Source organism: Dendrobates tinctorius, unplaced genomic scaffold, assembly GCF_039654945.1.
Source record: "Dendrobates tinctorius isolate UK_male_01 unplaced genomic scaffold, ASM3965494v1 ptg000089l, whole genome shotgun sequence".
Classification (NCBI taxonomy): Eukaryota; Metazoa; Chordata; class Amphibia; order Anura; family Dendrobatidae; genus Dendrobates; species Dendrobates tinctorius.
Window position 1 is genome coordinate 9,586,168 of NW_027361757.1, and position 288,358 is coordinate 9,874,525.

At 43.2% G+C, this 288,358-nt stretch overlaps 1 protein-coding gene and 1 pseudogene across 1 annotated transcript; one reads left to right on the top strand and one right to left on the bottom strand.

Annotated features, from left to right (window-relative positions):
• Positions 1-1,893: 1,893 nt before the first annotated feature.
• Positions 1,894-242,639, bottom strand: SPOCK2 (SPARC (osteonectin), cwcv and kazal like domains proteoglycan 2). The gene is made up of 10 exons (XM_073585799.1): positions 242,176-242,639; positions 41,131-41,176; positions 32,720-32,834; positions 28,566-28,680; positions 24,365-24,494; positions 20,846-20,968; positions 17,405-17,623; positions 14,835-14,897; positions 13,875-14,012; positions 1,894-7,948 (listed from the first exon to the last, which is right to left on the bottom strand). Exons 1-10 carry the CDS (start codon positions 242,341-242,343, stop codon positions 7,803-7,805), a joined length of 1,263 nt encoding a protein of 420 aa, XP_073441900.1. The 5' UTR covers positions 242,344-242,639; the 3' UTR covers positions 1,894-7,802.
• LOC141098206 (synaptosomal-associated protein 29 pseudogene) lies at positions 84,345-84,843 on the top strand (annotated as a pseudogene).
• Positions 242,640-288,358: the final 45,719 nt, after the last annotated feature.

Here is a 288,358-nt window from a genome sequence, read left to right on the forward strand (position 1 = left end):
AAAAGCAAAATTACCTCAAAACATCTTTGGACCTCCACCATATTTGACTTAGCTACTGTGTTCTTTCCTTTGTAGGCCTCATTCCATTTTCATTCCCAGAAGCTTTTTTGGCTTACTCACGTATATTTTGGCAAAATGCAGTATAGGTCTTCCTGGGTCTCCTGGCATAGCATTTCATTTCATTCAAATGTTGATGGACAGTTCGGGCTGACACTGATGCACCCTGAGACTGCAGGACAGCATGAATTTATTTGGAATTTGATTGCAGTTGCTTATCCACCATCCAGACTATCCAGCGTTGCAGCCTTTCATCAATTTTTTTCTGCTGTCCATGTCCAGGGAGATTAGCTACAGTACCAGGGTTTGTAATCTTGTTGACTATGTTGTGGCACTGTGGACAAAGGAACATCAAGATCTCTGGAGATGGACTTACAACCTTGAGATTTTTTTATATTCTTCAACAATTTTGGTTCTCAAATCCTCAGACAGTTCTTTTGTCCTCTTTCTGTTTTCCAAGCTTAGTGTGGCACACACAGACACACAATGCAAAGATTTAATCAACTTCTCACGTTTTTATCTGGTTTCAGGTGTGATTTTTGCACACACCTATTTGCCACAGGTGAGTTTGAATGAGCATCACATGCTTGAAATAAAGTTGTCTATCTACAATGTTGGAAAGGTCTCGCCCATTTTTGGGTTTTGTGTGAAATTATGTCCAATTTGCCTTTTTTCCTCTTTTTTGTGTTGTTCCAATACACACAAAAGAAATAAACATGTGTATAACAAACACGTGTAATTGTAATAATTTTCTTGCAGAAATATTTCATTTTTTGGAACATTTTCAAGGGTGCCAACACTATCGGCCATGATTGTATTACACAGTATGTATTATAAGGTCTCAAAGTCAATTACATAACATCTCTTTCCATGTGTTTATGTCATGGGAAATTTATCATAAGAATATATATGTAATATATAATTCCATGCATAGAGAAATTCAATCCGCACCGCTGCCGCACCTGAACCTGCACAAACTACTCATAGTCCCATTGCGCTGTCGGCATTCATGCCTGGACATTCGGGTGGCCACCCAAGAAAAAACAAGGCCAATAGTCCGTGCAGAAGAAAAGAAGAGGGTTGCACTCACCATCCTGAAAACAATAGAACAATGCTGAATAATTATAGAAAAACAGACATATTTACGTGACATTTTGCCTTTGCAAATTCTTTTATATTTGTGAGGTTTCGAGAGCATTTTAATTCCATCCATTCAGGTAAAGGAATACGTTTAATTAATCTCATGAGAGAATGTCATGGGGGGAACCCAGAAGCAGTGCGTTTTGCAGGTTTGGAAAAAGTTTTTTTCCCATCTCAGGGAGGTGACCTTCACAGGTTTCTTCTTAGAAGAGACGCAAGATGGATAATGCGCACGCGTGCGCTGGAAGCAACAGGCTTTAATGATAAAATAGATATATCTGTTTTTCTATAATTATTCAGCATTGTTCTACTGTTTTCAGGTTATGTTTCGTTCATTGTTTAATAAGATGTATTTTTTTATGTTTTTGAAGTTATGCGGTGAGTGATTATTATTCACCTGTGATGTGAGGTGGACAGGAAGGGGGAGGGGTTTTGCCTGTTTCAGGTATATGAACCTCGTCACTTTCTTTCTCCCATAGGACCTGTAGAAGAGCACAAGCGCGAAACTGCCGCCGTCCACATGTTCCACATGTAGCTCCCCTGCCGTGGATGTTTTAATGATGTTGCAATATCGGATTTTACAGGACGGTGAGTGCCACCCTCTTCTTTTCTTGTAATATATAACGTGTGCCCAAATTATCATTGGCAAGACACGGCATCAATATTTTAATTAAAAACAAAACACAAAAACATACCTTTTAATTGTCAAAGGATATCTGATCCTATTTTATTGAATACTATCAGACCCAGAAATATTAATTTCAAGGAACCTTGAAACACAACTTTTTTTTTTTGATTATTTTTTATTTATTTTTTAAAAATATGTTTTGACTTTTGCGAGTGTATATCAGTTTCACTGAATCATAGGTAATAGGCAGTTAAAGACACTGTGAGGGTCGCCTGGACTGTGATGAATTATATTGGCGAGCAAGAATCATTAAACATTTGTACTTGGCGCCCTATTAGTACATATACATTCTAACACTGTTGTTTTACATCTAAAATTACCGAGAGATACAATGTCAGCACTTTATAAATATACAAACTGAAGTCCTAGTACCTACACATGGTTTTTATTCTAACTTCCAAAGGTATTGCACATGGTAAGACGTTGTTTTTATAGACTAAAGTAGTATTTGTTTAATCTTTTAGGACTTTAGTTTTTAAGCACAGAATAAAAGAAAAAGATTAACACCTTCAAAATACACAATTCTGTATATTAAAGGCTTGTATGGATACATGCATGCAATTGTTCTGCAACCTCCAGAGACATATTTTCTATGTCAACAGGTCCGTACATAAAAGCTAAGAATCAAGCACACATGAGACCTATATTAGACATTGCCTTTATAATACGACATACTAAGAGCTCTTCCAGATGATCTTATAGGCGGGAGCCTTAAACAGCAGTACATTCATTCACTATTCCATGCAGATCTCAGCCAGAACTGGGAGTAATATTCCAATGTCTGAGTGTAATAACTAGTCAACTGGTGTAATCTGTAGATATTGGGTTATTCCTCGACTTAATAATATCATGCGAGATATTTGTCCATCGTGGCTAAGCCAGGAGATGACGTGTGATCAATGGTTGACCAATGACGGTGATATTCCCATTGGTGGAATGGTTCAAGAAACCCACTGACTTACCAAGCAGTAATCCATAATTATAATGCTCCTCCCAGCAGGACATCTATGAAATACAGTTTCCATATGATGAGAGAATATATTCGAGTGGAACGGAATTCTACTTGAATTTTCCATTACTCCACATTTGCCAAAAAAGCGGCTTTTTTGTAATTCACTCCACCATCTAGTCAGCAAAGAGCCATAAAAAGGTTAAAAATAACCTTAAGCCCCCGTTACACACAGCGATATTGCTAAAGCATCAGCAGGGATATTGCTAGCGATATCGCTATGTGTGATACTTACCTCCGAACGGCTCCCCCGCTGGTTATTGCTGATCGCGCGAGAACGTCCTGGACCGTTTCTCATTGGCCACTTCCTGCTGGGCTTCCTGCTGGCGCCGACGAGCGACACATGGACGTGGGCGGGAGGACGTCTTCATCGCCGCGCCTGACAGTTAACGACCGCCGACCGCTGCTATGTCGCTGGCGAGATCTGTCTGTTTGGCAGCTCACTAGCGACCACTTAGCGATGCACCAGCGATCCTGACCGCGTCATATCGTGGTTGGAATCGCTGGTGCATCGCTAAATGTAACGGTACCCTTATTCTCACCTTACTGCTCACCTCTCCAGTTCTTCTGCTCCTCACCCATCACTTGTCTAGTCTTCATCACATTTTATCAAAGCCGCAAGTGCTGAATTCTCACGTTTCTTCACATTAGGCTGGAACATTTCCGTAAAGGGTGCAACGTCAAGGCGTCCGTTGCAATGTCATGACTTTTTACACATGCTTGCACAAAACCGTCTAGGGCCTCATCAAAGCTGGAAGTCATAGGCTAGCAAGAAGTGGTCCATGCATTCTGTACTCACAACGTTGATGGGATGAGACTGGATGAGTGTTGGAGCGGAGCGGCCGAGAAGTGAGTGGTCAGCTGAGTGTAAGTATCTTCATATTTTTATACCTTACATTTATTATGCTATGAGATTTAGAGAGACCCCAGCGAATAATAAAAGAAATCAAAATGACTTCTCTGAGAATCGAATTTCCTGGCAAAATCTGTGAGAATAGGCGAATTCAAATTTTGCCTGATCCACTCGTCTCTACATGTTAGTTTTCTCTCGAATTAAATCAGCAAAACATTGCATATGGAGAGGAGGTTGTCATGATTTACAAAAATATGTTATAAAAATTATCGTTTTATGTCCACTGAAATGCCAGTGCGTATTCTGCTTGTAACTTCCATGTAGACTCCAGTGCCAAGACAAATGATCTAAGGACTTTTAGAACTCTGCAAAACACAATCTCCTTCCTGGCCTCTCTTACTGCCAAGCTCACACCAGTGGTTACTTCTCTTCCAATGCCTTCAATTTCCGATATCCTAATTGGTTACTTTTAAATTCTCTAAAGTATTAACTCATGGGATATGATAGACACTTTAGGTTAGCTTTTTAGCATAATAAATAGGTTGCAATAGTATGTATAGCTATATGTAATCATTGTGATTTATGGAGATAGTAATATTACACTCAAAATCCTTCATACAAGCCTAAACGTAAAATATTTAGGGTTGGGATAGAAAGAAACCCTTATGAGGTGCAATAAATTACCTCTGACCAGATTATTTTATTTTTCACTCCAATGAACCAAATTGGCACACATTTGGCTGACTTTATTTCACATATACCTTCATTTAGTTGAAGGAATATTTGGGCCTCGCAAATTTTATGGCACAGAATATATCATAAATATCAATGGTGAATGAAACTCTGAGTCCTGGAGCTACAGGGGTCCCCAACATATACTGCCATGTCATCGTATATTTCTCACCTAGATATGGCAGCTGGTAGGTGCTTCACCTTGTTAGTAAGGATTTGTGGAAATCCTATTCTCCAGGTACCAGTCCCATAGATGGGCCTACTAGATATTTATAGTATATACTATTGATATAGATGTCCGAATGTCTTACACAGAAATGAAATGGATGCGTGAGATTAGAAAGCCATGTAACATCATCATCTTATCTATGGACTTTGGATATTTCAGCTTGTGCCTATTCAAATAAAAGGCGCTGAGCTGCAAGAGGGGTCCTGTTTCTGGAAAATGAGCAGCCATGTTACCTTTCAATCTAGTTAAATCTGCAAAGAGAGGTTCATCGACGGAAAATAAAATAGTTGGAGCTGCAGAAAGGAATGATCTGAACAGAATGAGAGATGTGATGAAAGTCACGAGTTATGAATTGGCATCAATGTATAATTCTCTGAAATATTTTAATTGATATGGTACCAATTTATGGCTGGGCATTTCCTTCAGGCGCATATTCACACATTTCAGACCACAGCGTACGACTTGAAGCAGTAGAAAGAACAAGAGAACAGTCCCAATGGCAGAATGTTCTTGGAGTCAGAGTGAATATTATAAAGCAACTTTTAACAAGGCTCCCAATACAGTTGTCTGCCAGGACTTTGCAATATTTAGCTGGCAGGATGAAAAGTCATAAGACTAAATGGATTCTTTTGTTAACAAGCTGCTAAGCCGCAGGGGTGATTAAAAAAAAATAAGTAAGTCCCATAGAAAGTAATTAATTTATACATCCTTTAATAGATCTACAGCATTGCTCTACTTTGAAGACTGATCACCAACTTTTTTTGTTCTGATACGAATCTTTATAAGATGTAGCATACAAATGGAGAGCATCCAATAAATGAACAACCTCAAGAGAATATATATGTAATATGTATATATATATGCACATATATTTATCATACAGTGTTTTCGGTACTCAGTTGATATTGATTAAAACATCTGACTATTTGTTTTGCCTATCAGGTAGGGTGGATTGAATAGAGTTGGTGGAAACGTCTATGCAAACATAGCAAAAAATATGACTGGATCCAAAGGCCCCCATACACATTAGACTAACGTCAGAATCGCAGATGTTGGCGGGATCAGCCAACAGTCTGAGACCATGTTCACACATTCAGTATTTTGGTCAGTATTTCACATCAGTATTTATAAGCCAAAACCCGAAATGGAACAATCAGAGAAAAAGCATAAAAGAAACATTTATATAGCACTTGTGCGTTTTTGACCCACTCCTGGTTTTGACTTCCAAATACTGATGGGAAATACTGATCAAAATGCTGAACGTGTTGAAGTGGCCTAAGGTTTATGGGTCTTCCCGAATCTAGCAAGAAGTATATTGCATCGGGTATATTCCGCAATAAACTTCTTTATTGATAGCAACATGTAAAGTTAAAGCTGCAAATTTTTGGCCACAGATGGTCTTTATCAAGGTATATATATTTTACTTTTCTAATTTGTTGCCCAATAAAGGCTCTCTGTGGCCAAAATGGTGTGGTTTTAATTTTGTAAGTTGTGATCAATAAAGAAATTTATTGAGAAATATCCCTGCTGCCTTAGATACTTTTTGATGGATTTATCGGCAATATGGTGGAGAATTGCCCCAAGAGAGAGTGGATTTAAGGTACTGTGTCATGGATATCTACTATAAACTGGGTCTTTCTGATCTGATTCTGTTTGGGGAGAGAAAGATTGGCGGAATTTCAGCAACTGATCCTTTTGTTCTCTCTGGAGACAAACTGCTGCCAGAGGAGTCTGGAGGTGACTCTCTTATAAAGAAGGGGAGATCCCTCAGCCAAACCAAGTGTTCTTCTGATTGGGAGAGAAAGCAGTAGCAATCTATGGGGGCTTTTGGGAAATTTTCTATAACTGAACTAATTATGTATAGCACATGCTGTATTGTATAAGGAGCAAGTCTTAAATTAGAAAAATATTCTACATTTTCCTCCCCAAATCAGCACCACTCTTGTTTGTGGGCTGTGACTGGTATTGCCGGTAACTCCCACAACTTGAATAGGACTCAACTAGAGTACCAGACATAGCTTATCAACAGAATGGGGAAGCGGTGGGGTATGCCATCTTGTTCTTCATGTATTCTCTGTAACTGTGTACACAATTCACATAGGTAAAAAACATAATTGTAACTGTCTTTGTGGAGTTTTATAGAAAAATGTTGTGTATATGTAGCACATTTCGTGACAGTGTCCTTCACACAGGTCCATCCCGTGTATGACGAGCCGTTAGTTTCTGCCTGTCGCATTTTTCTTTTTGTCATAAGACGTTCGCTGTTGAATATGTTAATTCACTTTTCTGTTGTCAGAGGATCTCATAATATGGAGGGCAAACACACACAGGGCACAGTGCATCTAATTGAATAATTCAGTATTTGTGATTACAAGCTGCACATGTTAATGAAAGCTGGAGATTGATGCGTCTGTATAGGTAGACATCAGCAATATATCACGTATGGAGAGAAAACAACTATGGATGGTAGCCTACAAATCAAGATGGTGTCCCAAACATTGTGACGGTATATTACAGGTGCTGGGGAGGTTACATTTAATTATCACCAAGCACAAATTTTACATAAATGTCTAATATACAGTCAATGTCTAAAGCCCCAGTGAACACTAAGGAAAAGTTGTAACGTCAAGACACAGAGATATGTGTTCCTATGCTCTATCTACAGAAGCACACGTTCTTTCCTCATCTGTAAACTACAGAAACACTGTTCACTATGTCTTTTTTGTTCTCCTGCAGCTAAAAACTAGCTCCTCAGCCGACGAGAAGGAAGAGTGTCCCGGACATGTGTGCTTGATTCTGGAAATAACAAATAATGTTAGATTATATGCCAACAACTCCATGTCATTTAAAGGAAAATGAATGAATGGGATTGTTTTGTCTGTCGTAGCACGGCTCTCAGATTATGGGGAGAAAATGAGTTGCAATTTGAAAGTAGTCAGTCAACAGGCACACTTGCATGCTCACACACACAATTTCGGTTGAAATATAATGTACATTCAGCTGTGTTTCCTGATCACTGTGGCATCTGATTACTATTTACTGCAGTCTTCCGAACTTGGTGGCATGGCCCGTACAGGGCTGTGTGGTTCAGGGTCTACCAAATGTATCCTCCATCATCTGCCTCGCCCGTTTCTCCCTCTTCCTCTTCCGCCTCCTCGCCTGCATCTTCTGTTTCTTTTTCTTCTTCATCTTCCCAGCCGACACCGCTACCGAAATCTCCAGAGAATCCAACAACGTCATCTAGCACCAACAACAGAGACAACAGTTTGATCTCACGATTGCAATGAATTGATTGATTAAAAGGGAACATCTGCCACCATATTTTTTATCTACATACTGTAGCTTCAATATTTTGTTAATATTCAATTTTTTAATAACATTCTCTATACCAGTATCCACCACTTAGAAGGTTACCATACATTGATCCATCATTGAGTGCTTGTTCACATGCTGCTTTTTTTTTACTGTGTTTTTTTTCCATGCGTTCTAACCGCAGCAAAGTGAATGAGATTTTTTTTAAATCTCATGCACACGGTGCTCATTTTTTCGTTGTGGATTTGAACCCTCAATTTGTTTTAACCAATATGCAGCATGTCGTTTCTTTTAGCATTTTTTCTTCATTTTTCACCCATTCAAATGAAAGGGTTAAAAAATACAAGCAAAAACACATCCAAAATGCAAGCAAAAATGCGTCAACAACATGCATATTTTTTGCAGAACCCAAGAAATCAGAAATTAATGCTCACATTGCTGTTCACCTTAAAGGGAACCTGTCACCAGGTTTTTCCCAAATGAAGTAGGGCCAGCACCTGTAAGCCCTCCTATACAACATTCTGGAATGCTGTATGCAAGTCCTCTGCAAGGCAAATAAATTGATTTCATTACACTAACCTACAGCACGGTCCGATGGTCGTCACTGGTCGGTGCCTTATGATCGCCATCCTTATTCATCCACACAGTGTCGTCCATCACGCTCCTGCGCAGACATAATTATCTTTGTCCTGCCCAGACAAAGTACTGTAATGCGCATGTGTGGGGAAAGGCCAAAGAGCGCCGGTGCATGCAGACTAGAATATTTTGCTCCATCTTTGGCAGAGCAGAGAGAAGGGCACCTGCGCAGGAGCGCGATGGTGGACACTGTGTGGATGACATAGGGCGAGTCATCCACACAAAGCAAGGAAGGAGGACAGTAATTATAAGAAGAGAGGAAGCGACGGATCAAGACCAGAGACGTCCACCAGATTGGACCGCCCGGTAGGTCAGTGTAATAATAGGTCTTTTTTTTGCATTGCCGAGCAGATTGGGGACATACATACCACATTCTAAAGTGCTGTATATAAGGGCTTACAGGTGATGGTCCTGCCATATTTATGGAAAACCTGCTGACAGGTTCCCTTTAAATCACTAACCATTGACAGAAGGTAAAACGCTGCTCCCATATCTCATTAGTCCAGTAAAGGTTCTGTATGCCCTTGCACAGATTTTTTTTTGTTAATTTCCAGTTCACTTCATAATGTGCAAGTTATGCAACTTTACAAACAGTCTACATTAAACAACTTTTAAGTCCTTTTATCTAGCTGTGTGCTTTTGTAAAAATGTTACAAATCTGTCAGAACCTCTTCTCCTGGTCCTTACTGCTTCCTCATCTCAGTATTACAGATAGCAGCAGGGGGATAGAAGAGAAAAGAAGCGATAGAAAAGGAGGAAAGTGCACATGGACGGGCAGGGACAGGGGGCAGGAGGGCATGTGCCCCATTGCATGTAAAAGATAATATCGACAGTTTTGGTCTGAGGATCCTGTGGACTTCCGCCGTGATTTATCAGGATCAGTGATGTTAATGCTTGCCTTGAAGAGGGGGTATATCAGAGTCAGTCACTTACGATTCCTTAGGAGGTGCACGCCTCTTAATGAATGAGGAGAGTCTGGCAAGTGGGGTGTGCCTCGCCACAAATTTTACTCCTGCCAGATTTCTGTGCAAGTATTGTCACAGCTCATTATGAATTAGACAAGCATGGGAGTCATTCCTACATTGCTGCCCCCGCCCCGGCCCCAGCTCTGAACATTTAGGCCCGCCGTGAAAATGGCAAAAGTTGAAAAAAATTGGAGCAATTGTATGTTGAGCAAAAATTTTGAACATTTCAAAGTGATTTACAGGATTCTGGCTTTTAAGATTAGGTGCCTAACACTAAAAAGCAGTCCCAAAGCTCAAACCTCGCCAGAACACAAACACAGAGATCAGAATATTTTGAAAATGACAATCATTATTCATGGCTTTCTACTTTAACTGTTTGTGGTCATAAATATATTCAGTAAAATGGTAATTCACCGCATGGCCATTAACAATGAAAGTGCTTTTAGCTGCTGTCATATGCAAACCACAGTGATCTAAACGTTGGAACGCTTTCTAAAGGTTGCACCTGTAAAGATGAACTACAGATGCACGTTTATAGAAGTGATGTTATTTGTTCCTGCAGTATCTATGTAGGGGCAAGATGACTGGCACAAGGGGGTGATGGGGCCTGGTAGCTGCCAACCCACATGAGATCACAGCTGATCTGGTCTCCTGGACTTCACACCTCAGAGTTGATTGAAGTCTATCCAGCTTCTATTTTGTCTCCTATCTTGTTTCTTCTTCATTCTTTTCTTCTAGTTCTTCTGTTTCTTTCCACATCTTTCCTTCCTCCATTTAGCACTGCACCCACCCTTTATACATTTCCTGACTACCCTGATGGCTGACAGCTGTGACTCTATTAAAGGGGAGGAATCAGATACTCCATAATGAGACTCCACCTCTGATACTTGGCAGAGGCAAGTGTTCCTCACCCTGACTCTGGCCAGACATTACTGCAGTACTAGTGGTATCTCTCAAGGGGCCACACAATGTATCTGCTGGAGGAGGACGCTGTGGCGCTGGCTGGCTAGAGTCAGGAGCAGAAGGATTGTGCGCCCCCTCAGAGGTACCTTAGACCACTTCCTCTTTTCAAACAACTTTATTAAGTTTTTCATAAAGTTAACAGTAGTATTTTACATCATGCCTACAGCCGTAGGGTATGCAAATATAGCAGTATTGTAATGCCTTGAGTTTATACAGTAGGAGTATCAAATAAATAAATATTATATACCTTAACAGTAGTAGTATAGTAGAAGTACAACTAGATAGTCCTACATTTAATACAATACCTATACCTTAACAGTAGTTATATATTAGAGGTACAACTTAATATTCCTACATTAAACTAGAGTAGTGTTTATATATCTTTATTTCTGTTTAGAGAGGGAAATGTTCGCTTTTATAAAATAATATAACCAATTAACTGAATCACAAAATAGGAGAGATCAGGAGCAAGCGATTTCAGGTAAATTTTGACCTGAGGCGAAGCACATCCAGGATTTCCATCTTTTACTAAATGTTGTGAAATAGTTATTTGCCAAAGCATGACTTTTTTCGTATGAACAGTGCAGGGACATTTTATCTGTAATATCGCTGAGTTTAGGTGTTGCATTTTCATTCCATAGAGATGCTATGGCATTCTTTGTTATAAGAAATAAATGAATGACTGTTGGGATATGGGAAGGATGGATCTCATCAAGATTTAAGGACAATAGTGCCATTTGTGGTGTCAGGGTTATTTTTTGTTTTGTCACCTCATTAATTAACCTAGAAATTTCCAACCATAGAGGTCTAATATTAGGACATTCCCAGAAAATATGTAAAATTGAACCTATAAATCCGCAGTCTCTCCAGCATTCTGGAGATCTGCCAGGGAATATTCTGGCTAACTTTAATGGCGTGAAGTACCACCTAGATATCATTTTATAGAAGGACTCATGTAGAGATGCGCAAATATTGGATGAATAAGTCCTTTTAAAGGCCTGTTTCCATTGTTCCATAGAGACAGAAATGTTAAAATCATTCTCCCATTTTAACATATATGGAGTTTTCTCTAAATCCTCAGAACCATTTAAGAAGTCGTAGATATTTCTCGATCTCCAGTGGAGTTTAACATTAGGGTTACAAAGTAGCAGACTTGTAGAGTCCGTTATATATGATTTTTTCCTCATAAATTTTAATATGTGTTTTTTTAGTAGAGAAAGGAGAGTGAAATCCTGGGAAGAAAATTTTTTTTGAGTCTTTAATGTTTCGTTGCTTTAAAATTCCTTCCCATCGTACAAGTCCCCTATCACCTTAATACCTATTTTATTCCAATCTGTTGGAATTTCCTTCTCCACTAACAGACCGAGAAATTTTATAGGAACATTTTTCAACTGAACAAACCTTTGGCTCTGATTTTTCTTAATTTGGGGTTTAGCTAGTTGTTTCCATGCTGAAAGGGTTGCGGAAATTGTTGGGGAATCAAAATGTGAAGGGGAGGATGACGTAAGACATTCCAGGATTGTCTTTAAAAGAGTTTTGTTTTTATTGGAATGCTTCTCCAAGTCTACCCATGTTGGAGCGTTGTTTGTATTTACCCAAAAAAAGGATTGTTTGATAAGATTTGCATAGTAATAATTAATCATATTTGGGAGAGCTAGGCCCCCATTTAGTTTACCTCTAGTTAAGATGTGTGATGCCACCCTTGCTCTTTTCTTGTTACATATGAATTTGTTTATAATGGATTGGAGCTTTCTGAGATACTTTAGTGGGATAAATAATGGGATTGCTCTGAAGGTATAAAGGATTTTTGGAAGGGTAAAGAGTTTAAATAAAATTATTCTGCCTACCCATGATATTTCCTGGCTCGAGAGACTGTTTAGTTCGTTTTGTGTTTTTTTTAATAATATTCTGCATGTTTGTCTCCACTGTTTTTCTAAAGTTTCTGGTTATAGAGATATCTAAATAAGAAATATCTTCTTTTTCCCAATCAAACCTGGAAATCTTTTTAATGTTTGAGATAGTAAAATCATTAAGAAAAAAATCTAGTATTTTCGATTTGGTCTCGTTTATTTTGTAGAATGAAATCCTAGAAAAACTTTCAATAGTTGATAAAACCGCTTTGATTGAGTTCAATTGATTCGACAAACTTAGTATAATGTCATCAGCGAAAACGCCAATCTTAGATTGGTTGTCACCCATCTGTATTCCACGGATTTCATCATTAGCTCTTATTGCTTCCGCTAGGGGCTCCATTATCAGCGCAAACAAAAGAGGGGGGAAAGTGGGCATCCCTGTCTGGTTCCATTAGTTATCTTAATTTGGTCAGAAAGGTGACTATTTGCGTAAACATTTGCAGAAGGATTTGAATACAGTGCCATTATTGTCTTTATTATTTTGTTACTAAAGCCGAATTTATCTAAGGTTGCTTTTAGGAACTCCCAATTAACCCTATCGAAGGCTTTTTCCGCGTCTAAAGCCAGAAGGAGTGAAGGGATTTTTTTCTTCTTGATGAAATTTATCAGATTCAGTGTTCTCCTAGTACCGTCAATTGTCTGGCGTCCCTCAATGAATCCAAGCTGATCTTTATGGATAATACTTGGGAGGATGTTTTTTAGTCTATTTGCTATAATTTTTGAAAATAATTTGACATCTGTGTTTATTAATGAAATGGGTCTGTAATTTTTAACTGACTCCAGGTCACCTTTGGGCTTGGGTATTAGTATTATGTTGGCCCGTAACATCTCAGATGGAAATGCGCCGGACAAAGATGCTTTATCAAAAACTTGGACCAAATAGGGGGTTAAAATAGATTCGAAGGTTTGGTAATATTCATTAGTATATCCATCGGGTCCCGGAGCTTTTTTCTTTTTAAGTGATTTAATGGCTTCTGAAACTTCCGACGCAGAAAAGGGGGCCTCTAGATTTAATAATTGTTGGGTGGTAACCTTAGGCAAGTTTAAAGATGTAAGGAAATCATCAATTCCTTGGCTATCAGGTTGATGTGTTTCCTGATCTGAATTTAGATTATAGATAGAAAAATAATATTCTGCAAAGGCATCTACGATTTTCTTGGGGTGTTCTAGTATGGAGCCGTAATGTTTACTTAGACCACTTCCTGAGGCGAGATGCTCACATGTTTCATGGCAGATACAGTCCTGGGCAAATACCATCATTCTTTAAAATTAACCCAAATTATCAACAGCATTTTCATTTTCGTGTTTAAGATATGATGTGTTCTCTGGAGAGAACAGTAAATGTCGGACGTAGCACAATACCTCAGCGACTCTTACCACAGTCTGGGTTCCCATGTATTCTGGTGCCTGTTAGCTCGGAGCCATGCTGATCCACACACCAACACTCTCCACTGGCCTGGTCACACTGCATCTTCCTGTAATATCCATCTTCATCACAGCTGGGAATAAACACTCCTACGACATAGACATAACCGACTATTATAAATTCCTGCATATGCCGCAATGCTCAGGCATATATAACCTCAGTGATAATAGAGAAGGTTTCATTCTGCTCCATAACAGAGCTGCCATAAAGGTCCATGAGACTTCTGCCGTACTTCTTTATTCCTCCAGTTCCATACAGCTGTTTTTACACTGTCAGATTCTGTACATTGCACGCTCTATCGGATGGCGGAAGTGCACTTCTATTATCCCTTGGCTTCTGGGGGAAAATATCATTGTACAGTTTTGTATTAACAAGCCATAAAGCTTTCATGCACTGCTGTACCGGCTCCGTGCGCAGGGCTCTATTGTGTGCGTGATCCTTAACCCAGGTTTCCAGAAGAAACATTTATAACAAGGGTTTATCAGACCTTACAGCACGAGGAGACACACAGCAATATTGTATCATGTGAAAGGACTTGTCCATAAAACTCATTATGGCATATGGGGTCATGGACGGCTTACCTGCTTGAGAACCACTTTTATGTGTAAGAATGGAAAACGTGATTTTTCCTTCAGAGATGCCTGCAAGGGAAGTGTGTGACCAGACATGGTGTCCTTTGTCAAATATACCAGTTCATTGGGGATTAAAGAAGCCAGAGCAAGATCTGATTAAAAGTGTCATACGGTATAATATGTTACCAAAATAAATTACCATTACCTAAATAACAATGCTATACTGAACTGTCACCATATACTGCAATGATAATACACTATATAGTGTCTGCGGAGCAGTGCCACACAATGTCTAAGCAGATACCATACATACAGAGGACCACGGCATATGTAGCTTACCAGGCTTCTTCTTTGCTGCTTCCTGAATCTGTACTTTTTCAAGCTCAGCAAGACATGGAGGTTCTAAAAACGGAGAAAGCAACATCAATAGTATGAACCTACGAGCAACATGAAGTCAGAAACAGTAGTTGCTAAAGTTAAGTGAGGGTTCATTACTTCCAGATCATTACATTTTTAGGACAGGAATACCATGAAGGGATGCCATTACCTCTAAGCCTGCCGTACACCTTAGATGGCTGTTGACCAAATGATAGTTTGGCCAATCGTCTGGCCAGCAGCTATTTCATACCTCTGGCGGGGCGCTCCTGTGTTCTCTATGAGAGAGCCGCTGACAGACATGTCTAATCTCTCAGAGAACAAAAGGATTAGCAGTCTGAAATCACATCAGTTCCTTAACTTCCCTAACAATCAATTGTCCGGGACTCCCATACACATTAGACTGTCGTCCTAACCTGTTGATATCGGTGGGTTCGGCTGACGTTAGTCTAATGTGCAGGGGGTTCTGTAGCCTTATTGAGTTGTGTATCCTGTATCGGTAGATATAAAATTTACCAACAAGATCTTTAGTGGAGATAATGGCTATTCTACAGTCGCCTGTCCTACCTTATCATCACAAGTTGTTCTAATTTAGACAAACGGTATTCTTTATAACACATGTGTAGTAACAGAAAGAATGGCTGTCACTGGCCTGGGCCCTACAAAACTGGATTGTTGAAATGTTACTGCACCTTTGCATAGTGCTGGATTACCAAATAAGTATAGTACCCCTGTGTCTTATGAGTGCCCCCTGCGATAGATGAAAGATAATATTGATTTGATATTGAATGAAAGTTACAATCAGAGTGCCGGCATTGCTGTCTGACAATGGAGGCTAGCTGGAGCAACAGAGCTCCAATGGAAACATTGCATCAAGTGGGAGTTAAATAATGTTTTGGCTGTTCTCACATATATTCAAGAAATCATGCATAGTAGAGGAGGGGCATCTACGCGATTAGGCGTAACAACTGTGTTATTGGTCAGAACAGGGAGTGGTGGAGAGATAAGTGGCCGCGTCTATGATTGGCCAGAACAGGGAGTGGGAGGGGTGGAGAGATAAGTGGCTGCGTGTGTAATTGGCCAGAACAGGGAGTGGGAGAGGTGGAGAGATAAGTGGCCACGTGTGTGATTGGCCAGAACAGGGAGTGGGAGTGGTGGAGAGATAAGTGGCCGCGAGTGTGGTTGGCCAGAACAGGGAGTGGGAGTGGTGGAGAGATAAGTGGCCTCGAGTGTGATTGGCCAGAACAGGGAGTGGGAGTGGTGGAGAGATAAGTGGCCGCGTGTATGGTTGGCCAGAACAAGGAGTGGGAGTGGTGGAGAGATAAGTGGCCGCGAGCATGATTGGCCAGAACAGGGAGTGGGAGTGGTGGAGAGATAAGTGGCCGCGTGCATGATTGGCCAGAACAGGGAGTGGGAGTGGTGGAGAGATAAGTGGCCGCGCGTGTGATTGGCCAGAACAGGGAGTGGGAGTGGTGGAGCGATAAGTGGCCGCGTGTGTGATTGGCCAGAACAGGGAGTGGGAGTGGTGGAGAGATAAGTGGCCGCTTGTGTGATTGGCCAGAACAGGGAGTGGGAGTGGTGGAGCGATAAGTGGCCGCGTGTGTGATTGGCCAGAACAGGGAGTGGGAGTGGTGGAGAGATAAGTGGCCGCTTGTGTGATTGGCCAGAACAGGGAGTGGGAGTGGTGGAGAGATAAGTGGCCGTGTGTGTGATAGGCCAGAACAGGGAGTGGGAGTGGTGGAGAGATAAGTGGCCGTGAGTATTTTCTGACTCTAGATCATAACACAACATTCATGAGCAGAAACCTCAGGAAAACAGATGAGTATATAAAGGCCTACACCCAAGGTCAACATTAGTGAATTAACTTTTCTGGGTTATAATGACGTTTGATTAACTCCATTTTTATTTTGTTTACTAAAATTTAATTGGTGCATTAAAATTGTTACTAGTAAACCTAAAAACGTATTAGGAAATAATTTGCCGAAGGGTCCCAAAAATTTCGACTGCCCTGGAGCCTTCACAGCATTTAATCCGGCACATACAATTGTCTTAGTATGTAAATACCATCTTAGGTCATTAACACAGCTGTTACTACAGTTATTGGATCTGTTAAGCACTGTACTTATCGAAATAAGGCGAAGCTATGCAATGATGAACCTATGGCACTGTGTAATAGTGCAAATGTTTGGGTTTTCTTTTTTTTATAAGTTTATGCATACAAAAATGTAGATTTTGCATCTTGTCTATACTATAAGAAAATTGTTCACAATTTCAACCTAATGGTATGCCTTAAAGCTGTTTAGGTGGAAGAAAATTATTCAGCAATAACATGGTAATGGCATAAAAAAAGCCAAGTGTAACTCGAATCGATGAATGAATGCAGTAATGGACTACTGGTCTATGAGGAAACACTGCAGCCCCAGAAATAAATCAATGCCAGGTTTGTTCACATTTTTTTCTGAGATATTACGTAATTGCACCATTTAATGCCACTACAATAATGTGATAAAGTCTTTTTTCAAGTTCTTGCTTACTCTCTCTCCAGAAACAGAAGCACCACTCAGCAGTGGATACTAGCCCATCCTTGTAAGTGTCGCAGGAGTTGAAGAAGGGCCGGATACAGATCTCATACTTGTCCAGGTTGATGGCTGCCAGCTCTGCTTGGCCCAGAAAGAGGTCATTGTTGGTGTCCAGTTTAGAAAACATCCAGCCTATTGAGTCTTTGCAGCTGGCCACCAATGTTTTGTCTAGCACTGTATAAAGAACAGCTTCAGTTAATCACTTCCATAAAATGTATAAATTCTAACAGCAACGTTAGACGTAATCTGCGACGGATCTCAGTTATAGAAGAAAACCTCATTCACATAGAAAAGGACAATTGAAAGTCATTTTCATAACTGGACAACATACATTTTAAAGGCCTTTCCCATGAAGGCAACTACCTGTGCTTTGCTATAGATAGCTGCCAGGTGTTCAGCCACAGGTCCAGCTCCTGAATCTCCGAACGGTGAGCTGTTATAGCCGGGGAATGCTCCAGCTGGCCAAACATTGCCCCATAGCAACTGCGATGGAGTAAATCTCATATTGCCTAGGGACTCTTGCAATAAATGGGTGACTATGTAATGCATGGGCGGGCTGGTTTAATGTTAACGGAGGGCATTTCTGTCATGTCTATAGGAAATGTAGACAACGGTTGTCTTGAAAAAAATGTATAATCACTGAGACCCTCAGTGTTTATGAGAACAGGTGTCTAAAACCCCTGCCCCCTCTTACTAAGAGGCAAGGACATGCATGATTGCTGAAGCTACATGTGGTGCTTATGAGTACACCAGTTGGCTATCTCCATCACTTCCATGCATAGTGATCACACATATGCACTTCTATATCTTTCTCATAGGGGACTCTGGGACTCCCTATTCTCATGGCGGATGGAGATATTAACAGCTGAATAAACAAGGATCATACCCGTTCCACCTATACTTTTCAAGACATTGTCCAGGACCTATATAATGATGATCAGTCCTAAGGCTAGTCATGAATATACAGTAAGATCAGTGGGGGCCAATGCATAGCACCTCCTTGCATCTTCTCTTTGTAGGTTCCAAAGTGGTCTGGAGTAAACAGTGTATGGAGCAGGGACACCAGAGCTTTGTTCTCTGCGTAGTGGTCACTCTCAGGGACTCCAACTCCAATCCTACTGAAGAGAGTGACAGCTGGGCTACAGTACCCAAGAATGGGTACTACACAGTGAATGGAGCTGAGCTGGTCACTGTACATTTGAGTGTCAGCTCTCCCCAATATGATATTGATTACCTATTCTAAGGGGAGGGCATCAATATAGAAGTCCTAGACACCCCAATTAATGTGAAAAAAATGTGACTGCTGATAACAATCTCCAGTCATTCAAACTAGCCTTCGTCACCAATGTCTTAATGTCCTCAGTGTCAAGAGCTTCAAAATCATTATACAAAGCGATAATAAATAGGTATCAGTTGTTAATTGTTTTGGGATACTATGGTCAAAATTGTTCCCAGTATAATCCGATCAGTCGACTGAGGATTTAGCCTCACACAACGACGTCCGTTCAGGGCTAAATCCACTTACAAAGAATTAATATTCAATAATGAAGGCTATTTATTCTGCACACAACAATTTACCTTGTGCCAAAGGTAAGAAGAAACAAATAGGGATATGAATTACTGGTACAGAAAATACATTGTCCAATTTATTAAGACTATGTGCTCAATCTGCAGAAGATTAGCATTTTTCTTGGGTTTAAGCAAATTTTCCAAGGTCTGGACTCAGTTGTGTAACATCTGTGAAATGCCATGTGAGATAGACTCCATATGTGCTTATGTCCTGGACGGGACCATGTCAAACTGTTTGTCAACATCACTCGGTGGCACCATTGTCCAAGTGTCATGCCAGGAGATTCTGATAATTAACTTCTAAAATGTTTTGCTTTACTAACGAGGTGCTAATTAAGCAGTGAATCATTTCTCTAAAGAACCGATCAAGCTCTCTTGGAATGTGAAGTGCTCCAATAAATTATTGGCCTGAGTTTCATTCAAACTGCTTCTCAAATAGGGCCAGATGCTTCATCTGAATCTTTTAATTGACTCCCGCACTATTTGTTGCATATGGCTCAACCATATTCATGAATTGCTTTATTCTGGCTTCCTAAAAAAAAGGAAGACCGTATAGCTATCATGTATCCTAGAAATTCATAGATTCATAGACTAAGGTTATACTATTATAGTCATAGTAAATCCAACATTCTGCACCTATTTGGTTATCTGAATATTTCATTGCAATATTCTTTAAATGATCACTGAACTGAGCATATGCCGATATGACAATGATTAAACGTCTCAGTATCATCCATGGCAATGTCATATACTTTTCTAATTGGTAAATTAGTATATGATTGGGTCCCATTTTCCAAATTAAATCCAAACCTCCTGGACAGATCTCATCTAGCCCTCACTACCCCAAGGAAATTCAAAGCTCCTAGTCATTTAAAATACCCATCAATCAAATGGAAGATTTTGGGCTGACTCATTACAAGGAGTATGTTAGAAAATCAGAACTTGGCCAATTGTTTAAATTAGGTTTTTTTATTAAATGTATTTTGTAATGGAATTATTTTTTTTTCGTATAACTTATCTATATTAAAAAAAATCTGAAATCTTGTAATTTTCATAATATCCTCTAGGCGTTATGCTATATACTTCCACTTCCTGTTTTGTACAGAAGACTTTTCAACAGTCCCATTATAATCACTGGCAGGACTGCAATGAAAGAAAACTCTTTTATATAGAGTGTATACTACAGAATCCACCATTCTCAGAAAGAGATGTTACAGCTCCCCTACTCTCCCTTCCTTCACAATGCACACATTAGAGTATGGCCATTAAATTCTCCAATACAATTCAGCAACGTCTGAGTCAATCTATTGCTTTAAATATAACTACAGGAATTAGGAGTTTTAAATGAGGTCTAGTGACCAGTATGAAAATTTTAATTTTTTTTTATTCCTTTTTAAATATAAAAGAAAATAAAAATGAAAAAAAAAAAATTCTGATTTAAACAATATGTAATTTTCTGATGGTGCATTCCCTTTAATATATACCATGAAATTAAATGCCACTAGGGTGATCAGATTCACCCTCCGTATTCCCATCTACATCTAATCTAGTGGTCCTGGACTAATCTCATTCAGTCTACTCCCCACCAATGATATCTAAAGCTCCTGGCTGGTCTTTTCTTATATTTCATATGCCCCTAAAGAGGCACAGATCCAGCAGAAAATCAGTGGAAGACGGGTTGGGAATATGGGGTTGATCGACTATCTAAAAGGACCACGCTAGGCACTGAACCTCCAATGGCTGTGGTGAGATATGACTAAATATTATTATCCTAATGACATGCCAATTTTAAAAACTTTGCATGTGGATCTAGAACGAAGAACGTACCATTCACTTGTTTTCCTCCTGGATTTGTTGTGTTATTCTGCTTTGAATTCTCATGAAGCAGTTGGAACCAATCCCGTAAACGGTCCCCAAGATCCGCTAAATCCTGGCCAGTACATGTTTCTCCTGAAGAAGGCAAAGACATGCACACAATATCATGGTACCACAAATGGAACCTTAAAACCAATCATTAAATACAAGACTATATCTATTTTTATTAGATGGGCTTCTAAACAAAACTTCCACTCTGTTCATGGAATATCGAGCTCCGTGCCATGCTTCTAAACAGACCCAAGACGGGCAGGCAGAAAAATCCTCTGGAAACTTCACCTTACATGAATCCTATACAACATGTCTGGAGACTATGTCTGATGGTGCAGTCAGATGATGAAAAACCTTGTTCTTTAGGGATTCCAACTGTACTTTTTGTTTTCTAGACAGTTTATCGAAAAGAATCACGGACTGACATTATTTTTTACGGACACATCGGAAAACCATAATAAATCATAAAGATAATCAGTGAAACATGTCTGCAGCCAATAATTCTGATATGAAGACATCAGCTGCATTCACTGTGAACTGTAAAACTATGAGAATTACAGTCAATTTAATCTATATAAGCTTCAAAAAATGATGGACGCTTTAAAAAAAATGTTATGGACAGAGCAAAAAACTGCCTGGAGTTTTTAGATGGAAAGAAACCTGAATTGTCTTTTGTCCATCAGTATCCACTGCCACCAATATTCACTGAGGCTAGTCATTTCCCATTGTGATTATTGTAACCTTATAATCTTGTAACATTCCTCTTTCTACTAGAACTAATCCCAGGCATGGAATTCTGCTAATAGTACTTTGTAGGGGCTATAAAACTATTTGCAGGGCAATCAGGGCAGGGCTGTTTGTGAGGCCATCATACTGTGATAATATTTGGAGGGCTATTTGTGGAGTCATCATACTCGATGGAGTGCTACTTGGAGAGCCATCATACTATTTGCAGGGCTATGTAGGATGCATCATACTATATGAAGATTTATGTGAGGGCTATCATGCTATTTGGGGGGCATCATAATATTTTTAGGGCTATTTGGGGGTCTTCATACTATCTGGATTGATATGTGAGGGTCATCATACTATTTGGAGTGGCATCATGCTATGTGCAGCCCATCATACTATTTTAAGCGCTATGTGGGGGTCTCATGCAACTTGGAGGGCTTCATACTATTTGCAGAACTATGTAGGATGCATCACACTATTTGGAGTGTTACGTCAGGGCCATTATACTCTTTTGTGGGCCATCATATTATTTTTTATGGCTATTTGGGGGTCATCATACTATTTGGAGTGCTATGTGCAGGCCATCATACTATTTTAAGTGCTATGTGGGGGTCTCATGCTACTTGGGAGCCATAATTCTATTTGCAGGGATATGTGGGGGGGGTCATCATACTATTTGGAGTGCTATGTGCAGGTCATCATACTATTTGGAGTGCTATGTGCAGGCCATCATACTATTTTAAGTGCTATGTGGGGGTCTCATGCTACTTGGGAGCTATAATTCTATTTGCAGGGATATGTGGGGGGAGGCATTATACTATTTGAAGTGATATGTGGGGGCCATCATGCTATGTGCAGGCCATCATACTATTTTAAGTGCTACGTGTGTGTCTCATGCTAGTTTGGGTGTATCTTGCTAGTTGGGGGGTCATCATACTATTTGCAGGGTTAAGTGAGGCCATCATGCTATGTTCAGTGCTATTTGAGGGCACCATACTATTTGGAGTGATGTTTGGTAGCCATTGTGCTACTTGAGGGCCATAATACTATTTGCAGGGCTATATGGGGGGCATCACACTATTTGGGTGGCTTCATACTATTTGGAAGGCTATGTGGGGGCCATTATACTATTTAGAGGCCTGTGGGGGGGCAATTTTACTGTTTGGAGGGCTGTGTGGTGGCCATTATAATATTTAGAGGGCTGTGTGGGGGCCAATTATACTGCCTGGAGCTGTGTGTGGGCCAATTATTCTGTGTGCAGGGCTGTGTGGAGTTCATTATACTGTGTGGAGGATGGTGTGGGAACCATTATTCTGTCAAGAGGGTCACGTGGGGGGCATTATACTGTTTGGAGGGCTGAGTGATGGCCATTATAATATTTAGAGGGCTTTGTGGGGGCCAATTATTCTGTTTGGAGAGCTGTGTGGGGGGCCAATTATACTGTGGGCACGTTTGTGTTGGGTCCATTATGCTGTGTGGAGGGTAGTATAGGGACCAATACTCTGTCTAGAAGACTATATGAGGGTCATTATATCGTGTGCAGACCATTGTACAGTGTGGAGGGTTGTGTCAGAGCCACTATACTGTATTAAAGGCCACCATACTCTATGGAGGGATGTGTGGGAGTCATCATATTGTATAGAGGCTGTGTCTGGGCCATCATACTGTGTGCAGGGGACTATGGGGACCATCTTATTATGTTGGGGTCACTGTAGGGGCATCATACTTTGCAGGGGCTACTGTAGGGTCATCATAATGTGCGAGTGGAGGGTATTGTGGAGGAATTCACTGTGGTGGTATCTTACTGTGTTGTGGGGCACATTTATTAGCATCAGGCGGTGAAAGGGGTATCTTAGTGTGTGGGAATACTAAGAGGCTTTAAGAGAGACAAAATTACTTTGTAAGGTGTGCAAAGTTGTGGAATCTGCTCTTTTATGAGCCCACTGAATATATTTTTTTTTTTTGGGGGGGGGGGAGTAATTAGGATTTTTCTTATAGGGCCCCATGATTTCTATGTATGCTCCTGATCCCAGTCCAGATTTTTACGCGATTTCCAATGCTCCAACTAAACCACTTGCCTTCCATCATACGTTCTGCCTGTGGTGTTTTTCGATTCTAGTAAAATACTTGTGTAGCCTGGAGTTAGGAACCCCGCTTTCTATCTCAACTACTAGAGTTATGGTCAATGCTTTGATACAGTGCTAGTTTTTTCTTCTTTTTTTTTTAAAGCACATCGCCAGCATTTTTTTTATATTGCAGCGCTGGAGTGGTGCCACTTATGTAAGTTCCCTGCCCCTAGTATTATACTCAACAGCCACCGTCTTCATGTGTTTTTACGACTGCTCCGGTCGTCTTCTGCAGGTTGTGACCTACCGGATCCCTCCAGTGTTTGCTGAGCGATCCAGAGGTCACAACTCAGTGTAAGTCTATGATGGACAGAACGAGGCCGGAACGATGCTCTCATAGACTTACCTTGAGAATTTGTGACCGTTACCTCTGACGTCCGGTGAGTTAAAAGTTGTGGTCACAAGATGGCAGATAGGGACGGGAGCGGTGCCAGGAAGAATTGAAGAGCGGCTGATAAGTATAATATTGGGTGCAGGTACCTTTTTGTTGGTAGTACCACTCCAGCACTGAAATAAAAAAAATGCTGGCGTGGTGCTTTAATAAAATAGCTGTGCTTCTGTGCCTACAATGAAGTTATGATAAATATTTCAGAGGGTTACAGATGTAGCAGAAGAGCTTTACCTTGCTTGCTGATGTCCACAGTGGTGGAGGTCGTCGTTGTGGGAGTGTTTTCTGTTTGGCATGGGCAAGAGCCTTGGCATCTAACAGTCAGTTGTTTGCTACTAAGACATGCCTGCTGCTCCAGCTTACACTAATAAAGGAGAAAGAATCATGATCAGAAGGCTGCAATGCCAATCCCTACAGACAAATGTGGGAACTTGCCGGCAGCTATTTCTAACAACCTGACTTGCTTTTGAACCAGCAATTGGAAGTGCAGATTTCAATATCATTCCCAGAAGGTGCAGAGCTGTACAATATCATCACTCCATGGTCACTAGCTGGAATAATACATTCTAGCAATATTATAATGGTGGCAATAGAAGTTTGCACACATCTTAGTATGTATAAGGATATATGTCTTGGACATACAGTGGGTACGGAAAGTATTCAGACCCCTTTAAATTTTTCACTCTTTGTTTCATTGCAGCCATTTGGTAAATTCAAAAAAGTTTTTTTTTTTCTCATTAATGTACACTAGGGTGACCGGATCTCATATGGGGGGGAAAAAATGTCAGAATCTTGTTCGTCTGGACCCCACAAAACGATTCCCCTTTCCAGATATTGAGATAGCCAAAATTTGAGCTCGATCAAACGACGTTAACCCGTGCCGCTCGTCGCTCAAAGTTTGAAAAAATCCAAATTGAGGTATTTTAAGATTTAGGTATTTTGCATAGTCTGTTAGACTATAAAGAATGTGACAACAACATTGCAGAAATAGCCCTGACCAAATTTTCGAACCATTTGTGGTATTTGAATGCAGAGTTGGTGGGATTATCGTTTTTTGATCCCACCATTACAGACAATGAAAAGTTGTTAATGGCTAATAAATTGCTCAGTAGCACAGATGAACCATCAGAGCACGCTAACCTACATGAGTTGATAATTTTACATAGTTATCTAATCTATTCTAGAGCTTTTGTTAAAGTAGTTTTTGAAACGTCAGAATATAATGCTCGGCATTTGCTTACAACTTGCAGGACATATTGCTTTTGTTCTTCATCTTTTGTCAGAAGGTCGTTAAAGTCGGTGACTTCCTACCTCTTTTAATTTTTCTTTCCTAACTTTTGGATTTACAACCCTAGCGTGCTCTGATGGTTCATCTGTGCTACTGAGCAATTTATTAGCCATTAACAACTTTTCATTGTCTGTAATGGTGGGATCAAAAAACGATAATCCCACCAACTCTGCATTCAAATACCACAAATGGTTCGAAAATTTGGTCAGGGCTATTTCTGCAATGTTGTTGTCACATTCTTTATAGTCTAACAGACTATGCAAAATACCTAAATCTTAAAATACCTCAATTTGGATTTTTTCAAACTTTGAGCGACGAGCGGCACGGGTTAACGTCATTTGATCGAGCTCAAATTTTGGCTATCTCAATATCTGGAAAGGGGAATCGTTTTGTGGGGTCCAGACGGACAAAATTCCGACATCGATTTTTTGCGGTCACCCTAATGTACACTCTGCACCCCATCTTGACTGAAAAAAATAGAGATGTAGAAATTTTCGCAAATGTATTAAAAAATGAAAACTGAAATATCACATGGTCATAAGTATTCAGACCCTTTGCACAGATACTCATATTTAAGTCATGCTGTCCATTTCCTTGTGATCCTCCTTGAGATGGTTCTACTCCTTCATTGGACTCCAGCTGTGTTTAAATAAGCTGATAGGACTTGATTTATAAAGGCACACACCTGTCTATATAAGACCTCACAGTGCATGTCAGACCAAATGAGAATCATGAGGTCAAAAGAACTGGCCAAGGAGCTCAGAGACAGAATGAGACAGAATGAGACAGAATTGTGGCAAGGCACAGATCTGGACAAGGTTAAAAAAGAATTTCTGCAGTACTGAAGGGTCCTCAGAGCACAGTGGCCTCCATAATCCTTAAATGGAAGAAGTTTAGGACCACTAGAAGTCTTCCTAGACCTGGCCGTCCAGCCAAACTGAGCAATCGTGGGTGAAGAGCCTTGGTCAGAGAGGTAAAAAAGAACCCCAAGATCACTGTGGCTGAGCTTCACAGATGCAGTAGGGAGATGGGAGAAAGTTCCACAAAGTCAACTATCACCTCAGCCCTCCACCAGTCAGGCCTTTATGGCAGAGTGGCCCGACGGAAGCCTCTCCTCAGTGCCAGACATATGAAAGCCCACATAGAGTTTGCTAAAAAACACATGAAGGACTAACAGACTATGAGAAATAAGATTCTCTTGTCTGATGAGATGAAGATAAAACTTTTTGGTGATAATTCTAAGCAGTATGTGAGGAGATAACCAGGCACTTTTCATCACCTGCCCAATACAATCTCAACAGTGAAACATGGTGGTGGCAGCATCATTCTATGGGGGTGTTTTTCAGCTGCAGGGACACAACGACTAGTTGTCATTGAAGGAAACATGAATGCGGTCAAGTACAGAGATATCCTGGATGAAAACCTCTTCTAGAGTGCTCCGGACCTTAGACTTGGCCAAAGGTTCACCTTCCAACAAGGCAATAACCAACCCTAGGCACACAGCTAAAATAACAAAGGAGTGGCTTCAGAACAACTCTGTGACTATTCTTGACTGGCCCAGCCAGAGCCCTAACCTAAACCCAACTGAGCATCTCTGGAGACATCTGAAAATGGCTGTCCACCAACGTTCACCATCCAACCTGATGGAACTGGAGAGGATCTGCAAGGAAGAATGGCAGCGGATCCCCAAATCCATGTGTGAAAAACTTGTTGAATCACTCCAAAGAAGATTCATGGCTCTACTGGCTGAGAAGGGTGCTGCTACTCAATACTGAGTGAAGGGTCTGAATACTTATGACCATGTGATATTTCAGTCTTTCTTTTTTAATAAATTTGCAAAAATGTCTACATTTGTTTTTTTTCAGTCAAGATGGGCTGTAGAGTGCACATTATTGAGGAAAAAAAAGAATTTTTTTTTAATTTACCAAATGACTGCAATGAAACAAAAAGTGAAAAATGTAAACTGGTCTGAATACTTTCCGTACCCACTGTAATATTAATTTGCACCCATGTATATGTGCAACTTATAAGCCACACTTCTGTTCAAACTAGTCTTATACTATTTTTAAGTATTTATTGGCTACTGAAATATCTAATATTTTTGGTTCTCATAAAATAGTTTCCTATCACAATTCTTTTTGACATATACAGTAGATATCTGATCTGTGGTGGCTCCATCCTAGGTGGAGAGGGACCAATGCATCCATCATCACGCTCAGTTATAGTATATGGATATAGAAGAATAAAAACAACCTCGTTCATTTAGCTGCCCTTATATAGATTTTAAAGGGATTTCCCAATTTTTAAAAAGCGATGACATGTAAAGTAATGATATGTAATCCCTTTATGATCAGTTGAGATCTGATCTCTTAAATCCCCTCGGTTCCTTAAAGGGAATATGTCTCCAGGTTTCTGCCAACTAATCTGAGAGCAGCATGATGCAGATGTAGAGACCCTGATTCCAGTGATGTGTCACTTACTGGGCTGCTTGTTGTAGTTTTCATAAAATCACTGTTTTTTAGCATGAGATTATCACTAGAGGACTAGCAGGTAGTCCTCCATATTCATGAGCTCCCCCACCACTGATTGGCAGCTGTGAACACTGTTCATGGGCAGAGAGATGCCAATCAGTGATGAGGGCAGGGATATACAGAGCTCAACATTCAGATAACATCTGCAGCAGATAAAACAGTGAGAGAATTTTTATCAAAACTACAGCATGCAGAGCAGCAAGTGACACATCACTGGAATCAGGGTCTCTCCCTCTACATTTTGCTGCTCTTAGACGGGTTAGCAAAAACCTGGTGACAGATTCTCTTTAGGAAAGGAAACAATACAGTGTTCCCCTCACTGTTTGTGGCTGCATTACAGATTACTATACTTTTGGGCTGGAAGCAGAAAAAGGAGAGTAAGGGACACCAGACCAGAGCCCCATTAATTCTCAGGATTAGATGCCTTTGCAGAGGTCGGACTGCCACTGATCATAAAGTGCTGCAAGTTGCCCCAAATTTCCCTAACTCCATAGCTCTAGAAATGAATATGCTATGTAGCCAATTCCCACATCCCCTTTATTTAATATTAATCCACTGGTCAGTATCATATCTACTATGAAGACGTCTTCTCTCTAGAAATGCGATCACTTCTCACCACGGAGCTGTACGTGTGTCCATCAGAACCACAGACTGATGCCGGCTGAGTGACATGGCATGGTTTGCAAAGGTTATCTTTGTTCCCCTGGAGTTTGACATTGGGTTGTTTAATTCTGGGGAAGACAAAAATGGCAATAAAAAATGAAATATTGTGGAACTAACTATTGGTATCAAGATTGAAGGCCAAAAACATTTCACTTGTAGCCCAAAGCATAGCAGAGATATCCATGTCTGTGTACGAGCAGTGTCCTTAGAGCAGTCTGTATGGATACAGTGTATCAGCACACAGCTTTCATCTACAGGAAAGCTTCACAGATGGTGCGGATGAGGGACGCTAGTTAGCAGCTGTCAGGTGGCACACTGCTGGAATGTAGAATGCACGAGGAGGAATTATATTAACGTACAATCAAATAATTCATGGATAAAGAAAACTCTTACTTCCATCTGATCGTTTTTTTTGCCTGCACTTCATGAGTAGTATTAAAAGTCAGATTCAGTCGTGAGCATCGATCACCGGCCATGTAAGGGCAACATGCTTAGAGGAGGCTTCCTAGACAGCTCTGGAATATCCACCAGTACCCATCTGCTGAGAGAGGGTCCCTGCCGCCCAGTCTGGAATTAAAGAGGTTGTCCACTACTTTAGCATTGATGACCTATCCTTAGGAGAGGTCAACAATGTCTGATCGGCCGGGGTCCAACACCCCGCACCTCTGACAATCAGCTGTTATTGGTGTTGGCGGCAGAAGTACTTACTTGTGGAGCTGGCTGTCTTCTCACAATGGCCTCCGCGGGGTCCTACACATCCACCTCCTATTGATATGAATAGGAGGCAAATGGGTAGTACCAAGCCTCGACCACTATCAGAAGACAGCCAGCTCCGCTCTTGAGTATTTCTGGCCAAAGGCCACCGACACCGATGACAACTGGTCAGCAGATGGGCTGAGTGTTGGACCCTGGCCGATCAGACATTGATGACCCATCCTAGGGCTAGGTCATTAATACTAAAGTAGTGGACAACCTTTTTAAGTAAACAGCAGAGTGCTGTAGACCACCTCTACTTCCAAAACAGATCTAACCCCCCACATGAAAGAATAACTATTGTTTTAATACTTATTTTAAAAATCAATAGATCACATGAAAAGAAGAGATGTTGTAATGTACAGTATCTTATTATGGAAATGTGTTTCTTTCTCCTCCTAGACAATTGTTTCACTTTCAATTTATGGGTGAAAGCTGTACAGTCTGTATTCAGAGAACATGACTTTCTCATTATTAAAGTAAGAGAAGAAAGTTGTTGCTCATTAAGTTGAATGAAGGTGGAGACAGAGGTAAACACAGACATTTGGTTTGAGGGAAAGATGGTGCATCAGACAAGTTAATATTTCCTTTTACTTCAGATGGCTTATATTGATTTGCTGGCATTGTTACTGTAATACACAAAAGTTAATCAGTCATAGATACACAGATGATTAAAGTGAATCTGTCAGCAGGTTTTTGCTATGTAATCTTGAGAAAGCAGGAGATAGGAGCTGAGACACAGATTTCAAAGATGTGTCACTTATTAGGCTGTGCGCTGTTGCTTACTTACACCAGGACATTATCACTGCTGGACTTGAGTACCTGTGAGCATTTATCTGACCACACCCCCTCCTCTGATAAGTCACTCACTACCAATGGACAATGTACATAGAGAGCCTGGGATGAGCGGGGTTAGCTTTCTGAGCTCTGCTACTTGCTACATCTTAAAACTTTGATTGTGTCACAACTGCTGCACTCAGTAAACTAAGTGATACATGGTCAGAAGCAGGGTCTCTACCTCTACACCTTGGTGCTCTCAGGTGAGGAAGCAAAAATCTGGTGACAGATTCCCTTTAAAGATGGAAACAGTTCTGAAATGATTCCTGGTATGATTTTTTTTTTACATAACAGAAACCTGACATTTTAATGGAGGTGTGTAGACTTTTCATACCCACTGTACCTATTGATTAGTAAATCACAATAATGGTTCCTTTTAATACCTTCCCGCCACACCTAATCTTCATTTTTGTGTTCTCGTTTTTATGTTCCCCTTTTTTCAATAACTATGACTTTTTTAATATTTCTGTCCACATAGCCATATAAGGGCTTCATTTTTGCATGACGACTTGTTTTTTTGAATCACCCCATTCATTTTACCATATAATGTACTAGAAAACAGGAAAAAAATCCAAGTGCCATGAATTGCTAAAAAAAACACAATTTTGACATTTGTTTTTGGATTTGGTTTTAACAGTGTTCTTTGTATAGTAATATTGATCAGGCATCGTGATTCTTCAGGTCAGTACAAGTACAGAGATGCCTCATTTCGCAAGCTTTTTTAAATTATTGAAATGAAGAAAAAAAATAGAAAATTTGCAAGAAAAAATATTTTGTCTTGTGTTGCCATTTTCTGAGACCTGTAACATTTTCATTTTTCAGTTGCAAAGACCAGTGACAATTCATTACATGGGGAGGAAAGGATATGCCAGCTGATAAATAGGAAAGAGTTCTTTACAGTTAAAGCAGTCAGACTATGGAATGGCTCCCCATGCCAAGATGTAGTAACTGTAGACAATATATCCACATTTGAAGGGCTGGACGCTTTTCACATAATAAATGTCACTGTGGGTTAACAATCAGAAAGAGAAGGTATAATAGATTGAGGAGGTTGAATTTGATGGAACCCTGTCTTTTTGAAACCTACCGTATATACTTAAGTGTAAGCAGAGTTTTTCAGCAAATTTTTTTTATCCTGAAAACGCCCCCCTCGGCTTATACTCGAGTGAGGTGTCCAGAACATGGAGGGGGAGGGGCAGCGGCGGAGCATCTGTTTACAGGAGGCAGAAGCCGGCTGCTGGGGCTAACTCCTGTGCCCGCAGCTAAAGAGAAATGAATATTTCTGGCAATGAATACTCATTTCTCTGGAATAGCAGGAACAGTGTCAGCTGCAGCAGCCAGCTTCCTGCAGCTGCCGGGTGCTCACGTGTGCCGCTACTTAAGACAAATGAATATTCACCTCTCTCCACTCCCATGGGCGTGGAGAGAGGTGAATATTTATCTTAAGTAGCGGTACATGTGTCCGCCCGGCGGCTGACACTGTGCCCACTACTTAATACTCACTGCCCTCCACGCACATAGTTCCGGCATGGGGATCAGTGAGTATTCCAGCAGCTGTGCTTTGCTTGTGAACAGTGCATGACGTCCCTGCCATGCGCTGCTTACAAGCATAAAACAGTTGCTGGCACTGGAACAAGATGCTGTGAGGGAAGGCAGGAAGGTAAGTGTAATGGTTTTTTTTTTATGTTTCTTGATGGGGGTCAATCATACCAGGATAAGGATGGGGTCATGCATGCAAAGGATAGGGATGGAGCCATGCATACAAGGATAGAGATGGAGCCATGCATACAAGGATAGAGATGGAGCCATGCATACAAGGATAGGGTTAGAGCCATGCATACAAGGATAGGGATGGAGCCATGCATACCAGGACAGGAATGAGGAGCCATGCATACCAGGACAGGAATGAGGAGCCAGGCATACCAGGATAAGGATGGGGTCATGCATGCAAAGGATAGGGATGGAGCCATGCATTCAAGGATAGGGATGGAGCCATACATACCAGGATAGGGATGAGGAGCCATGCATACCAGGACAGGAATGAGGAGCCAGGAATACCAGGATAGGGATGAGGAGCCAGGCATACCAGGATAGGGATGAGGAGCCAGGCAAACCAGGATAGGGATGAGGAGCCAGGCAGACATGGGTAAGGATGAGGAGCCCATGCATACCAGGATAGGAATAACGGGACAATGCATACCAGACTTATACTGGAGTCATACGTTTTCCCAGTTTTTTTAGGTAAAATTAGGTGCCTCGGCTTATACTCGGGTCAGCTTATACTCCAGTATATACGGTACTGTATGTACTATGTGACAATTGAACAGAAAGACATTACCAAAAACTGGTTGTTTTTCATATATTGTATGCAAATAACCAGCCATTAAGAGTGGAGAGAACATATGGAAAATACCTTATTTTCATAAGAAACCAGAATTCTACAGAACATATTTCATTAAATGGAGTGAGGAGAAAAGACTGAACTAGTCGGGAGATAGTCTTTTATACAGTATTTACCTGTGTTCCAACTTCTTTCGACTTATACACATTGCTTTCTGATATCCATGAGCTATGCAAACCTTGTGTCGACTGCATTTCACTTTTTGGCAAGGGTCCTTTGTGGTGTCCAGACCTGAAATGAGGAGAACAGTATGTCAATAGATTAAAAAGCAATATAAAGAAATTTGCAGAGCACCTATCATTATATTTTCATATTTTCTCCTTGCTGCAGATTACTGCAGACAGAGAGTCTATGAGCACATGCAGCGCTCTGTGCAGGAGCTCATGGAGGAGCTCAGTGCTTCTGCCTGCTGAGCATTGATCGGTGGCAGTATCAGAAGCCAACACCCCACTGATCTGTAGCACTTGTATCGAAGGGATAAAATATAAGAACAAAAATTACAGATTATCTTTAAGGCCCTCACAAGTATGAATACAGAACATTAACAAGTTGGAAGTAAAAAGCCAGGATGCAGAGTTCACAAGAAGTTATACCAATAAATATATTATATAAATCACACTACATAAATATACTGTATGTATGTATATATATATATATATATATATGATACACTGCCAATTTTACAAGTTTTCCCACCTACAAAGAATGGGGAGGTCTGTAATTTTTTTTTGTGAGAGACAGAATCGTAAAAAAAATCCAGAAAATCAACGTGAATGATGGCACCAGAAAGATCACACAGAATCCCACCGCTGCTTCCACCACTTGTGAGGATCCCGCACCTCACCACCTCACCCGATGTCACTATTACGTCACGTGGTACGCTCTCCTCACTTGCACCAACATGACTTTTCTCACCCACTGGGGATATGTAAGGTCAGCTTGGCACAGTTTTACCCATACACCCCCTGTCCACAGGGGCCCAGGAAGGTATGGGAAGTGAGAAAATGTGGCCCACGCAGTCACTGATGTGGCACCACACTCGCTCACAACTGTGACAAACTGTGAGGCCCCTTTCACTAGTACCAGTGAACCAGCGCCTGGTCTGCCCGGTAAGACTGCCACCGGTTTCTCGTTACATATAAGCACAGTCCATTAATGGGATTATAGCTGGCCAGAAACCAGCCCTGGTAGCATTGAAAGTGAATTCGTGGATCAAGATAAAAGAACAGACCAATGTTAAATGATATATTTAATTGCCTTAAGGGCACACTAGGCAAAGCACTTTATAAACAGTGGTTATACATATACAATGGTCAGATATGCAAATACAATAGTGGTAGGAAAAAGTATGCAGAATATACGAGTCAGCTACCAGTCAGATGAAAATTCTGGCTTGCGGGGGAGGGGATGCCACATGGGAGGACTGGTGGTTCCCTCTGTTTCCTGACTTCTCCCATAAGATATGTTGTTGCAATGTTCCCATAGAAAAGCCAAAGGCCATCCTTTACATGAGCAATTAACCCCCTTGGGTCCCTTCCCTCCTGCCCTCTGGGCTGAACCTAAATACCCTCCCTAAAGGTACTGTCACACTTAGCGATGTACCAGCGATCCCGGCCAGAGATATGACGCGGTCAGGATCGCTGGTACATCGCTAAGTGGTCGCTAGTGAGCTGCCACACAGGCAGATCTCACCAGCGACATGGCTGGGGATGGGGGTCGCTACTTACCTGTCACACTAGGTGATCCTGCGTCCTCCCGCCCGGCTCCACGCTCGTCGCTTATCTCTCCACAGGAAGTGCTGCAGGAAGCTGACGACGAGAAACAGTCCTGGACGTTCTCGCGCGATCAGCGATAACCAGCGGGGGAGCGGGTCATAGGTAAGTATCACACACAGCGATGTCGCTAGCAATATCGCTATAACGTCATAAGTTATAGCGATATTGCTAGCAATATCGCTTAGTGTGACAGTACCTTTAGCCTCTGGCAGCTAAAAACTCCAAAACCTAAGATGGGTCATATAACTCTTTAACGGACCGTCCTAAGGATTTGGTTTGGGCACCAACGCATCCGATTGTGCCCCTGCTATGCATTGAGACCAAACACAGCTTTGCTATCTGGAACCTACTAGCAATTCTATGTAACTCTCCACACTGGAGTGCTAGAGTGGATCGAGACCCTTGAAGGCATTTGGTGCATTCCAGAGATCTCAAAAATGTAACCGGTGTGTGGTTAGGCCATACGATAAGTCCACATTCTCCTTATAAAACCCTAGCTGGGTGGAAAAAGCAGTTATACTGCATGGACTCCATTATTGCAAGCAAAACTTTTGTCCTGAGCTTAGCTGGCTCAAGGTATGAGATCTGTCACTCACATCCTTTTAAGGCTTGGCCACCTGCAGAACTAGGTGTCCTGTTACAGCTGTAAAAAGGAAGGGAGCATTATAAACAAATGCCAAGTAGCATACAAATGATTGACTAGAAATTATAGCTCAAATATTCTTCACAATCACATGGCATGATGTTTACATAATTAATTTGCATTTCATTGCATCCAAGAAGTATTGTCTCTCCTTGGGAAGATTGACATGCTAAGCATGCCGATGAGGAGACTTAAAGCCGCAATGCTCCTCTGAGAAATATGCAAGTTGTCTCTTCTTCCTCTCTGAAGAGACAATTTGCGCATTTCATTGCATGAAATAAGTATTTGATACAATAGAAAAGCTGAACTTAATATTTGGTATAGAAACCTTTGTTTGCAATTAGAGAGGTCAGACGTTTCCAGTAGTTCTTGACTAAGTTTGCACACACTGCTGCACGGATTTTGGCCCACTCCTCCATACAGATCTTCACCAGATATATCAGGTTTTGTGGCTGTTGTTGGGCAACATTGAGTTTCAGCTTCCTCTGGGTTCAGGTCTGGAGACAGGATAGGCCAGGACCTTGAAATGACCTTGACTTTATAGGACCTTGAAGAGTTTCTTATGGAGCCACACCTTAGTTGCCCTGGCTGTGTGTTTTGGGTCATTGTCATGTTGGAAGAACCAGCCACGACCCATCTTCAAATGCCATAACTGAGGGAAGGAAGTAGTTGGGCAAAATCTCGTGATACATGACCCCATCCATCCTTCCTTGAATGCTGTGCAGTTGTCCTGTCCCCTTTGCAAAAAAGTACTCCCAAAGCATGATTTTTCCCCCACCACGCTTCACGATTGAGACAGTGTTCTTTGGGTTGTGCTCATCCTTCTTCCTCCAAACACGGCTAATGGAGTTGAAACTAAAAAGTTCTAGCGTGGTCTCATCAGGCCACATGACCTTCTCCAATGCATCCTCTGGATCATTTTAAACCATGATGGTGTAGTGTGTTACTAACTGTAATATTTGAGACTGTGGTCCCAGTTCTCTTCAGGTCATTGAGTGGGTCCTCCCGTGTAGTTCTGGGCTGATTCATAACCCTTCTCAGAATCATGCTTACCCCACGAGGTGAGATCTTGCATGGAGACCCATAACGAGGAAGATTGACAGTCATCTTGTGTTTCTTCCATTTTCTAATAATTGCACCAACAGTTCTTGCCTTCTAACCAAGCTACTTGCCTATTTTTCTGCTGCCCATCCCAGCCTTGTGCAGGTCTTGTCCCTGGTGTCCTTAGACAGCTCTTTGGTCTTGGCCATGGTGTAAAGGTTGGAATGTGATTGGTTGTATGTGGACAGGTGTCTTTTGTGCAGGTAAAAAAATTCAAACAGGTGCAATTAGTACAGGTAATAATGAGTGTACAGTAGGAGGGCTTCTTAAAGAAAAACTAACAGGTCTGTGAGACAGAGTTCTTGCTAGCTGATAGGTGATCAAATACATATTTCATGCAATAAAATGCTATTTAATTACTTAAAAATCATACAATTTGATTTTCTGGTCTTTTTTTAGATTCTGTCTCTCACAATTGAAGAGTATCTAAGATAAAAATTACAGACCTCTTTGTAGGTGGGGAAACTTGCAAAATTGGAGTGTGTATCAAATAGTTATTTTCCCCTCTGGATATATACATGATATATTTATTTTTTTGCCTTGAAAAAGTATTCATACCCCATTAATTTTTCCACATTTTCTCCCATTACACCCACAAAGTTCAAAGTGTATTTTCCTGGGATTTTATGTGACATACCAACAGAAAGTAGCAAATATTTGTGAAGTGTAAAGGAAGTGATCCATAGTTTTCTTATGCTTTTAGAATACAAATCTGAAAATTGTGCTGTGCATCTCTATTCAGCCCCCCTGAGTCGATACTTTGTAGGACCACCTTTTGCTGCAATTACTGCTGCAAGTCTTTTGGGGTATGTCTCTACCTGTCTTGCATGTCTATAGGCTAAAATTTTGCCCAATTTTATTTTGCAAATCAAAAGTCATTCCATAAAACATAGTTTATAGAAGTGTTAATAAAGCAATACAGTCTTCTTCGAGAAACCAGAGACTAAAGAGTTACAAAGAAGCAGTATACAAAGGTTTATCTGTGTGTAAATAGCCTGATATTTTGTTTTATCTTGCAGTGGAATAGTGCTATTAACTGTAATTAAATCCCCTACTCTGTAATTATGAGATGACTCTGCTAACATTGTCCCAGGCTACACAACAAAGCTTTTAATATAAGCTACAGAAAAAAAAGCCAGATTACTGTGTTCAGCAGAAGCTAGTGTGAACTCTACCAAGATATGTTTGATGAAAAGTCAGATAAAAATACCGGAGCCTCTTTATGACTATCAAACCAGGTTAACATAGAATTTAAAATATGTGATACAATCTAATAAAACATATTATCTGCTTCTACATGCCATTTATAAAATAAATAAGAGCAATGCATTGCCATTAGAGGTGGTGTAAATTGGTTTGCAGGACCCAGTTGACCAGCCAGGTCAGTATTCTGCGGCCATTGGCAGGGAGTGATTTGCTTGCCTCCTATTTCCCAGCATCCGCGGCTTTTCTTTTGAGTAGCTAGCCTGGCATGGCGCATGTGCATTGCACTGCACTGATGACGTTGTCACAGGCCAACTAATCAAAAGAGGAGCCAGGGATGTTCTTGAGTAAGAGGCAGTTTACCGGGTTCCCATCCAACAACCGCAGTTGATGTGATCACTGGACTGGGTCCTAAGAATCTCTAATTTTCAGCAATAGCACTGAAGTATTTCTGTACTTCTGCAATTGAGTTACTCCAACCCACTTTATGCTGATACGGGTAATAATCCAATGAAACTTATAATGATCAGAAGTGAGCTAGATGTTATTGATATACAATATAACATTGAGCAAGCCAGTAGAGAACCTTACATCGCTCAATACGACCAGAAACATTGAGGCTGTTCCACAGCATACAAAGAGGCTTCTTTCTAATCTTCTACAGCAGCCCAGTACAAAATAGATTGAATTTCCAGAAGGCTCCAGAGCTGTTTGTTTAGTACAGACTAAACAAATGAATCTAATTTATTAAGAAACAGCACAACTTGCTCCCTGCGCTAGAAGTCCTTCACTAGACGAGCATCCTTCATGCTGAGGATTACTAATTAGTCCTTTACACAATGCCTGTCTTTTCTACTCAACTCCATGACTGAAAATTCTAAGCTTTCGCTGCTCTTTTCTGTTCAAATTTCCTTTGTTCTGCATTTGTTTTATCAGCATATATCAGAAATAAGTATACAACCCTATCGGCAATTGTATTTTAGTGTTAAATAGATTCAAATATTCTTATAACTTCCAGATATGAATAGACAACCTTTCATAGAAAAGTGAATTGACTACAGAACACCTGACATTATAAAAATGGGTTCCCAATTTGTTCTCTGCACACACTACTTGCCTACGAAATCCCTCGCCATTCCAGCATTTGTCCCCCTGCCTGCCCCCATTCTTTTCTCATTTGGCTGCAGCGATTGTGAGCACATGACCGCTGCCGTCAATTACTGGCCTTAACTGTGTACAGAATGACATCAGTGATTGATTTTGTCTTCTATTGTTTATCTCCTTACATTTTCAGTCTTTTCTGAAAGTGATACATTTTAGTATTAGGTCCTTTAAGTTACTATATTTTCTTACTAATGTAATGAAATATTCAATCTTTAAAGAAGCCCTCCCATGTTTGTTTTCCACGAAATCTGTATATATAGTGGGGAAAAAAGTATTTATTCAGCCACCAATTGTGCAAGTTCTCGCACTGAAAAAGATGAGAGAGGCCTGTAATTGACATCATAGGTAGACCACAACTATGGGAGTCAAAATGAGAAAACAAATCCAGAAAATCACCTTGTCTGATTTGGCACGATTTAGTTTTCAAATTATGGTGGAAAATAAGTATTTGGTCACCTAAAAACATGCAAGCTTTCTGGCTCTCACAGACCTGTAACTTCTTAAGAGGCTCCTCTGTCCTCCACTCATTACCTGTAGTAATGGCACCTGTTTGAACTTGTTATCAGTATAAAAGACACCTGTCCACAACCTCAAACAGTCACACTCCAAACTCAACTATGGTGAAGACCAAAGAGATGTCGAAGGACAACAGAAACAAAATTGTATCCCTGCACCAGGCTGGAAAGACTGAATCTGCAATAGACAAGCACTTGGTGTGATGAAATCAACTGTGGGAGCAATAATAAGAAAACGGAAGACATACAAGACCACTGATAATCTCCCTTGATTTGGGGCTCCAAGCAAGATATCACCCCTTGGGGTCAAAATGATCACAAGAACGGTGAGCAAAAATCCCAGAACCACATGGGGAGACCTTGTGAATGACCTGCAAAGAGCGGGACCACCGTAACAAAGGCTACCATCAGTAACACACTATGCATCCAGGGACTCAGATCCTGCAGTGCAAGACGTGCCCCCCTGCTTAAGTCAGTACATGTCCAGGCCCATGTGAAGTCTGCTAGAGAGCATATGGATTATCCAAAAGAGTATTGGAAGAATGTCATATGGTCTGATGAAATCAAAGTAGAACAAAGCTTGTCGTGTTTGTAGGAGACAGAATGCTGAGTTGCATCCAAAGAACACCATACCTACTGTGAAGCATGGGGGTGGTAACATCATGCTTTGGGGCTGTTTCTCTGCAAAGGGACCAGGACGACTGGTCCGTGCACATGAAAGAATGAATGGGGCCATATATCGTGAGATTTTGAGTGCAAACCTCCTTCCATCAGCAAGGGCATTGAAGATGAAACGTGGATGGATCTTTCAGCATGATAATGATCCCAAGGACACCACCAGGGCAATGAAGGAGTGGCTTTGTAAAAAGCATATGAATGTCCTGGAGTGGACTAGCCAGTCTCCAGATCTCAACCACATAGAAAAACTTTGGACCGATTTGAAAGTCCATGCTGCCCAGCGACAGGCCCAAAACATCACTGCTCTAGAGGAGATCTGCATGGAGGAAAGGGCCAACATACCACCAACAGTGTGTGCCAACCTTGTGAAGACTTACAGAAAACGTTTGGCCTCTGTCATTGCCAACAAAAGAAATATAACAAAATATTGAGATGATGTTTTGTTAATGAGCAAATACTTATTTTCCGCCATAATTTGAAAAATAAATCTTACCAAATCAGACAAGGTGATTTTCTGGATTTGTTTTCTCATTTTGAATCTCGTAGTTGTGGTCTACCTATGATGTCAATTACAGGCCTCTCATCTTCTTAAGTTGGAGAACTTGCACAATTGGTGGCTGACTAAATACTTTTTTCCCCATTGTATGTGCATGCAGCACAGTATGTATGTGTTAATATGGGGAGCCATATCATCTGCTGGTGTAGGTCCACTGTGTTTTATCAAGACCAAAGATCATAGCAGCCGTCTACCAGGAAATTTTAGAGCACTTCATGCTTCCCTCTGCTGACAAGCTTATTGGACATGGAAATGTCATTCTCCAGCAGGACTTGGCACCTGTCCACACTGCCAAAAGTACCAATACCTGGTTTAAAAACAACAGCATCACTGTGCTTGATTGGCCAACAAACTCACCTGACCTTAACCCTGTAGAGAATCTATGGAGTATTGTCAAGAGGAAGATGAGTGACATCAGACCCAACAATGCAGACGAGCTGAAGGCTGCTTTCAAAGCAACCTGGGGTTCCATAACATCTCAGCAGTGCTACAGGCTGATCGCCTCCATGCCACGCCGCATTGATGCAGTAATTGATGCAAAAGACCAAGTATTGAGTGCACTTACTGAACATACATTTCAGTAGGACAACATTTCAGATTTTAAAATAATTTTTCAAGCTGGTGTTACAAAGTATTCTAATTTACTGAGATATTGACTTTTGGGTTTTCATTGGCTGTAAGCCATAATCATCAACATTAACAGAAATAAACACTTGAAATAGATCACTCTGTAATGACTCTATATAATATATGAGTTTTACTTTATGTGTTGAAGAACTGAAATAAATAAACTTTTAGATGATATTCTAATTTGGTGAGATGCACCTGTATATACACATTTAGTAAAAACACCTTCATGGGAGGGATTCTTTAATGGTATTAAATAAGTTACCTTCATCTCCTGGTTGGTTGTCTTCCCAACTCTTGATGTAGTCATCCTGTGAAAAACAACATGATATGGATTAGAGGTCGGTGGTTATGAATGTAGAGAAGTGGTGACCCCGGCTACAATCCCTCTTGCCAACATGTAGCTTAATTGTCTTTTTGTAGTGTAACGTCTTCTCCTTTCACTTTATACGTACTGGACTTAGGCCATGCTGTATATATGGGGCAGCAACACAGTAAGTATAAAGTAATAGGCTTCACTGTGTGTGAAAGGCATATGATTGGCACTGTTAAAAGATATGTGTCTGCAGGTATTTGGAGGGCGTGTGAAACAATGCTCTATGGGGAGGCCATATAGATACACAATATACATAGCTGACACTATATTTAGAGCTATCACTATATAAGATGATATTGCAGGTAGACACTGTTAGGGGCAACAAAAGCACCATAAAGGCAGAACATAAAATGTGCAGTAATGTGCCGCAAGCTTGCAGTTTGGTATCTCCGTATATAGTTTTGCTTGCTGGTAAATGATAGCCCCACACAGCCACTTCTCTCCTGTAAATATACGGCCAATAAATGATATGAGTAGCCCTGAAATAGAATCTGGAGCCTCTGTTATGTTATGGGTTGACCACCACCGATGGCACCTTGAATATGTTTTCATTAAGGGGAAGCAAAACACATTCAATTTAGTGACTTTTTGATTTGCGACAAATGAATTTTCGCCTTTTTTTCAAGTTTCTTTTTCTGGTTTAGTTTTCTGATTTTTACTTTAGTGTGGCTTTTACAGATGTCTTAAACAGATTTATGAACCCGACTATTTGAAAAAGTTGTAAAATTTGGTACAATGCTACTCCAGTCCCCCAGCTGAGTGACTTTATGTACACCGGATATTTTTGCACATTTTTTCCAACTTTTACGGTTAAACACAATTCATGAATCACCTGTGCCATTTTGATAAATTTGTCACAAAAAAGTCAGCGAAAAATCACACATCAAAAAAGAAAAGTGACTTAAAAAAACCCTGCAAGTAATTAATCGGGCCCATATTCTATGTGGCCTATGGCAGTATCACAAGAAGCTTCAGCATCCATGAATGAAGTCTATTACTCTGACTGTGTTAAATTGTTATTGGCTCCAAAAGCACATTACTATTATTTTCCTTACGGCTCTCGGAAGAAACAGAAATAAATCATCATGTTATATTTTCCAATTTTGCACATATCACACACATACTCTGCAATATTTCACCCCAATGTTAGATTACCGGATTACACCGAGAACATGCAGACCTCACAGTCCAGTGACTTCAATCAATGATGCAATTTTGTAGGATACACACAATCATCATAAGTTACTGTCCTCCTGATAACGATCTCATCCACCCCTCAATTGTGACCTCCAGGCAATGTAAGTGTTCTGTTCAATTATTTACATTACTATAACAATCCAATGTAAATGTTATTACCCGCAGGTTCAGAGACCTCCCGAGCCGCCTCATTCTCATCAGCGCTACTCTTGATTTCTGAGAACTATTATCTGCGGATGAGGTAATTGTGCTGATCTACAAATGTTGCGATGGATTTCCCGTTCTAGTACATTATTGCCATCTGCCTGCTGACCTGCCCTCCAGCATCCATAACATGCATAAATCATAGCACAATAGAACGAGCGCTTCTGGCATTCAGCATTGCTATTCAGCAGATACAGCAAGATTCCTACTGGTGCCCGGGAAGTGGAACGTTATTTTTTATATTTTCTTTATAAGGCTGCAACTGCTCATGGCTTATAAAGAACAAGTCAGAACACAATATTGTGGTGTGTACATATATAAGTGATGCGGCCCCCCAGGGCCTTGCTGTACTCCACTCCTCACTAGTGCGCTGAACACTTCCAGCTGAGGCTCTCTAACTGCCAAATCTCTTGACCATTGCTATGCCGTCACATACACTCCTCCGTTTTAGATACTGTCATAAAAATTAAATGATGCCTAGAAAATGCAAAAAGAGATGAAAAATACATATCTGTGTCTGTCTGCTACTCCATCTGAGAACATAATAATGTAGGTACAGAGACCTTGATTCCAGTGGTGTGTCACTTACTGTGGTTTAATGTCATTTTGATAAAATCCCCGTTTTATCTGCTACAGATACTGTATTTATCTGAATGTTTAGCTTTGTATAATCCTGCTCATAACACTGATTGTCAACTTTCTGCCTATGCACAGTGTACACAGAAAGCAGACAATCTGTGGTGGGAGCGGAGTTATACAGGGCTCATGATTATGATTGACTACCTGACGACAGGTTTACCAGTCCTAGAATCTCTGTTGTAACGGAACAAGCACATGCACAGGGGTAGCGTAGAAACCAGGGGGATAAATACCTGAACCTGACACATACCTGTTCAGACTTGTAAAAGCCCTAATCTGATCCTGGTCTGCCCCTATCTGACCGCGGAGATTGGCACCTTAAGATGACACAACGGCTCCCCCACTCTGAATGCTCCTAACAGCTCCTAGTATAGCTATGACTAGTATAGCTATGACTGTAATGTAATTCACTTGGAATAATAGGTTAACACTAAAAACTTGAAATAACCCTGCCAGTTCTTTTACAGACTAGATATCCTGATTCTGAAGTCCCTAGTGGTACCTGCGGGTGCAGAGATAAACCTAACCACAGACTAGGAGATGGCAACACTGGCCTAAACTTCACGTTCCTCCTAAAGAACTGGAGGGCAGAGCAGTGTGGAAATTACCTAGAAGAAGAGAATTCTGTTGCACAAAGGAAAGATCCCAAAGTGAATAAAGTAAATAGCGAAATATCAAACAAAGCAAGTATTGTTAACATTTTGCCTACTTCCTAAGGATTAACAGAAGATAGGTGCAAAGTATTGCAAGCAAACAGAAAAGCAAAAAACCCTTAGCTGGAATCTCAAAGACTGGTTCCAAACATCAATAGAATGTCAGAATCTATCACCAGCAGGGAACACCATCAGGGGGACAGAATATAAATCTGCACCCAAAAGGTGATAGGTGGACAAATGAAAACACCTGTGCTATGCTAAGCAAAGCAAACTGCAGCTGTGGTGCCCCTGAGGCTCAGTCGCCACAGAGGTACTGGACCTTCTCCTAAGGTGTGGTGCCCCACCATCCAGGTAAGTTGGAAGCTCCTGACCACGCTCCAACACTCGCACCCCGCACAATAGAGTAGTTCAGCAAAACCATATTGCGGCTCCTTGCTTAGAGAGAGGCAGAGCACATTTGGTGGTTCCCTGCTTGGAACACTAGACGTGCTGGGAGGTGGGTGGAGTTTGGAATACATATAAAAGAGCGGGACGGTTCCAGGATTGAGGTTCAATTGAGTTCAGAGGTGGAGTAGGAGAGAGGAAGCCACTCGGGAGGAGTGGGGATCCCTGGAAGAGGGATGGAGGAAGGAGCGCTGCAGCTGCCTCAGTGATCTGAGCCAGCTGGCACGGGAAAGGAAAGAAGGAGAAGGACATTGAACCGAAGTCTGAGCTTCCATAGAAGGGAAAAGGACAAGTATGGAACGTAGGAGTAAAAGGGAACATAGAGGACGTGGGTTAGAGGAAGAACCCTGCCTAGAAGTTCTAAGCTCAAGGTCGGGGCCCAGTCCCCGAGGTTGTATGGACACTAATGGTTCTGCAGCAGACACCGGTGGAGTAGTGGGCTGTAAATGCACTACTCCCATCTAAGACTTGAGGGCACAACAGCAACACAAATAGAGAGCCGGGACTTAGGAGTAGAGAGTCCCTGAAGCAGGCTACAGCTGTCTGCCGTGCAAGTAGAGTTCTTGGGAACATCTGTCAGGAGGAACTCCAGTGTAACTCAGTACTAGGAGATCTTCACACTTAAAGGCGCTATAGAGGAGACGTTCAGAAAAGGCACATAGGTTGGCGGAGTGTGGAGGGGAGCATTCCATCTTGCCTGGAGGTTGGCTGGGTCCCTGACCCGGAGGACATGGCACAGAAGTGGGCACTACAGACTGTGAGTAAAGCTTTGGAACTACATGCCCTGGTGTAATCCATTCCTTCTTGCGTCCGACCACCTGGCACTGTTGCATCCCCTGCGCCAGACACTACACATCAAATTGTCTCCACATCTACACTGCCCTGGGACAACAGCCCTGCCTGTGGAGGGCTATAACATCTTTGCTGCACCACACCATCTGTCCCGGAGGATTTGTCTGCAGCGTCGGTTCAACACCTCCCTTGCCGAACACCACAGGTGGCGTCACGAACTATTCATTTAACTATATTCCACCATTCAACATCTTCCTATTACTTGGGCGCCCAGGGCCACGGTCCGGGTCACCGCCGCTGTGACACATCCCACGGATACCGGCCCGGTACCGAGTACCCCACGGCCCTGGGAGGGCGGCCCACAGCCAGAAAAGCAGAATGCAAACACTCAGAGAAAAAGTGTGTCTCAGCAGAAAGTGAAGCCACCCAAAGAACACAGACTCAAGGGATCGAATCCAGAAGCATGCCAATCTCCAGCTGATAAAACAATCACCAGTTCCTTTTTTGCCTAATGTCAATTCCACCACAGTCAGACTCAAACAACCCCAGCTTCTTTCAATCACGAGCTACTTCAATCCAAAAGCCACAAAAAGAAAAAAAAACAAAGAAGGGGTAATAGAGGCTGTAAAAAGAGGAAAAGCTCTACTCTAAATTCCAACCACTTAGACTCCCCAAAAATGTTCATCTTGTCTAATTATCCACTAAATAACATTGATATAACAGCACTGGGAAAAAAAGGTTATCCTTTGCCCCACAAGTAAACCAGATGATTTTCTATATTCCTAGACCTTCACACATTTATACACAAGCTCACCCTAAAAAGACATTTTAAAATAAAAGGAGACAAACCATCCACACTGGAATTCGCATCCAGTTTTCATACAAGCCATAAAGCACCATCTAAAGTTTATCCTATAGAAAACCAAGGACATAATTTAAGAACTTTTTTTTCTAGTAATGCGAGAGTCCAAAACGCTCAATTCCTCTTCTAACGATGCTTCTTATAATCTTACCTGGGAAGAACAGGTCGACATTAACACACTTAACAACAATAGAAATATAGTTATAAGGCTGGTTTCACATTTGCGTTTTTTAGCGCTGGAAAAAAACGCTAACCTGCGCATGCGTTTTTTCCCCTATCTTTAACATGGGTGCGCATACCTGCGCGCTTGTAAGCGCATGTATGCGATTTTCATGCGCTGCGTTTTTTTGGGGTGTGCGATTGGATTTTCCAGACGCATCATGTTGCATTTTTTGGCCCTGCAAAAAAGCGCATGCGCACATATGCGCACGTTTTGCGCTAAAAATGGCCATTATAGCCTATGGATGCGCATATGTGCGCACTGGCATGCTCATGTAAGCGTTTTTTTGCATATGCGTTTTTTTTTTTAACCATGGAATTTAGGGGTTTGAGTTAGAGTTAGGGTTAGTTAAGGGGGTTTAGGGTTAGGGTTAGGGTCAGGGTCAGGGTTAGGGTTGGGTTTTGGGTCAGGGTTAGGGTTTAGTATGGTTTGGTTAAGGGTTAGGGTCAGGGTTAGGGTCAGGATTAGGGTTAAGTATGGTTTTGTTAAGGGTTAGGGTCAGGGTTAGGGTTAGGGTTAGGGTTAGGGTCAGGGTTAGGGTTAGGGTTAGGGTCAGGGTTAGGGTTAGGGTCAGGGTTAGGGTTAAGTATGGTTTTGTTAAGGATTAGGGTCAGGGTTAGGGTCAGGATTAGGGTTAAGTATGGTTTTGTTAAGGGTTAGGGTTAGGGTTAGGGTTAGGGTTAGGGTCAGGGTTAGGGTTAGGGTTAGGGTTAAGTATGGTTTTGTTAAGGATTAGGGTCAGGGTTAGGGTCAGGATTAGGGTTAAGTATGGTTTTGTTAAGGGTTAGGGTCAGGGTTAGGGTTAGGGTTAGGGTTAGGGTCAGGGTTAGGGTCAGGATTAGGGTTAGGGTTAGGGTTAGGGTTAGGGTTAGGGTCAGGGTCAGGGTTAGGGTTAAGTATGGTTTTGTTAAGGGTTAGGGTTAGGGTTAGGGTTAGGGTCAGGGTTAGGGTTAGGGTTAGGGTTAGGGTCAGGGTTAGGGTCAGTTAGGGTTTAGGGTTTGGGTTAGGGTTAAGTATGATTTGGTTAAGGGTTAGGGTCAGGGTTAGGGTTAGGGTTAGGGTCAGGGTTAGGGTTAGGGTTAGGGTCAGGGTTAGGGTTAGTAAAGTCATGGTTTGGGTAGTGTGAGGGGCCACCTAAAAATGTTGGAAAAAAACGCAAACGCGGTAAAAACGCGCTAAAAACGCATACAAACGCATAAAAACGCTGCGTTTTTTTCATGCATGCTCATAAAAATGCTTGAAAAAAACGCAGCAGTTGTATGCTTATGTATGCGTTTTTTCAATGCGTTTTTTTGCGGGAAAAACGCGCTGCAAAAAAAAGCAAGTGTGAAACTAGCCTTAGAGAGGCTGATAAGGTTGGGGGAATTAGAATTCAAAATTACAAGGACTATACCAGGGAGGCCGTCAATATTTAATCAATTTAATCAATTTGGAACACTTCCATATAGTCACCACAATTCCTTTTTGGATAGTACATTTCTCTTATCCTGCTATGATCAACCCAGCTTCCTCTCAAGGGATACTCAATAAAATGGAGAGAAATTCTTGATCATAGACAATCCGAACATGCCATTTTTCTTCCACCTGCCAAAAATACACAATCCTTTATATAATCCACATGGGAGTTTCGTTATCTTTGTATTAACTTGGCTATGAGTAACTTATTCCTTTACCTGGAAAAATACCAATTTTACAAATCTACCTAAAAGACTCGAGCATTTAATTAAAGAATTAAAGAAAGTACAATGAAAATAACACTACATATTCATTACCCTAGATGTAATGGCACTATATTTTGGGTGTCCGATATAGGCCAGCAGAAGAGCCCTATAGCACTACCCTCGATCCGGCCTAGGGTAATCACATTAAGATATGCTGGAAAGAAAAAACCTTACATGATAGAAGAAAACTAACAGCAGTATTGAAATTAGCAAATCTAAATCAGCAAAATAATCTAACTCAACAATAACTATGTTCAATATTGTTCCCCAGTGTTATATGTTCAAGTATTTTATATAGATTTTTTCTGCAAAAAGAATGAATCTTGAATGAGATGAAGAAAATCTTCAGTGAACCTCATATCCGTTTTTGTGTCTGTTTTTTCCTCCCCCTTCTTCCCAGAGCCATAACTTTTTTATGTATCTGTCCACATAGACGTATGGGGGCTTGGTTTTTTTGCGGGACAAGTTGTACTTTTGAATGACACCATTCCTTTAACCACATAGTGTACTTGCAAACGGAGGAAAAAATTCCAGGTGGGGAGAAATTGTGAAAAAAATTCCATTATGACATTGCTTTGGGTGAATTGTTTTTACAGTGTACATTTTTTTGTAAAAATGACTTTACAATATGGTTTTGCTCAACAGTACGTTTAGGGCAATACCAAACATGCCCAGTTTTTTTTATTATTATTTTAGTGGTGAAAAAAATGAAAAGCTTACAAAATAAAATTTTTTGGGTTGTGTCACCATTTCCCGCTGCATGTAGCAAAAATCACGGTCTCCTTTGAAGCCTGGACACAGACAGGATTTCAAAGGAGCTCCATAATGAGAAGCTCAGGGCTCTTCAGCAGAACCTCTGTTGCCATAGCATCCCATTGGTGATCCATGAGCATGTCTCGGAATGATGCAACCTCATACTGGCGCTTGGTAAATGCCGATGTCAGAGTTTGACAGCGGAATTTAACAAGTTAACAATTACCGGCTCCGCTTCATCTGTGATTGTTAGAGGCAGGTCCTAGCGGTAACACACAGCCATCACCTCCCGGGTTTGTGGCAGGCTCACCTTGTGAGCATGCTCCATATACCAGCTTCAAACTTGGGCCGTACATGTACGGAGCATGTCGGGAAGGGTTTAAAACTTGACATACCAAAAAGAGATTAAAACTGCAGCTGAAAAAAATGCAATAAAAATGCATCGAAAAACAAAATGTAAAAAGAAATGCAATAATAAAATGCAAATAGCCTAAATTAGCTAATTGGTGGAGAAATGGTGCATAATCAAAAATGCATAAAATACTCAACATGGGAACATAGCCAGGTTTACTCGGTCCCAATTAAACTCCAACCAATCATGTCCGTAGTTCAGTGTGTGTGGCCGTATATCAGACAAGTGCAGAATCTGCTTGCACTAGTCTGATCTGTGTACTGGACCAGAATAGTGCATGCTGCAATTTTTTCCACGAAAACCATGGGACCGTGTGGAACATCAGCTATGTGCACTGGCCACATTGCCTATATCAGCCATGTGCACTGGCCACGTTGGCTATATCAGCCATGTGCACTAGCCACGTTGGCTATATCTGCCATGCGCACTGGCCACGTTGGCTATATCAGCCATGTGCACTGGCCACGTTGGCTATATCAGCCATAGGCACTGGCCACGTTGGCTGTATCAGCCATGCGAACTGGCCATGTTGGCTATATCAGCCGTGTGCACTGGCCACTTTGGCTATATCAGCCATGTGCACTGGCCACATTGGATATGTAAGCCATCTGCACTTGTTAGGCGTCTGGGTTCTGTGTCTGCTCTGCAGGAATCCAGAGCCTCACATTCTGCGGTCTCCTGCTGTCTATCTACTGCAGAGGAGATTACTTTGCAGCAGACGGCTCCAGAGACTAAGTTCCTCTGTGCTCCTACTGGGCATGCTCACGAGGCGATCTCCCATTGGAGATCAGGAGTCATGTGCCCAGGTCCTGTTCCAGATCTCATTGGTCCATCTCGGAGATCTGGAAGGTCCCGCATGGCTATAAAAAGCGCGCATGACCGTTTGGCCATGCGCTAGTATAGGCTATACTGCTATGTGTGAATGGTGATGGATGTATGATTCTGGTGACTGACTTATTATGAAACCCCTTCCCTCTGATATTACGAAGTGGTTAGGGAATTAATTCAGTAGTCTGCGCCAGTGGTTGAAACACCTACTGCACGGTGGACCCCGAGCGGCGAAAGCACTTAATTATTATTTTTATTTAGTGCGTTCTGCCGTTCCTAACAGCACTGGCCACGTTGGCTATATCAGCCATGTGCATTGGCCACGTTGGCTATATCAGCCATGTGCACTGGCCACGTTGGCTATATCAGCCAAGTGCACTGGCCACGTTGGCTATATCAGCCATGTGCACTGGTCACATTGGCTATATCAGCCATGTGCACTGGCCACATTGGCTATATCAGCCATGCGCACTGGCCACGTTGGCTATATCAGCTATGTGCACTGGTCATGTTGGCTATATCAGCCATGCGTACTGGCCACGTTAGCTATATCAGCCATGTGCACTGGCCCCATTGGCTATATCAGCCATGCGTACTGGCCACGTTGGCTATATCAGCCATGTGCACTGGCCACATTGGCTATATCAGCCATGTGCACTGGCCACGTTGGCTATATCAGCCATGTGCACTGGCCACATTGGCTATATCAGCCATGTGCACTGGTCATGTTGGCTACATCAGCCATGTGCACTGGTCATGTTGGCTATATCAGCCTTGTGAACTGTCCACGTTGGCTATATCAGCCATGTGCACTGGCCACATTGGCTATATCAGCCATGTGCACTGGCCATGTTGGCTATATCAGCCATGTGCACTGGCCTCATTGGCTATATCAGCCATGTGCACTGGCCACATTGGCTATATCAGCCATGTGCACTGGCCACATTGGCTATATCAGCCATGTGCACTGGTCATGTTGGCTATATCAGCCATGTGCACTGGCCACATTGGCTATATCAGCCATGTGCACTGGTTATGTTGGCTATATCAGCCATGTGCACTGGTCATGTTGGCTATATCAGCCATGTGCACTGGTCATGTTGGCTATATCAGCCATGTGCACTGGTCATGTTGGCTATTTCAGCCATGTGCACTGGCCCCGTTGGCTAAATCAGTCATGCGTACTGGCCACGTTGGCTATATCAGCCATGTGCACTGGCCCCATTGGCTATATCAGCCATGTGTACTGGCCACGTTGGCTATATCAGCCATGTGCACTGGTCATGTTGGCTATATCAGCCATGTGCACTGGTCATGTTGGCTATTTCAGCCATGTGCACTGGCCCCGTTGGCTAAATCAGTCATGCGTACTGGCCACGTTGGCTATATCAGCCATGTGCACTGGCCCCATTGGCTATATCAGCCATGCGTACTGGCCACGTTGGCTATATCAGCCATGTGCACTGGTCATGTTGGCTATATCAGCCATGTGAACTGTCCACGTTGGCTATATCAGCCATGTGCACTGGCCACATTGGCTATATCAGCCATGTGCACTGGTCATGTTGGCTATATCAGCCATGTGCACTGGCCCCATTGGCTATATCAGCCATGCGTACTGGCCACGTTGGCTATATCAGCCATGTGCACTGGTCATGTTGGCTATATCAGCCATGTGCACTGGCCACATTGGCTATATCAGCCATGTGCACTGGTCATGTTGGCTATATCAGCCATGTGCACTGGCCCCATTGGCTAAATCAGCCATGCGTACTGGCCACGTTGGCTATATCAGCCATGTGCACTGGCCCCATTGGCTATAATGGCTGCCTGTGCACTCTGTGTGAGGTCTGTGACACACAGACACAGCACGCATCAATATAATATGCTCCTCTGAACGAGCCCTAAGGCTTATGTGAATTTTGCATATTTTCCGCATCATAGGTAATTTGTATTAAACTGCAACACTGCCAACGTACCAGTAAAGCCGACCAATCTGTCCGCACAGAATGAATGTCTGGCATCTGATAAATGTGACATATAAGACAATGCACATGGAGGAAAGAAAACAATATCAGTATATTTGTTTGCTCTTATCCCAAGTTATCAGCTTCCCACCTCGTGAGCCATCTTGGATTGGGCATCTCTTCAATCCTGGACTGGTTTGTGTCCCTCTCTCAAGAGACGACTTTTGATAAATGTCAGAGGTTCAATGAAATATGTGAAGAATAGAAAGAAACGGTGGGAGCAAAAGAAAATGAGATCAGCGACAGCAGCGAGAGGTGACAAAACATCTACATAGAAATATACAAGGAATATCACAATAGCATGACACCAGGGCTTAGCGACGGGAACTGACAACGTGGCTGCTCATATAAAGTAATATAAATCCTCGGAAGATGCTACCGTGTAAATTGCTGACTTCACACCTGCACGTGTAGTATGACAGCCTCACAGTGTGTGTACTCGCTGAGATGTTTTATGTTATTTATACAGAATGCATAATAAAAAGGACCTGGACGCTAATTATGAATTAACAAGTTCAATTATTTCAGCTTCATCTATTGGCAACAGTATATCAAGTCAAAAACCTAATAGTTATCTGCCAATTAAGTGTTGAACATATAATACGGTAAGGCTACGTTTCGACAAGGAGCATTTGGTGAGCTTTTGATGTTGCAGATTTTCTGAACCTATTAGGTGAAACAGAATTTTATTTTCTTTTTTTGTGACTTTTTTATTTCTTTTTATTGCAATTTTGATGCTGCGTTTTTAACTCTTTTTGGTATGTCATGTCTTAAATAGCGCTGTTTTGTTTGTGATACTTCCTAGTCACTGATTTGGACAAAACTTTATGGATGAAGTCATGGATTTAAAAAAAATTGCAGGTCAGTTTAGACTGCATAAAAAAAAACATAATGGGGATGAGATTTCTATAAATCCCATCCGCTTTGTGGGAACCATAGGATGCTGCATTTTGGGGGCAGCGAAAATATAGAGCAGCAAAGAAATCACTGAAACCACATTGTGGAAACTTCACCCAAAAGAGAACACATACAAGCTTATACCAATATAGAAAAATCAACATATGAATTACTAAATAATAATGATTAAGTACAAGATTCACTAGTTAGACGTGGCACGGAAATGTCCTAAAATGTCTTCCATTTGAGTGCAATTCAGTGGCAATCCTTTTTTTAGCTGGAAGAGAAAACTTAGTTTGTCTGGCCAAAAAACAGATATTCATTGTTTTTAAAGGTACTGTCACACTTAGCGATGTACCAGCGATCCCGACCAGCGATATGACGCGGTCAGGATCGCTGGTACATCGCTAAGTGGTTGCTAGTGAGCTGCCACACAGGCAGATCTCATCAGCGACATCGCTGGGGAATGGGGTCGCTACTTACCTGTCACACCAGGCGATCCTGCGTCCTCCCGCCCGCGTCCACGCGTCGCTCGTCCTCACAGCAGGAAGCGCCGCAGGAAGCTGACGACGAGAAACAGTCCTGGACGTTCTCGCGCGATCAGCGATAACCAGCGGGGGAGCCGGTCGTAGGTAAGTATCAGACACAGCGATATCGCTAGCAATATCACTGCAACGTCACTAGTTATAGCGATATTGCTAGCGATATCGCTTAGTGTGACATGCCCTTTACACTTAAAGTCTATGGAAAACATGTAATCTGTTCTGTTACACATGAGCACATTAGTTTTCTAAGCACTGCACATGACCAGAAGAGTATAGGTGTTCTGAGACACCTCTTTTAAAAACAGATGCTTTACAATTGGGAAAAAAAAACAGTCGCAAAACGGAAACCAAAGAATCCATCCATTCTTGCTTCGTTTATAGTGGACCCAGTTTTGTTTTCCTTTAATACTGGATCCATTATGAATAGATGACACCTGGAAATGTGAACATAGCCTGAAAAAGGACCTTTCGCCAAATTTTTCATGTTGAACTGGACACAGGATGTAATAATGGTTGCAGAGCAAAATGAAATGTTTTTTTTTTGTTTTTAATTTCACTTTTCTGTGGAAGAGATATCAACAATCAAAGTAACTGAAACTTAAGGAGTGAACCTTTTTATGTCCAAGAGGGTGTTTTCATGGCATGTGTTTCCTCTCCCTGTATGACGTTGACCAATCATAAGCAGGTATCAACACTCAAAGTGAAGAACACTCCCCCACCATAGCTTAAAGCAGTTTTCTCAGCATGTGAGATGCAATGTTACAGCTCTGATTTCCTGGTCCAACCTCTTGCAGGAGTCAGTGTGGGGAGAGAGACAATGCAGCTGAGTTTAGCTCTGTCACATTACAAACCCTTCTATCAGCTCTCCTGATTGCTGAGTGTCAGTGGTCACACTTATGTCTGTTGTGGTCAGGCAACTAGAAATCGTTCTGCAGTAAGATCAGGGCTGTCATTATGTCTCATACAGGAGCAGCCTGCTGTTCTGTATTACTCCTGTGTGAGATGTAATGATGACCTGCCCTGATCTCATTGCAGATTAAGTACAATTTGAGCACAACAGACATAAGTGTGATCCCGACCCATCTCTGGACAGACTGTGTGAAAGAAGGGCAGTACAGCTGAGCTGATAGTGCTAGGAAAGGAGAAGAGCTGATAGATGGGTTTGTAATGTGACACAGCTAAACTCAGTTGCACTGTCCCTTCCATCACAGGGACTTTATTTGAAAGCTGTGAGTTATCTGTTTTAATCTTAAATCGTTCTCTAATCATGTATGAAGTTAGATCAGGAAATCAGAGCTGTATCATTAGACCTCATGCTGAGAAACCTGCTATAAAGGCCCCTTTACATTTAGTGATGCACCAGCGATCTGACCCGGTCAGGATCGCTGGTGCATCGCTAAATGATCGCTAGTGAGCTGTCACACAGGCAGACCTCACAGCGATGCAGCAGCGATGCAGTGCATGATACTCACCTTTCACACACAGCTATCCTGACGTCCTCCCGCCCGCCTCCATGCGTCGCTCATCGTCACAGCAGGAAGTGCCCGAGGAGAAATGGAGCCCGACATTCTCGTGTGATCAGCGATGGACAGCGGGGGAGCCGGTCAGAGGTAAGTATCACACATAGCGATATCACTAGCAATATCGCTATAACGTCACAAAATCGGTATGTGTAAAACCCCCTTTAGGTATGGTGGGGGTGTGTTCTTCTTGACTTTGAGTGTTGATACCTGCTTATGATTGGTCAACATCACATATGGAGAGGTACACGTCCTCGTTGAAAACTATGAAAACACCCACTTGGACTTAAAAGATTAATACTTTGATTTCTAATAGTTTTGTAAAGTAATGTCAAAATTTAAAAAAACAAAACAAAAAAAGACGATTTATTCTGCTCTGCAGCCACTATTACATTGTGTATCCAGGTCAGCATGAAAAAAATGGTGAAAGGTCCTCTTTAACTGCAACAAATATTACTGACTTCACTGAATTTGGAAGCGATGTCAATGCTAAAAAAGTCTTCATGCTATGACTTTTCATACCACATGTAAGTCTAAACATTGCATGAACATCAGTAAAGCAATGGTCTCCCATTTTGGGCTCTACAACACTTATCAAAGTACAACTCCTAGCATGTCCTGACCTGACACTCACAATAGTAAAAGCTCATTCAGAATAGTGTATTATATGGACTTCTTCTGTGCCACAAATTGCACATGGCTGGATTGTCCTGACCTAACACTCACTAGTAAAGGCTTGGTCAGACGAGCCTATTGCACAGACAAGTGCTGTCCGTATGTGCCATGTACCACACATGTAGAGCACATATACTCATTATAGCCAATGTGCCAGTGCACATGGCAGATTTCCTACATGGATAAATGGTATACATGCTCTACTTTGGATTGATTTACAGACCAGACTGATGCAAGTAAACGGCAGCCAGCTCCTGCACTCATCCGATATGCAGACAAGCATACGGAGCTGCAATTTGTGGACGTAAGAGACACAAGTTTTTGCATGTCCATGTAAACCTGGCCCAAGGGCTCGTACAGGTGAACGTATTATACAGTTAAAATCGGCCAGCACACTGACCAATGTAATTCAGTAGGGCTGTTTAGATCACAGTTTTTTCATCCAATGGACAAAGTGTCCATGTGAAAAAATTTGCATTGTGCGCTATTATCTTTTGAGTATCGGTTGAGATTTGCCTATTCAAGTCTATGGGGGTTTAAAAAAAAGGATCCCATACGGGTGTGTAGCGCCCAATATTTAAAGGGAACCTGTCATCCCCCCAGGGCGTTTTTAAGTAAAAGAGCCACCTTCAGCAGCACTAAGGCTGCATTCTGTTAAGATGGCTCTTCTGTTTCTGACCCCTAGTAACGCCAAAATATTGACTTTTATAAGTATGTCCTCATACCTGTAATGCGTCCCATAGGAATGGTGTGTCCCCCTGTATCAGCCGTCTGCCAGCCTTCCATCATGCCTCTGTTGTGTCTGGGTGCTGCCTCCTCCTGTGTAGTATGCCTGTGCTGTGACAACTCTAGCTGCAGCTTCCCCCATCCCCCTCCTCCTCTTTCTTTTTCCTTTCTTGGCACACAAGCAGGTCACTGGCGCAGGTCAGCTCATCAGACGCTGCGTGCTGAGGGAGGAAAAAGAAAGAGGAGGAGGGGGATAGGGGAAGCTGCAGCTAGTGTTGTCACAGCACAGGCATACTACACAGGAGGAGGCGGCGCCCAGATACAGGACAGAGGCATGATGGACGGCTGGCAGACGGCTGATACAGGGGGACACACCATACCTATGGGACACATTACAGGTATGAGGACCTATTTATAAAAGTCAATATTTCTGTGTTACTAGGGGTCAGACAGAAGAGCCACCTTCACAGAATGCAGCTTTAGGGCTGCTGAAATTGGCTCTTTTACCTAAAAACGCCCTGGGGGTGACAGGTTCCCTTTAAGGATACATTTCCATAATTAACCTAGGAAAGTAAATTTGATCACGTACATGAAATGTTGATAAAAAATGAACTCACGAATGATAACATTGATGAAACCCGATTTTTCATATGCTTGTCTGAACCCGGACTAATAGTGAGACACGTTATTTTGTCATGACAAGTTTCAGAAAAATAGTTTCCATAGTCCAAACTTTAACTCTTCAGAAGGAATTGAAGATATGTTGATAATTGCCTGACACTCACAATGAATGTATGGAAAGTTTTTCATTTATGCTAACAGACATACACTGAACTCACAGTCTGATTCATTACAAAGCGATAGTTAGAAGTTACTACGTTTCAGTAGGGTATAGTATAGTCAAAAAATGTATTAAAACATTATTTTGATTTGTTTTTTTAGGTATATTTTTTCTGATAAGGTTCTGAACATATATTTTGTTATTTTTCCTCACTATACTTAAAGGGGTTATCACATTCACACAGCCTCTTTAAAACCTTAATATTGACCTGATAGACTCATCTCTGGAAGCATTCCGGGAGCCATTAAAACAAGTGATGCTCATTGATTGCAATAAGTGCTGCATGATACGGTCTGCAAACCCTGTCTTATGAGGAAAGGTTGCAGGATTTGGGAATGTTTAGTCTGCAAAAGAGAAGACTGAGAGGAGACTTAATAGCTGTCTACAAATATCTAAAGGGCTGTCACATTGTAGAAGGCTCAACTTTATTCTCATTTGCACAAGGAAAGACTAGGAGCAATGGGATGAAACTGAATGGGAGGAGACACAGATTAGATATTAGAAAAAACTTTTTGACAGTTAGAGTGATCAATGAGTGGAACAGGCTGCCACGAGAAGTGGTAGAATCATAGAATCATAGAATCATAGAATCGTAGAGTTGGAAGGGACCTCCTGGGCCATCTGGTCCAACCCCCTGCTCAAAGCAGGATTCGCTAAATCATCCCAGTTAGATGTCTGTCCAGCCTCTGTTTGAAGACTTCCATTGAAGGAGAACTCACCACTTCTCGTGGCAGCCTGTTCCACTCATTGATCACTCTAACTGTCAAAAAGTTTTTTCTAATATCTAATCTGTGTCTCCTCCCATTCAGCTTCATCCCATTGCTTCTAGTCTTTCCTTGTGCAAATGAGAATAAAGTTGATCCTTCTACAATGTGACAGCCCTTTAGATATTTGTAGACAGCTATTAAGTCTCCTCTCAGTCTTCTCTTTTGCAAACTAAACATTCCCAAATCCTGCAACCTTTCCTCATAAGACAGGGTTTGCAGACCGGTCACCATTCTGGTCGCTCTTTTCTGAACTTGCTCCAGTTTGTTGATGTCTTTTTTAAAATGTGGTGCCCAAAATTGGACACAATATTCCAGATGAGGTCTGACCAAAGAGGAGTAGAGGGAAATAATTACTTCACGTGATCTAGACTGTATGCTTCTGTTAATACATCCTAGAATTGCATTTGCCTTTTTTGCTGCTGCATCACACTGTTGACTCATATTCAGTCTGTGATCTATTAGTATACCCAAGTCTTTTTCACATGTGCTGTCACTTAGCCCTATTCCTCCCATTCTATATATGCTTTTTTCATTTTTATTGCCCAGATGTAGTACTTTGCATTTCTCCCTGTTAAAAACCATTCTGTTAGTTGCTGCCCACTTCTCCAGTTTATTTAAATCTTTTTGAATCCTCTCTCTCTCTTCTCTAGTATTAGCTATCCCTCCTAGCTTTGTGTCATCAGCAAATTTAATCAGTTTACCCTCAATTCCTTCATCTAAATCGTTGATAAAGATGTTGAACAATACAGGGCCCAGGACAGAGCCCTGTGGTACCCCACTTGAGACATTCTTCCAACTGGATGTGCAGCCATTTACGACCACTCTTTGGGTCCGATCACTAAGCCAGTTATGAATCCACCTAACAGTTGCCTTGTCCATTCCATACTTAGTCATTTTTTCAATAAGGATTGTATGAGAGACTTTGTCAAATGCTTTGCTGAAGTCAAGATATACTATATCTACAGCATTTCCTTGATCCACCCAATCAGTAATACCATCATAGAAGGAAATTAAATTAGTCTGACATGACTTATTAGTTACAAACCCATGCTGACTCTGTTTAATCACTTCATTCTTATCCAGGTATTGACATACATGTTGTTTAATAATTTGTTCAAAGATCTTTCCTGGTATAGAAGTCAGACTCACCGGCCTATAGTTGCCTGGGTCCACCTTCTTCCCCTTTTTGAAGATAGGAACAACATTTGCTCTTCTCCAGTCTTCTGGCACTTCTCCTGTTCTCCAAGAATTTTCAAAGATTATGGAGAGGGGTTCAAAAATTTCTTCTGCTATCTCCTTCAGTACTCTGGGGTGTAATTCATCTGGACCTGGAGACTTGAATACATTTAGGTTAGCTAAGTGTTTCCTCACTATCTTTCTGTTTATAGATATCCTGGATTCTTCTATTCCCTTAATAGGACAGTGAATAACAGTTGATGTTACATTTCCTTTCTGAGAGAAAACAGATGCAAAATAGGAATTTAAAAGTTCAGCCTTCTCAACATCCTGTCTTACCATTTCATCATTTTCATCCTGTAAAAATCCTATAGCATCTTTGACTTTTCTTTTACTTTTGACATATCCCCAAAATCCTTTATTATTGCTTTTGACATCTCTTGCAAGCCTCAATTCATTTTCAGCTTTAGCTAATCTGATTTGTGCCTTGCAGGTTCTGCAGACAGCATTATATTCTTCTTTAGATATGCCTCCTTCTTTCCATTTTATAAACATTTTTTGCTTCCTTTTTAGCATGTGCTTAAGTTCTGTGTTCATCCATCCTGGTTTCCTTAAATGCTTCCTATTCTTCCCTCTTTTCGGAATTGTTAACAACTGTGCTTTGAGAATTTCATTTTTCAAGATTTCCCATCCTTCCTGGACATTTTTGTCTTTAAGGATATCCAGCCATTGGATCCCTCCAATCTCTTTCTGAATCCCTTAAAATCTGCCTTTCTGAAATCTAACCTTGACGTCTGAGTCTTCACAGGTCTTCCGCCTCTAGTTATCCAAAATTCTAAAATAGCATGGTCGCTACCTCCTAGGGTCCCAGCCACTTTTACCTCCTCAACCATTTCCTCCCTGTTTATAAGGATTAGATCCAAGGTAGCAGTTCCCCTTGTTTTCTCCTTTACCTTTTGGAAGATAAAGTTGTCAGCAAGAGAGGATAAGAATTTCCTTGACCTGTTAGTTTTGCCTGAGAGAGATTCCCAACAAATGTCTGGATAGTTGAAATCTCCCATGACAACTATGTCATATTTTTTGGAGAACTTGGCCATTTGATGCATAAAGAGTTCATCCATATCTTCAGCTTGCACAGGCGGCCTGTAGTAAATGCCTACAATGGTGTCCTTTCCATTGTTCTGTCCTTGTATTCTTACCCAGACAGTTTCCACAGAACTCCCAGTCTCTGAAGCTTCAATCTCTGTGCAGATATACGCATTTCTAACATACAATGCGACACCCCCTCCTCGTTTATCAAGTCTGTTTCTTGCAAATAAGTTGTATCCTTCTAGTCTTGTATTCCAATCATGTGTATTGTCCCACCAAGTTTCAGTGATTCCAATGACATCATATTTCTTTTCCTGTGTTAGTAGTTCCAATTCTCCTTGTTTGTTGCCCATGCTTTGTGCATTAGTATAGAAACATTTTAGTTTGTGATTGGTTTCTCTTTCTCCAATATTTTTTTTAATTAGATTCTTTCGTCTTTGTTCTTCCTTTCCACTTCTAATAGCAGAGTTCTCAGTAGCATTTGTCAGGTGTATGGCTTTTTCTGGTCTTTTGCTTCCCTTCCCATGTTGTTCTAGTTTAAAGCTCTCCTTACAAGTGTAGCAAGGCGACTTCCAAATACCTGCTTTCCAGTCTTCGTAAGGTGCACCCCATCTCTAGCAAGTAGTCCATCGTATAAGTAGTTCACTCCGTGATCCAGAAATCCAAATCGTTGCTGACGGCAATCGTTGCTGACGGCAAGGTGAGTTCTCCTTCAATGGTAGTCTTCAAGCAGAGGCTGGACAGACATCTGATTGGGATGATTTAGCGAATCCTGCTTTTAGCAGGGGGTTGGACCAGATGGCCCAGGAGGTCCCTTCCAACTCTACGATTCTATGATTCTATGATTCTATGATTCTATGATACTGCAGGGAAAATGAGCATTAGCATTACTGTTTATTGCTGTTTAGCAGTGGGACCAAACTGAAATTAGCTCGTACTAGAACTTCTGAATTATATGGAGCTGTAGTTCTACATAGTCTATAGAGATTCTTACTGCATTCCCAATGCCTCTGATTTCATTCTGAAGCACATAGAGAATCAGGCAGGAAATAAAAAGTGCTATTTTTCATAGTATGGTGTATGGAGACTAAAGGGTAAAGTTTCTCCTTGCTTAAAATCAGCATAAGGAGACTTATTGGCCATGCAATCCTTCTCTGGAATTTTAGGGAATTTAAATATGCAAATAGCCTCTTCAACGAGAAAGAGGACAGGAACTAAAGTGCCACCTATTGGAGGTAATAATTCTAAAAGTCACTATCGACCCTTTAAAGGGCCTTGCCACATAACTTAGACTAGAAAGCTAAACCAGAAGATCTGTTTACAGATGTGTTTTGGGGCTTTTGCCCCTCATCAGTACAAACCAATTGTCAAACCAAAGGGCCAAGTGTCAAGGCCCTTTGACTTTTAGGATTAGTACCTCCAATAGTAGTGCTATAGTCCCTATCCTTTTCCAGTTGAACAGATTATTTGCATATGCAATATGGAGAACAGAATTCTCTCCTTGATGTACCACACTGCATTGTTTTAGTGCAAAACAGAGGACAAAATGTAATGACTACAGCTGTACTAGGATCTCCTTGTGCTGCTATAAGGACACATTTGTATGAAGAATTATCCTTTATGTGCGAGTTAAAAAAATCTGTTCTTCCATTTATTTTGAAGAAAGGTGTCCCAAGCCTTGATATACTATATGGACAAAAGTATTGGGAAACCTACGTATTATACACTCAGGGGCTTTTATGACAACCTATTCTATAGCCATAGGCATTAATATGGAGTTGGTTTCCCATTTTGCAGCTTCAACAGCTTCCATTATTCTGGGAAGGCTTTTTACAAGATTTTGGAGTGTGTCATTTATCAAGACAGAAGAGCATTTGTGAGGTCAGACATTGATTTTTGTAAAAAATAGAATTAAATTCCACTCTTAACTAATTTGCCCATCTGTATTACTAATATAGTATTTCATTGTTTAACGTCTGTGGTCTTGAACTTTATGGTTCTATAGATTTAACTCGTTCCGTTTTTGAGTTCTTGCAGTTGTAATTGTTTTCTATGTGCTCTACAGGTTTCTTCTGAATTCAAACATTTATAGTAAGTGAACTCTTCCTGCTCTCATATTGGTGTATTAGAACTGAGGGGTCTATGAAAACACCTGAAAAACAACCCCACAGCATTATCCTCCTCCACCAGACTTTACAGTAGGCACAATGCAGTAAGGCAGGTAATGTTCTCTTGGCATTCACCAAACCCAAGCTCGTCCATCAGATGACAGAGAAACGCAACCCATGACTCTGCAGAACACGTTTCCTCTACTCCAGAGTTCAATGGTGGCGGCTTTACATCACTGTACCCAACACCTGGCATTGAGCTTAGTGATATAAGGCTTGCATGCAGTTGCTTGTCATTGGGAAATATCGGCACACACTTTTTGTGCTGATGTTATTGGCAGAAGAGCATTACATGTTACTGACCATGTAACTTTATGTGAGTTGCTAAGGATCCTAAATACTTTCACATTTCAATAATATCGTATCGCTCATAGTTCATCATGGAATATTTAGGAGAGAAGAAATTTTACAAACTGATTTGTTACAATGGCGGCAACCGAATAAAGGACCACAGTGATCTCTTTAGAATGACCCATTCTTTCACAAATATTTGTAAAGGCAAACAGCATGATAAGGACCTGGATATTACATACCTGTAGGGACACTTGTGGAATAAAAAACCTGAACTTAATTATTAAGAGGTGTGTCTCAGTACTTTTGCCCACATAGTATATTTGTCCAGTCCCAGCAGCTCCACTACTAGCAACTGTTCACAGAAAAGAAAATCTTGTGTCAGGATGTGACCAGTGTTGTGTATGAAGTTGGCTGGTGGACTACTCATTTCACTAGGCAAACCTGGCCGCTTGTTCGTCTATGCATTGGCCGTGACGGAAAAGTTCTCACAATGATCCAGGAAGCAGTCTCCTGGGCTGTAAAAGAGAACCTGTCAGCAGGATGGTGCTCAGTAACCTACAGTGTCAGGTCGGCGCCGTTATACTGATTACAATGATACCTTGGTTGATGAAATCCGTGTTGTGGTTGTTTACTCTTTAGTTTCAGTTTTCAGTTAATGATATGTAATCAGTATAACGGCGCCGACCTGACACTGTCTGTAGGTTGCTGAGCACAATCCTGCTGACAGGTTCCCTTTAACAAATGGAAATGTAAATGCTGGGGCCCAGGATCAGTGCAGATTGTGACAACTTTCTGAAAATCAAATATATAAAAAAAGCCGGATTACTTACCGGTAATGCTCTTTTAATGAGTCCACGACAGCACCCACTGGAGGTATCGGATCCGCCCATTTGGAACAGGAAACCCTACAGGAAAGATAAAAGGGGCGGTCCGCCTTTCCTCCTCAGTTTTACGTTTCAGAGTACCAGAAGGACCGCCAAGGATTAGGCAATGTTCTCTTATTTTAACATTTTTCTTATTCATTATTTGGTAATACTTTAACTATTGATATCTTTAGGGGGGGAAGTGAACGGGTGCTGTCGTGGACTCATTAAAAGAGCATTACCGGTAAGTAATCCGGCTTTTTACTCTTCGCCACGACAGCACCCACTGGAGAGATTCCAGAGACCATCACCTGGGTGGGACCACCGTGCCAAGGATAGTCCTGCCAAAGCTTAAGTCAGAGGTTGATGAGAGATCAAGTCTGTAGTGGTTATAGAAGGTAGAAGGGGATGACCAAACTGCCGCCTTACATATGGTTTCAATCGGAACATCTCCCTTTTCCGCCCAAGAGGTTGCCATTGCCCTGGTGGAATGCGCCCTGATGTTCCCTGGAGGAGCTTCGTTTTTTGCGGAGTAGGCTAAACGAATGGCCTCTCTGATCCACCGGGAGATGGTGCTCTTCGTGACTCCATACCCCTTCTTACAGCCCTGAAATGAAACAAATAGGGCCCTACTCTGCCTCCAACTGTTGGACCTCTCAATATATTTTAGGACAGTTCTTTTGACGTCCAGAGTATGGAACCTCTGCTCTTCCGGAGTAGAGGGATTTTTATAGAAGGTTGGGAGGAGTATCTCCTGAGACCTATGGTATTTTGTTGCCACTTTTGGCAGGTAGGCAGGGTCTGGTTTTAATACCAATCTGTCTTGGTATTCTTGAAAAAAGGGTGGATCTATTGACAAGGCCTGAATATCACCCACTCTTCTAGCTGAGGTTAGTGATACTAAGAGGGCCATTTTAAGTGCTAAGTATTTGAAGGGTATTGTGTCGATCGGCTCAAAGGGGTCTACCGTTAGGGCGTCTAAGACCAGATTTAGATCCCATGTAGGGACGGAGGGTATGTGGATTGGAGTTATTCGTTCACATGCTGTAATAAAACGAGTTATCCATTTGTTGCCTGCTATATTATGGCCATATAGTGCTCCTAATGCCGATATTTGTACTTTCAGTGTATTTACTGCTAAGCCTAAGTCTTTCCCCTTCTGCAGAAATTCCAAGATTGGGATTATCGGAACTTCTGTTGTATGAGGTACTGTATGGAATTGAAGAAATTTTTTCCATATTCTAATGTAAATCTGGGTCGTGGACTGTTTTCTACTTTGTAGTAGTGTAGCAATTAAGGACTCCGAGAATCCTCTTGTCCTCAATAACTGCCTCTCAAATTCCACGCCGTCAAGTGCAAGCTGAGCACTTGAGGGTGGAAAAAGGGGCCTTGGGAGAGTAGACTGGCAGTCGGAAGGACCCAAGGATCTGTTATCGACATAATCTGCAGCCACGAAAACCACGGTCTTTTTGGCCAGAACGGTGCTATTAAGATTATTCTTGCTTTGTCGTCTCTGATCTTCCGAATTACTTGAGGTAGGAGGATCAATGGAGGGAACGCATACGCTAGGCTGAAATTCCATGGAACTAGAAAGGCGTCCAGTATGTTTGGGTGATCTGACGGAGATAGGGAGGCAAAGGTTTTTATCTGCCTGTTCTCCCTTGTGGCAAAAAGATCCACCTCGGGTTGTCCCCATGCGGCTACTATGTCCCTGAAGACCTTCCGATTGAGGCACCACTCTCCTTGTCGTAGAGTGTGACGGCTTAGGAAGTCTGCCTTTTGATTGATCTCGCCTCTTATATGAAGGGCCGAGAGGGACAACAAATAGTTTTCTGCTAAGTTTAAAATTTTTGCCGCTGAAGACATCAGAGTCTCTGATCGAGTTCCTCCTTGTCTGTTTATATATGCCACTGTGGTGGTATTGTCCGACAGGATCCTTACATGCTTCTGTTGGAGCTGCGGAAGAAAGTTGTGTAGAGCATAGAACACTGCAGTCAGTTCTTTTAGATTAGATGAGTAATCACATTCCTCTTTACTCCACTTTCCCTGATAAAACCCATTCTCCATGTGGGCTCCCCAGCCCTGGGGACTGGCATCGGTGGTTACAATACAGGATGGAACTATAACCCATGGAACTCCTGAACCTAAATGGTCATCGTCTAACCACCACTCTAGGGAAGTCAAAACTTCTTGTGACAGGGTTATTTTGCTCTGTAAACGACCACTATGCCGCTTATCCTCCTGGAGGATCTGGTGTTGTAGTGTACGGACATGGTACTGGGCCCACCGGACTGCTGGGGTGCAAGAATTTAGTGATCCTAATAGTGACATTGCTTGTCTCAAGGATACACGTGGTTTATCTATAGCTGCTTGTATTTTTTGTTTTGTGAGGATGATTTTTACCTGGGGTAGTAGACATCTCTGGGTCAAGGAATCTAGTTGAAATCCTAGAAATGTCTGGAGAGATTGCGGATCGAGTCTGGACTTTTGGATATTGATGATCCAGCCAAGGCTCTGAAAAGAGGAGACTGCGTCAGTCACGCGTTCAGTACATTGTTTGACTGAATTCCCAATTACTAGGAAGTCGTCTAGATATGGTACAATTAGTGTGTCTTTTTGGCGAAGGTAGGCCATCACATCTGCCATCACCTTGGTAAATATTCTTGGTGCCGTGGAAAGCCCGAAGGGCATGGCCGCGTATTGGAAATGACGAATCCTGCCCTCGACTTCCACTGCGACTCTTAGGTATTTCTGGAATCTGTTGTGTATAGGGAGATGATAATAAGCATCTTTTAAATCAATCCCTGCCATTACGCAATTTGGGAAAAGAAGCTTTATAGTGGATCTAATCGATTCCATTTTAAACTTATAATTTTTTATAAATGAATTTAGCTTCTTTAAATTAATAATGGTTCTAAATGTACCGTCTGGTTTAGACACCAAAAACAGGGGAGAGTAAAAGCCTCTACCTTGTTGTTCCTCAGGGATGTCAACTAAAACTTTTTTAGCTAGCAGGACTCGAATTTCGTCTTCGAGAGCCTTTTGCTGAAGTGAGGAATTAAGGCGAGTTATAACAAAGAACTCATAGGGGATTCGAAGGAATTCGATCTTTATTCCTTCCTTGATTATGTTCAAAATCCATGGGTTTAACGTAATTCGTTCCCATTTGGTAAAAAAAAACTTTAATCTACCCCCAACCGGTGGGTCTAAACTTTTAATTTTTTTCTCTCCTATATGTTGGCCCTCTGAAGATGGTACCCTTCTGCTTTTCGTCTTTCGTGGCCCATCTCGTTCTGTCCGATTGCCTTCTTCTCCCGAATGGCCGTCTCTTGAAGGTTTTCCTATAAAACGGAATGGGAGAATCACTGAAGGCCTTTTTCCTTTCTTTTGCCTTGGCGAGAATTTCGTCTAAGGCTTTTCCGAAGAGGAACTCACCCTCGCATGGGGTTGCACTAATTTTGGATTTTGATTGTGCATCCCCTTTCCAGCTTTTTATCCAAAGCGCGCGTCTGGCGTTATTCACCAGGGCTGCCGACCTTGCTGCAAGTCTTAGGGTGTCCGCTGAAGCGTCTGCCATAAAGGCAGCTGCACCTCTTATCAACGGGATGGCTGCACGCAGTTTCTCTCTTGACACTCTTTGCTCAATCTGCTGGTCTAATTGATCTAGCCATACCAGCATTGATCTAGCAGTACATGTGCTGGCTATTGCGGGTTTGAATACCCCGGTGGTGGACTCCCAGGACCTTTTGAGCGAGGATTCAGCCTTTCGGTCCAATGGGTCTGCTAACAATCCTGCGTCCTCAACCGGGATCGAGGTTTGTTTGGAAGTGGAGGATATGACAGCGTCCACCTTTGGTACTTTAGACCATTTTAATAGATCTTCATCAGTGAACGGGTACTTCCGTTTTGAAGCGGATGGGAGAAAACCCCTCTGGTCGTGTTTTTCCCATTCCCTTTTGATGAGATCTTTAATTGCCGGTATTACTGGAAATGATCTCCTCTTTTTTTCCGCCAATCCCGCAAACATAATGTCCTGCGCGGTCTGGGCTCCCCTCTCCTCTACACACCCCATAGTATTCCTAACCGCTTTTACCAGGTTATCTACACTGTCTAGAGGAAAACATGCGCGTCCTTCCGCCTCCGAGGATGATGATGAGGACGTGGATGCGGAGCCTGAGTTTAACTCCTGTTCTTCTTCTGACTCTGAACTGACAATAACCTGTTTTTTATGCCTGGACTCTGCGGGAGTGCTGGCGCGGTTGATAGCTTGTATTTCCTCCCTAATTATTGCTCGGATATCCTGAGAAGATATCGTCGGCTCCTGCCTGGTCTCTTTCATGCATTGTTTGCAGAGTTTTTTGGGGTAGGAGTCAGGGAGAGGCTCTGAACATAAAGCACATTCTTTATGTTTTGTTTTTCCTTTTTTCTTTGACTAAAACGGGAGGTCAAAGGTAGAGAGAGGGGGGGAGGGAGGGGGGGGGGAGGAGAGGAGGTTAGCTTAATAGGTAGAGCATATGCTTTGCACACTCACCCAGTGAAGCTTAATACCGGTTCAGATGGCTGAGACGGTTTGGATCGGGTTTCTGCTGCCTCGCTCCTGCGGGCAGTCTCCGTCCTGGCGCTGCGGTCCCTGGTGGAGTTGCCCCCAGCTGAATCCCCTGCTGGGGTTTGCGACTCTGCGGGGGACGACATATTCCAATGTTGCAGCGCTGCAGCGCTGTTTTACCTGTATCGTTGCCCCGGAAGTCGCCCTGTCACAGGGCGCATGCGCCGCGTCATCGCCATCTTACCCCGGAAGTTCAACCATTACTTCCGGGGTATGGGAGCGTCGGGCGCCGGCCTGCTCCCGCGCCACCGCTGACAACATATGCGGCTCGCGCGCACATGGCCTCACCATCCACGCTATACCCCCACCGATGGAACGGGGGGGGGGAAAATCTCCCGGATGCCAGACCGGCGCGCTCCCTGGTAAGACCGGGCGGCCCTCCCCGGACCCGGCCATTACCAGTATGCCACCAGACGAGGGGGGAGCCGTCAAACGGAGTCTCCCCCGACGCTGCTTCCGGACCGCAGCCCCTGCCGTTCCCGAGGAGACCGCACAGGCGGATGCATGGCCCAGGTAAGATCCTGCAGGATCCTGCTCCATTTGGAACAGGAAACCAAAACTGAGGAGGAAAGGCGGACCGCCCCTTTTATCTTTCCTGTAGGGTTTCCTGTTCCAAATGGGCGGATCCGATACCTCCAGTGGGTGCTGTCGTGGCGAAGAGTAAAAATTGGGTATTTTTTATTTTACACACAGAGATCTATTTTATAGTTATTTATGTAGAAATATTAGAGTGGAGTGGAGCACTGGTGTCTGTCACTTGTCCGCTTCGTTTATTTGCAGCCACATTTCACACAGTGTTTTACTACTTGCTCAGGCTTGTTATTGCTGTAGGAACATACTTAAACACCAGTAAGATCATAGCTTTTCTGGCATGATAGGTTATTGATTGGTCGCAGAACAGCTGCTACATTGTCAACCTGCTCATCCATAAAATATTGCTCACTTGTCCTCCAGGGACCTAGGAGTACACATTGAATCTGATTTGGAAATGAAGGAGATTATGGGAGAAGCTTCTCAGTTATGGCTGTCGTCATGTTATAAGAGGCGCTATATGACTTGTAAAACAGCTTCATGTTCTATTTTATCCACTCTACTGCTGATGTAAATTGTCACCTATATGAATATTTTATTCCATTGTGGAACTGATGGACAAATGTACCAAAATGAAATAATATTAGGTAACTACGTAGACTCAGGACCTGGCTTAGGGTATGTGCACACGGTGCGGATTCTGCTGCGGTTTCTGCAGCTGCGGGTCCGGAGCAGATTCTGCTGCGTTGTACAGTACCTTTATTTCCTATGGAAATTAAAAGACGCTGTGCACATGCTGCGGATTTTTCCGCGGTTTACAATCCACAGCATGTCAATTGATTGATGCAGAAACGCTGCAATTTTACACCTCATGCATTATGAGGTGTAAAACCGCAGGCAAAACCGCAGATAAACCGCAGGACTTTTGTCCTGCGGATTTACCTGCGGTTTTCTCTCCAAAATCCGCACACCAAAAAACTACGTGTGCAGATAGCCTTACAGATTCTTTTTACTCTTCTATAGCACCATTAGACAGCGCTTGACAGATATCATCATCACGTTCCCCATTGGAGCTCACAATCTACATTGACTTTGTCTTTGGAGTGTGGGAAGAGATTGGAGAAAACCCACTCTCACTCCCGGTGGATGTTGTCCTTGGTGTGATTTGTATCCAGGATCTCAGCGGTGTGAAGTAACAGTGCTAACCACTGAGCCACCGTGCTGCCCAATCCATAGAGATACATTTTTTGCCCCATGAACACAGCAGTTCACAGCAATAATTTCCAGTGTAGATGATATTGAATTTTTTTCATCCTGCTACTTTTTACGGTTAGTGGTTGGCTGCGTATGTGCAATTAACTGACATCCCAGTGTCGGTGGGCTGACATCACTGACCCCAGGGAGCTAGAGACTTTCCTATTGTTAAAATACCCATTGTTGTTAAAAAACAAAGCCGTCTTGATATTGTTACAATTTTATTTTGCCACTTCCAATATAATTTCACAACAGAGACAAATCCTTTTCACATCAATTAAATAATATTATCAACTGTGAAATCTACCATGGCTAAATCATTATTGTCTGAAATAAAACAAATCATCTCAAAGAAATGTATTACGGTATATTATACTAGAAAATACAAATTAACACCTACAGTGCTTGAGGGCATATATCACATATACACTTAGTACATGGAATCTGTCTACAGTGTAAGTCCATCTATAAAGATGGCAGTCCTGGTTATTCTGGATACACTGACTCCTACAGTCTTTGTCATGTTCTCAAGCAGTACGTCTCGGACTGCTTCGGTCTTTCATTTTAGGGTAAACCAACACCAATGGACCTTTGTAGAACACAAACCACGCCTTTGTCTACTTTTTAATGTCACATTAACCTTAGAGATGCTCTTCTCAAAGCATAAAGCAGAGAGGTAGTCTACCACAAAATTGGATAAGGTGCTAACTGTTCTAATCAAAAATGGCCAGTGTTGTACTAAGCAACCTATCAGACAACGTCTTTAATTCTTAACTTCGTCTTAAACAAAGTAAAAGTTGGAATATGAATGATACTTTTTGTTCTGACTCTTTTTTTATGCCATAGAGTAATTGTGTTCTAATATTGCCATGAGCTCGTCTTCATTCTGCTCTAAGTTGCTTGCGCATCTTCTGAAGTAAAGAGGTTGTCCACTATTTTATCATTGATGACCTATCTTTAGGATAGGTCATCGATGTCTGATCAGTCGGGGTCCGACACCCGGTACCCCCGCTGTTCTCTGTGTCGATGGCAGCTGGAAATACTCAATAGTGGAGCTGCTCCATCTTCAGGGTTGTCCAGCTTTAAAAAAAAAATCAAAGAAAAACACCTAGCATGCTCACCATACTACAAAAAAGTACTCCCTTTATGCATTGCAAGTTGCTGCTTTTTTAAACACTAACTGGTTTCCCTGGACAGTCCCTGTACATCCTGTTCCATTGGACAGGGATGTGACCGCTGCAGTCAATCATCTGTACATGAGCACATCTTATTATATTAGATCATGTGGATGTTTTTAAACAATCACAGTGGAGAAACCCTCTACCATTGAATGTGGACCACTTCCTCTAATTTGTGATGTTTGAGACTTAATTCACAAGTCTGTATTACCCCTTTACCCCTTTGAGTTGTATGGAGAAGAAATACGAAACCCACAAAGGAGCACTGGACCCTACAGACGGTCATGGGTAAGGTTTTTAAGACAGTCTCTTTATTTGACATTTAACACCATGCATATACATAGCACTAAGGAGTTGCACAATACTTTGTGTCGTTGACTTTGTGCATGAAAGACATCATGTCACAAGTGGTTGGTAGTGGCTGGTGATGGGCGATGGTGCTCGGATAACGTCTTATACGATCATGCTCGGGTGTTATCCGAGTATCTGGGCGTGCTTGCATATTATGTTTGTGCCCCCCGCAGCTGCATGATTTGCAGTTGTTAGACAACCTCAACACATGTTGGAATTCCCTAACAGGCAATCCTTGCATGTAATCAGGCTGTCTAAGCACGCTCTACATACCCGGATAACACCTGAGCGTGCTCGGATAAGACGTTAACCGAGCTTGTTCGTCCACCACTAGTAGTGGTCAGTTTTTCCTCTTATTTTATTTCTGCTGCTCCCCTGATTATTCTGGGTTTTTTTTACATGCCATGTAGTTTCACAAATACTGACTTTTTAACTTAGTGCTCATTTTTTGGTCTTTACAAGGGAGCATGGCTCACAGGGTAATAAAGCAGAGAAACATAAAGACACGCCCCAGAGGATCATGTGAGCCATGCCACTTTGTAAAGACCATAAATAATAGCATTAAACAAAAAGGCCCAATATCTCTGGTAGATTTAAAAAATAAATAAATGGATTACTCAGAGGAGCAGCAGGGAGCAGGGATAAAATAAGAACACAAACTGTCCACTTTTCCCCATGGTGACAGGTCCTCATAAATCACATTCATTATTACTAAGTGATATAAATATTAGTAAACAGAATGGGTGTAGCTACTGCGGTCACCACGGGGCCCGGCAAGTGAGGGGCCTAATGACGGCAGCAAATACTTCAGCTGGGTGCACATTCAGCTGAAGTGTATTCCCACTGGGTTCATGAGCGGCAATACATGCTGCTGGCAGATCAAAGGCCGGCAGCTGATATTGGTGTGCGCTCCTGTCGTTACCATGCTGAAGTCAGTTGCCGGCTTGAGAAGAGGATGTTGAGCGGTGGGGGAGCAGAGGGAAGGCAAGTATTTATTTCTTTTTTTAAAAAAAATCAGTGAGCACATGGTGGCCGTACTACTACATGGAGGATTATGGGCTGTGCATTATATTATATGGATGACTATGGGCTGTACATTATACTACATGAATGATGATGGGCTATGTATTATGCTACATGAATGACTATAAGCTGTGCATTATACTATATGGAGGACTATAGGCTGTGCATTATACTACATGAATGACTATGGGCTGTGCATTATACTGTATGGAGGACTATAAGCTGTGCATTATACTACATGGATGACTGGGCTGTGCATTATACTATATGAAGGACTATGGGGTGCACTATACTATATGGAGGACTACTGGATGCATTATACTATATGGAGGACTATTGAGGGCAAATAATACTATCTGGAGGACTATAGATGGTGCATTATACTATATGGAGGACTATGGGGACACATTATACTATATGAATGACTATGAGGGGTGTATTATACTATATACAGGACCATGGGGGTGCATTATACTGTATGGAGGATTATGGGGAGTGCGTTATACTGTATGGGGGACTATGAGAGGTGTATTACGCTATGGGAATTGGAGCCCATCAGACTCTAGTTACGCCACTGGTAAGCAGAATAGACCTCTCACAACCTTGACAAAAAAGAGACTTGTCCTCAATGTTGTGAGGTCCTTTTCAGTGTCTTGCAAGTAACATAGGCTCTTATTCTTCTGGCCTTGCTGAATCTGCCTAATTTACCCATCTACCAAGGGAATGAAAGAGCTGATTAGTGCAGCTCTGATGAGAATGTAATTAAACACCCACAGCAAGACTTTCAGGAGAAGAGGTTTGCTATCTGATCCAAGTACAAATGTGGTATCTCTACATTAGCTGCTGAAAAGATCTGAGGGAAAAGCAGGAAAGCTTCAATCTAAATAAGAATGTCACGTTAATTGTAGGTGAACCTATGACAAACATATTTACTTATACTAAAAGGTGATTATCTATGGTAATTTCATAGCAAATGATATACCACCAAATGTATGGAATTACAGAATTGATTGGTATTGGTGCTCTGCTGAAGCTATGGCCCTCATTCACCATTTGCGACTTACTTAAGTCATTTTTCTGTTTTTGTCTTGTGGTATTCGCTGATATTTTTGTGTAAAAAGTTTCTAAATGACTAAAAGTATAGTTTAAATATACATTTTTCCAAATGATGCACAGAGTTCATGAATTTGGCGCCAAATAAAAAAAATGCTCTTAATTTTTATCTTTAAAGGGAACCTGTCAAATAGTGTTCTAAAGCTGCCCATCGGACGCACTGAAAACCGGAAATTAACTTTATACTTACTGGCAGCCTTCAGCTTTCAGTTATAGATGTGTCGGCATGGCTTCGGTCACCAAAACCACACATTAACATATTGACAAACAGCCAAAACAGCAGAGCATCCGTGCCATGTGGTTGTCAGTTAATGTACCGGGGCCTACGTGCAGCTGTCACTCACTAGGTACTGCGCGGTGACTCAAGCCATGCCGGCACATCCCTATGACTGAAAGCCATAGGCTTCTGGGAGCAATAGTTAATTTCCTCCCGGATGCCAGGCTTTAAGTGCAGAGGGTGGGCAGCTTTAAATGCTACTGACCTGAAGATTAATCCCATATCTTCAGGTTAAGAAGATTTGTGGGACATGACATGTTCCTGTCAGTAAGTTTTTGGTACTTTTTAGCACCAAAAGGTGCAAATTATTTAAAAAGTTACAAAAATATGTCAAATTGAGAACTCCTCCACGACCCTTACTCCAGGCAGGGACTGGAGTGAATTGATCCAAAGAAATGTGCTAAGATTTGTTAAAAGTCACATTTCATGACTTTGTCTAAATTATCTTGATAGGCAAAGATTTCAATAACTTAAGAAATGGTGCAAAACCTATAGACTATAAGCTGCTAAAAAGGAGCAAATTATTCCAGAAGAAACGGAAAGAGCAATAATGAATCCAAGGGATAGTATTACACTATGACCTCCGCTGTACACCTGTTACTTACAGATTTATAAGGATTCAGAAACCAGGTGGTGTGTATGGACTTTACAACCTATCATGTTCCATAATAATATCATCACCAACCTCGTTTCCAGTATCTCCCAATGGAAGCGTTGACCTGTCACTGTATCTTACAGCACATATTTCATACCTACATATCATGTCATTCAGTAATTCTACTGTCATCATCCAAAGATTTTACGTGATTTGTTACTTGGACACTTTCGTCTCTAATGATGTTTCCTTTTCTTTTATTGAAATTGACAACATATATTTTAGGTTATTCCAGATTTATCAACAGTCAATGTGCGGCTGTGATTTCTCTGCTAAAGTCTGATTTTCAGTTGCCTGTTTGTGGCATCCAGGCGCTCCTATGAATTCCATTACTAAAGTGGTTTGCAAATATAAATGCTCATGTTGTTAATCACAGCTGCAAAGGGCAACTTCTCCATGTGGCTGTTTTCCAAAAATAAATCCTCTTCAAGCAAAGGTGATTTGGGAGCATTTCACTAAAAATAACAACCAAAAGACCAGAAACTGGGCTCATCAAATTCACAGCTTACATATGTAGAGCTGGGGTATAGGGGAAACACAAGGGGCACACATCGGGGAAACACAATGGGCACACATCGGGGAAACACAAGGGGCACACATCAGGGAAACACAATAGGCACACATCGGGGAAACACAAGGGGCACACATCAGGGAAACACAATAGGCACACATCGGGGAAACACAAGGGGCACACATCGGAGAAACACAAGGGGCACACATCGGGGAAACACAATGGGCACACATCGGAGAAACACAAGGGGCACACATCGGAGAAACACAAGGGGCACACATCGGGGAAACACAATGGGCACACATCGGGGAAACACAAGGGGCACACATCGGGGAAACACAGTGGGTACACATCGGGGAAACACAGTGGGCACACATCGGGGAAACACAAGGGGCACACATCGGGGAAACACAAGGGGCACACATCGGGGAAACACAATGGGCACACATCGGGGAAACACAAGAAGCACACATCGGGGAAACACAGTGGGCACACATCGGAGAAACACAAGGGGCACACATCGGGGAAACACAAGGGGCACACATCGGGGAAACACAATGGGCACACATCGGGGAAACACAATGGGCACACATCGGAGAAACACAATGGGCACACATCGGGGAAACACAAGGGGCACACATCGGGGAAACACAATGGGCACACATCGGGGAAACACAAGGGGCACACATCGGGGAAACACAGTGGGTACACATCGGGGAAACACAGTGGGCACACATCGGGGAAACACAAGGGGCACACATCGGGGAAACACAGTGGGCACACATCGGGGAAACACAAGGGGCACACATCGGGGAAACACAGTGGGCACACATCGGGGAAACACAAGGGGCACACATCGGGGGTCCTCCAACTTTGTAGACATAGGCTGCCTACACCAATAGCCTCTTTGCCCATTCCAGCAATATCATCCTGTCCATATTATATATCTATTTAGCTCAATGAGTCTTTAAGTATCTACGTATGACATAGGGACCTACACTAAGATGGAAAAACCTGCAGGAAACTCTGAGTCCGGACATTTTAAAAGTGAGAGAACATTTTAAAAAGTACGCTACTCTAAGTATTCTCCTGCAAGTCAGTACTTATATGCAAAGGGTAAACACTACTCATCACAGATTTTTGTGTGACCAGAAGATCATTTCATGTGTATGGAGGGGTCTTTCAACTTTCTGTAAGGTAATGGACATATTGCCCATGTTGCCCCCTTGGAGAAACGAGTGTTGTTGTAATGTTAATTGTGATGTCCATTAAGGCTATGTGCACACGGTGCGGATTCTGCTGTGGAATTTTCCACGCAGATTTTGCTAAATCTGCAGGTAAAATGACCTAAGTTTTACCTGCAGTTTTAGTGCAGATTTAGTGCAGTTTTTGTGCGGATTTCCCCTGCAGTTTTCACCTGCAGATTTCTATAATGGAGCAGGTGGAAAACTGCAGCAAAACCGCACAAAAGAAGCGACATGCTGCTTCTTTTAGGTTACGTACACACAATGCCGATTTCCTGCGGATCCGCAGCGGATTTTTCAGCGCAGAAACACTGCAGATCCGCACTGTGATTTACAGTACAATGTAAATCAATGAAAAAAAAAAACGCTGTGCACACACTGCGGTTTTTCCGCGCGTTTTTTGTGCGGTCCAAAAAAAGCAGCATGTCACTTCTTTTGTGCGGTTTTCCACCTGCTCCATTCTCCAAATCCACAGGGGGAAAACCGCAGTGGAAAACCGCACAAAAACCGCTGGAAAACTGCAATTAAAAAGGAAGAAATCTGCAGGAAAAAGGCAGGTCATTTGACCTGCGGTTTTCTTAAAATCTGCACGGAAATATCCGCAGGACGAAAATCTACGTGTGCACTTACCCTTATTCAACACCAAATCTGCGCAGAAAAATCTGCAGCATGTGCACTGCGTTTTTTGTTTTACATAGCCTTAAATGGTACTGTACATCACGTGCAGTTCTGCTGCAGTTCTGCTGGGCCAAATCTGCTGCAGAACTGCATAGAATCTGCACTGTGTGCACAGGGCCTAGAGACGTTGGTAATGTTGATAATGTGAATTGCCTGAAAGTAGAGATAGCAAGAGTCAATATTTGGGACTAGCTCAGAGTAGAAGGGGGTTGGTTGAAGGGAAAGTGACAGTTTCCTCGTAGTGAGTCAGAGAGGGCCCAGAATACTAAGAGAACGGACTTAAAGTCCAATGTGAGCAGTGCCGCATATATGGATGTCTCTAACGTGAGCAGAGGCTGAAGGAAAGGGATAGCATGATGTGGGTAGGGCAGTAAAGAGGAAAAGTGACAGAGAGACAGTGTAATTCTATGAAGACGCATCCTTGGAAAGGACGCCTAGCAGTAAGGCCCCGAGTTTATAACTCCTGAATGTAACGGGCCTAGGCAGGACTGAGTGAGCAAGACGAGTAGAGTGCCCTGGGCAGGAGTTTCAAAGGGTCAGAGTTAAAGAAGATACGTATCGGTCATCCTGTCACCATAGGGGAAAGAAGACAAGTTACCAGATGATATGGGAACTAAGGGTTTGGTTTGTAAGATTTCAACATTCCTAATCCTTTTGTTCTTACAGAAGCTAGGCTGCTGTTGAGCCGGTGACGTATGTGTATAGGGAGAATGAAAGAAAGCACTGTGGAAATAAATGGCGCTATAAAAGTGAGTAAAATAAAAAAATAAATATCCACCATAAAGGTGTCAATAACTTAGATAAATCCATCTCTCAGAGACTTTAGTGGATATGGCAACACATGCTCATGACGCAATTCAGTAATTTTTTCATCCACACCAGTCTTAACGAAGAGCTTGCTGTAGTATGATATGCTAAATTTATTAAGAATGAATTTGTAGTATCTTCTCAGTGGCATGCGCCCTGTGCAACTCGCCAAAATTGTTACTCTAGTCAAGAACTGGAATAGCATTTCTGGCATACAAAATGTTGGAACTTTTGATAAACTTCATAGGTGGATGTAGCCATTTCTCATCCATCCCCGCTCCTCCTCTGTTCTGCCCAATTTGGCTGAACTGCTTCAAACTGGTGTGAAAACAGCAAAAAAAAGTTTGTGCAACTCCACATTGTGAAACATTTTGCAACTTGTCAAAATGTTTTATGTCAGTTTTCTAGTGAAAACACTTAGATAAATGGGCCCCAAAGTTTATACTATCATTTCAACACCAAAAAAAGGACATTCTAACACTACTGTTCCAGGAGACATTTACATTTGCAACTTTTCATATTGCTCCAAGAAATATTGCTGTTACCAACTAGAGCACATACTCACAACATTATAGTCTGCACATTTTGGTATGTGCAATATCACAGCCAGTCTGTACATGTAATTTATGTGACTGATTGCCTAAATCGTTGGCAATTGGAATTGAAGCCTGCTGTACCTCTCCCTCAAAAGAAAAAAAAACATAAATACTGTGTATATGTGACATTTTTTTTAAGAAGACGATAAAGCACCACACCATCACTTTTTTTTACATTTTATCACTGGCAGGTGTAACTAGCCTAAGTTCCCTATCCCTAGAAATATACTTACCAGCCACCTTCTTCATCTGTTATCGGCGCCGCACTGGTTGGTCTTCTGCAGATTGTGACTTACCTCATTGCTCCACTGTTTGTAAGTCTATGAGAGCCAGAACGAGGGCAGAACGAGGATCTCATAGACTTACATTGAAAGCTTGTGACCGTTACCTCCGACTTCCGGTCAGTCAAAGGTTGTGGGACCGTAACGCGAAGGGAACAGCTGAAGGTGATGGTTGGTCAGTATAATACTAGGGAGGGTCAGTGAACTTAGATTATTAGCACCACTCCAGCACTAAAATAATAAAAAAAACACTGGAGTGGTGCTTTAAAGAAAGGATTTACATGTTGCGGCCACCAGCATTTGAATGGTTATCACAGTGGTTAGCACTGCAGCCTTGCAATGCTGGGATCCTGGGTTCAAATCCCTCCAAGGACAACATCTGCAAGGAGTTTGTATGTTCTCCTCGTGTTTGCCTGGGTTTCATCCAGGTTCTCTGTTTTCCTACCACACACCAAAGACATACTGATAGGGAATTTAGATTGTGAGCCCCATCGGGGACAGTGATGATGTCTGTAAAGCGCTGTGGAATATGTTAGTGCTTATATAAGCAAGCATAATCAATAAATAGTTATTGAAATTTCTGTGGAAAGCTTATGAAGCAATATCTTCTATAGTCACCACTTATTTTAATCTTTTATTCAACCAGAAAAAATTTCAGCAAGTGAAAGTACAATGCATGTTATAGGGAAACACAACTGGTTTCTCAGATGAAAGTCATACTGCAAACACAGCAAGATATTACAATAAAATGCAATCACTGCAGTATATATTCCCGTCTGCATCTGAATTTCAAGCGAATTATCTCACATTCTATATGAAATAATAAAGACTAGCAAAGACCATAGCAGGTATACTCATAAATTATCATATTTATAAGAAGCATTCATCCACAGGACAAATATGCAGCACATAATATCGCATGTATTCAGGACCCGACTGTGTGGTGCTGAACGGACAGCGTCAAAGACATACTATGGGACAAATGAATGCGGGATCACATAGCTATCGGTTACAGTGGTGAATATTTTAATATATTAAAGAGGGTGACCAGTTTCTGGAAAATTAATGTCATAAGCGCTAACATAAAAAGTCATGGATGACATGCTGGGCACGCAGAAATCATGTCATGTGTAGTGTTGAGCATTCCGATACCGCAAGTATCGGGTATCGGCCGATACTTGCTGTATCGGAATTCCGATACCGACTTCCGATATTTTTTCAATATCGGAATTCGGCATCGGAATCGGAAGTTCAGTTGATTGACGGCCTGACGTCATCATGATGCGCGGTGTGTGCGCATCATGATGCGCCGTCATTTCGGGCCTTCCGGGGGTCTCTGCCGGCCTGCCGGGGGGCTGTGCCGGCCTGCCGGGGGGCTGTGTGGACTGCCCGGGGTCTCTGCCGGCCTGCCGGGGGGCTGTGCCGGCCTGCCGGGGGGCTGTGCACCCTGTGGGGGTCTGTACCGGCCTGCCGGGGGGCTGTGCCGGCCTGCCGGGGGGCTGTGCTGATGTCCGGGGGTCTGTGCAAGCATCGTCCGATGGGACTACAAGTCCCATCGGGCGATGCCTGCTACCATGACAGTGATTGACACATTAGCCAATGATGGGACAGTAGTAGTCCCATCATCCGGCTAATGTGTTAAATGTTAAAAAAAAAAAAAAAAAAAAAAAAATACTACATACATACTACATGCTACATACATACTACATATATACTACATACATACTACATACATACTACATGCATGCTACATACATACTACATATATACTACATACATACTACATACATACTGCATGCTACATACATACTACATACATACTACATACATACTACATGCATGCTACATATATACTACATGCTACATACATACCACATACATACTACATGCATGCTACATATATACTACATGCATGCTACATACATACTACATATATACTACATGCATGCTACATACATACTACATGCTACATGCATGCTACATACATACTACATACATGCTACATATATACTACATACATACTACATATATACTACATGCATGCTACATATATACTACATACATACTACATATATACTACATGCATGCTACATATATACTACATACATACTACATATATACTACATACATGCTACATATATACTACATACATACTACATATATACTACATACATGCTACATACATACTACATACATACTACATATATACTACATGCATGCTACATATATACTACATGCTACATACATACCACATACATACTACATACATGCTACATATATACTACATGCATGCTACATACATACTACATATATACTACATGCATGCTACATACATACTACATGCTACATGCATGCTACATACATACTACATACATACTACATGCTACATACATACCACATATATACTACATACATACAATACATTCATACAATACATACATAGACATACAGTACATATAACATAGAGTAACATACTTACCAATACTTGTCACATTGTTCCCCGAAGCCATTGTCTTTCCGGAATAAATATTAACATAACAAACCACAAAAATACTCACCCACGATCCGAAGCAGTCCACGAGTGTGTCCCACGACGATCTTGGGTAGAGAACTGCAGCATCAGCTGATGCTGCCGTTCTCTACGGGCTGCAGGAATCCAATGACGGAAGGTAGGTATCCTTCCGCACTGTATTCCTCCGCCACTTAAAAAAAAAAAAGTCCCTAGTCTCACTTTATGCCATTGCTGTGTGGGAAATTCCCACACAGCAATGGCATAAAGTGAGACTAGGGACTTTTTTTTTTTTTAAGTGGCGGAGGAATACAGTGCGGAAGGATACCTACCTTCCGTCATTGGATTCCTGCAGCCCGTAGAGAACGGCAGCATCAGCTGATGCTGCAGTTCTCTACCCAAGATCGTCGTGGGACACACTCGTGGACTGCTTCGGATCGTGGGTGAGTATTTTTGTGGTTTGTTATGTTAATATTTATTCCGTAGACGACAATGGCTTCGGGGAACAATGTGACAAGTATTGGTAAGTATGTTACTCTATGTTATATGTACTGTATGTCTATGTATGTATTGTATGAATGTATTGTATGTATGTAGTATATATGTGGTATGTATGTAGCATGTAGTATGTATGTAGCATGCATGTAGCATGTAGTATGTATGTAGCATGCATGTAGTATATATGTAGTATGTATGTAGCATGCATGTAGTATATATGTAGCATGCATGTAGTATGTGTGTGGTATGTATGTAGTATATATGTAGTATGTATGTAGTATATATGTAGCATGTATGTAGTATGTATGTAGCATGCATGTAGCATGTAGTATGTATGTAGCATGCATGTAGTATATATGTAGTATGTATGTAGCATGCATGTAGTATATATGTAGTATGTATGTAGTATATATGTAGCATGTATGTAGTATATATGTAGCATGCATGTAGCATGTAGTATGTATGTAGCATGCATGTAGTATATATGTAGTATGTATGTAGCATGCATGTAGTATATATGTAGCATGCATGTAGTATATATGTAGTATGTATGTAGTATATATGTAGCATGTATGTAGTATGTATGTAGCATGCATGTAGCATGTAGTATGTATGTAGCATGCATGTAGCATGTAGTATGTATGTAGCATGCATGTAGTATATATGTAGTATGTATGTAGCATGCATGTAGTATATATGTAGTATGTATCATGTAGTATGTATGTAGCATGCATGTAGTATATATGTAGCATGCATGTAGTATATATGTAGTATGTATGTTGCATGTAGTATGAATGTAGCATGTATGTAGTATGTAGTATGAATGTAGCATGTATGTAGTATGTAGTATGAATGTAGCATGTAATTTTTTTTTTTTTTTTTTTTTTTACATTTAACACATTAGCCGGATGATGGGACTACTACTGTCCCATCATTGGCTAATGTGTCAATCACTGTCATGGTAGCAGGCATCGCCCGATGGGACTTGTAGTCCCATCGGACGATGCCTGCACAGACCCCCGGAGCCTGCACAGACCACCGGCAGGCCGGCACAGCCCCCCGGCAGGCCGGCACAGCCCCCCGGCAGGCCGGCACAGCCCCCCGGAGCCTGCACAGACCACCGGCAGGCCGGCACAGACCACCGGAGCCTGCACAGACCCCCTGGCAGGCCGGCACAGCCCCCCGGCAGGCCGGCACAGCCCCCCGGAGCCTGCACAGACCACCGGCAGGCCGGCACAGACCACCGGAGCCTGCACAGACCCCCTGGCAGGCCGGCACAGCCCCCCGAAAGGCCCGTACAGACCCCAGAGAGGCTGTACAAGGGCAGGAAAGGGTTTTTCTTATTCCGATACCGGAAGTCCCATAGACTTGAATGGGACTTCCGGTATCGGAATCGGCGATACCCGATACTTTTTTTAAAGATCGGCCGATACCATCCGATACGATACTTTGAAGTATCGGATGGTATCGCTCAACTCTAGTCATGTGCTGTCAATCAATGTTTCCCAACAGAATGGAAGAGGGGAAAAAAGACATAGGATCAGCACTGATAATGAAAGGTGAAAGAGTAGCAAATGATATATTTCAACTCACACTCAGGGCTTAAATCTTTAGTGAAACCAGTAAATGTGCCAGTGTTATTCAGGTGGCAAATAACCTACATCACATTACATCTGCATAATAATGCCTTTCGGATTTCTGCCTTGACTTTCAATGTGTATCTACCATTGGTGAACATACCGCTACTGTACCATAGTTTAAGACATAATTATATGTCAGTTATAGACAAAATAAATCATCAGCCCTAAAAGTTCAATATATTACTACCATGCTTTAAAAGGATGCAAAATTAAGTAGAAGCTTAACCAAAAGTGACAAATAATGGACAATTATTACTAACCTCCACCTCCTTTGTGCAGATAATACAGAAGCATGAAAAGAAAGAAAATAATGTGTGTTAGTCACGTTACAGAATTAAAGTATATTATATTGCATGATATAATAATGCGCAGTATTACACATCCATTCCCCTGTTTGTATGACAACATATAGTGGGCATACGCTTGCAAACAAACCTTAAAAGATTATTCTCATTGAAGAGTCCAGGTTACAACTTTCACAAGATCTCACTTTGTACTTGCTGTTACCAATTACATCCCAAAGATTTTCATACATAGTGTCAGACTGGATTGGCAATGGCCTACCAGTAATAAATTCTGGGCCCACTGTTCATCCATATCCAAAGTTACCTGACCCTAGTACACACACTTAATTTTGCTTTTATGTAATATGAATTTGGCTAGCTTGTTTAATTAATGATTAGATTATACTTTTTTTCTGCAAATTGTTACTCAAGTGTAACAGCATTACTCATTAGCACTCCTTAAAAGGGGCCTACCGGAGGATTGTCCTGTTCTGCTGTGGGCCAGTCCAAGCCTGGTCATACACATTCTATAGCTGATGGGCGAACGACCCCTGAGTCCCCGGCCGACAGGCGGAGGGGGGAGGAGACAGACAGGCAGCGGTCTCTGCAGCAAGAGGTGCTGAGGAGGGCGCAGTCCATGGTGGCCAGCAGCAACCGCTCTGTGTCCCTGCTGTACGAGTCCGAGAAGGTCGGGGTGAGGACGGCGAAGGAACTAATGCGGCAGGGGGGACCTTTGAAACCCTCAGAAAAAATGGTGGACAAGATGGAACAAGCTATGAAGACCAGTCAACACCATATCAATAGCATCAAGAGCATGTTCAGTAGATTCACAAATTACTTTAGAGCCAAACCTGCAGAGACCCCACCACAGAATGAAGCCTATGATTACAATGCAAGCAGCAAATTACAGGATGCCATGTCAAAAAGCAAAGAGCAAGAAAATAACTATGAAGCCACACATCCAAATCTGCTGAAGCAAGATACTGTAGATACTAGCAGAGGTTTGGGAGCAACAAGTGCAGAGTATCAACACAAAAATCCAGTTCTGAGAGACTATCACATGAAAATTGACAATAATTTGGATGACATGTCTTCAGTTTTCTTAAAAATCTAGCCCTTGGTTTTCAGTCTGAGATTGATGACCAGGATGAAATTATTAGCCGCTTGACAGGAAAACTGGATAATTTGGATTTGAATAGCAAGACTACGGACAAAAAGATCCGGGATGAACTGTGAAAAATTATGGAAGTTTCCAGCCACAACAGTCCTCTCCTGTTTTACACTCTTCCTACATTTTATTGAATAAACCATCACAAGCGTCTCACATTCTATATTGCTCGTATTGAGCACTTCATATGTCTGTATGCCAGGGATTATCATACTTTACACTACTTTCAATTACTATAAATGTAGGATCAATACATGGGATAACAAGAGAAAAAAAAAAGTTCAATTTGTGAGATTTCCCAGAACAGTTCACATATACTCATACAATGTTTGCTGCTATTGCATTTCATACACAATGTGAAGATAGAATTTTTCTCAGCCATGGAAACAAGGCAAATTCCAATGACTTAAGTCATCCAGCCAAGGGATTTCAATGATAGAAAGCAAGATCCTGCCAAAACACAGGTGGTCTCTGTGCCACCTATTATGTTATTAGCATTCAGATGAGTTAATATATCTTGCTTTTCACCTTGTGTAATGAGACTATGTTAATGTAATTCTGCTTTGCCTTTTTTGGGGGGTTGCAGATTGTGACCACAGCTTAATATTCTACTGCTCTGCATGTAAAATGCCTGTGGTTATTTAAGTTGATGCATTAAGTCCTTATCGACATTTCCCACATTGTGTCCAGATGCTCTGCAGAAGCCCGGATCACACCAATGGCTTTGCTTCAATCCTGATGGTGGCAGAAAATGAAGAAGAACTTTGACTCTTCAGCTAAAGAGTCTGCTCTCCACAGGCAGAAGTAATTAAAAACTTGTGATGCACAAAAATGGCCGTGATTTATAAAATGCTATGTACAGGAGCTATTATGGGATAATCTGGGAAGGTACGTTTGAGGGAAATAACCTGACAGTTTACTGTTTACTAGTTTAATAGTACAACATAAATTTCTCACTGTAAACAGGCGGTGCTGGTGAATACTAAAGGGGAAATGCAGAATTTGGTTAAATTCAGAAGAGACGAGGGAGCTCAGGCATAGTGATATCCACACCACATAGTAATCAGCATGAACATGAATGTTAGGCCGGGGTCAGACTTGCGAGAAACTCGCACGAGTCTCGCATATCAATACCGGCTATTGAGATGCGAGACTCGTGCAAGTTTCTCGCAAGTATGACCCCAGCCTTAGAGATGAGTGCATTTGTTTGAAGAAAATTGGATTTGCCTCCAATTTTACAAAAAACCCAAGATTTTCCCACATTGTTGTTTTGTTAGATTCACTTGACACAAATTCAGCAAAATGTCAGAAAACTTTGCTAACTTGCAAACTTGCATAGGGCCAGATCGGTCCCGCCAGTACAGCCTGCCATCCAGTGAGCTGCGCACTTGTATTCTTCCTATATTTTCACAAAGTACCAAGATTCCAGCACAAAGGTGGTCTCTGACATCACAACGTGTGTCATGACATCTGAGGTATAATTGGCGCTGGAAGCCCCAGCTCCAAGTGAAGATAATGTATAAGCCGAAGAGGATGCACTGAGGGGCAGAGGAACAGAAGACCAGACAGAGGCTGGGGCAGCGGGACAGGTGAGTGGCAAGGTGAGTTACATTTTTTTCGACCCATCTGTTGTATGCTTTGGGGTCTTGAGAGAAATGAAAGAAACATCGATGTGAATCAAATTTCTTGGCCAAATTAGAGATAAATCCCAAATTTGAATATCAGCAGATTTGCTCATCATCACTTATCAACGTACAATATATGTGATAAAAAGAAATCTGACATGTATCAGATCTTTAATACAGACTTTTTTTCTAATGTAAGTTTTCAATTTTTGGCAATTTTGACATTCCGAAAACCACACAGCTCCATGTCTTGATCTGAACTTCAAATGATCTGTGGTTTACATTCTCCATAAATTCTTTCACAAGAGGAAAGGTAGAAGAGCAGAATAATAGTTATATACAACCATTTGTATAGCGCCGTGATGATTTTGGCCCAAGTTGGAAAGTTTCTATATTCACACCTTAAGGTGACCCAACATCAACTGAATAAAATTTTAAAGGGGTCGTCCGGTACCTAAAATGTCCTTTCTAAATATCTATCTTTACACCCTAATCACTTTTGTAATTAGCTTAATTACAAAATACCCTACATTTCTCCTTACCTTGCTAACCCCTAAATGTGTCTTTTTACTTTCCTTCCTGTGACATTGCATTTGAAAGGAGCCTCAGACAGTACATCACTTACATTACTTATATCACCTCCCCCTGATGACGATTCGTTGGAAGGCGATGGTAGAAGCAGTGGGTTTGTGCTTGTGCCACTCACTGCTTCCATCTTTGACTACCTGACCACGTCTTTTTTCACAGAAGCTGCAGTAGCGAGGACTGAAACAGAATACCAGCACCGTGCTCATCTATCCCACAGCTTCTATCACCATAAATCCAGGACAACTTCAGAGGGTAGAAATGCAAGAAACTGTAGTCACTAACTGCAGCACAGCTCCCTGATGTTGTTCTGTTCCAGGAGGAACGACAGCCACTGTAGGTAGTGAGTGTTGCCCCAGCCTCCTGATGTTCTGATTAAAATTTCTCTCAAACAAAAATGTCAGAGGAAGTACAATAAAAAAAACACATTTGAGAATTAGCAGGATAGGGAAAAGTATAGGGTGTTGTGCAATAAAGCTCATTAGAAAAGTGTATTTTGGGCACCAGACCAACCCTTTAACTGACAGCCATTTCGCCCTACTCTCCTATAGCTTCACACACTTGGTCCATCTTGCATGTATCTTGAAAGGCAAAAGGGAAACAAGCCATGACCAAATTTCTCTACGTATCTACAATGGAAACAAAGAACCTGGCATGATAATATCCATAATTTCCCATCCTACTTCCCCCTGACATGTGCTGTTGGTGGAGAGTCAGGACGCCCCTATACACATTAAGTAGTATTAACTACAGACATTAACTTGATTACTCTGCATGGTTATCTCCATCATTACAACTACTTAGGGTATCACAACAAAATAACTAAAACATAAAAAGAAATGGCACCACAGGGTACTGGTTTAAAATCTACTATTTTCTTCCTGCAGATCCTGTGCAGATCTACGCTCCTCTATGGTAACAGACTACAAACCAACACTTTGTAGTCTAATCACATGGCATACTCCATTTCTTATGTCCTCTACATCACGCTCACACACATTCAGTAGGTTGGGCAAGGATAAGTACAATTTTATTAAAACCTAGCAATGACAAATAATTCACTAAGGACCACCTATTGTTTTTTAATATTTTGGCTAATAATGGATCTTATTTCCATTCCCTTTTACATAGGTGATGACATTTATAGATAACAAAATATTTTTGGCCATTAGGTCTGCACAGCCTCTCAGTAATCACTGCCACCTTAGAAGAGAGCATAACACTGCCTGTAAACTTGTTATGTCTAGCAATGGGGAATAAAGGTTATTGCTGTAAAATTGCATTACTGATATAACAATAATATATTTTCTGTCTCCCAGTTCTGAATATACACTTTGCAAAAGCCATTTCTTTTCCCCACCTACACATTGGCAGTTGTTTAGTTCTCAGCTCCTTCTCTTCATGAATACTGTTTGTTATATAATTATCGCCTTCTAGAGGCACATCCGACCATTTACAATGCTGGATACAGATTTAAAGTGTGCCACAACTAAAATTGGGTCTTTAAAAAGAGGAGGACATTTATATAAACCATCATCATCTTTGTGGCACCAAAAGGTACGTGCGGTCGATCATATGTTTGCTGCCTCCAAAGCGCTGCTGCCAATTGAATGCAGATGAATCCGCATGTGTTCACTGAACCGTGCGGATTCATTGCGTCCAATATATTCTATGGGTGAAATATCTCTTGCGAAGACTCGCGTTCAGGAAAGACGCGCTGCACGTCCGTCTCCGCGGGCGTCTGTGGTCTCATAGGGGGCATGGGATTTCTTGAAATCCCATCCACTATGCTGTAACATCTGGACGCTGTGGGATCGATGCTGCACAAGTATGTGACATCCAACCTGCAGCGTTTACTGACCTTCTGCACATAACTCAATAGGTCCAAGCTGAAAAATTGAAGCAGCTTCCTGATTGGATGATATGTTTTTCTGTTCTTGTAACTATTTTTCCAAAATAAATCTCTGTGGCAAAGCAGCAAGTGACAAGGTCAAGAAAACAATGTAATAATGTGTGGAAACCTTTCCAGTAAAGATAGTATGGCCGTGGACACTGAAGAAGGATAATAATGAACAAACATATCCTTAATTATATCTATAATATTATTATTACTACTTTATTATTTACTATATATAGATCTCAAAAGATATTTTGTCAACGGAAAATTTGATGACCGAAGTAACATGCAATTGAATAGCTCAGTCATCCTGTACTGAAAGGTTATAGAGGGCAAGGACAATTGTTCTGTAATTTTGCCACCATATGGTTCCCTCTTCCTTTGGGAACAATCCTTGGTTTATGAGATATACGCTATCTTGCCTACTTTTTCCCATGGAGCATTGCTTTTCAATAAGTCTCCATTCACTACTGCATCTCCTTAATGATAGCCAGAATGTTCCTGAGCTGCACTTAAAGCATCTCATACAGCCAACCATGTACCCAGCTCCGTACCCTAAAACAATGCTGTGTATATAGAACGTGTGCTGACTGGGGGGGTGGATCCTTTTCGCCACGAACAGACTGGAGACAGAAACCAACGTGTGTTCAAACAGGTCCTCTTTATTGTCCGTCCTCCCAACGACCACAGCAGCATGACAGCTTCTGCGCACAGAACCCGGTACATTTTCACCTTCTGATTTCCATTAAAGCGACGTCCCTCAGGTTCTTTCACTGTGGCTGCCTTAGGCCCACCACCATAGCACTTCCCCTGACCGAGTCCGTCTGTCTGGTACCCCCGGGCGTCCTCTGTTCTGCGGCTATTCTGTCAGGGCCATCCCCTGACTGTCTCTCCTTCCAGTCCCTTCCGGAGCTTGTCCTTCCGTCTCTTCTTGCGCTGAACTCTTCCTCCTGGACTGGCTTCCCTTGGGCTCTCTCTCTCTCTTTTTATTGCTCTGCCTGAGAATTACCCTCTTTAGCCCCCGTAACTCCGCCCACCATGACTTTGCAGTTTCTTAAGCATTAGCTGCTGTTAAGTCCTTTCCCTGCTTTCTTTTGTCTCCCTCTAGTGGCCCAACCTCAGTACTGCACCGTCTCCTTCTCCTGCTATTCTTTGTCTCCCCCTAGTGGCCAAAACCTGGTCCTGCACCATCTCTTCCTAATTCTAGCTGTTTCCCTATATGTATACACCAGTTCACGTCAAGTATATTTACTGCACATCTTACATTTACTGTTCCTCTTCAGACAGGTCCATAGGTCAGTCCACTTCCCTACAGGTACAAAGCTCTTCCTTCTGTAAAAGTCTCTGGTTTGGCTGATATGAGCAAATGTATGGTGCTAAGTGAATAAGAAATAAACGTTATTCCTCCTGTCAGCCTCGGGCTTTCAGTCACAGGGATGGGCCATCGCAGTGAGTGGTGAGTGGAACTGCATGCCAGCACTGACTGACAGCTGGCTCAGCACTGGAGCCAAGCTGGCTGCACATCTATGACTCAAAGCCAAACGCTACTGGAAGGAATAAAGCTAATTTCTTCCTGGCAGCGGGGCTCTCAGTGCACCTTCAGAATGCTAGTAAACTGCAGATTAAACTTATATCTGCAGATTGATAGTGTTTTTTTTTACATGACAGGTTCCCTGTAAGAATGAGCAGGAGATAGATACACAAAGAGTTTATCATTTTCTGAAATTTTTTTTGGTACATGCCGTATTTTGCCAGTGTAATTTCTTTAATAAAGATAAAGCTATATATGCCCATTTTATAAATAGGTTAGTAGTAGATTCATGCTGCCCAAACCTCGGACAGCATGAATTGGAGAGGTTGGCTGCACAAGACAGGTATGTTGCCACAGCGTTTCATAGAAAATATAGTTTGAGAAGCTGGGTGGGGACTGTAAGGAGAGATCTGACTATGTCTGTAGGAAGAGACCTGTCAATCAACCGGAACGGGTAAGGGAGAAGTCAGATTGGTCCATCGAGGCACATAGTCCCAAGCCGGCTTTTCACACTTCATTCTCTGTGTAGCAACACAGGGTTTCAGAGGAAAATTTACCTAGCTGCAGTTGTGCGGTCAGGCTCTTGTTCATACACCATAAATCTGATGGTAGGTTCCCTTTAATTGCTAAGACAAGAAAAGTGTGGATTTTATTTGCTTATGTAGATACATTATAGCTGATTTAAGCAACAGCTGAAAGTATCCACAATATATGTTGTAGGAAAAGGTAGATTAGTTTACTTTTCCCCCGCAGAAATCTTGCAGGAGAAATTAGACGAGATTTTCCAACATTTCATGTGTTACCTATTCATTATCAAATAACTTGTCACTGGAGGACCCACCATCCTAACTAGAAGAGAAGTCCTGAGCTCATACTTCTTCTAGCTGAGGTTGGGATGAAGTCGATGAGACTGAACCACAACTATTGGAAATGTATCACTTATCCTATGGCAGTCATGGAAAAACTCCTTTAAGAACTTACAGTAGCACCCTGCTCTGACAAATAGATATGTCCTCCAAGCAGAAGCTTCCATCTGTCACTTTCATATTCCCTGTGGGCATTTAGAAGGGGTTGCCTGCTTTTAGAATTCACAGTCATCGGTCTATAAACTAAAATTCAAGTGTAACTGACTTAAGCAGAAAGATAAATCTTCTGAACAGCAGAGGAAGGGCTGGATCAGCTAAGATGAAGCCCTGACAAACCCAATATTATTGGAGGAGGTACAAAAATGAACAGACCATGAAGGAAAACTGACAAGGTTGTCACAAGTAAAGCAATTCTGTGAACAAGAGCATCCTAAAATCACCGAATAGTGATAAAGACTAGGAGTAATAAGTAATGATGGTAACACGAAGTTATTCAGTTACAGAAGTTTTTTTTGCTATTTATTACGATTTGTTTAGAGAGAATCAGATTCATTGATGACTGAATCTCAAGTAACATGACTTGGCCACTGGCCGAGAGATTGCAGCCCGATATGTTTTATTCTGAAACGCTGCAGCATTTCAAAAGTATACATAATATAAAAAGCCGGCTGGGGTTTATGGGGTCAATTCACCATGAAACAGGGTAAAAAGCTTTGAAAAGTAGTCATTTTTTTTACACAATGCGGAATTACACAAAACAAATCTGGCTCTGGCAAAATGTGCATAACAGGGGATGGAATTGGGGTGGATTGGTGCTTCGCCATGCCTGCCCATCCAATTCATTAAAAGTGCTAAAAGTGCTACTCCAGTCTCTGGTGCACTGCACAGAAATGCTTGCCACACTGGAGATGTGCCAAATTAATTAACTGATGTGGACCTCTTAATGAATGAGTGATTTGATGTATTCCAGAATATTTTATGCAACGTTCTGTGAAATGTGCCACATTTCCTGCTAGAAAGTCACAATACCAAAGACAGAAATTCAGACAATTTTAGTCATTGCACAAAACTGATGAATCGCTTGCCCCATTTTGTTGAATTTGGAGCAAAAAAAGTCAGCAAAAAAATATCAAAAATAGAAAAGTGACTTAAAAAACCCACAAAGGATGAATTGTGCCAATTGTCACCAGAGTAAAATATACATGGCTGTAATCACGCAATCTGTGTCTAATTCATACTTCATACTACCTGTGGTTCAGGCAACATGAATATGATAACAAGTATAATTTACAGATAATAAACCACTCATTGTAATATATAAGCAATATTGAAGGATTGCTAGAAGGTTCCAGATATGTTTTCACAGCACTGATATATAGATATATATCTGCTATGGATTAGCTAAAAACTTACAATGGTTCAATAATCACAAAGTCACAATATTGTTGCAGAATATCTCTGGGAAAGGGGATCCTTCACCATAGTGGGCGCCCTAGTTTATACCTGTCCAACTGATTATCCCGGAAGGTGGAGACGCCGGAGTAACATGCCTTGCTATGCTACTGACCTACACTTATCTGTTCCCTCCCCAACCCAGGATGGTGTGAGGCCAAAGTCTGTAGGATTATATTAACCAGACAAACAAGAGAATACAAACACTGTAGGGATAAATGAAAACAGCAATCATACAAAATACATTCACCAAACAACAGAGTGGAAGGTAGATGAAACCAAATAGGAGAGGATGAGGATAAACACACAAACTCTGTGCAGAAATCTCTTGAACAACTCTCCAAATGCTAACTCCAACCAACTAACTACGAACCAGGCAGAATGAACTATCACTGGCAATTCCCTTGCCTGTGGCAAGCATATATATCAGAGAGTATGTCCAACACAGAACAGCTGAAGTAATTAATGAACTGATTAACCCTAGCAATGCCAGAGCAAAGAAAATCTGCACTGTTTAGTATGATGGTGAAGCAGTTCTAACCAGTGCAGGAGTTCAGGTAACCAGATGTTGCAATCTCCTGGCCCATCTCTGTCACGTTAGCCCCATGACACACAAGTTTTTACTACATCAGGTTTTTAGTATTTTAATATTTATTGAACCTTCTTTCATTTGAGGCTTAGACGAAATATGAGATACACACCATGGACAAAAAGTAGACTTTATTTGCAAAAATATATAAATGGACAGTATTCACCTAATTTCTTCAGAAAAGAAAATTGTTGAAGCATGAGGTGCTGTGTCTACACAGCAATAAAAAATAAGTAACACGGCAAACAAGATGTAGGAATGCTAGAGAAATATAATGGATTTCATTTACATCTTTCTGCCATGAACCAATCTCTAATGATTCTTCCTCAATGACAGCGAAGCACAAGCCTGCTCCCAGCATGCACCAATAGACACACAGGGAGTAATGAAGTTTCACTCAATAAAATTAGAATTATGCAATTATTTTTTTTATTTGCCTCACATTTTACTCCTATGTGTCATTGACGGCAGTTCATAAAACCAATTTAAATCTTTGCTTGAACAGCTAAGCAAATATGAAAAAGGACAAAAAATATGCAAGTGGTTATTGCAGATGTGAAGTGCAAAAACATACACATAAAATAATTGTGTCTACAAAAACGGAAAATGCCACAAGGAATATTCTGACAGTAAAGGACAGTATTCTATCCAGCATGTCCTTCTGGTAGACGAGATAGAGGCAGAAAGATATTAATGACCTACAGAGGCCCAGCAGAAGTCACTGCCGGGAACAATGCTTCACTGCCTCGCGGGACTCTGGGATGTGTTTGTGCAGGGAAATAACAAGTAGCCGATACATTTATTTACCAGCGCTTCTTCAAATGATATTATCTGTAAAAAAAAATTGGAATATTTCATCATGTGCAATGGCATAACTCCTATTTTCAATTATTCCTTTACATCCTGAGCATTTCATGTGTAACTCTACTTTTTGAAAAAACATATTCTCGGTCTCCTTATAGAAATATTTATCCAACATTATTGCGAAAAAAAGAAAAGTGTTAAGCTAATTTAATAGGCAACTTTTCGCTAGAAAAAATCCCACAGACTTGCTTCCGGGGATAGAATTTAACCCACAGGGAATTGCAAAAAATTATAGTACAATTCATCCCCAGAGATAAAGCTGTAGTTTCTTGTAAAAGCAGTAAAAGAATCTTTTAATATCTTGTTTTGAAACCTAAAAAGCCCATTTATGTCTCCACATACTAAAATGAATGTGATTTATCGAAACATTATAAATCCATATTCACACTGGAATCTGCTTGAGTCTAGTTTTAAATTAACATAAATTAAAGAGGACTTTTGTCTGGATTATTTTTTAAACTGATTACCTCCTCCAGTTTGTGAGGTTCCATTGATTCTGGAACAGATTTTTCTTTTTCTTCTGTGCACCTCCATTTCCAATTTTCCCTTCAACCATCTGGGCATACTGTATACTACAGAGATTCTTTGGGGGTGTTTGCTTTTTTTTCCCTCTGATGCTGTCCTAACAAAATATTGCTACCCCCCCAGAGAAGTTTGTGTTATTACCAGGGGGAATAGCTTTGGAACAGAGAGGCATAGAGGAAAAAGAAAATTTGTTCCAGTAACAGAACAAAAGCCACAATTGGAAAAGTTAAAATTAAAGTTCCGCTTTAACATCCATCTTTACTTTAAGTTTTTTTTTTCGAATGTAATATGTTTCCGTTTTGTTAGCCACATATACAGTACTATCCAGTATAGAAAAAGTAGAATCTTTTAAAGACAATGGTGGTCCATTTCTCTTTTCTGGTTTAATGTCTCATGGATCTTGTGGTGGCCTCATAAAACAAGGAGGACATCTCCATAATATAGCAACTAGTGGACTAAGTCACTAATCCATGACATACAGAGGCACATTAGAGCCATAAAGACATTTATTAAAGGATATACTTTTTATATCCAGAAGTTGAAAACTAGGAGTTCATGGAGACCACCTCTGGAGACCACTTGGTGCAAAATTTCAGGGCCACAAAGGCATTGATTAAAGAGTGTTTAGTAGAGTTGAGCGAAACGGGTCGAAAAATTTCAAAAGTCGCCGACTTTTCTCAAAGTCGGGTTTCATGAAACGAAACCCGACCCTAGGATGAGGTCGGCCACGAGGTCGGCGACTTACGCGCCAAAGTCGCGTTTCAAAAGTTTGTTTTGCGCTCTTTTTCAGCCAATCAGGATCCACGGACACTGTGGGCAACGTGATGACATAGGCAGGGGTCACCACCATCTTTCAGAAGGGCATGCAAGTGATTGGCTTGCTTTGGTGGGCGTCACAGGGGTTATAAAAGGGCGTGCACGCCGACCGCCATCTTACTTCTGACGATCTTAGCATAGGGAGAGGTTGCTGCTGCTGATTCTGTAGGGAGAGCGTTAGGCAGGGAAGAAGAAAAAAAAACTGCTTCTGCTGCTAGCGATTTTGCCTGTACAACACACCAGTCACTGTGTGTGCAGTGCAAGGGGAGGCTATATTGTGGTGGATCAGCGGTCTTGGTTGTTAGGCTGCCTTCTAAGGCTTCCTGACAGCTGCATTGCTGTTTACCCACTGCTCTGCAAACTGCTTTTTTAAAAGAAATCCCAATTTTTTTTTTTGTCCTGCTGAGGTACTGAGCGTGCATTTTTTCACACCATACAGCGGTGTACGCTCCTCACACAGTACCGTGTAGCGGCTGTTATCACAGCCACAGTGAAGCTATCTGTGTGTCACTCTGTGAGAATAAGTCGAGGACATGTTCCGTTCTTACAGACCTGCACCTACTAGTTTTGTCTAGCTTTCAAACAGTTAAATATATTTGCTGTTTGATCACATTCAAAACTATAGAGAGACAGCGTGTGTCAGTCCGTATACTTAAAAAACACGGAGCTTGACAATTTTACGTACACCGGACAGCCGTGTACGTGCACGCTCCTCTCAGTACCGTGTAACGGCTGTTATCACGGCCACAGTGAAGCTATCTGTGTGTAACTCTGTGAGAATAAGTCGAGGACATGTTCCGTTCTTACAGACCTGCACCTACTAGTTTTGTCTAGCTTTCAAACAGTTAAATATATTTGCTGTTTGATCACATTCAAAACTATAGAGAGACAGCGTGTGTCAGTCCGTATACTTAAAAAACACGGAGCTTGACAATTTTACGTACACCGGACAGCCGTGTACGTGCACGCTCCTCTCAGTACCGTGTAACGGCTGTTATCACGGCCACAGTGAAGCTATCTGTGTGTCACTGTGGAAGGATAAGTGGAGGACTTGTTCCGTTCTTACAGACCTACACTCTAGGGAGATTCCTATTCTGCCCAATTCTACATACACCTTGTAGTTTGTGATACACTAGCCAATTTCTGCCTGTGACATAGCATTCTGATATTCAGTGGGCCTCACACAATCCAAAAGTGTCCAGTGTCCACTAGTGTGTGCAGAAATTCAAAATCTCCCTTATCCTGTAGTCACTTTTTTCACACCTGTGCCATCGAGCCTGTGACATAGCGCTGTGATATTCAGTGGGCCTCACACAATCCATAAGTGTCCAGTGTCCACAAGTGTGTGCAGAAATTCAAAATCTCTGTGATCCTGTAGTCACTTTTTTCACACCTGTGCCATCGAGCCTGTGACATAGCGCTCTGATATTCAGTGGGCCTCACAAAATCCAAAAGTGTCCAGTGTCCACTAGTGTGTGCAGAAATTCAAAATCTCCCTTGTCCTGTAGTCACTTTTTTCACACCTGTGCCATCGAGCCTGTGACATAGCGCTCTGATATTCAGTGGGCCTCACACAATCCAAAAGTGTCCAGTGTCCACTAGTGTGTGCAGAAATTCAAAATCTCCCTTATCCTGTAGTCACTTTTTTCACACCTGTGCCATCGAGCCTGTGACATAGCGCTCTGATATTCAGTGGGCCTCACACAATCCAAAAGTGTCCAGTGTCCACTAGTGTGTGCAGAAATTCAAAATCTCTGTGATCCTGTAGTCACTTTTTTCACACCTGTGCCATCGAGCCTGTGACATAGTGCTCTGATATTCAGTGGGCCTCACACAATCCAAAAGTGTCCAGTGTCCACTAGTGTGTGCAGAAATTCATAATCTCCCTTATCCTGTAGTCACTTTTTTCACACCTGTGCCATCGAGCCTGTGACATAGCGCTCTGATATTCAGTGGGCCTCACACAATCCAAAAGTGTCCAGTGTCCACTAGTGTGTGCAGAAATTCAAAATCTCTGTGATCCTGTAGTCACTTTTTTCACACCTGTGCCATCGAGCCTGTGACATAGCGCTCTGATATTCAGTGGGCCTCACACAATCCAAAAGTGTCCAGTGTCCACTAGTGTGTGCAGAAATTCAAAATCTCCCTTATCCTGTAGTCACTTTTTTCACACCTGTGCCATCGAGCCTGTGACATAGCGCTGTGATATTCAGTGGGCCTCACACAATCCATAAGTGTCCAGTGTCCACAAGTGTGTGCAGAAATTCAAAATCTCTGTGATCCTGTAGTCACTTTTTTCACACCTGTGCCATCGAGCCTGTGACATAGCGCTCTGATATTCAGTGGGCCTCACACAATCCAAAAGTGTCCAGTGTCCACTAGTGTGTGCAGAAATTCAAAATCTCCCTTATCCTGTAGTCACTTTTTTCACACCTGTGCCATCGAGCCTGTGACATAGCGCTCTGATATTCAGTGGGCCTCACACAATCCAAAAGTGTCCAGTGTCCACTAGTGTGTGCAGAAATTCAAAATCTCCCTTATCCTGTAGTCACTTTTTTCACACCTGTGCCATCGAGCCTGTGACATAGCGCTCTGATATTCAGTGGGCCTCACACAATCCAAAAGTGTCCAGTGTCCACTAGTGTGTGCAGAAATTCAAAATCTCCCTTATCCTGTAGTCACTTTTTTCACACCTGTGCCATCGAACCTGTGACATAGTGCTCTGATATTCAGTGGGCCTCACACAATCCAAAAGTGTCCAGTGTCCACTAGTGTGTGCAGAAATTCATAATCTCCCTTATCCTGTAGTCACTTTTTTCACACCTGTGCCATCGAGCCTGTGACATAGCGCTCTGATATTCAGTGGGCCTCACACAATCCAAAAGTGTCCAGTGTCCACTAGTGTGTGCAGAAATTCAAAATCTCTGTGATCCTGTAGTCACTTTTTTCACACCTGTGCCATCGAGCCTGTGACATAGCGCTCTGATATTCAGTGGGCCTCACACAATCCAAAAGTGTCCAGTGTCCACTAGTGTGTGCAGAAATTCAAAATCTCCCTTATCCTGTAGTCACTTTTTTCACACCTGTGCCATCGAGCCTGTGACATAGCGCTGTGATATTCAGTGGGCCTCACACAATCCATAAGTGTCCAGTGTCCACTAGTGTGTGCAGAAATTCAAAATCTCTGTGATCCTGTAGTCACTTTTTTCACACCAGTGCCATCGAGCCTGTGACATAGCGCTCTGATATTCAGTGGGCCTCACACAATCCAAAAGTGTCCAGTGTCCACTAGTGTGTGCAGAAATTCAAAATCTCCCTTATCCTGTAGTCACTTTTTTCACACCTGTGCCATCGAGCCTGTGACATAGCGCTCTGATATTCAGTGGGCCTCACACAATCCAAAAGTGTCCAGTGTCCACTAGTGTGTGCAGAAATTCAAAATCTCCCTTATCCTGTAGTCACTTTTTTCACACCTGTGCCATCGAGCCTGTGACATAGCGCTCTGATATTCAGTGGGCCTCACACAATCCAAAAGTGTCCAGTGTCCACTAGTGTGTGCAGAAATTCAAAATCTCCCTTATCCTGTAGTCACTTTTTTCACACCTGTGCCATCGAGCCTGTGACATAGCGCTCTGATATTCAGTGGGCCTCACACAATCCAAAAGTGTCCAGTGTCCACTAGTGTGTGCAGAAATTCATAATCTCCCTTATCCTGTAGTCACTTTTTTCACACCTGTGCCATCGAGCCTGTGACATAGCGCTCTGATATTCAGTGGGCCTCACACAATCCAAAAGTGTCCAGTGTCCACTAGTGTGTGCAGAAATTCAAAATCTCTGTGATCCTGTAGTCACTTTTTTCACACCTGTGCCATCGAGCCTGTGACATAGCGCTCTGATATTCAGTGGGCCTCACACAATGCAAAGGTGTCCAGTGTCCACTAGTGTGTGCAGAGATTCAAAATCTCCCTTATCCTGTAGTCACTTTTTTCACACCTGTGCCATCGAGCCTGTGACATAGCGCTCTGATATTCAGTGGGCCTCACACAATCCAAAAGTGTCCAGTGTCCACTAGTGTGTGCAGAAATTCAAAATCTCTGTGATCCTGTAGTCACTTTTTTCACACCTGTGCCATCGAGCCTGTGACATAGTGCTCTGATATTCAGTGGGCCTCACACAATCCAAAAGTGTCCAGTGTCCACTAGTGTGTGCAGAAATTCAAAATCTCCCTTATCCTGTAGTCACTTTTTTCACACCTGTGCCATCGAGCCTGTGACATAGTGCTCTGATATTCAGTGGGCCTCAAACAATCCAAAAGTGTCCAGTGTCCACTAGTGTGTGCAAAAATTCAAAATCTCCCTTATCCTGTAGTCACTTTTTTCACACCTGTGCCATCGAGCCTGTGACATAGCGCTCTTATATTCAGTGGGCCTCACACAATCCAAAAGTGTCCAGTGTCCACTAGTGTGTGCAGAAATTCAAAATCTCTGTGATCCTGTAGTCACTTTTTTCACACCTGTGCCATCGAGCCTGTGACATAGCGCTCTGATATTCAGTGGGCCTCACACAATCCAAAAGTGTCCAGTGTCCACTAGTGTGTGCAGAGATTCAAAATCTCCCTTATCCTGTAGTCACTTTTTTCACACCTGTGCCATCGAGCCTGTGACATAGCGCTCTGATATTCAGTGGGCCTCACACAATCCAAAAGTGTCCAGTGTCCACTAGTGTGTGCAGAAATTCAAAATCTCTGTGATCCTGTAGTCACTTTTTTCACACCTGTGCCATCGAGCCTGTGACATAGCGCTCTGATATTCAGTGGGCCTCACACAATCCAAAAGTGTCCAGTGTCCACTAGTGTGTGCAGAAATTCAAAATTTCCCTTATCCTGTAGTCACTTTTTTCACACCTGTGCCATCGAGCCTGTGACATAGCGCTCTGATATTCAGTGGGCCTCACACAATCCAAAAGTGTCCAGTGTCCACTAGTGTGTGCAGAAATTCAAAATCTCCCTTATCCTGTAGTCACTTTTTTCACACCTGTGCCATCGAGCCTGTGATATAGCGCTCTGATATTCAGTGGGCCTCACACAATCCAAAAGTGTCCAGTGTCCGCTAGTGTGTGCAGAAATTCAAAATCTCCCTTATCCTGTAGTCACTTTTTTCACACCTGTGCCATCGAGCCTGTGACATAGCGCTCTGATATTCAGTGGGCCTCACACAATCCAAAAGTGTCCAGTGTCCACTAGTGTGTGCAGAAATTCAAAATCTCCCTTATCCTGTAGTCACTTTTTTCACACCTGTGCCATCGAGCCTGTGACATAGCGCTGTGATATTCAGTGGGCCTCACACAATCCATAAGTGTCCAGTGTCCACAAGTGTGTGCAGAAATTCAAAATCTCCCCTGTCCTATAGACACCTTGTACCTTGTTTTACATTACTATATAGTTTGTTGGATTTTGTCTACATTTCTACAAAAAATGAGGAAGGCTGGTGGAAGAGGCCGTGGAATTGGGCGGGGGTTGGCAGCTGGTAATGATGGTGTTGGTGGTGGATCTGATGGTAGTGGCAAGAGCAAAATAGGACCAAATGCAGGAGGTGTTGAGCCTGCGTCATCGTCTGGCTCCATAAGGCTTCGAAGGCTTAGTTTTCTAGGAGTTGGCAAACCGCTTTTGAAGCCAGAGAATCAGGAAAAAGTTTTGTCTTACATTGCTGACTCAGCCTCCAGCTCTATCGCCTCCTCTTCTGAAGTTGTAAAAACTAAAAGCACTGAGTCGTCATTGGAGGCTCATGTTCATGAACCACACCTTTCCTTGTGTCCTTCACCTCAACCAAGATTGAAGGATGACGCAGGCCATACTACTGATTACTCCATGGAGCTGTTTTCACATACCATGCCTGGATTATCAAGTGAAATGGTGAATTACCCAGGCCAAGATGAATCTGACATGGAGTGCACTGATGCACAGCCGCTGATAGATGATTCTGCTGGTACATTCACTCAGAGCACTACATTGTCCTTGCAGTGTACAGAGCCAGATTCTGACCCTGATGAGACTCAGGTGCCCCTTCCCGCACACTATACCACCATACACGGTGACACAGAGGAAGGTGCACATGACATTGAAGAGGAGGTGATGGATGACCCAGTTGTTGACCCAGATTGGCATCCATTGGGGGAAGAGGGTGCTGCTTCCAATAGCTCAGATGAGGAGCATCCACAGCAGACATCGACATCGCAATAGCTGTTATCTGGCAGGCCCGGAGCACTCCAAAGACAGGTTCCAAAAATCAAAAGAGTTGCTGGACAGCTTGTCCAGAGGGTCAAAAGATCACAGCGTGCTAGGCCGCAAAATGTCTGCCAAAGTAGGAAGAATGCAGTGTGGCACTTTTTTGAACAAAATCCTCATGATCAGGCCAAGGTTATCTGTAAGAAGTGTGCAAAGACCTTTAGCCGAGGGAAAAATCTGAAAAATTTGAATACCAGTTGCATGCTTAGACATTTAACCACCATGCACTTGAAAGCGTGGACACAACACCAAACCTCAAGTGCCACATGTGCAACTGATCACAAAGAAGGTAGTCAGCAACGCTACATTGTTTCCCCCACTGTAAGCCCACCGGTTAGCACAGCAGCAAATGTTGAGGTGTCGTTGCAAGGCCACAGCAGTCAGGGAATCCCACTGTTTTATCAACGAAATACTGAATCTAGGCCATCAGAAAGAACACCAACTCCATCACCATCATCAACCCTCTCTCAGTCCGCCCTGTCCACCGCTACTTCCACCATATGCAGCTCTCAAATCCAGCTCACCCTCCCAGACACTATGAGTAGGTCAAGAAAGTACTCAGTCTCTCATCCGCGTACACTGGGTTTGAACGCCCACATTGCCAAACTAATCTCGTTTGAGATGATGCCCTATCGGTTGGTGGAAAGCACAGCTTTCCGCGAACTCATGGCCTATGCAGTACCACGCTATGACCTACCCAGTCGCCACTTCTTCTCTCGCAAAGCCATCCCAGCCCTCCACCATCATGTAAAAGACCGCATTGTCCATGCACTCAAGCAGTCAGTGAGTGGAAAGGTGCACCTCACAACTGATGCATGGTCCAGTCGGCATGGCCAAGGCCGTTACGTGTCCATCACTGCGCACTGGGTTAATGTGGTGGATGCAGGGTCCACAGGGGACAGCGGTGGTGGGACAGTGCTGCCTAGCCCACGGTATAGGAAACAGTTGGCTGTAGGCGTTCGACCCTCCTCCTCCTCCTCCTCCTCCAGAAGCGAAAGCTCATCCACAGAGCGCAGTCGTACGAGCACTCCATCTGCAGCTGCCACTGTTGCACACGAGGTGTCCCCCTATCAAGCAGCTAGTGGAAAGCGTCAGCAGGCAGTGTTGCAGATGATGTGTTTGGGCAACAGACACACCGCCGAGGTGCTGGCCGAGTACTTGAAGCGACAAACTGAGTCATGGCTGGGCAGTGTACATCTTGAGGCAGGCAAGGTAGTTAGTGATAACGGATGTAATTTTGTGGCAGCCATAGCCCTTTCAAAACTCAGCCACATACCTTGCTTGGCTCACACCTTGAACCTGGTGGTGCAGTGCTTCCTCAAAAATTATCCGGAGTTAACAGCCCTGCTCCAGAAGGTGCGAAGACTGTGCGCGCACATCCGCCGGTCGCCTGTACACTCCGTTCGTATGCAGAAGCTGCAGCGATTGGTCCACCTTCCCAACTACCGCCTCATTATCGACATTGCAACAAGGTGGAACTCCACCCTGCACATGGTGGAGCGGCTGTGCGAGCAGAGGCAGGCCATAATGCATTTGTGGGAGGATACACGGCCAGGCACTTTGAGAGCAGACATGGAGTGGACAGGTGTGCAGTGGTCGAAGCTGAAAGACCTCAGTAAAGTCCTTCAGTGTTTTGAGGAATGCACACGGCTGGTAAGCGCAGACGACGCCATCCTAAGCATGAGCATCCCACTTATGCGTCTGCTCATGCAAACTTTGACGCACCTTAAGGAGCAGGCGTCTGCAGCCAATGTTGATGAGGAGGAAGAGGAGGAGGGAATCCTTGATGACATTCAGCCATTGTCTGCTCAGGGACCTCTCCTGGACGAGGTGGAGGAAGAAGAGGAGGAGGAGGATGATGATGGGGATGATTACTTAGGGGAGGAGGATGCATCTCGTGGGGCAAGTGAAAATGTTGGCGTGGCAAGGTCTGGTACAGGGTTTGTGCGTGACTGGAGGGATGTGGATTTGCCAGAAAGTGCTCCTCCAACCAGCACTCGCAGTGCATCATTGACACCAGGAACATTGGCCCACATGTCAGATTATGCCTTGCAGATCCTAAAAAGGGACCCCCGCATTGCCAAAATGATGAACGATGACGACTACTGGTTGGCCAGCATCCTGGATCCACGCTATAAAGGCAAATTACAAAACATCATGCCACAGGAGAACCTTGACCTAATATTGGCTAATAAACAAGCAACTCTGGTAAATCGGTTGCTTGAGGCATTCCCAGCACACAGCAGCGGTGATGGTTCTCACACGAGCCGTACGGGCCGGGGGCAGCTTGGCAGAGGTGTTCATGGTGCACACAACAGAAGTGGCGTTGGAGACAGGGGTTTCATGACAATGTTGTGGACTGATTTTTCAAGTACCGCTCACACAACTGGTAATACTGCATCGATGGAAAGTGACAGGAGACAGCAGTTGTCAACTATGGTTACAAACTACTTTTCCTCCCATATCGATGTTCTCCCACACAGGTCATTCCCCTTTGACTATTGGGCCGCTAAACTGGACACCTGGCCTGAATTGGCACAATATGCCTTATAGGAGCTCGCTTGCCCAGCTGCAAGTGTGCTATCGGAAAGAGTCTTCAGTGCAGCTGGATCAATCCTGACAGAAAAAAGGACCCGTCTGTCAACCCAAAATGTGGATGATCTAACCTTCATTAAAATGAACCATGCATGGGTTTCCAAGGATTTTGTCCCACCTTCCCCTGATGACACATAGGGTGACAGAAAAATGGCTTGCTTTGGTCCACCTCTTCCTGGGACTTGACCTATTTCGCCTTTTGCATCAGCTGAATGTCCAACATCAACATATGCCACTTTCTAAAACTCCCTAACTGTGCTGCCTCCCCCCCATGGCCGGGGTCACCACCTAGCGCACGACACCGTGCAAGTGCCGTTGCCCTGGACAGGTGGGTAGGCCGACTCTTGGGCGCGGGCACTGGCACAGGGTCCCTCATAGTGCAATCAAGTGTCTCTGATGGTGGTGGTGCACACCCGCCATCAGACACACCGCCGTACTATGAGGGGCCCAGTGCCAGTACCGACGCCCATGAGTGGGCCCCCCTTGCTTGGGCAGGGCCTCAGCATTTGCAATCTTTACCTCTCCCTGCTCCTCCGCTGTGTAGTCTGGGCCGTCAAATCCATACTGTGCCTGACACCGTCTGAGCCTGCCTCCTGATGTATAGACATATATTTTGAATGTGTACACTATCCATACATGTTATCCGGGGATACGGTACCCTTTCTCACCTTTGTGCAATCACGTGCAATCCATACTGGGCCTACCACCGTCTGAGCCTGCCTCCTGATGTATAGACATATATTTTGAATGTGTACGCTATCCTTACATGTTATCCGGGGATACGGTACCCTTTCTCACCTTTGTGCAATCACGTGCAAGCCATACTGGGCCTAACACCGTCTGAGCCTGCTTCCTGATGTATTGACATATATTTTGAATGTGTACGCTATCCATACATGTTATCCGGGGATACGGTACCCTTTCTCACCTTTGTGCAATCATGTGTAATCCATACTGGGCGTGAGAACGGCTGGCGAGCTGTTAAGCAAGCTACAGCACCTGTGGTTTGCACACGTAAGTTTTTCATTTTTTCAGGAATGACGGTTAGGCCTAATTCCGGAACTGCGGTTGACCTGCAGTTACTGGGAAATCATCGTTCGCGGGTAATAATTGTAATCAGTGATCCCCATCACTAACGTTGTTCAGCGGGTTATCTGCACCTGTAAGCGACAAACGCTGGCCTTTTCAGTGTAGCGCACATGCAGCCATGGACATGTAAGGGCATGACGCACCAGTTATTGGCCAATCTCATGTGCCAGAGCCTCACGTGTCCCTCTAGTAAGCCGGACTCGGACCGTGGGGCATGACGGAGTCTCGTTCGTTAACGGAATTAAGCTTGCAATGTGTGCATCTTTTCTGTAGCTGGCATGGTTGAGGTTTCCCAGGTGGAGTCGAATTTAACCGTAGGCTCCACTCCTGGTGGTGCCATTCTGGACATTCCTTTAAGGTTCAGCTTTGCAACCATACTGCCCACGTAAAACAAACACTTTGCCTTCATGAACGCTGTTTGGAGGGTCATGACTCGTGGGAATAACGCCGCCCAATCAGTTAACCTGCTAGAGAGATCCTTTGTTGCTCCCAAGCATGACATCACACTCCCTAGGAGGAAGGTAATGCCACTGTGGCGACCGTACTCCTGGGGGCGACACAAGTGCACTGATGCCCAGCCACTGCTCAATGAATCTGCTGGTACATTGACCCAGACCACTACATTCCCCTCGCACGCTACACGGCCTGAATCTGACCCTGATGAAACTCAGGTTACCCTTCCCATATACAGTTCCATCTTACACGGTGACAAAGAGGAAGCTGCAGATGAAAGTGCAGGTTCGGCCCACCCGCCATCAGACACACCACCGTACTATCAGGGGCCCTGTGCCAGTGCCGTCGCCAACGAGTGGGCCCCCCCTGCTTGCTCAGGATCACAGCACTTGCAAGGTTGAAATACTGTGCAGTGAGATGGAAGATGGGGACGACGAGGAGTCCAGACTAGTACAGGGATTCCCTAGCGAGGAGACTTATTTGATTGTTTTCAATGTTGGGACAGCAATTTTTGGGGAGCACTATACTCTGGAGAATGATAGATGGGGCCCACCATACACTGGAACATTCCAAAGGTGGACATCAGACACTGGAGCAGCATTTACAGGGCCCATTATACACTAGAGCATTAGAAATGGGGCCCATTATGTTTGGAGCATTATTTGGGCCCATAAGACAGTGGAGCTTCATCCATGGGGACCAACATATACTGTAGCATTATGTGGAGCTCATCATATACTGTTTCAAACATGATATGGGACCAATGATTCTGTATGGAGAAATAGATGGGCCTCGTCATGAGATGTGAAAAGTGAAGTATTTTTCATTGTACTATACAGCTATTTCTCTGCCGTATCGGAGCATGATGAATTGTGGTATGTGTTAAAGGGGCGCTCTTTCGCCCAGGGCACATGAAAACCTGGAGCCAGCCCTACCCTCCCACAACTTTAGCCAAATAACCCCCATTTTTCAGTGCGTAACTTGTATTATGAAGTTAATTAAGGTCGACAAGCTTAAGTAAGAAGAATTGATGCTTTTGGCATTCAAATGGGCACTGTAGGTGTGTTTCCTGTCCTCCTCTCACTGCCGACTTTTATTCCCCATTGACTTACATTGGGTTTCGTGTTTTGGGACGACCCCGACTTTTCCCTATAATCGCCCGATCTTGCTCGACCCGACTTTTGGAAAAGTCGGGTTTCACGAAACGAAACTCGACCCTAAAAAACCAAAAGTCGCTCAACTCTAGTGTTTAGTAATTTATTAGTCTCAATAGTACAATGAGCTTTTGGGTAATGTAAGTCCCATTCTTAAAGTATGAAATAGCATGCAAACCAATAACTAATTTTCAAAAAGAAAAAAAAGTACCAAATCAGGGCTACCGGCTCCTTCAGGCCTGGGTACAAAATACCATTGCTACAAAACAAAAGATATACTGTATATTTGTATGTACAATCAAAACAGTCATTACTATAATAATGTGTAAAGAATGGCGCTGCTATAAATTTTCCGAAGTAAAACGGGTTTTAGTGCAGTTAGTGTTTAAAAGGTACCTGTCACCTGATTTTTGCTGCTTAAATTGTGAGCAGTATGTATCATTACCAGGTTGCATGACGGCATCCAGGTATATTTTTCTCTAAAAACGCTCTGGTGTTAAAGAACAAATATAATTTACAGATCCATAATTTGACATCTGGTAGCCATTGATTTTTGTAGGTCCAATAGCTTTTACTGTACTCCACAGCTCCATGTATTGGAAAGTGTCCATTCTTGGGAACAGCAGCTCTGCCCCCATGATAGTGAATAGACTATCATGTCATCTGTATGGTCTAGATGAGTATACCCAGTACGACCTGACTAGGGTTTACTCAGACGGTTCTTTATCAAAAATTGATCCAAAAAGAGTATCCAACTGTTAAATCATATATATCCCTAAAAATTATCTTTATTAATTAAAAAACCATATGCAATGGTTCACACCAAAAAAAAAAAGTGCACACACAAAAACAACCGTGTTCCAAAATTACCAATTAAAAATGGGTAAGCTAGAAGTCCCTCTTACGTCAACTAGGCTGTCGCCTTCCTGGCTGCGGAGGTTGGCACCCTAAGGGGGAACGTTGTGGCGCCCCCTCTCCACAATGGCTGACCCTGGGAGCCCTGTAACACCCTACAGCCACTAGGGGAACCCTCCTACCCGATGTCCTAAAGGAACCCCTACCAATAGACATAGACGATCCTATATCTAAGAGGACCCTAGACCACAATTAAAAACAAAACAGAACACAATAGGCAATTAGTGACGATTGACATAATTTCACAACGTGATCAAAGGATAATAATACTCCAGGGGTTTGGGCCCTTGGTTTGCCAAAATAGACTGTAGTCTCTTAACATGCAGATTAAATTTCAATAGTTGCTGCAGAAATTAGATACTGCTTACGCTGCCAACTAATAGTTGGCATAGATGAAAAAATGGTGCTCAGAAAACTATTAGAGCCAGCTCAGATGTGGTCACCGTAGGAAAAACCTAATGCTGGTTAAATCAGTGTTTTCTAAGCATGCAGTGTATGTTCACACTTTTTCCAATAGCAACAAAAACACCAACAATGCCACATTTCAAATGTGACAAAAAATGCTGCATGATATTGCCCAAAAGAAGTTATAACCCCATCATTAACCAAGTGTATAAAATGGAAGTGGTTTCTAAGCATGCAGACTGTGTTCAAAAAACTGCTGCAATAGATGCTGCTTTTCAGTGCCAATTGTTAATGACACAGATGAGTACCCATGCTAAACCAACTTGTAACTACAATGAAGTCAATGAAGGACCCGAAATACAGCACATTCATGGGGAAAAAAAAAAGTGGTTTGCACACATATAGATATAATTAGCAGGTTTTTACTGCAGACTATAATCCAATCTATACTCTAATGTAATGGCACAGATACCAACATATCCTGACACGGTGTGTAACCCCACAACTGATAATCAGGAAAGAAAAACAGCCACATATAACCGATATGATAAAGAATGCTGCATATTGCTGCCAAAAGAATGATGGCATTGGAAGTGGTTTCTAAACATGCAGACTGTGTTAAAAAAACTGCTGCAATAGATACTGCTTTTTAATGCCAATTGTTAATAACACAGATGAGTAACAATGCTACACCAACTTGAAACTACAATCAGTTCAATGAAGGACCCGAGATGCAACACATTCATGGCAGGAGAAAAACAAATGGTTTGCATACATATATTTAGCAGGTTTACTGCAGACTATAATCCAAACTATACTCTGTATTGTAGTGGCACAGATACCGACATATTCTGACACGGTGTGTAACCCCACAACCGATAATCAGGAAAGAGAAACAGCCACATATAACAGATATGATAAAGAGTGCTGCCTATTGCTGCCACATAAATGATGGTACTCATCTGGTTAACTGCCACCAGCCATAGAGAATTATACGCCTCATATATAATATATGGCTGGTGGCAGTTAACCAGATGAGTACCATCATTCCTGTGGCAGCAATAGGCAGCACTCTTTATCAGGCCCGGATTGGCCACTTACCCAACCGGGCATTTTCCTGCTGGGCCGCCATTTTCATGCCGTTATGGGCTGCTGGCTGGGCGCCCGCTTCTCTGGCCGCTTGCCAGATAATGCGGCGGCAGCCACCGGCCTCTTTTTTCCTGCCACCGGCCCTTTAAAATTGCTGGCAAGGCGGCAGGCAGAGGCACCCTAGGGGGTTAAGAACTTGCCGCGCGGTGCAACGTGACGCTGCACATCGTCGGACGTTCTTTGAGGGCGGAGAGCCGAAAAGCGTGCGCCTCTGCCCTCTGCTATGCTCTTCATCCGTCACTGGCTGGCTGCCTGCGCCAGGCACAGTGACTGACTGGGCCTATCAACGGCGTCGCCGCAGGCCGCGTTCACGGACTCACCCAGGCCAGGAAGCAGGAATTTATCCAGCCTAACTATCCAGGGACCAGAGGAGGCTGGGCAGTGGGAGCTGCTGTGCGCGACTCGACTCCTACCCCCGCGCGCCGGTCTCAGGGCAGGCTAAAGTTCATTCAAAGAGGTGTGGGTCGTGGCCGGGGGGGTGAGTTAAAAGAGGCTGAGGGGGTGCACTGATGTGATGATGGATAATATATATATATACAGGGCAGGACTGGAGGGGTCGCCACCTGCCAGGGTGGATGTATATTACAGGGCAGGAATGGGGGGCCGCCATCTGCCTGCGCTGATGTGGATGTATATACAGGGACTGGGGTGCCGCCATCTGCCTGCACAGATGAAGATGTATATACAGGGCAGGACTGGGGGGGCTGCCATCTGCCTGCGCTGATGTGGATGTATATACAGGGACTGGGGGGCCGCCGTCTGCCTGCGCTGATGTGGATGTATATTACAGGGCAGGACTGGGGGGCCGCCATCTGCCTGCACTGAAGTGGATGTATATACAGGGACTGGGGGGCCGCCGTCTGCCTGCGCTGATGTGGATGTATATTACAGGGCAGGACTGGGGGGCCGCCATCTGCCTGCACTGATGTGGATGCATATACAGGGCAGGACTGGGGGGGCCACCATCTGCCTGCGCTGATGTGGATGTATATACAGGGCAGGACTGGGGGCCACCATCTGCCTTCGCTGATGTGGATGTATATACAGAGACAGGGGGGCCACCGTCTGCCTGCGCTGATGTGGATGTATATTACAGGGCAGGACTGGGGGGGGCCGCCATCTGCCTGCACTGATGTGGATGTATATACAGGGACTGGGGGGCTGCCGTCTGCCTGCGCTGATGTGTATGTATATTACAGGGCAGGACTGGGGGGCCGCCATCTGCCTGCACTGATGTGGATGTATATTACAGGGCAGGACTGGGGGCCACCATCTGCCTGCGCTGGTGTAGATGTATATACAGGGACTTGGGGGCTGCCATCTGCCTGCGCTGATGTGGATTTATATACAGGGCAGGACTGCGGGGGGCCGCCATCTGCCTGCGCTGATGTGGATGTATATACAGGGCAGGACTTCCTTTCTTTCTCTCTGTTCTTTCTTTTGCTGTTCTCTTTCTTTCCCCGCTTTCTTTCTATTCTTTCTCTGTTCTCTCTCTGTCTGTGTTCTTTCTTTATTTCTCTCTTTCTCTCTCTGTTCTATCTTTCCCCTCTTTCTTTCCCCTCTTTCTCTTTCTGTTCTTTCTTTCCCCTCTTTATTTCTCTCTCTCTGTTCTTTCTTTCCCCTCTTTCTTTTTTCTCTCTCTCACTCTGTTCTTTTTTCTGTCCCCTCTTTCTTTCTCTTTGCTCTTTCTTTCTTTCTCTGTTGTTTCTTTCTTTCCCCTCTTTCTTTCTCTCTCTCTGTTCTTTCTTTCCCCTCTTTCTTTTCTCTGTCCCATCTTTCTTTCTCTCTCTCTGTTCTTTTTTCTGTCCCCTCTTTCTCTCTCTCTGTTTCTTTCCCCTTTCTTTCTTTCTTTCTTTCTTTCCCCTTTCTTTCTTTCCCCTTTCTTTCTCTCTCTGTTGTTTCTATCTTTCTTCTTTCTTTCCCCTCTTTCTCTTTCTTTCTCTCTCTGTTCTTTCTTTCCCCTTTCTTTCCACTCTTTCTTTCTCTCTCTCTGTTCTTTCTTTCTTTCCCCTCTCTTTTTTTCTCTCTCTCTGTTCCTTTTTTCTGTCCCATCTTTCTTTCTCTCTCTCTGTTCTTTTTTTCTGTCTCCTCTTTCTTTCTTTCTTTCTTTCTCTGTTGTTTCTTTCTTTCTCTCTCTGCTCTTTCTTTCCCCTCTTTCTTTCTTTCTCTTTCTTACTCTCTCTGTTTTCTTTTTTCTCTCTCTGTTCTTTTTTCTGTCCCCTCTTTCTTTCTCTCTGTTCCTTCTTTCTTTCCCCTTTCTTTCTTTTTCTTTTTTCTTTATTTCTCTCTCTGTTGTTTCTTTTTCCCCTCTTTCTTTCTCTCTCTGTTCTTTCTTTCCCCTCTTTCTTTCTTTCTCTCTCTGTTCTTTCTTTCCCCTCTTTCTTTCCCCTCTTTCTTTTTCTCTCTCTCTGTTCTTTCTTTCCCCTCTTTCTTTTTTTCTCTCTCTGTTCCTTTTTTCTGACCCATCTTTCTTTCTCTCTCTGTTCTTTTTTCTGTCCCCTCTTTCTTTCTCTGTTTCTTTCTTCTTTCTTTCTTTCCTCTTTTTTTCTTTCTTTCTTTCTTTCTCTCTCTCTGTTGTTTCTTTCTTTCTTCTTTCTTTCTCTCTCTGTTCTTTCTTTCCCCTCTTTCTTTCTTTCTTTCTTTCTCTCTGTTTTCTTTTTTCTCTCTCTCTGTTCTTTCTTTCTTTTCCTCAGTACCAGTCAGTGTGCCCAGAGTACCAGTAGAATAAGAAGGGTAGGAAACTAGGTGGCACTGGTCACATTGATCCTTTCATACTTTTTACTGGTGTATAATCATATGCCCTGAGCACCCCCATAAAGTGGGCCAGCCCCAGACAACTGGGTACAAACAAATCACTATTACTATCAGTACAAGTGGACAATTATATACGTAAATTTAATGATGTCCCTGTGCCAAGCAGTGCGGAGGATCAGAATACACTGAGGAGACCAGAGCAGCGGGATATGGTGAGAAGAATTATAAGGGGCCCATTATGCTGTATGAAGTAATATATGGTGCCCATTATACTGTGCAGTAATATATGGGGCACATAATACTCTATGGAGCATTATGTGGGGATAGGGGATGACTTTCTGTTTGTTGTGGATCTGACCGCTGGGACCCCCATGATCCTGGGAAACGTAGCTTTGAAGAGCACCATGTAAATGGAGCTGTGGTCAGTCATACGCACTGTGGTGCCATTCATCTGTGGCTCTTCAAATAACTCCTTTAAGAGAGTGATGAGGGGACGACAAAGTATAGCAAAAATTCACTGATTGGGGCTGATGAGTGTTATAGTTTGTGGGCTGATGGGATTTGTGTGGCAGGACTGCTTTTTTGTCCCAGTCCAGCCCTGCTCTTTATCATATCTGTTATATGTGGCTGTTTCTCTTTCCTGATTATCAGTTGTGAGGTTAAACACCGTGTCAGGATATGTTGGTATCTGTGCCACTACATTAGAGTATAGATTGGATTATAGTCTGCAGTAAACCTGCTAATTATATCTATATGTATGCAAACCATTTTTTTTTGCCATAATATGTGCTGTATTTCGGGTCCTTCATTGACTTCATTGTAGTTACAAGTTGGTTTAGCATTGGTACTCATCTGTGTCATTAACAATTGGCATTAAAAAGCAGCATCTATTGCAGCAGTTTTTTTAACACAGTCTGCATGCTTAGAAACCACCTCCATTTTATACACGTGGTTAATGATGGGGTTATAACTTCTTTTGGGCAATATCATGCAACATTTTTTGTCACATTTGAAATGTGGCATTGCTGGTCTTTTTGTTGCTATTGGAAAAAGTGTGAACATACACTGCATGCTTAGAAAACACTGATTAAACCAACATTAGGTTTTTCCTATAGTGACCACATCTGAGTTGGCTCTAATAGTTTTCTGAGCACCATTTTTTCATCTAATATTTCATTCAGAATCTAATTTCTGCAGCAACTTTTGAAATTTAGTCTGCATGTTAAGAGACTACAGTCTATTTTGGCAAACCAAGGGCCCAAACCCCTGGAGTATTGTTATCCTTTGACTACGTTGTGAAATTATTTCAATGGTCACCAATTGCCTATTGTGTTCTTTTTTGGTTTTAATTGGGGATTAGGGTCCTCTTAGATATAGGATCGTCTATGTCTATTGGTAGGGGTTCCTTTAGGACATCGGGTAGGAGGGTTCCCCTAGTGGCTGTAGGGTGTTACAGGGCTTCCAGGGTCAGCCATTATGGAGCGGGGCGCCACAACGTTCCCCCCTAGGGTGCCAACCTCCGCAGCCAGGAAGGCGACAGCCTAGTTGACGTAAGAGGGTTCTTCTAGCTTACCCATTTTTAATTAGTAATTTTGGAACACGGTTGTTTTTGTGTGTGCACTTTTTTTTTTGGTGTGAACCATTGCATATGGTTTTTTAATCAATAAAGATAATTTTTAGGGATATATATGATTTATCAGACGCTTCTTTAAAACATCATAACTGACAGAAAATGTCATGCCCAACAGAATGACCTCTAAATTAGACTTTATGTTGGTCTGACAGCTAAAAAATCTTGGTATCATAGGGCAGACAGAAGTGCCGGGCAGCGCAAAACGGTTGTCACCTACATACACGAGCTTGCTCCCTCTGTACAAGAGCTGCCACATTTTCTATATAAAATAAAGATACAAGACATTCATGGTGAGTGCCTTTGTTTTCTCTGTCCCCCATGGCACTATACAGAACAACACTTTATGGCTAGCCTCTACAATCCACTTTGTACAAGAATTCACAGGTTGTACAGATGCACTAACCCTTGGTAGCACCTACGTGTTCTTGGGTTTTCCTAATTTCCAGAAGCTGTTACACAGTAGCAAACTATCATGATGAAAGTTTTGTTGCTGATGTCGTTAGGTCTTAGAGCAGGGGTGGAATGTAGCTGGTTCCAGGGACGGACTGGGAGTAAAATTCAGCCCTGGCATTTGAAATCACATAGGCCTGTGTTGTTCCTCTCCCCTGTTGCTCCATCTCAATTGCACCCTGAGGACGCAGATACTGTTAACAGCTTAGCAGACAATATGGCCCACGACTGGACCAGCCTATCTGGCATTTGCCAGATGGCCAGTTCGGCCCTGGCTGGTTCTCTTGAAACAAGTTGCTAAAATGATATCTGGTTTGCAGAACCAAAGAGTGGCACGATACAAACCTAAATACATTCCCCATCTCCAGCTGTATCCACGCTAATGACAAGTTCAGGCAAATTGCAGGTGTTTGATGGTCCTGTTACTCCACCTTAGTTATTCCACAAGAACATGGCATGGTGTGCATTAAAACTTGATCAATAGGAGGACAGGGACAAAGAAGAGACACAACCACAGAACCCACTAAGTAGTGCTCCAAAGATTAGGGTATACAGGTGTGAAACCACAGCTACGGCAAGCCAACCTGACACTGGCACTTAGCAAACATGTCTCCCGGTACAATGTACTACAAAAGTTAAAGTGCAAATTAGTAATAGGAAGCATTTGTACATGCATTAGACCAGAACTGATGCCCCACCAATCCTTTTGTAGCTCTATGTCTATCATGTTCAGCAGGAATACACCTGGAATTATACTGGGCCGATTGGCTTAGTTTGTGCAGGTAAAGTAACCACTTACATAAATTTTGAGACCTCAAAAAAGAAAATTTGGACATTGGCAAAATGATTCTAAAAAATGGCTACAAGTAGTTATTCTGTCAACAATTCAAGATTCTAACCAGGGGTCTGACATTATTGAGGGGTCTGGTTTAGGGTCTAATTTATTTTTACTTCAACTTGGCAAGTGCTGGCACCTTAATTCGACTTTTCCTTTGAAACATTAAACCAGGCGATGCCCGTGCAGTGAAAGTAATGGACTACAGGCGAAATGACTATAAACTAGTATTTGCCTTTTCATACGATGTTAATGTTTCGTACAAAAAACTATATTTAGAACCCACATTCATGTATAATATATATATACTCATTGTAATCGTTTTATTTGATTATTATGTAAGGGATAATTTTCTATGCTCTATACCCCAGAAACGTTATTTTTTCTCATTAAGAATCTAATTTTAAAAATTTGCATCCCACCTCTCTTTACAGACTTGTCTAAACCGGATACAATAGTGCCAAACGTACCAGAGGTACTTAGCCTCTTAATGTAAAAGTAATATCATTCATTGACAGGTCTTAAAAAATTGTAAGAAATTATCATATAAATCTAAATAACATACAAAAAAATGTTCTGTGGAAAACTATATGGTGCAGAATAAATAGCCTAATCGTCCTGTATGTACAATAATCCTACATTTTATTAATGAAAATAACAAACACAACTTAGAGTCATCCAAACGTGGAAAACAACGTCTCCAACAGAGATGTAAAATATCAGCAATTTTTTCCAATTAGCTGATACAAAGACTCCCTAATTCTCCCATTAATTTACACATATAAGAAAAGCAGCAGCCAAGTATTTCATACATACAGCATCTAAGGTTCCATAACGCCTATGTTCTGTACAAATAGCTGGGGCATAACTTGGTCAAAATCTAACTATTCTTGGTCACAGGTAAGCCACAAGTAATAATTTAGGAATTGAAAATTCAAAACACGTTTGTTGAAAATATGTAGCAAAAAAGTCAAAATATACGCTGACCCATTTAGAACACCAAACCTTGTTGATTAAACAGTTGGCAGATACATATCCAATTAAATCTGCATGCAACAGACTGAGCAGTGAAGTAATGAAAGGATAAGGATTAGGATGGAATAATGCTGTCAAATTCCCTGCTGCAATTATTTTTTGTTCTGAACCAAGTTGCTCACATTGAATGCAGGCATGCTACATGTGTACCAGAAAACACTTCATTCAATCAGCAGCAGAACAACATGGGTTGAGAGGATTACATTGTTAGGCTTCCCAATAAAATGTCTAAAATTCTGTCTCATATGTCGTTTCCTAACAAGAGGTCAAATAGAAGCTACAATGTTAGTTTAAAACAAAACAGTCCTGTGCATATAACACATCCAACCCTATTGGAACCAAATGCTACGGCACTTGTGAAAAATTAATTTCCTTCAAATTTTAAAGTATTCAGAAAATGTCATCTTTATTTTACCTTAAAAGTAAGCAAAATCCAGGCGGATTAATTTCGCAATACATAAGACAGGTGTGAGCCTATGCTTCCCTTCAAAGGTTCACACGGGTATATATTAAAATTTAGGCTACCAACTGCAGCCACAAAAGAAATTTTAGGAGTTTTCTGCACATGGATTCATTGTTGAGGTCAATGAGAACTGTCTAATGTCATCTTCAGTAAGCTCGCCCTAGTGGTGACAGGAGGCAGACAGAATTGATAATTCAAAGAGGTTGTCCACTTCTTAGATTTTGATGACCTATCTCGGAGAAGGGTCTTCAATATCAGATCGTTGAGAGCCCGACACCTGGCAAGCAGCTATTTGCAGTGGAAGTGGCAGCCAGATGTTAGCAGTATAAGGAGCCGTAAAAGTATAGCTCTATACACTGCATACTGGCTGATCTTGGGTACTGCAGCTCAGCTCCAATTGATGTTAATAGCCACTGACATGCAGTATCTGATGATCAATAGAAATCTGACCCCTACAAATAAGCTGTTTGCAATGATGTCGGTGCCTTGATGTTAACAATGTATGCCACTGGAACAACACAGCACCAAGCCCTCTACCTTTTTTATGTAAATCATGTTTATTGAATAAGCAATATAGAAATAAATCATTGCTTTCAACAGTAACATGCCTGGTTCTTGAATGGAAAACAGATTATTTTTAAGCTCATTGATACATGCTTAATACCGGTATTATCTTCTAATTGAAGTATCAACTATTAATGCAATTCAGTCAGGAAAATTGTCCTTAAACAGGATAACCTCTGCATTGTATATTCTAATGAAAAGTAAAATAGAGGTTTGAGGAGCAACATTAAGGTAAAAGGAGAGAAATGAAAGAGAGGTCAGAAGAGAGAAAAGAAAAAGAGGAGAGAGAGAGGAGGAGAAGGGGAAAGAGTAGGGGAATAGTAATAAGAAGGTTACGTGTAGAAAGGATTAAGTAATCCAGACTCCCCCTCGAGCATGTCTGTGCCCCTGTCCCATAACGGAGGAAATAATAAATTGGTCAAAACCGCTTAAGGCCAAAGACAGGTCAAACCAAGTAAGCGAGATCTAAAATATACAGAATCCTTCTGATTCTATCCTATATGTGAATTAAGGTCCCGATAGCCAGATATCTAGTTCCGGAGTTTCTCCTGAAAAATAACCAAGGAACTCAAATTTTATCAGAGCCCCCCTGTGGATTGGTGTAACAGATACTCCATTCTATAGATATCATTGAGTTCTGCAGCAAATTCAGAGCGAGAAGGGTATTTCTCCTGTTTCCAAAACCGGGGGATCAGATTCCTAGTAGCCGTGAGGAAGTGTCGAGCCCTCTACTTTTTGAGTACTTTGAGTTTGATGACCTATCCTAAGAGTCATGTAGAAGAAAAAGAGGTCTGCTGCTCATATAAATACACACAAATTATCAACACAGAATTTTTGATAGGTTGAACAAGCGAAAAATTCATAAATGATCTGTCACTTTCAATTTATCAGCTATTAACCCCTTCCTGACATCCGACGGTATATCCCATCCATGGGACCTGGGCCCCTATGCCCATGGACGGGATAGTACGTCGGCGCGATCAGCGGCGCCCACGTGGTGAGCGCCGCTGATCGCGGCCGGGTGTCAGCTGATTATCACAGCTGACACCCGGCACAATGTGTCAGGGGCGGTCACGGACCGCCCCCGACACGTTAACCCCTTGCACACCGCGATCAAACATGATCGCGGTGTACCGGGAGTTAAAGGGAAGCATCGGCAGGGAGGGGGCTCCCTCCGTGCTTCCCTGAGCCCCCCACGGCAGCGCAATGTGCAGCGCTGCTGCGGGGGGCTTCTTTCCTCCAGGCCCCCGAATCCAAGATCGCGACGGGAGCCGACGGGGGCCTGAGGAAGCTGGCTTCCTCAGTGCCTGCAAAGCGCAGGCATGAGGAAGCCTTCTGCAGTGCCTGTGTCAGATCGCTGATCTGTCACAGTGATCTGTGATGTGACAGATCAGCGATCTGTCACAGGACAGTGATGTCCCACCTGGGACTATTTAATAAAGAAAAAAAAAAAAAAAAAAAGTGTAAAAATAATTAAAAAAAAATCGCCAAATAAATTAGAAAAAAAAAAAAATATTCCCCCAATAAATCCATTTTTTGGAAATAATAATAAGAAAAACAATAAGAGTACACATATTAGGTATTGCCGCGTCCGTAACGACCCGCCCTATAAAACTGTCCCATTAGTTAACCCCTTTAGCGAACCCCTTAAAAAATAAAAATAAAAAACGAAGCAAAAAATAATGATTTATTATCATACTGCCAAACAAAAAGTGTAATAACGCGCGATCAAAAAGACGCATATAAATATCCATGGTACCGCTGAAAACGTCATCTTGTCCCGCAAAAAACGAGCCGCCACACAGCATCATCAGCGAAAATATAAAAAAGTTATAGCTCGCAGAATAAAGCGATGCAAAAATAATTATTTTTTATATAAAATAGTTTTCATTGCATAAAACCGACAAAAACATAAAAAACTACCTAAATGAGGTATCGCTGTAACCGTACCGACCCGAAGAATAAAACTGCTTTATCAATTTTACTGCACGCGGAACGGTGTAAACGCACCCCCCCAAAAGAAATTCATGAAACGCTGGTTTTTGTTCATTCTGTGTCCCAAAAATCGGAATAAAAAGCGATCAAAAAATTTCACGTGCCCGAAAATGGTACCAATAAAAACGTCAACTCGTCCCGCAAAAAATAAGACCTCACATGACTCGGTGGGTCAAAATACGGAAAAATTATAGCTCTCAATATGTGGTGATGCAAAAACTATTTTTACAATAAAAAGCGTCTTTTAGCGTGCGACAGCCGCCAAACATAAAAACCGCCATAAATAGTAAATCAAACCCCCCGTTATCACCCCCTTAGTTAGGGAAAAATAATAAAATAAAAAAAATGTATTTATTTCCATTTTTCCATTAGGGTTAGGGCTAGGGTTAGGGCTAGGGGTGTGTTGGGGTAGGGTTAGGGCTAGGGTTAGGGTTAGGGTAGGGTTAGGGTTAGGGCTAGGGTTAGGGTAGGGTTAGGGTTAGGGTAGGGTTAGGGTTAGGGCTAGGGTTAGGGCTAGGGTTAGGGCTAGGGCTAGGGTTAGGGTTAGGGGCATGTTGGGGTTCGGGTTGGAGTTAGAATTGGGGGTTTCCACTGTTTGGGCACATCAGGGGCTCTCCAAATGCAACATGGCGTCTGATCTCAATTCCAGCCAATTCTGAGTTGAAAAAGTCATATGGTGCTCCTTCCCTTCCAAGCTCTGCCATGCGCCCAAACAGTGTTTTACCCCCACATGTAGGGTATCAGCCTACTCAGGACAAATTGCAAAACAATTTTTGGGGTCCAATTTCTCCTGTTACCCTTAGGAAAATAAAAAATTGGGGGCAAAAATATCATTTTTGTGGAAAAAAATGATTTTTTTATTTTCACGTCCGAGTGTTATAAACTTCTGTGAAGCACTTGGGGATTCAAAGTGCTCACCACACATCTAGATAAGTTCCGTGGGGGGTCTAGTGTCCAAAATGGGGTCACTTGTGGGGAGTTTCAATAGTTTAGGTACATCAGGGGCTCTCCAAACGCACATGACACCCGCAGACCATTCCATCAAAGTCTGCATTCCAAAACGTCACTGCTTCCCTTCCGAGCCCCGACGTGTGTCCATACAGTAGTTTTCTCCCACATATGGGGTGTCAGCGTACTCAGGCCAAATTGGACAACAACTTTTGGGGGTCCAATTTCTCCTGTTACCCTTGGGAAAATGAAAAAATTGGGGACTAATTGATCATGTTTCTGGAAAAAATATGATTTTTTTATTTTCATGCCCGGGCATTATAAACTTCTGTGAAGCCCTTGGGGGTTCAAAGCGCTCACCACACATCTAGATAAGTTCCTTAGGGGGTCTCGTTTCCAAAATGGGGTCACTTGTGGGGGTTTCCACTGTTTAGGTACATTAGGGGCTCTCCAAAGGCAACATGACACCCGCAGACCATTCCATCAAAGTCTGCATTCCAAAACGTCACTACTTCCCTTCCGAGCCCCGACGTGTGCCCATACAGTAGTTTTCTCCCACATATGGGGTATCAGCATACTCAGGACAAATTGGACAACAACTTTTAAGGTCCAATTTCTCCTGGTACCCTTGGGAAAATAAAAAAATGGTGACTAAAAGATCATGTTTGTGGAAAAAATACAAATTTTTTATTTTCACGCCCGGGCGTTATAAACTTCTGTGAAGCACTGGGGGGTTCAAAGTGCTCACCACACATCTAGATAAGTTCCTTGGGGGGTCTAGTTTACAAAATGGTGTCATTTGTGGGGGGTTTCCACTGTTTAGGTACATTAGGGGCTCTCCAAAGGCAACATGACACCCGCAGACCATTCCATCAAAGTCTGCATTCCAAAACGTCACTACTTCCCTTCCGAGCCCCGACGTGTGCCCATACAGTAGTTTTCTCCCACATATGGGGTATCAGCATACTCAGGACAAATTGGACAACAACTTTTGGGGTCCAATTTCTCCTGGTACCCTTGGGAAAATAAAAAAATGGTGACTAAAAGATCATGTTTGTGGAAAAAATACGAATTTTTTATTTTCACGCCCGGGCGTTATAAACTTCTGTGAAGCACTGGGGGGTCAAAGTGCTCACCACACATCTAGATAAATTCCTTAGGGGGTCTAGTTTCCAAAATGGTGTCATTTGTGGGGGGTTTCCACTGTTTTGGTACATCAGGAGTTTTCCAAACGCGACATGGTGTCCGATCTCAATTCCAGCCAAAAACGTCAAATGGCGCTGCTTCCCTTCCGAGCTCTGCCATGCGCCCAAATAGTGGTTTACCCCCACATGTGGGGTATCAGCGTACTCAGGACAAATTGCACAATAACTTTTAGGGTCCTGTTACCCTTGGAAAAATAAGAATTGAGGGTGAAAAGATCATTTTTGTGGAAAACATATGATTTTTTAATTGTATGGCTTTATGTTATAAACTTCTGTGAAGCCCATGGGGGTTCAAAGTTCTCACCACACATCTAGATAAGTTCCTTAGGGGGTCTAGTTTCCAAAATGGTGTCATTTGTGGGGGGTTTCCACTGTTTTGGTACATCAGGGGTTTTCCAAACGCGACATGGTGTCCGATCTCAATTCCAGCCAAAAACGTCAAATGGCGCTGCTTCCCTTCCAAGCTCTGCCATGCGCCCAAATAGTGGTTTACCCCCACATGTGGGGTATCAGCGTACTCAGGACAAATTGCACAATAACTTTTAGGGTCCTGTTACCCTTGGAAAAATAAGAATTGAGGGTGAAAAGATCATTTTTGTGGAAAAAATATGATTTTTTAATTGCATGGCTTTATGTTATAAACTTCTGTGAAACCCATGGGGGTTCAAAGTTCTCACCACACATCTAGATAAGTTCCTTAGGGGGTCTAGTTTCCAAAATGGTGTCATTTGTGGGGGGTTTCCACTGTTTTGGTACATCAGGGGTTTTCCAAACGCGACATGGTGTCCGATCTCAATTCCAGCCAAAAACGTCAAATGGCGCTGCTTCCCTTCCGAGCTCTGCCATGCGCCCAAATAGTGGTTTACCCCCACATGTGGGGTATCAGCGTACTCAGGACAAATTGCACAATAACTTTTAGGGTCCTGTTACCCTTGGGAAAATAAAAATTGGGGTGAAAAGATCATTTTTGTGGAAAAAATATGATTTTTTAATTGTACCGCTGTACGTTATAAACTTTTGTAAAGCCCTTGTGGGTTCAAAGTTCTCACCACATATCTAGATAAGTTCCTTGGGGGGTCTAGTTTCCAAAATGGGGTCACTTGTAGGGGGTTTCCACTGTTTAGGTACATCAGGGACTCACCAAACGTGACATGGCGTCCAATCTGAATTCCAGCCAATTTTGCATTGAAAAAGTCAAACGGCGCTCCTTCCATTCTGAGCTCTGCCATGCGCCGAAACAGTCGTTCCCCCCCACATATCAGGTATCTGCGTACTCAGGACAAATTGCACAATAACTTTTGCAGTCCAATTTCTCCTGTTACCCTTGGTAAAATAAAAAAAATTGAACCTGAATTATTTTTTTTATGAAAAAAAGTTAGATGTTCATTTTTTTTAAATATTCAAAAAAATTCCTGTGACGCACCTAAAGGGTTAATAAACTTCTTGAATGTGGTTTTGAGCACCTTAAGGGGTGCAGTTTTTAGAATGGTGTCACTTTTGGGTATTTTCTATCATATAGACCCCTCAAAGTGGCTTCAAATGTGATGTGGTCCTAAAAATAAAATGGTGTTGTAAAAATGAGAAATCGCTGGTCAACTTTTAACCCTTATAACTTCCTAACAAAAAAAAATTTTGGTTCCAAAATTGTGCTGATGTAAAGTAAACATGTGGGAAATGTTAGTTATCAAGTTTTTTGTGTGCCGTATCTCTGTGATTTAAGGGCATAAAAATTCAAAGTTGGAAAATTGCGAAATTTTCAAAATTTTCGCCAAATTTCCGTTTTTCTCACAAATAAACGCAAGTTATTTGAATGAAATTTTACCACTAACATGAAGTACAATATGTCACGAGAAAACACTGTCAGAATCACCGTGATCCATGGAAGCGTTCCAGAGTTATGACCTCATAAAGGTACAGTGGTCAGAATTGTAAAAATTGGCCCGGTCATGAACGTGCAAACCACCCTTGGGGGTGAAGGGGTTAAAGGAGTTCTCCAAGAATGTAATAAAATGATCCCCAGCAAGTAATTTAAACAGCAGACCATCTTAGTCACACGTCAGGATGGGCTGCAGTCTAAAGAAACACAGCTCCCGAGACCGATGTCTCAATGACAGAGGGGCTGTATCATAAGTACACATGCTGATGAACTGCAGAGAAGAGCTGTGACAGAAGAAGAAATAAATCTTCTCTTCACCTAACTGAACATAGTGGACTAAAATTGGACTATCAGTACCATGCTCAGTCAGCCAAGAAAAATATTTATTTCTTCTCCTGTCACTGCCTTTCTCCAGCTGCTTACCTATATGTGTTCTTAAGATGCAACTCCACCTGTCAGTTGAGACCCGGTCTCAGGAGCTTCTTCAGACTCAGACCATCCTGACACACCACTAGAACAGGCTGACGTTTGAGTTATGTGATTGGGTCCATTTTTTTACATTTTTTGACAATCAATTTTAAAAGACAAAGATAAGAAAGTGAAGGTGTGCTCTGTAAAAGTAAATATTAAGTTTAGTATCCCTTTAATGTGTTATGTCTTTAGTCCTTAATTTGCAAGGTAATGTAATCTATAGATGAATCAAAAAAGATTTGCAGGAAAGCTGTTTGTATGTAAGGCTGTGTTCACATGTAGCATTTTTTTTTCGCGGATTTGCCAATAAATCCGCTATAAAAACGCTTAAAATAAGCTTTCCATTCATTTCTATGCATTTTGCACTTTTTGTGCATATTGATGCATTTTTTACCGCGAAAAAAACGCTTCATGGTAAAAAAAAAGCAGCATGCTCATTAATTTCGTGGATTTTTCCACATTTCTGGCTATTTCTATGTGTCTGGAAACGCGAGGAAAAAAACGCATAAAAACCGCTCGTTTTTTGCGCAGAAATAAAACGCGCGGTTTCTGGGAAGGAGTCCGGTTTTTATGCAGAAATTTTCTGCATACCTGGGCACATAGCCTATTTCCTAGGAGGAGAAATATTCCACTGTTCAACTCTCAGGGACAGTCAAGACTTGAATATTTTATAAGATTCCCCTTTAGGGTGTGTCTGACAAAGTAAATTGAGGAGATTCATTGAAGAGACTTGTATGCATTTGTTTATCTGGCATTTTATGCTGTTAGGTATTAAAAGGGTTATTCCACAAAAAAAGCAATAGCCATTGATTCACAGAGGATAGGTGAGACATGTATGATCATTAGAGCCCTACTGCAGGGACCCACATTGATCGCTGAAAAAAAGGAGCGGTCTCGAGTCTCCATTCCTTCACACATTACATGAAATCATGAAGTTGTTAGTACTATTCATTTTTTTTTTTTTTACACAGAACTATTTTAATAAAATAATCTGAAGGAATTTTCCTGTAATGATTTATGTCACATTAGGTTATTAGTGAAAGTTTGTTAGTTGGGAGTCTTGCCAACCTGAGAACTAGCCAGTAAGAATGAAGGACTAGGCAGTGGAAACTATTATTTTCATGAAATGAATAATAATTGACAATTTAGATATTTGAAAATAAAACAGCACTTTCTTGGGTCGTAGCACAAAAATAGAAGTCTGAGAGAATAAGGGAGCTGGTTACAGTCACCATTAAAACTTGAATGACAACTATTCAGGAAAGCATGGGGAACTTTATGCAACAACAAAAACAATAAATTTATAATTTTCTGAGCTAGCAGCAAGACATTTCCAGTGCTGACAATAGAGGCTTGATAACAAATTTAAAAGGGGTACACTCAACGTGACAGCAGACTTGTGAATCCTCACATCGCGCGCTGCTGTGAGGATATTCCGATGCTGGCGTCAGGTCATGTGATTGCAAGTATGTGGTTTGCATACTTCCGGCCACATTCAAACTAGATGTGTCCTTCCTCACTCAATACTCTTGCACTGACAGAGGCCGCGCATGTCTAGTCAGCAAGTGACCGCATGTATGCAAATTTAATACTTGGAGTCACACGCCCATTCCTCCTGGCACCGGAGAAATCTGTTTTAAATTTTTTTTAATGCCAGTCATAGACATTGTTAAGCTGAAAACCAGGGCCTAGAGGAAAGAAGGAAAAAGGGAATGTGCACTAAGGGGGAAAAAAAGTAGTGGCACTAAGGACTGAATATCAGGCTGTAGGGAATGCAGCACAGATGACCAATGAGGTGAGTATTATTGTTTTTAATACATTCGCTCATGTCTGTCTCTTAAATCTTTCGCCACCTCTGTCACTCCCCTTAAATTGTCACTTTAGTGCTGCCACACCCGTTGAGCCCTTTGTCACTTTAGAACTGCCACTCCAGTGAATTTTTATCCTTTGTATGTGATTTGCATTCATTTACTTTTCATCATCAACAGTTATCAAGAACTGCACCTCATCTATGATCCTGCTGTAAGGGTGGTGGACAATGACTGTTGCGTCCCTGCTCCCGAAGACACCAATCGCTTCTTGTGTATTATGTCTTACGTCTTTGTATATATTGCGTTATGTGAAGTGTAATATGTATAGTGTATAGGTAATGTAGGGACTTACAGGGGTTGGACAAAATAATGGAAACACCTAACGTTTTGGCATCATAATCTTCAAACATGTTATAAACATGCAAACCGTGACATATGGTAATGTTTTGTAGTTGATTATTTGTGTTATGTGATATTTGTATGTAAATTTACTGTTTGTTTTGCAGAGCCTATATTGAACTGCAGAACCTATGGTCCTGGCCAGCCAACACCACTGGCTACAGGTGGCCTGCATGAGCATAAGGCCCTCACAGCACTAAGATCAACACCCAGCCAGGACCCATACTTTCATGTAGCGTGCCGGGGTATCAAAGGAGCAGACAGGTGCCTCACCCTGCGCCGCGAAAAACTGCGGTGATAATATCTTGTCCCCTCTTCAAGAGACTGCTGCAGCTAATCACTGGATTCAGCAGTCACTTGCCTTTCCTACAAACATCACTATCTAAGGAAAGGCATTGGCAGCAGAAATCAAGTAATTGATATATGGATGCATACACTGCAGCACCAGGGGAATAATTAGTGAATAAGTGCCGAAGTGGCAGTAGATTCAAGAGACACATAATGCATATTTCTTAACTTTATAACATTCAATAATCTCTGCAAACTTTTAAAAATCATAGAAGATCCTTTTATCATAGGTCTCTCCCCAGTAAATTTATGATTAATTAAATGAGTCTTTAGAAGCTCCCGTAATTCCCATTCATTCAAAGTATGAGAGGTGGCTTACAAGTGATCTACACTCCTACTGTGAATGCAACTACAACCACTCCTTTCTCGCAAATATTTGAAGCCCCAGACCAATCATTGTTTGACAGGTCATAAGATATGTCTTCAATGACAAAAAGCCATACACAACCAACTTAATGGGGTTGGCTACTACTTTTTTTGATGGCCTATCAATATCTGATAAGTGGTTGTACATCGTCAATCAGCTATAACCGATGCTGCCTCAGCACAGCAGCTCCATCAAAACTATAGCTGACAAGGTGGGGTACTGTACTGTATCCATCTACAGTACCACTGTAGAAATGACAAATTTTCTGTATACTGGCAGTATCCAAAAATTTCTGTCCGCCAGTGGTAACAGCTAATCGGCAGAGGTGCCTGGTTTCGCAGCCCCACTGTTCAGATATAGATGGTCGATCCTAAGGATAAGTAATCATTAAAACAAGTAGTGGCCAACCTCTTTAAGTACTGCTTGCAATATTAGAATTTTTGAATATTACAAACTCACAATATTCCACACCTAAAAAAAACATCACCAATAACTGCTAAAGTAACAGACCCAGTGACATCTTCCATCAAAATTTGTATCCTCTTAATGTATTGTAATCATTATGTTATATAGCACTGTATACTTACAATTGCTCATTTTGCCTTTCTACTCAGTTAATTCATCTCTTTTCAATTAGGTCTACGACATCCCGTGATTAAAAACTGACTAGCTGAATCCTTCTAAACTCTATGTAGAAACAGGAGGTCAATATTCCCTGTGTGACTCATCAATCACTGTAAAAATCCGTAGCAGGAAAAGGAGGCAGTAGCTTGGTCAGGAGTTGAAGGGAAGAATGTTTTTTTGCTGGAAAAAGAGACACCCTGTTTCTACATAGAGCAGAGAAAACAGAAGAATTAGCTGGGTAGAAAGCCAAATGAGCAATTGTAAGTACACAATGCTGTATAATATGATGACTGCAATATATTAAGAGGATAAAAACTTTGATGGGAGGAGGAGGAGTGCTTCTTTAAAGATGAGGTGCAGTTATTGATAAAGTGAGTAAATGCAGAGCACATAGATGGGATAAACTTTTACAATGACAATGGTCCCTGAAGAGAGAAATTGTTGTATCAGACCAAGAAAACAGGCTGTGAAAAGATAAAGATTTTTTAATTAAAGGTGGTATCTAAATTTTGTCACAATCTTCTAGGCTCTTAGGCTTTTAATCACAAAATTGTAATAATGCAAAGCCTGCAACAAGATATTAAATCAATATAATATAAACAATGAGTAAAAATGTGCACAGATTCCATCATTAACATAAAGTAAATGAAGTAACCATGGAGATAAATTGTAAAGGATAATGAAAAGAAGACATCCAATTAAATACTGGCTCTGTCGTATACTCCATATGGTACATCGACAGCTCATTGACATAAACCGCACTATTTTAAAGTTAAATCGTTCCCGATTTAGAAAGAAATTATCTTCATGGTTTACAAAGATTTTTTTTTTCTTGTCAGTAATTTTTCAGTACAAAAAGCTAATTTTCAGAATCACTGATCTTCAAAAGTTATTTCTTTTCTTTTAACAAAGTATTTGGATTTTCCGTAAAATTGGATTCACATCTGTAACTTTATTTTCTCATTCTTTTCTCAGACTATCCTCTGAAGAGTCTTTGTACATTTCTTCACCATGAAATTGAACCGTTTTTGGTTTATGTTGCCTTTCATAGGAAAGGGAAGAGTCAATAATTTGTCAAAAATTATGCCAACTACGTAGATGATCCAATTAGTACCGTAGTTAAAAGGATTTTTTTTAGAAACTCCCATCACGCAAGAAGAAATAGAAAACTTTAATACAAGTGCTTACATTTTCACATTGCTTTCATTTTTAAGTGACTCCTGCAGCTCTGAGATTTCTAAACTGCAGCTATGCTACTGTGAAGCTCCTAAATGTTGGCATCCTGGAAGAATCTCTACTAGATATGCAGAAAGTCAGTTATATACCCTACATGAATGATAAATGTCAGACCATACATGTGCCACCCCTACACGTCCCTTATAGTTTTCTTTTTTAATACTGTATAAGAGAAAACAAGGGCGGGGGCGCAGACATAGGGCTTCACCTGGTATAAATCAATTAAAATATAAAAGTACTCTGGAGTACTCACCCTTTTTGGGTTGTGTTCAGACACAACCACTCTCAACGTTTGTTGCAGTCATATAGCTGCTGCAGAGCTCGTGCAGGTGGACAGCGTCCACTAGGTATCATAAGTTGAGGATCCAAGAAAAGCACTTCTGAGCATCCGCGCTGCTTTAGTGATAAGAATTCTTCAGAAATCCATATAAATCTTTCAAGTTCTTTATTATATGTACTACAGAAACTACGCGTTTCGAGTTGACAAACCGCACCTCTTCTTCAGTTTACAGTACAGAGTTGTCACAACTCTGTACTGTAACCTGAAGAAGAGGTGCGGTTTGTCACCTCGAAACGTGTAGTTTCTGTAGTACATATAATAAAGAACTTGAAAGATTTATATGGATTTCTGAAGAATTCTTATCACTAAAGCAGCGCGGATGCTCAGAAGTGCTTTTCTTGGATCCTCAACTTTTTTAATACTGTAGCATACTTGATTCAAGTATATACAACAAGTTGAGACTGTCTAAAATGGGTGGTATAACTGTGCCATTGTGCCTGATGTTACTGGGTAAATTACTGTGCTTGGGAGGAGGCTGCGTGAACAAGATTATTGAGGCTATGATTGCACCAACGCAATGGGTGCATCAATTAGACTTCTTATTTCATTCCAACACTTCAAAATTGCCATCACTGAAATAAAGGACAAACCCAATGTTCAGGGCTCACTTAGTGATGTAGATCCTAGAAATCTAAGTCCAGGTGGGCACATGGATCCGGGCATTGATACAACAGCAGGAAGGCACGCATTGAGCGAGGACTTCGAGCACTGGAGGCCACAGGCAGACAGGACACAATACAGCCATGTATGGAGCAAGAACTAGAAGCACTAGAGGCCACAGGCAGACAGGACACAATAAAAACAGGTATTGAGCAAGAACTATAAGAACTGGAGGCCTCAGACAGACAGAACACAAGAAAGCAGGGATGGAGGAAGAACTAGAAGCACTGGAGGCCTCAGGCAGATAGGACACAGGAAAGCAGGTATGGAGCAAGGACTTGGAGTACTGGAGGTCACAGGCAGACAGGACACAATAAAAACAGGTATGGAGCAAGAACTATAAGAACTAGAGGCCTCAGACAGACAGGACACAGGAAAGCAGGTATGGAGGAAGAACTAGAAGCACTGGAGGCCTCAGGCAGACAGGACACAGGAAAGCAGGGATGGAGGAAGAACTAGAAGCACTGGAGGCCTCAAGCAGATAGGACACAGGAAAGCAGGTATGGAGCAAGGACTTGGAGTACTGGAGGTCACAGGCAGACAGGACACAATAAAAACAGGTATGGAGCAAGAACTATAAGAACTAGAGGCCTCAGACAGACAGGACACAGGAAAGCAGGTATTGGGGAAGAACTAGAAGCACTGGAGGCCTCAGGCAGACAGGACACAGGAAAGCAGATATGGAGGAAGAACTTGGAGCACTGGAGGTCTCAGGCAGACAGGACTAACGAAAGCAGGTATGGAGGAAGGTTTTGGGTCACTGGAGGCCACAGGCAGACAGGACACAATAAAAACAGGTATGGAGCAAGAACTAAAAGCCCTGGAGGCTGCAGGCAGAAAGGACACAGGAAGGCAGATACGGAACAAGGTCTTAGAGCACCAGAGGTCACAGGCAGACAGGTCACAATAAAAACAGGTATGGAGCAAGAACTAGAAGCACAGGAGGCTGCAGGCAGACAGGACACTTGAAAACCCAAGATAATGCAGGCTGTGGCAGACCAGGACCAGGTATTGATGCACAGTAAAATAATCAGAACCATGAGTCTTAATACCAAGACACAGTTGTGTGCTTTAGTGGGCCTTATAGATGCCTAGGCTGATAATGACATGGGAGCATGCTGGGACACTTGTAAAACCTGGCGTGGAGCACAGCAGAGGGCAGTGGCAAAAGGGGAAGGTGATGAAGCTCTGACGACCCGAGGCAGATGCATAACATCAAAAGATAGACAACTTTGGTGAGTTCTGATGGTCCAAACTCCAAATATCACAGAATTATCATTTTAGTGGGAAAATTACATTGAGGTTCATACAGTATGCACAAATCTAAATTGAAGATGTACAACTCTAAATAGCGAAACATCTCCAAGGTATAACCTTTTTGAGAAAGCAAAAACTTCTGTGCTGGATCTACAATTCCTTAACATAACATGTGTGTTGGCTCTCTTTTTTCAGAAGGTCATCACTAGAAAACCAAATATTGGTTCATTTTAAAGAACTTTACATATACTTTTATTTCTACCTTTGACTCTGATCATCTACAAGAGATTGTGTTACCAATATTGTGAATCACCTTCACCAAAACACTCCCAAGCTCCCAAAAAGCAATAGCTTTGTTAAAGTTTCTTGCCTATCTGATACTTCATAGTTCTTGTATCATTAAAGGGGTTGTTTGGTACTTTTAACATTGATGGCCTATCTTTAGGATAGGTCACCAATACCTGAAGAGTGGGGATGGGACCCCAGGCACCCCCGCAGATCAGATGTTCCCAGTGTTAGCGTTGACGGAAACTGCTCAATTGCAGAGCTGCACAGCTCAGTTGACTGTATAGTGGCCGTGGCCGGGTACTGCACATCCGCCTTCTAATCAAATCAATACGATGGTTGTGCAGTACCCAGTTGCGGCCACTATTCCATTGACGGAGCTGTGAAGCTTCGTAATTAAGCAGTTCTGCCCGCCACCAATACCGAGAATGGCTGATTGGCGGGGTTGTCGGGTGTTGCACCTCCACTGATCAGACATTGATTACCTATCCTAAGGACAACTTTAGTCATAATACAGGTCTACTGGCCAGAGATTGCTCTATGCTGCTGTTACATCACACAACATAATGCAGGAGAATAAGAATAGGGTTGCACTGCAACACACAAGATATAGCAACCATGTCAAGCAAGTCACAACAAATCAAAATGGTTCTGACTTTTTGTGACTTGCATGTCACAGTATATTGCAGGTCACAATGCAGCCCCAATGACCTGCATCATGCTGCAATGTAGAGCAGTGCAGAGCAATCTTTGGCTGCGCGACCTCTGTTTTGGAGAAAGACTGATGTAAATGTACATCAGCCGAACCCGTTAATTTCTATGTGATTGGCAGGAATGTAAGAGAGCCGACTAGCGCTCCTCCACAGGCAGGTGTCAGGAAAGATAAAGATCCTGCAGTTGGATCCAAAATATCTATTTTTTTTTCTTCGGAGAGATAAGCTGCTGCCAGAGGAATCTGGTGATGGCTTACACCCCTCAGGTACTGAGCACACAAGCAAGAGCAGTCAAGCTAAGCGGGTCTGTGTATGGGAGGGTTGTTCAGCTGAAGGCTATCTAATCTGTGTGGCTCAATTGTCACAATAACGATAAGAACCTAAAGAAGATACCTAATACCACAGCCTCAGCCACCTCCACCGCAGCTCAAGTACTGTCCCAAATAAGAGCCACCATATTCCCAGAGTACAAAGCCCACAAAGAGTCCATGATTCCCGACTTCTACGTCAATCACATTTCCAGAATTGCAAAAATAATATTTGGTGAAGTCTTACAGATATTTTACACATATAATGTGACTTGGAATTGTGCACTAATTATATCAGACCAGTTGATGTAGGTGAAAATATGATTCTGTGATCCCCAAACAGGAGACTCTTAAAGTGTAATAATCATCTTAATTTTTATTTCATAAACAAATAGTATGCAAGAAAATAAGAGACTTTGTAATATATCTTATCAGAGAAATCTGCTTCTTTCTCCTCCTGGACTGATCATTCTCAAAATGTCTCTATTCAGTGAAGACAGATTACAACGTTACTGAGACAGGAGATGCCAGTTAGTGCTGGTAAGATTCTATGTAAATAGGAGGGGTGAGGAGGAGGGAGGAGTCTGCCTCTAGCTCCTCCTCTCTCCCCTATACAAAGAATCTCATGAGTAGCAGCTGCTGTCTCTTATTTCATTAATGTAACGATCTGATTTCAGATTTTACCTTTAAATTGAGAATTTTGAAAATGAATGATCAGTCTAGGAGGAGAAAGACGCAGATTTCTCTGACAAGATATGTTACAATTTACAAAGCTTCTTGTTTTCACGTGTACCATTCATGTATGCAATAAAAATTAAAACAACGGTTACTCTCTATTTACAGCCAATGTACCGTAACCATTTTCTGTTTGATATACCTGATATTCATCTTCTTAACATAAATATAATTTTCTACATTTGACTATCAGACTACACTCAGATTTTTTGCTGTCTCTTTTCTGTCTCTCTCATTTGTTATTTTACCTTAGTTTGACATCACTTGTTCATTATATCTAAAAAGACGCAGCCGTTACTTAGAACACAGATAAAGCACTCAGCAGTCAGCAAGTTAATACCTACTTATAATTTGTGTGCCAGTCTCTTGTCTGACCCTGACACTGAATGTGCCCGCAGCCTTACCTGAGGCTGTCTCTGCCCATTGCGTTGTACAAGATCCCCGAGATCACAGACAGTCTGCAATCAGCATAGTCAACAATTCCAATTTCTGTATAGTCCCCATGACAACTGACACGGTAAAGAACACCTCCTAATATATCTAACTAATCTTCAACTTATATAGTCGAAAGTTTACTGCGTATATTAATAGTCCTGAAAGAGTAACCATTGTTTTATTTTTGTATATTAAGGACTAGTCGTGAAAGACTAGCCATTGTTTTATTTTTGTATATTAAGGACTAGTCCTGAAAGTCTACCATTGCTTTATTTATTTTTTCATAAATCAATGAAACTAAAACATGAAAATAAGAAGCTTTGTGATATATCTTATCAGAGAAATCTGCTTCTTTCTTCTCTTGGACTGATCATTTTTTCTCAAGAGTCTCAATTCACAGGTAAAATCTGTCTTCAGTGAATACACATTTTCCCATGACTGAAATAAAAGATGACAGTTGGTGCTCATAATGTTCCATGGAGAACTGTAATTCCAGCTGAACTTGCTCCTCCCTCTTCATGGAATTTTAAAAGCACCAACTGTCATCTCCTTTCTCACTCATGTGAAAATCTGTTACGCTTTAAGAAGTTACATAGGTTGTACAAACAGGAGATCCCATATTTCAAGACTCTGATAGATGATGTGAACGTGATGGAGATGCTTCCCTCACTTAAGACCTTTACATTTCAGACACAATAGTGAGCTGCAGAAAAAAATTGAATGTGATAAAGGAAGAGTCCTTGCCTAGAACTCATCCTCAAACAGAGAGGAAATGTGTAGCAAAAGACAGCTCTGTTTGGAGGACTTAGCACAATTTTGTATTTCATGGTCCCTAATAATATAAATGCTGCATACAATATTACGGTATACTTCTGATACAGCTGCTGCAGGAAAGAGCTGTAGCTGCTGATAGCCAGCTGGTCATCACTTAGGAACGTGGTTACCCAAAAGACTGAATATTTCTTTCAAGAAAACTTTTAGCATGCAATAAATGGTGTGACTGTGACTATACATACTGTAGTAACATAGTTATTAAGGTTGAAGGAAGACTTTAAGTCCATTTAGTTCAACCCACATCCTATCCTAACTTGCCCTAACATGTTGATCCAGAGGAAGGCAAAATAACCCATGTGGCAAACAGTAAGCTTCACATTGGGGAAAAAAATTCCTTCCCGACTCCACATACGGCAATCAGACTAGCTCCCTGGATCAACGCAATATTAAGGAAACTAGTGTATATACCCTGTAATATTATACTTTTCAAGAAAGGCATCCAGACCCTTCTTAAATTTTAGTAGGGAATCACTCTTTACAACCTCATATGGCAGAAAGTTCCATAGTCTCACTGCTCTTACAGTAAAGAATCCGCGTCTGTGAGTATGCTTAAACCTTCTTTCCTCCAGATGTAGAGGATGCCCCCGTGTCCCCATCACAGGTCTAAGAGTAAAAAGTTCATTAGAAAGGTCTTTATACTGTCCCCGCATATATTTATACATTGTAATATGATCACCCCTAAGTGTAATAACCTGTCTTGGTATTGCAGACCCCCCAGTTCCCTAATAACCTTGGTCGCTCTTCTCTGCACCCGCTCCAGTTCAGCTATGTCTTTCTTCTACACCGGAGACCAGAACTCTACGCAGTATTCTAAGTGTGGTCGCACTAGTGACTTATATAGAGGTAAAATTATGTTCTCATGAGCATCTATGCCTCTTTTAATGCATCCCATTATTTTATTTGCCTTTGCAGCAGCTGCCTGACACTGACCACTAAATGTGAGTTTGTCGCCCACCCATACACCCAGGTCTTTTTCAGTGACAGTTTTGCCCAGTGTTTTACAATTAAGCACATAATTATACATCTTGTTCGTTCTACCCAAGTGCATGACCTTACATTTAACCCCATTAAAGTTCATTTGCCATTTATCAGCCCAAGCTTCTAGTTTACATAAATCTTCCTGTAATATAAAATTGTCCTCCTCTGTATTGATTACCCTGCAGAGTTTAGTGTCATCTGCAAATATTGAAATTCTACTCTCTATGCCCCCTACAAGGTCATTAATAAATATGTTAAAAAGAAGCGGGCCCAATACTGACCCCTGCGGTACCCCACTGCTAACCGTGACCCAGTCCGAGTGTGCTCCATTAATAACCACCCTTTGTTTCCTATCCCTGAGCCAGCTCTTAACCCACTTATACATATTTTCCCTATCCCCATTGTTCTCATTTTATGTATCAACCTTTTATGTGGCACCGTATCAAAAGCTTTTGAAAAGTCCATGTACACCTCGTCCACTGCATTCCCTTAGTCCAGTCCGGAACTTACCTCTTTATAAAAGCTTATCAGATTAGTCTGACAGGAATGGTCTCTCGTAAACCCATGTTGATATTGGGTCATGAGGTTATTCTTCTTCAGATACTCCAGTATAGTATCTCTTAGAAAACCCTCCAGGATTTTACCCACAGTTGAGGTTAAGCTCACTGACCTATAATTTCCAAGTTCAGCTTTTGTCCCCTTTTTGAATATTGGCACCACATTTGCTATACGCCAGTCCTGTAGTACAGACCCTGCTATTATGGAATCTTTAAAGGTGAAAAATAATGGTCTATCAATGACTGTACTTAATTCCTGCAGTACTCGGGGGTGTATCCCATCCGGGCCCTGTGATTTGTCAATTTTAGTGATTTTTAGACGCTGCCATACTTGCTGCTGGGTTAAGCAGGTGACATTTAATGGAGAATTTTTTTTAGCACTGATCATGTTATCTGTCATGGGATTTTCTTGTGTAAATACTGTTGAAAAAAAGTAATTTAGCATATTGGCTTTTTCATCATCCTCATCCACCATTTCACCCAGACTATTTTTAAGGGGGCCAACACTATCATTTTTTAGTTTCTTACTATTTATGTTGTTAAAGAATATTTTGGGATTATTTTTACTTTCTCTGGCAACGAGTCTCTCTGTCTCAATCTTTGCTATCTTGATTTGCTTTCTACAGAATATATTTAATTTTCAGTATTTATTTAATGCCTCATCACTACCTACTTGCTTTAATTCTCTAAATGCTTTATTTTTGTCACTTATTGCACCCCTTACAGCTCTATTTAGCCATAGTGGTTTCCTCCTATTTCTAGCATGTTTATTCCCATACGGTATATATTGTGCACAGGTCCTATTCAGGATGCTAATAAACGTCTCCCATTTTCTTTGTGTATTTTTATGTCTCAGGATATCGTCCCAGTTAATTGCACCAAGATCATCTCTCATCCGTTGAAAATTTGCTTTTTCCTGACTATAGTGGACTCAAAAGTTCTAAAAAGTAGAAAACCATTGTAGTCAGTTAACCCTTGATGCAAAATAGTAATTATAGGCTATGGGAATTAACCCATATTCCATATTTAGGATCTTAACACCACCTTATACAAAATACGCCCCTCCAAAGTTTCTCTATTGGTAATATACACTCACTGGCCACTTTATTAGGTACACCATGCTAGTAACGGGTTGGACCCCCTTTTGCCTTCAGAACTGCCTCAATTCTTCGTGGCAGAGATTCAACAAGGTGCTGGAAGCATTCCTCAGAGATTTTGGACCATATTGACATGATGGCATCACACAGTTGGCGCAGATTTGTCGGCTGCACATCCCTGATGCGAATCTCCCGTTCCACCACATCCCAAAGATGCTCTATTGGATTGAGATCTGGTGACTGAGGAGGCCATTTGAGTACAGTGAACTCATTGTCATGTTCAAGAAACCAATCTGAGATGATTCGAGCTTTATGACATGGCGCATTATCCTGCTGAAAGTAGCCATCAGATGTTGGGTACATTGTGGTCATAAAGGGATGAACATGGTCAGCAACAATACTCAGGTAGGCTGTGGCGTTGCAACGATGCTCAATTGGTACCAAGGGGCCCAAAGAGTGCCAAGAAAAAATTCCCCACACCATGACACCACCACCACCAGCCTGAACCGTTGATACAAGGCAGGATGGATCCATGCTTTCATGTTGTTTACGCCAAATTCTGACCCTACCATCCGAATGTCGCAGCAGAAATCGAGACTCATCAGACCAGGCAACGTTTTTCCAATCTTCTACTGTCCAATTTCGATGAGCTTGTGCAAATTGTAGCCTCAGTTTCCTGTTCTTAGCTGAGAGGAGTGGTACCCGGTGTGGTCTTCTGCTGCTGTAGCCCATCTGCCTCAAAGTTCGACGCACTGTGCGTTCAGAGATGCTCTTCTGCCTACCTTGGTTGTAACGGGTGGCAATTTGAGTCACTGTTGCCTTTCTATCAGCTCGAACCAGTCTGCCCATTCTCCTCTGACCTCTGGCATCAACAAGGCATTTCCGGCCACAGAACTGCCGCTCACTGGATTTTTTTTCTTTTTCGGACCATTCTCTGTAAACCCTAGAGATGGTTGTGCGTGAAAATCCCAGTAGATCAGCAGTTTCTGAAATACTCAGACCAGCCCTTCTGGCACCAACAATCATGCCACGTTCAAAGGCACTCAAATCACCTTTCTTCCCCATACTGATGCTCGGTTTGAACTGCAGGAGATTGTCTTGACCATGTCTACATGCCTAAATGCACTGAGTTGCCGCCATGTGATAGGCTGATTAGAAATTAAGTCTTAACACACAGTTGGACAGGTGTACCTAATAAAGTGGCCAGTGAGTGTATAGATGTAATATATGTTTTATAACTTAAGACCGCCATATGCAATAGAATAAAGTCAGCCAAGCTGGTTCCTTTTGTGGGACCTCATGAACATTTGATATATTTCAGGGCTTCCCAACGCTTTCCTAGAAGATGATGTCTGGGGAGAGAATGGTGGGATGTAAATCTAAACACCTGATCCTTTTGGTCTTCTTGGAGATAAGTTACCACCAGGGTTGTCTAGCACCGTCTTTCTCCCTCTTTCCACCAAAACTACATTGACATGGCGCTCATGGGTATGGGAATTGGGGAAGATAGATATCAGCTATCTACGCTGCAAATGTCATGTTGTGATGGTCTTCAGTAAGGAAGGGGGGGTCTCAATCTGGCCCTGGAACTGGGACCCTAACTATCCCTGTCCCGAAGATGCTATTGAAGGTAGAGAGACCCAAGTCTCCGACCTTACGCACTCCTGTTAACCCCTGTTCTGTCACCTCCCCACCCCATGAGGCCTAGGACAGAAATATAAGGTAAACTAGACACAAAGACAAAACAGGGAAAACAGAAAGCCACAAGCATACAAACACTCAAAGGTAGAGAGGTATAAAGGGAAGGATCTGACTGTACCAACCAAATGGGAATAGGACAATGAGGACCGCATACACCAAAAAACATCACACAACAATCTCCAGTAGCATCAATGACAGCACAATGTCTCCAATAAGCTAGGAAGCAAAGCTTTCACTGGCAAGACATAGAAGGTCTGGCCACGTTTTATATGGAGAGGTAATGACCAAATAAGAAGCAGCTGAAATGGTGCTGCAAGTTTCTGACCAGCATAGAAAGGGTCATTAACCTCTTCAGCACCAAAGGAAACCTAATCCATTTAATATGGGATACAAACGCACAGGCTAAATGGAAGTTCTGTGATTTACAATACGTAGTGATCTTCTAGCCTCAGTTCTTACAGGAGGACATGACACACTCCTTCAACTTTCCTTGATTCAAGGGCAACCACAAGATGTTAGAAATTCCACGTTTGCATCTCATCACTCTTGCACCTCCAAAGTGTAGAAAACCTGAGCAGCTATACAAGATTTATAATTAACCCAGTTCTGTAAATATTAATCTATAATAAGTGAAAGGCGTGGAGCTTCTTTTTTTTATATTAATACACATTCAGTGATCAGATCAAATGTAATTGAACGCCATGTAAACCACAGAGTTAATACTATACTTAAAAATAACACATTTTGTCTTTTCTACAAGCCCCATAATAACTGTCAGAGTGGTCCTCAGAGGATTCCCAAGCACCAGTGATTTCTTTAACAAACGCGCGCCTCAGCGTGCCCGTATCACTCACGTTAGCACATTTAATTTGGGACGGCTAGGTGAGCATGACATAACAAACAATCTAAACTGCTGCAAAGGCTATTACAATCTTAGCATCATAAAGGTTCACAATGCACTGGATTAATGTTGCACAAGATGGCGCAACCTGGGAGAATGCCAGGTACCCACAGCTAATGCAATTTCAGGTCTGACTGGTGCTGGCATTTTATGCGGAGGGCCTATGAGATGCGCTGTCACACTTTACTAGCGAGGACAGGAAACCCATTACAACTGACATTCTGGCTGACTGAAAGATATCTGGGATCAAGAGATTAGATATACGTACATATCAATCACTCACCCGCTTCCCATCCATCTCCGAACATATATTTATATTTATTCCTATATTAAGATCTCAGTCAGATCGCCGTATATCACGGTCTACGTACAATCCCTGATGCATGGGTTGGCTGCAGATCTCCTTGACCCCAAACTGACAGCATTATGTATGCCTATGAGACTGTCCAGTTTGGGTCAGGAGACCCATGGCTGGTCTGTGCTCGTGACCATACTTGGACAGTGATACACATCCAACTAAGCTTTCCCTCTGGTACCCAGCACCAAGTAGACTATATACTGATACAATACCTATAAGACCTATTCCCCTAGAATTGAACAAGGGTCTTAAGAAATAAAAAGGTTTGGATACAGCAGAAACAAAATGAAAGCGAGAGTCAGAAGAAATGTCTCTTGAAGCACAATGGTTGATAGCGTCTGTACTGTAAATGTCAGGGGCTTGTCTGGGATTATGAGCTAATGTAGCTGTCCTTCTCAGACATCTAAAACCTGACGAGCCAAGGCTTGTGAATGGAGCTGCAACAGAAACTGAAGAGCAGCATATGACAAGTCTGGCAGCTTCATATTAGAAATGGTGGCAGGCATCCGAACCAGAGACTGAGCAGGGCTTGTTCGAGGCTAAATACATGGCTACATGGTGTACCAGGGTTGTTAGACACCATACCAGCTCATCGGACATTTTTAGAAAATATATTACGACATAAAGCATGGATTCAAATTATTTTATATCATTCTTTGTCATGCAAAACTTCTGTTATCTATTCCCAAACCAAACCTATTTTTTCTTGTAGGAATAGTTGGGTAACTGTGAAATTCTTATAACTTGTTATGATCATAAAAGGGACACTTGTAATGTAAGACTCCCAAAGAAGAACTTAAAAGGGTATTCCCATCTCCAAGATCCTATCCCAATACTGTATGCAGGGCCAGTTTTAGGCAAAGTGGGGCCCTAGGCAAAGTTTAAAATGGGGCCCCAAATGCTAACATATTGCACATCACAGAAGCATTTCGATTGTAGTTACATGCGCTGAGTTCATGCTGCTAAATGATCGACAAAATTGAAGAAGTCGTTCAATACTTGTTTCCCGGCCTCTTTCCACCGTCTGAGAAAGAATGATGGGGACAGAACGATCACTAATGGATCACTAAGGGTGTGTGCACTTGTTATAACATCTCCCCTGGACAAAGCCAAGTGCGAAACGCGCGTTGGGGTCATTGCTGCTAACAGGTATAGACACAGATTCCTTACATGGGCACCTTTTGCATAACCAGTGTTTCATTGTAGCACTTACTTATGGTAATGAGACTTGTTTGTCTCGGTTATTTGTACCATCTTGGGCAATGCTAGTATAGCAATTTAATTATATACCTTAAGGACCATGGATTTGTCCCTCTTGTAGACTTGTTTGTCTGGAATTGGTTCTTCTGTTTGCACAGTCACTTTATTCACTTTATTATTGTTATGCTTGCATTGCTCTATCAATAGAGACTTCTCTCTCATATTGGTACTAGCCTTTGTATATACATAAATATTTTATAAGGATTTGGTCATGTAGGCTAGTCCTTTGGACATTTTTGGTAGAATAACCTTTTTTGTACTCTTTATCAAGAACAACTTTTTCTGGGCATACATTTATGCAGGGAATGCATCATCCATCTATACCATAGGATATTTGTGCAGCAATTTTGTTGTATTGGTGTTACCCGCTTTTAATCGGCATTGTTGCATTTATTAAATAAAATTTGTCTTTTATGATGAAAATATGTAAAATTTTCATTGTTGCATATACTAAATAAAAATCCATTTTTTATGGTATTTGAGCTTCCATTGTTCTTTCGGTTTTTGCAAATATTTATTGGAAGCACCAGTAAATTTTAGTATTATATCGATTTGGTCTTTGCTATGGAAAACCAAATCCGCCGTGCACATGCTGCGGAAAATTCCGCGCAGATTTGCTGCAGTTTATTTTCCGCAGCATGTTACTTCTTTTTTGCGGAACCGCAGCTGCAGTGTAAGTTCCGGGACATACAAATCAATCAATCTCTCTCTCATCCACACTGCCAAACCTCACTAGAACCTGCATCAAATCCGCTGTACACATGCTAGGAATTCACAGGAAAAACGCATGTGTTTTACCCTGCGGTTTCTGCCAAGAGATATGGATTCTCTGCAGGAAAAGCCGCAGACTAATCCGCAATGTGTGCACACACCCTAATGGATCACCATACAGTATCAGCACATCTACAGTTTACACCCCATAGTCCTCCATATAATATAATCTGCCCCATAGTCCTCCATATAGTATAATACACTCCTCAGTCCTCCTTATAGTATAATACACTCCTCATAGCCCTCCATATATTAAAATACACTGCTCAGTCCTCCATATAGTATAATGCACTCCTCATAGTTCTCCATATAGTATAATGCACCGGCATAGTCACCCATGTAGTACAATTCACTTCCCATAGCATAATGCACCCCATAGTTCTTCATATAATGTATTCCCCATAGTCCTCGATACAGTATAATGCAGCCCACATATAGTATAATGCAGCCACCCAATAGAGCATAATGCAGCCACCCCACAGAGTATAATGCAGCCCCACCATACAATATAATGTAACCCCCATAGAATATAATGCAGCCCCCCTCTTATAGTATAATGCAGCCACCCCTTAGAGAATAATGCAGCTACCCCAGAGTATAATGCAGCCACTCCACAGAATATAATGTAACCCCCCACAGAATATAATGCAGCCCCACCCCCCATATAGTATAATGCAGCCCCTCCATAGAATATATGGCAACCCCCTGATAGGATATAATGCAGCCCCTTATATAGTATAATGTAGCCCCTTCATAGAATACAATGTAGCCCTCCTCATATAGTATAATGCAGCCCCCATCGACTATAATAAATATAATACAGCCCCCATAGAATATAATGTAGCCCCAAATAGAATATAATAGAGCCCACCTCCCCATAGAATATAATGTAGCCCCCCATATTATATAACACAGCCTCCCCTATAGAGTATAATGTAAAATGTACCCCCATAGTATATAGCCCAGCACCACATGGTATATAGCCCAGCACCACATGGTATACTGCCCAGCCCACCATGATATACAGCCCAGCCTACCATGGTATACAGCCCAGCCCATCATGGCATACAGCACAGCATGGTATAATACAGCCCAGCCCATGGTATACAGCCCACCATGGTATAATACAGCCCAGCATGGTATATAGCCCCCCCCAGAATGGTATAATACAGCCCAGCATGGTATATAGCACCCCAGAATGGAATAATACAGCCCAGTATGGTATAATACAGCCCAGCATGGTATATAGCCCCACTAGCATGGTATAATACAGCCCAGCATGGTATAATACAGCCCAGCATGGTATATAGCCCCCCCAGAATGGTATAATACAGCCCAGCATAGTCTAATACAGCACAGCATGGTATATAGCCCCCCCCAGAATGGTATAATACAGCCCAGCATGGTATATAGCACCCCAGAATGGAATAATACAGCCCAGTATGGTATAATACAGCCCAGCATGGTATATAGCCCCACTAGCATGGTATAATACAGCCCAGCATGGTATAATACAGCCCAGCATGGTATATAGCCCCCCAGAATGGTGTAATACAGGCCAGCATGGTATAATACAGCCCAACATGGTATAGAGCCCCCCCCCAGAATGGTATAATACAGCCCAGCATGGTATATAGCCCCCCCAAGATGGTATAATACAGGCCAGCACGGTAAAATACAGCCCAGCATGGTATATAGCCCCCCAGAATGGTTTAATACAGCCCAGCATGGTATATAGCCCCCCAGAATGGTATAATACAGCCCAGCATGGTATAATACAGCCCAGCATGGTATATAGCCCCCCAGAATGGTATAATACAGCCCAGCACGGTATAATACAGCCCGGCATGGTATATAGCCCCCCAGAATGGTATAATACGGCCCAGCATGGTATATAGCCCCCAGCATGGTATAATACAGCCCAGCATGGTATATAGCCCCCCCAGCATGGTATAATACAGCCCAGCATGGTATATAGCCCCCCAGCATGGTATAATACAGCCCAGCATGGTATATAGCCCCCCCAGCATCGTATGATACAGCCCAGCATGGTATATAGCCCCCCCAGCATGGTATGATACAGCCCAGCATGGTGTATAGCCCCCCCAGAATGGTGTAATACAGCCCAGCATGGTATATAACCCCCCAGCATGGTATAATACAGCCCAGCATGGTATATAGCCCTCCCAGCATGGTATGATACAGCCCAGCATGGTATATAGCCCCCCCAGAATGGTGTAACAGCCCAGCATGGTATATAGCCCCCCAGCATGGTATAATACAGCCCAGCATGGTATATAGCCCCCCCAGCATGGTGTAATACAGCCCAGCATGGTATATAGCCCCCCCAGCATGGTATGATACAGCCCAGCATGGTATATAGTCCCCCCAGAGTGGCCCCACAGTCCAGTACTCACACTGATTTAAAAAAAAAAAAACACTAACACTCCTCACCTTCTCCTCGTGTCTGCGCTGCTGGCTGCTCCTGTCTCCTCCTGCTCTGTCAGGCACACAGTAAGCGCCATGATGTCATCGCGCCCTCGCTGTGTCAGAGGCAGAGCAGGGAATGATGGGAGAGGCAGCGTCAGCTGACACTCTCTCCTCCATCACTGCCTCCTTCAGTGCGGCGGCGGGAGTCAGCGCTGGGGGCAAGCGGCCCCCCTGCCTCACAGGGGCCCCATAGTGGCTGTGTGATGTGCCGCTGGCTGGGGGCCCCTGGAGGAGCGGGGGCCCTAGGCAGCTGCCTGGTCTGCCTGCCCATAACGCCGACCCTGACAGTATGTAGGAGATGTAATAATAATATTAGCAAATACCTCCAATTAGAAAGTTAGTATAGTTTTTCTGATTCCATGTCTCTATTCTCGTGTGCAGGCATTGCAGGACCTTAAGTATCCATGGTTTCAACCACTAGCAACTAGCTACGTAATGGTCTGGTCACAATATCAGTAGTCGTATCCATGGATACCTAAGTTCCTGCAATGCCTGCACATGTGGAAAGAGACAGCGAATCAGAAAAACATTTATAATTTGAGGTATTTCCTATTATTATTACTACATCTACTGCATATTGGGATAGGATCTTGGAGATGGGAATACACCTTTAACCTAGAATTTAAACAATCTTTGCTAATTTTCAGCATTTTCTGTGTGATCCTCAAACATTCAATCTTGCAGAAATTTTGCAGAGATTAATAGACGGCTGAACCGATCCATGATCTGCTGGTGGCCGAATGAAGCTCCTCCTCCTTGACTAACGAGGAGAGCAAAAACTGACAAAAGTCGGATCCATTCATTGGTTGTCTGAATGAGGCCAAAAGCTCTTTTATTATATAATAAAAGTTATGCAAATTTCTGACTTCTGCGGACTGTGAGTGAATAGATCTAAAGGTAAAAAAATTACCCATAAAGGCGGCACTCCATAATAGTAAAAGGAAGAAACAAAGTTCACACCATTTCACCAGAGCAGGCAATGATCCACAGAGGGTGCATGCACAAATTCTGAGTTTGGTTTCAGGTAATTAGACATGAAAAGAAAAAAGGCTAAACAGCTACCGCCTCAAATTCTTTTTTAGAAAAAATATTGTTAAAAACATAATTTACTTAAATGCTCTAAAAACAAGAAAACAGATATCATTAGGTCTACGCGTTTCGAGCGCTATCACAGTCTTAATCATGGCCAACATGCCTAAGAGCATGGTAGCGCTCGAAACGCGTAGACCTAATGCTATGTTTTTTCTTGCTTTTAGAGCATTTAAATAGATGTTTTTAACAATATTTTTTCACTTGTTTTTCTGAAAAAAAATGTGGGTAGGTAGCTGTTTAGCCTTTGTCTCCTCACCGTACTCCATAATGCCAGAGTTTCCACTTACTCACAGCAAGCTGAAGAATAGTGAATCATTTTCTATTATTTGAAGTTCTATCTTTTGCATGACTTTTTCCTCCCATTTTGCATATTTGATTTGCTTTTCGGGCATTTATGACTGTGATGTGATTTGAATAAACTATTTATTCTGGGCTCTTTGCACTCTGGATCCTTTTCCTTGACTCATATAATCTGCCACTGTCACCTGCCACTGTGCTAATAATCATAGATGTACAGAATCACTAACGTGTTAGATATAACTCAGCTGGAATTCAGGAACATAATTCCAACGACTATTCTCCAAGGACTCTTAAGTAAGGTACGGTGCGAAGAAAACATAATCAATATGCAGGAAATGCTGTGTGCCCTGGTTAATATTTTCAGATTCAAGCCTTTGTGTTTCCATGCAGTTCTGATTAGATAATTTACAGTTAATTGATGGATCTGCATTCTTAATTTTGGCTGCTATGAGACTGGAAAGAAAATGTCATATAAATCACTACTTGATAAGCCGAGGATGATATAGACTGTAGAGCACTCTTTATGTAATTATGCCATATAGACAGTTTTCTTCCTCATTTTAAAAACCTCTCTGCGTCGTCAATGAGCAATACACACTTTACTAATCTAGTGAATCTAGTGAAGTACCTACCTACTCTGCTATACACTTTTGTGCCATCAGCACCTAATTGTAGCCAAAAACAGGTACATAATGGGGCAGTAAGGCACTGGAAGACGGCCACTGCTGGGGCTGCTAGATAACAGCTGGAATGTGGTGTAAAAAAGGGAAACAAGTGTTCAATTTCCCTACAGTGCCAGCACTGGAGAAATGAAGTACTGCAAAATGTAGCTGCGCGCCCCGCTAGATTGTAACTTAGTATCCTGTCCTGAATAGGGAACCCTATCTATTAATTCTCAATTCCATATTAGGCTCCTATCACATTGCGTTCTTGCCTACGTTCTGTGGTCCCCTCAGGGCTTGTATCCCAAATCCCCGCAAAATGGGAAATAATGAGTGAATTTGTGATCTGTCTTGCATCATATTCGCACATATACACATACTTGAGACAGACACTGAGTGCGTCTGGGTGTCTGTCTCTAGTAGGCATATACAATGGAAAATGATGCACGTCAGAGCGCACGTTCATGTCATCCGAGCGCAGTCCGATGGTTTCCACACACTCATTGACTGGCATGGCCAAGTGCGTTCCGAATATTGAATCAAACTCGGACAACCAGTGATCTTTCTGGACTGTCAGACATGTGCACGGCCCCATAGCATAACATTGGTCCGAGTGCGATCTGATAATACGGTCATCTGCACCCGTAATCAATGATCTATAAGTCAAGACCCGACCTTATAAAGTAATATACTAAGTGACTTTCAGAATAACTGGGTATAAACAGACGGTGTCAATACAGAAGAATTGCAATTCTTTACCACCTGATTCGCCTTAGTAGCAACCACCTTTTATTGATGAATAACTCAGACAATCAATTTAGATGTTGTATTCGGTTAGAAGTTTCTGTCCCTTTAATTTGCGGAATATGATCGGCTGGAGTTTTGTGAAATCACATTGCCGCGGTGCAACAAGGAGCATTTCACTTCTGGAGGAGTGAGATGAAATAACAATATATCACATTTCCTTACTTCAATCTTCTCTGGTGACAGTGTCTGGTGCTATTAAGCAATTACATGTATTTTCTTTATTTCTAGCCTTGATGTCTCGTCTTGGGCAGCACTCCAAATAAAAATGTCAGAAAAAAAAAAATCAAAGTTTACTGTGCTTGTTCTGATTTTCTTCTTATTACTCATCTCGCTCCTCAGATCAATGAATCCTGAGTATTTCATCATGTTTGATTCATGTTTTTTGACGGCTCGATGAAGATTTCACATTATTACGAAGCCGCATTGAAGGTTAGAGCAAACTGCCCCGCCACTTGGTCATGTACCTGCGAAACCTGCTGCCTGCCCTCCTGTAATGACATACTGTCCATGACTAACCATGAATACATTTTACACAAACGCGAGTCAAATATCATGGCGACCAATGGTATCTAGGTGAATGCAAGTGATGGAAAGATAATTACCACGCCCAATTATGTATCAGGACTTATATTTCATTACTGCTACATGTATACTCTGATCAACCAATAATAAAGCTGATTGTTATGACCAGATAAACACAAAGATTTTGTATCACAAAACAATATAATTAGGCCCCTGAACTTCACCAAGGTACCTGCTCGAAGATGGTGCAATACCCAATGGCCGCCTTATGCGCCACTCCAGTTTTTTTATTTTTTCAGCGATGGAGTGGTATCACTAACCTAAGCTTCCTGCCCCTAGTATTATACTTACCAGTCACTGCTTTCAGCCCCGCGCGGCCATCTTCTGACTGTAACTTCTGACTGTCTCGAAGTCAGCGGTAATGGCCAGAAGCTCTCAATGTAAGGGCTCATCACACCACTCTAATCTGACAAAACATTGGATAGCACTCATCCCAACGTTATTCTATGGGGTGGCGCACATGTCTGATTATTTTCAATGCACTGAGCTAGTATTCATATTTCACTTGGCCATGCAAGGCAATGAGTGCGTGTAAATCTTCAGACTGCATTCTGGAGAAGATGGAGAAATTTTGTGCACCATCTACTCACAACCTACTCGAACTCTTTGATCCGAAAGAACTGTTTCACACTATGCTGGCACTCAGAGTTTGCATAATCTGTACGATTCTCTCAGATGAGAAAATCTATGCCGGTCTGACCCTAGCTTAAGTCTATTAGAACCTCGCACTGGCTTTCATAGACTTACATTGATTTGCGACTTCCGGGTCACCAAGCCAACACTGGAGCATTCCAGTAGGTCAAAACTTGAAGATGAACAGAGTGGCATTGATAAACGATGAAGATGCGTGCTGGTAAGTATGAGACCGGGGCAGGGACCATAGATTAGTGGCACCACTCCAGCGCTGCAATAGAAAAAAAACTGGTGCTTTCAATTCTGGCACAAAAAAACTAACTTTACGCAAGATAGGACTCAAAGTTTGGTAGAATGCTTTAAACTTATGGCACATATACTGAATGGTTACAATCTTCTAGAGTTGAGCTAAAGTATTTGCATGACCCAGTGTAGAGGCGACATCGGTAGTCCATTGCCCCCAAACCAGAGCTTTGCGAAACTCATGCAGCATCCCCTCTTCTACCTGGTAGCCAGCATAGTGTCATACCTGAGCCTATTATTAAAAGTGATGCCAGGGATGGCACAGACAGTAGGAGGCTCTAAGTGCTTTGGTTCAGCAGCCGCATGCTACTGATGTGTCCACTTGACCAGGGTCCTGTGAATCTTTTTGCTCAACTCTACTAGCAGAGATGTATGTCAGTTACCAAGAAAATCCCAGCAACCTAATTAGTACATGCTGTCTTTTCAACGACAGAATCTGGCAAATCCAAGAACTCTGCAGAGAACACTACTTCCACACACAGTATCATTCTCTCTCTGCCTCACAAGCGCTAATATCACTCACACAATACTACAATCACACCAGCATACCGCCTAATCCCATAACATAGCCTGTGCGACGCCACACCACTGCATCACGCACCATTACCAAAGGCATCAAATTGCCTACATGGCCAACTCATAAATAGGAATCACATTTAACTACAAAACAAACATGTCAATGGCATAATGAACACAAAATAGTAATATAACAATAGCATGTAATACAAGAGCAACATCCAAAGTGTGTTGGCGTTTAACATCCCGTCTAATGGATTAAATACCATTTCTCTGGATCATCCATGGGTAACTTGAGGTTTCCTTTGTTATTCCTGCTTGAAATGTATGTATAAATTGACAAGTGGGTGCTACCGGCCGGGGGTGTGACACTCTCCAATCAGACTATGAAGGGCCACACCCCTTTGACACACAGTTGTAAATTTTGTTCATAAATTTCTAACAGCACAGATCTAAAAATATGATCCAGATTTGTTATTTCACAGTAATGTAAATGCGACAGATCCTCTCTAAATGGGAATTCTGGCGAGCATGAGGAGACAGTGGCACTCACAGACGTGGCTATACATTATCACTACAAATTCTTATTTTATTCCTTTAGTGATTAGTGTAAGTTCATAGCTCCTTCGTGGTGCAGGCTACTGTTACTGCATGTCTTTCTGCTGCTTTCACAGCGATGAGACAGATACATCAAAGCACCACTTTGATGTGAGCCTCATTCTGGCTCTCACAGACTTGGAGAAGTGACTTCCAGCTCGTTCACCAAACACTGGAGTGATCTGGCAGGTCACAAACTGCAGAAGACGACTGCGGCAGCGCCGAGAAGAAGAAGGCGGTTGGTAAGTATTTTACTAGCGGCAGGGAACATACATTAGTGATACCATTGTGATGGTGAAATTAGAAAAAAATGCTGGAGTGGTGATTCAAATTGCTTCTCTTCCCTCCTGCATGTCGTGGCAATGTAACGGAATTCTGAAATCTTCAAGATTTTAAAATAAGCAAATATTGCTGGAAAATATTTAGAAAATTCTTACCCATTAAGTCAGCTAATAAAATGAGCTGTTAAACATTTTGCTTTAAAAACTGACTATATCATCGAAGCATGACTTACGTTTGCTGACCAATAAAGTAAATTCTGTCATGGTCATGTGTGTCTGGACGCAGTGAGTACCACAAGGTGAACCCATATGACACACGTGACCCTGGATACACTGCCTCCAGTTGGGCGAATTTAAATAATAAAACATGCAGCTGGATACGCCGCCTCCAACTGGCGAATTTAGGTATTACACGTTATACATACAGTAGTCTGGAAACCCCGCCTGCAGTAAGGCGAATTTAAATAATAAAGGGGAACCTGGGTAACATTAACAATGGTGGGCCCTGCAATAGGGAATAGGGAAGTGGAGACCTCCTGTACTCCCCTGAGCCAGTGTCCCTGCACTCCTAACGTTCCCTATGCCGGTTCCGCACTGGGCGACGCACAGGAACCTAAAAACCCTAGCTCGCCCTGAACCTAAACCCTCACTAGGGAATTGGTCGGTGCGGAAACTAATCCCACCACTGCACTAAACACACATGAGGGAAAATGACAATACAGGGGAAACACCACTTAGCTTTGCTCTGTTGCGTACGCTCCTAGCAACAAAGCCCAACACCTGTGTGCATCTTCTCCTCCACCCGGATCCATCACCATAACTGGATCCTTCACCATAGTGCAGCCTTGGAGCAGAGTCCACCACCAGTTGCAGCTGTCCAGTAACAGAGTCCCAAAGATGAGTTCAGCTCCTGCCCAAAATGTCAAGCATGCTTGAGTCCAGCTCTCAGCAACCAAGTCCCGTATGCTGAGTGCAACTCTCTCCATAGTCGTCACTCCACCAAGCCATGCAAGCACTTCCTGCTGACACCGTAAACTGCGACTCCACCACGCCATGCCAGCCCTTCCTGCAGACCACATAGCTGCCACTCGTCCCCTCTGGCTGGGCTGCACAGGACTCATGTTCAGCTCCTTCTTTCACCCAGGCTTCCTTGTGAATGACTAACACACAATATCACCAACAGTCATCAGACACACCTGAACTCTTTTATAGAGCCTCACACCTGATTTATAATTACGTGCACTAAACCAGGGGTCCCCAACCGCCAGTCCGCGGCCCAGCACCGGGCCGTTGCAGTGCCCTTGCCGGTCCGCGGACACAAGGGGAGCCGGGGGGCGGTGCAGCAGCTGATACTCACCCTGCATCCCGTGGCGGCTTCATCCCGCGGTGGCTTCATCCAGCGCTGAGCGGTCACGTGCTACCGCTCATTTAAGGTCATGAATATGGACGCCACTCATCTCCCATAGGCGTGGCGTCCATATTCATGGACCTTAATGAGCGGTAGCACGTGACCGCTCCGCACAGAAAGAAGCTGAAGCGCCGCGAGATGCAGGGACGTGCAGCGACGGGAAGGAAGTTCAGCGACGTGAGGGTAAGTATGATGGGGAGGATGGGGGAGCCAAGCGGAGCCACCAAGCGGAGCCATATACACAGGGGAGGGAGAATGGGAGCGGAGCCATATACACAGGGGAGGGAGAATGGGAGCGGAGCCATATACACAGGGGAGAGAGAATGGGAGCGGAGCCATATACACAGGGGAGGGAGAGTGGGAGCGGAGCCATATACACAGGGGAGGGAGAGTGGGAGCGGAGCCATATACACAGGGGAGGGAGAATGGGAGCGGAGCCATATACACAGGGGAGGGAGAATGGGAGCGGAGCCATATACACAGGGGAGGGAGAGTGGGAGCGGAGCCATATACACAGGGGAGGGAGAGTGGGAGCGGAGCCATATACACAGGGGAGGGAGAGTGGGAGCGGAGCCATATACACAGGGGAGGGAGAATGGGAGCGGAGCCATATACACAGGGGAGGGAGAATGGGAGCGAAGCCATATACACAGGGGAGGGAGAATGGGAGCGGAGCCATATACACAGGGGAGAGTGGGAGCGGAGCCATATACACAGGGGAGGGAGAGTGGGAGCAGAGCCATATACACAGGGGAGGGAGAATTGGAGCGGAGCCATATACACAGGGGAGGGAGAGTGGGAGCGGAGCCATATACACAGGGGAGAATGGGAGCGGAGCCATATACACAGGAGGGAGAATGGGAGCGGAGCCATATACACAGGAGGGAGAATGGGAGCGGAGCCATATACACAGGGGAGGGAGAATGGGAGCAGAGCCATATACACAGGGGAGGGAGAATGGGAGCGGAGCCATATACACAGGGGAGGGAGAATGGGAGCGGAGCCATATACACAGGGGAGGGAGAATGGGAGCGGAGCCATATATACTAGGGAGGGAGAGTGGGAGCGGAGCCATATATACTAGGGAGGGAGAATGGGAGCGGAGCCATATATACAGAGGAGGCCGGGAGACTGGGAGCGGAGCCATATATACAAGGGAGGCCGGGAGACTGGGAGCGGAGCCATAGATACAGGGGAGGGAGAATGGGAGCGGAGCCTTATATACTAGGGAGGGAGAGTGGGAGCGGAGCCATATACACAGGGGAGGGAGAATGGGAGCGGAGCCATATACACAGGGGAGGGAGAATGGGAGCGGAGCCATATACACAGGGGAGGGAGAATGGGAGCGGAGCCATATATACAAGGGAGGGAGAGTGGGAGCGGAGCCATATATACTAGGGAGGGAGAATGGGAGCGGAGCCATATATACAGGGGAGGCCGGGAGACTGGGAGCGGAGCCATATATACAAGGGAGGGAGAGTGGGAGCAGAGCCATATATACAAGGGAGGGAGAGTGGGAGCAGAGCCATATATACAAGGGAGGGAGACTGGGAGCGGAGCCATATATACAAGGGAGGCCGGGAGAGTGGAAGCAGAGCCATATATACAAGGGAAGGAGAGTGGGAGCGGAGCCATATATACAAGGGAGGGAGAGTGGAAGCAGAGCCATATATACAAGGGAGGCCGGGAGAGTGGGAGCGGAGCCATGTATACAAGGGAGGGAGAGTGGGAGCGGAGCCATGCATACAGGATGGGACAGGGGAGCCATGTATACAGGATAGAAGAGTGGGAGCAGAGCCATGCATACAGGATGGGAGGATGGGAGCGGAGCCATGTATACAGGATGGGAGAGTGGGAGCAGAGCCATGTATACAGGATGGGACAGGGGAGCCATGCATACAACAGGGGGAGCCACACAGAGCTGGACGGGGGGGACCACACATACATTTTCTGATGATTAGAAAATAATCAGCATGTACAGTACTCCAGTACAATTGTTCTTAAGTGCTCAATGCTCCATTTCCTTGTAGGTTCCAATCATCATTAGCAGTGACGGTCATCAGTAGAAGTAGCCCAGTGCTCCCACTGAAACAGAAACAAGCCAGGTGCTCCCACTCATTCAAAACCTATGGTGAGTTGAGTCACATTATAAATGTTATAATTAAATGTATGTATGCATTGCTAAACTACAACCGCGTCCATAGCCCCGCCCCCTTATGACCAAATCCCCGCCCCTGTCACACCTCCATCCCCGCCCTGCCGGGCCATGGAAGAATGGTCTTGGTTCAAGCCGGTCCCTGGTGCAAAAAAGGTTGGGGACCACTGCACTAAACCAAAGAAACTAAAGTGCACTACCACTTACCACCACCGGGGCAACTTAGAATGAACGACACCACATGTAATAATTCTAATGGCCACCGGGGGCAATCACATCACTTTGGCACCTAGCCAAAGGAAAAAAAGTTCACTTATCCATTTAATCTGTCAGATCCATGCTGGATCATGACAAATTCTTATTGGTTGAAAACAAAGTTTTAGTACTTAACATTTAGCAATTATTGTATGATAATGATAATCAGTATGTCTATGGCCAGCTTAAAGAAGTAGTTCCTTCAAAGTGTTTATCCTCTTAATATACTGTAGTTATTATATCATATACCACTGTTTACTTACAATGGCTCGTTTTGTCTTTCCATTAGGTCTATGACATCACGTGATTAAAAACAGACTAGCTGAATCCTTTTAAACAATGTAGAAACGGGAGGTCGCTTTTCGCTGCATGAGTCATCATTAGAACTACAATTCTACCTCACGATGGAAACAAGGACCAGAGATAAAAGCATGGTGGGAGAGAGAAGTTGGGTCAGAAGTTAGAAAGGAAGTGGAGATGGGCTGAATTGTAGTTCTAATTATGACTCATGCAGGGGAAAAAGATACTTCAGCTAGTTAATTTTTAATCATGTGATGTCATAGTCCCAAGAAGTGGATATGGGCTTAATTGTAGTTCTAATTATGACTCATGCAAGAGAAAAAGATACTTCAGCTAGTTAATTTTTAATCATGAGATGTCACAGACCTAATGGAAAAGAGAAAAATTAACTGGGTAGAAAGGCAAAATGAGCAATTGTAAGTAGACAGTGCTCTATAATACGATTGAATATATTAAGAGGATAAAACCTTTGATGTGAGTGCTTCTTTGAGATGGAGACGTGATTATGCCAACTGGGATATTTTTGAATTTCCTATCATAGAAGAACTCAACAATCAGCCTGGCTTCACAAGGAAATGAGATTTTAAGCTCGGAATCCTATAAAATGCATGTTTGATTCAGATGCCTGGAGCATTCTCATTCCTTTTCAGAACATTCCTTACTTGATCTCAGTCACAATGTTTTTTTTTCTGGGAATTGAAATTATCAAGTGTTTGATATTAAGTGATAGTTATTAAAAAGATTTACTTTTATTCAGGCAGAAATTTTTTTATTTGGGTAGAACCTAGAAGTAGAATTCCTTAGCATTGAAATGTGAAGAAAACGGTAAAAAAAAAATCATTCAACTATAGATGTCCTCTTCACTTCTCTGAGGATTTCACATCCAGCCAAAGAAACTGCAATTTCTTGCACTGCAACGTCATTATTCTTTCTCCTTCGGAAATGTTAAAACCATAGATAGAATTGATCATAAGAAGAGTTTAAAGCTGCTAACACAAGAAGTGGTCACCATCTAGTGATTTGTGCTCCAAAGTTAAGAAAAGATGTATGTGGCGTTACTACCTTAATATATGAGATTATATGAGATGCCGCTTGCCATGTACTGTACAACAGCATGAGAGGAGAAGTCATATGTCTGAATCCAGTACAACACAACTCTTGGACATCATATATAATGAATGAATCTAACAATTTATAAGCTTCATAAGGACAATTTTTTTTTAACTATCTCAAATTTTAGGTTTTTCACAAGAAAAAGTGTAACGGGCACAACACTAATACATATCAACCTAATATACAGTTGTTACTGTCCTCAGGCACCTGCCACCAGGATTATTACTCTATCACTGCCATGTGAGGCTTAGGACATTCCTGGCTCATATTAACCCCTTTACCTCCAAGGGTGGTTTGCACGTTAATGACCGGGCCAATTTTTACAATTCTGACTTCATGTTAGTGGTAAAATTTCATTCACCTAACTTGCGTTTATTTGTGAAAAGAACGGAAATTTGGTGAAAATTTTGAAAATTTCACAATTTTCCAACGTTGAATTTTTATGCCCTTAAATCACAGAGATATGGCACACAAAAAACTTAATAAGTAACATTTTCCACATGTTTACTTTACATCAGCACAATTTTGGAAGCAAAAATTTTTTTGGTTAGGAAGTTATAAGGGTTAAAAGTTGACCTGCAATTTCTCATTTTTACAACATCATTTTATTTTTACGGACCACATCACATTTGAAGTCACTTTGAGGGGTCTATATGACAGAAAATACCCAAAAGTGACACCATTCTAAAAACTGCACCCATCAAGGTTCTCAAAAACACATTCAAGAAGTTTATTAACCCTTCAGGTGCTTCACAGGAATTTTTTGAATGTTTAAAAAAAAATGAACGCTTAACTTTTTTTCACAAAAAAATTACTTCAGGTTCAATTTTTTTTTATTTTACCAAGGGTAACAGAAGAAATTGGACTGCAAAAGTTATTGTGCAATTTGTCCTGAGTACGCTGATACCTGATATGTGGGGGGGGGACCACTGTTTCTGTGCATGGCAGAGCTCAGAAGGGAAGGAGCACCGTTTGACTTTTTCAATACAAAATTGGCTGGAATTCAGATCGGGCACTATGTCACGTTTGGAGAGCCCCTGATGTGCCTAAACAGTGGAAACTCCCCCACAAATGATACCATTTTGGAAACTAGACCCCCCAAGGAACTTATGTAGGTGTGTGGTGAGAACTTTGAACCCCCATGGGCTTCACATTAGTTTATAACGTACAGCCGTACAATTAAAAAATCATATTTTTTCCAAAAAAATATCTTTTCACCCCGAATTTTTATTTTCCCAAGGGTAACAGGACCCTAAAAGTTATTGTGCAGTTTGTCCTGAGTATGCTGATACACCATATGTGGGGGTAAACCACTATTTGGGAGCATGGCAGAGCTCAGAAGGGAAGCAGCGTCATTTGACTTTTTTGCCTGGAATTGAGATCGGACGCCATGTTGCATTTGGAGAGCCCCTGATGCGCCTAAACAGTGGAAACCCAACAAATGACACCATTTTTGAAACTTGACCCCCCCAAGGAACTTATCTAGATGTGTGGTGAGAACTTTGAACCCCTATGGGCTTCACATAAGTTTGTAACGTACAGCCGTACAATTAATAAATCATATTTTTTCAAAAAAAATGATCTTCTCACCCCAATTATTATTTTCCCAAGGGTAACAGGACCCCAAAAGTTATTGTGCAATTTGTCCTGAGTACGCTGATACCTCATATGTACCGTGGACAGGATAGTGCGCCAGATGCTAGAAAGGGGTTAATATATATTACTGTATATATTTCATACTATTCCATGTGCATGGAAACTTTGGAATCACACTGAATAATTGACATCACTGATACATGGCCCCATGATCAGAATCTTATACTGTGGATGACTCCAAGGCAAAAGTCATCCGAGTCACCTGCCCATTATGTGCAATTCTGTAAAAAAAAAACAATATTACTAGTATTACTAGCGTTACATTACTTTTAAATGATCTTGATGGACACCTTTGCTATTATAATCAAAATATAATAAGCCTGGAAAGCTTATGGGTTGTCCACTACTACCTTTGATGAAAGTGATAATACATCCAGGGTGGTAGCAAAATAAAAAAAGAAAGTATTCTCACCTACAGGACTTATTCCACTCCTCCATGTTCTGTACTGTGCCCTGACTTGTCTCCTGGCTTCCTGTTCTAACAGGGGAATCATGTGACCACTGCAGCCAATCAGTGGCTACTGAATGCAGAGGTCACTTTTACATCTGAGCTGGAAAAAACAATATTGTAATTGTTTCTTCTGGAAGAAATGATTACCGTACTTCTGTTAGGCTGGAATGAAACGTGTCTGTTGCAGCCAGTCAGAATCTGCTGATTGGCTGCAGTGGTCACTTGACACCCTACACTTAAAAAGTAAGCCATGAGATGAGTGGCGGGGACTCAGTATAGAATACAGGAGTGACGCTGGCCTGGTAGGTATGCTATTTTTAATTTTACTATTACCCTTGGCTATTAACATATTCATAAAAAAGAAGGAGATTGTCAAATTTGTAATGCTGAGAAATCATATAGATTTCTTATTTCAGTATTTCCTTACACTTCCTGTACTCATTGACAAGATCTTGTCTTCAGCGAAGTACCAAGGGTGCCAAGTCATGGAGTTATGGAAATCACAGGGTGGATAGAGATGTTACTGACATGCAAACAATGAAAAAATGAAAACAATTTACAAAGTATCTCGATTTATTCAGTATCAACTATGAGTGCCACGTGCAAAAATCCCCGCACTTACATTCTCTGGCTGCTATCAATAGTGTTGATAATGATTGTCTGAGGAATGTTCTGCCACGATGAATGCACTTGGGCAGATTATCAAGATCCGCTGCTGGCAGCCTCCTGTGCAACTGTTCATCAAGGTACTCCCAGATGTGCTTGTTGGGAGACAAATCAGGACACGCGGTAGGTCATGGTAGCACACTTAGACCATGCAGGCTGTCACTGCAGCATGAGAACCATGCAGCTTGGTGTTGTCGTGTTGAACATTGGAGAAATGGTCCATGATCAGATTAAAAAAATCTAGGTGAAGCTAACCTGTTAGTGATCCTGGTGAGAAGGCTAGAAGGCAGGGGTGGGATTCAAGTTTTTAACAACAGGTTCTCTGTTTGTGTGTAGGAAAACCACACCCATTTTAAGCCACACCTATTTTTAAGCCACACCCATTATTAAGCCACACCCATTTGCACACACCTTTTCCTAGGGACGCAGTCAAACAGTTGAAAAAAAATAAATTTGAATGAGATCAGAACAGTGCACCTTCTGGCCAGCGGCTCTCCTGACCCGAGTGTGACAGCTGCATATATTTCTATGCAGCTGTCTCACTTGACTGACCAGCTGGCCAGGCTGTGCACTACATTCTGATTCAAACGACAGTCTGTCTGCGTCCTAACGGTAATTAAAAGTCCCAATAGGCAGCACAGGTCCCCAATAGGCAGCATAGGTCCCCAATAGGCAGGCACAGGTCCCAATAGGCAGCATTGTTCCCTATAGGAAGCACAGGTCTCTATAGGCAGCACAGGTCCCCAATAGGCAGGCACAGGTCCCTAATAGGCAGGCACAGGTCCCCAATATGCAACACTGTTCCCTATAGGCAGCACAGGACCCAATAGGCAGCACAGGTCCCCAATAGGCAGCACAGCGCAAGAGTCCCTCCTCGGCTCCTCTCCTCCTCTCCGTGGCGTGACAGTGTCAACTTGCACGTGCCACCGGCCGCTGCAACAAGGTAACAGATCGCGGCTCTGGTTCTCCCCAGTTCGGGGAATCGGCTGCTTTTTTAGCAACCAGTTCCACCGAACCGGGGAGAACTGGCTGAATCCCACCCCTGCTAGAAGGATCTAGAAACTGTGCATTATGCTACTCTACAACACAATCCCTTCCAGGATCCTGGAGTAGGATCAGTGCGACATTTCCTAGTGGAGGCCTCTTCATGACGTTGCCCACGTTGTCTCCAGATGGTGACTGGAGCTTGCAATGGAACAATGGAGGCTGGAAATTTTTAGAGATGAGCTAATTTGTTCAGATTTTGTCCCCGAATCTGATTTTGACATATTTGAACCATATTCAAACAATATTCGTGCCGAATGTATGTCTTATGATCGGTTCCAAACATATTCGGTAATTTCTACTCCCAGTTACTCTAATGACATTCAACGGTGTTCGACGAATATTGCAAAAACAATATTCGATTTCGATCGTATTCGGAACCAAATCTGAACAAATTGGCTCATCTCTAGCTGGAATGCAAGTCTATACGCTTCAGCAATGAGTCGTGCTTTTGTCTTAGCTGCAATGATATCTGGAAACCATGTATCATCCTGAAAAGACCTACTCCTGGGATTTATGGTGTGGGGTGCTATAATGTATTATAGCAGGACCCCATTAGTCTTCACTTCAAGTACACTAAAAACTTGGCGTTACATTGATTTCGTTGAGGAATCAGTGGTGAACTGAGCAGACCGCATGGCCTAAATGGGCCACCATAACCAGCAGGGCCTCTGAATTTGCCTCCAATCGAGCACATTAGTGACATCATTGGCTGGAAATTGCAAAGGGAGCTGCCAGCAGAGGGTCTTGATGATTTGCCCAAGAGCATTTAGCATGAACTAATATTCCTCAGACAAACATTAATAACAATATTGATATCAGCCAAGACGTGTAAGTGCGGGGATTTCTGTGCATGACACTAATACTTGATACTGAATAAATCAACATTTTTTAAAAACTGTCTTTTCATCATTTGCAGATCATTGTCATGTCTACTTATTCTGTGATTTCTATAATTCCACAGTTTTTTCTTCTTGGTGCTGCTATTATGCAGATCACACAAGCTCGATATATACTGTATACATAGAAATAAAACTGCTAAATTGTGGAGAAAGGTATTATTTAATAGATATGGAATGATTGCAATTAAAAACATGGCTTGTGTATATTTAACATATTCAAGCACAATTGTCTCCTGTGCCTTTCAGGGTACGATCTCATTGGCTCTTGCTAGTACTGTTGCTAGGTCCATCCGTCTGGGGAAAGACAAATGATAGGCAAGCACTGCAGCCAGACTCCTGTGCTAAGAATACAACAATGAATTATCTGTCTGTAGTGGCATTTTCATTACAATCAATAACCACCCATCCTGTGTCATGCTTGCTAATACTGCAGCAGCCTGAGCCGGTGGGCAGGTGTTTCACTAGAAGAAGGAGACGGGATATAAATGAGAATTCATCTGTGATATTTATTCATATCTAAAAAAAAAAAAAAGAGACGTGCAGACAGAGCACGAGGATCTGCAAGAAAAGACACTTTATCTCAGTTACTAAACCTCATGTCTACAGAAATGTTGCTTTTTGGATATATTACATTTAGAGGTGTGGAAATCTATTAAAAGTTAAACTTGCTAGTTTCGGCACACTTATAAAAAAAAAAAATATTTGTGGCAAATTGATTGAGGTACTCTGAGGTCTCAATAATGCAAACACAGCATTAGTATATTGCTATGAGTAAATGAATGGTAACCATTCACTTCTATGCTGTCACTTACACACTATCTGTAGAATTTTAAAAGATTTTGTGCCTTATATCTACGACCTCTCATTATTCAAATTTACCCCAAAACAGCCGCTGCATTCCCAGCCTTTGCTTTTACACATAAAATTATTTGAATTTGCTGAGTACAGTGAGTTCCTAAAAATTAGACACAAATTTGATTCACATTGAATTAATCACATCTGTAATAAAATTATGGGTTCTTTTAATAGTCAACATCCAAATTGTTTTCTTTTGCATTGGGTGAATATGAATAAATAAAAAATCATTTTTTTATGTCACATTAGTGACATCATTGGCTGGAAATTGCAAAGGGAGCTGCCAGCAGAGGGTCTTGATGATTTGCCCAAGAGCATTTAGCATGAACTAATATTCCTCAGACAAACAAAATAATGGCAAGTAAGGATTTGATTACAAACATTGGGACTCACTGACCTGAAGGTTGGCAAAAGAAAGTCCTTTTGCCAAATATTCGAGAGAGATGATACTTTTTTCACAATTTGAAATAGTGTGCAGTCCACCTCTAAAATGTGGCCAGGAAAATAATCTAATTGCACATTTATCCACTAAGCTATGAAATGAGATGTAGTCACTAGTAGTAAACATGATCTACAAGAATCTGCCTCCAGAAATTATTTTAAATTAAATGCAAATGTAGATCAGGAGAGCAGACTGTCAGTCATTACATGTCTCACACTGGTAACACCCCCTTTAATTTGAAATAAGCTCTGGAGACAGATTCTCCGGGAGATCTATGTCCGGCCCATAGATCTTAACTACTCATTTACATATAAGAAAAACATGGATTTCTCTGGAATAAGATATCAGGTCGCAGTTATCAATGTATCATATTATTCAGCTTCCTATGACCTACATGATCATATAGATGGCTTAGGAGAATTGATCCTACTGACAGATTCCCTTTATGAGCATTTTATAAAATCTAAAATAACTAACAATGCACAAGTTAATAGAGAGCCGTATCACTTCTAGAAGAAAGTCTATCAATGTTCTGGGCAGGATAACATGACATTCAGACTAGAATTCCTTACAAGTTGGATGATTTAGAAATTCTTGCAAACTTACAGTATGTTCTTTTACTTCTCCATTACAACTGGCTTGACAAAAGTCTTGACATTTTAAGAACTATTATCAAACAGCAAAAAATAGTACATAACATAAATCAACAGAGCCAAATATGTTGATGCAGCACAGCGCGTGCTCTGCATCATTTGTACACCGCAGACAACCCTGCTCAGAGCACGACGTCAGGGGACAGACTGGAGTTTGATGGCACATTCAGCCATAAGGAGGTCACCATCATACATCTTTGCCTCATAGTGGTTAACTAAAAACTCAAGTACAGCCAGGACAAAATCAGGATCATAAATACAACTGTGAAAGCCTACTCGCAATGGGAACGTAATCCCTTATGGAGAATATACAAAATAAGTCAAATTTGAAGGTTCAACAAAAAGTGGTCAAAAAGAGGTTCGCCAATGCCCATAGGCGTGTAAGAGAATCTCCCACAATTGGCTAATTTTTCCAAATTAAAAATATATTTAAATATGCCTAAAATAGGAAGTTATGCTGCTTATTAATAGTCTTGAATTTTCCAAGGAGCCCTCTCGGAACATATGGCTCTGGGGCTGACAGTTCTTCTGGTTTGTTGTGGCCACAATGGAGCAATTACTGTGCTGCACATCATCAGGGCTGTTTGTGAGGGGGCTGACTGACCAGCTCATTTCAATAAGGCCTGCTTCACACTTATGTTTTTGGTGGCCGTTGAAATCCGCTAAAATGGCAGAAAAAGGATCCGCCTGGGTACGGATTACATCGTGTGCCACCGGTCCGCTATGGTTCACGGATCCGCGGCCTGAAAAATTGAAAGGAGCCAGGACGTCATCCATCGCTGCCTCTATCGCGGGATCCCGGGGGCGTCATCGCGGGAGTAGGGAGAGCGTAATTCCCGCAGGTATCATTGCGGGATTTCGCACGAAGGTATCGGTGTATAGCTGGTGGATGACATTCCCGCAGGTATCATTGCGGGATTTCGCACGAAGGTATCGGTGTATAGCTGGTGGATGACATTCCCGCAGGTATCATCGCGGGATTTCGCACGAAGGTATCGGTGTATAGCTGGTGGACGACATTCCCACAGGTATCATCGTGGGATTTCGCACGAAGGTATCGGGAGAGAGAGTGAGAGGTTTTCTTCCAGCAGCCAGACAAGATTCAGGATTAAAAAGGGAAAATGCGGATCCGCAGAGCAAAAAAACATTATAGGCTCCGTTCGGTGATCTGAGCAGACGCCAACATTTTGGCGGATCCGCACAAATACAGACACAACGGACGATCATCAGTCAAAATCCGCCGACAATGCAAGTCAATAGGTAAAAAAATGGATCCGCAAAGAAAAATGGCGGATCCGTTTTTTTGGCAAAACGGCGAATTTTGACTGATGGTGACAAACAGAAGTGTGAAACAGGCCTAACTAAGCCAGGCCCTTCCATTGTCTTTTTATTGGCATGATAGAGAAAGGGACTGACTTTACTCAGATAAGCCAACTGACCTGTGCCTTCACTCACTGCACTGATGATGTGGAGACATGCAAACAGCACCCTGAGCCATATGACATGGCTACAGCAGATATCTTCAGATCAAGCACCTTTGAAGCTGCATAACTAGCTATTTAAAACACATTTATTAACATTTCTTTAACTGGACAAGCTCTTTAAAAGGAATTGTAAGCAGGATTTTACCCCCAGACTATTTATATGTGTATGTCACTCTTTTAATAACAAGTCCAGCAAAACCATTACATGGCCAGTCTGTTCTTCCATTACTGAGAAATCGGCATTTGAATTGATATGCAAATGTTGGTGAAGAGCTATTTGTAGACCTAAATCCTCTGTCACTCCAGCTCTATTCCCCGCCCAGCACCACCTCCTCCTGCTTTTTGGAGGGAGGACTTCTTCTCTTGAAGTCATACAGCATAGAGGCTGCCAGTCAACCAGAAGGAGGCAGTGCTGGGAGGGGACTAGAGCTGGAGCGACAGAGGATTCAGATCTACAGTCTAATTTATATATCACTTCAAATGTTGATTCCTCAGTAATGGAGGAACGGACTGACTATGAAAAGGTCTTTGAATGAGCTACATGAGCATATAAATAGTTGGTGTGGTGAAATCCTGCTGACAGATTCCCTTTAACTTGTGCTTAGTCACTGAGGACTGACTTTGCATTTCTCATCAGTCAACAGCGGACTTTTGGAGCTTTAAGCAGCGCAATACTGATTGGTTGTTGAAGGATGAGCATTAAAGGCATGTTCACACAGAGTTTTTAACATGGATATGCTTAAAATCCCCATCAAAGGATAATCAAAGTGCTTTTTTATGTGGATTTTATAGCAAACCCATCATCCATGTCACCATGTGAATTTATAGATTTCTTTTCTGCCAAGAGATCAGGTTTTGCTGCAGAAAAAAAAAACACTGAAAAAATGTCTAGCGTGAACTTAGGCCTGTTTCACACTTCCGTTTTTTGACGTCAGTCAAAATCCGCCAATTTTTGAAAAAAACGGATCCACCAAAAAAGGGGCGGATCCGTTTTTTCCCCCATTGACTTACATTAGTGGCGGATCTTGACTGACGTTCGTCCGTCCCACCCACCCGTTTTTTGACGGATCCACCAAGATTTCAGCGTCTCCTGGGTGGATGAGACGGACACTGCAACGTTTTTGTTCTTTGACGGTCTGCTATTTTGCTTGCACATGCCCGGAAGCTTCATACCGGGAAGCATTTTAACTATGATCTCGCTCTCTCTCTCTCCTTCCGGACCACGATTGATTCACCGGAGCCGACAAAATTAGCGGCCGCTGACATCCGTATATCAAATAACAGAGGTGAATCTGATACTTTTAGTTTTTGGCAGATATCAGTTGTCCGCCAACAACGGAGGTGTGAAACAGGCCTTACCCTTAAGAAAAATGCGGGGAAATAAAGCACTTTTCTCATGAAAATGAATTAGAAGCTTCTAGAAGCATTATATTAAGGGAATTCTGGTGTAGAATCCACTCCATAAACACATCAATGTGTGAACATAGCCCAAGAGCTCTAACTCCCCCCCCCCCAGAAGAATATGTTGGTGGGCAAACCTTTTAATTACTACAGTACGTTGGATCTAATAGTAATCACTAAGGTGTTTGGACTTTCTTCGCTCCCTGTGGTTCCCTGTGGTATACAGATACAACAAGGAGAAGACTAATATCACAGTACTCATCACTGGCACATGATAAATAACCTAACCTTTTCTAATATGTTATCACACGTTTTCACTTCAAGCAATGAGGTTTTCTCATCCCTTTTGTTATCTCACCGGTTCCCTATGTCTCGGAGGAAGCACGCCATCATTTTGAGCATATCACATTTATCCCTCCTGTGAGAATATTCCAGCTGTATGTTTGGAGGATTCTGTCACTGCCACTGAATTAATTAAATTGCCTAAAATTACAGAATCAGTACAAATTGCCTTCACCTGGTTCCCTTGCTAGACTGTTAGCTCCACAGTTCACTGGGAAATATGGCTTCTCTTTATGGGAAGCTATTGCATACGAGATCCATATTTCTAGCAGACATTCTGTTGTTTGCTAGCAGATGACAGCCTCCTTCCACTCTTATACAGTGGGCACTATATTACTAGGCTATGCCAAGAAAAACAGGAGGAAAAACCCCACTGATAATTATAACAGCTGTCTACCGAGTGCTTTTTTCTCCATACCTAGCGCTCACCAAGACTGCATTCACTTAATGAAATAATATCAATCCTCTATTCAGTGCATATTTAAAACCTAGCTTCACCCGTCTGCCTTAAACCGCTAATCCTGGATATAGTCATTCTGCCTGAATGTAAAAGATTTCATGCAGCGTGATAGAAAACTAAAAGCCATATGTCTGTCTCAGAATAACAAAAAAAAAAAGAATTACCCATAAAGAAGATTCCAATGCAAATGTCAGGTTATATGTGAATATTCACTATATCGCTACAGTGATGAGTTCATTCTATTGGGTATTAAATTTGTAGGTGGTAATTTTGGTCATCGCTTAACATACACAGGGTATGGTGGGTAACAATCTAATATTTTTGGCATTTTCAGGTTTTGGCAAATTATCACATTATCTTAAGGTTTTACTACAGACTATTTTGGACTTTTAGGGTTCTCCAACTCTCACAGGTTCCCATTTATTTTTTACCAGGCATAGTGCCATACATTTTTTAGTCCTGCTTAATTCATTTAAAGGGGTTCTAAAGGTTTAAAACATATTGCTACTTTCTTCTTTAACCAGAGCAACTCATTAACAGATTCATCCTCATTCTCTGCAATGGAGCTAAAAATGGGTACAACCCTTAAAACAGGGATTCTCATCATCCACCAGATAAACCATAAATGTGTGACAGGTGGGTCCCTCCCAACCCAACACTTATGAACAAAATAAGGGACCCCTCATCTCCATTATTCAAGGTGAAGCATTCGTAAATCGAATAGAGAGGTTGGGGGTTATAATTTCAAAGCCTATAGAGGTATGGTAAGAGCCAAGAAAGCATGGCAAAATGGGGATGCTTGTTTAAAGAGGACCTGTCAGCAGGAATTATCACTACAAAGTAAAGTATGACCATAATGGTGCTATTACACTGATTAAATTGATACTTTTGTTGAAGAAATGCAGTTAGTGATTCTTTTTTAATCATGGCTTTAAGTTTTCTTCTGATGATGTCTTCTTTGCATCAGAACGGACCTGGGGGAATTGGGTCTTCTTCTGCTCTGGCCTTTCTGTCCGCATCCTGTGTTTCTATGGATCACTGACTACTCAGTGACCAGCCTCCATTTCGAAATTGGGTGAGCTCGTAGTGGGAGATTCCACTTCTGGCCTTCGGTCTTCAATAAAATGGCGCCGGAGTTGGTGAATACGGAGACTGAGATCTAAGCTGAGATCTCAATCTGCGCATGCACCAAGTTTATTGAAGACCAGAAGTGGAATCTCACACTGTGCACATGCCATCCACCCAATGATGGCGGTACAAAGTTTCAAAACAGAGGACGGCCATTGAGTAATCAGTGACCTATAGAAACACAAGAGGCAGTTAGAGGGGCCAGAGCAGAAGACTCAACCCCACCAGGCATCCCCCAATGCACAGAAGACATCATCAGAAGAAAACTTAAAACCATGATTAAAAAAGAACCAGTGATCGGATTCCTTCAACAAATGTATCAATTTAATTAGTATAATAGTGCCATCATGGCCATACTTTTATTTTAAAGTGATAAATTCTGCTGACAGGTTCCGTTTAAGACATGGAACCGATGGCGTAATTTGAAGCTCATAGGCCACAATGAAAAATCTCCATGAGGGCCCCCAACTATCACAGGTCTTTAATACTAATAGTCTTTTCATATTTGCCAATAGAGCCTCTTAAGACATTTATTATTCCATAATGCTCAATGTTATGCCATCACAGTGGTCCCTCGGTTCCCAAATCTTCTTTTACTATGCGATATGTAGACAATAGACATTACAGTACTTCACAATGGATTCTGAAGCTAGGAATTCCTCAAATTTCTGGCTCAGTTCTTCTTCTGCGTTGATATAAACCATAATTTAACTCATATCGTAACTGGTCTTCAAGCCTATTATTTTAACTGGCTCAATAGTTTGTACAGATAGAAATCTCACTTGGTGTCTTTACAAGTATACCCATAAAAACATAGCCGGGCGATTTCAGAGGGCCTCTATGTTTTGTAACGTATTTATTGCTGATCATTCAGAAGACTCACAAAATATTATGTATCTTATAAGACTGATGAATCACTAACAAAATGCCATGCATTAGGTATAGAACTATACCATGGCCACCATTTCACTGAACCATATTTATCCATATTTGCTTCTTGTTATGATAGATAGATTTGATTACATCACTGGCAGGCTACGAAATGAAACTGGCACAAAACTAAGACTGAAAATATGAGATTACAAATACTGTAGGATTAAGTAATATAATCAACATCAAATATTCTTCATGATGTGTAATGTTATGAACATTGATCCGTCACGGACCTGAGCACCATAGACCCACCACTAAAAATGTTTCTGATCCTCCACAGCAAAGCAAAATAAAAGTGCCAATTATAAAGTGCATTTTGTAGCCTTCCTTTGTCTTTCTACATAAAGGGCATGTCATTACTGGGAATTGAAAGGTTTCCTCCTGCAAATGGAATCTGTCAGTAGGATGAACCCTCCTAAGCCGTCTATATGGGCACGGACGTCATAGGAAGCTGAATAAAGTGATACCTTGATATTTGCGATACAATGTTTTATTCCAGAGAAATCTATTTTTTTCTTATATGTAAACGGGCTGTTCAGGTCTGTGGGCTAGACACTGATCTGCATGAGAATTATAAATGGCATTGTATATTTTTGCTGCTGTGCCTCTTTGTTTATGAGATAAAGCCCTGTCTTTTCAACCAACTGGGCATGATGCTCAAGTAGACTCCCACAGAGAAAAGTTGATAACAATGTCCCCTTGGCTAAAAAGGGGCAGGAACAGAATGAAGACAAAGCCAGATTCAGGAAAACAGCGGCATGTAGACAAGAGGAAAAAACATACGAAAAACAATTATGGCAAGTGACAGGTTCTCTTTAAATGTACTATCCATATATCTAATATATAAAGCTCAAAGTGTGTACGTATGTATGTGTGTGTGTGTGTATGTCCGGGATAGGCATCCGCACCGTCGCAGCTACAGCCACAAAATTTGGCACAGTCACACGTCTGGACCCCGAGAGCATCCTAAGCTATGTTGTGAGGCGAAATTTTAACCCCGCGCATTCTAATTCACCAAACAATTTTGCCCCATCTACATAACGGGGAAAAAGTGTGTGCGCGTCAAGCCCCGCCCTCATTATGATGTCACAATGGTTGTCATGGCGACGCTGATGTCATCAAGCCCTGCCACTCATTATGATGTCATAATGGTTGACTATGGGATGGAGGATGTGTGATGGGTATATGGACACGGGACTATGGGATGGGCGATATGTATAATGGGTATATGGGCATGGGACTATGGGATGGAGCATGTGTGATGGGTATAATCCCTTAGTCCCGTGCCCATATACCCATCACACATGCTCCATCCCATAGTCCCGTGCCTATATACCCATCATACATATCCTTCATCCCATAGTCCCGTGCCCATATACTCGTCATACATATCCGCCATCCCATAGTCCCATGTCCATATACCCATCATACATATCCTCCATCCCATAGTTGAGTGCCCATATACCCATCTCACATATTCTCCATTCCATAGTCCCATGCCCATATACCCATCATACATATTCGCCATACCATAGTCGAGAGCCCATATACCCATCACCCATCCTTCATCTCATAGTCCCATGCCCATATACCCATCACACATCCTTCATCTCATAGTCCCATGCCCATATACCCATCATACATATCCTCCATCCCATAGTCCCGTGCCCATATACCCATCATACATATCCGCCATGCCATAGTTAACCATTATGACATCATAATGAGCGGCGGGGCTTGCAACCTATGATGACATCAGCGTCGCCATTGCAACCATTATGACATCATAATGAGGGGTGGGGCTGGATACGCACACACTTTTTCCCCATTATGTAGATAGGGGCAAAATTGTTTGGTGAATTGGAACGCGCGGGGTTAAAGTTTCACCTCACAACATAGCCTATGACGCTCTCGGGGTCCAGACGTGTGACTGTGCCAAATTTTGTGGCTGTAGCTGCGACGGTGCGGATGCCAATCCCGGACATACACACACACACACACACACACACACATACATACATACACACATAGATACACACATTGAGCTTTATATATTAGATATTCATATTCTACATATATAGCTAAATAGATAGATATATATATATACTGTGTAGTACCATACCATATGTATATATTCTATATACAGTTGTGTGAAAAAGTGATTACTCCCTTCCTGATTCCCTATTTTTTTGCATGTTTGTCAATGTTTGAGATCACCAAATTTAAATATCATACAAATAGTATACCACAAGTAAACACAAAAAGCAGTTTTTAAATGAAGGTCTTTATTGTTAAGGGAAAAAGAAATCCAAACCTACAGGGCCCTTTGTGAAAAAGTGATTGCCCCCAAAACCAATTAACTGCTTGGGCCACCCTTAGCAGCAACAACTGCAATCAAGCGTTTGTGATAACTGGCAATGAGTCTTTTACAAGACTCTGGAGGAATTTTGGCCCACTCAACTCTGCAGAATTGTTGCAATTCAGCCACATTGGAGGGTTTCCTAGCATGAACCACCTTTTTGAGGTCATGCCACAGCATGTCAATCAGATTAAGGTGAGGACATTGACTAGGCCACTCCAAAGTCTTAATTTTGTTTTTCTTAAGCCATTCTGAGGTGGACTGCTGGTGTGTTTTGGATCATTGTCCTCATGCATAACCTAAGTGTGCTTCAGTTTTAGGTCACAAACAGATGGCCAGACATTCTGCTTCAGGATTTTTGGTAGACAGCAGAATTCATGGTTCCATTTACCACAGCAAGTCATCCTGAAGCAGCAAAGCAGCCCTAGACCATTACACTACTACCACCATATTTTACTGTTGGTATGATGATGCTTTTCTGAAATGCTGTATTACTTCTACGCCAGATGTAATGGGACATACACTTTCCAAAAAGTTCAACCTTTGTCTCGTCAGTCCACAGAGTATTCTCTCAAAAGTCTTGGGAATCATTAAGATGTTTTCTCATAAAACTGAGCCAAGTCTTTATGTTCTTATTACTCAGTAGTGGTTTTCATCCTGAAACTCTGCCATGGTGGCCATTTTCACCCAGTTTCTTTCTCATGGTGGAGTCATGAATACTAACCTTAACTCAGCCAAGTGAGGCCTGCAGCTCTTTGGATGTTATTGTAGGGTCTTTTGTGACCTCTTTGATGAGTCGTTGCTGCGTTCTTGGGGTTATTTTGGTCGGTCAGTCACTCACGGTAAGGTTTATCAATGTTCCACATGGTCACCATTTCAGGTTAATGGTTCTCACTGTGTTTTACTGAAATCCCAAAGCTTTAGAAATGGCTTATAACCTTTTCCAGACAGATAGATTTTAATTACGTTGTTCTCACTTGTTCCAGAAGTTCTTTGGATCGCGGTATGATGTCTAGCTTTTGAGGAACTTTTTTCCTACTTCACTTTGTCAGACAGGTCCTATTTAAGTAATTTCTTGATTGAGAACAGGTGTGGAATAATCAGTCACACAGGGCCCTGTAGGTTTGGATTTCTTTTTCCCTTAATAATAAAGCCCTTACTTTATAAAGTGCATTTTGTTCTTACTTGTGTTATCTTTGCCTAATATGTACATTTGTTTGGTGATCTGAAACATTTAAGTCTGACAAGCATGCAAAAGAACAGGAAATCAGGAAAGGCACAAACACTTTTGAAGTTATAGTGAACAGTTAATTAAGTTGAAGTTGAAATGATCTCTAAATGTCCTGAAGATAAAGATGACATTTACTTTCTAATTTAGGCAATAAAAATTGTCATTTTTTACATTTTAAAAATTACAAAAAGGAGAAGGACCTATGCAAAATGTTGGGTACCATGCACGGTTAGTACCTAGTAGCACCCCCTTTTGCAAGTATCATAGCTTGTAAAAAATTTTCATAGCCAGTCAAGAGTCTTTCAGTCCTTGTTTTCTTGTTTGTGGTATTTTCATCCATTCTTCCTTGGAAAATTCTTCCAGTTCTGTCAGATTCATAGGTCATCTTGCATGCACTGCTATTTTGAGGTCTAGTCACAGATTTTCAATGATGCTCAGATCAGGGGACTGTGAGGGCCTTTGTAAAAGCTTCAGCTTGCGCATTTTGAGGCAGTTTATTATGGATGTTGACAGGTGTTTAGGATCATTATCCATTTATATAAGCCATCCTATTTTCAACGTCAGCTTTTTTTACAGATAGTGTTTTGTTTGCAAAAAAAATTTGTTGAACTTTAATTGAATTATTTCTTCCTCTACCTGAGAAATGTTCCCAATGCCATTTGCTGCAGCACAACCCAAAAGCATCATTGATCCACCCCCATGCTTCATGGTTGAGATGTTCTTTTACTGAAATGTTGGTTCCTTTTTTCTCCACACGTCTTTGATTAGTGTGGCCAAAAATTTCTATTTTAAACTTATTAGTCCAAAGGACTTGTTTGCAAAATGCATCAGCCTTGTTTACATATTCTTTTGCAGAATTCTGATTCAGAATTTTATGGTGAGGACGCAGGAGAGGTTTTCTTCTGATGACTCATCCATAAGGTCATACAGGGGTTGGACAAAATAATGGAAACACCTGTAAACATCAACAAAAGTAGTATAATATGGTGTAGGTCCATCTTTTGCGGCGATTACAGCCTCAATTCTCCAAGGTATGGATTCATACAAGGTATGAATTGTTTCCAAAGGAATTTTAGCCCATTCTTCAGTTAAAACACCCTCCAGTTATTAGAGCGACGATGGCAGCGGAAATCAACGTCTAACTTGAATCTCTAAAATCGACCATAAATGCTCAATAATGTTGAGGTCTGGGGATTGTGGGGGACAGATGAGAAGCTCAACTTCATTACAATGTTCTTCGTGCCATGCTTTAACGATTCTAGCTGTATGAATTGGTGCATTATCATCCTGAAAGATGGTGTTCCCCTCCGGGAACAGTGCTTGATCCTTAGGATGCACTTGGTCCCCCAAAATGCCTAAATAATCGCGGCTGTTAATTCTTCCATGAAGGGATGTCATTGGCCCGGCAGATCTCCACGAAATAGCACCCCAGATCATCACAGAACCTCCACCATGTTTTACGGTTGGGAGAAGGCAGTCTGGATGGAATGCTTCTTTCGGCTGTCTCCAAACGTACACTCAGCCCGAGGTCGGAAATAGGGTAAACGATGATTCTTCTGAGAATATCACGTTTCCACTGCTCGAGGGACCAATTCTGGAGGTTTCTACACCACTCTAAACACTGGGAAACATTTGTCATTGAGAGCAGCAGTTTTCTAATTGCAGCTCTTCCGTGGAATCCAGATTTGTGCAGCTCCCGACAAACAGTTTTCGTGGAAACTGGGTTCTGTAGGTGTTCATTGAGCTCAGCAGTGATTTTCGGAGCTGTGGTCTTGCGATCTTCTCTCACAATTCGCTTTAGAGTCTGACGGTCTCTGTCAGTCAACTTCGACTTTCAGCCGGACCTGTGCTTTGCTGCGGACGCTTTACCTTCTCTTTGAAATGCAGTCATTACTTTGAAGACAGTACCTCTTGACACGCCAAGCATTCTGGCACTTTCTGTTACACTAGCGCCTGCCATACGAGCAACAACAATTTGGCCTCTTTGAAAATCCGAGAGGTCTGCCATTGGTATCAGGTTCTCATCAACGTTCTTACAATTCTGAAAAACAAACAGTTAATTTACATACACATATCACATAGCACAAATAATCAACTACAAAACATTACCATATGTCACGGTTTGCATGTTTATAACATGTTCGAAGATTATGATGCCAAAACGTTAGGTGTTTCCATTATTTTGTCCAACCCCTGTATTTGTGCAGGTGCCCTGAACAGTAGAACAATGTACCACAACTCCAGAGTCTGCTAAATCATTCTAAAGGTCTTTTGCAGTCAATCAGGGTTTCTTATTTGCCTCACTAGCAATCCTACAAGCAGCTCTCACTGAAATTTTGCTTGGTCTTCCAGACCTTATCTTGATCTCCACTGTGTCATGGTCCAGTCCAGAGTTTATTTTCTGCTGTCTTCACTCCGGACTGGTCATGTGGGAATTAATCTCCTCAGCCTCGTTCTGGAGCTAGCTGGGCTATTTCAGTCTCTCACAGCCTGCTGACCAGTGTTAGTGATAGCTCAAGCTTCCAGTTCAGAGCCTCTGACCCTTGTACCTTGGTGTTCCTCCTGCCTTTGACTGATATTCACGTGTATGACCCGGACTGATTTCTGACCCCGTCTCTTGGTATTTGTCTCTGCTGTTACGTTCCCTCTCTGGCATCTGAGTCCCCAGCTTGTACCCCGACCACGTATTTCGTCTCGCGTTTTGGACCCCGTGCTCATGTTCTGGGTTTCTGACTCTCGGCTTGGTATTTTGACTATATGTATTGCTGCTCCTTCTGGTATGTCTGCTCCTGCTAGTTTCTGACTCGGTTCGTCTGACTATTCTCTCTCATTACCTGTGGCACCTGTGCTGTTGCTCAGGGTTGCTGCTCTTAGTGTGTAACCTCTCTTCCCTCACCAGCTCCCCCTGGTGGAGATTTCACTACATTATCACTAACCTATACATTTAAACGGGATTTTGCACTTTTTTTTCTTTGGTCATGGATCTGCTGCATAACTTGGCAGATCAAGTGTCCAGTTTGACGCAGATGGCGCAGGACTTTTCTGTGAATCAGCAGTCGCTTGTCATGTCTCATACCCACTTACAGAAAGAACTGACTGAGACTATTAAGACCATGCAGGGAAACACCTCTCATATTGTTTGTCCACCAGGTGACTCTGTAGATGTTATTTTGCACTCTCCTGAACCCTCAGTTAAACATCCTGACACATTTTCTGGCAAAAAAGATCAATTTCACATATTCACGGAGAGTTGTAAATTATGGTTTTCTCTTAGACCCCGATCGTCTGGGGATGAGACTCAGTGGGTGGGGATTGTTATCTCCTTAGGGAGGGTCCCCAATCCTGGGCTTTTTCGTTGCCCCCTACTGCCCCTGAACGGATGTCGGTAGATAGGTTCTTTGAGGCCCTAGGACTTATCTATGACGAACCGGACCGTGTTAGGGTGGCAGAGGACACTATTTTGGGTCTGGGGTAAGGGAAGCACTCAGCCGAATGGTACAGCTCCGAATTCCGTCGATGGTCCTCTGAGGTGTCCTGGGATGACTCCACACTGAGATGACAGTTCAGGAAGGGACTGTCGGATTGCTTGAAGGACGCTCTGGCTCTCCATCCACCTCCCAGGTCATTGGAGGAGGCTATGACTCAGGCTATCCGTATGGATCGGAGACTGCGGGAGTGAGGTGTTACTCAGCGAGGGTTTCCGTTTTTCCCTGCTAACCCTGATGTTTTGCTTCCATCTGAACCTATGGAGGTGGGAGCCACCAACCCCCAGGAAAAAGAGAGGAAACGGCGACGTGATGGAAAATTGTGTTTTTACTGCGGAGATCCCGGACATTGGAAAAAAGACTGCCCCTCCTGTCCTCCGACTAACAAGCGGCTGAGTCTGGGTGATAATTGTGGAGGTCACCCAGACTCTCAGGTACCTTTTTCTTCTTTTTCAAAGATACTGCTAAAGGTGGAACTTGGTGTTGAGAACGGCTTTTTCCATACTTCGACTTTTGTAGACTGTGGGTCATCCCTGAACCTGATTGACTCTAAGCTGATGGCTCGCTGTAGATTAGGGACAGTTAGCTTGGGGACTCCCTTAAAAATTGTGGCTATTGACTCTACAGCTCTCACTAAGGATGGTCTCCATTTCATTTCTAAAGAATTCACCCTCAGGGTGGGGGCCCTACACCAGGAGCGCATGTCATGCTTTGTTTTGGATAACCTCCCTGCTGGCCTGGTGTTAGGGTTTCCCTGGTTGCAACGGCATAACCCGGTTATTGACTGGGGGTCCCGGGATATTGTTAACTGGGGACCTGGTTGTTCTGAAAATTGTCTTGCTACTGTGTCTATGTCATCCGTCAGTCTGGAGGGTATTCCGGGGTACCTGAAGGATTTTGAGGATGTGTTCTCCGAAAAGGAGGCTGAGGTTCTACCACCACACCACCCATTCGATTGTGCCGTGGATCTTGTTCCCGGTGCCAAATTGCCCAACGCCCGGCTGTACAATCTCTCCAGCCCTGAGCGGGCTGCTATGAAGGAGTATATCTCTGAGAGCCTCCGTAAAAGGCATATACGGCCATCTGTCTCTCCCGTGGCAGCGGGGTTCTTTTTTGTGAAAAAAAAGGATGGTGGCTTACGCCTATGCCTCGATTTTCGAGAACTGAATAAAATAACCATAAGAAACGCTTACCCTCTCCCACTGATACCTGATTTGTACAATCAATTGTCGGGGGCCAGGTGGTTCTCTAAGTTGGACCTCAGGGGAGCATACAATCTCATCCGTATGCGGGAGGGGGATGAATGGAAAACTGTGTTTCACACCTCTGAGGGTCTGTTTGAAAATTTGGTTATGCACTTCGGTTTGACTACCGCACCAGCGGTATTCCAGAATTTCATTAACCATGTTTTTTCTGATTTTATTGGACGCTTTGTAGTTGTTTATCTTGACGATATACTCATATTCTTCTAATAGACAAAGTCATATGGGTCATCTTCATGCGGTTCTCCAGAGGCTTAGGGAGAACTCACTCTTTGCCAAATTGGCGAAATGTTCATTTTTTACTCAAGAATTGTCCTTTCTAGGGGTCATCCTGTCCGCTGAGGGGTTTTGTATGGACCCTAGGAAGGTACAGGCCATTGTCGATTGGGTGCAACCCAGAGATCTCAAAGGTCTTCAGCGATTTCTGGGTTTCGCCAATTATTATAGAAAATTCATCAAGGGGTTCTCTCAAGTGGTCAAACCCCTCACTGATCTCACTCAAAAGGGGGCGGATCTCAAAAACTGGTCAGCTCCAGCTGTGGCAGCTGTGGCGGCATTTTCTTTGTTAAAAGAACATTTCATGACTGCTCAGATACTGGTGCAACCTGACTTGTCTAAACCATTCATCATAGAAGTGGATGCCTCTGAGGTGGGAGTGGGGGCTGTGTTGTCCCAGGGGCCCACCACATTAACTAACTTAAGACCCTGTGCCTTCTTTTCTAAAAAATTTTCCTCTGCTGAAAGGAATTATGATGTGGGTAACCGAGAGTTGTTGGCCATTAAATTGGCTTTTGAAGAATGGAGGCATTTTTTGGAGTGGGCTGTCCATCATATCACTGTCATTACAGATCACAAGAACCTGTCTCACATCGAATCCGCCAAATGTCCGACTCCGAGACAGGCAAGGTGGTCACTTTTTTTCCCGATTTCAGTTTTCCATCACTTTCAGACCAGGTTCCAAGAATGTGAAGGCGGATGCCTTGTCTCGCAGCCTAGATTCGGTATCGCCTCCTGAGCCTCCTTCCTCCATTCTTCAGCGCGGGGTGGTGGTGGCTGTGGCATCCCCGAGATTGGAGCAGGAGATTTGTGAGGCCCAATCTCTTGCTCCTCCATCCATACCTGAAAATAAGCTCTTTGTGCCTGTCCAGTATCGGTTAAGGGTGCTTCGGGAGTTCCACGACTCAGCTCTGAGTGGGCATCCTGGAATCTCGGCCACTCGTAAAGCCATCACTAGGCTGTTCTGGTGGCCCTCGTTGACTTCTGACATCACTGGTTTTGGGTCATCCTGTGAAACTTGTGCCCGCGCTAAAGCCTCCCACAACTGGCCGGCCGGGGAATTGGTGCCACTGCCAATTCCGGATAGATCATGGACTCACCTGTCCATGGATTTTATCACCGATCTCCCACCCTCTAATGGCAAAACCGTGATCTGGGTAGTTGTGGATAGGTTCAGTAAACAAGCACATTTTGTACCCTTAACGGGCCTTCCTAATGCTGAGACTCTATCTAAGCTATTCATTGAGCATGTGATTCAGTTGCATGGTGTGCCTGTCAGTGTGGTGTCTGATAGAGGGGTGCAATTCATGGCAAAATTCTGGAGAGCTTTTTGTAAAAGGCTGGGCATCAGTCTGACCTTTTCATCGGCCTACCATCCCGAGACCAATGGTCAGACTGAAAGGACCAATCAGTCTTTGGAACAGATCCTGCGGTGTCTTGTCACATCCAGACAGGATGATTGGTGCTCTGTGATACCTATAGCAGAATTCGCCTTTAATAATCATGTCAATCAGTCTACTGGTACTTCTTCTTTCTTCTGCAACTATGGGTTTCACCCTCATTTTGGTGAATTCTCCAGACTAGATTCGGAATGTCCAGGGGCTGATTCGGCCTTTTTGCGGTTGGAGGAGGTTTAGAGAGAGGTTCAGAGAAACATTGGGGAGGCTCAGGGCAAATATAAATTTTTTGCGGATAAACAACGCTCGGTGGGGCCGACTTATCAGGTGGGGGATAAGGTATGGTTATCCACCAAAAACATAAGGCTGAGAATTCCCTCTGCTAAGTTGGGTCCCAAGTTTATTGGTCCGTATGAGATTTTAGAGGTGATTAATCCTGTGGCCTTTCGCCTGCGTTTGCCTCCGTCATTACGGATTCCTAATGTGTTCCATATAGCGCTTCTGAAGCCGTCGATGCCTTCCTCTGATGAGTCTCCCTCGTACCCGCCGCCTATTATGGCAGATGGTCAGACCGAGTATGAGGTGGAACAGGTGGTGGATTCTCGTATGCTCCGTCGTTCACTTCAGTACTTGGTCCATTGGAAAGGATACGGTCCTGAGGATCGGTCATGGGTGCCGGCGCGTTCGGTCCATGCGGACCGGTTGGTCTGGGCCTTTCACGCTCGTCATCCAGAGAAGCCTGGGGGTCCAGTGGCCCCCCATTGAGAGGGGGGTACTGTCATGGTCCAGTCCAGAGTTTATTTTCTGCTGTCTTCACTCCGGACTGGTCATGCGGGAGTTAATCTCCTCAGCCTCGTTCTGGAGCTAGCTGGGCTATTTCAGTCTCTCACAGCCTGCTGACCAGTGTTAGTGATAGCTCAAGCTTCCAGTTCAGAGCCTCTGACCCTTGTACCTTGGTGTTCCTCCTGCCTTTGACTGATTCACGTGTATGACCCGGACTGATTTCTGACCCCGTCTCTTGGTATTTGTCTCTGCTGTTACATTCCCTCTCTGGCATCTGACTCCCGGCTTGTACCCTGACCACATATTTCATCTCACATTTTGGACCCCGTGCTCATGTTCTGGCTTTTTGACTCTCGGCTTGGTATTTTGACTACGTGTATTGCTGCTCCTTCTGGTACGTCTGCTCCTGCTAGTTTCTGACTCGGTTCGTCTGACTATTCTCTCTCATTACCTGTGGCACCTGTGCTGTTGCTCAGGGTTGCTGCTCTTAGTGTGTAACCTCTCTTCCCTCACCAGCTCCCCCTGGTGGAGGTTTCACTACACTGTTGTGAGTTCATTTTTCCCTTCACTATTAAGGTCTGATGAACTCCCTCCTCTGGTGAAGGAAGGTAGTGAGGCTGATTATCAGACAACTGGGCAGCTAGATGATGACTGGGTGGCTGGAATTGAGGACTGGATATAAGGCTGCCGACGCCCTTCTTCCTGGCTGGTGATTTTCCTGCTGGATTCTTGGAGACCAGTCTGATTCCTGCATCTCAAAGCTAAGTTTTTCTGCTCTGCTTTGTACTCTTCTGTTTTGTTTTTTGTTGTGCCTTGTTCTTTGGGAGTTCTGCCATCCCCGGCCGGGGGTGAGCTGAATTCCATTTTTGTCTCTGATCTGTTGATCTTTTGCTCTGTCTTCAGAATATACCTGAGTGCTGATATAGTCTTTTGAAGCCTAGCGACTTCAGGGCCTGTTTTTTCTATCAGTCGGTTGGCTCATTTTGATAGGGTTTTTGCGGATGGCAGACAGCAGCTTTCCTATCCTGTCCTATGTAGTTAGCTTGGGCCCCATCATTTGCTCAACCTATCTTTCTATCTGTGTTAGTGTTTTCATCTTGCTTCACCGTCATATGTTGGGGGCTGCCTATTGCTTTGGGGTCTGCTCTGGGGCAGTTTAGTTTTTCCCCTTTCTGTCTTTAGGCTATCTAGTTCTCCGACTGTGATCGAGGGGTCTAGGGCACCGTAGGAACCCCCCATGGCTACTGCTAGTTGTTGTGGATAGGTCCAGAATTTTTTTTTGTGTGTGCATATTTTCTCCTCTATATCTCTGAGGCTGTAGGGGGAATTTTTCTCTCAATGGAGATGAAGCAATTGTCTGATCGTGTGGAGCAATTCGCTGCTGAAGTGCGGGGAATTTCCACCTATCTTGCTCATTCACATGCGGCTGAACCAAAGATTCCCACTCCGGATGTGTTTTTTGGGGATCGGTCTAAATTCTTGAATTTCAAGAATAATTGTAAATTATTTTTTGCCTTGAAGCCTAACTCGTCGGGGAACTCCGCGCAGCAGGTTAAAATTGTCATCTCTTTGCTGAGCGGTGATCCCCGGGATTGGGCGTTTTCTTTGAAACCTGATGATCCTATTCTGAATAATGTGAACGCATTTTTTCAGGCCTTGGGGTTGTTATATGATGAACCCAATGCTATTGATCAGGCTGAAAAGACCCTGTTGGCATTAAGCCAGTGTTGGGATTCGGCAGAGTTGTACTGTCAAAAATTCCAAAAGTGGGCGGTCCTTACTACCTGGAATGATGGTGCCTTGGCAGCCCTCTTTCGGAAGGGTTTGTCAGAAACTGTAAAAGATACTATGGTGGGATTTCCTGTTCCCTCTGGTCTTGACGATTCTATGTCATTAGCCATGCAGATGGATCGGCGTTTACGTGAACGCAAAACTGCACGAGAGATGTTGCCACCTGTTGAACAAATGTCTGAACCTATGCAATGTGATAGAGTTTTGTCTAGGGCGCAACGTCAGGAGTTCAGAAGGCATAATAAGCTGTGTTTTTTTTGTGGAGATGCCTCGCATATTATTTCTGTCTGCCCTAAACGAGAGAAACGTTGTGCACACACGTTTTCTGTGGGTGGTGTTCAACCTAAGTTTCTTCTGGCAATTACTCTGATCTGCTCCCTGTCCACATTTTCCGCCAAGGCTTTTGTGGATTCAGGAGCAGCTCTTAACCTGATGGACTTGGATTTTGCTAAACATTGTGGATTTCCTATGACACCTCTGCGGATGCCTATCCCTTTGAGGGGTATTGATGCTACTCCTTTGGCAAAGAATAAACCTCAGTTTTGGACCCAGGTGGTAATGCGGGTCGCCCCAGACCATCAAGAAAATTGCAGATTTTTGGTGTTGCATAATTTGCATGATACCATTGTTCTGGGGTTTCCCTGGTTGCAAATCCATAATCCAGTTCTGGATTGGAAATCTTTGTCTGTGGTGAGTTGGGGTTGTCGGTGTGCCCTTAGTGATGCTCCTGTTTTCTCCACCTCTCCCCAGTTGCATGATGTTCCTGACTATTTGACTGACTTTTATGATGTATTTAGTGAGAATGAGTCTGCGTCTTTGCCTCCTCATAGGAGTTATGACTGTGCAATTGAGCTGATCCCGGGGTGTAAATTCCCCAAGGGTCGGCTTTTCAATTTATCTGTACCCAAGCACGAGGCTATGTGATCCTATATTAAGGAGGCATTGGAGAAGGGTCATATTAGACCATCCTCTTCACCCTTAGGTGCTGTTTTTATTTTCGTGGCTAAAAAGGATGGTTCATTAAGGCCTTGTATTGACTATCGTGCCTTCACCAAAATTACTGTTAAATATCAGTATCCGTTACCCCTGATTTCTGATCTATTCTCCAGAGTTAAAGGTGCTTGCGGGTTTACCAAGCTTGACCTCAGGGGGGCATATAATCTTATTCGCATTAAGCATGGGGATGAATGGAAGACGGCGTTTAATACTCCGGAGGGGCATTTTGAGTACCTGTTGATGCCTTTTGGGCTCACTAATAACCCTTCTGTCTTCCAGTGCTTCATGAACGATATATTCCGAGACTTTGTGGATAAATTTTTGATTATCTATCTGGATGATATTTTGATCTTCTCCAAGAATTGGGACACTCATGTGGAACATGTTCGGACTGTGTTCCGGATTTTGAGGGAGAATTCCCTGTATGTCAAGGGATCGAAATGCCTTTTTGGGGTACAGAGGATTTCATTTTTGGGATTTATTTTGTCTCCGTCAACTACTGAAATGGACCCGGCCAAGGTACAGGCCATTTATGATTGGTTTGAGCCCGCTTCTTTGAAGGCCCTCCAGAAGTTTTTGGGTTTTGCTAATTTTTATCGGAAATTTATAGCTAATTTTTCTGGTATTGCCAAGCCATTGACGGATTTGACTAGGAAGGGTGCTGATGTGCTGAATTGGTCTCCGGAGGCTGTTTCTTCCTTTCAGGAGCTGAAGCGAAGATTCACTTCTGCTCCGGTTTTGCGGCAACCTGATGTCTCTCTCCCGTTTCAGGTGGAGGTGGACGCTTCTGAGATTGGTGCAGGAGCGGTGTTGTCCCAAAAAGATCCTGTGACATCTAAAATGAATCCTTGTGCTTTCTTTTCCCGAAAGTTCTCCCCATCCAAACGTAACTATGATGTGGGGAATCGGGAACTGTTGGCCATGAAATGGGCATTTGAGGAGTGGAGACATTGGTTGGAGGGAGCCAAACACCAAGTCGTGGTCCTTACTGACCACAAGAATTTGATTTACCTGGAGTCGGCCAAGCGCTTGAATCCTAGACAGGCTAGGTAGGCCTTGTTTTTCACACGCTTTGATTTTGTGATCTCTTTTCTTCTGGGCACTAAGAATGTCAAGGCAGACGCCCTCTCTAGGAGTTTCCTTGCTGATTCTCCTGTTGTGACTAAGCCTGCTACCATCTTAGGCGAGGGGGTAGTTCTTTCTGCCATCTCGCCCGATTTGAGACGTGCTCTGGAAGAGTTTCAGGAGGACAAACCTGAGCGTTGTCCCAGTGGAAAGTTGTATGTTCCTGACCAGTGGAGGAAGAGAGTGATGTCTGAAGTTCATTGCTCTGCATTGGCTGGTCATCCAGGTATTTTTGGTACTAGAGATCTGGTGAGTCGGTCTTTTTAGTGGCCCGCTTGTCTCGTGATGTCAGGAATTTTGTGCAGTCCAGTGGGACTTGCTCCCGGTCTAAACCTTGTTCTCGCTCTAGTGGCTTGTTGATGCCTTTGCCGGTGCCCAGGAGGCCATGGACCCATATTTCAATGGATTTTATCTCTGATATGCCTGTCTCTCAGAGAATGACTGTTATTTGGGTGATTTGTGATAGATTCTCTAAGATGGTCCATCTTGTACCACTCCCTAAGTTGCCATCTTCCTCTGAGTTGGTGCCCTTGTTTTTGCAACAGGTGGTTCGCTTGCACGGGATTCCTGAGAACATTGTATCTGACAGAGGAGTTCAGTTTGTGTCTAGATTTTGGAGGACTTTCTGTTCCAAGCTGGGAATTCAGTTGTCCTTCTCCTCTGCGTTTCACCCTCAGACCAATGGGCAGACGGAGAGAACAAACCAGACTTTGGAGTCGTATTTGAGATGTTTTATTTCTGCCGATCAGGATGATTGGGTTTCATTTTTGCCCTTGGCCGAATTTGCTTTAAATAATAGAGCTAGTTCTGCCACTTTGATGTCACCTTTTTTTTGTAACTTTGGTTTTCACCCTCGATTTTCTTCAGGGCAGGTGGAGCCTTCTGCCTGCCCAGGTGTTGACACTGTGGTGGAGAGAATGCACCAGATCTGGGACCAAGTAGTGGATAAATTGTCTCTCTCCCAGGAAAAGGCCCAGCGGTTTTCCAATCGGTGTAGGACCGTTGGTCCCCAGTTTAAGGTGGGTGATCTGGTTTGGTTGTCATCAAAAAATATCGCTATGAAGGTGGCTTCTCCTAAGTTTAAGTCTAGATTTATTGGACCTTACAAGATTTTGGAGATTATTAATCCGGTCTCTTTTCGGTTGGCTCTTCCTGTCACATTTAAAATTCATAATGTGTTTCATAAGTCCTTGTTGAAGAGGTTTGTTGAACCAGTAGTTCCAGTGGTGGCACCTCCTGACCCTATATTGGTTGAAGGTAACATGGAATATGAGGTAGAGAAGATACTGGATTCCCATCTGGCTAGACGGAGACTCCAGTATTTGGTTAAGTGGAAGGGTTATGGTCAGGAGGATAATTCCTGGGTCTCTGCCTCTGATATTCATGCCGAAAGATTGGTGCATGCCTTTCATCGGGCTCACCCGGATCGCCCTGGTGGCATGGATGAGGGTTCGGTGACCCCTCCTCAAGGGGGAGGTACTGTTGTGAGTTCATTTTTCCCTTCACTATTGAGGTCTGATGAACTCCCTCCTCTGGTGAAGGAAGGTAGTGAGGCTGATTATCAGACACCTGGGCAGCTAGATGATGACTGGGTGGCTGGAATTGAGGACTGGATATAAGGCTGCCGACGCCCTTCTTCCTGGCTGGTGATTTTCCTGCTGGATTCTTGGAGACCAGTCTGATTCCTGCATCTCAAAGCTAAGTTTTTCTGCTCTGCTTTGTACTCTTCTGTTTTGTTTTTTGTTGTGCCTTGTTTTTTGAGAGTTCTGCCATCCCCGGCCGGGGGTGAGCTGAATTCCATTTTTGTCTCTGATCTGTTAATCTTTTGCTCTGTCTTCAGAATATACCTGAGTGCTGATATAGTCTTTTGAAGCCTAGCGACTTCAGGGCCTGTTTTTTCTATCAGTCGGTTGGCTCATTTTGATAGGGTTTTTGCGGATGGCAGACAGCAGCTTTCCTATCCTGTCCTATGTAGTTAGCTTGGGCCCCATCATTTGCTCAACCTATCTTTCTATCTGTGTTAGTGTTTTCATCTTGCTTCACCGTCATTATATGTTGGGGGCTGCCTATTGCTTTGGGGTCTGCTCTGGGGCAGTTTAGTTTTTCCCCTTTCTGTCTTTAGGCTATCTAGTTCTCTGGCTGTGATCGAGGGGTCTAGGGCACCGTAGGAACCCCCCACGGCTACTGCTAGTTGTGGATAGGTCCAGGGGTCTGCAATCCGATAGCTGCCAACCTCTCTGGTTTTTCTGGACTTAGCTGGTATTTTGTTTTTTCCTCCTTCGGTGACTCATCATAACACTACACACTGTTTCTGTTAACTGCCATTTCTTAAAGGGAACCTGTGACCCCCCCCCAGGGTGTTTTTAAGTAAAAGAGCCACCTTCAGCAGCACTAAGTCTGCATTCTGTCAAGGTGGCTCTTCTGTTTCTGACCCCTAGTAACGAAGAAATATTGACTTTTATAAAGAGCTCCTCATACCTGTAATGTGTCTGATGAGCTGACCTGCCAGTGACCTGCTTGTGTGCCGAGAGAGGAAAAAGTAAGAGGAGAAGGGGGATGGGGGAAGGCGCAGCTAGAGTTGTCACAGCACAGGCATACTACACAGGAGGAAGTGGCGCCCAGACACAGGACAGAGGCATGATGGACGGCTGGCAGATGGCTGATACAGGGGGACACACCATACCTATGGGACACATTACAGGTATGAGGAACTATTTATAAAAGTCGATATTTCAGCGTTACTAGGGTGTCAGAAGCAGAAGAGCCACCTTCACAGAATGCAGCCTTAGTGCTGCTGAAGGTGGCCCTTTTACTTAAAAATGCCCTGGGGGGTGACAGGTTCCTTTAATTACATTTCAAACTGAGGAAAGGGCAACTTGAAAACGCTTGGCTGCTGTTTTTTGTTACATGGTTAGAGAAGGCTAGGTTTTCATAAAGCTGTGAAATTTGCATCACCTGGTCTTTTCTAATGATGATAGAGAACAAGCCATACCCCTAATAGGCTAATTAAGGTATGCAACCTTGGTCAAACTTATCTGAGCACACAAATGTCCAAACTTTTGCATCGGCCCATTTTCCTTTTTGTAATTTTTAAAAAGTAAAAAATGACTATATACATTTTTTTTCTAAAATACAAAGTAAATAAGAAAATGTGTCATCTTTAACTTTAGCCTTTTTAGAGATCATTTCATCTTCATCTTGCTTAACTGTTCATAATAACAGTAACTTTTACCAGGGGTGCCCAAATTTTTACATGCCACTGTACTGTATGTCTGGCACCAAACCAACACAGCTCATCAATCCAAGAACCCCATTTCAACAGTGAAACATTGTGGTGTCAGCATCATGCATCATGCTGTGGGGCTGTTTTTCAGCACCAGGGACAGGGAAAATGGTCTGATTCGAGGCGAAGATGGATAATGCGAAATACAGTGATATTCTTGAGGAAAACATGTTTCAGTCTGTCAGTGAATTGAGACTGGGATGGAGGATCACCTTCCAACAAGACAATGACCCAAAGCACACTGCTGAGGCAACACTTTAGTGGTTTAAGGGGAAACGTGTAAATGTTTTGAGATAGACTAGTCAAAGCCCAGACCTTAATCCAATTGAGAATCTGTGGTCAGACTTGAAGATTGCTATTCACCAGATGCAACAATCTAATCTGAATGAATTGGAGTAATTTTGTCATGAGGAATGGGCAAAAATCCCAGTGGCAAGAGGGGGAAAGCTGATAGAGACTTATCCAAAGTGACTTGCAGATGTAATTGCTGCAAAAGGAGGCTCTACAAAGTACTGACTTTAGGGGAGTGAATAATTATGAACTCTCAAGTTTTTAGCTATTTTGTCCTATTTGTTGTTTGTTTGACAATAAAAAGAAAAACAAATATTCACAGTTATAGGCATGTTCTTTATGTGAACTTATGCAAACTCTCAAAAAACAGTGAAATTCCAGGCTGTGAGGTAGAAAAACACAAAAAATTCCAAGGGAGTGAATACACAGATTTGAAACATGGTTGGACTTTGCAGCATAAATAATACAGGTTTGAACTTTAATTTGCTTCCGCTCAATTTTATATTCACATACACAATTTATTTCTTTGGCCTAAAGGTTTGTATGTTGTCCACAGATAAGGTTTAGCTCGATGCAAAACATCTCACTATATAATATTACAACCAGAGTTAACTTTAGGCAATCAGATAAAATAATTTTGAAGCAATACACTTCCTCACAGTATTTCTGTGAGTCATGCAAATATCAATACCATGTAACTAACATCTCTAAAATAATTTCAGTTATAAATTTGACGCTGGGTCCCTATATTCACAGTCGGGCAGTCTTATACATTGATATTTTCCAAACTGCACAAATTGTCCATAATTATACACGACATATTGATTTAGTGATAGCATATAATAACGATTTTGTGCATAGCTCTCTGTTCAGGTATCCTTTGTTCTTTTACTAGTTGCTGTGTGTGCTGTTTTTGATTCTGTCATTCTTTTATATGGTTAAAATGACTGGTCACTGAACAACAGCAAACCATTTACATGTAACAGTTATTGATGTAGTATATAATGGAGGAAAAATACCCAAGAAATGCTCTAAACTACGGCCTGTATTTATTGTTTTTATTGCATATTCATTTTTTACTTTTTATATTTTTTTATTGTAGCTTTTTTTATCTGTTTTCTTAACGCTATTTGTAAAATAATCCATCTTGCCCGGGCCTGTGCTTGTGAACAGCAGCTACAAATATATTTTTATTTCTGCAAGCACTTGGATGTGTAGAAACTAAGGACGAATGACTTATACATCTTTGCAAAAGAGTGCTGGGGCATGAACTATGACCAGGTGAGCCGTTTCCACCAACTATTGTTAGGGTATGTGCACAGCGGATTTGGCCCTGCGGATCCGCAGCAGTTTTTGCTGCGGTGTACAGTACCATTATAACCTATGAAAAACAAAAACCGCAGTGCACACGGTGCGGATTTTTCCGCGCGGAATTGCTGCGATTTCAAAACCGCAGCATGTCAATTCTTTGTGTGGATTCCGCTGCGGTTTCACACCTTCTCCACTGTAGAGGTGTGAAACCGCAGGGGAAAACCGCAGGCTAATCAGCAGATAGACCGCAGGTCTTTTGACCTGCAGATTTTGCAAAATCCGCGCGGAAAAATCCACGGGTGAATACGCAGCATGTGCACATAGCCTAAAAGTAGTTGTATAGGCATATGATATTGATGATCTCATGTTAGGATAAGTCATCACAATGTTGGGGTGCAACACTCGGCACCCCCACCTATCAACTGTTATCAGCTTCTCAGGTGGACCTACACTTAAAAGGGTAACAATGATTAAAAGATTAAAAGGATAACTATGTTTTCAACTTTTGACTTTCAGGTTCTATATCTCACAATCCACTAAGGCTTCAAACGTAAAGGCCCCGTCACACTAAGCGACTTACCAGCGATCCCGACACCGATATCAAGGTGTCAGGATCGCTAGTAAGTCATTATGTGATCGCTGGTGAGCTGTCACACAGACAGCTTCACCAGCGATCAGCACAGCGATGCCGAGCGCCCGGCATCGCTTGCCATCCCTGTAAAAAATAGAATCAAAATAAAAAATATAGTTATTCTCACCTTCCGACGTCCCGTTCAGCCTTCCTGCCTCTCTCCACGCTCCCGGTCCCAGTGATCCTTTGCGAGAATGACCGCGAGATGTCACGATCTCGAGGGACAACAAAGTCTCGCGGTCATTTGTGCAAAGGATCACTGGGACCGGAACGTGGAGAGAGGCAGGAAGGCTGCACGGGACGTCGGAAGGTGAGAATAACTATATTTTTTATTTTTTTTATTATTTTTTACACCTGATCGCTGGTCTCCCACCTGTCACACACAGCGATGCGTGCTGGCCAGCGGGAGACCAGCGACCAAAGAAATGTCCAGAGGTTTCTTCCAGCGATCAGCGATACCGGCAGTTGGGCCGCTCGCTGATCGCTGTCACACACAGCGATCTCGCTGGTGAGATCGCTGTTACGTCACAAAAGTTGTGACTCAGCAGCAATCTCGCTACCGAGATGGCTTAGTGAGACGGGGCCTTAAGACATTTTATAGACAATCATCTTGGCTATTTCAAAAATAAATTTCACTTGCAACTATTTACTGTATGATTAGTTATGCAGATTATTGTCATGTCACTGCATTGTTACTGTTTTGCTCCTGATGATGGAAAAATTCTTGTATACTACAAATTACAACCTATTCTCACATTTCCTTATAGCTCAGTGTATTATTAGGTTGACTCTCAAGCAAAAGGTCTGATACAGGGCGGTATTCTCTTTATTATTAACCCCTTTCCTACATTGGACGTAATATTCCGTCCATGTGACCTGGGACCTAATTCCCATGGACGGAATATTACGTCATAGCGATCAGCGGCGCCCACGTGGTGAGCGCCGCTGATCGCGGCCGGGTGTCAGCTGATTATCACAGCTGACACCCGGCACAATGTGTCAGTAACCCTTTGCACACCGCGATCAAACACGATTGCGGTATACCGGGGGTTAAAGGGAAGCATCGGCAGGGAGGGGGCTCCCTCCGTGCTTCCCTGAGACCCCCACAGCAGCGCAATGTGCAACGCTGCTGCTGGGGGCTCTTTCCCTGAAGGTCCCCGGATCCAAGATGGCGACGGGGACCTTTGGGGGCCTGCAGGGAGCTGACTTCCTCAGTGCCTGCAAAGCGCAGGCATGAGGAAGTCTGCGTCTATGCCTGTGACAGATCGCTGATCTGTCACAGTGATCTGTGATGTGACAGATCAGCGATCTGTCACAGGACAGTTATGTCCCCCCTGGGACAATGTAATAAAGTTAAAAAAAAAAAAGGTGTAAAAATAATTTTTTTAAAATCGCTAAATAAATAAATTAAAAAAAATATTCCCTAATAAATTCATTTTTTGGAAATAAAAAAAAACAAAACAATGAAAGTACACATAATTGGTATTGCCGCGTCCGTAACGACCTGCCCTATAAAACTGTCCCATTAGTTAACCCCTTAAAAAATAAAAATAAAAAACGAAGCAAAAAATAATGATTTATTATCAAACCGCTGAACATAAAGTGCAATAACGCGCAATCAAAAAGACGCATATAAATATCCATGGTACCGCTGAAAACGTCATCTTGTCCCGCAAAAAAAGAACACCATACAGCATCATCAGCAAAAAAATAAAAAAGTTATAGCTCGCAGAATAAAGCGATGCAAAAATAATTATTTTTTATATAAAATTGTTTTCATTGCATAAAAGCGCCAAAACATAAAAAAAGACCTAAATGAGGTATCGCTGTATCCGTACTGACCCGAAGAATAAAACCGCTTTATCAATTTTACCACAAGCGGAACGGTGTAAACACACCCCCCAAAAGAAATTCTAGTTTCCAAAATGGGGTCACTTGTGGGGGGTTTCCACTGTTTAGGTACATTAGGGGCTCTCCAAAAGCAACATGACACCCGCAGACCATTCCATCAAAGTCTGCATTCCAAAACGTCACTACTTCCATTCCGAGCCCCGACGTGTGCCCATACAGTAGTTTTCTCCCACATATGGGGTATCAGCGTACTCAAGACAAATTGGACAACAACTTTTGGGGTCCAATTTCTCCTGTTACCCTTGGGAAAATAAAAAAAATGGGGACTAAAAGATCATGTTTGTTGAAAAAATACGATTTTTTATTTTCACACCCGGTCGTTATAAACTTCTGTGAAGCACTGGGGGGTTCAAAGTGGTCACCACACATCTAGATAAGTTCCTTAGGGGGTCTAGTTTCCCAAATGGGGTCACTTGTGGGGGGTTTCTACTGTTTGGGTACATCAGGGGCTCTCCAAAAGCAACATGACACCCGCAGACCATTCCATCAAAGTCTGCATTCCAAAACGTCACTACTTCCCTTCCGAGCCCCAACGTGTACCCATAGAGTAGTTTTCTCCCACATGTGGGGTATCAGCGTACTCAGGACAAATTGGACAACAACTTTTGGGGTCCAATTTCTCCTGGTACCCTTGGGAAAATAAAAAAATTGGTGACTAAAAGATCATGTTTGTGGAAAAAATACGATTTTTTTATTTTCAAGCCCGGGCATTATAAACTTCTGTGAAGCCCTTGGGGGTTCAAAGTGCTCACCACACATCTAAATAAGTTCCTTAGGGGGTGTAGATTCCAAAATGGGGTCATTTGTGGGGGTTTCCACTGTTTAGGTACATCAGGGGCCAGGGCCAGACTGGGACTAAAATTCAGCCCTGGCATTTGAAGTTACACAGGTCCACTAGTCACATGGTGACTATATAATATCTTTGTACACTTGTAGTTTACAAGAAGTGAGAGGAGATTAACACGACTATATAACATGTAGTCAGAGCTGTGTCCAGTATTTCAGCTCAGTCCTATTTATTGCTTTTAGGTACAGTACTCCTCCCAAATCTCTGTCCCCTTTTGTATGCATGATTACAGAATTCCTGGCAGAACTGCTCTCTATTGGGCAACCAGACCCCCTGGTCATAGCCACCCCTATCATACCTCCCAACTTTTGAAGAAGGGAAAGAGGGACAAAGACTGCGGCGCGCGCAGCGCGCCACTGCAAATTTTGGCCACGCCCAGCCACACCCATTTCACAACTAGTCACACCCATATCCACACCTAATCGCACCCATTTAGCACTGCTGATCACACTGACTGGTACTGAGGGCACAGTGGCTGGCATTATGGGCACACTGACTGGCACTAAGGAAGAGAGAAAACAGAGAGAGAGAGAAAAAAGAAAACAGAGAGAGCGAGAAAGAAAGGGGAAAGAAAGAAAGAACAGTGAGAGAGAAAGAAAGAGGGGAAAGAAAGAAAGAACAGAGAGAGACAGAGAAAGAACAGAGAGAGAAAGAAAAAGAGAGAAAGAAATAAAGAAAGATTCTACAAAGATACTATAGCAGCCCGGCTCCCATTGTAGTGCCCACCTGAGCCTCCCGGTGCAGGACCTATCATGATCCGCTCACATGGCCAGCATCCCCGATTCCAAGGCGATCCTGCTGTCTGCGCTGTCGGAGGAGGACACGGTGATGGATCTGAAGCATTCCTGGTTCCGTCACAATCTCCTCAAGAAATTATCTCATTTCCGGTCAGCTTCCAGCACATCACTTCAGGTGGAACGTCATGTGTGTGTTTTAAAATGCTCCTCGGGGCTCTGCCGTGTACTCCTGTGTCCGTGGGAAAAGCCAGCTTTGTATGCTTTGTACACACTTGGCTCCGCTCCGTACACACACGGCTCCATTCTGTCCACCTCATACACGCGTGGCTCCTCTCCGTACACCTCGTACACACGGCTCCGCTCCGTACACCTCGTACACACACGGCTCCTCTCCGTACACCTCGTACACACGGCTCCGCTCCGTACACCTCGTACACACACGGCTCCTCTCCGTACACCTCGTACACACACGGCTCATCTCCGTACACCTCGTACACGCGCGGCTCCACCTCGTACACACACGCGGCTCCGCTCTGTACACCTCGTACACGCGTGGCTCCTCTCCGTACACCTCGTACACACACGGCTCCTCTCCGTACACCTCGTACACACGGCTCCGCTCCGTACACCTCGTACACACACGGCTCCTCTCCGTACACCTCGTACACACACGGCTCCTCTCCGTACACCTCGTACACGCGCGGCTCCACCTCGTACACACACACGGCTCCGCTCTGTACACCTCGTACACACGGCTCCGCTCTGTACACCTCGTACACACGGCTCCGCTCTGTACACCTCGTACACACGGCTCCGCTCTGTACACCTCGTACACACGGCTCCGCTCTGTACACACCGTACACACGGCTCCGCTCTGTACACACCGTACACACGGCTCCGCTCTGTACACCTCGTACACACGGCTCCGCTCTGTACACCTCGTACACACGGCTCCGCTCCGTACACCTCGTACACACGGCTCCGCTCCGTACACCTCGTACACACGGCTCCGCTCCGTACACCTCGTACACACGCGGCTCCTCTCCGTACACCTCGTACACACGCGGCTCCTCTCCGTACACCTCGTACACACGCGGCTCCTCTCCGTACACCTCGTACACACGCGGCTCCTCTCCGTACACCTCGTACACACGCGGCTCCTCTCCGTACACCTCGTACACACGCGGCTCCTGTCCGTACACCTCGTACACGCGCGGCTCCGCTCCGTACACCTTGTACACACACGGCTCCTGTCCGTACACCTCGTACACGCGCGGCTCCTCTCAGTACACCTCGCACACATGCGGCTCCGCTCCGTACACCTCATACACACGGCTCCGCTCCGTACACCTCGTACACACACGGCTCCACTCCGTACACCTCGTACACACATGGCTCCTCTCCGTACACCTCGTACACACGCGGCTCCGCTCCGTACACCTCGTACACACACGGCTCCTCTCCGTACACCTCGTACACACACGGCTCCGCTCCGTACACCTCGCACACACACAGCTCTGCTACATCCACACTGTAAATCCTGACCCCACACATACTTACCTCAACCAGCACCATGACAACAGCAAAGCAGAGTCTTGCAGACGGTAGAGGCAAGGCTGAGCGCACAGGACCTGTGATGAGGTCACAGGAGGGGCGGAGTCAGGGGTGACATGATCGGGGGTCTGGACAAAGGCTCCTGATCATGTGACCCCCCTGACTCCTCCCCTCCTGTGACCTCATCACAGGTCCTGCGAACAGAGCAAGCAGGCAAGCGAGTGCAACGCTGTTAGTGGCTTCGGGGGGAGGGGGTCTCATCTCATGCGGGGGCGAGGTTGGGGGGCGTGGCGGCTTATCTCCCTGCAGTGCGGGAGGAACTTGAATCTATCACCGCCGTGCCCGCAGAGGGCCGGCGGCAGGAGCAACAGTGGCCGCAGCAGCTGGCAAGCGGCCAGATGATCGGCGCTGCCCGCGGCCCACGTGACAGCGGCCCAGCGGGAAAATGCCCGGTTGGCTATATTGCCAATCCGGGCCTGTCAGGGGCTCTCCAAAGGCAACATGACACCCGCAGACCATTCCATCAAAGTCTGCATTCCAAAACGTCAATACTTCCCTTCCGAGCCCTGCCATGTGCCCATACAGTAGTTTTCTCCCACATATGGGGTATCAGCGTACTCAGGACAAATTGGACAACAACTTTTGGGGTCCAATTTCTCCTGGTACCCTTGGGAAAATAAAAAAATTGGTGACTAAAAGATCATGTTTGTGGAAAAAATACGATTTTTTTATTTTCACGCCCGGCCGTTATAAACTTCTGTGAAGCACTGGGGGGTTCAAAGTGCTCACCACACATCTAGATAAGTACCTTGGGGGGTCTAGTTTCCAAAATAGTGTCATTTGTGGGGGGTTTCCACTGTTTTGGTACATCAGGGGTTTTCCAATCGCGACATGGTGTCCGATCTCAATTACAGCCAAAAAAGTCAAATGGCGATGCTTCCCTTCTGAGCTCTGCCATGCGCCCAAATAGTCGTTTACACCCACATATGGGGTATCAGCGTACTCAGGACAAATTGCACAATAACTTTTAGGGTCCAGCTACCCTTGGTAAAATAAAAATTGGGGGTGAAGAGATCATTTTTGTGGAAAAAATATGATTTTTTAATTGTACCGCTGTACGTTATAAACTTCTGTGAAGCCCTTGTGGTTTCAAAGTTCTCACCACATATCTAGATAAGTTCCTTGGGGGGTCTAGTTTCCAAAATGGGGTCACTTGTGGGGGTTTCCACTGTTTAGGTACATCAGGGGCTTTCCAAACGTGACATGGCGTCCGATCTGAATTCCAGCCAATTTTGCATTGAAAAAGTCAAACGGCGCTACTTCCATTCTGAGCTCTGCCATGCGCTGAAAAAGTGGTTCCCCCCACATATCAGGTATCAGCGTACTCAGGACAAATTGCAAAATAACTTTTCCAGTCCAATTTCTCCTGTTACCCTTGGTAAAATAAAAAAAATTGAACCTGAAGTATTTTTTTGTGAAAAAAAGTTAAATGTTCATTTTTTTTAAATATTCAAAAAAATTCCTGTGACGCACCTGAAGGGTTAATAAACTTCTTGAATGTGGTTTTGAGCACCTAAAGGGGTGCAGTTTTTAGAATGGTGTCACTTTTGGGTATTTTCTATCCTATAGACCCCTCAAAGTGGCTTCAAATGTGATGTGGTCCGTAAAAATAAAAGTGTTGCAAAAATGAGAAATCGCTGGTCAACTTTTAACCCTTATAACTTCCTAACAAAAAAATTTTGGTTCCAAAATTGTGCTGATGTAAAGTAAACATGTGGGAAATGTTATTTGTTAAGTTTTTTGTGTGCCGTATCTCTGTGATTTAAGGACATAAAAATTCAAAGTTGGAAAATTGCGAAATTGTAAAATTTCCATTGTTTTCACAAATAAACGCAAGTTATTTGAATGAAATTTTACCACTAACATGAAGTACAATATGTCATGAGAAAACAATGTCAGAATCACTGGGATCCATGGAAGCGTTTCAGAGTTATTACCTCATAAAGGGACAGTGGTCAAAATTGTAAAAATTGGCCCGGGAGTTAACGTGCAAACCACCCTTGGTAGTGAAGGGGTTAATGTCAGGCTTGACTATCATTAATCAAAATCCGGCTAATACCTCACCTGTTTCGTACTCTGGTTCTTTTGCAATATAATATACTATATGATTGAACAGCGACTGAGACAAAACCATGTATCAATAAAGAATATTTATTAGACACAAGTTGTGGAGACACGGGGTCAACGCATGGGCCAGGGATCATCCCACTGAACGCCCGCTCTCCTTTTACCATGAGCATAATACTACTCAGACAACACAGGGTGAGGGTAAAACAGTGTGGCAATAATTTATTGAACCACAAAACAGGCAAATAACACAGAACTGTTCCAGCAAAATACCCAAAATGGTGCAAAATTAAAGTTTCACCCTTCTGCTGACTAGCCAGGATAAGAGCAGCTATGACTTCAGAGTTTCCAGAGCTGACTACCCTACCTGTGGCACATACATAGAGGAGGTAACAACAATCTTAGGAAGCTGACAGTCTACTGAGGTACAAGGCCAGGTGACCGGATGGTCACAACCTGGCTTCTCCAAACATCTCCATGGAGCCAGGTGACCGATGGGTCCCAATCCTGGCTTTCCCAAAATGTATCAATGGGGCTCATATGACCAGTGGGCCCAAATCCTAGCTGTCCCAAAACGTATCCATGGGGCTCCTATGACCGGTGGATCCAAATCCTGGATGTGATGGTCAGTGAAGATCTGTATTCTTTCAACTGGGGCCATGCCAGCATATAGCTACAGAAAACAGATGGATAATTGTCCATCTTCTTTTGATATTCCTGGACTGGTCAGTCTTGGGGCATTCCTAAACATGGGCACATATTTGTATGAGGGGGAACATGGGGAATACATATATTATTGGGACCATAAGGTTGGAGGAAAACATGGGGAGACATTGATGAATATTTTATACACAAATATATGTATTTGCATGCATAGCTAACATGCAAATACATATATACATGTCCAACCTGAGGCACTTCTCTTTACAAGCTCACTGGTTCAAATCGAGGAGCAGTCATGAAGACGATTTCCCAAAAAGAGAGAAACAGCATCATCTAGCTCATCAATAACAGTCTTTCAGCCAAGAAAATTGTCAAACTGCATCATGTGAGTACCATGACAGATGGAAGAATACAAATTAAAGTCAGTCCGTCCAATCAAAAACCAAGAGTATGACGTCCAGGCAAAATATCAGAGTCAACAAGGTTTAGCTGTTCTGGCGCGACAAATACAGTAGTGGAAGTGGCTTGTATGCTTCGGAAGATCACAAATGCAAGCACAGATCTGGACTGTTAGCTCGAAAAAAGGTGAAGAAGCTTGACTTCAAAATCATCATAAGAAGCGTCAGCTCGAGTTCGCAAAAAAATACGAAAAGTGTACAGTAGAAGACTGGAAATGGGTGATTTGGAGCCATGAAATGAAAGTCAATAGACTTGGATCTGATGGATGCAAATGTTTCTGTAAGAAACAAAGTAAAAAGGGGCTAACGGATCGAGAAATTGAAGGAATTGTCAAGTTCAATGGAGGAAGCCTGATGATATGGGTTGTTTCACAGCCGATGGCGTTGGATAGCTGATCAGGATTGATGGTGGTCTCAATGCTGAGCAATATGTGAGTATCCTACAAGATGAGTTACTTTGAACAAACAAGTACTGTGGGTATGAAAAGGATGACATAGTGTTCAAGCAGGACAATGACCATAGACATACGTCAAAATTGGTATAGAAATGGTTCACTAACAATGAAGTAGAGGTGCTGGAATGGCCCCCTCAGAGCCCAGACCTCAACTCAATCGAATACTTGTAGGTAGAGTTAAAGAAAAGCTGTATACATACCCATGTGAGTCAACTAGTATGCACCAACTTTGGGAACGTGTAGAAGATACCTGAGATCAAATTTCGGTGGACACATGTTAGAATCTGATCGAGAACATGCCCAGAAGGATTCAGGCAGTGTTGAAAGCCAAAGGAGGTTTCACAAAACACAAACAAATAAAAAAGACGTAAAATTTAGATTTTTAGGAGCAAAACAGTAACAATGCAGTGACATGACAAGAATCTCCATAACTAATCATATGTTAAATAGTTGCAAGCAAAATTTATGTAGGAGATAACCAAGATGATTATTTATAAAATTATGGCAAGCTCACACTCAAAGCAGTAGATAATGGTGATATATGGGGCCTGAAAGTCAAAAATTAAAAAAAGATTGCTACCCTTTTGCTCGACAGTATAATTGTTGCTTGTGGAACTAATCAATAAAATTAAAAACATACCTGGTGAAATACACTTGTAAGAGTCTGATGGAAAAATTAAGTTAAGTATTTTTCACTTTGCGGTTAACTCTCCAGTCCGATGTTGAACAGTCACATTTGTCCAATAAAAGCTATTAAATTGTCCACTTCTCACCATAAAACTTTTACAAGGGCAATATATCAGCAAGGACCAGTCTTTCCAACACCAAAAAGAAATTTATTTCATACAGATGAACTTCATTACAGTCGAACAACAATCGTAGCGTCTGAATGAAAATATTATGAATTATGGAGCTCACAATAACATCTACTGACTTCTGTCTATCCGAGGGACTAAGTATAGATGACACCCACTTTGGAGAACCAAACCCATCTACGTATTTGGCTTTCCCCACTACATTAGATGTGTACTTTTCTCATATTCATCAGGCAGGCTACCAGTTCTTGAAGGGGTTTTCCATCACCTTAAGATAGGTCATCAATATACTGTAAGATCTGTGGGGGTCCAGAACACAGCACCACCACTAATCTACAGTTTATTGCGTAGGGCTGCTATATACAGTGTGGCTGTTAATGGCTGTTGACAAGTGCTGCAGATTAGCTTCTATTCAATAACAGGAGCTGATGTGCAGTACCTGTCAGCAGTCACTAAGCCGTGATGATCTGTACTGTTTAGCTCTATACATTTACATCCAACCTCTTTCAGTGCTGCAAATAGCATATTAGCAGAGAGAACTGGGTGTTGGGTCTACACCAGTCTTGTACTGACCAATATCAAAGTAGTGTAAAACCCCTTTAACAAGCAAACAGTTTTCAGGCCTAAATATGTAGACATTTGAATTTGAATCAGTTACCAGAACCATTCAGCTTGGTTTTACAACAAGCAATTTCCAAAGAGCTGCCAAAAGGTAAAAAATGACAGTGGGCAGAACATCTATGGACACTATACAAGAAGGAGTTCACAAAGGGAACTATGATCTGACAGGTAATTTTCTTACGTTATAATCGCCATCTCTCAAATTCCTTATAGGACTAGTGTACAGTTCCTTATACATTAAATGGATTTTGCCCCCACCATTTTCATTCCTCTTATTCTAATTACTAAAAGTGGAATGACGACAAACGCTGTAAGGTCTCATACTCACTTGCGAGAGACTCGCACGATTCTCGTGCAAGTCTCTCGCATGAAAATCTGCCACTGCCGCCAGCACTGGGACCGGAGCGTGCAGCTACATGTACAGTATTTCTATGCCGCCGCACGCTCCATTCCCAGTACCGACGGCAGTTCCGGGTTTTCATGCGAAAGACTCACATGAGAATCGTGCGAGTCTCTTGCAAGAGAGTATGAGCCCTAACAGAGAAAAAAATCTCTTATAAGAAACAAATTTAGTATATCCATCAATTGATTATAAAAGATACTTGTCACGTGCCCCGTCCTGTGTGACAAGGCCAGCAGGCCGGTAACTGATACAACAGGACACGGCACGTGTAATTGTCCAGTGTGACGCGGCCCGCAGGCTGGTAACTAATACAACAAGACACAGGGGATAGGGAAACATTTACAATGGTGGGCCCTGCGATAGGGAACGGGGGATGTGGAGACCTCCTCCACTCCCCTGAGTCAGTGTCTCTAACACTCCTAACGTTCCCTATACAGGCTCTTCACCTGTCGCCGATCCGGATACCTGTCACCCTAGCACACCCTACACCTATTCCTTACTAGGGAGCTGGGTGGTGCAGGCACTGGTCCCACCGCTGCACTAACACCAACATGAGGAAAAGTGACAAACTGGGAAACACTTAGCTTTGCTCTGATGCACTTGCTCCAGGCTCAGAGTCCAACTCCTGAGTGCATCTTCCTCCCACCGTGTCCAACACCTGGGTGCACTGTCCAGCAACGGAGTCCAGCACCTGAGTGCAGCTGTCCAGCAAAAGAGTCCAGCAACTGAGTGCAGCTCTACTCCATAGCTGCCACTCCACCAAGCTTTGCAAGAATTCTTCACTGACACCATAGCTGCCACTCCAACATGCTTTACACGAACTCCTCGCTGACACCATAGAGTCCAGCACCTGAGTGCAGCTTCCAGCAAAAGAGTCCAGCAACTGAGTGCAGCTCTCAGCAAAAGAGTCCAGCAACTGAGTGCAGCTCTACACCATATTAGGAAACAATCTCGGGAAGCAAATTATAAAATGTATACATTTTACCATCACATATGAATAGAGAAGAAGAACATGTGTGGTATTAAGCTATTAGAGTCCAGAAAAGACCCTTATTCCTTGGGATACTCTAATAACTCTGAGACAGAAGTGGGATGGTGCATTTGCACATGGAATTCACAAATGGCTCATCAGGGAACCAGAATAAAGGGCAGCACATAGGACGACAGTACTTGGAGCTGATTTCTTAATGAACCTTCTTGACATTTATGATTTCTAAGATGGATTACATAAAATGATTGGGACCAAAACATCCATAAATACCAGGCACCTGAATTATTATTTATAAAATATATTTTCTGTTTTTCATCAGTTCACATCATCTGCAATGTTACATAATCGGAGTTGGAAGCTAAACATTTTCAATCAATCATTTTTGGATATATGGCCAGTGTGAAAAAAAAACCCTTTATATGACTGTAGCAGCCATTATATTTTGCCATGTTCCTGAAATACAGTCATCTGACATGTAACGAAGTGCAAAAGTGCTTGGACTGTTAAGGCCCCGTCACACTAAGCGAGATCGCTAGCAATATCGCTTAAGCGTCACCGATTTTGTGACACAGCAGCGATATTGCTAGCGATATCGCAATGTGTGATACTTACCTTCGACCGGCTCCCCCGCTGGTTATCACTGATTGCACGAGAACGTCCTGGACCGTTTCTCGTAGGCCGCTTCCTGCTGGGCTTCCTGCTGTGACGACGAGCGGCGCGTGGACACGGGCGGGACGACGTCATCATCGCTGTCTGACAGGTAAGTAACGACCGCCGACCACTGCTACGTCGCTGGTGAGATCTGCCTGTTTGGCAGCTCACTAGCGACCATTTAGCGATGCACCAGCGATCCTGACTGGGTCGTATCGTGGTCTGGATCGCTGGTGCATCGCTAAATGTGACGGCACCCTTAGATGGTCACAGAGGTAAACAATGAGCTATTTGCACAAGCTGACCACGGTCATTAATCGCTGATCAGCCATGTGCAAGCTAATCAGTGGCCATTTACTTGACTGTTTAGATAGGTTGATTAGAAATCTATGTCTACAGAACAATCATCAATTATGTCCATTCTTTGCGCCTAGTAAATCATGTTATGTTCGATCATCTGCTGATTGACAGCCTGTTTAGATGAGACGATAATCAGGAACGAGCTTTCCAACAATTTTTATCAGTCCATATTAATGGGCTTTAAGAGACAGTGATATAGGGTTGTGGTATAAATATGATTTTATAAAGCAGTCCATTGAGGTCTACCACTGTCTATAGGCATAAAGCCCAAGATCGTAACATTTTTGAAGGACTCAATTTTTTAACTCTGAAAGTGTTGGGTATTTCTATATCTGCTGTTAATTTTGGTAAAATAAATTCTTTTAACATCCTAAATCATGGAATGTTACAGTTGGAAAGGACCTCCTGGGTCATCTGGTCCAACCCCAAATCCTAATTATCTTCTGATGTGATTGTATACATTCTACTGTGACTTATTTCTATATATTTTTGTTTTTCTTCTAGTTATATGGGTTTTTGTAGTTATTTTAGCTTTGCAATAGACTTCACAACACTTTCCAAGACTTGTTACCCTTTGATAAAAAAAAAAGCTATCTTCTCTACTGGAGTTTAGAGTTCGTCGTTTGCTTCTCCATTGCTTTATTGTTCATACTGTAATGTCTTAATTTGTAACCTGCCAAGTGGTTTATATCTAATGTCCTTGAGATCTTCTCACACAATCTTTGTAACAGGGGAAAAATAGCAATCTGAAAACCACTTCTCTTAAGATAGGTTCATTTTAACATTTTAATCTTTACATGCGGAAAGCAATAAGTTGCTCAAAAATACATATTTTTTGCCCATTATAATACCACCTGATACGAAATAACATCAGAAAAAGTGAAGAGATCCAAAAAATAGTAAAATTGAATACATTTTATTAATGATGATTAAAACCAATAGATACACTACAATTCACTAGACACATTGGCATAATAATACAACATGGTGTGAAAAGTGCCAGCTAATGTCAAAAAATATAAAAATATAAAAGTGGTGAAATAAAAATGAAGATGCAAAAACTGCTATATACCTCCTTAGGACTCTGTGAGGCCAAAAGGACAGATGTCTCCAGAAGGAGACTATTCAAAGAAAATGAAAAATATTTTTGGAGATTGTATTACAGTCATTATGAGTCATTGGGTCTTTCCACTCATTGGCTACAGGTAAATTTAAATAGACTGCTGCCCCTTACCTAGCCACGCCCCTGGAAGAAGCCAGCGTCAAAATGCGCGTCAGGGTGTGGGAACGCCACTCCGTTACACTTAAGGTAAAAACACTGTTGGTTATCAGCTTTGAAGCTACAGAGATAAACCTGATCATATGTTTGCAAATCAGCGACATTAACTAGTAGGGATTTTCCATACTTTGAGATAGATATATCTTCTATTATACTACAGCTTTGGAAAGATCATGCTGCATATCATATTCTTATCATACTACTATTCCTGCCATTTTTAATGTACTATTGCCTTATATTGTAGCATATAATCATTTTGATTGACTGATGATCATGTTTACTTAATTAGAATTTGTGGCGTCTCCATTGTGAGGCACTCTGCCATATTATTTTCTCTAGTGTATCTATTGGTTTTAATCAGCATTAATAAAATTTATTCATCTTTACTATTTTTTGGATCTCGTGGCTTTTTCTTATATTATTTGGTATCAGGATTGTGTTATAATTATTGATTTGAAGTGCCAATATCGTTATACTTTGGACATTCTCGTGTTATTATATTTTTTGCCCAGTCGGGATATGATTTTGATTAATTTTTATGCACATCAGAATTTACCTTCCTATCAGCATGCCAATAACTCTATAGTGCACATTTCACAGGACCAGTCTTTAGAAGATCTTTGGGGAAATTGCCCCACTAAACCTAATTTTTGTTCACTTGTCTTCATCTGACCCATATTGTAGAATGTCTCATGATAAAAAATTTGCCAACACTTATGGATTCCATATAAAAAAATAATAAGTTACTGCTTCTACTTAAAGAATTGCAGTGGAAGGTAACAGAATAAACAATTCCATGGCAAACATTATTAGGAAAGTTTAAGTAAAGCTTAAGGTGCTTCCAAGGTCACTGCTTCTATCAGACATTCAGATCTAAAGCCTACCGCCTTCGGGATTTTTTATAAGCAAAAGTCAATTCCTGCCAAGATATAAATATAAATATATACATTTTAAGGACATTCTTTCCATGCTTAGATAAAGCATGAAAACTGGAAGAGATAAAGAAGACAGCCAAACCTAACATTTCATAGCTCTTTCTATGACTGATACAAATTAAATTTTATAAGAACATCATAATAAAACAACAAAGATATTTCACCGAGAACGATTCAGTCTGTGTAAATGATGCAAGTTTGACGGCACCAGAATGTAATAGGTATTACATATATTAAACCAGACAACTGGATGTCCATTGATTGACTATAATTGTCCAATAAAACAGACTTGAATACATTTATCTACAGAATTCCAATGGAAAGTCTTCATAGGAACATGAAATGAAAAGATGTCTAAGAATAGATAGTTAGGGTTCTTTCTTATAGTGATCATCGATCTTATAATATACAAAATTGATTTACAGAACTGGGATAATATAAACTCTTTTTTTTTTTATAGGAAAGGGTTATGGTGCCCAGTGTTGTTACAATATAGTAGTAATGCATCCCAATGGTGGTATCAGAGTGTATGCATAACAAAAGCAAGGGTTATGCACACAGTGACATCTCAATGCAGGGACAAATAGCTGTAGTGATGTCACAGCACAGAGATAATGACACTCTGAAGCCATAGAAAAAAGTGATTGCACTCAGTAAGTACAGTATACAAATAATATATAGTATGAGGATAATATACAGTGGCTTGGAAAAAAGTTTGCCCCTTCCTGATTTCTTATCATTTTGCATGTTTGTCACACATCAATGTCTCAGATCACCAAACAATTGCAAATATTAGACAAAGATAACACAAAATGCAGTTTTAAAGAAAGGTCTTTATTATTAAGGGAAAAAGAAATCAAAACCTACAGGGCCCACTGTACGTTATAGTGCACACTATATGAGGATAACATAGGTTAGCAAAAAAAACCCTAAAAGATAATGCACACGGGAGTGTCGCATAATAGAAATAATAAACACCACCATAATGAAAGGAAAGTGTATGAAGTATGGGGATAATGTAGGTAAAAAAAAACAACTAAAGGATAATGCACACAGTGATGTCACAGTAAAGAGGTAGTAAACCGTGATGTCACAGTACAGACAGATAACATGGTTTTTCATTCCCTTATGTGGCACAACAACTGTTTGACTCTTCCCTCAAAGGGAATCTGTAAGCAGGTTTTTGCTACCTCTTCTGAGAGCGGCGTAATGTAGGTAAAGAGAAGCTGAATCCAATGATGTATCAGTTAGTTTAGTTAGTTAGTTAGATACAATCGGAGCTTTTAGATTTAGAATATAGCAGAGCTGAGAAAGCTAACCCCGCCCACACCAGAGTCTCTGCGTACAAAGTCCATAGACAGTGAGCTGCTTAGTTGTCTGACTAGTCTGGCAATGTTATTAATCTCTTAGAGATAAATCCTTCACAGTTCGTAAACCGCAGCATTACTTTGACAAGTGACACATCCCTGAATTTTGCTTTTCAGCCTCTATTTCTTGCTATCTTTAGATTGCATAGCAAAAACCTGCTCACAGATTCCCTTTAAGTATCCCCTAAGGATACATTCCTAGCATTTCTACAAAATAAAAAAGTTAATCATTGTACAATTTATTACAATGTTTAAAAATAATAAGTTTAAAATGAGAACACAATAGCACCACAAGTGACTAATAATCTCACGTAATCCACCAAATCTTTCAACTTTTATTAGAAATTGTTGGAATTATCTAATCTCTAAAACTATAAGAAGGACAAAATTGCTTTCAGCTCATTATACCTTAGTGAAAAGAAAGTTTCACCTACTGGAAAATTTTAACTTTCTAAATCAAAGAAAATGTCTAGTTTTTGATGTGAATATTTTACAAGGAATTCCCCATTCTGCTTCAATTCACAACCTGCAACAGTGCGAGCCACAAAGTCAGTAATCTGCTCAAGTATTCAGTTTCAAGATTTTTAAACTCATTAGACCACAATTAGTTTCTGCAAATTCTATTTAAAGTGGAAATTGTGATATTCTACTAATACTTTTATGGAGATTTGAAAGCAGGAAATCCTATTTGCATGTCTGCACGACAGGATCTAATCATTTGCAATTCAAACTCTGAGAGATTGTTACATAAAATGGAACAAGTCTCTGCACAATCTTGGTTGAGCAACACTGAATAAACAGCTGTAAAACTTATACCGTTAAAGCTGCATATTGAACGGTACTGTTAGATATGTAATCATGTAGATATGATTATGGTACTTTAAAGGGGGTTTTACACATAGCGATATCGCTAGCAATATCGCTAAAACGTCACTGATTTTGTGACGTTATAGCGATATCGCTATGTGTGATACTTACCTCCGACCGGCTCCCCCGCTGTCCATCGCTGATAGCGCGAGATTGGGAGGCTCCATTTCTCGTCGTCAGCTTCCTGCTGGGCTTCCTGCTGTGTGAGACGAGCGACTCTGGACGCGGGCGGGAGGACGTCCGGATCGCTGTGTGTGAAAGGTGAGTATCGTGCGCTGCGTCGCTGCTGCATCGCTGTGAGATCTTTCTGTGTGAAAGCTCACTAGCGATCATTTAGCGATGCACCAGCGATCCTGACCGGGTCGGATCGCTGGTCGGATCGCTGGTGCATCGCTAAATGTAAAAGGGCCTTAGGGTACCGTTACACCTAGCGATGCACCAGCGATCCCGACCAGCGATGACGCGGTCAGGATCGCTGGTGCATCGCTAGGTGGTCGCTAGTGAGCTGCCACACAGGCAGATCTCACCAGCGACATCGCAGGGGTCGGGGGTCGCTACTTACCTGTCAGACGAGGCGATCCTGACGTCCTCCCGCCTGCGAGCACGCGTCGCTCGTCGGCACCACAGGAAGCCCAGCAGGAAGTGGCTGATGAGGAATGGTCCAGGAGCTTCTCGCGCGATCAGCGATAATCAGCGGGGGAGCGGTCGGAGGTAAGTATCACATGCAGCGATATCGCTAGCAATATCGCTGCTATGTCACAAAATCGGTGACTTTACAGCGATATTGCTAGCGATATCGCAGTGTGTAACGGGGTCTTTAAGGATGCTCCAAGTTAGCCTAAATATATAGAGTCACCAATATTATATTATCAATACATTCCAGTAATAGTCTACAAAGATAAAGGGAGACTATGAATTACTTGTATAATCCCATCAATAAAGTATCAGGATAAACACAGCCTGTAATCAACAGCCCTTTAGTTTTCTATAAAATTGGATGTGGACATGCTCTAAATTCTCTCTCCACCTAAGCAAACTAAAGGGCCTATACATCAAAGTGTTTACACCATTTTTGTTTATTGTAAACAGGGCTGTGGAGTCGGAGTCGGAGTCGTAGAGTCGGAGTCGGAGTCAGAGTTAGTTTTGGTTGGAGTCGGAGTCGGAGTCGGTAGAAATGTACCGACTCCGACTCCAGCTTTAAAAAAAATGTATTAATATTTCATAATTGAACTTTCATATGAATTTTATAAATGTTACTCAAATATATATGTTCTATCAAACTATGAACAACAGTGATAAGCAGTTCTGCTGGAGATAGAGACATTTCTTACTTCTTGTGTGTCACTGTTCTCCACTGCCCTTATCTAATCTTATACTTGGTTAACCTCATGCTGCCCCAACCCCCCTACTTACAATGTATGAAACTGAAAGTGAAAATGTGTTGCAAATTCTTAGTAGTAAAGCTCCTCCTCTAGACTAGATCATACTAGGTGTGCGTCTTCCAAGCATCTCACAGCTGCCTGCTACTCAGAAGAGGAAGACTGTAAGAAGTATTATCCTTTCAACAAACTTTGCATCAGTTAACTGTGAGTACATGAGGAATAATAACAGTATTACTGACCACTATATCAGTTGTACGACCTGGCAATAATTTTGTACAATTGTTTTTAGGAAAAACAATTGTCATTTGGATTGTGAATGCAGAATTAAAAACCTGAGAATGTCAAAGAAGCATCACATTAAATCAGCTGTAATTGAACATTTCACCATCACTCAAGATAGAAAACATTATGTCTGTCAGTGTATGACAAATGATCCAGATGAAAACAAATGCTGTGAAGCCAAGATGAGTGCATATTCAGGCAAAGATAAAAATGCTCCTACCAGAGCTTCTAATCTAGAGAGACATTTACAGCGCTTTCATCCAGAAGTACTGAAAGCAGTGGATGAGAAAGACTGCATCCAAACCAATGAACCAGTGCCCAGCTCTTCCAGCCAAACAAAGGAGCAGAGAACTTTGCAGACATCAGTTGCAAGATATTTTGTCAGTGACAAAGTTACTGTGACAATGACAGTAGATACATTTAAAAAACAGATCATAGAGCTTGTTGTAAAGGATAGTGTGCCTATTTCATTATTTTCACGACCAGCTTTTATGTGTCTGAATGGGGAAATGGCCCGCAAGCTTGGTGTTTCTCTGGAGAGAGAGAGTATTAGAAAATTAGTAATCGAAGAAACTTTTAAACAAAAGGAAGAACTTAAAAAAACTCTCAAGGGACGCTTTCTGCTTCTTAAAATGGATGCCTGCACACGTCACAGAGTGAACTATTTTGCCATCAATGTCCGATTTGTTTGTGACAAAAATGAAATAGTTACCAAGACATTGGCAGTAAAAGACACCAAAGCTCATCACACCAGTGAGTTTCTCCAGGTCTTGGTGGAAAAGGTTCTGCAAGACTATGAACTTAAAAAAGAGCAAGTTCTTTCTGTCGTAACTGACAATGCTTCAAATATGATAAGTACTATTAAGCTAATGAATGAGAGTAATGATGGTGACCAGCAGCTAGAAGAACATTCTGGGTCCACAGACACAGAAATGTTTGAAATAGAGGAACACAGTATTGTAACTGAGGAGCAAACTGAAGTCGCTTCAGATGAACAGCAACATGATAGTTTAGATGATCTTGTTGAAACTGTGTCAATATGTTCTTTCATTCATCACATGCGCTGTGTTGTGCATACGCTACAGCTGGCTATAAGAGACAGTCTGCAAGAAGGACATGCTGCTGCACTGATTGGCAAGGTGAGAAAATTGGCTACTGTTGCCAGAACCCCTAAAGTTGACTCAATTTGAAGAGACGTGCTGGAAAAGGGGCAATTATTGATCAAGCCACACGATGGGGCAGTACTTACTTAATGATTCAGCGCTTGGTTGAACTGAAAACCTTTCTTGTAGACATGGCTAACCCTCAACTGACGCTAAATGAAAGTCAGTGGAATCAGGTGACTGAGCTGGAAAAATTGCTAGGGCACCCATTTACAGTGACTAAAAAATTACAAGCAGAGGACTTAACTCCAGGTATTTTCTTAAAGGAGTGGAAGAACCTGATGTTTCGCCTGTCCCAAAGAGGAGGGTTAATTGCAAGTGGCATTGCTACATCAATGAAACGGAGAGAGGAGCTACTATTACAAAATAACATTCTTTTGGCAGCTGTTTATGTAGACCCAATGCATCGGATTCTTCTAGATGATCAACAGCTAAGTAAAGGAAAAGAAGCTCTGTTTGAAATAGCAGTAATGATGAAAGGGTTGCAGAACAGTCAGGAGGAACAAGAAGAATTTGGTCGTCCTGCCACATCTTCACCCTCATCATCAACTGATGAAGAATTTAATTTCGAAAAATATTTGGATCACAAGGACCATGCAAAGCGTTCCCGCATAGAAGAAGAGTCATCCCCGTCAAGGAACACAGCCAGTACATTTCAGCAGAATTTTTCATGTGCACTAAAAGAAATTGAGAAATTTGACCGTTCATCAAAAATAACAGTGCAACAAGCGATTCCTCTGTATCCTGACATTGTCAGAGATGTTGCCCGAGTGGTTACTGCTTTGCCACCAACACAAGTTAGTGTAGAGAGGTTGTTCTCTGCTCTCAAAATAATTAGATCAGATTTGAGGGCATCCATGAAGGAGGATCTGACAGAGGCAATACTTTTTCTGAGGACAAATTTATAGATTTCTTCTTATTAACTGCATAAAAGTGTTTATTGCATATTTACTTACAGTTTAGAAAAGTTTATAAAAGTTATTTGCTATATTCTAATTGTATTCTAATAAATGTAATTTTTGCTCTAAGTTGTCTGATTACTTATATGATGGTGAGAAACTGAATAAGCACGATGTTTAATATTTTACAACAGTAAATTTGTTGTTATGAATTGGCCATTTATGAAGGAGTCGGAGTCGGAGCCTGATAAAGTCCAGGAGTCGGAGTCGCAACTGTGGCTTACCGACTCCACAGCCCTGGTTGTAAAACACTTTATACAGCTTTTAAAGGGATTGTACAGGACTATTATATTTTTTACTATAGGCCTACAAACTAACAAACAGGTAGATGCTAACAGAGGCAACTATCTGCCTGTTCAACCCGATGCCGTCTGAGTTGTTACCAACTGCTTCTGCCGGCGATTCAGCTGCTTCTTGTCAACAGACAAAAACTAAGAGAGAAACAGAATGAAATATACCCTGCTATAAATAAGTAAAGAGCAATAGTACATATAAAAACATAGAATACTTTTCATCAACATCACTGCTCCAAGGTTTTCCCAGTCTGGACAGTCCTAAACCATACCATTTGTTAAAAGTGATGTCAATGTGAATTAAAGGCCAAGCAGGAATGGGGCCCAACTATTGACACCTAGCAATGGAAAGCTATATAAACATAGAGTCCAGCTCAAAGAAAGGGGGTCTCTGCCCTTGCGTGCATTTAAGGGAACCGGTCATCCCCCCAGGGCGTTTTTAATTAACCTTCAGCAGCACTAAGCATGCATTCTGTGAAGGTGGCTCTTCTGTTTCTGACCCCTAGTAACGCCAAAATATTGACTTTAATAACTAGGTCCCCATACCTGTATTGCGTCCCATAGGTATGGTGTGTTCCCCTGTATCAGTCGCCTCTCAGATGTCCATCACGCCCCTGTCTTGCTTCTGGGAGCCACCTCCCATCCATCCATCATGCCCCTGTCTTACGTCTGGGCGCCACCTGCCATCCGTCCATCATGCCCCTGTGCGCCGCCTCCTCCTGTGTTGTATGCCGGCGCCTGCGCTGTGACAACAGTTCTCGAGCATGCGCAGTGCGCGCTGCCCAGGAACTAACATCAGGCCATCAAGCCTGCATGTTTGGGAGTCCCCTGATCCCGCCCTGCAGTGTGTTATGAAGTATTCACACTGCGGGGCTGGGAATCGGGGGACTCCAAAACACGCAGGCTTGATGGCCTGATGTTAGTTCCTGGGCAGCGCGCACTGCGCATGCTCGAGAACTCTTGTCACAGCGCAGGCATACAACACAGGAGGAGGCGGAGCACAGGAGCATGATGGACGGATGGCAGGTGGCGCCCAGACGTAAGACATGGGCATGATGGACGGATGGGAGGTGGCGCCCAGATGCAAGACAGGGGCATGATGGAGGTCTGGGAGGTGGCAACCAGATGCAAGACAGGGGCATGATGGAGTGCTGGGAGGTGGCACCCAGACACAAGAAAGGGGCATGATGGAGGACTGGGAGGCGGCACCCAGACGCAAGACAGGGGCATGATGGACAGATGGGAGGCGCAAAGATGCAAGACAGGGGCATGATGGATGGATTGGAGGCGGCACCCAGATGCAAGACGGGGCATGAGGGACAGCTGGGAGGCGGCTGGTACAGGGGGGGACACCATACCTATGGGACACAATACAGTTATGGGAACCTAGTTATAAAAGTCAATATTTCGGCTTTACTAGGGGTCAGAAACAGAAGAGCCACCTTCACATAATGCAGCCTAAGTGCTGCTGAAGGTGGCTCTTTTACTTAAAAACACCCTGGGGGGGTGACAGGTTCCCTTTAAGTGCAAGAAACTAAAGCAAAACTGAAAGAAATGAACTGGTAGCCAGTGTGAACATGATCCTGCTCATTGCATGTACACCAACTCATACTCCTGTTAATTTCTTCCAGGTTTTGTTCACTTGAATAGAGCAGCTCTGTCTACAGAGGATGACTGTTGATGTCATACTGACTGAAAGCCAGCTCCCTGCAGCATGACGTCAGCAGTCACACCCTATCAACAGAGCTTAGCAGAAGAGAAGCCACTGAATAGCCAGGAAGAGGGGTCTGTAGTCCCTCTGCACCGGCAGAGATTGGCGCAGGGCGCAACAGGCTGGTAGTTAGCAACTACTTGCCTGTTAGTTCTTAGGCCCATACTAAAAATATTATACAGTCCTTGATAACTCCTTCAATGCCAGTCCTACAAGCTCTGCAAAATGAGCAGAGTTCAGGTGGGATGGGGGAATGGAATCATTCGGCCATCTAATTCAATACCAGATGTGGCATATCTTCACCACAAGTCTTATTCCATTCCATGACTGGAGAAAAAAGTTATTGCAAGGTTCATGGAGAACCACAAAGAAAATGCACCTAATTCATTAGGTAATTTGAACCTGTTAATGAAGCAAGCTCCTCTTACACTCTCAGTTCATTATGACTGTGTTATGCACACAGATGGCGCATATGGTTCATGGACCCACTGTGCCACAGAGCTGGGCTTACCCAAGAGGGGCATAGCTAAGCAGCTACCTGGTGTTCACTGGAGCTCCTGATTGTGGTGTCAGGCTTAAGCTGCAGGTAGCCACCAGGTACCACTCATAAGCAATCTCCGAAACTGCAGCTGCAGACCCCGGGGGTCAGGCAGACAGATACAAAATGGACTAGAGCTTCATTCAGGCTAATAGGTTTTGGATCCTCTGCAGAACAGTTACGGACACGGATTTGGCATCTGTTCAGAAAACTAGGTTCAGGATCTATGGGTCGAACAGTTCATGACATGGAGTCTCAGTCAGGGCTGGCTCGGAGACTGGTTTTAGCAGTCAAGATACACGGGATACTCGGATAGGTACAAGTTCAGACTCAGGTCTCGGATATAGATTTGGGTACTGACAGAGAGGCTTCAAGGTTCAGGACAAGGACTAGGGACTTCGGATTCAAGACTGGCCATACAAGGACCAGAGACTACGGGTTCATGACTGGCCATACAAGGACCAGGAACTACAGGGTCAAAGACACTGGCCACACCAGAACCAAGGGGCCTCACAACTCATTAGAGGACTACCACACTACCTAATGATACTTGGGTTGCTTGGCACCTCCCTATTGGGGAGGGTGCCTTTTAAACAAGATGCCTCCTAGCTATTAGCTGAGAGCCATGTTGCAGGTGCATTCTAATACTAAATTCTTCCCAGCCATTGGCTGGGGGCATTTCATACTGCCCCTTTAAGAGCAGGGGAGTGCACACATACTAGGCATGGCTCCAGGGTCTGCGGTGTGCACAACACCAGGAGATAGAGAGCATGCCGAGGACCATGCCGCGCAGCTGAGGCGGTGAATATGCCGGTGTTTCTGCATGACCGGGGAGGTGAACCATGCAGGGGCGCTGGCAAATAGCATTACAGAATGGAGTATGCAATGCCAGTCTTAATGAATTGACGAACATGTAAGCATCTACGGTAAGTTTGTGACATGTGAACTAATTCTGCTTAGCAAGAATACAGCACTCTATATACAGTATACACAAACTATGTAAGGCTGGTTTCACACTTGCGTTTTTTTTCGCGGTATTTTAGCGCTAAATAGCGCATGCGTTTTTTTTTCCTATACTTTGCATGGGATGCGCTTATGTGCGCATACACATGCGTTTGTACGCGTTTTTCCGCGCATGCGTTTTTTTGCGGTATGCGCTCGGGCGCACAAAATGCATCCTGTTGCATTTTTTGGGCGTCCGACTTGCCTCAAAAAAGCATGCGCGCGCAATGCGTTTTTTTACAGCAAGACACCCAATATAAGTCTATGGGTGCGCATATGTGCGCATTGGCATGCTTATGTATGCGTTTTTTTGCACATGCGTTTTTTTTGTTAACCATGGAATTTAGGGGTTTGGGTTAGAGTTAGGGTTAGTTAAGGGGGTTTAGGGTTAGGGTTAGGGTCAGGGTCAGGGTCAGGGTTAGGGTTAGGGTCAGGGTCAGGGTTAGTTATGGTTTAGGGTTTGGGTTAGGGTTAAATATGGTTTGGTTAAGGGTTAGGGTCAGGGTTAGGGTTAGGGTTAGGGTTAGGGTCAGGGTTAGGTTTAGGGTCAGGGTTAGGGTTAGGGTTAGGGTCAGGGTCAGGGTTAGTTAGGGTTTAGGGTTTGGGTTAGGGTTAAGTATAGTTTGGTTAAGGGTTAGGGTCAGGGTTAGGGTTAGGGTTAGGGTTAGGTTTAGGGTCAGGGTTAGGGTTAGGGTCAGGGTCAGGGTCAGGGTTAGTTAGGGTTTAGGGTTTGGGTTAGGGTTAAGTATGGTTTGGTTAAGGGTTAGGGTTAGGGTTAGGGTTAGGGTGAGGGTTAGGGTTAGGGTTAGGGTCAGGGTCAGGGTCAGGGTTAGGGTTAGGGTTAGGGTTAGGGTCAGGGTTAGGGTTAGGGTCAGGGTTAGGGTTAGTTAGGGTTTAGGGTTTGGGTTAGGGTTAAGTATGGTTTGGTTAAGGGTTAGGGTCAGGGTTAGGGTTAGGGTTAGGGTCAGGGTTAGGGTTAGGGTTAGGGTTAGGGTCAGGGTTAGGGTTAGTAAAGTCATGGTTTGGGTTAGTGTGAGGGGCCACCTAATGTTTGGAAAAAACGCAAACGCGGTAAAAGCGCACTAAAAACGCATACAAACGCATAAAAACGCTGCGTTTTTTTCATGCATGCTCATAAAAATGCTTGAAAAAAACGCAGCATTTGTATGCGTTTGTATGCGTTTTTTCAATGCGTTTTTTTGCGGGAAAAACGCGCTGCAAAAAAAAGCAAGTGTGAAACTAGCGGATTCTCCCTGTCTGGCTAGGATGAAGAGAGCAGACAGGCTCAGACAGAAAGTCCCTTACATACACTGTAAATGAGCTATGTATTTTTTCTGAGCAGCAGTTAAAATGCAAATTCTTAAGGAGCTTAAACTAAGTAGTTAAAACAACACTGAAACATGGTGTTTGAGAGAGAAGGTGTCAAAATAACGTTATGAAGTATTTTACAAAAATTCAAAGGATGATCAATACTCAAATAAAAGACAGGATAGGTGACAACTTACAGATCCCTGAGTCTTGCACTGATCTGCAGAAGGGGGCATTTTTAACATATTAGAATAGAGCGGCAATGTGCATGTCCAAATGCTGCCATTCATTCTTGAAGGGGCTGCGAGGAGCTTTACTTAGCTTTTTCCAGAAGTCCCATATAGAATGAATATATATGCAGTAGCATGCAAACTGCTGCTCCATTCTAATAGGGATGAAAGTTCCCATTGTGCAAATCAGTACAGGTTCCAGGTGCAGGTCGTCAGACCCCCTCCGATCTATAAGTTATCACCTATCCTCTAGAGGGTATTCTTAAACCACTAGTGAAGGATACATCCAGCTACATTCAGGACACAACTGACCTATTGAATAAACTAGCAGCAATAGGTCCTCTACCAGAAGGAACCATCCTGGCCACCATGGATGTGGAATCTTTGTACTTTAATATCCCACACCAAGATGGTTTAAATGCATGCAAATTCTTCATGGAAAACACAGGGACTGATGCTGATGCTGTGGTGAAACTTATAAAATTCATCCTCACCCACAATTACTTTGAATTTGACAACAGGATCTATCTACAGGAGACTGGCACAGCTATGGGAAGTAAAATGGCTCCACAGTATGCAAATCTTTTCATGGCCAAGCTTGAAAGTGACTTTTTGTCCTCATGCCCCATCAGGCCCCTGGCCTACTACCGCTTCATTGATGATATTTTAATCATCTGGACGGAGTCTGAGCAACAGCTAAAGACGTTCCACGAACAGTTTAATCAATTTCATCCCACCATCAATTTAACACTCAACTACTCCAGTACTGAGATTAATTTTTTGGACACCATCATTAAGCTAAAAAACAATGAAACAGAGACATCCCTGTATCAGAAGCCAATCGACCGTCCAACATACCTTAAATGGGACAGTTTCCATCCAAAACACATAAAGAACTCTATTATCTATAGCCAAGCCATCAGATACAATCGTATATGTTCCAACCCCATGGATAGAGACAAACACCTTGGTCGCCTCAAAAAGACCTTTTTGAATCAGGGTTACCATCCAAAAACAATTGAAAACCAAATTACAAGAGCCACCAGATTGTCAAGGAATCACCTGCTACATTGCAAAGCTAAAGAAGAACATATGCCTCTAGTAGTCACCTACAACCCAAATCTGGAGATGCTAAAGGGAGCTGCACGGAAATTACAACCTTTGCTACAAAAAGATGCCCAATTAAAATCCATTTTTCCAGACCCCCCACTGCTGTGTTTTAGGCAGCCCCCAAATTTAAGAAGCATCATTGTCAGAAGCTCCCTCTCCTCTCCAACAGCTGCAGGAACCTTTCCTTGCAACCAGAAAAAATGTAAAACCTGTCCATTTATAATGACCACGGACAAGATAAAGATCCCCAACTCACATCAGGACTACAAGATCCCAGGTACGTTCAGCTGCATTACATCTAATGTGGTGTACTTAATTATTTGTACTAAATGTCCAACTGGGGGTCTGTATGTGGGGGAGACAGGGCAAAAGCTTAGAACAAGGATGAATGCTCATCGTCACACAATAAGACAAAAAAGAATGGATCTACCTGTGGCAAAACATTTCTGTATCCCTGATCACAGCAACGTGGATATGAAATTACTGGTATTGAAAGGTAACTTCAATTCTCAGAGAGAGAGACGAGTTTGGGAGTACAAATTTATGACGAACTTTGACACTCTCAGTGCTGGAATGAATGTGTCGCATGGATTTATGTCTTTTTACGTCAATTAAGGAATTTCCTTTTAAAACCTTGTGGGGGCATCACAACACAGAACTAGACCCCAGTCAGTGGACCATAAAACATCCGGACTCCTTATCTATGAACTGGTCCAATGTTTATATTTATGTTTCTCCCTCTCCCATATCGATAGTTCTGCTTCACGTCACTTGTCTTATCTATTGCATTTTTTCTAGGCTGTATTGTGCATAAATATGTGACTTCAGATTTTGTATTAGTCTAGCCTGATGAAGAGACCTGAGTAGTCTGGAAAGCTTGCAATGTGTTACCATCTTTTCAGTTAGCCATTAAAAGGTATCAACTACTGAGGACTCTCAATCCTGAATATTTTTCTATCTACTGGCAAACACGGTACAAAGATATACATCTTTCCTGCACCTATCCTCTGATAACTTATCTTTAAGGTATTTTATACCATAAAATTCTACATAATTTTAGGGAAATCATGGATCTGGAAACAATGTCTGCTTGGAGGCTTCCCTTCTGAATTTTCCCTGCCTGGCTGAGTGATGGATTGTTTGCTGTGTAGGAAAAGGCTTATCAATCAAGCTGAGCAATGAGAAAGCCAGAGGGAAGCAATGCAGCAGACATTTCTCCCGGAGTCTGGTACTTACTAAAATGTTGACCTCTCTAAATAAATGTGCTTTAGAGGAGTAAAAAGTTTAATATAATGAGGTCATTTGCCCCTAAATCATGTTTCTCATGTTTGGGGCAGTGTTGACATGTTCTCTTTAAAGGTGATCTATAGTCTTTATTAGATCTCAATAATTCTATAGTGAAATGCTCTGCATATTTCTAAGACATTTTGTGCCTCAATAACTTAATATCTTTACAATGTCTGTTTGCTCTAAAATGTCAGGCTCACCAGGTGAGGTGGATCCTGTAAGGCTCAGGTCTGGTGGACACATGGACCCCGGGCATTGATGTAGCAAGCTGGAAGGCACGTGGCAGCGAGAACTTGGCGCACTGTGGAGTCTCAGGAGCAGCAGAACGGATGAAGTGGAATTAGGCAGCGATGGAAGTAAAGCACACAATGCACAGAAGGTGGACCACACCAACAAGAGGTCTAGAAGCTCAAACCCAAGACACAGGTGTGTGTCCATGGGCCTTAAATAGGTCTAGGGTGATGATGTTAGTGATCCATGCCGGGCAACCTGTAAAACCTATGTGGAGCACAACCATGGGCACAGACCTAATGGAAGGGAGCAAAGCCCAGTGTACCCAAGATAGGTGTGCAACATAAATAAAATGAAGCATTCTGTTCTACACTAAGAGACTGGTTCACAGCTGAGAATTTGCTACATTTGTAACCAGTCCAACCAAACCTATTTGAGCAAAATTCTGTGGCAGATCAAATTTCTGTTTTGGGCCCTTACAGATGCCCATAACACTCGGTCCAAGCACAAACCACCATGTATGGATTGTCTCCCAACCCAAGATCGACAGCCTCATAGGCATACATAAGGCTGTTGAGTTTGGTTGGGAAACCCGCAGACAGCCGATGCATTGGGTTCCGTGCACAGACCAAGTTTCACTGACGTCCGCATGAGCCATTATTCAGTTTTCATTGCTTTTCAACGATTGGATTCAAGAATACAGAGCTTCGTTTTATGTCATTACATCACTTCACTTTAATCCTGTGAATTCATGGACATGCGGAAAAACCACCGTGTGCTCTGGACTCAATGTAACCATTAACAAATGAGCGCATAAAAAAAAAAAACATAATACCTTTTTGAAGTGTGAACGACTTGTGCAGTAAACTATGCTAGACAGGACCCTGCAAAAAAAGCCATTGAGAGGCACAAAGTGCAGATGATGCAGTTTAAATTATAGGCCCCGCACTTAAGTCTTAGAGACAGCTGAGAACTTTATGTTTGATGGTTGCATGTGGGACTCTGTGAGTGACAATAAACTTTAATAGAGTGTCACATACAATTTGGTAGAGAGAAATGATTTGAAGTCAAGATCTCAGACTCACCATCCGTCCAGATTACAGTAAATTATCCGTGTCTGCTGAGGAATGAGCAGGAGGGAAGACAGTGTCAGGGAACAGCTGAGACTACTTGCTTGAAATTAAACTTAGACTTACTCAATATTAGCTGGCTTCAAACTAAGGCCCCATTCAGACACGTTTTAAACATACCGTACGTTTCCTCTTTTTTTCACAGTATGAACTGTTATGATTGAGTCACCGTAGGAGGCAAAAACAGAAATGCTAGCTAAGTCCAGAAAACCAGAGAAGTTGGCAACTATCAGATTGCAGACCCCTGAACCTATCAACACAACTAGCAGTAGCCGTGGGGGGTTCCTACGATGACCTAGACCCCTCGATCACAGCCGGAGAGATACATAGGCCTAAAGAAGGAAAGGGGATATCTAACTGCCCCAGAGCAGACCCCAAAGCAATAGGCAGCCCCCCACATATAATGACGGTGAAGCAAGATGGAAACACTTACACAGACAGAAAGACAGGCTGAGCAAAGACGGGGCCCAAAAACTACCTAGATAGGAACGGATAGGAAGGCTGCTGTCTGCAATCTGCCAAAACCCTATCAGAGACAAAAGCCAACAAGCTGATATAAAAATGGCCCTGAAGCAACTAAGCTTCAAAAACTAAATCAGCACTCAGGTACTTTCAGAAGACAGAGCTAACGGAACACTGCACACTCCAGCAGGGAGTGGCAGAATCCAAAAAGCAAGAAAAACAAAAACAAATCTTAAATGCAAAAAGGCAAAACAGAAAACTTAGCTTTAGGAGAGCAGGAATCAGACTGGTGTCCAAGAGTCCACAGAGAAATCACCCACAGGGCAGAAAGGGCGTAGGCTGCCTTAAATCCAGTCAGTGACTCCACTCAGCCAATCGTCATCATTAGTCCCAGGTGCCTGATAATCAGGCTCACTACCTTCCTTCACTAGAATAGGGAGTTCACCAGGCCTCAGTGACGGAGGGGAAAATGAACTCACAACAATGAACACCACTAAAAATTTTTATGGTATTTTATAATAATTTTTTAGCCAGAAAAAAATACACCGAAAAAACTAAATATGTTAACATATCTGCTAACAGTGTGTTAGTATTACAGATATTGAAACATCTTAACGGTATATGCAAAAAGACAAGAGGACACGATTCACCAAGACCAGCATTGTTCATGCTGGTCTTGATGAGGAGTCATGCTTGAATCAGATGTTCCTATTTCATTAAAGAAGATATCCGGGACTTCAGCAAAAAAGGCATGTAGTAGCTAACAATGGCAATTACCTGCCTGTTGCACCCAGCGCCGGTCATTGACCGCTCCTGCCAGAGATACAGATACTCCTTGTCAACAGAACGAGAGTTTCTCTTCCTGTTGACAGGGTGGGACTATTGGTGAAATGCTGATTGACAGCCGTCTTCCCCCAATTAAGCAGCAGAAGACAGGCTGTCAATCAGCATGACACCAATAGTCACGCCCTGTCAACAGGAAGGTAAACTGCTACTCTGTTGATATTGAGTAGCTGTATCTCTGGCAGGAGTGGTCAATGACCGGTGCCAGGTACAACATGCAGACAGTTAACTTTGTAAACAACTATATTTCTTTTTTAAGGTCCTGTATATCCCCCTTAAGAGCCATTTGCCTCTTAATAAACCAAGAGCATCTAGTAAGGAGCGTGCGCCTCCGTATACACCTCAACACAAATCGTACTCCAGTTGAGGACTGGAGTGAGATTTGTGGCATAACTAATACCACTGCATGAACTTGACAAGCATGGGGTTATCCCACCAGAGTCATGCCCACTTTGTCTGAGCTTGGTGAAAATGTTGTGAGAAAGACATAAGTCACAAAATTTTAGCCCAGACGCAACTGTTGTTCTGCAAAATCCCATGGAACAGAGCTACTATTATAAGGGGTTGTAAAATAAAAATAACAGATACTTATGTCCTTTACTGATGCTGTTGTAACAATGTCGGAGCCGGGTCTCCTAGGACTCACGTGATAATGTTATAACACATGTGGACTGCAGTCAATCAGTGGTCACTAATGGGTAGCTGCACTCAGGTTCTTCAGAAAGAAGCGTGACAACTGCAGCCCATTAGCAGTTGGGGCACAACAATGTCACACGAGCCCTGGGACATCCAGTGCTGATACTACTGGTACAATACCAGTGGGGGAGGGGTTTAACTTTTCTGTTTTTTTATACTCCGGAATACAGTATTTTAGTAGGGATTGCCTGTGTAGCGTACAACCCATTTAATGGAATGAAGAATTTGTAGAGTAAAAAAATGTGGTTAGACAACTAAAGAAGCCAAATTGGATGTTCTAGGGATCTAGAAAAAATCACAAGAACCTAGATAAAGAGAATATAGATAAAGAGAAAAAACACTGAATAGGTTACAGTACCATGAGGTTTTGCAAAGTTTTTCTCTATTTTTCGGATCACAGTATGTTTTGAAGTAAAAAAAAATAATGTTTCAAATTTCACACAGGCCAATTTGGGCTTCTCTACACTCATACTTTCTGCTTTTTCAGTAAATCCACATTAGGAAATAGACTGACTCAAAATTGACAAATATTTAAACAAATCATATATATATATAAAAACATAAAAACCTGATTAACACAAATGCAATCCCGTTGGTTGAACTACTTGGCTATTGTTTTGTTTTGTTTTTGTTTTTTGTTTAAAATTAATATTCCATGGAACCACTGATTTATTTAAGTTGTTTATGCATTGTTTTTTTTTTCTACAAAATCAATAAACAAAAATATTGAAAAATATCAACCAAACAATAGGTTATTTCCTGATGATAAATTCTCTTTAAGCAAAGGTTTGCCTTTGGTAAATTGTTTTTCTTTATCTACACCTCGGTTCATGTCACAATCAGTATTTTTTCCAATAGAACTTATGGTATGTTCTGAAGATAATCACGTCTATATCTTGTCCTCTCCTCTCTGTCTTCCCTCCTAAGTTTTATTTAATAGCTGCCTTATCCTTCATGCTATGGATTTTCAAATTCAATATGGAGAATTTATCAACTTTCTGACAAATCAATGTGCTAAATTATAATAACTCAGATTGTATATATATGCCTACTTGTTGGCACTTCCAAAAACAATGCAAAATCCGAAAAAAAACAGGAAAGTTTTATACCAAAAATATTCAAGTATTTTATTTCAATTAGTATACGGCATTAATGCAAAAAGAAGTATAGACAGGGACAACAATACAAATAAAAGCCACAAAAAGTTCATGGTATGGTGTAGACATAGTATATATCTATTGCACAAAAGAGGTTTACAAATGGGCATAAAGAAATATTATAAGTATTATAAAAACCAGATGCGGCACATTACCTGGATAAAGCTCAGTGCGAAATGCGCGTCGGGGTGCCTGCCATTCTCAGGTATAGTCATTTAACCCTTACTAGCACATGTATGGACTTCCACAATTGGGCAATTATTGCATTTATTAAGCGCTTTATGTATTTGCCTCTCTTCATTGCATTAATCACTTTTTGCACATGCACTTTATATAAGTGATATTTTCATGCTGGAAAGCACTTTTTTGCTCCTTATATTTTTGACTGGCATCTGATTTTTATAATACTTGGAATATTTCTTTATGCCCATTTGTAAACCTCTTATGTGCAACAGATATATACTACTGTATGTCTACACTATACCATGAACGTTTTGCGGCTTTTATTTGCATTGTTGCCCCTGTCTTTACTTTTGTTGCATTAATGCCTTATACTAATTGAAATACAATGTGCTAAATTAGTTGAATTTTCACTCTTAATTACTTCACAGTAAAATCTTTATTGCAACCATGCTGCTTAGCATCAACATTAGAGGAGATATTTTCTTTTAAAGTGGTTGTCCCACAAATTATTTTTATTAAAAAAAAGGAAGGAAAGGTTGATAATTACTGTTTTAAACTACAGAGAAGCTAGTATAAAAATATCTTTTTTTAATTTGTATTTTCTTTCCATCTGCTGATGTTATTCTCCGCTCAAATTAGAATCCGTCTTCTTCCACTTCTGGCAGCTATCACAGTGGTGAATATACAGCTGGAACAGCAAGTTTAGCTGTGCAGGGGCTTAAAGATGGAGGGGGCCCATGCCAAATGCGTACTAGTGGCTAATAAAGAGGGCAGTCCTTTGAGTGGGTCCATGCCCAGATTGTGCTTATCAATAGTGGTGTGCTGGACAGGGAGAATTACTGCAGCTCTTCTGCCTAGAGTAGAAAATATGCCCAATGCTTTTTGTATGACTTAGATGCACATGCCCGTATGACATCGGAAAGTACTTGGCCAGAAGAGGAAAAAAGCAGTGCTGTGGGGGATCATCTGGAGAAGAGGGTTTTTTTTTTTAAGTACAAGGGAGAGCACAATGGGGGAAAAAAGGCAATAAGACGATATACATGGATTTTTAATTAATTAAGGTGTGGGAGACAATACCAAAAAAAGGACTTATGCTGAATTTGGGGGTGGAATAGGACACCATACCCGGACATCTAATTAATTGAGGAAGAAGGAGGGAGCACACATGACCGAGACTTAGGGCCCCGTGAACCACACATAGCGACTCACCAGCGATTCCGACAATGATATGAACTTGTCAGGATCTCTGGTGTGTCGCTATATGATCGCTGGTGAGATGTCAAACAGGCAGATCTCAGCAGCGATCAGGAGAGCGACACGCGGGTAACAAGCGACGCACATCGCTTAGTTACCCACAGTGTACTTTAAGATACCAGCGCGTTGGTGCAGGGAGCTGGTAACCAAGGTAAACATCGGGTTTCTAAGCACCACGCGGCGCTTAGAAACCCAATGTTTACCTTGGTTACCAACTCCCTGCACCAGCGCGCTGGTATCTAACGTACACATCGGGTTTCTAAGCGCCGCGCGGCGCTTAGAAACCCGATGATTACCTTGGTTACCAAGCTCCAGCTCGCTGGTCGCTGGTCTCCCACCTGCCACACGCAGCGATGCGTGCTGGCCAACGGGAGACCAACGATCAAAAAATGTCCAGGCCATTCAAGCGCGATCAGCGATACCCGGCAGGGGGGCCGGTCGCTGATAAGTGTCACACACAGCGATCTCGCTGGTGAGATCGCTGTTGCGTCACAAAACTTGTGACTCAGCAGCTGTGTGTGACGGGGGCTTTATAATGAAATGGAGGGGAATGGAAGAGGATGTTATACAGGAACTATAATTACTGGGGGAGACACCATAGGAACTAATAATGAACTGAGGAAGAGGAAAGTGGAGATAGGAAACAAAACAGAGACTTATAATAAACTAGAAATAGGCCCGATGCTATCGCATCGGGAGTGCGGCCACGAACTGCACCTGCGCTAATGACATATATGTCACTGCTATTCCCGCGCATGCATAGTAACGAACTGCGCCTGCGCAAGTGACACTGCCGCGGTGCCTTATGGGATTCGGGGACAGTGGTCGGAAGTCCCAGTTGGCGATTATATATATAGATTAGGTGGATGGTATAGAAAACTTATAATTATTTTGTGTATGAGGGACATTATACAGAGACATATATTAAATTGATTGGTGAGTGGAGAGAGAGGACTCTGGACAGTGACTTAGAATGGGTTAGGATGAGCCACAGTGATGGATTTATATTTATTGGGAGATAGAAATTATAGTAAACAGAATATTTTAGATGGTGTGAGGCTATTTGCATATTAATAATGTGGTCCATATTTGTATTCAATCGCGCAGTGTGGGGGATTTCTTATTCAGGAGGCAAATGTTCTTTTACAATAGATGTGTTATTTTCATTGCCATAGTGATCAGTGTGACAAGAGTCATGGCTGGAAGATGTCGACGTGAAGGTCTGACCAGATGGTGAAGAAACAACACAAATATGCTATAATTGGTTAATTTAGCAGCAAATCACTGGATGCAAATATTTTATTTAGTTTATATGTATACTGTATGACTTTTAGGGAGATGATGGGAGTAATACTATTGTTTGTAAAACAGCATTCTATTTATGTGAAATGTTTGTGTGCTATGTTTGGATGGCATATGGACCCATAGTATTCCATAGATCCATACACACATCTGTGAAAATCACGGATATGGGAATGAGAGCTCTGAGACTCAGATCAAGTCCTATTGTGATCCTTATTTTGAGGATCACAATAGGACATAATGGGTCTGTGTGCTGTCTGGGAAAAAATCTGGCAGCACATCGACACTGTACATGGATGTGTAAATGTAGCCTTATTATGAATAGCAACAGCACTTATGTATAGCACATCCCTTAGTATATACAGTAGTTTAAATTCTTGTTATGTATAGCACCATCCCTTAGTATATAGCTTCTTCTCCTGTTATATATAGCACTGCCCCTTACATAGTGTATTCTAGCTATTTTTGTGATTGATACAAGTGCTTCTCACTAAATTAGAATATCACCAAAAAGTTAATTATTTTCAGTTCTTCAATACAAAAAGTGAAGCTCATTATTATTATTATTATTATTATTGTCATTACAAACAATGATCTATTTCAAGTGTTTAATTCTGTTAATGTTGATGATTATGGCTTACAGCCATTGAAAACCCAAAAGTCATTGTCTCAGTAAATTAGAATACTTTATAACACCAGCTTGAAAAAATGATTTTAAAATCTGAAATGTTGGCCTACGGAAATGTATGTTCAGTAAATGCACTCAATACTTGGTCGGGGCTCCTTTTGCATCAATTACTGCATCAATGCGGCATGGCATGGAGGCGATCAGCCTGTGGCAGTGCTGAGTAGTTATGGAAGCCAAGGTTGCTGTGATAGCAGCGTTCAGCTCATCTGCATTGTTGGTCTGGTGTCTCTCATTTACTACACATACATTTCAGTAGGCCAATATTTTGCACTTTGAAATCATTTTTCAAGCTGGTGTTAAGGGAGTGCTGAGGTTGCGGCCATGGGAAATAGATGCGGGGAGAGTCCACTGCAGCTCCTGCCGGGTGCCTCCAATGGAGGAAAAGATGCAGTAATATGACAAACCACGGTCACAACGGAGCGCACAGGACACAGATTGATCCAAGAAATAAACCAGGATTGAATTTATCACCTTTAATCTGTGTCCTGTGCGCTCCGTTTGATCGTGGTTTGTCATATTACATAATCATCAACATTAACAGAAATAAACACTTGAAATAGATCACTCTGTTTGTAATGACTCTATATAATAAATGAGTTTCACTTTTTGTATTGAAAAACTGAAATAAATGAACTTTTGAATGATATTTTAATTTAGTGAGAAGCATCTGTAGCTCCCTTTCTTTATTACATAGTCCTCTTATGTTAGATCTAAAATAAAATGACTGCTGATGGAGCAGCATCTGACCAGACGACCGGTCCATCAGCCTCCATTAGAAAAACAATCTTCCTAAATATTACTATTTAAGCATCTCATTTCAATCCAATCACAAATCACATGTTTTTAGAAGAACAGCCAAAGGGTGTAACCTACAAGAAAGCTAGCAGAGTACCATATTTTGCTGACGATAAGATGCACTTTTGTTCCCCCAAAATTTGGGAGGAAAATTGGGGTGCGTCTTATAGCCAGCGGCCTTTTTCCTGCAGCGCACTGTCCAGAGAGCAAAGTGCAGACACCCCCTCCTCCCAGCCCAGGGCCGCAGCATCACCCCACTCCTGCAGTGATGACCCTGCCTTCTGTGACCCCATTTTACTGCCTCCCCGTAAGCTAAATTTGGACTGCAAGACGAACCCCCATTTGACACATTAAAAAATGTTTTTTTCCTAATTTCCTTCTCAAAATTTGTGGTGCGTCTTATAGTCCGCAAAATACGTTATACAGTTGTGCCCAAAAGTATTGACACCCCTGCAATTCTGTCAGATAATACTCAGTTTCTTCCTGAAAATGATTGCAAACACAAATTCTTTGGTATTATTATCTTCACTAAATTTGTCTTAAATGAAAAAACACAAAGAATTGTCCTAAAGCCAAATTGGATATAATTCCACACCAAATATAAAAAGAGGGTGGACAAAAGTATGGCACTGTTCGAAAAATCATGTGATGCTTCTCTAATTTGTGTAATTAACAGCACCTGTAACTTACCTGTGGCACCTAACTGGTGTTGGCAATAACTAAATCACACTTGCAGCCAGTTGACATGGATTAAAGTTGACTCAACCTCTGTCCTGTGTCCTTGTGTGTACCACATTGAGCATGGAAAAAAGAAAGAAGACCAAAGAACTGTCGGAGGACTTGAGAAACCAAATTGTGAGGAAGCATGAGCAATCTCAAGGCTACAAGTCCATCTCTAAAGACCTGAATGTTCCTGTGTCTACCGTGCGCAGTGTCATCAAGAAGTTTAAAGCCCATGGCACTGTGGCTAACCTCCCTAGATGTGGACGGAAAAGAAAAATTGACAAGAGATTTCAACGCAAGATTGTGCAGATGTTGGATAAAGAACCTCGACTAACATCTAAACAAGTTCAAGCTGCCCTGCAGTCCGAGGGTACAACAGTGTCAACCCGTACTATCCGTTGGCATCTGAATGAAAAGGGACTGTATGGTAGGAGACCCAGGAAGACCCCACTTCTTACCCCGAGACATAAAAAAGCCAGGCTGGAGTCTGCCAAAACTTACCTGAAAAAGCCTAAAATGTTTTGGAAGAATGTTCTCTGGTCAGATGAGACAAAAGTAGAGCTTTTTGGGCAAAGGCATCAACATAGAGTTTACAGGAGAAAAAAAGAGGCATTCAAAGAAAAGAACACGGTCCCTACAGTCAAACATGGCTGAGGTTCCCTGATGTTTTGGGGTTGCTTTGCTGCCTCTGGCACTGGACTGCTTGACCGTGTGCATGGCATTATGAAGTCTGAAGACTACCAACAAATTTTGCAGCATAATGTAGGGCCCAGTCTGAGAAAGATGGGTCTCCCTCAGAGGTCATGGGTCTTCCAGCAGGACAATGACCCAAAACACACTTCAAAAAGCACTAGAAAATGGTTTGAGAGAAAGCACTGGAGACTTCTAAGGTGGCCAGCAATGAGTCCAGACCTAAATCCTATAGAACACCTGTGGAGAGATCAAAAAATGGCAGTTTGGAGAAGGCACCCTTCAAATATCAGGGACCTGGAGCAGTTTGCCAAAGAAGAATGGCCTAAAATTCCAGCAGAGCATTGTAAGAAACTCATTGCTAGTTACCGGAAGCGGTTGGTCGCAGTTATTTTGGCTAAAGGCTGTGCAACCAAGTATTAGGCTGAGGGTGCCAATACTTTTGTCTGGCCCATTTTTGGAGTTTTATGTGAAATGATCAATGTTTTGCTTTTTTGCTTCATTCTCTTTTGTGTTTTTTCATTTAAGACAAATTAAATGAAGATAATAATACCAAAGAATTTGTGTTTGCAATCATTTTCAGGAAGAAACTGAGTATTATCTGACAGAATTGCAGGGGTGTCAATACTTTTGGCCACAACTGTATAGTCTAAGTGCTAGGGTGCCTCAGCAATTAACACTGACTTGGAAAAGGAAGTTAGGTACAGATATAGGCCAGAAAATTATATTTGCCCTGGATGAAGGGAGCCGTAGCTACAACTTTTACTAGCCAGTTAATGTATACTGGGCAATCATTTCCCATTTTCTACATTTATATGTGACTTTATCATTTTCAACGTTGGCATTTACATGAATGGCCATTTTGTTTCTCAAGAGTAGACATACCTTGGGGCTACATCTGAGGTGAAATAGCATTTCTAAATCAATGCATTATTCACACAGATTACCATACAACTAGCCAGTAAATCCATAACCCATTATCTGAACACCAAGTGGAAATCTAAATTCCATTGACCAGATAATGCTTTTCTTTTTGCTTGTTACTGACGATCCACCTCATTCAAGCTCCAAATTGCTGAAGCTTCTTCATGCAAAATGTTACAAAATCTAGTGTGCAAATGAAATATAGACTGATCTGCCAGCTAATAAAAATGGAGGCAATATCACTTCAAGAAAGAAAAACTCAAGAGGTAAGTTTTTTATTCGTATGGAAAAATCATTTACATGATGAAAAAATGTAAAACGGGTAGATGAGTAGAATAAAAAGTTGCTTATTTTTCTCCAAATAGGACCATGTCTGACCTTGCCCTGTGTTTGCTACTGCAGGGCTAAGCCGTTATGCCAGTTATGTTAGAAATTAGAATGTAATGGGTTGCAGTTTTATGTGATCCTCGTCTTTTATGCACTATCCAGTATATATAGGATTGACTGTATCCCAAAATCATCAGTTAGCATCAATATTAGCTATCTCTTTATACATTTTTAATAACTGTCAGAAAATAATATTTTGGAAACGAACCTATGGCGTTCATAATTCTGAGATTTCTGTTCACTGCAAGAGTTGAAGCAATAGGTGGTTTCAATTCAAAGACTGCGTCTTGCTCTCTGTGTCAGTGATCAGATTAAAGGGGTTGTCTAGGACTAAACAAATGATAGGAGATGAGGTGCCATACCAGGCCGGTGTCATCAACAATGTACAGGGCTGTTGTAGTCCATCACATAAATTGTTTATATCTGGCAACTGACAGACCAGATTTCAGTTGATTGTGGGGGTGCCGACTGTCAGACTACACAGATCTCATATTGTTTTCCTATTTTAAAAAGAAGCTGTACTTTCAACCAATTTTCTATGAATCAATAGAAGAGGCGATTGTAGGAGACTTTGTAATATACTGTATCTTATCATAGAAATCAACTTCTCCTACTTTTTTTGCTCAGAGGAGGCAGGAAATAGTCCATTATCCTCTATACATAGGACAAGGGAGAAAGAGTGAGCAACAAAGAAGGGAACAGGCAGAAAAACATTGTGCAGAGCTCTGTAACAAGTGTAGAGTAGAGCTTGACTCAGATTAACTCAGCTGAGCTCTGCTGTATAATGTCCACCATGTTGCTGCAGGTTGTTTGTGGGAGCTAAAAGTGAGTGAATAGCAGGCACTCCCCTCTCTGTGTTGTGTGGTCTGTGGGGGAGAGACCTACTCCCCCTCTACTCCCAGTGGATTGTAAATTACAGACAGAGCATGGAAAGGGGTAAACTGGTGAAAATGCAGGATACAAGTCACAAAATAGTAAAAATTATGTTATTTTTCATGTATTCAAATAGGACACCTTATTTTAAAAAGTTACTTGAAATCACAGATACCATTACCCTTTAAGGACAGATTTAATCCTGAACAAGCCCTTTAATCATTTTTTTAAATTTTCTTTAAACAATTTAAAGCAACCATCTAATAAATTACATACAAAAGAAATGCTTAAAAACTTACATTCTGCAATGCTGAGATTTCTTTGTTCTATTACTATGCTACATTTTCTCCTAAATGCTCAGACTTATGTTCCAAGACCTCTTCTTACTTAACTGGGTGAATGTAGTTTAGTTGTAGGTTCATTTTACACCTCTTTAGATCAGTCATTTTGACACAGGGCCACAAAGGTTTCAAAGATATGCTGCATGGTTTGTGTTTCTCCTGCCTCCTCCGTTCTGCTCACTGCATAGCACTCCCTTTTTTACAAGTTCAATGTATTTTCTTATCTACGTGAGTTTTTTATGCTTAATGGTGTTTTCCATTTATAAAAAAAAGTGGCACTCAAAAGATAGAACTCATGTAAAAAACAAAATCACATAACTAACTCAGTTCCTCTCTGCTAATTTAGATGACACGAGCTGCTGAGCTTAATGATTGGCTGCAGTGGTGATGTGCGCTCAGTGATTGGCTGCAGTGGTGATGTGCGCTGAGTGATTGGCTGCAGTGGTGATGCGCGCTCAGTGATTGGCTGCAGTGGTGATGTGAACTGCCAATGTCACTTCACTAATGCAGACAAAACACACAGACAGAAGCAGTTCCCAGTCCTTAAACCGTGGAGTGCGAGAACTATCTGACATTATTATTTACTTGAATCCTATCATTTGTGGACCACTTTCATAAAATGTTGAAAAACCCCTTAAAGTATCTTTAAGTCGTTTAATACTGGATACAGAGGAGCATTGCCATAAGAATTGGCAGCCATTTTCACATATGAAAGGACCAGAAAATATTTGCTGTTTTAAATCCACCCAAGGCCCCTTTGACATCACTGTGCATTACTAAAAGCAGAGCAAGAAATGATGTCACCCATTTCTACCAGTTATGCAACCTCATGCTTTTGTGCCGAACCTCATATATCTCAGCACATACGTTAGACAATCACACGATGAATAGACATATTATTCAGTATCGAGTTTGAATGACACACGTAGAAATACCCCATACTTTCAATGTTGAGGAATGTATACAGTCATATGTAAAAGTTTGGGCACCCCTATTAATGTTAACCTTTTTTCTTATAATTATAACAATATAATGTTATTATTACCATAAATATAAAGGAAGCACTGTATCTCTTTCATGGGGAGAAATGTTGTCTCGCTACAGCATATGAATAGATAGCTTAGCATTCCCATCTGATAACAGCACATATCTGACATTAACTTAGCACAAACCCAATAAATATCTCAAGGTCATTACCTTAGTTGTGTAATTTTCAAAGTTAATACCCTATGTACAACATTACCCGTGACACTTATGAACTGGAGTACATCAGGAAACAATCGTGACACGTGTACACTAAGGAAAACCGCAGCTATTTACGTGTAAAGAATTTTGTAAGATTTGGGCATATACAGTCATATGTAAAAGTTTGGGCACCCCTATTAATGTTAACCTTTTTTCTTTATAACAATTTTGGTTTTTGCAACAGCTATTTCAGTTTCATATATCTAATAACTGATGGACTCAGTTATATTTCTGGATTCAAATGAGGTTTATTGTACTAACAGAAAATGTGCAATCTGCATTTAAACAAAATTTGACCGGTGCAAAAGTATGGGCACCCTTATCATTTTCTTGATTTGAACACGCCTAACTACTTTTTACTGACTTCCTGAAGCACTAAATTGGTTTTGTAACCTCATTGAGCTTTGAACTTCATAGCCAGGTATATCAAATCATGAGAAAAGGTATTTAAAGTGGCCACTTGCAAGTAGTTCTCCTATTTGACTCTCCTATGAAGAGTGGCATCATGGGCTCCTCAAATCAACTCTCAAATGATCTGAAAACAAAGATTATTCAACATAGCTTTTCAGGGGAAGGATACAAAAAGTTGTCTCAGAGATTTAACCTGTCAGTTTCCACTGTGAGGAACATAGCAAGGAAATGGAAGAACACAGGTACAGTTCTTGTTAAGCCCAGAAGTGGCAGGCCAAGAAAAATATCAGAAAGGCAGAGAAGAAGAATGGTGAGAACAGTCAAGGACAATCCACAGACCACCTCCAAAGACCTGCAGCATCATCTTGCTGCAGATGGTGTCACTGTGCATCGGTCAACAATACAGCGCATGCATAACGCCTTTTTGTATGACCAAACAACTCAATCTTTGTTTCATCAGTCCACAGGACCTTCTTCCAAAATGTAACTGGCTTGTCCAAATGTGCTTTTGCATACCTCAGGCGACTCGGTTTGTGGCGTGCTTGCAGAAGCGGCTTCTTTCGCATCACTCTCCCATACAGCTTCTCCTTGTGCAAAGTGCGCTGTATTGTTGACCGATGCACAGTGACACCATCTGCAGCAAGATGATGCTGCAGGTCTTTGGAGGTGGTCTGTGGATTGTCCTTGACTGTTCTCACCATTCTTCTTCTCTGCCTTTCCGATATTTTTCTTGGCCTGCCACTTCTGGGCTTAACAAGAACTGTACCTGTGTTCTTCCATTTCCTTATTATGTTCCTCACAGTGGAAACTGACAGGTTAAATCTCTGAGACAACTTTTTGTATCCTTCCCCTGAAAAGCTATGTTGAATAATCTTTGTTTTCAGATCATTTGAGAGTTGTTTTGAGGAGCCCATGATGCCACTCTTCATAGGAGAATCTAATAGGAGAACTACTTGCAAGTGGCCACTTTAAATACCTTTTCTCATGATTTGATACACCTGGCTATGAAGTTCAAAGCTTAAGGAGGATACAAAACCAATTTAGTGCTTCAGGAAGTCAGTAAAAAGTAGTTAGGAGTGTTCAAATCAAGAAAACGATAAGGGTGCCCATACTTTTGCACCGGTCAAATTTTGTTTAAATGCAGATTGCACATTTTCTGTTAGTACAATAAACCTCATTTGAATCCAGAAATATAACTGAGTCCATCAGTTATTAGATATATGAAACTGAAATAGCTGTTGCAAAAACCAAAATTGTTATAAAGAAAAAAGGTTTACATTAATAGGGGTGCCCAAACTTTTACATATGACTGTATATACAGAACTGTGCAAAAGTTTTAGGCAGGTGTTCTGAAAATGCTGCAAAATAAGAATGCTTTAAAAAAAAAGAAGTCTTAATAATTTATTTATATCAATTGACTCAATTAACTGAATGCAAACTGAGAAATCTAAATCAAATCAATATTTTGAGTGTCTGCCCAATGCCTTCAAAACAGCATCAGTTCTTCTCAGTACACATGCAAAAAGTCAGGGATTTTCTAGGGTTATATTCAGATGTATGAATAACCAATTATACCAAACAGGTGATAATGAACATCATTTTCATATGTACAGTGGGGAAAAAAGTATTTAGTCAGTCAGCAATAGTGCAAGTTCCACCACTTAAAAAGATGAGAGGCGTCTGTAATTTACATCATAGGTAGACCTCAACTATGGGAGACAAACTGAGAAAAAAAAATCCAGAAAATCACAATGTCTGTTTTTTTTCATTTTATTTGCATATTATGGTGGAAAATAAGTATTTGGTCAGAAACAAGCAATCAAGATTTCTGGCTCTCACAGACCTGTAACTTCTTCTTTAAGAGTCTCCTCTTTCCTCCACTCATTACCTGTAGTAATGGCACCTGTTTAAACTTGTTATCAGTATAAAAAGACACCTGTGCACACCCTCAAACAGTCTGACTCCAAACTCCACTATGGTGAAGACCAAAGAGCTGTCAAAGGACACCAGAAACAAAATTGTAGCCCTGCACCAGGCTGGGAAGACTGAATCTGCAATAGCCAACCAGCTTGGAGTGAAGAAATCAACTGTGGGAGCAATAATTAGAAAATGGAAGACATACAAGACCACTGATAATCTCCCTCAATCTGGTGCTCCACGCAAAATCCCACCCCGTGGGGTCTGAATGATCACAAGAACGGTGAGCAAAAATCCCAGAACCACGCGGGGGGACCTAGTGAATGAACTGCAGAGAGCTGGGACCAATGTAACAAGGCCTACCATAAGTAACACACTACGCCACCATGGACTCAGATCCTGCAGTGCCAGACGTGTCCCACTGCTTAAGCCTGTACATGTCCGGGCCCGTCTGAAGTTTGCTAGAGAGCATTTGGATGATCCAGAGGAGTTTTGGGAGAATGTCCTATGGTCTGATGAAACCAAACTGGAACTGTTTTGTAGAAACACAACTTGTCGTGTTTGGAGGAAAAAGAATACTGAGTTGCATCCATCAAACACCATACCTACTGTAAAGCATGGTGGTGGAAATATCATGCTTTGGGGCTGTTTCTCTGCAAAGGGGCCAGGACGACTGATCCGGGTACATGAAAGAATGAATGGGGCCATGTATCATGAGATTTTGAGTGCAAACCTCCTTCCATCAGCAAGGGCATTGAAGATGAAACGTGGCTGGGTCTTTCAACATGACAATGATCCAAAGCACACCGCCAGGGCAACGAAGGAGTGGCTTCGTAAGAAGCATTTCAAGGTCCTGGAGTGGCCTAGCCAGTCTCCAGATCTCAACCCTATAGAAAACCTTTGGAGGGAGTTGAAAGTCCGTGTTGCCAAGCGAAAAGCCAAAAACATCACTGCTCTAGAGGAGATCTGCATGGAGGAATGGGCCAACATACCAACAACAGTGTGTGGCAACCTTGTGAAGACTTACAGAAAACGTTTGACCTCTGTCATTGCCAACAAAGGATATATCACAAAGTATTGAGATGAAATTTTGTTTCTGACCAAATTCTTATTTTCCACCATAATATGCAAATAAAATGAAAAAAAAACAGACAATGTGATTTTCTGGATTTTTTTTTCTCAGTTTGTCTCCCATAGTTGAGGTCTACCTATGATGTAAATTACAGACGCCTCTCATCTTTTTAAGTGGTGGAACTTGCACTATTGCTGAATGACTAAATACTTTTTTTTCCCACTGTAAGTTGAAGAACAGTCATTAACTGAAGCTGACACAGCAGTGCAGGAGGCTTAAAACTGGGAGAGGAACAGACAACCTCTGCTACAATGGTGAGGATGTGAAAGACCGTGTCATATCTCAGCACATACTCCGTGGCAAAACTGAGCACAACAACAAGACACAAGGTAATTATAATGCATCAGCAAGGTCTCTGCCAGGCAAAAATTTCAAAGCAGACTGTAAATTCTAGATGTGATAGTCAAGCTATTTTAAAAAGAACCAAGAAATGGGCAACTGTTATGAATGAGTCACCGTAGGAGGCAAAAACAGAAATACTAGCTAAGCCCAGAAAACCAGAGAAGTTGGCAGCTATCGAATTGCAGACCCCTGAACCTAACAACAACAACTAGCAGTAGCCGTGGGGGGTTCCTACGGTGCCCTAGACCCCTCGATCACAGCCGGAGAACTACATAGCCTAAAGACAGAAAGGGAAATCTAAACTGCCCCAGAGCAGACCCCAAAGCAATAGGCAGCCCCCAACATATAATGACGGTGAAGCAAGATGAAAAAACACTCACACAGATAGAAAGATAGGCTGAGCAAATGATGGGGCCCAAGCTAACTAAATAGGACAGAATAGAAAAGCTGCTGTCTGCAATCTGCCAAAACCCTCTCAAAAACAAGAGCCAACAGACTGATAGGGAAAAAAGCCCTGAAGACGCTAGGCTTCAAAAAGACTATATCAGTACTCAGGTATTATCTGAAGACAGAGCAAAAAGGAATTCAGCTCACCCAGCAGGGAAAGGCAGAAATCCAGAAAAACAAGGCAAAACAAAACCAAAGCACAAATGCAAAAAGTAGAGCAGAAAACTTAGCTTTTGAGGAGCAGGAATCAGACTGGTCTCCAAGAATCCCTCAGAGAAATCACCCGCAAGGCAGAAGGGCGTCGGCTGCCTTATATCCAGTCAGCAATCCCAGTCACCCAGTCATCATCATTCTGCTCAGGTGCTTTGTAATCAGCCTCACTACCTTAATTCACCAGAAGAGGGAGTTCATCAGACCTCAATGGTGAAGGGGAAAATGAACTCACAACATGCAACATTCAGAACCATAGATGCAAAGATCGGCCAAGGAAAAGAAAGACACATCATGATTACATTCCAACAAAGATGTCCACCAGTGCCATCAGTTCTGAACCTGCATACAACCAGTGTGACCCCCATACACCCATCTACTGATTCGAGACACCTGACCTGATTTAATGAAAAGCCATACCTTCAATATGGAAACAAGGCCAACCAACTCAATTCTGTAGAAAATAAACTAAAACAGGGGTGCACAAAGATGGCAACAATTGCTCTGGACTGGTCAGTCAAATTTTTAAATATTTGGCTATAACAGAAGGCAGGTTGTTTGACAAAGGGCTAGAGATCTGAAGAGGAATGAGTTTCTGGAGGTAAGAGTGAAGTATAGGGTGGTTCTTCACAAGTCAGGTAATGAATTTCAGTAAATGGAGTTGGAGATTTGGTCAGAATTAATGGTGTCCTCAATGCTGAGAAATACAGGCAGATACTTATCCATTGCAATGTAATCAGGGAGGCGTCTGGTTGGCTCCAAATTTATTCTGCTGCAGGACAATGACCCCAAACATACAGATAATCTATTCTATTATTTCTAAACACCGTTTTTTGGTAATTCCTTTGTATCCCCATTCATACGGCACCCACACACACAAATGATACACCATTTGAAAGGTAAACTTGCCCCCTTCAGCAAGAAAATCGTCAAACAAACCACACATCCACGATTTGATCACAAAATACAGTTTAAACATTAATTTTCATAAATCTGCACTAAGGAAAAATGACCTGCAGATGGCACCACAGTACCCCAAAGCACACTACCAACACATTTGTAAACATGCACTGCTTTTTCACTGATTACTTCGCCCCACACACGCACATGATACACCATTTGAAAGGTAAACTTGCCCCCTTCAGCAAGAAAATCATCAAACAAACCACACATCCACGATTTGATCACAAAATACAGTTTAAACATTAATTTTCATAAATCTGCACTAAGGAAAAGTGACCTGCAGATGGCACCACAGTACCCCAAAGCACACTACCAACACATTTGTAAACATGCACTGCTTTTTCACTGATTACTTCGCCCCACACACGCACATGATACACCATTTGAAAGGTAAACTTGCTCCCTTCAGCAAGAAAACAGTCAGACAAACCACAAATTCACGATTTTATGACAAAATACAGTTTAAACATTCATTTTCATAAACCTGCAGAAAGACACAATGACCTGCAGGTGGCACCTCAACTGGAAAACATTTTTTGGCCTCTATTTAACAAACCAATTTATTGTATTACCAATCTACATATATAAATACCTGTCTGTGTTCAGCAGCTCATGAAATACATTTACATTTGACCAGCTTGCTTGCGCTCCCGACACGACCAATGTGTGAAAATTTTGCACGGGCCAAGCTAGTGTTAGTAAGAATTATGGAAAACGAACAAGGAGTCGTGGAAGTGATGACATGGCCCACAGAGTCCAGATCTCAACATCATCAAGGCTGTCTGGCATCACAGGAAAAGACAGAAGGATTTACACAAACTACATCCACATAAGATCTGTGGTTAGTTCTCCAAGATGTTTAGAACAACTTCCCTACTGAATCCTGCCAAAACCTGTGTTCAAATGTATAAAGAAAAATTGATCATGTTCAGAAGGCCAAGGGTCTTCACACCAAATATGAATTTGATTTACATTTTTCTTTTGTTCATTCACTTTGCATATTGCTAATTGATAAAAAAATATACTATTAACACATCTATTATTGAAAACGCTCTCACTTTTCAGCATTTGCTCTACACCTGTCTATATAAATATATAGATACACATACATATATGTCTATATAAAACAATTAGAGAAGTTCAGTAGAAATGTTCAAGAAATATGTGAACCCAATACACTAGTTTTTATGCTTTACCAATGGGACACTGCTCATAAGGTAATTATGCAGAGCAGCCTAAAGCCCCAACCTCTGAGAATCCTGTAAGCCATGCCCTTTTGGAAAAGTCCATAACATTTTCCATATTTGGCTCAATAAATAAAAAAGCCAATATTTTTGGAACTGTATGGCAGATTTTAAAAAAATAGTCTAGGAAATAGCAGGGATAAAATAAGAGGACAAACTGGCCACTTTTGATCTGGTGACAGGTCGTCTTTAATTCAGCTCTTTATCATTGTACCCTCACCATGGCTTCCTACTTGGCACTGTGTTAGAGCTGAGCACATTGCTACTACAAAGATTTCCCACTTTTCCATACTGACAAATAAGGATAAAGCTTGATTATGTGGCATGAGAGTTACCCAATTCATGCTCCATTTCATTCAAAGGGACCAGAGTAGTTTTTTTGCACATATTTAAAGGGAACCTGTCATTTGTTACATGCAGTCCAATCTGCAGACTTCATGGTGTAGAGCAGGAGAAGCCAAGCAGAATGATATATAGGTTTGAAGAAAAAGATTTATTATAACTTCATTGAAATCCTTGGTGTTTGTATGTACTAGTCCAGTCCACTAGTGATATCTCTGCATAGAGGGAAAACTGTCAATCACTGAATAGGACCGCCCACTGGACTCACCAGGGAGTTCAACAAATAAAATGCAAGTTACACTAAAACGTCTCCCACAACAATGTATATCAATCTGATCAGCTCCTCCTGCTCTACAAGATGCTGCCTGAAGATCAGATAAGATTGTTAACATATAATACAAAATTGTTAGGGCAGAACACATCATATAACAAGTGGTCCTAGGCCTATGTAACTGGAGCACCAAAGGCAATAGCCATGGAATTACTCAACCAAGTTGTATACATGCAAGAATGGAGTTAGACAATACACCAAAAGGATAAAAGAAAAGTATTTTATTAGACTTAGCGTTGACTACAGCAGCACGAGAATCATACAAGATGACATCTACCCCCTGAGGAAGCCCACGCGAAACGAGTGTTGGGGCCGCGTGTGCAGTGTAACAGGACAGTCATGGGTGAGAGCAACCATCTTGTATGATTCTTGTGCTGCTGTAGTCAATGCTTTTATGTTTCAATACTATCAATGGTTATGGAATATACCTCATTTACTGCTATTGCGTTGACACAGCCGCACGAGTCTCACTGATGATTTTTCCTGGATAGACTTGGTGCACTGTCACTTCAATCTATGGGTCTGATTATTTGGCTCTAACTATGCTGTACCTGCGGGGTTGCACTTGATTTCTTGTTGCACCTGATTCCGTCTCTGTCATTGATATGGTTCTTTTAATTGTCTTTCAAGTGACTTTTATGTATTAAGTCTAATAAAATTACTATTCTATTATCCTTTTAGTGGATTGTCTTAGTCCATTCTTGCATGTAAACATTTTTAACATTACAAGTTTCCTTAACATTCATTATGACATATCATTTCAAAGTTGTACTTTTGGATGTTCCTTAGTTTGGATAAATCCCAATGCGATGGTGATACATTAGCTGTTGTCCTATGTTATATAATTTTTTACTGTCCCATTAGGCCATTTTATGTTTATCTTTCTGAATAAATTACATGAGGAATAGAACTGGAGATCTGCAGAACCATGCAGAGAGCAGAAACTCCTCCTTCAGATTTATTGACTTTTTTCTTAATTGTACGGCTCAATAAAGTAGGCAGAAGGCAATCTCCTTTATTATACAGTGCAGTGCGTGGAGATGTGGTGAAGGGAGGGGCGGATCAGCTATACCGCAGTCCTGGAATTGCAGAGGGAAGACACAGAAGGCCCAATTTATTGCCTATTCCAACAACTGAAGCCCCTCATACAACAAGCTTCTTTCTCAGTTCTGCTGATGGGTGGGAGGATCATTTGCGGACACCAATACTCCCCCAACAGCCCCATCCTGTATATGGCCATATACAAAGCCAACTAGATGCAGTATATGACTAATGTACCAACAAGCTAATCAGGGTGGGGGCAGGGATTCCAGTAATGGTGGAATGGTTACAATTACTTACTCATGGTGATTCAACAATATCAAAGAAATGACTTATTTTTTTCATTAGCCTACATTACAAAAAAAAACCATGATGCCCAATGAATGCACTTGCATTGTTTGCAATGGCACTACCACTGATTTCCAATGTTTTCATCTATTTTCCTCCCCACACAGTAGAAACTAATGAGAGACAATGTGATATCATAATGATATGTGATGATGCCGCACCAGCTGTTTAGACTGAAATCAAAGATCCCCCGAGAGTAGATGCAAGCGTTATATTCAGAAGGCTGTCAATAACACGAATACCAGGCGGAATATGTGCAGAAAAATGGCCACTTTCTAGGGATATATCCTCTATGGAGAAGTAGCAGATCTGAATAACACTCAGGACAAAGGGAGAAGAACCAAAATTCAGTCTCTTCCTGTAGAGGTTTCCTGCAGGCACGGGCTGGGGAATTGCTTCATAGTGACCCTGCTGTTTGACCCCTTTCCGATTTCTCTACGAACAACAAATCTGCTTCTTTTCTTGTTCTCTCATTAGCGATATTTACTGAAGGGAGCGTTAGTTTATTCATTAACCCCTCCACAGAGGAGGTCAGCAGCGATCTGTAGAGCATTCTTACCCAACGTTGTGAGACGCCGGCGGCAAGTGTGTCATTTCATTACCATTATCGGTCCACAAATGTATATGCTACAATAACGCTAATTATTGAGGTACACGCAGGTACGGACTGGGGCTGAAAGTCAGCCTTGGCATTGAAATCACACAGGCTCATGTTGTCCCCATCCCCCAGCACCAGATGGGATATATTACTAATATTACCCTGGATGGAGGAAAGCAAGATTTACTACAAGACCAATATTTCTAATGAAACTCGTGGCCTGCTGGGGTAAGTGAGAACATCGATTCTGTTAAGAATGTAGCAGACATGGTGGCCCAGGACCAGACAGGCCCTTCTGGCATTTGCCAGAATTGCCAGATGGCCAGTCCGACCCTGGGTACACGTGAATATAACATCCGTTCAGCAAAATATTGCAAAAGTAGGATTTTATAGAATAACCCAACTGCTACATGGAATACTCCAACTCATTTCTTGCAAATATTGTTACAGGCCACTCATGTCAGCTACATTGAGAATTTAGAGATTGTCTTATCCCTATTAACCTCTGATAGCACTTACCAGATATACTGATTGCTTATGAGTACATCATAGACATATAGTCTCCGGGAGGCCTTTACTTATTCTGCTTTAGCGCTAAAGCTCAAACACAAGTGTCCAAACCTCCTCCCATTCAGTATCACACACACTTGTGCCGTATCACTTTTCTGTCTCTCTTTAAATGAATGAATCCCATTACGCTGCCTGCATTTAAATAAGAAAATGAGAGTGAAACCCAAACTACAGCTTGTATTTCCAAGATCCTGCTGACATTCCTATATAGATATACCCATTTTTTTACAAGGCTCCCAGAAATGTAGATATGTGAGGAAAAAGTAGTGATCATGAAGGCAGGTTTGTTTTTTTTGAGTGTCGGAGGCCCTTTACAAGAACTGTACATCCAGGCTCACACACAGGGGCAGACACATCATTGGTGCAACCTGTGCAGTCGCTCGGGGGTCCGAGCAGTAAGTGGGTCCACTATTACCTACAAAGCATTATGATGAGCTCTCAGATTGCAAAGGGCCCATGTAGCGTTCGTGCACACGGGACCTTTCCAGATAGCAAATAATAATTATACAGTTGTATTCCACTCCATAGCAAATTTAGGTAGGAAACGTTTCAGATGTAATGTCCCTAGGAAACCATGCCCCAGGCCCTGCCTTCTCCTTTTGCCCCACTGGGCTTCATATTGCTCCCCTGATACATTGTATAGTGCTAGATGGCAATCAGACTGTGACTGTCACTGTATGAGCTGGTACTGGCCGGAGAGCGGAGTTACAGCACAGAATGTCACTCTCGTGTTCTTCCTTCATATCCTCCAGCTCTACAGATTCTATCAGCCCTGCACTTCCTTTACATCAGCACCACCTCTCTCCTTCATCAAAGGCCTCTGAGTCACTTATCGTACATCCATCAGGTTTATGCTGACAACACCCATCTGTACTCCACCACAGCTCGATGTATACAGCGCTCTCCTTTACCTTACACAACCCACATCACACACCACATCAAGCAGGAGCCTCGCTGCTTCTACTATCAAATCTCTTCCTCTTGCTGTCTTTCTATTAAGTTTGGCATCTTGTCCTGCCTATGCACATTGCTTTCCCCCTGGTCCTGGCTGTAGGCGTTTATCTGCACAACCTATGTTACATAGCTACAATTAATGTGTACAAACAAATCAATGGCAAGTAACAAATCAATGGCAAGTAACAAATCAATGGCAAGTAACAATAACGTCTGATACATTTATTTGGTTAAATGTACCAGCTGGATTCTGCTTCAACTTGTCATATCTCTACGGAATGCAACACTTATATTCTGGGAAATAGATAGATAGACGGATAGACAGATAGATAAATATGAGATGGATAGATAGACAGATAGATAATAGATGGATAGATAGACAGATAGATAGATATAGGATAGATAGATAGATAGATAAACAGATAGATAGACAATAGATAAATATGAGATAGACAGATAGATAATAGACGGATAGATAGACAGATAGATAGATATAGGATAGATAGATAGATAAACAGATAGATAGACAATAGATAAATATGAGATAGACAGATAGATAATAGACGGATAGATAGATAGATAGATAGATAGATAGATAGATAGATAGAGGATATATAGATAAATAGATAGATAGATAGATAGATAGATAGATAGGTAGATAGATAGTATATATAGAAACAACTTTCTTGTATTAACCCTAGCGTTAGTCCCCCATGCTTCGGCCCCCATACCCACCAGCACAGCCTGGCACCACCACCTCTTCTATTACAGCCCATTATTTCTTATGTGCCCTGTCATCAACCCCTCCTGCTCCAGATCTCAGCAGTGCACATTCCCTTGGTGTAATCTCACCATGGCCATTGCCTGCTATATACAATATATACCATCACCCCCAGAGCATGCTGATGTCCTGGACCCTTCAAATGAACTCATTAACCCTTACCCCCTTCCCTTATGCATCACATCCATCTTCTGCTCTCCCCATCAGAATCACTTAGGGGGTCCTGCTTTGTTTCTTACTCCTGCCCAGCAGGGATCAGGGCCTCTCACCCCCTCTCGCTGACATTGCCCCTGTACTGCAGACACCTATAATGCTGCTGTGCTGGTCTCATCCATGGTGCACTATAGATCCCTGCATCCTCCATCACTTCTGCCGTTACCTCCATTTAACCCTTTCCGCTCCCCCCTTCTTCCCCAGGACTCACATCTCTGAAGCGGTTCCAGTGCTTGATCTTGCCGCTGTACTGGTTGATGGAGGACAGCCATTGCTCATCTTCCATGAAATTGCCGGTGTTCTCCAGCTCCTTGCCGTCTCCCTGGGTGCAGGCTAGGGGCAGGAGCAGGGGCAGCAGGAGCAGGCAGGGGTGTCTCATCCTGGCAGGCTGCAGGCAGAGCCCCGGTCCTGGCTGGGTGATGGAGGAGATGTGCGGGGAGACTTGGAGAGAGCCCCAGAGCAGACAGCACAGGCACAGGCTGGAGAGAGACTGCACAGGATGGATGGAGGGGGAGCACGGAGGCTGCGCCACAGCACAGGGAGGAGGGGGGATGGGAGTGGGTGCTGGGGGTCCACACCTGCTCTGAGGGGGCGCTGCTGTGGGATGTGTGGTCTCAGCTCTGGCTGCAGATCATCATTGTCGCTTCTGCATCATCTGCCCACAGCAGGTGCATCTCCACATCCATCCTGACCCGGAATCTACCAGATCCAGATCCACAAACCATCCCATAATCTCCCGGCTCTCCGGCCAATGTGATCTATACCGTGAACTCAATGGGGTACATCACCCGATCTCAAATTCTGGAAACACCCATATTGTATGGAGCTAATTGGGATCTCACTACTATTATATGTAGCATTCAGGTGTTTGGGGAAAGACCAACACTATTGATTTTTGGTTTTCTTACACATTTTTGCAGGAAGACGCTTCCAATCACAGTGAAATATCTGTGCATTTCCGATCAATGCAATAATAGGCAGGAAGGGATCACAGATTAAACCCTAATTCAGTCTCATAGTTTGCTACGTGACAGAGGTTAGGAGACGCACAGACTTATTTTATTTTATTTTTTTGCTCCAGTGCATTTGAAAAGAAACAACTGTTAAAATAGTCTTAATAAAAAAAGGTCCCATGGTTTCGGTACCCAGCTCCTGCAGAGAGCTATATGTCTCCATGGTTACAGAGTGTAAACAAGTTCAGTGAAGTCTAATGCTGCAGTAATGTACCTTTCCATGTACTGGTTACTTCTTTCTAATCTATATGCCATACATACATTCGCCACTTAGGTGACAGATGGAGGTGAGTGCTGATTACAGGATCTGACTGGGTTGGTCTGTTACAACAGAAACACATGGATCTGTATAGGAGCTGCAGAAACAGACTATTTTGTACATAAAAAAGTTGTTTAAAATTAGTTTGCCACCCCCAAAATGGCATTTAAACTTCCTGAACATTTATATAGGGGACCTAGCCCCTAAATTAATCATACTAGGCAAGTGTAGCCTAAAGTTATAGTTAATAAAAATCAACTTTTATTTGATATGCAAAGGAGGGTGCATTGGGACACCTTGGTGGGGCCTATGAGTAGATGCATGTTCATTTTTATAATAATCCTATATGCATTATAAAGCCAATTCCTCCACTGACTACTGTATAGACAAATTAATGTGAGGTATCGGCTTTTTTATGCAAATAAGAGGGCGTGATGGCGCACCAAGGCCAAAGCCAAGGGTGCACCAAAGAGCCCTAATCTGCATATCAAATCATAGTTGATTTTTAATTAACTATTAAGTTAAGGCTGGTTTCACATTAGCGCTTTTTAAGCGCACGCACGGCCGGGGGTAGCTCCGCCCCCGAGCCGGCTCTCTGCCCGGCGTGCCCGCCCCTTGCTTGTAGCGCCACCTCCTAGCGCACAGCGGCGCCTGCGATCGGCGCACCCTATCTTTAGCATAGGGTGCGCAGATCATGCGCAGGCCGTGCGCTAGTTGCGCTTTGACCTGCGCTGCGCACTTTTGACGGTGCGCCGTGCGCGCCAAAATACGAAAAGTTTGATTTTGGCGCGCACGGCGCACCGTCAAAAGTGCGCAGCGCAGGTCAAAGCGCAACTAGCGCACGGCCTGCGCACGATCTGCGCACCCTATGCTAAAGATAGGGTGCGCCGATCGCAGGCGCCGCTGTGCGCTAGGAGGCGGCGCTACAAGCAAGGGGCGGGCACGCCGGGCAGAGAGCCGGCTCGGGGGCGGAGCTACCCCCGGCCGTGCGTGCGCTTAAAAAGCGCTAATGTGAAACCAGCCTTACTTACTGTAGTATGATTTAATAGGGGCTAGGTCCCCAATATAAATGTTTAGATTGGCATGCTGAAAGACATTTTGGGGATGACACTCCATTTAATTTTTAATTTTGGATGCACTGGAGAAATGGAAACAAAATGGTTATAAAGGTTAACTAAGCATTAGTATTTCCAGGCAATGAGTGTAGGGTTGGTGTGAACGGATTTGTACTCTCTCATTCCGTCGGCCTTGTACCTCCTAGCACCCTCCTTTTGATTAGTGCAACTTCGTATATGCGTCACACTGCAACAATGACGCAGCACCAATCCGACTAATCAAAAGAAGAGCTGTGGATGCCAGCGAGAAAAAACTCGCAAAGGGTAAGTGCACACAGCATCTTTTAGATGCAGCCTTACTTGCGGAGTTTTTCCTGCAAATGACGCTTCAGAAAAATGCAGGAAAACTGCAGTGTTTTTCCTGAAGAGTCTTTTTTACATCTTTATGAAGTCTTCTATGACAGCTTTGACGCTTTTTTTTTTTTTAAATTGTATGTATTAATAATGATCGGCTTCCAGGCCACCTGAAGAATGGTCAGGTTTCTTCTATTAACCACTTCACAGCTTTGGATGCCTGAAATGGTTAAAAAAGTTCAAAAAGTCTGAACATATGCAACATCAAGTCATTCTTACATTCCAAGGCATATATTCATTCTTTTAGCCTCTTTTTAGTGCTTTATGTGCACATCCCTTAAAAGCTTTTTCACTTGAAAACTTGTAGTTTTTGGTTGCGTCAAAAAACTCTGTGAGTGCACATTGCTGAAAGGTACAGAACTACATATCTTCTAACTAATTCTCTGTCCAAAAAATGACATTGGGTTCTTAAAGAGGTATTCTCATGTTATTCAATTTCTTTAGACAGCATGAAAATAAGCAAGTTTGTAATTGACTTGCTTTTTCTGTATTCTGTCATTCCCCTGCAATGAGAGCTGATAAGATTAGTCACACCCTCCATGGCGCTGCTCACATGGTTCCTCCACTTTACGCCACACAATCCACATCATTCTGATGAAGGTTTGGATATAGGTATGAAATGTTAATATTCTGCATTTATTGGATTGCAAGAATGAATAAATAAATATTCCCTCTTTCACTTCATCCATTTGAGTGCTGAGTTTTCATCTACTTACTGTCACCGATTGGAACCCTACTCATGAACCTACCCATCTCTTTGGAGTGCCATATAGTCTACTAATCTGGGCAAAGATCATTGAGAAAGAAGGGGAAGGAGGCGATCTCTGACATCACCTATTGTGAATAGTGGATCCTGTGTTATCGTCAGTAAATAAGTGGGTTAATGAGACTACTGAAAAGTCATCAGAACAGGAAGTATGAGGCAGATACATCAATGTGTTTACGCCAGAAAATTGGCATAAAACATTCTGTAAAATCACAAAATTTTTATACTATCTCAATTTTCACAATAGCTATGGCTAGCTTCCTCAGAATGAGTGAATCATAGGTAAGGCAGGGGTGTGGCAATCTTCACTTCTCAAAATCATGACCAGATTTGACATACCTTAAACCCAGGGGTGTAACGACTGTGTTGCAGATGTCGCAACTGGGCCTGTGCAGGTGCCGGTTGTAATATTGGTTTCTTTATATATACCGAATATTCTTTTTTATATTTTTGTGCGTGTCTATACATTTTCTGCATCTTGATATGTGCATGTTTTATATTGTGTCACTTCTTTGTCAATTTTTGCTATTTTATTGAATAAAGATATATCTTTTTATTATATGTACTTTGTCTGGATTCCTCTGGGCTTTTCATGTTTTGTTTTGTTTTATTATTTGCATCCTGCTAGTGTATTGGTAATCTGACCTGGTGTTGGTAAGGCTGGTTTCATTTTTGTGATATTTTTTGAATTTTTGTCCTTTTCTGTGAGCTGTTTTTAATTTTAGTGTAAGGACTCACAATTATGGGGACCCTTGCCTTGGATTGCGAGCTTGAGTATTTTGGCCAAAATACTGACCAATGCTTTGTCTAATGTATTCATTTTATACACTATTTTTCAACCTTTTAATTCTGATTTTTACATTTTTTGCTGCATGCAGCCAGGCCCTGGGGGAAAGAGTAAGAGACCAGACAGAACTTTGCACTCGGAAGCAGGGGGCGTGGCTAAGCGGCAACGGCCACAGCGCGCATGAAAGCAGTCAGTCTTGGCGGGAACAGGCAGTGTGCAGGATAGAGAGAAGTGTGCTCCATTCCATGAGCAACGGCACTGCGCCGGCCCACGTCCTTGTACTCCCGCCGTCACCAGCGGGGATAAAAGAGGAAAAGAGGGAAAAGCGCAGTGTGTCCAGGAGTTAACGCCTTGTTAAATTAAAAAACTGTTAAATTTGTTAACCCTTGCTCTGCCTTCTGTCTGTCACTGCATCCCGCAACCTGCTTTCACTTGGCGTAGTGGGCAGGATGCAGTCCACTGGCTCAGAAGAGACAGACCAGGCGGAAATGGGTGCCCCAAAGGCCAATATACCAGGATGCCAAAAAACACAGAGTGTACATCCTAAGTATATAAAAATACAAAATTTTATTTATGAAATACAATACAATATCACATGATGTCATAAATACATAATTATAAAGTTCATGAACAGAGGGGAAAGACAGACAAATAAGTATGTTACACCGGGCCTTGTATTATAAATATATAGCGGTGGGAGAGTAGCAACTTGTAATTATAAAATCAATCATAGTAACCGCCAAACAGTACAAGAAAATATATAAGTACACTCAATGGTTATTTCAAACAAGTAGGTAATAAAGTGCAAATAGATTAACGTTTGATTAGATAATCAGGTCAAAAAAGACCAATGCTAGGTAATTATAAGGGTTCCCTAATGGCTACAGAGAGCCGCTGAGAGCAAAAATATCCAAAAAAGTGCAAAGTAATATCAAAAATAATGGCAGAGCCACTCTTACCCATAGTCCCCCTTCACAGGGTCCCAGAACACGCAGCCCCAACGCGCCCCCCGAGGAAGCCAAAGTGAAACGCGCGAGAAGAATGGTCTGACTTAAGGAAGAAACCTCCCCTAACCCTGGACCCCTCCAGAGGCCAAACTGACCCCAGGCCCCACCAGGAAAAGAGAAAGCCTCGCACAGAAATACAGCCGATCTGTTTTGCATGTGGAGACATGGGACATTATGCCCACGGATGCGGAGACGGGGGAGACCTCCCAACCGCCAACCATTGGCGCCGTAGCTGGGGGATGCTGCCCGGAGCCTGAGCAGTCAAGAAGGAGAAAAGGATGTCCCACAAGTTTAGTTTCTCTGAGTCCTCTTGTATGGACTGAAATGGATGGTCTGGCCATCCGCTGTTTAGTTGATACCAGCTCTCAAGTAACTACTATGCCTGAGACTTATTTCAGACATCATTTTCCAGAGGCAATGCAGCCTGAATGGGGCCCAGTAATCAAATTGACGGCAGCCAATAAGTTGCCCATCCCAGTCGCAGGGGTGGTCTGGATGCAAATCACTGTGTGCAGCAAACATGTGGGCCGGAAGGGAGTGGTGTTAACCGCCGGGGACCCTGGCAATGGTCCCACTGTGACTTTAGGAATGAACGTGTTGAAAGAACTCTGGAGCATCCTGGTCAATAGGTCTGCAGATCTGTTCCTGAAACGACAGAGCCCTCACACCCCCCAGAGAAAGGTGTTTCAACAGTTGATACTGGTGGCCCAGGCCCAAGAGACGTTGAGTGAAGGAAAAACATTGGGGCTCCTCATTGCACGAATGTTAGCCACTGTTCACGACGGTAATGTGTCAACCTAGGAGAGAACAGTCTTACGCTCCCACCCAAAAGTGAAGTAGAACAGATAATGGGTATGCTGGAAGAGTTGAAACCACCTGAGGCAGTTCAATTGATGGTGAAACAAGGACAGTGGCTGTAGTGGTGTCCTCTGAACTACCCTTATCACCTTAAGGAAGTATGCCGAATCCTGGAGCAGAGGCAGGCTGAACTAACGGAACTCTCACCACAACAGGTACAACAAGTGAAAGCGGTGCAAGAGCGTTACCAGTAAGTCTTTGCCCATCATGACGATGATTTCAGCTGCACTACAGCCATCACCCATGAGATTACAACAGGAAACACTGCACCCATTCGGGAACAACATCAAAAAATTCCACCACAAATGTACCAGGAGGTGAAAGAGATGCTGGCGCATATGCTACAGAGTGGTGTCATCCGAGAGAGCCAAATCCCATGGGCCGCCCCATTGTTCTAGTGCGAAAGAAGGATGGGACCCTGCGTTTCTGTGTGGATTACCGGAAGCTGAATGCCTCCACTGTGCGAGACTCGTACACGCTACCAAGAATTGAGGAGTCCTTGTCTGCTCTGGGAAAAGCGAAGCACTTCTCGTCACTTGATCTTACCAATGGATATTGGCAAGTGCCCATGTCTGAGCAGCACCAAGCAAAGACTGCATTCATACTGCCTATGGGATTGTTCGAGCTCAATCGGATGCCTTTCGGCCTTAACAACGCACCTGGGACCTTTCAACAATTGATGGAGAGATGTTTGGGAGACCTGAACTTTGAAGCTACCCTCATCTATTTAGATGACATCATCGTCTATGCCGCCACCTTTGAGGAGCACCTGTAACGGCTAGAACAGGTGTTGAGTTGGCTGCAGAAGCACAACCTGAAAGTGAAACCTCGTAAGTCTCATCTCTTTCACAAGCAGATTGAATACCTGGGGTATGTCGCATCAGCCAAAGGGGTGAAACCGGCCCATGAGAAGATAACAGCAGTGCAGGACTTGCCCACTCCAAAGACCAAAGATAAAAGAAAAAAAAAATCCAGCTCCCGAAAAAAGTGAAATTTGAGAGATCGGTTCACTTAAAAAATTTTCTTAAAAGATTTTTATTCTGAAGTAAAGCAGTAAAAACAACAACACGTTTCGGCTTGAAAAAAGCTTTCATCGGGTAAAATATACATGTATATCAAAACAATGACCGCTCCGAAGATCGTGAAGCAGGAGCGGGCTGGGTCGAGTGGCAGAAAGGCATTTGCCCCCGGGCCAGTTAAATAGCAAAAGACAGGGCCGCCCGCTAGCGCCGCTCGCCCGTCCACCCGCCCGCCCCTGAGCGTGTACATATTCTAATTCTAATGATAACGACAAAACATGTCCGCGGGTGGCCGGCCCGCAGTAGTGAGAGTCGAGAGAGTGAGCGGCCGCCGGCCGGCCACACACAGACAGAGCAGCAGACACAGTGCGCGGGGCAGGTGGGCGGGACTCTCTCAGTCACTGCACTCACTGCAGGCTGAGACAGTGTTGCCCTGGCAGCCGGCCGCGCACTATGATTGGAGGATCCGGCAGGGGTTCAAAGAAGCGTGTCACATGTACAGCGCGCTACATAAGCACGCCTCTGAACCCCAGTCAAGACAGGCAGCTGCGGCCATCATTGCTCTGACTGAGGCCACAAACTCACCACAGTCTACTCAGTGGCAGAAGTGCTCACACCAGGGGTCCCTTGTGTCCTCCAGGCAGGCTCCCCCAGCAAGCAGGAAGCATGGGAAAATCATGTTTTACCCACATCAATAATGTGGATGTGACCCTTTATGGGGATGTCTTTCTGTGACCCTCTAAAATGTGGATGACATCATCCACATTGTAGAGAGTCACATCCACATTTTAGAGGGTCACTAAAAAAAAAAAAATTAACAAAAATCAACAGGTGCTCTTAACTCCAGGCATGCATGTTATAGGTCAAACAATTAATTTTTATAGCTAGTCTTTGATTTTTTTCTCATTTGAGTGAAAGAAAAAGTAAAACACTTACCATATATACTCGAGTATAAGCCGACCCGAGTATAAGCCGACCACCCTAATTTTGCCACAAAAAACTGGGAAAACTTATTGACTCAAGTATAAGTCTAGGGTGGGAAATGCTCCATAGATTATTCCCCCATATGGTGTCCCCAGAAGAAGCTCCATAGATTATTCCCCCCATATGCTGACCCCATAAGAAGCTCCTTAGATTATTCCCCCATATGCTGACCCCATAAGAAGCTCCTTTGATTATTCCCCCATATGCTGACCCCATAAGAAGCTCCTTAGATTATCCCCCCTTATGCGGACCCCATAAGAAGCTCCATATTGTTCCCCCATATGCTGCCGCTGCTGCTGCATGTAAAAATAAAAAAAATGACATACTCACCTCTCCGTCGCTGGGTGTCAGATACTCACCTGTCCTGTGTCCATGGCTGCTCACCGCTATCTGCCACGTCATCGGTCAGTGACGTTCAGACTGCAGGGGGCGAGGCACGCACTAATCACGTCACCGCGCCCTCTGCTGTCTGAAGTCACTGACCGATGACAGCAGCAAGCAGCCATGGACGCAGGACAGGTGAGTATCGCTATACTTACCCGTCCTGACACTGTCTCTTGAGCCCCCAGCTTCTCCATGCTCTCTCTTCCTGCGTTCAGCGGTCATGTGATACAGCTCGTTAAAACTCATGAATATGCGCATGTTCATGAGTTTTAATGAGCGGTACCACGTGACCGCTGAAGGCAGGAAGAGAGAGCGCGGAGAAGCTGGGGGCTCAAGAGACAGCGTCAGGACGGGTAAGTATGACCTGACACCCCCGCCCCCCCTCCCCCTCCGACCCCCCGGTGTATATGATTCGAATATAAGCCAAGAGGGGGACGTTCAGCCCAAAAAAATGGGCTGAAAATCTCGGCTTATATTCGAGTATATACGGTACATCCAATTTGATATTTTCCTCGTAAAAGAAATGCCAAAATGGGCTATCAGCTATTGGCCAACAAGTAGCTGATTGATTGTCAATATATATCACAGACATTTAGCAAGGCAGAATAAATCATTGGTGGCTCAGTGGTATATATATATATATATATATATATATATGTACACACACACACACACACACACCTGCAGTGCATGCAGGGCCCCCTCCACCCTCCACAGTGCGTGCAGCCGGGCCCCCCTCCCTAAGGTGCAAAGTGCAGCCAGAGTCATTGTAAATGTAAAGTGCCAGGCTGTGATGGGACACATTTACCAAAAAAAATCCACCCCCAGCCGGGCTCACCGTCTTGTGTGTGTGTCCCTCTCCCTGAGTGAGAGAGGCTCATGAATGTTTTCTGCTTTCTGCTTCCTGCAATGCACGTGTGCTGCTCTCAGGCTGCCAGGAGGTGTGGCGTTCTTATGCAAATCCAGCCAGAGACTTCAGCCAACTGCTGACCAGGAACCAAGGAAAGGGGAGCTTCAAGGGGCCAGGGGGTATACAGCGGCCGGCGCTTACATTTAATTAAAGGAGATAGTACTGTGTCAGCACAGCACAGCTGCCAAACCTCAGCGGCTGTCGCGGGCCCCCTCACCTGTCCGGGCCCCATAGCAGCTGCGTGGTCTGCTACTATTGACGGTACGCCGCTGGATGCGACCCTCTATAACACAGCATCCCAATATACACTGCATGAGCCCATTGCAGATGCAACCCTCTATAACACAGCATTCCAATTTACACTGCATGAACCCCACACAGCCTCCCTATATATACAGCATGAGCCCCACACAGCCTCCATATATATACAGCATGAGCCCCACACAGCCTCCCTATGTACACTACATGAGCCCTACACAGCCTCCCTATATACACTGCATGAGCCCCACACAGCCTCCCTATATATACTGCATGAGCCCCACACAGCCTCCCTATATACACTGCATGAGCCCCAAGCAGCCTCCCTATATACACTGCATGAGCCCCAAGCAGCCTCCCTATATACACTGCAGGAGCCCCAAGCAGCCTCCCTATATACACTGCAGGAGCCCCAAGCAGCCTCCCTATATATACTACATGAGCCCCAAGCAGCCTCCCTATATACCCTGCTGAGGCCCACAGCCTCCCTTTATATACTGCATGAGCCCCACACAGGCTACCCCATATGCGGCATGAGCCCCACAAAGCCTACCCCATATGCGGCATGAGCCCCACACAGCCTACACCATATGCGGCATGAGTCCCACACAGCCTGCCCCATATGCGGCATGAGCCCCACACAGCCTCCCTATATACACCGCATGAGCCCCACACAGCCTACCCGATATGCGGCATGAGCCCTACACAGCCTCCCTATATACACTGCATGAGCACCACACAGCCTACCCCATATACGGCATGAGCCCCACACAGCCTACCCCATATACACCATGAGCCCCACACAGCCTCCCTATGTACACTGCATGAGCCCCACACCGCCTACCCCATATACGGGATGAGCCCCACACAGCTTACCCCATATGCGGCATGAGCCCCACACAGCTTACCCCATATGCGGCATGAGCCCCACACAGCCTCCCTATGTACACTGCATGATGCCCACACAGCCTACCCCATATACGGGATGAGCCCCACACAGCCTACCCCATATGCGGCATGAGCCCCACACAGCCTACCCCATATGCAGCATGAGCCCCTCACAGCCTACCCCATATGCGGCATGAGCCCCACACAGCCTCCCTATATACACAGCATGAGCCCCACACAGCCTCCCTATATACACTGCATGTTACCACCATAGCTTACCCATGTGCAGCATGTCGTCTCCATATGTAACACCATGTGCAGCAGCAGCACCATATCATCCCCTCATGTCACCCACCCCAGGTGTGCAGCACCTCGTCGTCACCGACCCAAGGTGTGCAGCACCACGTCGTCACCCACCCCAGGTGTGCAGCACCACGTCGTCACCCACCCCAGGTGTGCAGCACCACGTCGTCACCCACCCCAGGTGTGCAGCACCACGTCGTCACCCACCCCAGGTGTGCAACACCACGTTGTCTCTCACCCCAGGTGTGCCCAAATGGCCCATACACATAAGGAAAAAAACACCACATACTCACCTTGTCCCTTTCCCTGTGAGTGGCCAGGCAGGCATTGTATGGCCCGTGGACCTCTGATTTCCTGCCCCACAGCTGTCTCGTTCCAGATGTGGCCCACGGGCCGCACTTTGCCCAGGTCTGCTCTATAATGTGAAAGTGACCCTCTGTAATGTGGATGTGACCCTCTAGGTTACAGTGTGCCACAGACCCAGAGCCCACAGGCCAGTCTGAGTCCCACTCCTACTCCAATCCCTGCTGCCCAGGGCCTGCGCCCTGCGGTAAGTGGTGTCCACGTCCAATATTATCCCTATTTGATAAATGTGTGAGCATTGAGCATATTTGACAGATTCATTATTTTCTACCTGTAATATACATACTGATGTTTGGGGAACTTCCTTAATTTGATGGTAGATGTTTGATCCCTGGTAATGTGTGCACTTTGGCAGCTTGGCTAACTGTATTGAACGCAACGAGTTTAGTAAAATTACGGTAGTATTACCATGTACTGAGGGTGGTGGTATAGCGTGCCGAGGGTTCAGAGAGCTGGACCTGCAGCAAGGCAGGATTTGTGCTGATATCAATGTTGTGGTATGCTGTGGACATCTGGCTGACACGCTGATATGAAGCAAACGAAAGAAATAAATTTGTAATTGAGCACTTACTTGTGTTTTCGGTGGTGATACACTAACAGAGCCTTTTTTCTATTGATAAGTATTTATTGTTCCTCAACCATTTTTATGAAGTGGGTTGCTAGAAGGTGTACCTCTGTCGCACATGTGCTATACTCAAGTGGTACTACAGGAGACCCAAGCCTTAAGATGGGCCGGGGCCCACGTCACAGTGGGCCACTGCATTGTGCTTGCCCCCCAGGCTAAAATTTGACAGCCAGCCCCTGCCATGAAGCATGTCCGGGCCTTTCTGGGACTTACCGGATACCATCGCCAAAAAACTTCGCTCGTATTGTTAATCTGCTACTGGAATTGTTGAAGGGAGTACCGTTCGGTGCAAATAATCAGACAATCCAGTGGGGAGATAGCTAGGAAGAATCTTTCCGAGCCCTAAAAATGGCCCTGACTGAAGCACCCGTACTGGCCTATGCAGACTGCTCTCAACCTTTCATCCTCCACACCGATGGAAGTCTATGTGGACTAGGAGCTGTGCTGTCACAGATGCAGAACGGGAAAGAGCGAGTGATTGCTTATGCGAGCCAGTCTCTTCATGAGTCTGAACGAAATCCAGAAAATTACAGTTCTTTCAAACTGGAACTGAGTTCTGTCATGATCCCAGTGGGAGTTGGACCCGCACGCTTGGGGTTAATGTCTGGAACCAGTGCTGGTGGACCTGCACTTCTGGGGATAATGTTATGATCTCAGTGCAGACTCTTACCTGCACACCTGGGGCTTATTATTGTGGCCTCTCCTTGGTTCTGGGAAGGCTTCTTATACCCTCAGGAAGCTCCAATCCCCGTCAGTTATACTTTCGCTCTTGGCAGAGTGTGTTGACCCCTGAGTGTGTTTGTGCTGTGTTCTGGTTGCCTGATACTTTTGTTTTGACTCGGTCTGTTCTCTGGATACTGCTTGTTGGATTCTGCTTGATACCTTCTATGTCTATTTGGTTTTGACCTCTGCTTGGCCCTGACTATCCGTTCTGTCTCATCCCTGGTACTTTACTGCTATCTCTGTGTATGACCCCCCGTTTGCCTGACTTTGAGCATTCCTGTAGTTGTGTCCTGCCGATCTCTGGCAGCAGGACGCTAAGCTCCGCCCCTTGCAGTCACATGACTGTATGTCCTTCACTGCTTGCTAAACTTCAGCGTCCCCAGGTCCTGTTTGTCTGAGCTTCCCGGCCGTACCTGACCCCGGGCCCCCCTACAGTGTGGGTGAGTCCCTGGTGTAGTGAAACCTCCACCAGGGGAAGCTGGTGAGGGAAGAGAGGTTATACACTAAGAGCAGCAACCCTGAGCAACAGCACAGGTGCCACAGGTAATGAGAGAGAATAGTCAGATGAGTCAGAAACTAACAGGAGCAGACGTACCAGAAGGAGCAGCAATACACGTAGTCAAAATACCAAAGCCGAGAGTCAGAAAGCCAGAACATGAGCACAGGGTCCAAAACGTGAGACGAAATACGTGGTCGGGGTACAAGCCAGGGAGTCAGATGCCAGAGAGGGAACGTAACAGCAGAGACGAATACCAAGAGACGGGGTCAGAAATCAGTCCGGGTCATACACGTGAATATCAGTTAAAGGCAGGAGGATCACCAGGGTACAAGGGTCAGCGGTGCTAAACTGCAAGCTTGAGGTATCACTAACACTGATCAGCAGGCCGTGAGGGATTTAAATAGCCCAGCTAGCTCCAGAACGAGGCTGAGGAGATTAACCCCCGCAAGACCAGTCCGGAGTGAAGACAGCAGAAGATAAACTCCAGACTGGACCATGACAGTACCCCCCTCTCAATGGGGGGCCACTGGACCCCCAGGCTTCCCTGGATGACGAGCGTGAAAGGCCCGGACCAACCGATCTGCATGGACCGAACGCGCCGGCACCCATGACCGATCCTCAGGACCGTATCCTTTCCAATGGACCAAGTACTGAAGTGAACGACGGAGCATACGAGAATCCACCACCTGTTCCACCTCGTACTCGGTCTGCCCATCTACCATAACAGGCGGCGGGTGTGAGGCAGACACGTCAGAGGAAGGCACCGATGACTTCAGAAGCGCTTTATGGAACACATTAGGAATCCGTAATGACGGAGGCAACCGCAGGCGAAAGACCACAGGATTAATCACCTCTAAAATCTCATACGGACCAATAAACTTGGGACCCAACTTAGCAGAGGGAATTCTCAGCCTTATGTTTTTGGTGGATAACCATACCTTATCCCCCACCTGATAAGTCGGCCCCACCGAGCGTCGTTTATCTGCAAAAAACTTATATTTGCCCTGAGCCTCCCCAATGTTTCTCTGAACTTCCCTCCAAACCTCCTCCAACCGCAAAAAGGCTGAATCAGCCCCTGGACACTCCGAATCTAGTCTGGAGAATTCACCAAAATGAGGGTAAAACCCATAGTTGCAGAAGAAAGGAGAAGTACCAGTAGACTGATTGACACGATTATTGAAGGCGAATTCCGCCATAGGTATCATAGAGCACCAATCATCCTGTCTGGATGTGACAAGACACCGCAGGATCTGCTCTAAAGACTGATTGGTCCTTTCAGTCTGACCATTGGTCTCGGGATGGTAGGCCGATGAAAAGGTCAGACTGATGCCCAGCCTTTTACAAAAAGCTCTCCAGAATTTTGACACGAATTGCACCCCTCTATCAGACACCACACTGACAGGCACACCATGCAACCGAATCACATGCTCAATGAATAGCTTAGATAGAGTCTCAGCATTAGGAAGGCCCGTTAAGGGTACAAAATGTGCTTGTTTGCTGAACCTATCCACAACTACACAGATCACGGTTTTGCCATTAGAGGGTGGGAGATCGGTGATAAAATCCATGGACAGGTGAGTCCACGGTCTATCCGGAATTGGCAGTGGCACCAATTCCCTGGCCGGCCGGTTGTGGGAGGCTTTAGCGCAGGCACAAGTTTCACAGGAGGACACAAAACCAGTGACATCAGAAGTCAACGAGGGCCACCAGAACAGCCTAGTGATGGCTTTACGAGTGGCCGAGATTCCTGGATGCCCACTCAGAGCTGAGTCGTGGAACTCCCGAAGCACTCTTAACCGATACTGGTCAGGCACAAAGAGCTTATTTTCAGGTATGGACGGGGGAGCAAGAGATTGGGCCTCACGAATCTCCTGCTCCAATCTCTGGGACACCAAAGCCACCACCACCCCACGCTGAAGAATGGCGGAAGGAGGCTCCGGAGGCAATACCGGATCTAGGGTGCGAGACAAGGCATCCTCCTTCACATTCTTGGAACCTGGTCTGAAAGTGATGGAAAACTGAAATCGGGAAAAAAAGAGTGACCACCTTGCCTGTCTCGGAGTCAGATGTTTGGCGGATTCGATGTTAGACAGATTCTTGTGATCTGTAATGACAGTGATACGATGGACAGCCCCCTCCAAAAATGCCTCCATTCCTCAAAAGCCAATTTAATGGCCAACAACTCTCGGTTACCCACATCATAATTCCTTTCAGCAGAGGAAAATTTTTTAGAAAAGAAGGCACAGGGTCTTAAGTGGTTAGTTAATGTGGTGGGCCCCTGGGACAACACAGCCCCCACTCCCACCTCAGAGGCAGCCACTTCTTCGATGAATGGTTTAGACATGTCAGGTTGTACCAGTACCAGAGCAGTCATGAAACGTTCTTTTAACAAAGAAAACGCTGCCACAGCTGGAGCTGACCAGTTTTTAAGATCCGCTCCCTTTTGGGTGAGATCAGTGAGGGGTTTGACCACTTGAGAGAACCCCTTGATGAATTTTCTATAATAATTGGCGAAACCCAGAAATCGCTGAAGACCCTTGAGATCTCTGGGTTTCACCAATCCACAATGGCCTATACCTTCCTAGGGTCCATACGAAACCCCTCAGTGGACAGGATGACCCCTAGAAAGGACACTTCTTGAGTAAAAAATGAACACTTCTCCAATTTGGCAAAGAGTGAGTTCTCCCTGAGCCTCTGGAGAACCGCATGAAGATGACCCATATGACTTTGTCTATCAGAAGAATATATAAGTATATCGTCAAGATAAACAACTACAAAACGTCCAATAAAATCAGAAAAAACATGGTTAATGAAATTCTGGAATACCATTGGTGCGGTTGTCAAACCGAAGGGCATAACCAAATTTTCAAACAGACCCTCAGAGGTGAGAAACGCAGTTTTCCATTCATCCCCCTCCCGCATACGGATGAGATTGTATGTTCCCCTGAGGTCCAACTTAGAGAACCACCTGGCCCCCGACAATTGATTGTACAAATCAGGTATCAGTGGGAGAGGGTAGGCGTTTCTTATGGTTATTTTATTCAGTTCTCAAAAATCGAGGCATGGGCGTAAACCACCATCCTTCTTTTTTACAAAAAAGAACCCCGCTGCCACGGGAGAGACAGATGGCCGTATATGCCCTTTACGGAGGCTCTCAGAGATATACTCCTTCATAGCAGCCCGCTCAGGGCCGGAGAGATTGTACAGCCGGTCTTTGGGCAATTTGGCACCGGGAACAAGATCCACGGCACAATCGAATGGGCGGTGTGGTGGTAGAACCTCAGCCTCCTTTTCAGAGGACACATCCTTAAAACCCTTTAGGTACTCCGGAATACCCTCCAGGTTGACGGATGACATAGACACAGTAGCAAGACAATTTTCAGCACACACAGGTCCCCATTTAACAATATCCCGGGACCCCCAGTCAATAACTGGGTTATGCCGTTGCAACCAGGGAAACCCTAACACCAGGCCAGCAGGGAGGTTATCCAAAACAAAGCATGACATGCGCTCCTGGTGTAGGGCCCCCACCCTGAGGGTAAATTCTTTAGAACTGAAATGGAGACCATCCTTAGTGAGAGGTGTAGAATCAATAGCCACAATTTTTAAGGTAGTCCCCAACCTAACTGTCCCTAATCTACAGCGAGCTACCAGCTTAGAGTCAATCAGGTTCAGGGATGACCCACAGTCTACAAAAGCCGAAGTATGGAAAAAGCCATTCTCAACACCAAGTTCCACCTTTAGCAGTAGTCTTGAAAAGGAAAAAAAAGGTACCTGAGAGTCTGGGTGACCTCCACGATTATCACCCAGACTCAGCCACTTGTTAGTTGGAGGACAGGAGGGGCAGTCTTTTTTCCAATGTCCGGGATCTCCGCAGTAAAAACACAATTTTCCATCACGTCGCTGTCTCCTCTCTTTCTCCTGGGGGTTGGTGGCTCCCACCTCCATAGGTTCAGATGGAAGCAAAACATCAGGGTTAGCAGGGAAAAACGGAACCCCTCGCTGAGTAACACCTCTCTCCCGCAGTCTCCGATCCATACGGATAGCCTGACTCATCGCCTCCTCCAATGAACTGGGAGGTGGATGGAGAGCCAGAGCGTCCTTCAACAATCCGACAGTCCCTTCCTGAACAGACATCTCAGCGCAGAGTCGTCCCAGGACACCTCAGTGGACCATCGACGGAATTCGGAGCTGTACCATTCGGCTGAGTGCTTCCCTTGCCCCAGACCCAAAATAGTGTCCTCTGCCACCCTCACACGGTCCGGTTCGTCATAGATAAGTCCTAGGGCCTCAAAGAACCTATCTACCGACATCCGTTCAGGGGCAGTAGGGGGCAACGAAAAAGCCCAGGATTGGGGACCCTCCCTAAGTAAGGAGATAACAATCCCCACCCGCTAAGTCTCATCCCCAGACGATCGGGGTCTAAGAGAAAACCATAATTTACAACTCTCCTTGAATATATGAAATTTATCTTTTTCGCCAGAAAATGTGTCAGGAAGTTTAACTGAGGGTTCAGGAGAGTGCAAAATAACATCTACAGAGTCACCTGGTGGACAAACAATATGAGAGGTGTTTCCCTGCATGGTCTTAATAGTCTCAGTCAGTTCTTTCTGTAAGAGGGTCTGAGACATGACAAGGGACTGATGATTCACAGAAAAGTCCTGCGCCATCTGCGTCAAACTGGACACTTGATCTGCCAAGTTATGCAGCAGATCCATGGCCAATAAAAAAAAAATGCAAAATCCCGTTTAAATGTGAGGTTAGTGATAATGTAGTGAAACCTCCACCAGGGGGAGCTGGTGAGGGAAGAGAGGTTAAACACTAAGAGCAGCAACCCTGAGCAACAGCACAGGTGCCACAGGTAATGAGAGAGAATAGTCAGACGAACCGAGTCAGAAACTAACAGGAGCAGACGTACCAGAAGGAGCAGCAATACACGTAGTCAAAATACCAAAGCCGAGAGTCAGAAAGCCAGAACATGAGCACGGGGTCCAAAACGTGAGATGAAATACGTGGTTGGGGTACAAGCCAGAAAGTCAGATGCCAGAGATGGAACGTAACAGCAGAGACGAATACCAAGAGACGGGGTCAGAAATCAGTCCGGGTCATACATGTGAATATCAGTCAAAGGCAGGAGGATCACCAGGGTACAAGGTTCAGCGGCGCTAAACTGCAAGCTTGAGCTATCACTAACACTGGTCAGCAGGCTGTGAGGGATATAAATAGCCCAGCTAGCTCCAGAACGAGGCTGAGGAGATTAACCCCCGCATGACCAGTCCGGAGTGAAGACAGCAGAAGATAAACTCCGGACTGGACCATGACACCTGGTCTGCGGAGGCTGCACGCCGGCGCTGACAGGACCCTGACAAGTTCCTGTCCGGATCTGAAATCTTGGTACGCACCGATAACAATCCTCTGGCTCACCTGGAAAATGCAAAACTCGGGGCTCTGGAGCAGAGATGGGTGGTCCGTATGCTGATGCTCTATCCAGAGTGACTCACAAGCGACCTCGGCGTAATTGAGACAAAGAGCTGGAGGCCGAAGAGATCCATAGGTTTCTGAACCCCGCCAGGACATTTGTGGCAACGCAGGGACAGATGGCGAGGTGTCAGTAGAACACATCCTGGGACAACCCCATGATGACTGGGTCCGGCTTCAGCAAGAGGATGGGGAAGTCGCTCAGATGAGGTGATGGGTGGCTTTGAAGCAACCTCCCAGCCAAGAAGAGAGAGAGTTCCTGTCTCCGGGAACACTGCAGATCCTCCTGCAATGGGAGTGGCTCCAGTTGGAAGATGGATTGTTGTACCGGAAAGTGCAGCTAACAAGAGAGATGGGAATCACCTGGCAAGTGGTATTTCCCGAAAAACTGATCAGTGAGGTGGCCACCAAAGCTCATGAGAGAGGAGCCCACTTTTGCCAGGAGAAGACATTCCAGTGGCTGATGAAGCTTGTCACAGGTGCAGGAACTGCGCACTGGCCCAGCCTCCAGAACAGAGGGCCCCTACGCTGACCATCATGACTTCTTCTACCCTAGAGGAATTGACTGTGGGTCCAGCTCACCTAGGATATGAACACTGTCTGGTGATGACCGATCATTTTACCAAATTTGCTGTGTTAACTCTGACCCGGGATCATACTGCTGAATCGGTAGCACAGGCCATTTGCAGAGACTTCATCCGAGTATATGGTTGTCCAAAGAGTATCCACTCTGACCAAGGCGCCTGTTTGCAAGGAAAACTAATGGAAGAATTGCATCGCCTGTATCAGATTGAGAAATCCAGAACAACGCCCTACCATCCACAAGGAAATGGAGCCTGTGAGGGTTTCAATCGGACGCTGATTCAGATGCTGAGGACGCTAGTGGAGGACCGGAAAGTTCGTTGCCTTAATTATGTAGACAAATTAGTTTGGGTGTACAATAACTGGATACACGCCATATACCCTGCTGTTCGGCCAAAAAGGACGAGAGATCACTGAGTTGGAATTGGACTCCGAGGAGGACTACCCGCAGACGGGGGTGTCCACCTGGGTCCGTGAACATCGACACCGTTTACAGACTTTTCATCGATTGGTACAGACCAAGTTTCGGGAGCTTTAACACCAAAAAACAATGCCACTACAAGTGACAGCTCTCAAGGCCGGAGACCGAGTACTGATACGAGACAAGCAACCTCGGGGTAAGTTGGAGTATCAGTGGGAGAAAACCCCATACTGGGTGAAACGCCGGATTGGATCCAAAGGCCCTGAGATTAAACCTGAAGGGAAAGAAGAAGCCCCCACTTGAGTGGTCCACTGAAATATGCTACGCCCTTGTTTGTCACGAGACCCACCCAGACCACTTGGAGAGAGAGAGAGAGAAACCACCCTGAAACACTCCCTTCTACAGCTTTCAAGAAGAATTTTCTGGCCCGCCGCTTATCAACCCAGAAGAGGCACCGGAGCCTGAAACTCCCGAGATGACTGCTGGATTGAACCTGGGTGTGTCCCCGCCCTTGCCACCTCAACCTGACTCCACTACTCAACCTGACTTGGCTACTCAATCTGATTTTAGGCTGCACAGAACAAACCACAGCTGGAGGACCGCCCAACTGTTACGAACAAGACCAGTTTATTTGGCAACGAATCATCCAAGAGATGGAGGAGTGTCAACATTTGCTGCAGAAACTCTTGCCCGTGGAATGGAGAGCTAAAGGAGAGGGGAAGTGTATGGAGGAGAACCGGGCCGTGGGTACCTGTCCTGTGCCGGGTCCAGAACTGCCGGGGTTGTCTCCTCTGTTGTCCAGGGGAAAGAGTAAGAGACCGGACAGAGCTTTGCAGTCGGAATCAGGGGGCGTGGCTAAACAGCAACAGCCACAGCACGCACGGAAGCAGTTAGTCTTGGCGGGAATAGGCAGCACGCAGGACAGAGAGAGGTGTGCTCCATCCTTTGAGCAACGGGACTGCGCCGGCCCGTGTCCTTGTACTAATGCTGTCACCAGCGGGGATGACAGAGGGACAAGCGCAGTGTGCCCGATAACTGGCAGAGAGCGAGGTGTCGTGCGTTTCTCGACCGTGAGTACAGCACACATGCCACATAGAGAAAACCGGGTGTTGGATAGATTGTTTGCAGCCCATCTTACCAGCATATACCTGCCCACCCACGGTGGACCCTGATAGTGCTGCCGCCTTGTTTGTTATGCAGCATATATTCATGGACTAGGGGCTCAGCGGAAGGTGCCGGAGACCGACCACTGCCGCCAGAAGATGGACTGCTGTTACCAACAGGATCTACTTGGACAAGCACCGCGCCCACCGTTGTTGGTGCTACCAACCCCCAAGTAGAGAAACTCCGGATGCCATAAGTGCACAAGAGAAGTGCCTTCATTTTGTTTATTAACTCTGCATATCCTTTACAATTGGACTGCTATTCCCCCATTTAACCCTTCATCTCAATGCTAGGAGTTAACCCCCTGTTAAATTAAAAAACTGTTAAATTTGTTAACCCTTCATCTTCCTTCTGTCTGTCACTGCATCCTGCAACCTGCTTTCAAGTACAACCCCAAGAACATCATCCCAATCATGAAGCATGGTGGGAGAAGCATCATACTTTGGGGGTGCTTTTCTGCAAAGAGGACAGGATGATTGCACCGTATGGAATGGAGGATGGATGGGGTCATGTATTGTGAGATTTTGTCCAACAACCTCTTTCCCTCAGTAAGAGCATTGAAGATGGGTCATGGCTGTGTCATATGACAATGACCCAAAACAAACAGCCAGGGCAACTAAGTAGTGTTTCTGTAAAAAGCCTTTCATGCTCCTGAAATGGACTAGCCAGTCTCCAGACCTGAACCCAATAGAAAATCTTTTGAGGGAGCTGAAACTCAATGTTGCCAGCAACAGCCCTGAAACATGAAAGATCTGGAGAAGATCTTCCTCCCAGTGAATGTACATAGACCAAGGAGATTTGGGTTTCTTAATCATTGAGTGAATTATCTGTATTATGGGCTCCTTTCTATAGATGGGTTGCAGATTACAAAAACAAGAAAACACATATTTGGTAGATACCCTGCTACACTCATCAGGAGAGCTTTTAACTAGAGCAATATGGGATGAGAAATGTACTACCAGGAAAAAAATATGCAGCTAATGAATTCTTTTGAGGACCCTGCTATTAGAAGTGGAAATAAAGAATCATAGAATCATAGAATCATAGAATCGTAGAGTTGGAAGGGACCTCCTGGGCCATCTGGTCCAACCCCCTGCTCAAAGCAGGATTCGCTAAATCATCCCAGTCAGATGTCTGTCCAGCCTCTGTTTGAAGACTTCCATTGAAGGAGAACTCACCACTTCTCGTGGCAGCCTGTTCCACTCATTGATCACTCTAACTGTCAAAAAGTTTTTTCTAATATCTAATCTGTGTCTCTTCCCATTCAGTTTCATCCCATTGCTTCTAGTCTTTCCTTGTGCAAATGAGAATAAAGTTGATCCTTCTACAATGTGACAGCCCTTTAGATATTTGTAGACAGCTATTAAGTCTCCTCTCAGTCTTCTCTTTTGCAAACTAAACATTCCCAAATCCTGCAACCTTTCCTCATAAGACAGGGTTTGCAGACCGGTCACCATTCTGGTCGCTCTTTTCTGAACTTGCTCCAGTTTGTTGATGTCTTTTTTAAAATGTGGTGCCCAAAACTGGACACAATATTCCAGATGAGGTCTGACCAAAGAGGAGTAGAGGGAAATAATGACTTCACGTGATCTAGACTGTATGCTTCTGTTAATACATCCTAGAATTGCATTTGCCTTTTTTGCTGCTGCATCACACTGTTGACTCATATTCAGTCTGTGATCTATTAGTATACCCAAGTCTTTTTCACATGTGCTGTCACTTAGCCCTATTCCTCCCATTCTATATATGCTTTTTTCATTTTTATTGCCCAGATGTAGTACTTTGCATTTCTCCCTGTTAAAAACCATTCTGTTAGTTGCTGCCCACTTCTCCAGTTTATTTAAATCTTTTTGAATCCTCTCTCTCTCTTCTCTAGTATTAGCTATCCCTCCTAGCTTTGTGTCATCAGCAAATTTAATCAGTTTACCCTCAATTCCTTCATCTAAATCGTTGATAAAGATGTTGAACAATACAGGGCCCAGGACAGAGCCCTGTGGTACCCCACTTGAGACATTCTTCCAACTGGATGTGCAGCCATTTACGACCACTCTTTGGGTCCGATCACTAAGCCAGTTATGAATCCACCTAACAGTTGCCTTGTCCATTCCATACTTAGTCATTTTTTCAATAAGGATTGTATGAGAGACTTTGTCAAATGCTTTGCTGAAGTCAAGATATACTATATCTACAGCATTTCCTTGATCCACCCAATCAGTGATACCGTCATAGAAGGAAATTAAGTTAGTCTGACATGACTTATTAGTTAGAAACCCATGCTGACTCTGTTTAATCACTTCATTCTTATCCAGGTATTGACATACATGTTGTTTAATAATTTGTTCAAAGATCTTTCCTGGTATAGAAGTCAGACTCACCGGCCTATAGTTGCCTGGGTCCACCTTCTTCCTCTTTTTGAAGATAGGAACAACATTTGCTCTTCTCCAGTCTTCTGGCACTTCTCCTGTTCTCCAAGAATTTTCAAAGATTATGGAGAGGGGTTCAAAAATTTCTTCTGCTATCTCCTTCAGTACCCTGGGGTGTAATTCATCGGGACCTGGAGACTTGAATTCATTTAGGTTAGCTAAGTGTTTCCTCACTATCTTTCTGTTTATAGATATCCTGGATTCTTCTATTCCCTTAATGGGACAGTGAATAACAGTTGATGTTGCATTTCCTTTCTGAGAGAAAACAGATGCAAAATAGGAATTTAAAAGTTCAGCCTTCTCAACATCCTGTCTTACCATTTCATCATTTTCATCCTGTAAAAATCCTATAGCATCTTTGACTTTTCTTTTACTTTTGACATATCCCCAAAATCCTTTATTATTGCTTTTGACATCTCTTGCAAGCCTCAGTTCATTTTCAGCTTTAGATAATCTGATTTGTGCCCTGCAGGTTCTGCAGACAGCATTATATTCTTCTTTAGATATGCCTCCCTCTTTCCATTTTATAAACATTTTTTTCTTCCTTTTTAGCATGTGCTTAAGTTCTGTGTTCATCCATCCTGGTTTCCTTAAATGCTTCCTATTCTTCCCTCTTTTCGGAATTGTTAACAACTGTGCTTTGAGAATTTCATTTTTCAAGATTTCCCATCCTTCCTGGACATTTTTGTCTTTAAGGATATCCAGCCATTGGATCCCTCCAATTCTCTTTCTGAACAAAAACAAACAAACAAGAACAAAAACAACAAATTCTGAATGAAAATAGAGGAGCAAGAGAGACCGACTACTAACTAAAATGTGTCTATAAAAATGCACAGAGCATGGGAAATAAACAAGGAGAATTGGAGTTGCTAACACAGGAAGAGAGATATGATGTCATAGGCATCACTGAAACTTGGTAAGATGATATACATGATTGGAATACAAACTTTGAACGCTGCAACTTATTTATTAGAAACAGGATTAATAAGAGGGGAGGAGGTGTTGAATTGTATGTTAGGAAAACATTTATCTCCACAGAGATCCAAGCTTCAGAGAATGGTAACTCTGCACAAACCGGGTAAGAATACAAGGAGAGAGAACAGAAAGGACTGTAGTGTAGGTGTTTACTATAGGGCACCTAAACAGGCTGACGATATGGATGGACTCTTTTTTACATCAGATGTCTCTGTTCTCAAAAAAGCAAGACAAAGTGATTTTGAGAGATTTTAACTATCCAGATATTTGTTGGGAATCTCTCTCAGGCAAAAGTTTAATGGGTCCAGAGAATTCTTATCTTCTTATCTAAACTGGAGCAAGTTTAGAGAAGAGCTACCAGGAAAGTGAGCAGACTGCAAACTATGTCCTTCATTTGCAGATGTTGTTGGTCATGGTGAGACAACCCCTTACAGCTCCAGCCTACATTGTGCTAGACATTTATTGAAGATGTGTTCCATGTAATTCTCAGTCTTATAACAATGTCAAATTATCATAAGACACTTTCAGGGTCATAGCACAAGATAGTATCCAAGCAGCGATCATAGACAAAGTTTTTCACTTTCAGATGAAGGTTATGTATCTGTTGAAGTTAATGTCAAGCAAACCAATGTAGAATAGCAGAATGCATTATTGTAAAGCTACAATCACAAACACAGTCATATTTATCATCCTTCTTCGGAGATTTTTGAGTTTCTGGATTCATACATTACAAACATTAGGAAAATGCAAAGAGATAATATTCACAATATAACATTTTTCTAGTAGCTCCATAGATACCACTCACTCCTCATGTGCCACGTTGTAGAAATCCAGAGTACAGTTCCCATAAAGGGACCCAGTCTAGGGGTATGTGATCTGGGCAGTCACTCAAGGCCTAGCTGGGATGATGTGTATCCACTGGGTTACTATGAAGCTTTGGTTGGACTAAACTGAGTAGTGAAGTCTAAGACATTGCCTAGTTTTCACCCTGTAACCTCCATTTGTTGATGTGGACTTCCCTTTGGGGGCTCCCAAGGTCGGTGGTTCCAAAGTAGTCTCCGCAACTGATCTATAGAAAACGGAAATCTATAGCAGCAAAGCAGAAGACAGAAAGTACAATCAGACAAGGTAAACTCAGGACTGGCAGTGGATTGGCAAGTCAGGGTAGGCAGCAGAGAGATGTGATGAGGAAACATCCTGGGTCAATGTCAATAGGCACAGGATTAACAAACACCTTTACACATTGCAAAAATAAACGTTTTCAACTCAACTGGCTGAGCAGGAGAGACAATTGTTTCAATTAAACATTTAGGAGGTTAGAAGTCAATATATGGATCAACAGCAGCAGATGATCAATGGAGGTCAGGAAGAGGTTGGCAGCAGCAAATGACAGTGGAAAGAAGAGTGACAAGAATGTATCAGATGCTACTTGGGAAGGGGAGGAAGCAAAAAAAGAGTATACAGACAGGACAGCACAGAATCTCAGCAGTTGGTTTCTGTAAGGAAAACATTTCCCTGCCAGTTTAAAAACTTGTTTTACCTCACAGAAAGAATAAGCTATGATCCAATGCTGTCCTGTCTGTATACTCTTTTACATTCTGCCCTGTTCAGAAGCTGTGGTACAATCAGACCATGCTCCTGCATGATCAGACACAGACATTATCCAGTACACAGCAGGGGCACATTTATAAGATTATCTCAGCACAGGAACATTTTTTAATCAACAACTATAGAGGAGTGTTGGGGTACCAAATACAAAGCTTTTACCCAGTATATGGACACCTTGAACCAAAGTTGCAGACTCCACTACAATAAATCTTTAGGGTGGTGAATAGACATAAGACCAGTGCTTTTTTTGTGCCGGTACACAACGGTACGGCGTACCGGAAATCTGAAGGTGCTTCAGCGGGGGAGGGGGAGAGGCGGCAGGAGCCGGTGGCTGGGAAGTCATACTCACCCCTCCCGTGCCTCCCAGAATGTCCCCTGCATCCTCCTTGTCCCAGTGCTGACAGCTTCTTCCTGCCTTCAGCGGTCACATGGTACCGCTCATTAAGCTCCTGAATATGGACGCCCATGGGCGTGAAAGCATATTCATGAGCTTAATGAGCGGTACCATGTGACTGCTGAAGGCAGGAAGAAGCTGTCAGCGCTGGACAACGGAGGATTCAGGGACGTTCAGCGACGGCACAGCAGGGTGAGTATGAAGGAGGAGGACGGGGGCTGCACAGAGGAGGTTGGGGGCTGCACAGAGGAGGACGGGGGCTGCACAGAGGAGGACGGGGGCAAATATTGTGAACCGGCAAATATTTTTTTTACAAAAAAAGCCATGCATAAGACTGTTAGTAATCAAGACAAAGAAATAACAAGGACCAGTAGAAGTGCAAACTAAGCGCAAAATGTTTGTTGTCTCTTTTTTGGAAATCATTGCACCTGCCGCCATACTACTATCACTGTTGCACTTTTTGTCATTGTCCTGATTCAAATGAAAGTTAAAAAGGACTGAAGTATCTTCCAAATGGGGTGAGTGCTGACTTTCTTCATTTCTTTGTCTTTATTTTTAATTAACACAAACTGTGAAACTTATTTTTAATCCAAGATCTATTAATTAAAATGTACTTTGTGTTACGCATGTGGTTGAGGAACCACTGTGCCACAGTCCGAGTAGAGCCTGCAGGAGCATAACTAGTCAAACACCTGACTCTTCACTAGAGCCCCTGATGGTGGGGTTAAACTTGGCTCCAGATGAACGCCAGGTGTTACTCGAGGATGGACCCCAGAGCCATAGCAGCTGACCCCAAAGGGGAAGGGAAGCATGATGGGCCAGTAACTGGTTACACAGGAGGGATAATGCTGGTAGGCAACTAGCTAACAGGCTATACACTGTTTGACTAAAGTTGATAAGGAACCTCCCAATAGGGGAGAGTGCCTCATATGCCTGACGTCTCCCAGCCATTGGCTGGGAACTGTTAGCAGCACTCACTGGCCATTCAAGAGTCAGAGAGCATGTACACCTTAAGAAATGGCCGGAGTAAGCCTCCCAGCCCCCCATAGGAGGCGTGGGCGGAGGCCATCATGATGGGGGGTTGGAGGGTTTAGTGGGGGGAGGGGTTAACAGGGAGGGGGAGCCAGGGGGTATTTAGGTGAGGGTCGGGGGTGTTCCCGCCCTCTGTTCCCGCTCTCCCAGCTCCAAAGCAGTATCACCCAGTCACCGTGATGGCAGGAGTAGAAGAGGCCCTTGATCGGCTGCTGGCTGAAGCGCTGGGGCAGCCTCCAGGATGGTTAGAGGCACAAGTCGCAGGCCTGCTTCCATGTACCTCCGGGCAGGCCGATGGAAGGGAGCGCAGATTAAGGCGGGTGAGGCCTCTGGAACAGCTCTCACCCGACACCGCTCCCCGGGCCTCGCGTCGCCGCAGGAGCCCCTCCCGGGACCCTCCAGGTCGCGTGACGCTCAATCCCCCTTCCAGTGCGTCGCGGCCTGGGAGGAATCCTCGGGTGCGGCGAGGCCCTGCGGCGGTGTCAGGGCCTCCGCCTCGGTGCAGGAGGAGGGCGGAGCCAGGGGGGCCGTGGCGGTGACGGGCACACCGCGCGGCCTGCTTCTCCAGCTCCGAGGACGTCGGCCGCTGGCAGAGTGGTGGCCTGCCGGGCGGCAGGGCCTGCTTCATCGTCCCCCAGCGGTGTGGGGGAATTGGCTTCAGCGGGGGGCACCGCTGCACAGGCCCCACAGCTGCGCCTGCCTCAGACACAGCAACCAGAACTTCCAGCTCTGGGGCTGCAGCGGGAGTGCCAGGCAGCATGGCGGGGTTGGCGCCTGCTGCAAGATGGGTCGGAGGCAGGAGGGCGATTTCGGGCTCCCAGCTTTCGTGAGGGGCCCAGGACGCCCAGGTGCGACAGGACGGCACACCGCCAGGAGCTCCCGGCGGGGGGAGCCAGGAGGCATCAGCTTTTGGGGTACCGCTGCCTGGTTCACTCCAGGGTTTCAGGCCTCCCACCCCGGTCCTTGCTGCGGGGATTTTCGGGGGCCAGCTATGTGGCAGCGAGTCCGCCTCCGGGAGTCACGAGGTCCGCGAGGCTTCGGGGGATCCAGGCTTTCCGGCTGGAAAGCACACAGCCCCCTCGCAGCCCGGTGAGTATGTGTCCATGTCCCCTGTTTGTCACCCGCTTTTTTCTTCCTCAGTGGTGGAAAGGGGGCCCTTGGGTGAACCTAGTGGTGTCGGGGTGGGGGCTGGGTTGAGCGGTCTAGGTTCTGCTGTGGGAGTGTGTGATATGCTTGCGGATGTGCGTAGTTTGCTGTCACGCTTGGAGCGGGGCTTTGTCGGGTCGTCGCCGGTAGCAGCGTGGGTCGGGTCACAGGTTGGGGGTAGTCTGGTCAGAGCGGTCTAGAGCCGGGCCCCCGCTCTGGCGAGCCAGTATCCGTGTCGGTACAAACCGAAAAAGAGAAGGAGTGTCGTGTGCATTTAGATGATCGGGCGCATGGCGAGGTGTACGTGTGCTTTGAAGGTTCGTTGGGGGCTCACTTAAAAAAAAGAGGTGAGAGAGCGGATTTGGTAGGATGAGTATGTGGAAATATTTTCGTTGCTGCCTCTTGAGAAGTTTAATTTAGACAAATGCAAGAAAGAGGATAGCAAGAAGGAGGAGGAGGAAAAGCGCAGGTGGCGTTTGATTACTCAGACGTTTGTGAATTGGCAACAAGCTTTTGCCATTTTGGCAAGCGTTATTGGGGAAAAGGCCCCTGACAATTGCTCAGTGCTGTTTTGTTATTTGGACGCTATAGGGGAGGCTTACAGAGTGTATGGCGGCCAGGCATGGCTGAGGTACGATGAGCAATTCCGTCAGAGGAAGGCTGTGCGTCCGGCTATTTACTGGGACCAAAAAGATATTGGATTGTGGATGCGTGTGATAGCTCAAAATAAGTTTCGGAGCTCCTTTCATGGGGGGGCTGGAAGCACCAGCCAGAGTAGCGGCAACTCCAGCTCTACGGGTGGCGGAGGTCAAGGGCAGACAGGAACGCACAAGGCGGGGGTGTGCTGGCAGTTTAATGACGGCCAGTGTAAGTTCGGGGCGAATTGTAAATTCAAACACCTCTGTTCTAATTGTAATGGCGCCTCACATGGAGCGTCAAAGTGTTTCAAGTAAGGGAAGTCAAGAGCTGGGGGTGGAAATTCGCAAGGGGGAGATGGTTCCCTATCTAAATTGGTACCTGGATAGGGAAAGAGCGGGGTTGTTGTATACAGGTTTTAAGGAGGGTTTTCGCATTCCGGGTCCTCCGTTTGAAATCCCGTTAGTTTTAAAAAATTTGCGCTCAGCCTTGGAGCATTCCGCAGTTGTTTCTGAGAAACTCAGAAAGGAAGTTTCGTTGGGCCGCATGGCTGGCCCTTTCGTTTCCCTTCCTTTTCCAGATTTGATGGTTTCCCCTTTGGGGGTGGTTCCGAAGAAGGAGCCGAATAAGTTTCGGCTCATTCAACATTTGTCCTACCCACGTGGGAGGTTGGTTAACGATGGCATTGATCCAGAGATTTGTTCGGTGGTATACTCTTCGCTTGACGAGGCGGCTCGGTGGGTGCGAAAATGTGGCCGCGGTGCCCTTATGGCAAAAACTGATGTCGAATCCGCTTTTCGTCTATTACCAGTTCACCCCGAAAGCGTGAAGCTGCAGGGCTGTTTTTGGGAAGGCAGGTTTTTTGTGGATAGGTGTTTACCTATGGGTTGTTCGTTGTCCTGTGCGTATTTTGAGACGTTTAGTTCCTTTCTCGAGTGGGTCGTGTGCGACGTTTCCGGTTTCAACTCGGTTATTCATTATTTGGACGACTTTTTGTGTGTTGGTCCAGCAGATTCGTCGCGTTGTTTCAGGATTTTGAAAGCCATTGAGTGGGTGGCTGATCGTTTCGGTGTACCGTTGGCGCCGGAAAAACGGAGGGCCCTAGCACGTGTTTGTGTTTGCTGGGGATCGTCATCGATACAGTTGAATGGGAATTCAGGTTGCCTGAGGACAAGCTAGTGGATTTGAGGTCTGAAGTGGTCCGAGCGCGTCATTTGAGGAAAATATCGTTGCGAGATCTTCAGTCGCTGTTGGGGAAGCTTAACTTCGCTTGTCGGGTTATGCCGATGGGTCGAGTTTTTTCGCGTAGCCTGGCTAGCGCTACTGCGGGGATTCGGGCTCCCCACAATTTTGTTAGGTTGTCGTCGGAGCTCAGGGCCGATTTGGCGGTCTGGGACTCCTTTTTGGAGGAGTACAATGGTCGCTCTTTGGTAATGGCGGAGGTGGTAGGTAACGATGCAATGGATTTGTTTACGGACGCGGCTGGCGAGATCGGTTTTGGTGCCTATTTCAGAGGGCAATGGTGTGCGGCTCAATGGCCTGACACGTGGGTTTCAGCCGGTCTGGTGCACAACATGATGTTGTTGGAGATTTTTCCGATACTGGTGGCAGGATTTCAGGAACCGGCGTGTTCATTTTAATCGCGACAACATGGGCGTTGTGAGCGCGATTAATGGTCTTACTGCATCGTCCCCTCCAGTTGTTCGAGTTTTACAGCAATTGGTGCTATTGTGTTTGTCTTTGAATGCCAATGTGACGGCGACGCATGTGCCCGGCGTGAGGAACGAGATAGCTGACTCTCTCTCGTTCGCAGTGGGATCGTTTTCATTCTTTGGCTCCGGAAGCAGAGATCGAGGGTCTAACTTGTCTGGAGGAGCTGTGGAGGGTGGCTTACTGGCCGCAGAGTCACTGATTTGGCGGTCTGGGAGTCCTTTTTGGAGGAGTACAATGGTCGCTCTTTGGTAATGGCGGAGGTGGTAGGTAACGATGCAATGGATTTGTTTACGGACGCGGCTGGCGAGATCGGTTTTGGCGCCTATTTCAGAGGGCAATGGTGTGCGGCTCAATGGCCTGACACGTGGGTTTCAGCCGGTCTGGTGCACAACATGATGTTGTTGGAGATTTTTCCGATACTGGTGGCAGGATTTCAGGAACCGGCGTGTTCGTTTTAATTGCGACAACATGGGCGTTGTGAGCGCGATTAATGGTCTTACTGCATCGTCCCCTCCAGTTGTTCGAGTTTTACAGCAATTGGTGCTATTGTGTTTGTCTTTGAATGCCCATGTGACGGCGACGCACGTGCCCGGCGTGAGGAACGAGATAGCTGACTCTCTCTCGTTTGCAGTGGGATCGTTTTCATTCTTTGGCTCCGGAAGCAGAGATCGAAGGTCTAACTTGTCTGGAGGAGCTGTGGAGGGTGGCTTACTGGCCGCAGAGTCACTGATTGAATCGTCACTGGCACCAAAAACTTGGGAGGCTTACCGGGCAGTGTGGCGGATGTGGGAAGAGGTCCTTACAGCCGGCCAAACCAGTTGGGCCGGGCTTGATCAGGAGAGAATGTTGTTGTCCTGGTTGGGGCGAGGTGCGAGCGAGGGTTGGTCCCGTGCAAAGGTAACGCGCTTGTTAGCGGGTTTGTCTTTTGGTTTTCGGTTGCGCGGGAGCAGGGATTTGACGAAAACATTTTTGGTCAAACAGGCGGCAAAAGGTTTCTGCCGTTTCAAAGGCGGGGGTGATTTAAGATGGCCTCTATCTTTTAATCTATTGGAGCAATTGGGTCGGGTTCTGGAGTCGGTCTGTTCGGATCGATATGAGGTTTTGTTGTTTTGCCTGGCCATCTTGTTTGCATTTTTTGGGGCTTTGCGGGGGGGGAGCTTGTGTCTCCCAATAAAGAGTCGATGGGTGGCTTGTTAGCCAGGGATGTGGTATTGACCTCACGGGGGGGTTGAATTCTGGCTGCAACGGTCCAAAACGGTCCAGTCCGGGTGGTGTTGGGTGGCATGTTTGGTTCGTTTATGTGCCCTGTTCAGTGTTCGCGGAGTTTTTGGGAGGCTTGTCCCAGTTTGAGTGGTTCCTTGTTGTGCCACGCAGACGGGGGCACTTTGTCTCGGTATCAGTTTGGCACGGTTTTTAAAAAATCCATTCGGTGTTTGGGGATAGATGACTCCTGCTTTGCCTCTCATTCATTCAGGATAGGAGCGGCGACCAAGGCGGCAGCGTGTGGTTTAGGTCCGTTTTTAATACAGCGCATTGGGGGGTGGAGGTCCAATCGGTACCACAGTTACGCTTGGCTTTAATTTGTAAAGGGAGGGGGGGTTTGGTTGGTCGTGAACATGGGACGAACAGGAGTTTGAGTGGGTTGGCGTTAAATTCATGCTGCAAGTATGTTTTTTTTTTCTGTTAGTGTCGTTTTTTTGTTTCAGGTGCTGAGCCGCTGCTGGTCTGGATTTTTGGTCACTCCTTCGTTTATTGGGGGAGCATTGCGAGCCAATGTCAGGAACGAAGGCAGACAGCTGGGGATTCCCAGGGCCGTGGCGGTGGTGCGGTGGCTCGGGTTCAGGGGCCTGGTGTGGCGAAGGGTGTTGCCGGAGATCCATGAATGCGCCCAGTTGGACCGGGCACAAGATTTTCTCGTTATTCACGCTGGGGGTAACGATCTGGCGGTTCGGCCCTTTCGGGAGTTGGTCAAGGACATTAAGCAGGATTGCTTAAGGTTGTGGTTGATGTACCGGGGGAGTCACTATTGTGTGGTCTGAGACTGTGCCACGCAGGCGTTGGCGGTCTATGAGATCGTTGGAGAAGGTTAATCGGGCCAGGATAAAAGTTAACAGAGCGGTGTCTGCTTTTATTGTTAGAAATGGGGGAGTTGCCGTGCGGCATTTCGATTTGGAAAAGGGCGAGGGTGATTTTTGGTTGGCAGGCGGGATCCATTTAAATGCAGTGGGTTCCGATATTTGGGCCCTCGCCCTTCAGGACGGTATAGAGAGGGCTGTCACATGGCGGGTTGGGGGGTCTCGGGTCACTGAGGTGTTCAAGGCCCCCTCGTTGTGGTGGTTTTGGAGGAGGGGGGAGTCCTTGAAGTCGGTGGAAATTGGTTTTGGAGACTCGGTGTGTAGGGTCTCCTCCGTTAAAAGGTATGCTGGTCGTGATCTGGTGAAAGGTGGATGGGGAGTTTTCCGTCGGAAGTGGGCGGATCTCCAAGTAGTTCGTGGATAATATCTATTGGTGTGCTGGTGCTCCTGAGACTGTGGGGTAACGGCTGGGAGCAAATGGACGGGGTTTGTTCACAGTATTTTGGACTACTTCACCATGATCTTGTGGCTTCAAGGACTCCTCCTTTCAGTGTTCAAGTCATTGTACTTATGTTATTTATGATACAGTGTTTACTGTTGGTTTTTGTTGGTTTAATAAAAGGCTGCTGTGGCCATAAAAATTCCAAAGAAAATACTCGTGTCTGTGTCTTAGTTGGCGCCGGTGAAGGGGTGGGGGTTTTCATGGTCATGCAGGGGTAACGGGGGAAAGTCAAGATGCTTGGTCTCCCCTGAGGTAAACCACTTGACAATACCAACGTCAAGAACACTTCCAGGAAATGTGTGCCATGCACTGGTCCTGGGAGCAAATAGACACCGAAGGAGCGTGGACATGTAAGTAAACATGCCAGCATTCCTTCAAGAGGGAGGAAGAGGACACGTGCAGGGGTGGCGGTGCTGTCCTAACACTTTGTTTGTTTGACTACACCTTTAAATATCCTTTTCAGAGAGTGACAGGAAGGAATAGAATTCTAGTGCCACAAAGGAGAAGGATATTTGCTTACTTAAATTACCAGAACTTTGTATGACTTATGTCTTTTTATGCCAGCTTTACATTCCCAACAAGGACAAACATTTTCCTGTACATTACTTATTGTATGAACCTTGTATTTGGTCACTGCATGTGGTATTTTTAACTACAAGATATTATTGTTGCATAGTGGTGGCAGCACTGTCTAACATTGTTATGTAGACAACTTTATGCAAATTATTTGACAATATATGACAATGTCATCTGGACACCATATTGGGCACTGGTACTGGAAAGCAGCCGTGGCACAATAGCTAAACCAGCTGACATACAATATCACCCTATTTCTTGTTGCAGAAAAAGCTGCATGTAATGTGTGCGTGTGCAAATTTTGTCATGCTTCACAACACTCAAGGATAATTGGAATGGCACATAGAAACAAATCATCATGCCATCAGGAACAGGCATACACTCACATAATAAAGATGAGCTGTCACCTCTTCAGACGACCATATAAAAAGTACAGAGAGGCCTCCATTTCTTTGTTGCCGAGATATATTAGGAAGAAGAATCACATACGAATAATAATAAAGAGTTATTCACTCAAAAGAACATGAAATCCAAAAAAAAATCACAATAAAAATAGACCTGCTATCCAACACCAGGTCATAATATTAATGAACGGCAGACCCACCGTGAGAAAAAGGCAGAAGCAGTACAGGGGCAAAATACTGATAATGAACAACAGCTCACACACCGACCATTCATTGAGAGCGGCTGCTTAGCATTATAAATGTACACAGATAAGGCATGTATAGGGCTCAAGTCACATCGAAATGTGTGATGCATCACACCAGCTTATAGTCTACTGCTCACATCCATACTGTTAGATCAGTGTCCATCACTGTATAAGTGCACCCCAAAAGGACAAACAACTTCTTTCCCCACCAACATTACAGTACTGGGTTATATCCTGAAAGAAGAAAAAATACATTTGGTATTAGTAGTTGACAATTGGGTTAAAATATGCACGCTCGAAACCCACGTCTATGGCCATCATTGTCTTGTGAGTCCCTACACTAAGATTAAAATCAACTCACTGCAAAGAACAGACAATGAGGAGCATTAGGGTGGGTTGTTAGCTAACATATTTTGTCCAAAACATCAACTTTTGTCTCATTTATTCTTTCATCTTTGCAGGATGCAGCCAGGTCCTGTAATGTTTGTGGAGAAATAGGAAGTGTGCTCCTGTGGGGTACAGATTGCCTGATCTAATAGTATGGGCATCACCAGAGCAGCCACCAGGAATTTCAGCGCCCCTTACTGGCATAATTTGGGCCCCCTTGATACTCCGCCTAAGCTCCACCTCCACCCCTTGAACTCTCCAAAGTCCCACCTCCCACTCCAGGAAAAGCTCCATTTCTGCACAAGATCCTCACCAATCACATATTAACAGTTTCCATTGAACACAATATCACATACATAGCAATCGTTGCAAAATTTAGAATGTGAAAAATCAGTGACGGTATCACTGTTTTTCCCAAAATCTCAGAAAAAGTTAATAAATTAATCTGTAATTTTTGTGGTCAAGAAGCACAGTCCACCAGGAATATGCCCAGTGGGGCAGGTGTCTGTAGAGTTTACAATTAGGCACTGTGTGGTATGATGATTTTCATCTTATGGGAAGGGTGCTAAAAGAAAGTAGTGTAAAAAACATGCCACATAAGAGCAGCCTTGCTCTCATAACCCAGTGAGAGTTAATAAAGTACCTCTGTGTACTGGTGATTTCATACAATTTATATTTAAAGAAAAAAATGAGCAAGCCTAGCAGTAAACAGGGAGAAATCAGCAGATATTCAAGTCTTGAGTAGAATTTTTCATAAACTTTTAATAAAAAATCATTGACTTTTTGCTTTGGCGTAAGATCATGACTAAGCATGTCCTCTCTCTGCGTGCAGCGGCAGATACACTAATCTGATGGTTTTCCTGCTTCAGTAAACAACTTTCGAAAGGACAGAATCCAGCAATAATGAAGTGCAGACACTTTTCACTTGTCATCACTTGTCATCATGCTGAGTGAGATGCACATGTGGACTGAAGAATCAAAGCCCACCTCTAGAGAAATGATTGATATCCATGGAGCTCAATTTCTGGATACCTTGACAGAAATAGAATTAGACATAAAGATCCATTAATAACAAAACAAGACCACCAGAATCATAGGTATTTAGTAAGTCACTAATGTATCACCATTTAAAGTTTGGGGAGTTTTCTTTAAGTAAATTATAGGAAAAAAGATCAGAGGCCAAACTCAGCTTGGGTTATAAACAGAGCTGCTCATGTTTGGACTTATCTATGGAAGTACCTTCTGGAAAGTCAAGAGACATAGGGTATTTGTGTTCGGATAAATTTGTATGTTCTTAGAACTTTCACTACACAACTCAAAGAACCAAAGACTGAGGATGTTCATTGTGCCGGGGATCCAAATATAAGGACGTTTCAGAGAAATGCGAGAATAGATGATCTCGGATAAACAGAATTTCGAGGAACTGCAGTGATTAATAAATGTATTTTCCACCTTTACGTAAATAAAAATTAATCACTATATACAAACAAAACATTTACATAAGATACTCATATTAAGATGCTGCAAGCCTGTGGATAGCTAGTTCTACTCTCAGCTGATAAGTGGATACAATTGTATCCCATCTGTTAAATTATATCTAGCCTCCTCTTTAAATGGGTTTTCCATCCCAACTTTAGCAAGGAGTGCTGTTCACTGTACACTAATAGTGTGTAATATACATACTGTGGGGATTCAGCTTTGCTAGCGAGTTTGAGCTGTCGTCACATTACCGTAAGTACGGTATGCCATTTGCATACTTGTCATTCTATAGTCTCAATACACCCCTGAGAGAAACAGTTAAGAAGCTAGTCAGCATGGGACCACAAGTATGCAATTCACTTACTGTCATGTGACAACCACACTAACCTGCTAGCAGAGCCAAATCCCAACAGTATGTCTGTTACACATTGCCTAGCATTTAGCAAGCTGAACTGCTTGCCTAAGGTTTGGCCTGGGACGGAAAACCCTTTTAAGCCTTGTTATCTTTAATTAGCTAAAAACATTGCTATTCAGTTTTCAAAAATTGGTTGACCATGGAGGGAAGTTAGATCCAACAACCAGAATTTCCAAACAGATTTTTGCTACAAAATTGGTCTTTTACACCCACTATAGGGATTGTTTTTCCTAGCATATGTTCTTTAGTAAAATCATCTGCCTTCGACCGCTCAGTAATCAGACAGACGATCGTATGTACCCATGTATTGCTATGCGGCTGCACGCTCCGATCCGAGTGCCGGTGGCAGTGCCAGGTATTAACATGCGAGACTCAGCCGTATTCCTCGCATGTGTGATCCCAGCCTAACTGACATTTCTGCATCCTATCAAGGGATGACAGACCAGGTCATAGATTATGGAAGAGATTTACTGGTAAATAAATCATTTTAACTTATAGCATCCAAAATGACAAATTTCACAAGGAATCTTTCAGAAGATGGCCATATTAAATTCCTAGGTATGGCCAGATTTACATTTTCACAAATGTAAAACAATTGGTAAAAAAATCCTTATAGCCTCCAACCGCCCTCAAAAAGTATCTACTTAGGCAGCAACGATACACTTGTACTTAATGAGTACATCTAGAAATGATAAAATATATCTCTTCAAATCAATTTTGCTCTAGTTATCATAAAAGAAAGAAAAATCCCATTTGACTGGTAGCTCACTGTATGAAAAAGTCCATGCGTTTGACAACATAGATATAGATAATGTGAAGTTCAGAATTTAGAAAGTTTGAAATTACAATGGCAGGTCACTTACTCGTGCCCATGTGATGAGTTCTTGAAACATCTGGCACTTTCATCTATCATTTCTTTTTACTTTGGAGAAATCACATTTTCTGGGTCCTGCTGAGCAAGAGATAGAGAGGCAGTTAGTGGCAGCCTCCTGCTCAATGTAATGGGTACTGTGGCAGCAACAGAACGTCAGATGGAAGCTGATCGAGTTGGAAAAACAAATAACAAAAAAAGAGAAAAAACAAACAAAACCTAGAATTTCTTCTCATATTTGCAAAATACATTGAAACTTTTATTTCGGAGATAACTAAATTAACTCCTTCGTGACCTGAAGTATTTTCGGTTTTGCGTTTTCGTTTTTTGCTCCCCTTCTTCCCAGAGCCATAACTTTTTATTTTTCCATCAATATGGCCATGTGAGGGCTTGTTTTTTGTGGAACGAGTTGTAGTTTTGAACGACACCATTGGTTTTAACATATCCTGTCCTGGAAAACAGGAAAAAAATTAAAAGTGCAGTGAAATTGCAAAAAAAGTGCAATTCCACAGTTGTTTTTGTTTTGCTTTTCTACTATGTTCACTAAATGCTAAAACTGACCTGCCATTATGAGTCTCCAGGTCATTACGAGTTCATAGACACCAAACGCGTCTAGGTTCTTTTTTATCTAAGTGGTGAAAGAAATCAAAACTTTGTTAAAAAAAAATGCGCCATTTTCCAATACCTGTAGCTTCTCCATTTTTCATGATATCGGGTTGCGTGAGGGCTTATTTTTTACCTGATGAGGTGACATTTTTAATGATACCATTTTGGTGCAGAAACGATCTTTTGATCACCTGTTATTACATTTTATGTTGAATCTGTTTTATTGAAAAGAATTTAACATATAACATACAAGACATAAGGTACAAGATACACGATTATACACGGTTATACACCAAGCCATACCGGATCACAATAACAGTGATTCGTGTTCAACAACAGTTTGCCCATAACCTGTGAAGGTGTATTGCAAATACCAAAGAGAGAGAGGAATCAGAAAGAGAAAGAAAACTCACAAGAAGTATAGATAGAAAGAGAAAGGGGGGAGAGGCAGAGGAAAAAAGGGGGGGGACAGGGGGATGGGTTTCAGACCTCCGAGCCGGCCTCTAAGAAGCGTTTTCGATTAGTCGGAGTAGTCCAGGCGTCTCCCTGAACACGATCCAGGGCTGCCATGTTCGAATCAAACGGGAATTATCTCCCTCCAATTCAGCCATCAACTCCTCCATACGAAAAATGTCTATAAACTCTGATAACCACTCTGCTATAGTTGGCTTTGTCTTCGTACGCCAGTGGCGTGGGATCACCATCCTTGCTGCAGTAATACAAAACCGGAGAAGGCTCTTCTTTTGTGTGGATATGGAACCCGGGAGAATTGATAAAATGGCAATTTGTGGGGAGGGAAGGACAAATTTTCCAGAGATCTCCTGGTAGGCCTGAAACACCCCTTCCCAGAAGGGTCGTACAGCAGGGCATTGCCACCATATATGGTATAGCGTGCCCCTCTCCATTGTACAGCGCCAGCATGTATCATCCACTGTCGGAAAGATGGACTTCAATCTAATGGGGGACAGGTACCACCTAGTCAGTATCTTATAATTTTTCTCCTGAGCGCCCCCGGTCAGAGACAATTTATGTGTAAAAAGAGATGCTTTGTCAAGGTCTTCCGTCGAAAATTTGCAACCCATCTCCTCCTCCCATGCACGGATGTAACTTGGAACCCCTTGAGTGAAGTTCCTTATATAAAAAGGAAATCAGATGTGAGGGAGAGTCCTGCATTTGTAAGAGAGCTTCCAACCGCGTCATGGGAGGGCGAGAAGTACGGTCGACCAAACGTCCCGTATAAACGATCTCAACTGGTTATATTCCAACCAGGAGAGTGACCTATTGGGGAACTTTTCCCGTAAGGCATCCCATGTCGGAAAATTTCCGTCTACTAGTATCTGTCCCAGTCATAAGTCAGAACTCCTATGCCAACCTAAAAATTGGTCTCTGTGACATCCTGGAGGAAAGTCCGGGTTACCAAATATCGGTGACAGTGGGTTCAAATTGCTGATCAGTTTCTTTTTATATTTAACACGATTCCAGGTCTGTAAAACTCTGTTATTACATTTTAATGCAATGTTGCTACAACCAAAAAAAAGTAATTCCTTTCATTTTGACTTTTTTCTCGCTACGCCGCTTAGCAATCAGGTTATTCCTTTTTCTTACTGAAAAAGATCAGGTGATCAGATGATTCTGAACACGGTGATACCAAATATATGTATGTTTGATTTTTTTATTGTTTTATTTTGAATGGGTCGAAAGGTGGGTATTTTGAATTTTTATATTTTTTATTTTTTTATATTGTTAAAAACATTTTTTTTTTACTTTTGGCATGCTTTAATAGTCTCCATGGGAGACTAGAAGCTGCCTTAACCCGATCGGCTCTGCTACATACAGATGATGATCAGATCGCCTGCATGTAGCAGAATACCTCAACGGGTGGTGCTCATTGCAAACCGGCAATGACAACCATAGAGGTCTCCAGGAAACCTCTGGTTGTCATGCCAACCCATCGTTGACCTGCGATCACGTGATGGGGGTCACCGATGGGCGGAAATGCATGTTAAATGCCGTTTTCAGCATTTTTTACAGCGGCATTTAACAGGTTGACAGCCGAGAGAGGATCACGATTCCTCCCGCAGCTGTTAGAAGCACATGACAGCTGATCAGATTAGCTGTCGTGTGCTGGAAAAGTTGCGGCCTCATTGCCGGAGCCCTCACCAAACAGGGGGAGGCGTCCAATGATTGATAGATCCGTCATTAGTCGTTAAGGGGTTAATATATGTAGGGTTCAAGGTCTAGTATACAAGACATTGAAAGAAATTATGAATGTGCAGAAATAAGAGGACATACTGTATAATTATTTGTTACCATAAATGACAAGTGCTAAGCTATTTTGGAGACTATGGCCTTGAACACATGGACATGATTTAATAAAAAAAAAGATGTTATTAAGTAATAGATTGTTAAAATAATTATCAGATAGAGTCGCCTTCTATTCTCTTAAATACATACATATCTGGCAAAAATTAAGAGACCACTGCAAAATTTTCAGTTTGTCTGATTTTTCTTTTAAGGGCAGAGACAAACTGCTGTATTTCTCGTGCGAGAATCGCATCGTAAAACTTGTACTGGCTGTAGGCTCTCATGACCTGAGCTTGACTGCTGCATAGTAATCCATCACGCTGTCATGCTCAGGTCAGGAGAGGTGCCAGCCAGTCCGTGCAGTGCGATGCGATTATCACACGACAAATACGGCTGTGTGACTCCAACCTTATAGGTATTGTGGTGTGACTAGTGGTCGCGTGGTTAATGGGACGTGTTATGATTGAGTCACCGTAGGAGGCAAAAGCAGAAATACAAGCTAAGTCCAGAAAACCAGAGAAGTTGGCAACTATCAGATTGCAGACCCCTGAACCTATCAACACAACTAGCAGTAGCCGTGGGGGGTTCCTACGATGCCCTAGACCCCTCGATCACAGCCGGAGAATTACATAGGCCTAAAGAAAGAAAGGGGAAATCTAAACTGCCCCAGAGCAGACCCCAAAGCAATAGGCAGCCCCCAACATATAATGACGGTGAAGCAAGATGAAAATACTAACACAGACAGAAAGATAGACTGAGCAAAGACGGGGCCCAAAACTACCTAGATAGGAAAGGACAGGAAGGCTGCTGTCTGCAAACTGCCAAAACCTATCAAAGACAAAAGCCAACAAGCTGATATGAAAAAGGCCCTGAAGCAGCTAGGCTTCAAAAACTAAATCAGCACTCAGGTATTTTCAGAAGACAGAGCTAAATGAATTCAGCACACCCCAGCAGGGAATGGCAGAAATCCAGAAAAACAAAGCAAAACAAAGTCAAAGCACCAAAGCAAAAGGCCAAGCAGCAAACTTAGCTTTAGAGGAGCAGGAATTCAGACTGGTCTCCAAGGATCCCACAGAGAAATCACCCGCAGGGCAGAAGGGCGTCGGCAGCCTTATATCCAGTCAGTAACTCCACTCAGCCAGTCATCATCATCAGCCCCAGGTGTCTGATAATCAGGCTCACTACCTTTCTTTACCAGAAGAGGGAGTTCCTCGGGCCTCAGTAATGAAGGGGAAAATGAGCTCACAACAGGGACGTATATGTCACAGGGATGGATGCTCCCTGTGATGCAGCTCAGAATATTTTGTCATTAGTGCACATGAGCACTAATATGTCGGTTTAGTGCACCTGGGTCCGGGTTGCGGGTAGAGAGATGGGAGGGTCTGGCTACCCATATTACCTCACCTCTGGGTGAGGGTGCTCACTGTACCCCTTTCTCCCTGTGTGTGGTTGTGAGTTTCAGGACCTGCAGTGAGGGCATGACCATGTGACCAGCCCATGTGATCCATACTTCACCTGTGGGAGTGGTTACAAGCTATGTAATCAAGGTGTGTTTAGCACATGGGAGTGAGTGTTTGGGAGTCTGCCAGTGTGGACAGACTTCCATGTGTCCAAGCTGGACATTACATAGTGGACTGTGTCTTGAGAGGGAGAAGCTTTCCTGTGTCTGTGGCTCTAGATAAAGCCTGAGTGCTGGACATTGCACAGCCCTGTGTACCCATCAGGTCTGAGATAGCAAAGCTCTGCTATGGACATTGATGCTGTGTCTCCTTGATGTAAAGACTTCACCTTTTTGTTGCTGACTTGATGGTTAATGAAGCAAATAAACCCACATAGACGTTGAAGAGAATGTGCCTCCTGTTTCCTCCTACACAACAGAGTGAGTACAATCCTTACAATTGGTGCTAGACTGTGGGCAACGGTCCAAGAAGCACATGTTGCAGTGCTGGCTAGTCTGAGCCAGAGTAGTGCACGGTCTGACAACCGTGAGTGAAACTGACCGGGGTCAGTGAGAAGAGGCTATAGGATGCCTCTGAGGATAAGAGGTATCCGGGAAACTGTGTGGCCGACACCAACAGGTAACCGATAGAATCCGTGTTGTGCTGACCGGGGTCAGTGAGAGACTGTTTTTTTTTTCTATAAAGCTGAAGGTGTTACGGACATTATACCGGCGAGTCCACTGCGTACACCTCAAAAAGGGGTGGGGTCCGAAAGGGGGCGGTGACTCAAAAGGGGTGGAGTCCCAAAAGAGGGTGGTGACCCAAATAGGGGTGGTGGCCCAAAAAGGGGCAGAGCCTTCAAGAGGGGTGGCACCAGATCCATCAGTGGATATGTTTGGGGAACAGCAGTGTTTATGTTTAACTTATTCCGCTTGCGTTAAAGACTTCCCATATGATGACAGACAGCAGGTGTGTACCATGATGCTACATAGTGAAGGAGTCTCTGGACTTCTGGACTCAAAGAGTCAGGTGACTCTGATGGGACCTCCTCTCTCTCTCTGACCAAGAAAAAGGTCAAGGTTCTCTGCATCTGTGACAGGAGTATTCTCCAGAGCAAGGAGGGACAACAGGCCTGGGAATAATCCAACAGATTTATTGACCAAAAAACAGGAACAACACGAAGGTAATTTGCAGAGTCCCAAAATAAGTCCACAGGAAACTGATTCGGGGGCACCTCCCGACAATCCTTGTGCCAGATCACAAAACCATAGTCCTTTAAGAGTCCCAGAAATCCACCACGATCACACAGAGGCCGAAGCTTCCTCAGACAGCCTCGTCCTTCTCTTTTAGCATCCAACTCACATCTGATCTTAAAGCAAGAATGTATTGTCAGGGCTCCTGGGATCAGTCCATCTGAAGGGGGGTAGGGGTCACACCTACTATTCAATGGTTTGGTCCATCAGAAGATTCTAGAAATGTAAGGGCTCCACTTAGTCTACAGGATGTGTATTGTAGGTTATCTTCTGCTTAGGAAAACAATAGCCAAAGTTCCACTAGCTGTTGACACAAGCCTAAATTAGATTATGGTCCAGGTACATCACAAGACATTGCAAAGTATTGGGGGAAGGAGACATGGTTAATTTACAGCAAATGAACCAGAGGAAAGTTAAATGACATATTATACAAAATACAGGACAGGGCAAGACTACAAATCATGACAATCCCTTCCCCTCCCAATTTGTGTACGTACTAGGGACCTCTACAGGTCACTGGTTAAGTACACACAGGCATGGCTGACAGGACTCAGGGCTCCTCTTGCCTGGACAGTCCATCTGCATTTTGGTGTTGGCTGCCTCTTCTATACTGTATGGTAAAGTTATAGGGCTGCAGTGCCAGGCTCCATCGTAGTAAGCGTCCATTGTCCCCAGAGACTCTGTTCAGCCAGGTGAGGGGATTGTGATCAGTAATGACAGTGAATTCTCGTCCATACAGATACGGCCTTAGTTTCCTAAGGGCCCACACTACAGCCAGACATTCTTTTTCAACAGTTGCATAGGCCACTTCTCGGTCCAGCAGTTTCCGGCTGAGGTAGGCAATGGGGTGCTCGTCCCCAGCTGCATTCACCTGGCTGAGGACAGCTCCCAGTCCATAAGCAGAGGCGTCCGTCTGCACAATGAATCTCCTCTTGTAGTCTGGAGCAGCCAGAACAGGGTCACAGACCAGAGCGTCCTTCAGCTGGTTAAAAGCCTCATCACAGGCTGGAGTCCAGATCACCAGCCGGGGCATCGTTTTCTTGGTCAGGTCGGTAAGAGGCTTGGCCACAGTGCTGAAATGAGAAACAAATTTTCGGTAATAACTGGCAGTGCCCAAAAAAGCCATAACTTGTTTCTTAGTTTGGGGTACAGGCCAGTCTCTAATAGCCTGGATTTTGGCAGGTTCGGGACGGAGCTTCCCTCCTCCTACTCTATGCCCTAGGTACTGGACTTCACCCATCCCCAATTGGCATTTATCTGGTCGAATGGTTAGGCCTGCTGCAAGAAGCAGGTCAAGAATAACGGCTACTTGGTTCAGATGTTCCTCCCACGTCTGGCTGAAGATGGCGATATCATCCAAGTAGGCACAAGCAAAGTCACCACATCCCCGGAGGATCTGGTCCACCATTCTCTGGAAGGTGGCCGGGGCATTCTTCATTCCAAAGGGCATATTTAGGAATTCATACAGACCAAAGGGGGTTATAAAAGCGGACCGTTCTCTCCCCTCCTCCGTCAGAGGGATTTGCCAGTATCCCTTACTGAGATCAAAGATAGTGACATATCGGGATCCAGCCAGTCGGTCTAGAAGTTCATCAATACGAGGCATTGGGTAATGATCACTGATGGTATGGTCGTTTAGTCGTCGATAGTCCACACAAAATCGAGTACTCCCATCCTTCTTGGGTACTAACACCACAGGAGAGGCCCAAGGGCTATGGGAGGCCTGGATTACCCCAAGCTGTAGCATCTCCTCCAGTTCGTGCTGCATGGTGTTTCGAACTGATTCAGGTACCCGGTAAGGAGCCTGTTGTATGGGACGGATGCCCTGAGTGTCCACATGATGTTGGGTGACGGTGGTTTGACCTGGTTGGGATGAGAAAGCAGCACGTCTCTGTTGAAGCACTCCCAGCATCTGGTTTTTCTGTAAGGAATCCAGGTGATCTCCCAGAGGAACCTGTTCCACAGTGGATGGGGCTCTCGCTGCTTCCACGAGATCAGGTAGGGAGTCCTCATCCTCTTGACCGTCCTCTGAAGCTAGCCGACAGCTTGCTATCATTGGAAGGGTCCGGTCATGGTACTCCTTAATCATATTCACATGGACAGTCTTTTGTCTTAGCCCCTGATCATCTAAAGCAAGAAGGTAATTGGTGTCATTCAGTTTTCTGAGAACCCGGAAGGGACCCTCCCATGTTGTCTGCAGTTTATTCTGCCGATGGGGAACAATCATTTAGACCTGTTGTCCTTCTACAAACTCCCGGTAGCGTGCTTTATGGTCATACCATGTCTTCTGTCTGGTTTGAGCCATCCGCACATGACTCTGGGCAAAACTAGCAAGTTGGGCCAGGGTTTCTCGCAGCTTTAGGACATAAGGGACAACAGGGGCCCCTGTATCTTCAGCTTGCCCCTCCCAGTATTCCTTGAGCAGGGTTAAGGGTCCTCGGACCTTTCTTCCATAGAGTAGTTCAAAGGGGGAGAACCCAGTGGACTCCTGGGGAACTTCCCGATAGGCAAACAAGAGATGGGGTAGGTACTTCTCCCAGTTTGAATCTCTGTCAGTGAAGGCCCTCAGCATATTCTTCAGAGTGCCATTAAATCGTTCACAAAGTCCATTTGTTTGGGGATGATACGGGGTCGTGCGGATCGCTCGTACTCCACAGGTGCGCCACAGACACTGGACCAGCTCTGACATGAACTGGGAGCCTTGGTCCGACAAGATCTCACTGGGAAATCCTACTCTGGTGAAAATGGTAACCAGGGCCTCGGCCACCTTGGCTGCAGAAATACTTGACAAGGCCACCGCTTCTGGATATCGGGTGGCATAGTCCACAACAGTGAGAATGTACTGCTTTCCAGATTTACTTGGTTTAGCCAGAGGTCCAATGATATCAACAGCTACTCTTTGAAAGGGTTCTTCTATTATAGGGAGCGGTTGCAGGGGTGCCTTTGGGTGATCTCCGGGTCGCCCTCTACGCTGACATATGTCGCAAGTTCGGCAGAAATGCGCCACTGCTTGGGAAATCCCAGGCCAATAGAAAGATTGAGTCAATCGCCTCTCGGTGCGGGTTTTGCCTTGATGGCCAGCAGTAGGAATATCATGAGCAAGGTGTAATAGGGGAATTCTGTATTTCTGAGGAACAATCAGCTGTTTGCT

What these genes read in the sequence shown, in the direction of transcription:
- SPOCK2 (XM_073585799.1), bottom strand. Translation starts at nt 242,343, where the DNA reads ATGAGACACCCCTGCCTGCTCCTGCTGCCCCTGCTCCTGCCCCTAGCC. An exon ending in ACTGGAACCGCTTCAGAGAT is followed by an intron (nt 41,177 to 242,175) that starts GTGAGTCCTGGG and finishes TGTTTTTCACAG; the next exon opens with GATGACTACATCAAGAGTTG. An exon ending in CGAAAGAAGTTGGAACACAG is followed by an intron (nt 28,681 to 32,719) that starts GTAAATACTGTA and finishes TGTCTTCCCCAG; the next exon opens with AATTAAACAACCCAATGTCA.